This window comes from Stegostoma tigrinum, chromosome 20, assembly GCF_030684315.1.
Source record: "Stegostoma tigrinum isolate sSteTig4 chromosome 20, sSteTig4.hap1, whole genome shotgun sequence".
Classification (NCBI taxonomy): domain Eukaryota; kingdom Metazoa; phylum Chordata; class Chondrichthyes; order Orectolobiformes; family Stegostomatidae; genus Stegostoma; species Stegostoma tigrinum.
In genome coordinates, this window is record NC_081373.1 from 40,127,925 (window position 1) to 40,416,282 (window position 288,358).

The following is a 288,358-nucleotide window of genomic DNA, read 5'->3' on the forward strand; positions in this document are numbered from 1 at the left end:
TGAAAGGCCTCCTTCTGCACTGTAGCAATTCCGGGATTCTGTGATAGAAACATATGTCCACATTAATAACAGATAAGCTCTGGTATTGTCATGGTGTTTTGGCAAGGAGATTATAACCAAATTCAACAGGAAGTGCAGAACAAAGCCCCTAACATCTCCTCAGTCAAAATGTTAGCTCAGATTAAGACTGTAGTATTCCCTGGACGTATTGCAATTTCTGAATTTTCTGTCAAGTCTGCAAAGTACAGTGCTCCATAGAAGTGTTGTAAAATCCTGGTCCAGAAGTTTATTTCATTATTGATAATGGCGCACTCTTATTTTGTAATGTAGTTCCTAACATGTATGAGTCTACACCACATCAGCTTCACTCTGAAGCATGTGTACATGTGATACCATTACTTGAAATGCAGAAAGGGAAATTCTTAACATAGGAGCAGTAGTGAACTCTTAATTTCTTCACCTGTAGCATTAATGATCAGATTGATCATTATTTTTATGTACCAGAGTGTACCATAGACAGCTGTGAGAGATTGAATTTCAGTTTGCTGCTTTCATTTTCAAGGGGATGTGGTATATCAAGTCCTGCAGGTTCGCATTCCAATCACTTTTTTCCTTGTTCGGTCTTCACTGCTGTTTTATTCAAAGTATAGTGCTGTATAAGTATTGCACCCAAGAAACTAGCTGTCATGAGAAGCTGCCATCCCACAGCTTCCAAGGAGAAAACAGAGATGCACATTGGTCCTACAGGTCCTTCAAGAAAGCCACAACTTCTTTTGGAGATTAATTCCTCAGGCAAAAGAGGGGAGATGGGAGTGAATGAAGATGGTAAGTAGTTCACAAGGTTCACAGTTTGTGGGAAGAGTGAACTTGGACGGAGGGGAGTTGGGGTGTAAAGGTTTAGGTGTAACTTTGATTTGAGAGTAGCTATTGAGTATGTACATAACAGCAATGTTAGAGTGATATTAGATCACATAGAAGTGGGCCCTCAGTGTGTACAGTACCTGAGATGTCCTCGTGTTACCTTTACTTGTTTATAATTATGTTCTATTTAGCATATTAATGATTGCTCACAAACAAAAGTGAAATTGCTGGAAAAACTGTAGATCTAGCTGTATTTGAGGGGAGAAAACAGTTCATGTTTCAAGTCTGATGACTCTTCATCAGAATGGTTTTCCTTCACTTGGCTTCAATTTGTACTTGTTAGGCAGTTGTGGAGCTCCTTGGATGTTTTATCATGTTATGAGTGCCAAGTAAGTACAACATTTTGTTGATATCGGTGTCTACCCAAACTAATTCTTCAAAATTGCTTACTGTTAACACACTAAGCCTGTAGAACCTAAAGTTTAGAGATTAATCTCGATAAAAACAAGCAATATTAGTTTGACCGCCTGTTGACTGCAAAGGAATTGCTCGTCGGGGACTATGAATAGCATTGAACATTTCAATGCCATTTATTTCGCCTGGCAAATCAGGATGAATTTCTAACCCTCCAGTTTATTTCTGTTATGAACCTTATAAAACTGGCTTGAGTATTTGCTGAGATTTTTCGCAAAGGTTAGATCACACCTGATTGGCCCGACTGAATTTTTTTGAACAGCCAAACAAAGTAACAAACAGAATGAGCATCGATGGCCATTACTTACAGGGATGACCAGAAATTATTTGGCAGCCCCTCAAAAATAAACCATTGGCTACAATTCAATTGAAAACACATTATTGACCCAATTAGGAAATTGTGTCCTGCCACTTGGCCAAAGAGTGTGGTAAATGGGCAGAAAATGTATTTGGCGTTTTGCGAACCTGACCAAAGCTCTGAAGCTTCTATTATTAGTGGTATTTATTAATCCTTTGAAGATGGACTAGAAGAGAAATGAGATGGTTTGGAATATTCTCCTTACAGCACAAAAGCTGAGTGGGCAGTCTCATTGAAGTGTTCAAAGTTATGAGGGACATAGATAGTCTAAACAGAGAAAAGCTTTTCCTCATTATAGGGGTCAATAACTGGGAGCACAGTTCTAATGCAAGGATCAGGATGTTTAGAGGGTATTTGAGGAAATAAAATCCACCCCGGAGAATGGTGGATATCAGGAACTCATTACCTAAAAGGGTGGTAGAAATAGCAACGCTCAAGACATTTACAATGTGTTTAGTTAAGCACTTAAAATGCCATAGTAAACAAGGGTACATAGCAAGTGCTGGAAAGTGGGATCAGAATAGAAAGGTGCTTGATGATTGGCATGAATACTATGGACCTTTTCCTGTGCTAAGAAAACTCTGTGACTCTTTGGGATTGAAAGCCTCACATCCAAGTTGGATGAGGACACAAAGAAAGATGGCATTATAAGCAGTATGGAATTAAAAAAAAAGCTAGGGTGGCATCTTATAGGGATCTGAGTGATGTTGGCTATAGCAAGATGCATGTCAGAATTTGACACGCCAAGCTTGACTTCAGGAACATCTCATTCCATCTTTTAGACTTTAGGCAAGCAAGGAACAAGTTTCTCACTGGACAGTGGTGAGTTTTAATGAAGGGAAATTATAGCTTGTTTCTAAAAATTTACTTCATTGATGTTCATCTTCCTACCTTATCAAAGTGTCAAAAACCCAACATGGAATTGCACTATAATAAAATGTGAGGCTGGATGAACACAGCAGGCCCAGCAGCAGCTCAGAAGCACAAAAGCTGATGTTTCGGGCCTAGACCCTTCATCAGAGAGGGGGATGGGGTGAGGGTTCTGGAATAAATAGGGAGAGAGGGGGAGGCGGACCGAAGATGGAGAGAAAAGAAGATAGGTGGAGTGGAAAGTATAGGTGGGGAGGTAAGGAGGGGATAGGTCAGCCCAGGGAAGACGGACCGGTCAAGGAGGTGGGATGAGGTTAGTAGGTAGGAGATGGAGTTCCGGCTTGGGGTGGGAGGAAGGGATGGGTGAGAGGAAGAACAGGTTAGGGAAGCAGAGACAGGTTGGACTGGTTTTGGGATGCAGTGGGTGGAGGAGAAGAGCTGGGCTGGTTGTGTGGTGCAGTGGGGGGAGGGGACGAACTAGGCTGGTACACTGGGAACCCTGCAGCCCAATGGTATCAATGTGGACTTCACCAGCTTCAAAATCTCCTCTTCCCCCACCGCATCCCAAAACCAGCCCAGTTCCTCCCCTCCCCCCACTGCACCACACAACCAGCCCAGCTCTTCCCCTCCACCCACTGCATCCCAAAACCAGTCCAACCTGTCTCTGCTTCCCTAACCTGTTCTTCCTCTCACCCATCCCTTCCTCCCACCCCAAGACACACCTCCATCTCCTACCTACTAACCTCATCCCACCTCCTTGACCTGTCCGTCTTCCCTGCGCTGACCTATCCCCTCCCTACCTCCCCACCTATACTCTCCTCCCCACCTATCTTCTTTTCTCTCCATCTTCGGTCCGCCTCCCCCTCTCTCCCTATTTATTCCAGAACCCTCACCCCATCCCCCTCCCTGATGAAGGATCTAGGCCCGAAACGTCAGCTTTTGTGCTCCTGAGATGCTGCTGGGCCTGCTGTGTTCATCCAGCCTCACATTTTATTATCTTGGATTCTCCAGCATCTGCAGTTCCCGTTATCTCTGATGGAATTGCGCTATGTTACCAGCAGCTTATGCAGCAAACACACTGCATGTGTCGCGAGCACACAGCCAGGTTTCAAAGTCTTCAGGGAGTAATCGTCAATAAAGTCCATGGAGGTACCCACTGCCAGGGAGACATTGTACAGCGTCCTGGCACAATAAGTCAAGGGCAGCCTCTGATACCAGTCCAGATGATTGGCCATGGTGAGGTATCACATTATTGGTTTTGGACACAGAGACCAGAAAAGAATAGGAATGTTGTAAGATGAGAGTCAACTGTGTCAGCAACATCCATTTGCCTCATACATCTCATTCCACTCACCTTCAGAGGCTGTCACCACTGACCCTGATCTATGGTGTGGTGCCATGAAATGTTGCCTCATGTTGGAACAATAACATTCAGGTTGATATAGAGACAAACAGCCAGCTGTAAGGTTAGAGCAGTGACATTCATAAAATAAGCAACAAATAATATATGGTGCATTGTCACATCAAAAGTGCCCTCAATCCGTTTTCTCATTCCTCTCCCTCCCACTTTAGCTCAGTGTACTCCCTGTTCTGTAGCTGGGGTTAGAGAGAGGTTGCTCAGCAGTGAAGCCTGTTAACCCTGGAGCTTTGGTCAGGTGTCTATGGGGGTAGGCTTTAATGTCTGGATGAATCAGACTTATCAAAGGTCTTCCTGCCAGATGCAAATGAACCCTCCTCAGTGTGAACTTCTAAGGGTTGGAAGGAGGAAGGTAGACTGGAGGGCACAGGCCCTGAATGGAGACTTCTGAAAGCGTGGTTCCTCTTGCAGGCTGGGTGCCTCATGGCATTAGACCTTCTCCTTGTAAGGAAGGGCCAGCTGTAGTATTTATCAAGTTCCCCATACCCCTGTCACCTTGTCTTTACTTCTGAGGACAAATAGCTGAGCTGACAGTGAGCAGGTTTGGGTGAACCTCTCCAGTAGCCTGGGGTTGGGGGGTGGGGGGTGCGGGGTGCGGTGGTGCTGGTGGGTTACTGGTCCTGGCTCTACATGGCAGCCACCAAGCTGTCCATGAGGCAGTCACATGAAAGCCTTTGCATCCCAGTCTGCACCTCCTTGTACTCATGGATGCAGACCCTGATTGCTGGCACCACAGAGTCCTCTCCAGCCTGGGACTGAGTAGGTCCCCGGTCTCTGGCAGTCCTCTGAGTGCCAGCAGCCTGAGGCATTCCTCCCTTGGCCAGCTGTGGAGCTGTGACTGTGAGGTGGTCACCAGACTGTATACCGACACTCTCTTTGCCTAATTTTCCCACAGAGGTGTCAGTGTCTGAGTTGGTGAGGCTTCCTCTGAGGCCTCAGTACTCTCATCCTCAGAGATCCAAGAGTTGGCTTCTAGGGCTGCTGGCCATATCACTGAGGAGGTGATTGATGTGCTGGTGATGCACACAAGACACCTGAGAGAGAAGGCATTACAGCCAGTGATTAAGAGTGCTATCAAATGAATGAGATTGACAGTGGGAATAATGTGAGAGTAACAGTGAAATGAAGAAGGAAATGTTCGTACTTACTCCGTTGGCAGCACATGATGCTTTGGCATCCCCTTAGCTATGGTCCCAGTCCTCACCTGCAAAAGCCAGGAACCTCTCTTTGTGTAGACTGGGGACTCATTCACCCATTCAGATCCTTCTACCTTGTTATGGCCTGCCTTTTCCTGTAATGAGAGAAAGGAAAGAATTAAGTGAGTTGAGAGTGACTGGAATAGCTGTTAATCCTGGTCTAAGTGGTCAACAGTTGACAAAGTAGTCTGTTGAGTGAGTGAGGAGGCAGCACAAAGGCTGTGAGAGTTAATGGTTTGATGGGCTGGAGTGGTGGTGAGAGTGGTGAAGGAAGACATTGAAAGTAATAGTGAAAGTGGCAAGCGTGAGCTTCATGGGATATCATGCAGTGGGAGAGATAAAGTGAATGTGGGATAGCAGAGAGAAGAGTGTGGCACTTGTCATTGTGGAGTGGTGAAGATTTTTGACCTTCTTATAATATTGCTGTATATTCCACTAGACTGGGGAGACAGCACTTACCCATATGGTGATCTTGGACCAGACTTGTGACTTCCTCTGCCAGTCTTCCAGGAAAAGGACTCCTATCCTTTGCAACACCATCTTGACCAGGATCTTCAGATCCCTTTTGGAGAATTGTAGTGCTATCTTCCCATTCTGTGATCTTCCAGAAATGACCTTGATTGCGAGTGGCATCTTTGGAATGCCAGTGCTTATCTAGTTACACAATGTCCAATTAAAGGTGACATGGCAGTAGGAGATGCTGGTCTTTAGGCAGGTATCTGCCAAGTGTTCTGGGAATGGTGCACGGGTAAAATAGGGCTGGAATCAGACATGCTGGACACCACAGGGGCAGGCTAGGTAGGTAATGAGGCAGGTTTGCTAAAAAAGGGTGAGGCAAGTCATTAGGCCTCATGGTAAGAGACCCAAAACACCCAAACAACTTGTTCTTCAGCCAAACATATTGAAGACTCAGCCATTAGTCTCTGTAATGATGACTAGAAAAACATAATTTAAAAAATCCATCTGATTAACTCATCTCCTTTAAGGAGGGAAATCTACCATCCTTATCTTGTCTGATCTACATGTGACTCCAGACCCATAGTAAAGAGATTGACTCCTAAGCCAACATCTTTCAGCCATTGAGTGACATACACAATAGCAAGTTGGGATAATACAGCAAAATTGGAAAAATTAGATTCTCGATTGTTGAAAAAGCAAAGTCCAATTTTCTACCCAAGATTTTAAAGTTGAGATGAGCATTTCACTATTGAGTGTTGAGGGACCTATTTACAAGCATTAAGATCTCATTTTTGCCTAATCCCTCCTAGTTTATGTGTAATTTGCTGTTTAACAAGGCAGTGAAGAGAAACTATCTGGTGACAATTCCCACCATGAAATTCTGAGTGGGTACCTGGCAGCTGCAAGCTCATGCTTGCTCCTTTGGATGTCCAGCTTGGCCAACATTTCCTAACATCTCAGGGCACACTCGATGGACAGTAACCACCCACACCCCGTCCATGGCGGTTGGCATCAGACATTCACCAGCCTCACCATATCATCAAGTCACATCTTAGTCTCACTCAACCACGATGTTCAAGCTATTAAGGGAATTGATAAGTTTGATAGAAGCCATCTTTTGAAGCCAGGGATTCTAGGGCCATGGGATATGTCTAAAAGTTGGAACAAGACGCACGAGGAGTAAAATTAAGAAACTTCTCTATACACATAGTGTTTGATAGAAATTGTTGGTCTGTTCCACAAATAGCAATAGATGCTAGATCAGTTATTAGTTTTAAAATGTGATTGGTAGATTTTTGTTCATTGAAGACATTAAAGGGTTTGGAGCAAAATGTCATCGAAGGGGTCATTGGCTCAAAGAGCTAAATCCACTAACTCCTGTTCTTATGTTCGTATAACTATCGGTAACCTAAACCTATGCTCCATGCCAAACCTTTTGATGACAGCAACATAAACCAGCATAGACTGTACAATTTCTAAAACATAAAATGGAAAAAAAAGGTATGAATTCATCTAAATTGAGATGTTAAATCAAAAATTTTCTGTGCTTATGGAAATTAAATCAAAATGAGAATGTCGTGACAGAATCTAATCTACAGTCTTGCCGATGCATTGTTAATTTATTTTCTACTTGCTAAAAATATGACGATGAATAATTTTTCAATCAAACGGAGGATTGCGTTATGAAGGTAGTTGTGAAAAAATATTCTTAGTTTTGTTTTCCGCCTGTGAGAGTTTCTGCACTGTCGAAGACCCTAAAGGAACAGAAGAACAACTTTTATACTAGTGTCACAAATAAACGTGTGTGAAATGTTCATGAGTGTAATTAAATGGGCAGCCAGTGGTACATGTTTTAATAACAATTAGTTTCTGAGGGGTTTCATTGTCATGGGGTAATCTATCATGGTGACAGCAGTCTGATAGTCTCTGCATTGATTCACTAGACCCTAGCTATTTTCTGGCCTTATCTGTGCTGTTTTTTAACCATATATGATTACTGGTCTTTTCAAAACATCTTTCAAAATAGAATAAAAAGCACTATTTGTTATAAAAATAAAGAAGCACGCACCAGCTGTCTAGTGGCTTTCATCCTATTATTACCTAGTTGCCTACCGGTATCTTTAGTTATCTATTTTAGTCTAATATGTGGCTAGGGGATTAATTATGTCTCATTGCATAATTCAGTAAACAATAATGAAAATGAAGAATTTGTGCTTCTTAAAACAAGCATGTCTCTATTTTAAGAATATGGTGTCTATAACATTATAAAAAGGCAATGTTTTCACTCCTCAAAACTCTCCTTCCATTAAACATAAAAAGTCCCATTCTGGATAAATTGAAACTACAACTGAATGTTTACTTTAAAGCTGCATTTCAAAATTAAGCATTTAAATCATATAATCCATGATAGCTTAAAAAATCACGCTGTTTTTCTAAGATACTGCATGTAAGATTTAAAATGACAATTGCTAAGAGTACAAACTCGTAGTCATGTAATGAGAGAACCAGGGCTTTTGAGACCTGAGTGGAGACAGTAAATAACTGTGTATCTCGTTAGTCAATCAGATTGATGGATTGTGATATTACCAACATTAGGGCAGAGATGGAATTGTATGCCACAGTGGGTGAATTAATGTCAAATCAGATATTGAAAGAGGCCTTCTTAGGCTTTGATGTACAATTTAAAAAGTTAATTGGTTACCTTCTGTTTGTGGGAGGGTAACCCTCCACCACTATCCAACCTTCAGGAAATTAGCACAGAAGAGGGATGGAGCTTGGGAAACTGAAAACCAACCAATGATGTATAATATCCCTCCTACTTGTATTCATGCCCCTCATGTCCTCTTGTTATAGGTTGTTGTTTGGCTGAGGTCTAAACGTACAGCCCGAGGTAAGAGTAAGAGTGGTTTAAGAAGGAAGAAAAAGTAGTGGAAAAATAAATCTAAGTAAAGGTCAATTGATATATATTTCAAAATGTCTAACAACAATTAAAACCTGAAGGAATAAGATTCCTCGCATATAATAACTCACTTTTGGTAAAGCAAGTTTACTTGGCAGTAAATGACAATTATCCTGCCAACAAAATTGGCACTTAGACTGAAATAGTAGACGAAAATGGGCCAACTTCATTGTGATGATTGCAATGAGATTGGCCAGGTGGACCTCACAAAATGTGAGTTCCCTGATTAGGGCTGTTAACCTAATCCAACCAGGGAGACCTGGCTGACAGAAATAAATAGGAGTGTCAGACATCCTGTTGACTCTGAGCTGGCTCTGAGGGAGCTGGATCAGTATCAATGTCCGTCCTTGTGCAAATAAGGGGTGACTGGCCTCTGTGGATTTACTTTATTTACGCGATGAATTTAATTCATATCTAGTGAGTAAAAATAGCAGCGTTGTGCTGGCCAATGGTGACTCAGATGGGATGCTGTTGTTGTTACCCCATAGTGCAGATGTGTAGCATGGATATTTAGATATTTGTGTTTCACTGTAAATGCCATTAGCCTTACCATTAGTTTGAGAACATACACCGCCCACTTATTATCCACGACAATATTTACCAACAACACAATTGGCTTTTCATTTTAGATTAGTTCCTCATGGTACAGATAAAATCTCTACTTAGCGCATTTTTCATGTGCCTGCAATAAGATAGCAAAGAAAACCAAATAATACCCAAGTCATGAAATTTGCTGAGATGGTTTAGATATTTTTCAAGTTTGGCTATCTATGTGTTGGATTACAGAACAGTAATGTTAGATCTTATTGATTATGAAGTCCAATATGCCATAGAAACACTCTGTCTCCTGTCACTTTGATAGTTATTTGTATCATGTTTTCAATCTTACAGTTTCTCAAAGGTGCTCATGGTGATAAGATGTAGACTGACTGTACATGCGTAAAGATAGCCACAGTCATCAATAACAGTACAAACAAATTATGTTTTGTTATTTATATCTGTCACATGAACATATAAAAGATCACTAACATATGTGTGTGCATATATAAACAATACTAGAACTGTCATTAATATGGTTGAATTGAGAATTTTTTCTTTTTCGGACCCTTTTCAAGTGATTTATTAGGTTTTTCTTCACTTTTAAATTAGCCCAACCTTCAGAAGGCTGATGGATGACTTGATAAATGCCTTTAAGATTATGAAGAAATTTAGCAGGTACATGGAGAGAAGATATTTCCATTTGTGGAAACCACCATAAGGAGGGCCATAACCGTGAAATAGACATTAATGAATCCAATGGGAAATACAATATACACTCATTCCCCCAGAGTATCTGTCCTTCAGCTCCAACCTTCCCCGCTGGAATGTGGAATTTGTCACAACACTGCATTGTTGAGGTGAGTTGCTTTGATAAATTTAAGGGGAAGCCTTCATTCTCAAATGAAGCACCTCGGGATATATTAAAATTGGTACATAAATTTAAGTTGCTGTTAACTTAAATGGTCCACCTTCTGGAGTGGTATTTAACCCTGCAAACATCTGATTCACAGGCAAGAGTGCAACTTACCAAATCAAATTAACACTCATTCTGTGAAACAGAGCCAATGTTGATGCTCTGCAAGAACCACCTCCTACATTTCACACTCTATAATTCTATAACTCTTAAAAATTCATTATCTTTCACCCTCATATGCCTATCTGGCTGGTCTCAGATTAATTGGCAGTTATTGATAGGGAGAACTTCTAGCTCAGTGGTTCTTGATCCCAGAGAAGACACTCATGCCCAGATTACTGTCTGATGAGTGCAAACTACATTTCCGTTCCATAGGCACTCCCTTCTAGAGTAGAAACTGGCACTTATCTAGAACTCCTACAGTGTGGATGCAGGCCATTCAGCCCATTGAGTCCATACCGACCCTCCAAAGAGTATCCCATCTGGACCCAACCTCCTGGAACTCTGCATTTCCCCATAGCTAATCCATCAAGCTTGAACATCTCTGGACACTACAGACTAATGCACCTAACCTGCAAATCATTGGACTGTGGGAGCAAACCAGAGCATCTGGAACAAACCCACATAGTCACGGAGAAAATGTCCAAACTCCACACAGACAGTTACCAAGGGTGGAATCAAACCCAGGTCCTTGGCGCTGTGAGACATTTGTGCTAACTATCAACCCATCGTAAGTAAGTTGAAATAAACAAATCAAACCAAATTAAAGCGTCACTGTCCATCAAAGACACACTGTAACAAAAAGATGTTCAAAGCAAATTTAAATCAGAATTTTCTTCTGGATGCTGATTCTTACATGTACACCTTAAGCTTCACCCTCAATTACAATCAGCTACTCTTAACCACAGCTAGAGCATGGACATGCACAAATTTAATTTGCAAAGTATTAGCAATATTAGCATTTATAAATCTAAATAATTTTTGTGTTTGATGATGAATCTGGATTGCTTTACCAAAATGGATCAGCTACTAATTAAACATTGTTTGAAGTTATTATATTGCAACAGTCAATGCCACCCATTTTCATGGGAACAAATTTTACTGGTTATTTGATTAATGAGTGCCACTCAAGACTAATGTTATAACCAAACGTATATTGAAGTGATAAAGAGTAATTCGTGTAGAATGTGCATGGTTGAGTAGGATGGGCCTTTATTCAGTGGAGTCTAGAAGAATAAAAGGTATTGTTATTTAATGACATGAATCAAAGGGGACTTGACAAAGCAGCTGCTATGAAGATGTTTCATCTCATTTGGAAATCTAGAACTGGAGAATGAGTTTCAAAATAGGGGATCTTCCAATTAAAATGGATATGAAAATGAAGCTCTTCTCTCAGACGGTCATTACATTTAGAATCCTCTTTCTCAGAAAGTAGTCATTGAATATGTTCAAGATTATGTTAAGATGTATTTTAGATGAGAAGGAGTCAAGGGTTGTGGAGGCGGATATTAAGGCCAGAAGACCATGCAAAATTGGAGTAGGCCATTTGGCCCGTGGAACCTGTGCTACCATTCAACAGGATCATGGATGATACAACATTCGTCAAATTCACTTTCCTGCCCTTTTTCCATAATCCACGATTCCCTCCAGCTGTCTATCTCAGTTTTAAATATACAAGGACTCTGACTCACAGCTCCCTGTGGCAAGGAGTTCCAAAGACTCACAACCCTCTGAGAGAAGAAGCTTCTCCTCATCTCAGTCTAAAAGTGGTGGCAAACTATTCTGAGACTATGCCCTCTGATCTTAGACCTTCCCATGAGGGGAAACATGCTGTCAACATTTACCGCATTAAATCCATTAAGGATCCTACATGTTTCATTGAGTTAACCTCGCATTTTTCTAAACTCCAGTGAGTAGAGTCCCAACCTGTCTAGCTTTTACTCAGAAGACAATCCCTCCATCCCAGGGTTCATCCTAGTGAACTTTCGCTGAACGGCCTTCGTGGAATATTTTCTTAAACAAGGTCTCACCAACACCTTGTACAGTTACAGTGATACTTCCTGAGTTTTATACTCTAACTCCCTTGGAATAAGGGCCAACATTCTATTAGCCTTCCTAATTACCTGCTGCGCCCATTTGCTGGCTTTCTGTGTTTCATGTACAAATACATCCAAGTCCTTCTGTGTTATAGTTTTCTGCACATTTCGGCCATGTAAATAATATTCTCTTCTTTTGTTCCCCTTTCCAAAATGGACTTCACATTTTCCCACTTTATACTCACTAGCCAACTTTTTGCCCACATACTTAATATGTTGAGAAGCTCTCTTAATTGTTTGCATCTCCTGCGCAGCTTGCTTTTCAATCTATTTTTGTGTCATCTGCAAATTTTAATTCAATATATACACTTACTTCCTCCAAGTCATTAATTTATATTGCAAATAGTTGCCACTAGTAAGTAGTCCCAGCACTGTCCTTTGTGGAACCCCACTGGTTGTAGATTGCCAATCTGAGAAAGAACCAGTCACCAACACTCACTATTTCCTGTCCATTAGCCAATTCCTAATGTATGCTGAAATACCACTTCCAGCACCCTGGGATCTTATGTTATGACTGAAACTTTTGTGAGATACCTTGTCAAACGCTTTCGAGAATTCCAAATACAACACATTTACTGGATCCCTGTTATTCACTCTTGTGGAGACTTCCTCAAAAAACTCTAATAAATAAGATTTCTCTTTCATAAAGCCAAGCTGATTGCTTAATTAGATTATGATATACCAAATGTGCTCCCATCACTTCCTTTAATAATTGATTCCAAAATTTTTACAATAATAGATGTAGGGTAACAGGCCTATAGTTAGCCCCATTTTACCTCCCTCCTTTTTTGAATAGGATTATCAAATTGGCAATTCCCCAATCTGCCAGTACTTCTTGAGAATTAAATGATTTTTGGAAAAGTGCAAGCATTCTTTCTGTAGCTACCCCTTTTAGGATCCGAGGATGACAGCCATCAGTGCTGTGGGACTTACCTGCCTTTAGCCCTATTAGTTTGTCGAACCTACTTCTCTCGTGATGGCGATGGTCCTTAATTCCTTCTCCATGTTCTTTAATATTAACTGTACTTTACTGTTCGAGTATCTTCCACTGTAAAGACTGATGTAAAATATCTGTTTAACTCCTCTGCCAGTTACTTGTCCCCTATACCCGTCTCCCCAGATTCTTTTTCTAAAGGGCCTATGTTCACTTTGAGTCCTATCCTCCTTTCTATGTATTTAAAGAAGCTCTTATTGTCAGTTTTTATAATCTTCGCTAGTTTACTCTTGTAGTTTATTTTCTCTCTCTTTATTAAATTTTTTGCTCTCTTTCCCCGGATTCCGAATTTATCACAATCTTCAGGGTGTCACTGACATTCACCTCTTTATATACTTTTTCTTTCAACTTTATAGAATCCAAGATTATGTGAGGAGGCAGGAGAATGGCACTGAGAAACATATCAGCAATAATCAAATGGTGGAGCAGACTCGATAGGCTGAATACACTATGGTTTTTGTACTCTCCTTACCTTCCTTGATTAGACATGGTTAGTTTATCCCTCTATTAGAACCTTTCTTCTTCACTAGGATATATTTTTGCTGAGAGTCATGAATTTCTCCCTTAAATGTTTGCCGCTTACTGTCTTTCCTGCTAATTTATCTGCCTTGCCCACTTTAGCTAACTCTATCTTAATTTCATTAGCTTTATTTAACTTAAATACAGTTTTTTTCTGACAAAGTGTCTGACACTCAAACTGAACTTTAAATTCTATCATGTTATGATCACTACTTCCGAGGGAATCTTTTATTTAGAGGTCATTTATTAATCCCGCTTCATCACCCATTACCAGATCTAGGATAGTTTGTTCTTTGATTGGCTCCATGACATATTACTCTCGGAAACAATTCCTAATGCACTGTATGAATTTGTTATCATAGCTACCTCTTCGAATTTGATTGATCTAATTAATATGGAGTTTGAATCTACCCATCATTAGTAGGGGAGACAAAAGTGCTATTAAGACAAGAAAGTGCAGTTAAGGTCACAGTCAGATCAGCCAAGATGTCATTGAGTGATCAATCAGATTGAAGATGTTGGTTAGCTTAGTTGGCTGGATGGCTAATTAATGATGCAGTGGGCAGCCAAAAGCAGGTGTTCAATGCCTGCACCAACTGAGGCCACTACAATAGAATCTTTATCTTAACCTGTCCCCCTGTGAGAGCTGTGGTGACCCTCAGGTTAAGCTACCATGAGCCATCTCTCTTTAATGAGAGAACAGCGCTATGTTCTCTTAGAGTTATGGCAACTTCACTTTTTTCACGACATCATTATAGATTATATTTTCCTTTTTTAAATTTTTATTATTGTTATTTGTGAACTTTTAGTATGTCTCTAGAATATGTGCTCTTGCAAGTTTGATTTTCAATAATTTATTAGGGGTGAATCAACTAAAATTCAGCTCATCACAATATCGCAGCAATAATGAGCTGTTCACACTTCACAAACAGCTAAGGAGCCAAGTAATTGGTATAAGTGACAGAATGATGATTAATCCAGCTGTGCAGTATAGAACAGTTGTGAAATGGCTGAATGACAAAATAATAAAACCATGTATGTCTCTGGGGAATGCATTCTAGAGAAAAGGCAAGAATCTTTAATGTATTAGGTTGCTCTGCTCTGACAATATAAAGGAGATTCAAGGTGCATGAAAGGGCATAATTCAGAACGTGAATTCTGTGGCAACTAAACATAATAATTCCCTAAACTCCAAGTGATCCAGGCAGCATGTTAAGGTCAGGCAAAAGAGAGAGGGCTGAGGAGCATCTGAAATTTGTCTCTGTACCTCATCCTGAGAAGGTCTGAGGCCTTTTGAATTTTGGTCAATTCAGCTGACTGCAGTAAAGAGATGAGCAGTATAGACAGGAGGTCGAGAGCAAGTGTGGGTCAGCAGCAGCTGCTCCTCTCTGCCTGGCTTTGTATTAGGAAACTTTTAAAAAAGACAGTGCCAGGCTTTATGCAAGATTTCCAGCTGTCATTTCAAGAAACACTGACCAGGCCACTGTAGAAACTAAAGAAGTAATTAGAACATGAATCAATTAGAATGATGATTACTTTTCACCAGTTTCAAAGGTCTGAAAAGAGGCAACACAAGAAACTAATATCGAATTTAATATTGTGCCTCTTCTCATGTCAAATTATATGAAAATTTAGTTTAACTTTATGGTAGCTGGGACCCAGGCACAAGTTTGGACACCCAAATTGTTCCATTGCAAAAATTGTCATTGTTTTAAATCTCCCAGAATGCTAAATTTAAATTCCAAAGGAAAATGGGTGATGTGGAAACAGATGCAAAATTTTAAAGAAAGATACAAAAGTATGTTACAGCTTAGAAATGATATTTTTGTTGCTAAACATTCAAATATTCTGTAAAGAAACAGCATGGTGTGCAGAATGACACCAGGATCACTCATAGCATGCAGTACGCATTCATAGAAAAAATAAGAATGACTTAGAAAGGTGATGCAAATGGAAGTAATAGGCTTATGCTTATTAGATGACACATATCATGATGACAGGCAATTTATTGAAAGAATTTCCATGAGCTGAATTATGCTTTTCAAATCCACTCTAGCTTTATGTTTGAAAGAAAATTTCACATAATTATTTTAAGAGGAAAGTGAGTGGAACAGATGATTGAAACTACTAGAGAAACCTCTCACAGAGTATGAAGAGGGAGCGGTTGATTTATTCGACAGGAAGAATCCACAGATTGGAGAGGCATGCTGACTGACTGAAGTGTGCCAATTTCATTGGACATTCTGTGAACTGTGCATGTAACATTAATTAACATTGTTTGGTTGTAGGAATACATGACAGAGTCTGCACTGGCAAAACTGCATGTTTCCTTTCTCACTAAGAGACTGGGCGGTGCCAGGAGGCACTCAGACAGAGTAGGAAACACACACAGGTCCCTCAGAACTCTCAACCCAAGATACTTCAGTGTTGACCAGACTCTCTACCTCCATCCTCCATGCCCAATCCAACTATTAGTCAATCACACCAAAGAGGGTCAACTTGTTTCTGGCAAGAAGACCTTCAGCATATCTGACCCATCAGAAAACAAATGCCCCCAGGGTCACCCTACTGAACTGCCAACAGACTTCACTGTTGAGAAGGGTCCCTCCAGCTCAACTGTGGGAACAGGGATTACATGAACATGTATTTGGAGGGAGACAAAGAAGGAAGCTTATTGAGGGCACTTTGGTAGCACAGATACAATGTTATTTGTTTCTCGTTATTTGTCACTTTTCTATAAATAGCACTATTTTCACCATCTGATTGGTCATTTGAACCTTTGTGTAGCTCCAAATATCATTCTTCCAACATGAAGCATTAGTTTGTGACCAAACACAGAGATAGCTTGGCACCCATCACGCAGATGGATGGATGTCTGTGGTGAGAGTCCACTGCCACATCTGAAAGCAAGAGGAACCAGGCAAAAGGTGGCAAGAGGTCCTGTTAACACCACTGTCCCTCATCTTACAACATCCCTATTGAGGTTTTTGTAGCACAGTGGTGATTGTACCTTTGAAACAAAACGCCTGGGTTAAAGTCGCATCCCATCTCTAAACAGGTTGATTAGAAAATTACTACAACATCCCTATTCTTTACCAGGCCTCTATGTCCAAAGGTGCAGGTGTGAATGAGTTGATCAGTGATATCTGGGGCAGGGATGTGTACAGTAAATGGAAGCCAATGCATGAGGAGGTCAGGGGTTAGAGTCTTTACAGGTATGAGTCCTGCACAATACACGGTTCTGTGCATAATGTTATTCATCTTTAAAATCCCTCACATCTGTGGTCCTGTATCTCCCTCCCTCGCAAGTTGACATCTTTTATTTGTCCACTCTGAGTTTGGTGAGCTGAGTTTTCCAGGTACCCAATCTGAATTTCATGTTGAGTTCTTTCAACATCTAGCTTATTTGGTGTATTAAAAAGATAGGAAGCCGAATATTTGTTCAACAAATTGGGCCATTAACAAGGCTGTGTGCATGAAATTACTCCAAGGCTCCATGCATGGGCATTGACTTAAATCACCGCTGCACAAGGACCCCGAGGCACATATAGCTAGAAAGAAAATTAGAGGGAGCACTGGTAATGCAGTGACCAAATGTTGTATTTCAGGCCCGTTGGCCTTGGGAGCAGACCAGAAGTATTTTATTGATCTGAGCAACGCAAAGTGACAGTATCTATATCCTTGCATATGTTATTATTCCTGTGTGTGGCAGGAATTGCATGAGTATAAACAATCAGCTTTTGTACCATCAAGTATGAAGCATGGAGACAACCAACATACAATATTGGTATAAGTTTTGGCTGTGCTATAGTTATTTCAGAAATCTACTACAGTACGTTCATACCCCATGTATTACAGGGTGTAATGCCAGTTCCAACAGTATGCATGCTAGTTTGTGATGCCCCCACAAAGAGATGGAGAAGAATTGAACACAGGAATGGTTATTGAAATCTGTTAGGAATTTCTAACCTCTTTATATATTGGGCTTAGTTTATGGCCAAGGATTTCATCCATTCGTTCTCTTATAACCATTAAAAATGTCTGCATGAGAAAATAAATGAATGATGAGAACACTCTGGATAACAAGGATTGATGTGCAGTACAACCTACACATACAAAGATAAGTTGGATCAATTAAGACAGTATTCACAAGAGTTTAGAAGAACGAGGGGGAATCTCATAGAAACCTATAAAAATCTAACAGGACTAAAAAAGGTAAAAGCAAGAAGAATATTCTCAATGGGCACGGAGTCCAGACAAGGGGCCATAGTTTAAGGACTGTGCATTTAGAATGGAGATCAGCTGTAGCTGTATAAAACTTTAGGCAGGCCACATTTGGAGTATTGTGTACAGGAAGGATATGGAGGCTTTGGAGAAGATGCAAAAGAGGCTAAGCAGGATCTTGCCTTGATTGTAGTGTATTAGCTGTAAGGAGATATTGGACAAACTTGGAGATAGTAAAAATTGCAGATGCTGGAGTTAGAGATAACATAGTGTGGAGCTGTAGGAACACAGCAGATCAGGCAGCATCAGAGGAGCAGGAAAATTGACGTTTCAAGTCAGATTTCTGAAGAAGGATCCTAACCCGAAACGTCAACTTTCCTGCTCCTCTGATGCTGCCTGATCTGTTGTGGTCCTCCAGCTTCTCACTGTGCTGTCTTGGGCAAACTTGGATTGTTTTAGCTAGAACATTGGAGGGCCAACTGATGGAATATATAAAATTAAGCGGGGCATGAATAGAGTGGATCGTCATAGTCTTTTTCCCAGGGTGGAAATGTTAAATACTATGAAACATAGGTGCAAGATGAAAGGGAGAAAGTTTAAGGAAGATGTGCAAGGCAAATGTTTTACACAAAGGATGATAGGTGCCTGAAACAACCTGCCAGCGGGCTGATAGAACCAGATACAATCGTACCGTTTAAGAGGCATTTAAACAGACACATGAACAGGTAGGATAGAGTGATAGAAACCACATGTGGACAGATAGGAGTAGTTTAGAATGGCATTAAAGTCAGCACAGACATAGTGGGCCAAAGGGCTTGTCCCTGTGCTGTAGTGTGCTATGTTCTAAGAGAAGAAGTGTCTTCACCAAAGAGTGTTGAGCCTGCCATAAAAAGCAGATGAGGCCAAAATTTTGAATGTTTTCAAAAAAGACTTAATTCTTAGGGCTAACAAGGTGTAGAGTTGATGAACACAGCAGGCCAAGGATCCTTGGCCTGCTGTGTTCATCCAGCTCTACACATTGTTATCTCAGATTCTCCATCATTGGCAGTTCCTACTATCTCTGAGTTAGTTCATAGGGCTGATGGTCTTGAAAGAGATGGAGTGAAAGTGAGAACAGGATGCTGAGTTAGGTGATCAACCATGATCATACTGAATGGCGCAGCTGCATCGAAAAGCTGAATGGCTTACTCCTGCTCATATTTCCTATGATTCTATGTTTCACTCTTTGTGAACTACCTAATAAATGTTTTGTGTCCTCTACAGTTGCGAGCTCCTGTCCAGTGAGTAAATTATGAAACTATACAAATTGTTAATGCAAAAAGGTAATGCAATGGACTCCAGCAGCAAAAATATTGCTTTAAGGATTATTCTGAAGTAAGCCAGACCCGTGGAACAGGCAATAGCTTATATTCATTCGGTGACTTGAGAACAGTGTTTTCCAAAATCTAGTGAACTTTGTTTGAGATAAACTTAACATAATTCAATTTAAACATGCTTTGCATTGTTGAGGTATAGTTTCTTCTCGTGCAGGTCACGAGATGCAGTCTGTATGCATTGTGCAACTGATTCTATATCCTGCTCATGCTTACAGCAAGATTCCAAGCTGCCTGCGAAATCTTATAAAATATTCCTTATAATGTCTCATCCATCTTCCAGAAGTAAGGAGAATCCAAGGCTTGATGGAAATGTCAGGGCAAGATAATAGATTGGTCAATCCACAGTTCACAATAATGGAATATGATCTTAAAATTTGATCCCTGCCATTCAGGAATGAAATCACAGAGCATTTCATCACAGAATGGGGAGAAGGAACATGGAATTTGCTTCTTCAAAGGCTTTGGATACAGGCTTGAATAAAAATTTAATGACTGGTACTGATGGGTTTTTGCTGGGTGAAAATAGCGAGGTAAGGATCAATAGTGAATAAATGAACTTGAGGTTAAAATGCATTCCTGATAAAACAGACCATTATCGCAGTGAAAATTGAAGTTTTATGCTGGCTAAATGGCATAGATAAAGGCTGTTCAGCCCATCCAAGCCACACCAGTGTTTATGCTCCACTTGAATCACCTCCCATATTTTCTCATCTAAATCCACCATCCTAGGCATCTAATATTTTCTTTGCCATATACTTATCAATATTATCAATAGCAATACATCAATATTATCCACATCAGCTATTAAACTCCATGATTGTAAATGTGTGTATATAGAAATAATATTGCCCAATTACAAGGTCACTGGGAGAACTCATTATGGGCTCTGGTGATGGTTCTGGCAAAGCTTCATTTTCCTTGTTAATGGCATGCTGCAGCCATATGCATCCATGGTGCAGCATCCAGTTTATTAGATACAGTATTGTATCTGCACGCACATCATGTCAGTTAATCCTGTCAAGTTCAGGAAGTCATGAGGCAGAACCTCATTTTGCTTGAGGCATCTGTTTGCCAACTACTTGTCCAATGCCAGCAGAGATTTAGTTGGTGGTCCACTTACTGGGCTCCAGCAGTTGCTAAGCAATCCCTCCCTCAGCCAGTAATGCTCTGATCAAACCCGAACAAGATCTGTTAAATGTTTCTGTTTTCTTCAGGGGTTCTCACACATGGGGAGAGCGGGAGTATGTCTTTGTTTTCTTGGCAACATTGTGTCTCAGCAAGCAGTAAATCAGCCAAGGATATTCCTGTTCTTGTCACATCATTTGCCTTGGAAGACACTTCATAAGGTGATTAGAAAATCCCCAGAAACAAATTTGGGATTGCCTTACATGGTTTCTCTATGTTTCAGTGGGAAACTTTCTGTTTCTTTCTTCCACAACCTGTGGCAATCAGCTTTCCTGGTGAAGATGGCCATGCTCTATGCTGTTCTACCTTTCTCTTGTTGGGAGGCTCCTGAAATGACTAGACCGTGATTTACCCTCTAGTTGTTGATGGTGTCTTTATAAACCATGTGGCAGGATCCTGCTTTCCCAGCTCATTCTGCACATACTGCCTCCACTGTTTTGGTAAAACATGTTTAAATCATCTAGGTTGCATGATCTTAGTGAAAATGGGGACTTTCATTTCCAATAATGAGGTGCAGAGTTTTACCTTATCACTAACTGCTCTGGGAATATTAATTCTGTTTAATACTATTTGCTGAAAAATTTTTTGGTAGACACTATATACATGCATTCTTTCAACTATCCCGAATTTGAACATGTGCAAGACCCACCGATTTCTTGAGTAAATCTGCCATTTAGCATTGCAAACATGCTCTTACCAAAGTCTTGTCTTTAAAAAAATGAAAATGTGTTGACTGATGAGAAAGCATCGATTGCTTATTTGGAGATTCCGAGTATCTGCTGCATCAAAGTGCAGGATGTTTATTCTAAAAAGAGAACATGAAACAGTAGATGAGAGCTTTAGAATCTCAAACCAGTCATTACGACTGTGCTCTGACTGCATTGTTGCAACAATTATGTTAATAACTGTGACCAGATGTAAGATTAGAAGGAGCTAATTAATATCGCAAAATGTTTTACACAAGTGCAAGATGCAATCAGTAAGCTAAACCTTAATGTTGGCAACATGCAGAAGTAAAAGGAAAGGGCATAAATACACAGAGTATGGCCTGGATTAAATTTGATGATGATGAAGTGTTAATACATTTATAGTCACAGTTATACAACAAGTATTTCTGAAGATTGAGAGTAAAATATAACCTGTCGGAGTGGAGATGGCCATAGGAAATTTGAAAGCAAATATTTGAATTAAGTGCAAAGAGCACAGGAAATATGTGCGACCAAAGAGAATTTATACAAATTTATTAGAGATCAGTGATGTGAAAAAGACTGGTAGTTATTGACAGGTTTGAAATTGGTATTGGTATTTAATTTAATGCTTTGGATGAAGGCTGCAGTGATCCATCTGGAGAATGGAAGGTATGAATTCAGCTGTCAGACAACCTACAAAATCCTTGAAAGTTAAGAAGATGAACGAGTTGGAACACAGAAGATAAAATCATTGAAGCAAATTTATGTGCAGTTCAACCTTTAACCCAATGGGACTGTTTGTAAGAAAAAAGGATTGAATTTCTTCAATTGATTAAGATTTGTGTGAAATAAAAGAGATTTTATGGGTGTTTTGTTGTTTTTAAACATAATTTTGCAGTTTTATATATACTAACATGATATTGAATTCCGCATAGTAATGCATGTTGATAAAAGTATGTATACTTAGAAACTTGCAAAAGATATTGAAAGGTTTAATCTCTAATGTTTTAAAAAAACATCAAGATTAGATCCTTTCTAAATAAAGTAAATCATGTCTGTTGTACAATATGCTCCAAATTAGGGCAGTGAAAAAATTCAGAAAGTTGCAATTATACTTTGATTAATAACATTAATGTATTATTCATTGATTTTAAATATTTTGTTAAATTGACAACTTTGTTTAAATTTAGTTTGACATGTTTATGCAACTCTTTCACAATTTTCTAATTCTATTTTCCTGCGGTGTGTATGCTAAAGCTAAACCTGAAATTGCATCACAATTTATGGCTTACTTGTATTCTGAGTATCAGAAGTAAACAACAAGTATGGAAATGAATTTTAAAACAATAAATATTTAAAAAAATATTGTATTTAATTTCTATATAAATAGCACATGGACAGCAGAGAACAAGGTAAACATTGTATCTTTATGTTCCTTAAAAGCAAATATGAGTAATAAGAGCACATAGATCAATGTCTTTATCTAACAGTTTACAATAGATTACTGTTTTGAATATAGGAACATTTGTCACTTTCTGTCCTGAAATATTACATTGCAATATTTAATTAGAAATAATCACATGCAGTTTCAAGCATGCAAAATGTATTTATTTGAGAAGGTTGGTAATAGCTGTTTACACATTTTAGTTAAGATAGTTATGTGGCTTTAGATAATCTGGTCAGGCAAGCAACAATTAGCAGGACAAAAACAGCTACTAGCCAATTAAACAAAGAGTAATTGACAAACGTCAATACTTCTCATCTAAATTCATATCAAGTGAACAGACCAGAAGTGTCACTACACTTGAAATATGTTGTTTATTATACTTTCCTACTATAATCAAGGAACAAATCATCACTGAACACAATTCTATTTGTTTTCTTTAAATTAACAATGATAGGTTTGCTGTCTCCAACCATACATTGCTGATGATTTAATTGTCTGTAAAAGGTTTCCAGAACAATGAGGAGTTGTGCTGCTCCAAATTCCTTCTACAAAGGCAATCCATCAGCGAATATATCCTGCTTTACTTGGATTGCGAATTAAGAAGGATAACTTTACAAAACAATTTTGAGTGATTAACTCAGCTAGTGTTAAAGGAAACACTCAAAAATTTCCTGAAAGCTTCAATGCCAGTTAAATGACTGTTTGACCATGCTGAAAAATCTTTCATTGTGTTCTCTGAAGTAAGAGTGTAGCTCCTTCAGTACAGTACTATTCACAACTGGATGGGGGCGGCCCTTAGATTCATGTAAACATCTTTCTTTACCATCACTTCGAAGACAATAGAAACCCTTGGTTTGATTAAAGTAGAAATTTGAGGTCATTATCCTAGCAGGAATGTTAAGAAAAGTTTCCACTTTCTGTAATTCTTTCAGAGGGTTTCTGATAAGAGTACCACCATCAACTATATGTATTTGGTGCAGTGGAAAGTATCTTAGCCAGTTACTCATATGAATGTCATACAGACTTCTCTGAATGGCTTTGTATTTAGTATTTAATACTCCATTTTTGATGACCATTTCTTCAATAGGTTGGACAGGTTTGTGGTTTTCCAGTCGATTGTAGTACACCTGGGTGTAGTCTGATATCACTCTCTCCGTAGGGTCTCTCAGAATTAACAGTAACTTGGTTGAACTGTTCATATCATGGATCCTTCCTGGAGCCTTCATGGAAGTGAAATAGCCTGGAGTTTTCTCAATAGTAGTCTGGTGTGGATAAGAGAAAGGCATCAGCTTTCTGTACCATTCTAAGCCTTTAACATAATTCTCATCCCAGTCAAAGAAGTGGACTTCAGTGGCAGCAACCACAATATCAGGATGAATGTCCAACATCTCTAACAGAGCCCTTGTACCTCCCTTTCGCACACCAATAATGATGGTCTGTGGAATCATTTGGCTGGTAATGGAAGACTGTGACTGTGGCGAGATAAGTTCTGTTTCATTGCCTTCTGATCCACCGTGGTATCTTAATGACTGAAGCAGTGTTCCTTCCCTCTGCTGAGAACTTCCTGAATGCACCCTATCTATTTGGGCTACCAAAAGGAGAGCCCCCACCAGTAAGCAGGCCATGTGTAGAAAATGTGCTCTGTTAGCAATAAGGTCAGGAGTGCAGTGATATCACTTAAATGCCAGTCAATACTTTCAGATGAAATGATGTAAGCAGCAACAGAAGATGAAGTGCAATTTGGAAAGTTGCCTTGATCTGCATCTGCCAAGGAAAAGAAATCAACACAATGAGACGTTGAAACAAAATGTAAAACACTGTATAGACAAAATGGTTTTCTTCTGAATCTTATACCTTGCCCTTACCAGACATAGTAATTATACATCAGTTTGAGCAATGCATACTGGATATTTTGCACATTTTAACTTCAGTTAAAATTGAAATTGTCTAGAGGTGTTTAATTTTGCAAACATATGAACAAGAAATGAAAGTAGGTCACTCTTCAGTTCAGGCCTGCTTTGTCATTCAATAAGATCGTGGCTAATCTGACTTTAACCTCAGCTCTAGTTTTTGAATATCCCAATAAGCATCATCCCCTTGATAATCAAGAATCTATCCATCTCAGCCTTAAAAAGTACTTAAAGATTCTGTATCTACCGGCTTTCAGGAAGGGACACATAACTCAGAATTTTTTCCCTCATCTCTGTCATAAATGGGGGACCCCTTATTTTTAAACTATGATCCCTAGTTCTAGATAATCTGTAAAGGGGAAACATCATGTCCACATCCATTGGATGAGTCCCCCTCATTTGTTTCAATTAAGTCACCTCTGACTCTTCTGAACTTCAACGGATACAGAACTAGGCTGTCTAGCCCTTCTTCATAAGGGAATCTGCTCATTCCAGCCAGTGGTCAAGGAAACCATTTCTGAACTGCTTTCGGTAGTGATGGTAACAAGGTCAGCAGGTGGACTGCATAGAATATGTGGTTCCTGATTGGACCTGTTAATCTGCTCCAATCAGGGTGCCTTGGCAGACAGATAAAAAGAGGATGATGAAGGGTCTTGGCCCGAAACGTCAGCTTTTGTTCTCCTGAGATGCTGCTTGGCCTGCTGTGTTCATCCAGATTCACACTTTATTATCTTAAAAAGAGGACTGTTAAACATTCAGATATTCTGAGATCTGGCTCTGAGGGAGCAGGATCAGTGTTAAGGACTTTCCATGTGTAATTAAAAGGTAACTTGATGGGATACTGGCCTCTGTGGAGTTATTTCAATGGTGACAAGGGTAAAGCAGATGCCTGAAGAAATGCAAATGTCATCTTTGTTTTGGGGCAAGCATTTCTGACATCCTGCTGTTATTTGGGAAGCTTGACTCATTTGATCCTGCCATTGAAGAGTGGGCCCAATGTGTGAAAAGAATGTGTGTTTTTTTTCAAGCAAATGACAATGGTGCAGATGAAAAGCAACAAATAATTCTCCTGACATCTTGTGGACCCGCAGATTTTTTTTTTGTTTATTAGGAGTCTGACTTTTTCCTGAGGCACCGGACTAAACACTTTCAAAAGTTGATGGATTTTGCGAAGGAATATCTGTAACCCTAAGCCTCCCGCAATTTTGAGATGCTTTTCAGTTTTACTCAGCAGTTTGAGAACCAGAGGAAACCGTATCAGGATTTTTGAAGGGGTTAAAATGACTGGCAGAATGTTGTAACTTTGTTTTAATCCTTTAATCAGACGCTGAGAGACTTGTTTGTTTGGTATGTGGGATTAATGATGCAACCATGAAAAAATACCTACTAGCTGAGGCCAGCTGGACTTCAAACAGACAGGAGTTTATCACTGGAACATGCAGCAAGTGGAGCATGTTGGAGGGTATTCTGATGGGAGTGGAAATCCTTGTCAGTCCGACTGAGCTTGGGGAACAGCACTGCAAGGAAGATAATTGCATTGTGTCACTCAGGACATATCCTGAAAAAGACTGTAGGTCAGCCCAAAGCAAAATCCCAAAACAAAACCAAGCCTCAGCCAAGTGGTTAAAACCTTCTTCAGGATCCAGGCTGGAAAACCATTGTAGTTGTTGCCAGTATGCAGACTCAAGACAGCAAAGGAGTTCCATGAGACCGAAATGGAGTAAGAGAACTCAGGCTGGTATCTAGGAGACTGTACATGCTAGAAAGACCACCTACATCTATTCTGGAACAAAAATTACTTAGCAACATCCAAATCAGAATCAATCAAAATAAACCTCTGGTTACATGGTCATCAGGTTCTAATGGAGGTTGATACTGGTGTAGCTTTTTCAGTGATTGCAGAACCATTCTTTAACAAGGGTTGGAATTCAGAGTGAACTTTAAATTTGTGCAAGACTGAGAATGTATAGCGAGAACCTTTACAGATTAAGGGTACAACTTTGTTTCCAGTCTCTTATAAGAAGCAGCTGGTTCAGAGGCTAAGGCCCAAGCCTGATGGGGTGAAACTTGCTGAGAGATTCATATAGCTTGGCTGAACTTTTTTTATTAGAAAATGGCTGCCTGAGTGATGTCCTGATTGAATATCCAGAGCTGCCTTGCATGTTGATCAGGAAGCTGAAAGGCCTGCCCACAACTATTTGCTGACAAAAATAGAGGTAGAAATCAGAAGGCATTAAAAGGAAGGAATCATCAAAACAGTCCAGTTTGCAGAATGGGCAGCATGGGTCTTGCCACTTCTAACCTGCAGCTTTGGTTGGAGAAGAATTCCCAGAGTATGCTGTTACTAACACCCATAAGGGTTTGTACCACTATACATGCCTGCCATTTGGAGTATCGTCAGCCTTTGCTGACGAATTGCAGACGATGGAGAACCTTTTACAAGGACCTACCAGGTTGCTGTTGATCTAGATGATGTGATAATAACAGGGTCGACCAATAACGAGCACTTGGAGAATTTGGATATAGTTCTTAGACACTTCTTTCAGGAAGGTGTGTACCCAAGAAGGGAAAATGTGTTCCAGACACCCCAAATGATCTAAAAAACCAAAAGAACTGCAGATGCTGTAAATCAGGAACAAAAGCAGAAGTTGCTGGAAAAGCTCAGCAGGTCTGGCAGCATTTGTGAAGGAAAACATCAGAATCAACTTTTCTAGTCTGGTGATCTTTCCTCCCTTCTGAGGAATGGTCACCAGGCCAGAAATGGTGATTCTGATTTATTTTTTTCACAGATGCTACCAGACCTGCTGAGCTTTTCCAGCAGCTTCTGTCCATTTTTAAACCCCAAATGACCTACTCAGGCTTCTGAGTTAACAAGACTGGGTTACACCTCTTAGAAAATGAAATAGAGCCATCAAAGGTGCCCTGGATTCCATGTATGCATGGGAGCTTAGATCTTTCCTTGGGCTGGTGAATCATGACAAAGTTCAGATAATCTGGCCTCCATCCTGGTACCTTTGCATCAACTCTTAAAGGGGCATCCTTGGAAATGGTCACATAGCCAAGCTGTCACTTTCAGGGAAGTGAAGGAACTGCTACCATGATCTAGGTTTTGGCACATTGTGATCCCAAGCAGTGCACTCTGATGAACACTGACATTCTGCAGTCAGTCTATTCAGTGTTAGGTCTTTAGGCAAAAGGGGTCAGAGAAAAGGAAGATAGTACTTGGAGGTTCTGGTGGAGTGGGTGGTGCAGAAGAAGGTATCCTGTTCCTAGTTGACCAGATCTGGAAGCCATGCAACAGACCCTGGTACAAAGTCACCAGCTGGACAGGACAGTCTTCATGGTCCACAGTAATGGCCAGCAGCAGCACCAGGTCAATGACTACAACAATTTCCCATCAAGGCTCAGGCTTCAGGCAGGTGGGCATCAGGCTCCTCACCACCTATGAGTTGAGAATCTTGTGCCTCTCAGGATACCTAGATAGCACCTAGGATGTGGATCTTTCAGAATCACCATGTCAGCTAAAGTACCATTCTTCATTCTGCTCTAACTATCACAGTAACTGCCTTGCCCATTCACCACGTCTTCTGACCTCAGCCTTCTCTCCTTGTGTCTTGCAGGTACCAATGAGCTCCCCATGGCCTCAAATGGGGAAACGGCCAACTACACTAGAAGGTACCACCTTCAAGAGTAAGGGTGTCGAGGAATCAAAGGAAGTATCAGCAAGGCAAAGCAACATCATCAGCAAAGAAGCAAAATCTTTTGAGGGCACTTTGATTAAAGCCACACTTTTTTTTAGAAATCTGTCTTTGCACCATTCAAGTCTCTGTGAAACCCCAAATGTAACTGTGCTATTCATTGCATCATCCATACCAGCATGATGCCTAACAGGAATGACCATGGTGTCTGTGAGAGCACATGGAAGCAAGATGAACAAGGCACATCGAGGACAGTGGGTTCTGTGGACACTACTGCTCCATTAGGTCAAACATCCTCAAATTTCCCCAGCATCTGTGTGCACAGGTGTTGGTGCTGCATGAAATCGTCAGCAATGTCTGGGGTAGAGAGAGATGTACAGCACACAGGGAGCCAATGCTTTAGGACCTGCAGGGATTAGAGAGTCCACAGCTCTCTGTCACGTATGATACATGTGTGTAATCTTCTTGGCCTCTAGAGGGCTTCACATCAGTGGGCCTTGCAGCCCTGTTCCTCACAAGTTGGCGTACACATCCCAACCACAGTGGGTGTGGTCACAGCCATTTTCTTCCACATTGTGTATTTTCAATTTCCAGCAGTAGAGTGCTCTTGAACAGTGGATTGCAGTCTCAGCCTCCCTGTATGGGTGAATATTGGACATTTGCAACCCCTTCTAACAGACCCTCCTGTGAAACACATAGGCTTCATAGCTGCCCAGATTCCCACTTAAACCGTCTACACAAGGCTGAACCTGCCCGCGTTCACTCCAGGCATTGGCAATTCCAGTGACCATAAGGATTGTGATCATACACTGCCTGCTTCGAAGTTAGCATGCCCTAGAGGGTGACCTCCTCCCTCTACATTACTCCATCCCCAAACATCCTTTTCCATATTTTCCCCCTTACAAATAAAGTTGTTCACCTTCACAATTGTCATCTGCCCTCTCCCTGAGCCTGGAGTCCCTCTATCCTCGAAGTGAGTTCTCAAATCTCCTGCTAGTGCTGTGAGGTAGCAGTGCTAAGCACTGAGCTACTGTGCTGCCCATGCTTTATTACACATTTTTAAATTCCATTCTGGGCATCATATCTAGAGAAACACATTAAAAAAAACCTTGCAGAAGATGCCATAGATATTTACAATAGTGGTGCTATGTATGAGGGAATTTAATTATTGGGTTGGAGCTTTCTCCTTGTTGCACAGAAAGTCAAGAAAGGATGTGATAGAGGTGATAATGATAGGGCGAAGAAGGAGAAACAGCTTCCATTGGCAGTCAGTTAATGACAGAGAACATAGATCTGTGTGAATGGCAGAAGAACCACAGGGAACACATGAAATCATTGAAGATTCAGAAGTGACTTCCAAGAGAGAATTGGGTAAATATTTTGATGGGGAAAAAAGCTACAAGATCATGGGAAAGGGGCTGGGGAGGGGAATGACTGGATGGCTCTCCCAACAAACCAATACAGACACAATGAGCTGAATGGCTTCTTTCTTATGTTTCTATGTCGTGGAAGTGAATGTTTTATTGTGAGTTAATATTGATGCCAATCATTCTATTTCAAAAATTGCTTTCGGGGAATTGGAGCTTTATGATTGGAGTCCCTCCCAGAACAAAGGAAGCTCCCTGAGGTCCTGCGCAATTTGAAGGGTATTAGAAGTTTGTGAGATGTTCCGTAACCCTTTTTCTCACCTATGCATCTGAGAAATGGGTATACAATTATAAAGGTGTCATTGATTGATTTGATGTGCAGTGAAATCAAAAACCCCTCTTGCTGACTCACCATTTTCTGGCAAAATCTATTGGATGCTTGCTTCCAAATAACCATGTTGTTAGTTCGCTCATTACTGATATCAATTTTAGATGCCTCTCTGAATAAAAAGCATTTATTATTCCAGTCAAATATTCACATCACTGCTTTAGAAGCCCCTCCAGAGTGATCGCTTTGCATCCTGCTTTAACAAACTAGGAGCGTGTTCTGTATTTTCGACATTGATGTATCATCTTGTGTTTGTATTCAATTGATATTTGGTATAAAATAGGGTCATGCATCATGTTGGAAGCCCTCAGGCTGTGTGATTTGTACATGATCAGAACATAGCTGCCAGATTTTGAAATGTCCTCTCCACCTAATTGTTTAGTAATTGAGCAGAACAACACACTTCCTTCATGAAGTTGCACCTTTTAACCTATCCCACTGACTGACAGCATTGGTGCTGAGCACACAGGGGCGACCCATCCTTCAAAACTGGGGGACCTGAAAAAATAAATTGTGCTTAAAAAAAATCAATGCTTTTAGCTGTAAGGATTTTAGATCGTGGCTATCCAGTGATGTGAGAATTATACTTCTCCAATCAATGGCACATCGTCAAGGTAAAAATGGTTCTAATTTCTTAGCCGGTGGCGCACAGTCCCAGACTCCTGGACCTGCAGCCAAGCTTGAAGACAAAGCCTTTGCTGTTTGCAGTGAAGCTGCTCTGCATAACCCCCCAATAATTCATATCACTGAAACAGTATCACGGGAAAGGAGATATGATGTAGCTCATGTTGAAAGGAAAATTGATGATTGCAAAATAAAATCATTCAGTGTACTCAATGGCATAGCCTTCACCCAGTTTTATACTCACAATGCACAAAAAATACCATTTGGTTTGAGAGCTCCCTACACACCTCCTAAACATTGTACAGACTGTTCTTAATAAAGCTTACCATTACACTTAAATGTGCACAGTAAAAATAATGTTAATTCACCATCTTTAGCATCATCTTAATCTAGTTCCCTTATTGTCCCTTTACCTCTTGTCATGGGAAGCTATTTCTAACCTTCTTTGCACACTTCTGTTCCCCTTTCAGAGTGCAATGCTGTCCATATGATTCCTATCAAACAGCCAGTTGAAAAGAGGCTGTAACTGGTCACGTCAGTCAATTGTTCAAAAAGGGACTTACATGCCACACGATTTAATGTAAGGGTGAAAGTTGCACCTCAGGAACAAAGGAACCTCACAAAGTTTGCAAGTTATGATTGGCCGCCATTGCAGAAAATATACTATGCTTATTTTTAGTTGTCCCATTTCTCTTCTTCAAAATATTCCAACAACTGTTCACATAATACAATGGATTTACAGAACAGAAATGGCCTTTTTGGCCCCATGCCCTTAATCAGTTTTTGCAACCACCAAGTATGTTCCAAAATGTGGTTAGTGAAACTGCTGATCAATGTATTTTATTTACCCCCTTTTTAATTTGCAGGAATCAAGTTAAAGCAGATCAGTAATGAAGCTTATAGTTTAAATAATTTATATCGTTATTCCTGAAGGTTCCTTGGAGATAAAGAGGTAACATTATTCACAAGAAATTACAGATATCAAGATTAAAACATGTACTGCTAATATAAAATAACACTTGTTGCAAGAAATTCCCAATAAATCTGTGGTATTCCATTGTGGTGAATTATTTGAGTTCCTTGTAATGAGGGTTGAAGCTGAAGTCCGATTTTTGCCTGCGATGCTTCTGTGGTTGAATAGTTGATGTTTCTTGTGCAGGTAGGCTTGACAGGACCGCAGATTTTGGAAGAGTCAGAAGATTCATGCCTTCTAGTTCTGCAGGCATGTCACTTCTAGCTTCTCATTTATTTTACAGCAAACCACTGGCTGTTTCAAGATATGTCCCTGCCTCCCTCTTTTCCTCACTCCCTATCAGCCTGAAGACGTGCTTCTTTCCCAGAAGTTTCGAATTGGAACCTCTCTTGGGCAAGCCCACTTGCTTTTTTGAATCATTCTTAGCTGGTAAGCTAAGACAGCTGCTGTGACCAGGGGGCATATACAAAAAATTAAGTTGTTCCATTGGCGTCCCAGAAACATCTCTTCCCATTACAAAGCCTTTGGTTTGGTTCTAGTCGATATCCAATTTACATTCTCACAATGAGTTGTCAAGGACTCCATTATCTTCTGGGCAAGATTTGAGACCTATCTGGCTATCTGTCTCTGATCAATTTAGAATGTGGAGTTGTATCGTCATGTGACTTGTAACAGACATGATTTCAGTTTCTCGTGTCTTTGTATTGTTACAGTCAGATTATCCTTTTTATATAAGTACTTGAAATAATTCCACAGAGGCCAGTATCCTGTTGCCGAGTCACCTTTCATTTAAATACAGAGACTGTTTGACACTGATTCAACTCCCTCAGAGCCAGCTCTCAGTGTGAACAGGAGTCTGACAGTCCTGTTCTTGACTCTCAGCTAAGGCTCCCTGACTGGGGCTGTGAATCTGATCCAATTAGGGAACGCATATTCTATGAGGTCCACCTGGCAGACCTCATTACAATCACAATGGCACTCTCTGGTTCACACCTAACAGGGCAATATAGCTGAGTCATTTCGATGATGGTTAAAAGGGAAGGTGAGAGTAAAGAAAGGAGGAGCCAAGATTTGATTTACATTTGAGAATGCACAATGGTGCTTCTCATGATGTTAAAATATTTGCATTTCTCTATTTATTTGTGAGCTTCACAAATACTGGTACTGCTTTCATGTCTTGACCATACTTAATATAAAGCTAGTGACCATTTGTTAGGACATTTGATAGTGGGAAGATATGGATTGTGGCATGCAATATGGAGCTAAGAAAGGAAGTATTTCCTGGTTTTGTGGAAAAGTGAAGTTTTGGGGAAATGTGGTATTTGCACTTTATTGTTAGTTCAGTGCACTGGTGGAATGTCAGTGAATCTCACTACAAGTGATCATCCCAACTAGCAAAATAAGCCACTGATGGTACACTGCCTGCATCATCTTCCAGCTCCTCCTTCTACACAGCAACATTTGAAGATATATTGTGCTTTGTGCCCTGTTCCACTTACAAGTCCAAATCTTACGGATGTTTAAGAAATATTTCGAAGATCTTTCCTGATGTGTAAGGGGCTCTTAGATCTGACCAGGCACCTGAAGCCTATTTCTGGTGTGCCATTGGCTTGTTCAGTGACATAACTAGATCATATAGCATTTGCTGGATCACTCCTGGATCTTAGTCCTCAGATTTCCAAGAGGTGTCTCTCACCACGATTAAGTGAGTATCCAATATATCTGAAAAGCCTGCCAACAACATTGCTTTGATATGAGGGCAGATCAAGGAGTGTGGACACATTCTTGGATAAATCAAGGTGGCAGATGCTCAGGAGTCTTGTGTGCAATTACACTAGGGTCTTTTTGTTGTATCCATCAGCTGCATATTGACGTTGCTATTGTTGACCACTCTTGGCTGATCAATGTTTCCTCAATTGCTACATGTGTAGTATCAGTGGTGCCCTGTGCCTGTGGGAAACCAACAGAGCTGCAAACCTCAGTAAACACTACTTCTGACCAGTATCATTGAAGGCAAGTTTCATATTATTTCCAGTCCTGACAAAGATGTCATCAGGCAGCAATCTTGTGTAACTGTTTGTTGCTGACTGTGAGATTCTGTAATTGACTTTGGCAGAGCCTAGAGAGCTACAATGGCAAAACAATCAAAGATACTGGTGCCTGTATAAAGTCACTTTTCAGGAGAAGCATTGGGATCAAGCTCTTTCTCGCCAGCAAGGAAGAAAGCAGCTGTGCATAGGTAGCACTTACTAATGTATTTCCATCCTGGCTTCAATGCTTTTCTTTAACTGGAAAATTCCAGGAGGTCCGGAAAACATATGGAGGAAAAGTCAAATTGCAAAACTGTAATTGAGCAACATTACAAAACTGATGATGTACCTTTCCTGATGCACTCGCATACTTTTAGGATTTCAACTTAAACCCATACACAAACCCATGTGCACGTGCATGTTAAAATCTTTCCATAGTTTAGAATGGTATAAGATATCTATGGATAATTGGGAACTAATTTTTGAGGAAGAATCAAGCATCAGGGAGTCTTATGCTCGCAACCAGATTCAACTTATTAGCTACAATCTACAGAAATAGCTTCAGTTGCACAAATTTAGACATTTATCTTACAGAAGAAAATAGGTTAATTTGCAAATAAATAAATATAGCTAAGAACCAAGCAAATATACTGCCCATGACTGAAAAATAATGAAAACTATAACATACAGCAATATGAAGGAAAAGAGATCCCTTTCAATTGGAATCAACATTGTTATTGTTTGATGAAGCTGTCACAATTAATCTGTTTGCATGTTTGATCCAACAGACATTGTAACAATGTAAAAGAATTGATTAAGATCCTCTTTATGGATTTGGTTGCCCAAAGCTGTTGCATGCACATACAGAATATTTAGAGAAAAATAGGAAATGCAGACCTCTGAAAATATATGACTTTATTGTAGCTTATTCATGCAGATCTGCCACTTGACATGTAGAATGAGAAACTGTGTGTGCAATAGTTGATAAATAGCTCCAGATATTTACAATATATCTGCAGAATCACTTTACATTTCAAAGCAGTGTCACTGACTGTCTATTCAGAAACAAGGGTCATTCACTTAAAACGTGGTTAATGACACTTGTTGGAAACCTGAGTAATCAGGTCCAGGAGAGAAATTGTGAATGCCATGTGACTGCCAGATGTGTCACTGAACAAGCCATTTGCGCATCAATGGTGGGCTTCAGCTGAACAGACAGTTAAGACCCCCTTCAATACTCATCATGCAGCATCTTCAGGGTGATTCTTAATCAGTTGCATGGTTTGGAACTGCATGAAGAATTAGGCACAGAGCACAGTGTTTTCTAATGATGCTGAGAAAAAGGGAAAGAAGGACAAGCTAGAAGGTGATGCAGGCAGTGCACCAGAGGTGGCTTATTTTACTCACTGGGATGCCCTCATTATTGGAAGATTTACTTGTATTCCACCCTGTGCACCCACTAAGCAACAATAGAATGGATAAACTAACCAATTAAGTGTTGTATTTAAATCTGTCAGCCTACATTTATATCAACTATAGTGATATTTGACACAGAAAGAAGCTTCTTTGAACTCATGTGTGTATCAAATAAAAATATGCCACGCTTTTAGAAATAGAAATACAGAATGAAGTAATAATTGCAGTTGTATTAAATGCAAACAAGCTTTCTATTCAGCATGCAGGCGATTGAACTGCGTGCAGAATTTAAAACTGTCATGCTGTTCCTGCTGCTAAAGTATCGAAAAATTCTGGCTCTGTCTTATTGATTGCTGATGTGTGACAATTGAATGAATAATTTTGGTAATACATGGTTGACAGTTTTTAACTAAATTGTGGAGTGCTGTAGAATTGTCTTTGCAATCTGAATTCTTTGCTATCTTGAAAGCACTTAGATAGAGAAAAAGGATTGTTAATGACTGAGAAAGGACCGTAAATTGATTCTTGTGTAACTTGGTGGCTGTAAACACGGGTTTGGCAAGGAACATGCATTAATGATCTTCATAAAAAAGCAGACTGTAGCAATGGAGAAATGCCTGGGCTGAACCTTACAATTTTTGGTTAAGTGTTAGTAATTTTTTTTACGGGGATTACGACCACAAGGCCAGACAAGATTTCTTGCTAAAGCTTTCCAAATACACCTAGTTAACTGCTGACCCCATCCTATGTCATCCCTCAGGCCTGATTGCAAACCCAGCTTACCATGCATCGTTCCCAGAACCATTCACCACTCACCAGATAAATACTGAAAGACTGGCATTCTTTGCACCCATGCCATCTTTGAAAGGGCAGTGGATACCTGGACAATCATTGCAATCTGATGTTACCACTCACTGGCAACATTATGTCACAGCAGCCACAAAGTTACATTGACCACACACATAGCTGGCATGGTGGACACTGTCTTGCATATATCACCCCATTCTCTCGCCCTGGTTGTATTTACCGACCAGGCCATATACTCTACTTGTCTGTACCTACATCCCACCTAAAGACACTCTCTTAATCAATTCTACCCCCAGTGCGCACAGGATGCACACATCTTGTCATTGCCAAGCAGGGGAACATCACACACAGGCAATCATGTGAGTCCATACATCAGTTTCTATTTACAAATACATAAAGAAAACACAAAGAAAACCAACAGAGGCTTTAGTTCTCCCCACCCTACAAACCAAGTGCTGGCATCATGACTAATAACATTTTACATTCCATGATGGTCTGCTGCATGCAGGACTCAGCGACTGGAAAAAGAGGTCAAGAAGGCCCTAAGACAGAAATAGCTGGGAAAACTCTGTAGTTTCAGCAGCATCCGTGGAGAGAAAGCACAGTTAATGTTTGTTTCTGATTTCCAGCATGTGCAGTTCTTTTGGTTTTGTTTTTGTTCAGCACATCATGTCCAACTTGTTACGTCTGATGCAACTGAGCTGTACCATGCAGAAGGAGAACTTTATCCTGTCCAATGTCCTCCTCATAAGACTGCTGCCCATCCAGCACATCATCTTGTTGCCTACACCAATTGTGCAGAGCCCAGCATGATATCTGTGCACTGTATCAGTCAGAGGCTTAGGTACTGTATCACAAGCCAATGTCCTAGTGGTAGTCCTTGTCCCCTAGTAACCAGCCTTGTGAGGCATCCGGAACCTCAAACACACCAGCTACACAAAGGTGCCCCAGGATTTAGGAGCCATGGCAATTGCTGGGGTAGTGGGCACGCACCACTTGGAAGTGGTAAAAATGATCACATATGACCTGAATATTAATGAAATGGAAAGCCTTCCTCAATTTAGTGAAATGGCTATGCGATGAATGTTAGCTGTGATATGACCCCCTTAGTGTCATGTCGATGCAGTTCACGGGATCCTGCATTTGGACGAAGCCAATTTTGTTTCTAAATCCTACTGCCCAGGCTGCAGCACTGACTTCATTGGGAAATGAAACAAATTGGTGTAATCTTGTCCAGATAGCATTGGTCACTGCCCTGATATATTTGGCGGTGCATGGCTGAGAGATCCCACACAGGGCACTTATTGCCCCCTGGAAGAAGCCAGTTATATATGAATTCAAAGTGACTGCCAGTTTCCCAGCCACCGACAGAGGATGGCCTCCTATCCTTGCAGCCCTCAGGTCCCATTCCAATTCCTTTACAGTTTCCAGGGAGGCATGGAGCCTATGTTGGTTGTGCACCTCACTCACCCCCATGAAACGGAGTTGGTGCTGAGAAGCTCTGGAACCCTTGTGGATCACAGGCTTCCTGAGGGCTCTGTGGCTGAAACCTGCCCCTGATCCAGAACTTCTCATCCTCTGAGATGGTTTGCTACTGTTCCCAGGCTTGCTGTCAACCTCACTGTTCTGATGGACAGTCACCAGATCCAAAATATTAACTCTGCTTTCTCCCCACAGATACTGCCAGACCTGCTGAATTTGCCCAGCCATTTCTGATTTTGTTTCAGATCTCCCGCATCCACAGTACTTTGTTTTATATTTATTGTTAACCACGGGTGGTTCTTCTCAACCAGTCTTTTTGACTGAAATAAACTTTTGCTGAGTATTATGAAGTATCAGCTTCTATATCTGACAGTACTCATCTACTGAACATTCCAGAATCATGGAATCACAGAATTGTTACAGCACAGAAAGAGGCCATTCATCCCATTGTGCCTGGATTGGTTCTATTCCCTGGTGCCAATCTCCTGCCTTTTCCCCATGTTCCTGCACTCTTTTTCTACATAAATAATCATCCAGTGCCCCATACAATGCTCCAAATGAGCCTGACTCCTCCACATACGAAGGCAGTGCATTCCATATGCTAACTACTTACTAGGTGAGCATTTATTTCTCACGTCATCCTTGCTTCATTTTCCGATCAATTTAAATGTATGCCCTCTTGTTCATTTTTCTTTTAAGAGTGGGAACAATTTCTCCACATCTGCTCTATCCAACCTGCTCATGAATTTGATATCTTCTGTCAAATCTGTTGTCGGCCCTCTTCTCTCCAAGGAGAACAGTCCAACTTCACCAATCTGTCCTCAATAACTGAAGCTACTCTTTCATAAAGCAGTTCATGTAAATCGCTTTTGCACTCTTTCCCCTTTGTCTAATTTTCCAGCCCACTCTAGATGACTCTTTCTTCATACCTCTGTCATTCTCCTTGCTTAAGTTGAGGACACTAGTTTGAAACCCAAGTTGCGGTCCATCAAACTGAATTTGAAAATGTGATCAATACCTCTTAGAGGATTACTAGGTATGAGATCTCTTATTAATCCTACCTCATTGCACATTACTAGGTCCAAAATTTCCTGTTCCTAGTAGGTTATCCAGGGTTTAATTTACTGATGTTTGAGCTCCAATCTTGTCTTCACTTCTCAAGATATGTTCTCTGATAATTATTTCTTTTCCTCACTTGAAGGTGTTAATGCTGTACTGAAGTACAATTTCAGATATACAGCTCGCTTTTCTGTGTATGTTTAGTGAGGAAGCAAGGGTGGATGTGTGGGGTGGGGGGGAGAAGATAAACCTAGAGTTGACTCGACAAAATAATTTTGTGTGTTAATATAACAAGCATTCACAAGCTAGACCATTTGGAATGGAGGAAATCCAGGTCATTTAATCCATATTAATTCAGTGAAACATCGGGGATACTTCATTCATGTGATCTTTTATGTGAATATAATCATTTAAAATTAAATCTCGGTAAGCTATTCAACCACAGACTCATCATGTTTTGAATGTCCTCTCACTCCACCTTCATGTGCAGTTTGATCCAAGAGTCACTGCCAAATAGGCACAGTAAACTCTAATTTTGCCTTTCCCTGTCCAAGGACAATGAGGCCAAATAGACTGCTTGATATTTTCTGATCAACATGTTCAGAGATATAATCACACAACTCTGGAGCAGGTGGGACTTGAACCCAGAGCTCTCAGTTCAGAAGGAGAAACACTACCACTGTGCCATTAAAGCCTAATTACACAGCTAGATCATACTGGGTGAAATTAGGTACATCTGCATCAATTTGTTGATTTGTATAAGCTAGTCCCTGCTGGCTAAATTTAATGAGCTATCAAGGGATTTTTAAGAAAAAAACCTTTTTATTGCTTTCTGCATCAGAAATCTGCAAAACAAGGTCAAATTTGTAAGTGTTTATTACCAACCTTCCAAATTGATATAGATATATTTACGAAATGTTTGAAGAAAACAGTGTATGTGATTAAACAAACCATATACAATATTTTAAAATTAATATATAAAATACAAATGCTGTTTTCTTCTTCATCTTCATTTACCTTTTTAGATTTGAGAGCCCGTATCCACTTCTCAGTCATTTAAACAAAACTTCATGATTCAGAACCTTATCAATAAACAACCTGCCTAACCAATCAGCAAGCAAAGTGCTACTAATAGGAACAGATCACCATTTTGTACTCTTTAAGTTTGAGTTTTTAGTTCTGTTTCAATATTGTTCCAGATTTGGGCCCATACTTTACACTTCTTAAAGGCCAGTCTTTCTAGATAAATATTCACCAGCACTTTAAATCAAGAGTTGAAAGGAGGAAAACAAGTTTTTGCCTTCCAAATATACCATAGGAGTTCCACTAACAATTAATCTTGATCAAATTATGCATGAAAGTGCTTGAAATTGACAAAGATAGCACACCAAATCAATTGTTTATAATAACATAATTTATTTGTTTTAACTGCAGGATGTTAAAAGGACAAAACGGTGTAACTCAATATTATTTCCCTGAAAAATAACCGTTTGCTCAGTGGTAATGTGACAAGGTCATTGCCTGGCCTATTTAGGACATATTCCCGAAAGGTCTGCCTAGTTACTGTGGCCCATTGTCAGAAATGATTTCTTCTGGGCACTGAATTGACTGGCATGCAATGTCACTGACCAACAGATTTATCATGTACTAGTCGTGTCTTCCGTACTATGTCCGTATGTCCTTAGTCTAGCTGCAACAGTATTCGCTTGGAAAGAGCTTTGGGAATGGAAATTTGTTTTCCTTTGAAGGTAAACCTCTTGAGACATTTCATTCATCTCTGAAAAACCAAAAGCATCTGAATATGTCTGACACTCCTTTTATTGTATCAGGTTACCCTTCAATGACAACTTTGCAAGGTGCCTTCTCAGTTGTGAGTTGTTATTGGTTTCCGATTGAACCTGATCACATTTATGACGACCAAACCGCAATGGATTTGTTTTGAGCATATTTTCCACCTCAGTGTCCATGCTGTTGGCTTGTAGATCCAAAGTAATACCTACATCCTAACTCAGGTTTGGCAATTTTCTCAGTGTATCTGAGGTGACTATTCTAGCTCCAGGTTGTAGAAGAAGTCAAAGTCATATCTCTGTACTTTTATCTCAAGTTGTTTTAGTTTAGGTGGTGCGCACATCAATGGTTTGTGACCAATCATGTTAAATTGGTGTATGATCAGTTTTCATGATGAGCTGTTTACTGAACAGGTACATATGGAAGCTTATGTTGGCAAAATTGACAGCAAGTGTTTCATGTTCTATTTTGGAATAATTGGAGTGGATACAAATGCAATCAGCTTACCATCCTGCACAACGCATGCTACATCCCTTCCTGTGAACAATTGGCTCCAAGATTGTCTTTGCCGTATTGTAATGCTGCAGAGTGCTGTCTTCTTTTGACAACATTTGATCGAGAGACTCAAACATTTGGTCCATATGGGTGATTGTCCATCTGCCATATCATTGGGCACTCTCTCAGTGACAATGTTTTTTTTTCAGAAATGTTCAGAATTTGAAGGTGCCAAGAATTTGAAGAATCCAGGATAAGTTTGTAGATTTCCTTTATCTCGCAGGTTAGGCATTTGTCTCAAATTTCTGACTTTGCCTGGGTCAGGGCAGAACAGATTTGCAACCTGAGTATGTGGAACTGACAAATAAACCAAACAGAAGCCTCTGGAAATATTATCTTCCAAACGACATTCTCAAGGTAGTTCCTGAGATATCCTGACTAAGTGTAATGACAAATATTCAGTCTGACATTCAGCTATGAGAAGATTTAGCGGCTGGGATTCAATTCCACTAATATGGGGCCTTGTCGGTATCACTTTATGGAGTGGTTCGGATATCCCAGATCTAGACTTACCCTCATTGTATAATTATTCTTTAGGAATGCATACAATTGAACTACACTGATTCACTCAGCAGTGATGCGTTTGCATTTCATGTTACCCAGCTCACACTTAAGCTTTTCTTGTACGCGAATCCTACATTTTCTGGGGGGATTGATTGACGGAAATGCATCTTCTCTGAGGTGCAATAGAGCATCACACCTTTAAAACTTCCAAAGGCATTGAATGTGGCTGGGTACAATTGTAAACCTGGACTGACTCACAACAAGTATTCTGGATCTCTTGTGCTTCTCTCAGTACCTTGACGATATCGTGGATGGTCACCATACTGAAAAACAGATGCATTGGTAGTCTTGCCACTATTAGAACAGTTGTGTCTACCAGATAAAATATTTGTGGTTTCCATGCTGAATTGCTATAGCTGCATTGCGTTGTTAGAGCACCAGTAAAGGGGATTGGCAAACCCATTGTATGCAGTTAATTTGACAGTTGTCCATCATGCCTTTGAATTTCATTGTTGCTACAGGTCCTTCAGAATTCAGATGAGCATGATATTTTTACAAGTTCCAACATCAGTCTTGGTTTTGAGTGTGTACTTTCATTTGTTTTGGACAATGATGTTGATTTGTAGTTAATGCTTCCACAATGTATTAAATTCACAACATGGAAGGCTGTTCATTCCCATTTGGAAGTTTTCCAGTCAGAGTCTTGACTTGGATGTGCCTTGCTGTGAACTTTGTTTATCTGCTTACACTGACAGATGTCTCTGATGCATTCCTTGCCGCTGTAACAAGACCACTGCACCTGTTTTCTCTTTGATGGTACCTTGTTAAAGCCTTTGGCTGCATCTTTGGATCAACATTTCTTGCAGAGGTAGATCCAGCATTCTTCTGCACTGGGCACTTGGAACACAGAACAGCTTTGCGGTAGGTGTGGTAGACTACACTTCCCACACAGCTAACTTGTTTTTTATATCCTGAAGCAAAGTTATTGCCCTTTAGTTCACGTGGTGATTGAAGTGCTGTTCAGCAAAAAGGCTTTGCATTTTCTGCCATTTGCTAGTAGTGAATCAAAGCCGTGACCTTGTTGTTTTTCCAAGTGGTATTTTTGGAATTTTTCAACAGGTATTGAGACAATTACTAACTCTGTTACCAGCACCAACAGTTCACCCTCCATAAGGTCACATTCATTCCCCAGAATCCAATACGTGCTGACACACTAATCTAATAATTCCTATGGTTTGATTCTTGCGTACAGCTGGTCTGCTAACACTTTCCTTATTTTCGCAGGGTCTTTCTAATTTGCTTCAGATTAGCTTGAGGTATTGACACTTCATTACCAACTGCTATGAGATTTTCACAATTTGCCTAATTGGGGTTGGAAGCATAGCTGCACGCTTACTCTAAGATGTTTTGAGCTTGAATAAGAGATCTGGGTTTCCCAGTTCATGGAGGGGGATTTGGTATCCAACCTTCAGATGCTCTTTTGTCCATTCACTTTATTTCTAACATTGTGCACTCTTTCTATTCTCAGCACTGTGTTTATTGTGTCTTTCTATTTTTTGGCTTGAAACTTGTCGTGGGTACTATTCTGCAGCTGTTACCAAATGCAGTAAGCATTTTTTTTGTTATATGGATTTATATACCGTTTCTCTTAGTCCAGCACAGGATTGACTCCCAACATCCATTCAAATGTGAAATAGCCTTCAGATAGCGCATGTTTCAGATGGCAAATCCTAGCAAACACAGAGATACTCACAGTTTGCAAGTTATCTGATTTTATTCTATTTTCTATACTCTGGTAACATTTGGATGGCTGTTATGTTTTGTTTGATGCTGTTCCCTCTGGGCTACAAGCTTGTAAAGCTGGTTTATTCTTTATACTGCTTTTTCTTAAAAAGTCAGAAATTCCCACATGTATACAATATAATAATATTCTTGTGTTATCTAAATGTAACACAAATGAAGTATGTGGATTTCATTTACCTGAAGATCGCTGGTGTGTTTATTTATAGCTGAAATAATATACAGCACAAAGCAACTTCTAGACATAGCTCATGCCTTGAGTGTTATAGTGCAGACAGCCTGTGGTCATGTGATGATAGCTAGGTACTGAGCTCATTTGCATGTTGAGCTCTGAAAGGCACACAATATCAAAGGTGATAACACAACAAATATCAGGCACCAAGATGAAATGCAGGAATCTGTGTTCAGTCACTAATTCAGGGATTACAGGATCATCACAGAGCGAAGCCATTCAGCCCACTATGCCTGTATGAACTCTTTGATAGTCATCCATTATTTCCAAATGAATGTCAGAAGAATAGTGGGATCTCTGGTGCTTATCCGCAGATCACTGAAGGCAGCAGGACAGCTGAATAGAATAGGTAAGAAGGCATGCAGAAGACTTGGTTTTATTAGTTGAGGCAATGATTATAAGAGGGGGGATCTGTTGAGAACAAAAACAGAAGTTGTAAGAAAAGCTCACCACGTCTGCAGCATCTGTAAAGAGAAACCAGAGTTAATGTTTTGGGTTTGGTGACCTTTCTCAGAACCCAGTTTGTTAACTCTGATTTCTCCTCACAGATGCTGCCAGACCTGCTGAGCTTTTCCAACAACTTCTGTTTTTATTTTGGATTATAGCATGCACGATTCTTTTGGTTTTTATTTAGGATCTGTTGGGAGTTGAACACAAATTTTGTGAGGCCACAACTGAAATATTGTGTGCAGTTCTAGTCACAGCACTATATGAAGAATGTGATTACACTGGAGGGGATGCAGAGGGGATTTACAAGAATATTGCCATGAATGGAGCATTTTAGTCATGAAGCGAGGCTAGATAACCTCAGATTGTTTTCTTTCGTGCAGAGAAGGCTAAGGGAGGATCTGATGGAGGTAAATATGATTGTGAGGGACTAGTATAGAGTGGATAGAAAGCAGCTCAGTTGAAGGGAGCACAATTTTGAAGGTGAAAGGCAGGATTTTGTGCATGGCCACACATTGACAAGAGATATTTCAGTGCCCTTGAAGATTATACCTATGATGTCCTACCCACTGCTGCTGGCACCTGGCTGTGACCATGCTCCAAGATTACTGGTTTGTGTATTTGTTACTGATTGTGCATATGATGCATTCTTAAATACAGCTTGAGGAGAAAGTGACCTTAAAAATGATGAATTAACAGCAGATATACCTCCATATCAGAAAGTCTTTCATCTACAATTGCAATGGAACTTGATGGATCTATACCAGGACTAAAGATTTCCTACTGATTGGACACTGAGAAGTAACTGCTTTCTGCTTTATACAAGGCCTTTGAATCATGTTCTAATGATTGTCTTTATTCAAGCCACTTTGATTTCCTCTTAGATCAAATGTCAAAAGGAGCAGTAGGAGTCGACTGTTACTGCAATCAGTATTATAGTGCATTGGTGAAGCACAATGTCAGGCCACAGCGCAGATACTATTTGGAATATTCTGTACACTACTTGCACTTTCATAGGTATGGAACAAAGGGCTGACTCTATACATTGTAACAGCCTCATCTGGAGAGCAGCCCCAGTAATTTCAGTCATCTAACAAAATATAATGAGGATTTAGAAAGCTAGATTTTTGTTTTCTAATAGTTGGCCCGTCAGCAGCTACTCTCTGTGGTAAATTTTCAGTGCCACTGATCTGTGCTTCATCTTGAGCTGCTTTATCCCTGGTTCTAAATAATAGATTTGTTATATCAGTTGGGATGCTGTTCTTAGGATGTGAGAGGCTGGTGAGGTGATGAATGCTCCTGTGTATCTGTTCTTTGATTATTATCGGCTTCCCATAATCTTAAGGGAGTTGAAGGAGTCATTATTAAAAATCAATTTATGCGTTTAATATTTTGCCTGTATTACACAAAGCCTAATGTCTGTCTATATAATTAGTGTGTGAGTGCAATTAATGTGCTTTTATTGCATAAATTATTAAGCATTTGTTTCTTGACATACGATGGTGACATATGGTGTGTAACAGAGTGAAGGAATAATATAGTACATGCAAGATGGTCCATGTGAATTCCTAACCTTCCGGGGACCTGGGTTCTTACAATATCCCTAACCGGAGTTTTGGTAAGCTCATGTATTGTTAAACACTTTTTTCTGTACAATCTAGCACCTGTTCCCTGCCTAGTCATCCTGTTCAGTTCAAACATTAAAGTTACAGGTAGTGTAAATTAAACCAAAGTGGTTGGCATTATATTTGCTCTTAAGGTAGCCTATTTTATATTACACACAACTTAAAAGTAAAATCTAAAATTTAATTTGGTGCATATATGTGAGTCCTCTCTATATTAGAGTTAACTTATTTTCTTTCCTGATCTCTGTGGTGTGTTTGAAGTTGTGCTCCTGACAATTGTTGACCTGAAGTTTGCCTTCGGCTGTGATCGCTGCCTCGCCAACTGCCTATGAAACAGAAATCTAATTGGAGAAAAGCAAGTAGGAGTCAGCACTTTGACTGACAAATGCTTTTCATGACCAGAAGCTCATTACTAATGCATTGCGGTTGAAGGAGGTGACTCGAAAGATAAAGATAGTCGATGTATTAGCGATTATCTTTCCAAATTCTGTAGATCTTGGACTGGCTCCCACAGAATGGAAGGTAAAAAATGTCACCCCTTCATTTAAGAAGGGAGGGAGAGGGAGAAAGAAAAACTACAAACTTCGTAGTTTGGTAGGAAGAAGGAAAGTGTCACCATTTATTATGATGATTTGAGAACTAGAATAGTAAAATTGGGCAGAGTAGGATTGGATTTATGAAAGGGAAACTCATGTTTGACAAACCCATTGGAAGTATTTGTGAGAATTACTTATACTCATGGATGATGGAGAATGAGTGGACAGTGAATCAATAATTTTTAAAGTATGAAAACCTGCTGCATCCAGGATAGCAACAAGCTCAGCCACTCTCAACATAGCTTCAAGATCAACATCAAAATGGATAATTTCTTCACCTCAGAATTGTAATTGTTTTTCACTTTATAGGGAGGTGGCAGTGTAGCGATGTAGTTAGTGAACTAGTAATGTAGAACTCCAGGCTAATGTTCTGTGGAGACAGGATTCCACCATGGCAAATAGTGAAATTTGAAATCAATAAAAATCTGGAATAAAATGTTAGCCTAATGATCACCAAGCAACTATAGCCAATTGGTTCACTAGAGAAGGAAATCTACTGTCCTTGGCTAGTCTGATTCCAGACTCATTTTAATGCAGTTGATTCTTAATTGAACTCTGGGCGATTAGCTATGGGTAAATGCTGGACCAGCCGATGTCACCCACGTCTCACAAACAAATTAAACTAAAAATCCCATCTCTGCTTGCCTTGTACTATTATCCTATTTGCTTGCATGCTAGTGTGTGTACAAGCATAGCAAAATTCAGAAGAGTTTTTGACTTTCTAATAAGTTTATAGCTTACTTACAATGAAACATTCTCCATAATTTTGATTCTTCGAGAGGGCTATGTGGTTTGTTTCTCCATAGCTTTAATGTGTGTTCAAATATATATCAACCTGTGAAGAAAATACATCTGGTTAAAAATTCAAAAACTTTGTGATACCAACATTGGGAGTGAAAGAGTGGAATATATTGTTTAGCCTTACAGATCTGGTTGTAACAGTCAGCTTTCCTATAGATGCTGAAAACTTCTATTTTTTTCTTCTTTATTCATTCACGAGATGAGGGCGTGGCTGGCTGACCGGCATTTATTACTGATCCCTAATTGTCCAGAGGGCAGTTATGAGTCAACCACATTACTGTGGGTCTGGAGTCACAGATAGGCCAGACCAGGTAAGGATGGCAGTTTCCCTCCTTAAAGGACATTAGTGAACCAGATGGGTTTTTCTGACAATTGGCAATGGATTCATGGTCATCATTAGACTCTTAATTCCAGATATTTATTGAATCCAAACTCTACCATCTGCCAAGGCAGGATTCAAACCCAGGTCCCCAGGACATTACTTGAGTCTCTGGATTACCAGTCCAGCAATAATATCAGTAGACCATTGCCTTCCATCTAGTTCTCATTCACCATCTTCATTTTCAAACTCCACAGCCTCCTAAACCCATTGTTGCTAAATTTATCAGACTCTTTTAATTGTCATTCATTGCTGGAAGAGTAGATTGATTCCTCCTATTAAATATCAATGCTCTTGAGTTCATTCTTCCTCCAAATTCTATGCCCTGGGAATATTGTTGTAGGGACCTGAATAACATGGCCCCTGATGAGAAAACTGTAAGAATCATGTTAGAAGTTGGGTGAAGGTTTCTCCTGACCTTGGGAGCAATTTATTTCATTCTCAAACAGAATTCCGACCTTTGAGGTGAGATTCTCACTGGGCAGCAGTGAGATGCCTATAGACAGGGAATATTGCTTGTTATCGTCCTGGTTAACTGCAAATGTTGCTTCATTATTATGCAGCTTCCAATTTGACCACCTGCTATGAGGAAACTGCACATGGACAATTTCTGACACAAAGCTCAGAGCCAGTACCTGGTGACTTCAGCCCGCGCCTTGCTGTTCCACGCCAACACCTCAGAGTGCAACACCATACAACATCTCAAGGCACTCTCCTGAGTGCCTGTCTCACTCATTTCCCCATTCATATCCATGGATATTGGCATTTGAAACTCATCAGCCTCTCAGGACTCTCAGATAACATCTCTGATCCACCGACAGGATGCTTCTGCACTTACAAAGCTACAGCTCAAGTCACATCAGTTACTAACATTGATACGTTGTGAAAGGGCACTGTGGCCAGGAAATGGCATCAAGCTCATTGACTGGACCAAACTATATCTCCAGACTCACTTGCTCTTGTTGCAATCATTCACCCAGAACCTACTCGAATACTCATAGCATCTCTGTCTTCCCCCCGCTTTTTGCACATTGCCCACCCAGCCAGAGTTTCCAGGCTCACATTACTCTGGTCTCGCCATGCTGTTTAATACTGCCACAAAGCCCGGAAGCTTATCATAGTTGTCAGCAGTCAAGTCAAAGGAGACAGTCGTCAGTCACAGAGTCCTCATCCAGGAAGTTAAGGCCAGCCTCCAATTTCTGAGCAGAGGAATGAGGTCTCGGGGTAGTCAGGGTCAGGATCTTCTCACATGGAATGTGGAGCTGAGTGACAGACATCGCACTGCCTGTTTTGGCTCGCTCTGCCCTATTGTGGGCTGTTTTCTCCTGGAATAAGAGAAAGGGAGGGATTGAAATGAAAGTGAGTGACACAGCTATCATAGCTGGTGTGGGGGGGGGTTGTGAGTGGAGAAGATTGTAAAGTGAGCCAAGGGAGTGAATAAGCAGTGTGGAGGGCACGTAAGGTTAGGAGGGAATGGGTGAGTGCAAGTGAATGTGCAATAGCTAGATGGATAGAGCATGAACTTTGTTGGAAAGTGGGCATTGCTGGCAATTTCTACAGATAGTTGAGACAGCAGGGTGGCAATCTTAGACCAGACTAGCAGGGAAATCCTGGAGGAAGAGGGCATCCCTACTTTGCATCATCCCATTCGCCAGGACTTCAAGGTGTTTGCCCATAATGTGGAGTACCATATTCTCCTTGTCTGCCATGTCCAGGTAAGTGTCAGGAAGTGTGTAGGGTTAGTCTGGGTTCATAACTGTCCTCTGAAGACAGCATGGATACCGAATACAGTGCCTGGTAAAATCCAGCTCACATTGGGTTAGAGGTGTGCCATGAAGTGGTGTGCAACAGGTTTAAGATGGTTACACAAGGGAAACCTGCTAGGCCTCATGGTGATAAACTCTGAAATTTTCTCCCTAAGCTTCTTTCATTCTCAGCTTCTGTTTCTTTCTTTAAGGTACTCCTTAACAAGACCTTTTATTAATCAAGCTTTTGACCATCTGTCCTGATATTGTCTTGTGTGGCTTAGTGTCTAACTATGCTTTAAAGTACTACTGTGAATGATCTTTGGGCATTATGTGGAAGACATTTGCTCTATGTTTAACTTGTTTTTTTATCACTTCTAATGTAATATAACAAGCAAACAAATCTTCCTGGTTCTGCTAGCATTCAATAGGGAATCTCTGTGATATGCTGGTCTGCTCCTGAATCATGCCAAACACCATCACTGCTTCCCAGGCAATCACTGGAACTCAAACAGAATTTACTGGAAAAATACAGCAGGTCTAGCAGCATCTGTGAAGAAGCATGAGAGTTAACGTTTCAGGTCAAGTGACCCTTCCTTAGAACTTAAATATCTTTTATCTTCTTCCATCCCATCTTCTAGGGCCTCAAACACTCCTCTCAGGTGAAAAAAAATTATACGTGCTTTTTTCAGTTAGGTGTATTGTATTCTCTGCTCACGATACAATCGCTTCTGTATTGGAGACACCAATTGCAAGTTGGATGACTGTTTCGCATAACATCTTTGTTCAGTTAGAAAGTTTAAACCTGAACTTCTGATTTAATCATTTTAATCTTCTATCCTACTTCTAATCCGTCTGTCACTGATTTTATTCTACTCTACAAAACACAACCTAGTTTGAGTACCTGCAGCTCACATTTAGATTAGGTATTTTCCAGCCTGTTGGTCCCTTATCAGGGAAGAAATCTGCCTTCTTTACCCTGGCTATGCTGCATGTGACTTCAGACTCACTGCTATGCAGTGGGCTGTTAAATCACCTCTGAATAGTTTAGAAAGCCACCGAGCTTTATCAAACTGTTGAAGAAGAGAGTCTAAAAGGAATAAAATTGAAGAGGTAACCTGGCACCAATCTCTGCACCAGAATCAAAAAATGGCAAATCCAGCCCTGTCAACCCCATAAAGTGCTCCTGGCTGATATCTGGAGGGGCTTGTGCCACACACTGAGAGAGCTGTCCCATAGTCTCGTGAATCAGCAGTCTGACATTATTTGGTGTCTATGATTCTGTTCCAGACATCGCCATCCCATTCCCAGGACTGTCCTGTTTCTATCAGGACTGACCTTTCAGAAGTGATGGTTCAATGGTGTACAGTAGGAGAGAGCGTTACACTGGGAGTCTGCAACATTTACCCATAAGAATGTAGGAAATAGGAGCAGGAGTAGGCCGTTTGGCCCATTGAGATTGCTCATTTAAATTGTTATTTAAACAGATCACGACTGACCTGATAATCCCAGCTCCTGTTTTAACTCTGAACTTAGCTGTAATTGTCCTTCAAGGAATAGCCTCTGGGAATCAGGTTGTTATAGCCACAACATTATGGATTTACCCGTGTCCATCTTTGGTAATGGCCCCACACAACCTTTGACTGATAATTTTTTTTTCAAAAAATGAGTATTAAAGATGTTAGTTTTCTCTACCACCTGACATGATTGGCATGGTTTACAGAATTAGGCAACATCCAAAAGATGTCTTGGCCAGATAAAATGTCTGTTTATCAATGCTTGGGTTTTCCATTTTCCTGTATACTCCACCTTAGGAATTCCACGTGTGCCATGCAGTATTTCATTGCAATATCTGGGCAGTACCACTATCTGATGAATAACCACCTATTCTTAATCCTCAGGTCTGTGAGGATATTTCTAATTCCTCATCAGAACTTTGTTTTTAATGTAGTAGCATTTTGGAGCTCCTTTAGCCTCAGCTTCAGTGTGAGTTGTCTGTGTTAACTTACTTAACTCTGAAACTGCTTCCTGAGCATCAGTTAACTGAGACATCTCAAATAGCTCTTTTGGATTGTCTGTCTCTTCAAATAAAGGTACAGTTATTCTATCAGCTGGATGGGTATTCCCTTGCTTTTTGGTGATGAACCCTATTTAGCCATTTCACAGGTTACCACACATCATAGAAAAATACTTGGAATTGGTTCCTGTAACTGTTCTGCCACTTTAAACTAATTCAGAGTTCCCAAGGTTATGAATGAAGCTATAAACTTTACTGCAATCAAATAATTAACTTGAAGTAAATTAACTCTGTCCATGGGTAACTTCTTAGTCAGCACTGCTTTGGACAACATTTCCACTTTGTACAATGGAACCAGGATAGAATCTCTGATTTTCCTGTTTACAAACACTTTTGTTTTTAAAAAGGAAAGAATATGCTGGAGTAGCGTATGAACAGTAGCCACTCTGCGGGAAATGCTATAAAGCAACAAGCAATAGGAGTATATAAAAAGAATAGAGCAATAATTATGAGTGACTTTAATCTTCATACTGATTGGGTCAATCAAGTTACAACAGGTAGCTCTGACAAAAAAGGGATAGTTTCCAACAGCAATAGGTCATGGCATCAACCAGAGAACAGGCTATCCTGGGTCTGGTAATGGGTAATGAAGCAGGTTTAATAGATGACCTCTGAGTGAAATATCTCTGAGGAAATAATGATCATAACATGGTAGAATTTAATATTCAGTTGGAGTGTGAGAAACTTTTGGCAAAAAAACCCTGTGTTTAACTTAAATAAAGGGAATTACAACAAAATTAAGATGGAGTTTGCTACAGTGGCCTAGACAGATAGACTAGCAAGAAAGACAGTAAGCAAACAATGGCAAACATATAAGGAGGTAGTTCATGACACTTAGCAAAAATGTATCCCAGTAAAGAGGAAGAATGCCAAGTGAGGATTAAACCAACCATAGCTAGCCAAGGAAGCTAAGGAGAGTACAAGTCAAAAGGAAAAGCATATAAAGAGGCAAAAGTCAGTGAGAGCCCTGAAGACAAGAGCAAATTCAGAAACGGGAAAAGAAGGACTAATAATATAGTAAGAGAGAGAAGATAACCTACGCAGGCAAACTACTGAGTAATATAAAAAACAACAAGAGCTTCTTTAAATATATATAAAGGTAGAAACAGGCCAAAATGAACATTGGCCCCTAAGAAAATGAATTTGGGGAGATAGTTATGGGGATCAAGGAAATGGTAGCGAAGTTAAACAGATACTTTGCATTAACCTTTACGGTGGAAAATCCTTTGAAAATCCCACTAAAGCGTATGGGTGAGGAATTAAGTACCATCACCATCACTTGAGAAATAGTATTAGAAAAATTAATGGGGCTAAGTGTGGCTAGGTCCCCTACCCCTGACAGCTTGCTTCCAGGAACTTAAAAGATGCAATTTTCTAAAAATCCTTGAATTATGAAGTAGTACTGGAGGATTGAAAATCTGCCAATGTGATAGCTCTATTCAAATAGGAGGGAGGCAAAAAGTAGGTAACTTTAGACTGACAAGCCTAACATCTGTTGTTGAACAAATGTTGAAAGAAATTATTAGGAAGTAATAGCACATTTGGAAAAAATATAATCTAATCAAGCAGAATCAGTATGGCTTTATGAAAGGGAAATCATACCTGACTAACTGAAGAGAATTTTTTGAGGAAGTCTCAACCAGTGTGATAGAGGGAAACCAGTTGATGTGTTGTATTTGGACTTCCAGAAAGTGCTCACCACAGTACCTCACAGAAGGTCAAGTTAGAGCCCATGATGTTGGACATGCTGTATTGACATGGATAGAGAATTGGTTAATGAGCAGGAAGCAGTGAATGGTGATAAGAGGCTCTTTTTCAAGTTGGCAACTTATAACCAGTAGGGTTCTATGGGGCTGAGTACTGGGACCTTTACTGTTTATAATATACATTAATGACATAGAGGATGAAAGCAAATGCACTGTGACTAAATTTGCAGACAGCACAAAAACAGGTAGGACGGCAAATTGCAAGAGGGATACTAAGGATTTACAGAGACATATTAATGGGTTAAGTAAGTGGACAAAAAGTTGACAATTGACTATAATGTGGGAAAATGTGGCCTTTCATTTTGGAAAGGAGAACAAAAGAACAGAGTATTATTTAAATAGAGAAAAACTGTAGAAAGCTGAAACATAAAAGGGATAACAAAGTGTGGATCTGGATGAACACAGCAGGCCAAGCAGCATCTCAGGACCACAAAAGCTGACGTTTCGGGCCTAGACCCTTCATCAGAGAGGGGGATGGCGACAGGGAACTGGAATAAATAGGGGGAGAGGGGGAGGCGGACCGAAGATGGAGAGAAAAGAAGACGGGTGGAGAGGACAGTACAGGTGGGGAGGTAGGGAGGGGCTAGGTCAGTCCAGGGAAGACGGACAGGTCAAGGAGGTGGGATGAGGTGGTAGGTAGGAAATGGAGGTGCGGCTTGGGGTGGGAGGAAGGGATGGGTGAGAGGAAGAACAGGTTAGGGAAGCAGAGATAGGCTGGGCTGGTTTTGGGATGCAGTGTGGGGAGGGGGCGAGCTGGGCTTGTTTTGTGATGCAGTGGGGGGAGGAGAAGAACTCGCCCTCACCCTCAACAACTTTTTTTTTGATTCCTCCCACTTCCTACAGACAAAGGGGGTGGCCATGGGTACCCGCATGGGCCCTAGCTATGCCTGCCTCTTTGTAGGTTACGTGGAACAGTCCTTCTTCCGCACCTACACAGGCCCCAAACCGCACCTCTTCCTCCGTTACATTGATGACTGTATCGGCGCCGCCTCTTGCTCCCCAGAGGAGCTCGAACAGTTCATCCACTTTACCAACACCTTCCACCCCAACCTCAAGATCACCTGGGCCATCTCCAGCACATCCCTCACCTTCCTGGACCTCTCAGTCTCCATCTCAGGTAACCAGCTAGAAACTGATGTCCATTTCAAGCCCACTGACTCCCACAGCTACCTAGAATACACCTCCTCCCACCCACCCTCCTGCAAAAATTCCATCCCCTATTCTCAATTCCTCCGCCTCCGCCGCATCTGCTCCCAGGATGAGGCATTTCACTCCCGCACATCCCAGATGTCCACATTCTTCAAGGATAGCAACTTTCCCCCTGCAGTGGTCGAGAACGCCCTTGACCGCGTCTCCAGCATTTCCCGCAACACATCCCTCACACCCCGCCCCTGCCACAACTGCCCCCAGAGGATCCCCCTCGTTCTTACATACTTTCCCACCAACCTCCGGATACAATGCATCATCCTCCGACACATCCACCATCTACAATCTGACCCCACCACCCAAGCTATTTTTCCATCCCCACCCTGGTCTGCCTTCTGGAGAGACCACTCTCTCCGCAACTCCCTTGTCCGCTCCACACTCCCCTCCAACCCCACCACACCCGGCACCTTCCCCTGCAACCGCAGGAAGTGCTACACTTGCCCCCACACCTCCTCCCTCACCCCTATCCCAGGCCCCAAGATGACCTTCCATATCAAGCAGATGTTCACCTGCACATCTGCCAATGTGGTATATTGTATCCATTGCACCAGAGTGTGGCTTCCTCTACATTGGGGAAACCAAGCGGAGGCTTGGGGACCGCTTTCCAGAACACCTACGCTCGGTTCGCAACAAACAACTGCACCTCCCAGTCGCGAAACATTTCAACTCCCCCTCCCATTCCTCAGACGACATGTCCATCATGGGCCTCCTGCAGTGCCACAATGATGCCACCCGAAGGTTGCAGGGACAGCAACTCATATTCCGCCTGGGAACCCTGCAGCCATATGGTATCAATGTGGACTTCAAAAGCTTCAAAATCTCCCCTTCCCCCACTGCATCACAAAACCAGCCCAGCTCACCCCCTCCCCACACTGCATCCCAAAACCAGCCCAGCCTGTCTCTGCCTCCCTAACCTGTTCTTCCTCTCACCCATCCCTTCCTGCTCAAGCCGCACCTCCATTTCCTACCTACCACCTTATCCTGCCTCCATGACCTGTCCGTCTTCCCTGGACTGACCTATCCCCTCCCTACCTCCTCACCTATACTCTCCTCTCTCCCTACCTTCTTTTCTCTCCATCTTCGGTCCGCCTCCCCCCTCTCCCTATTTATTCCAGTTCCCTCTCCCCATCCCCCTCTCTGATGAAGGGTCTAGGCCCGAAACGTCAGCTTTTGTGCTCCTGAGATGCTGCTTGGCCTGCTGTGTTCATCCAGTTCCACACTTTGTTATCTTGGATTCTCCAGCATCTGCAGTTCCCATTATCACATAAAAGGGATTTGGTTGATACTTGTACACGAAGCTTGCAGGTGAAGCAGGTTATCAGAAAAGTGAATAGCATGTTAACCTTTCATTCAAAAGGATTGGAGTACAAGAATAAAGAGGTATTCCTGTAAGTGTACAAGGTGCTGGTAAGACTATATCTAGAGCACTGTGAGCAGTTTAGTTCCTCTTAGTTAAGGAAAGATGTCATTTCATTGGAGACAGTTCAGAGAAGGTTCACTAGAATGATCCCTGGAATGGAGTGATTGGCTTATAAGTGAAGGCTAAAGAGGTTGAGACTCTACTCACTGGAGTTTAGAGGAATGAGAGGTGACCTCATTGAAACATATAAGATTCTTAATGGGCTTGACAGGGTAAATACTGAGAGGATGTTTTTCATCATGGGAACGTCTGGGACCAAAGTGCATAGTCTCAGAATAAAGGGTTATCAATTTAAGACTGAGATGAAGAGGTATTCTTCTCTCAGTGGGATTGTGTGTCTTTGGATCTCCTCACCACAGAGAACAATTGGCGGAGATTCCTCGTATATAATTAAGGCTGTGATAGATCAGTTCTTGATCAGCCATGAAATCAAGGGTTAGAGGAAAAGGCACAAGAGTGGATGTGAGGAATGTCAGACTAGCCACTGTCCTATTGAATGGTGGAACAGGCTTGAGGGGCCAAAAGTCTTACCCTTGTTCCTATTTCTTAACGTACGCTTGCATTGCACAGTCTGGAAGGGAAACTAAGTTCTTCTCTCACATAAGAGTTTCTGCAGTTCCTGTATCCCTTCATATTGTTACAGCTTGAGCGGCATTGATGGAAGAAAAAGGTGCTATCTTCCTTTTTGATAAAAACCGTTTACCTTTCTCATTTGCCCTACTCACCTCACTTGCAGTCGTAATAATTTTACCTCCGGTTTCTTGATTGGAGTTAAAGCTCCAATTTGATAAGCAGTATTTTCCTTACCAGTCCCATTTTCAGATTCACTCTAACAAATCTCAGTAAATCCCACGGGCTTCCATCGCAACTTCCAGCATTCCAGCACTATATTATCACAGAAACACTTAGGCCTTCAATTTTCGCCACCACCCTCAGCGCCTTCCCCGTGATCTGAGGAGGAGATGTTGGATATTTCAGCACTTTCATTACCCAGGCTCCTCACCTCTCTGTCACAGTCCTGGCCCTAGTTCAGCTAATGGAGTGATGAGTGAAAGATTTATTTTTCTGATTCATCGTCAGCTTATAATTGTCAGTCATTGCTGCTGTCTGTCTGGCAGTTGCAACCCTCATGTCTTCAACATGGGTGTTGATCAGAAGAGGTGGTAAATATTTGAATATTTCTAAGAGAATGATCTCTTGGAGAGCTTTATGCATGATTTCAAATCCTAATGCTTGTGTCCATTTGTCAAAATTACTTTGTTTATTTCTTTTCAAATTACTTTTTCAAATTCAATGTAGGTTTGTCTGGGCTAATTCTTTAAATTTCAAAACATCTGACTTAATGCTTCCAGAAATATAAGATCATTAGACATTGGAGTAGATGGAGGCCAGATCATTGGGACTGTTCTGCCATTCAATGGGATCATGGCTGATCTGTAACTCTCAAAATCCACTTTCCTGTCTTTTCCACATTGTCCTTGTTTCCTTTACAGATGAAAAATGTTATCCTAGCCATTAGTATACTGAATGGCCCTGTCTTCATAACACACTGCAATAAAGAATTCCATAGATTAGTTACCTTCTTGGAGAAGAAATTTGTCCTCATTTCTGTCTTACTTAGATGGCCATTCCCTCTACGATTATACCCTCTGGACCCAAGGTCTTCAATAAGGGAAACAACCTCTCAGCATCGACCATGCCAAAACCCCCAAAAGAATCTTATATTTTTCAACATGATTCCTTGGGTTTCTTTGAAACTCCATTGAGTACTGGGCAAACATACCTAACCTCTCCTCATAAGAAAATCTCTCTAAACACAGGATTAACCTAGTGAACCTTCTCTGGACTGCCTCTAGTGCTTGTGCATCCTTCCCTAGATAAGGAAGCCAAAACTGTTTACAATATCTTAAGTGTGGCTTAACTAATTGCTTGTGTAGTTTTAACAAACTTCCCTAATATTATAGTCCATTCCCTTTAAAATAAAGACTAGCATATCTTTTACCAACTACGACAGAGTCGTAGAGATGTGTCGCATGGAAACAGACCCTTCAGTCCAACTCATCCATGCTGATCAGATATCTTAAATTAATCTAGCCCCATTTGCCAGCATTTGGCCCATATCCCTTTAAACCCTTTCTATTCATATACCCACGAGATGTCATTTACAAGTTGTAATTGTACCAGCCTTCACCATTTCCTCTGGCAGCTCGTTCCATACATGCACCATCCTCTGTGTGAAAAAGTTGCCCCTTCGGTCCCATTTAAATCTTTCCCCTCACACCTGAAACATATGTCTTCTAGTTTTGCATGCTCCCACCCCAGGGAAATGACCCTATTTATTTACACTACCTAGGCCCCTCGATTTTATAAACTTCTATAAAGGTCACCTCTCAACCTCTGACACTGCAGGGAATATCACCCCAGCCTATTCATACTACCTGTAGCTCAAACCCTCTGACTTAGGTCTCTTTGTCCAGCAACACTCCCCAGGACCTTACCTTTAAGTACATAAATCCCGCTGAACTATATACAAACATTGCATGATTTATACATGAGCACTCTGAAATCCCTCTGATGTAGCTTTCTGCAGTCTTTCTCCATCAAAATAACATTCTTCTCCTCTATTCTTCCTGACAAAATGTATGCCTTTAATTTTTTCCACATTTATTTCATATGGCAAGCTTTTCCACACTCATTTAAAATATCTCTCCGCAGATACTTTGTGTCACCCTCACTGTTTGTCTTCCCATTGATCTTCGAGGATCATACAGTCACTTCCATCATTCAAGACATTTAAATTGTAAGTAATCCTGGCCAGAGCAGTGATCCCTCTGGCAGTTCACGAGCTATAGGTTGCCACCTTGAAAATGCCCCCCTTATCCCAGCTCTCTGTTTTCATCTATGTGAGTATATTAGCCCTAATACCAAGGGGCTGTTATGTTACTAAATCCCTTAAACAGGGTACCGTATCAAATGCTTTTTGGAAATCCAAAAATAATAAATCCATTGCTTCCCCTTTATCAATCAAACTCAGTACCTCTTTAAAATATTCCAATAAATTTGTCAACTATCATTTCCTCACACTGTTGTCTTCCACATCTGTGGTGCTCCCTTCAGCACATGAGCAGCAGCTCACTTCCCCTTCTCAAGGATAACCAAGGATTAGCAATGAATGCTGGCCTTGACAAAATACCCATATCCTGAGATTAAATAATTTAAAAAAAGCACAGCAGCAATTTATGCTGCTAAGTTAAATTTCCTTAATACTTTGCCAAGGTAGAAAAGATTACAGTTGTCACAGGCTTCAATCTGGAGGAAATATAGATCATTGCGTTGTCCCAGAATTTCAAAGCTTCATCCCCTTCCAATTTCAGAATGGTTAAATAACATTAAAATATATTGGCAACAGCAAATTGATCCTGGTTGACCAATTCCAGTAGCTAGGCTAGCTCTATCAGGAAATGACGGACTCCAGTATAAGAGAAAAACATGATGTGAAATTCCTTACAATTTGCCCCCTCTCTTTTTCTCATGTTCACAGCAAAATGAGCAATTCTTATGAAACAAAAGCTGTACATCTGTGTTTTTATCTGTCATGAACAGTTCAGTTTGGCCAGATTTAGTGATTAATCTCAGATTGTTTAACTGGGGAATACATAGGATGTGAATCACAATTTCCCATCAACTCAGAGAAGAAATATTAACTTGGCAGAATGAACACACATGATATTTAATGGTAAAATGCAGAACCTAAAAGATATTGGCCATCATTTTTAATTTGAAATCTAATTGAGAGGTTGCATTTTCAGTGGTTACCGACTCCCTGACACTATCACCAAAAAAGCTTGTTGAATCAAACTCCAATCATCTTATTAAGAACTGACTGGCAAACTTCTTCTTGGCCAATTGCAGGCCTTGACAACAGAGTCTTGCCAGAAAGTGCCATCAAATCAGATGTTAGCAGCTCATGGGTGCAAAGGACTATAAGATGAGATCTATTCATCAGGGGATCCAATGATAAGAAATTCAAGTCTTTTTCTTTCCCATTTTGCAGACTCAGTTTTGTGGAGGGAGAGGCGCTTGCGTGAGATATTGGGAGATGGGGTCATGGGCATGGGTGGCTTTCAGTGGCCACTCCCATGCCCTCCATCCATGCCCCTAGATTAATTGAGTCCCTCACAACCCAGTAGGCAAGCAAAATAATTGCACAGAGGCTAATATCCTGTCACCAAGTTGCCCTCTATTTACAAGTACAAAGTGCAAAGTGCATGAGGTCTGACGAGCCAGCTCAAATCCAGTCCCTTGACTGAGAAGACTTCTGAATGTTCTGTTATATCTGTCAGCCAAGGCTCCTTGATTGGCCCAGGATAATAAACCCAGTTAAGGATCGCATAGTCAGAGATCCATCTGACCCCAGTTCAAATAATCACGGCAGGTAACCGAACTAGCCAGGAAGGTAGGTAACCAGGCCACTGTTGAGGTGAGGTCCTTAAGAGGTCATTAAATGATGCTGTAATTGGTGAAGAGTCATGTGTCTGATGTCCAACAGTGCAGCTCGCCGCTTATTCCGAGAGATGTCATTCTCCAGGTCCCTGCTCTGACATCCATGTCCAGTTTTCTCAATTTCTATTTGTTCAATGTATTTGGTAAGTTAGAAAGTTGGATACTAATGAGATGAGCTGTAACCTTAATGAGACATTTAAGAAGCTCTAATCCCCATCTTTTGGCAACTCACCACTGGCTCGTGAGAACCTTACTTTATTGCTCAGCAAATGCAAAAGGGATGGCAATGAGATAGGCTTTGTCAGACCTCTCAGATGATTCTGTCACTAAACCCACCATAACCCACGTTGTTCATACTCTTCTGTGATTCTACCTTATATTTTAGTGCAAAGCTAGGTCTAAGATTACGGATGAGGGAAAAGGTTTTTATTTTAAATTAGTAGCCTCTGCATTTTAGTGTTTGAAGTCAACAAGGACTGAAATCTTACTGCGCATGCATACTACTGGAAGAAAACCCTTGGTTTTTAATTGAGTTTGGTGGTCATGCCCAAGAGCTACATATACTGGACATGCTGCCTCCCTTTCCTCTCAGGTGATCAACGACAAGTCAGTAAATCTGTGTCAGTAAATCTATCGAGCTTCTGTATTTTGAGACTGGTTCGACCAGAAAGGATAAATTTAATGTGAGCAGCTGTGGGTTAGCCTGAGCAACTTTTAAATAAACTTCCGGAAATTATATCCAATCTATTGTCACGACATGTGAGTAGCTGTCTGGATTCTTCCCTTAAGCAATGTGTAGAATATGTTTTATATTTCTTTTTTTAGAATCAAGCTCCCCATGGAACTGAATGATATTTATGACTATCTGCAAAAGACGGCCTCATCATCCAAATTAGAGTCTTCAGAGTTGACATTCTCATACAGCTCCTTACTGTTCCTGTAAATTAACTTGAATTACACAGAATGTGATGATCAAAAGAATTTGAGAAGTAAACTCCCTTCAATGTATGTTTCATTGAATGTTTAACATCAATCACAATATGTTCAGCAGGGATAAGTCACTAAATATTTGCCTTCAGCTTTTCTAGCATGAGTGAACATCGCATACAAAGCACATTTCAAATGAAGGAAAGAATTTTGCAGTCCCTCTGATGATTTCTGGAAGTTCCAAAACACTTGAAAGCCAATGAATTGTTGTGAATTAGAGAAATACTAGAAGGAATATCAGAGAAATTTGCAATCCCACAACAGGGGATGGAGAGGTCATGATTAAAATACTTTGCTGGACAGAAACGATGGACAAATGATGGATTGGCGATGGATATTTATAAAGGAAAACTGAAAAAAAAGCACCAAATATTGGAATTAGTTGATAAAGCTCAGAAGGTAGCTGGAATTAATTCCCTTGTGGATCAACTATAAACCACAAGTTCATGAGACAATTATTCCCATAGGTGGTGCCATGATAGGAAGGCACTCAACAATTGTAAAGTTGGTGGGTATAACGAAGAGGAGCTGGCAAAAACTGTGAGAATAACCAGTGCAGAATTGATTGACTGGACAAGACACAATAAACATCATCTAGAAAACGTCCAATTTTAACTCCTGGAATAGACAATAATTGAATAAATTGGATTTGAGTGCAAACTCCTCCATGTGTGAGAGTAGAGAGGCAAGCCTAATTAGTGCTCATAACAAACCAAGATGGGTAGTTGCGCTGCTTTTAACAGATGGGTAGTGAACATCAGCAAGACTTTTTTTTTGTCAGAAGCAGAAGTGCTTAAAAAATCCATACAGATAAAGTTTAAATGAAGAGTATTAGAATTAAAATGACTGGTGGCTGTATTATGGGGTGAAAGTGTAATGCATTCATTTGTCTACTGTTTATGCAGCAATGTTAAGACGAGTAGGTTTCGTTTGGAAGAATTGGGTTGACATCCGTGCTAGACTAAGAGACAGAGGAATATCATCCCAATGTGCGATACACTTGACTGTCAGCATTGTGAACAATAACTTTCAAGCTTCAGAACCGTGTATGCTGCTTCGTTTGATATCATGGCTGTTCGATTTTTCTCAAGGGCTGCATGCAGTCTTGTATCTTTAGTATGTGCACAGGCATCTGTAGGTGCAGGTTACAGTTTAACACTCCCCTGTAATGGCCGTCGCTATCACAGTAAAGACAGCAGTTAAATTCTTTGCAGAAGCTATCATTTAGAACTCTTGGCTTGTGATTTAATGACAGCATTTCATGAAAATTTGTCAAGACGAAATGCAGTAATTATCTCAACAATTTCTTTAATTATTCAATGAATTTCAATTGAGAATTCTTTGTAATATAAATAACTGTTAATGTTTAATGACTTAATTTCAGAAGAGTTTAACCATTTCAAGTTTGCGTACTTTAGATTTTTTTTTCCAAGTAGCTTTAGATACGTCAGTTTTTTTTATCTAGGGAAGAAGTATGATTTTTTTGGTAGGCTGTACAGAGAAAAAATATTTTATATTTGATATATGGCTGTATAACTTGACAGTTGATTACTCAAAGTGATACAATCAAATTAATTATAAATAACTGGCATCTCAGGATTACATTTTTGCTGTAACTGGGACTGAAAGGAAATTTGATTCCTTCTGCCCTATGGACAGTGGAGTTAACATGTCAGGGAATTTTGCATCACTATTCCTATTCCACTGCAATTTCCACCAAATTTTTAGCTAGGTTGTCCACATTCCTATCTGAATCAGTTTGGAATCTCATTAGCAACAATGACATTTTGGCAGATGCCTAATTTGTGAGCATCTTCAGCTGGCAGGAAAACATGGTGGGATAGCAGCGGAGACCCAGGAAGGTTAAATGCTAATATTTTTTGAGAGACAAGAAGAAACAAGAACAAATTGTGACGCCATTATCATTATACAAACCCCGATTATATATCATTCCTCAATATTCTGAGCTCATGGAAATCCAAACCACTTTGTCCTACCTTAACCCTTTGGGATTGTTGGTCCATCTATAATAATCCTTGAGAAAATGTTGGTAAGCTTCCTTCTTGAGCTGCTGGAACCCTTTGGCTATAGGTGAATCCATAGTGCTGTTAAGAAAGGAGTTTTTGGATTTTGACCCAGCAACAGAGAGAACTTGCAGATGGTGGCATTCCCAAGCATGTACTGCTCTTGTCCTGCTAGGTGGTAAAGATTGCAAATTTGTGAGAAGCTGGTGAAGGAGTCTGGTTGAGTTGATGCAGTGAATCTGAGAGATGGAACACATTACTGTCTCTGTCTCTGTGCATTGATGATGAAGTAAGTGACTATGAAAGTTGGTGAATGGGTGCCAATCAAATGGGCTGTTTTGCCTTGGATGATTTGAACATCTCTCATACAGTTGTAGGTTCAGTCATCCAGGCAAATGTCTAATGTCCAATCACACTCCTGACCCCTCATTAATGGTGGACAGGCATTTGGGAAACAGGAGGTGAGTAACTTACCACAGAATTCCTAGCCTGTGTCCTGCTGTTGTTGCCACAGTATTTATATCTCTGGTACCGTTCAGTTTCTGGAGAAACGTACCCTTCTGCAAGGGAGGTGCACAGAACTGAACTCAATACTCCAGATGGGATACAATCAAGAGAAATCCTCCACTTAATATTCAAGCCATTTCAAATAAAGGCCAACATTGCATTCGACTTTTTGATTAAATTTTATACTTGTGCACCCCATGTTAATGATCTGTGTTTTTGAATACTCAGATCCCTTTGTTCTTCTAACCTTGTACTATCTTACTATTAAGAAAATATTTTTCCTTTCTTTAAGTCTACAGAAAATTATCTCAAGTTTCATATTGAACTTCATATGTTGTAATTTTACCCACTCACTTGGTCTGTTGTGAATTTCTTACTTCCACCTACACAACACAGAGTTGCTGTTAAGACAAGTTCAGTCGCGATCTCTACTCATTCATCTAACTCAACCCACAAATGTTCAAATTAAACTAATGATTTTTGTTATTAACTTCACAGTTGGCTGAGTTTCTGTTTCAATTCTTAAACTACCCAAGGAAGAATGGAGAACAATATAATTTCCTTTGTGGTTATTTGATTAAAGCATTAAATTGCAATGATTTGAACAAAGAGACAGTGCACACAGCTTCACCTCGGCAATTTTACTGATTGTATGAGGGAAATATTTGTTCATTCAGTGGGAAAATAAATGCTACACAGCATAAATTCTTCAGTAGTCAGCTTCCTTAGTTAAACGTTATAATACTGTTATTTTGACCTTTATAACTAAAAGTAGCACATCATCAAATATGAAGAACGGGTAGCAATGTATTATGCTGTTTTAATGGGACTCTTCACTAAGATCTGAGGCACAGATCACAAAACAAATTTATTTCTATGTGGAATTCTGGTAATGCAGCATATCTTACTAATATGGCTCTAAGAGCAAGGTTCCCAGCTTTCCTCATTGTCATAGTGAAGAGGGCTGAGTAATTCCAGCATTTGTTTTTATTATAAAGTATTCCTTTTTGACCAAAAAAACCGATCTAGCCACAGGTCAATTGTTATAAATACACCATACAGTAATGCACAAATCAGGAGTGTGCTGGAATACTCCCTTTAGTCTGGATGAGTGCAGCTCCAACAACACTCAAGAAACTCAACGCCATCCAGGACAGAGTGGCCTGATTCATTAGCAGCACATCCTCAAATGTTTCACCCCATCACTTCCTCCACCACCAAAGTTCAGTAGCAGCAGTGTGTACCATCAATAAAATGCATGGCAGAAATTCACCATGGCTCCTTAGACAACACTTTTGACCACGTACATCTAGAAGGACAAGGCAGCAGATGCAGGAGAACACCACCACCTGCAAGTTCCCCTTCAAGCCATTCAACACCCTGACTTGGAAATATATCGCCATTCCTTCAGTGTCACTGGGTCTTTATCCTGGAACTCCCTCACTAATAGTATTGTGGGTCCAGCTACAACACATGGACAGCAATGATTCAAGTAGGCAGCTCATTACCACTTTCTCAAGGATATCTAGGGATGGGCAATAAACACTGGCCATCAGCAATGTTGGCATCTCATGAATGAATTAAAATACGTGTGGAATGCATAATAATGTAATGATATACAGTGGGTGTTTCACAATTATTTGTTGGTTTTTAAAGGGCCTGCAAATATCGTGCATCATTGTAATAATGTTATAGTTACTTCGTTGTAGTTACAATGTTAATTTACAGCTGAGAAATCATTTAAAAATGGGTAAATATAAGTGTGATATTCACCTCAACAAAATATGTTTAGATTAAATGTTTAAAAACTGTGAAGTTGGTGTGTAGTACTGAAAGATTTATCGCAGATTATAAAATCAAGCTCAAAGGTATTCTGAACTCCTTATTGATGTATCCATTATGTTTCCTGCATACTGAGAGTGGGTGTTATTTAGGTGGCAGTGAGAGTTATTTTGTAGTTATAGCAGTATTGTTCCTGAGCATCATGTTAATTTGCACAGAGCGGAATTTTACAAGCCCCTCAATAATTTATCCAAAGGTGGGAGGGCTCATAAAGCATAGTTAGTCAGTTCTGCTATGTCCATCATATTATATGGGACAAGAATGATATTTGGCATCACACTTATAGGTCTATTAAGGCAGTTAGAGAACCAGTTAACTATAATTAAAGCGTTTCAATTTTCCTTCATCACAGCTATTCAGTCTGTAGGGGGAAAGTGAACAGCCTGCAGCATTAACAACATAGGCAGGAAGTGGGTGGTACCTCATTTGTTTGTGGATAGGTCCTCCGTGCTCAGTGGGGCATGCCTTTTTCCCACAAAGTTGTACTTCTCTCTATAGCCCTTTGCTCCTCCAATACCACACCCTCCTCCAACCACCTCCTGCCCCTTGCTGGAATCTCCCACTTGGGTCCCTGGATTTACGTTAAGTCTGAGAGCAATCTATCCTTCTTCTTTAGCATTGATTTTAGCCCCAGCGGTGGGAATAGCCTCCTGCTTGTTCGGCTGAGATTACAAACCTGCCAGCTGTGGTATGAGGGTGTAAGGATTTGATTAGTTCATAACACTAGCCAATTAAATTGGGAAGGTTGTTGCACTGCCCCACCAAGATGTGGACAGAAGTCTGACTCTGACAAAATTCATGTTGTCCCAGCCAAATATCACAATGGGGCAACCATATTTCTTGTTGGCAAAGTGCTGAAACAAAGACATTTTGTCAAAGCTTTTCATCTTGTACTCGTCAAATCACTTCACAAGAATACCAACGTGAAGGAGAATACTTTTTAATACTACATAACAGGAAATTGCAGATTTTGTTGGCAAGTAGATTCTGGTTGGTTGAGGCATTGCTGTAGAGAATGCACCAGGTAGATGATGACTGATAGTAAACCACCAAGTTTTATTTAAAATTTAAACCAGGAGGGCTGACTCTGATAGGTCAAGGACTGCCCAGAGTATATCCCTAGTCTTAAAGGGCACAGCATAAGGGTAAGGTAGAAAGCCTTTCAAAGATCCAAGGAAATAAATGAAATGGAAATTTACAGAATATAAAGGATGCTATGCAGGATAGAAATGATATTTCTAGATAGTATTTAAAAACTTGTCCATTGTAAGGGTGGGAATTTTAGACTCCCCTCAATTTTGATGGAGCTGTCCAGCTGAATGGCTTTAAAAACTAATATAGTTCTTGACAGTTTAGAGCTGTCATGAAACATAGGAAACCCTAATGTGGAATCAGGAATCTTTTGACTGGTACACTCAAAAAAGTGCTGACACAATTATGTATCATAACGTAATGCTGTACCTAAGTGAATATGTTTTGAAAGCAGTTAGTGATGACAAGGGTTTGTTTTTAACAGGCAAGAGGCTTTTTAAGTGACCAGAATGTGAAAGTCCAAAAGATTTCAGATGCCTGAGTAACTTATGCAATGGATAAAGTGCTCTTCTTCAGTGAACAATATTAGTGTTAAAATCTGACTGAGCCAATTGCCCCTTTTGAGCTAATCTTTTCATTGATTGACAGCTCAGACATTTTTCCTTCTGTTTTAGAGCTTGATAAACCTCTTTCAATGACAAAGAATTTAAAGTATTCAGCTCTGGAGGATTTGTTTATACAGCTGTAAACTTGAACCTTATTCAGCCTACTCGGCTGAATTTCAAACCCACATGTGGATTCAGCAAAGCAGCAATTGCTTATAGTGAACTATGACCCTTGTGGGGAAACTGAAACCAGTATAATCACATTTATTTGAATAACCCATAAGGTAAGAAATTATCAACAAAATCCCACATTTTCTAGCTATCATATTAGCAGAACAAATACAAATTACATGAGTTAACAGGCAAATGGTACTTCAAATTAAAAGATAAATTTGACTTTAAACAGTAGAATCAATAAACAAGCATTCATGTGATTTCACGCAAATATGGCATTTGAAAGATATGCAGTTCTTTATTCATGTAGAATAGGTGAGGACATTGTCTCTTTTGTGTGTCATGAGAATAATCATAATCAGAAAGGCACATGTTTATGGGCACCCTCTCTTTATGTATCACAATACTCCTGATGGTATGGCTTTCCAGCATTCTGGTTTATCCAATCAAACAATAACACACAAGGTAACAGTTTGGTCAGCCCTGGAAAGCAGCCAGCTCTATAGTGTCACTGAGTTATTCACAAACATTCCCAGTTTTCAAATATTTTTAGCTAGGTCACACAGTCACAGCTACTTAACAGAAAAACTGACCACTTTGCTGCAGGTGATTTGCTTCTTCTCCTTTTAGAATTCTTAGTGTTTATCTTTGTCTCTTTATACTTACCTTTTCTGTCTGCATCTGATTGCCTTTATCCTTCTGTGCCTCTACATGCGTCTGTCATTTCTGTATGCACTCTTCTTTGTTTCCAAGCCACATGATATTTGGTCTTAACTTTCCTCCTATTGGGTACCGCTTCCAGGCTAAGCTTCACAATTCCAATGGACCAGTATTGTTTATTATCTAAGAAAATTACAGTTTGTCCTTTTAAAATCAATGCAATCATTTAAAAGACTTTTCCAAATATTTTGACAGAATAATTATAGATTCCACAGATCTTTTAGAAATTTTGAAAAAAAAATTCCCTTACTGTATTCTTTCTGGGCCAAATGTCATTCCAACCATTATTCAAAACAATTTCATTATGAATGCTTAGCTGAGTTTCAAATTCACAAAGTAATGAATTGCTCCAAGTGTTGGCATTAGAGTTGTTGAATGGAGTGACAGTTTATCATTTCAATCTTTTCTTGTCTTCCATAAAGTCCAAATATGTGCAGGTTAGGTGGATTGGCCATGCTAAATTTCCTACAGTGACCAGGGATGTGCAGGATAAGTAGATTAGTCATGGAACATGCAAGGTCACAGGGATAGGGTAGGGGGTAGATCTGGGTGGGATGCACTAGCGAGGGTCCATGTCGACTCATTGGGATGAAAGGCCTACTGCCTCACTGTGGATATTCTATGATTCTATGCTAAAACAAGTCGATGAATGCTTTACTGTGTAATTGCTGTCATGTAAATGTAAAATATGAGCAAATAGAATCAATCTGACAGCAATATTCAAATTTCTGCATAATTTTAAAAATAGAAAAACATTCAAGTCAATACTGGTGATGTAGTAAAATTGCTTTATCTACAAATAATTCTAGCTTTTTCTGATAATATGTGCATATTCTTATCTCAACTGGAATATCTGTAAATATGAGTAGCTGGTTAGAAAGTGAGACTTGTCTGCTTCTTAATTAAACTTTTGAAGACAGACATTTTTCAACAGGAAGCCTAAGGCTTGACCTCTGATCCTGTAGCTCTCTGTCAGGGATTGGCCAGATGAGCTGCAGCTCAGAAATATAGAATGGTTACAGCCCATTATGATGCCACTTGACCCATCACGTTCTTGCTGGATCTCCTTCACGGACAGCTTGGAACCCTGTTATCTTGAATCAGAATGCTTCGCTCCCCTATGGCTCTTAAATGTTCTGTTCAACTAATACTTTACTCTGTGCGCAGTGAAAGGACACCATTCTAATAATATGTTCAATTTTCCATTTAGAATATCCTTGTGACATTCATTTTCTTAAATATAGCAGCCAATTTATGCACAGGAAGCTTCTACATATAACAATGCAATAATAGCTGTATGATCTGTTATAGTGGCGGTGGCTGATGAATAAAATATTGTCTGAGATACTTCGGAGAACTCATTGGTGCTTCAAAATAGTATCAAGAGAAGTAATCCTTTACCTTTAACTTGGGGAGACGGGGTGAGGAAATGCTTGTGGTGAATTATGTATCCTTGCAAAATGCTTAAACTGAATTATCCATGTTGTATTAAGTTTATGTGATGGATAATCCATCTTGGCCCCCTCTCAAGTCCTCTGTTCATCATCATTCTGATTTGTTGCTCTAGTCTTTGGAATAGCTGTCAAACCCATGTACTCTTTTGTAAGAGGTAGCAGTGCAAGCAATTGAATTATGCTGGCATCACCTTTGAAACAATTTAATCTAAAATTTCATACAAGGACAAAAGATCAAAAATATCGTATTCGAAGAGTGATATCGGTACAAACGTGTAAAAGGCAAATTCCAGGCTATTATCAGGAAACGCTTCTCTTTGCAGATAATAAACCAGGCAAATAGTGGAATCCAAATCCTGAAAATCTTTCAAGCGGTAATTTGATACTCTAATGAGGGAAGCACAAACATCGGTGCAAATGTGATTTAGATTGTATGACTGCACTCTTAGATTTTTTGCTTTCTATTGTTGCAGAGCTTTCCTTCTTAAGACAATGTGAGAATTCTTAGGAAACCATCATATTGATTTGTACATTAATTTTAGATTACTCTGAGTCTGTAAATAACTTATCAGCACATTTTGAATTGGCACGTTGGATTAGTAAGAAATTTGGCTATAAAATCATCCTGTGGGATACTTGTATGTGGGATACACATGTTAAAAATATTGGTTTGTACCTTTTCTCTAATTGTGTAGTTTCAGAGTCTTAAAGATTTATGAAAGGAAAGTAAGACTAATCACAAAAGAACTACAGTGCTGCTTCAATAAAAGTGCAAATGCTGAATTGGCTTTGTGTAGTTTTATTTACTTAATTACAAAGGCTTTAACATTTTTAAAGGGCATTTAGTTTTAATTTGGACAGTTTACAGTTACAGTTGGGAGAAATCAAGGAACAAATTATTCTTGACTTGCTATTATGCCTGCATCTTCGCCAACACAATAATTTATTTTCTACAGTTATTTTATTAATTCCATGAATTAAACATTTATTTTTCAATACTGTATAAGTAAATAAACCCTGATCCCTGTCCTTGTTGCCTCTAGTTCTGCCTTCTCTAAAACACATCTGGCCAGTCTCCCATATCCAATGTTCCATAAGTATGAGGTCATCCAATATTCTGCTGCTTATGTTCTAATTTATGCCTAGTTCCAGTCATCCATTTGCTTAGTGCTACATACATTGCCTCCCAAAGTCACTAGCAACAATTTTAAATTGGCAACCTTATCTCTTCAATTTATCCCCTTCCTATCTCAGTAATTTCCTTAGCCCAACAGCCCTTGAACATATCCGCACTCCTCTAATGCCAGCATTACTAACATCTCAGATTTTCATAATTCCACTACTAGCATCTGTGCTATCAGCTGTACAGATACTGAGCTCTGGGATTCTCTCCCTATCCATCTTTGCTTTTCTGTCTCACTTTCATCCTTTGCAGGACTCCTTAATCTCTTAACTGAACTAATGTTATCTAATATAGTACAGCATCGTATTGTATTTTATAATAACTCTGAAGTAACTTGACAAGTTTTATTACATGAAATGAGATGCATAAATACCAGTTGTTCCCATCTTGCAATTGAAGTGATTCACTTATACTGTTAATGCAATGTCTGCTGCCTAACTTCAATTACTATTTAACTTCCTGAATTTAAAGTAATATTGATGTCAAATGAGCTTTGGAAAAACATCAATAATATTCAAAGAAAATAATTAATTGATCAATAGTAGATCTTTATTCACCTTTGTTTATCGCTTGAGACAGCACTGCTCCTTCTCAACATTGTTTAAAGAAAAGCAGAAATTTCTGGAGAAATTCAGCAGATCTGGTAGCATCTGTAGAGCTAATGTTTCAGTGCAGTGACCCTTCCCCAGAACTGAAAGGCCGTTCTGAAGAAGAGTCACTGGACCTAAGCATTAACTCTGCTTTCTCTTCGCACATGCTTCCAGATCTGCTGAGTTTCTCTGGCAATTTCTGCTTCTGTTTCACATTTCCAGCATCTGCAATTTTTTTCCTTTTTCCTTCTTTAACATTCCTAAAAGACCTTTGACTTCCTATTACTGAATATTTTAGCATTCATGTTTTAGAGATTGCAACTTCTCATTTGAACCGATAAATTGTATAATTCAGGCAAATCTATTCAGCAAAAAAAAATCGTATGCTTATAAAACATTCAAGTGTCATAAATGTACTTTAGTCATTACAGGAAGTGCATTATTCACACTGAGCGGTATGCTTTAAGCCTCTCATAAAATGTAATTGAAAGCCTCCTCCCATTATAAGTGGCCATCATTTGTTCATTGCTGTATGCTGTTAGTTTATGGTAGCAGACAGAGAAAAAGTTACACAATTGGCAAACATTTTATTAACTCTATCAAGGGGCTAACCAAACAAATCAACTTATTTGGTGCAGGCTAAATAAATGATATGTAAATGTTGGCGTGTGAATGTTTAGTTAATATACGAATACTAATTTAGCACAAGGCCTTAGTTTGAGAGAAGAGCTAGTACTTAATTCTCATTCTGTAATAATGGTATAAAAGGAAAGACGATAAATTAGGCATTAATGTTTAAATATGATATGATGTTTTTTGAATTATTTGGAGGCAAAGCTTTTAGTCGGCAGTTGCTAATCACTATTTTGAACAGATTCTATCATTTTCTTTTATTGTAGGTTGCCTTATTTAGAACTCCAAAAGTAACAGTTTGTCATTGTCAGAGAATGCAAAAATACCACTTGACTGACCGTAACCACTTCTTTCCAAACCATGTGCAATTAATCCCATCATAGACTAGGTATAACCCTAATTGTGTAATTAAGAATCAAACTCATTGCTATGGATCTGGAGTCACATGAAGACCAGACCAGGGAAAGATGGTTGACTTCCTGCCCAGAAGACATAAATAAAGGTTCGACACTGTCAACTATGGTCCAGACTTACGTGGAATTCAAATTTCCCCATTTGCCATAGTGAACCTTCTGGATAACAAGTACAGTGATGCTAGCATAATGCCACGATCTCCAACTTCCCTGTCTGTATAAATCTTCCCCAATTCCTAAAGATGACCACACAAAATATGAAAGTGATTTTGTCTGTAGATTAGTCGCATAAATATATTCTTTGGAAAGGAATTTACCATTGAGTTTTAGCTAGAGTATAACAGGCATCATTCTTTTCTGAGCCCAATACTATCCTGACTTGGACAAAAACTATTGTTCTTTCATTGTTATTAAGTTGATGGCTTGAAATTTCCTACTTAACCCTATTGTGTGAATATCATCACCAAATGGTCTACAGTAGTTCAAGAAGAAAACACTGTCAGGGTAACGACTGATGAGAAATAAATGCCAGCATGTATCCTGTGAGCAAATATTGTAAAAGACTGATTCATCCCTGCAAATTCAGTACTTGGCCCTAGGCTGTTGCTATCCACCAATCAAATTTCACCATGCATAAAACTTCGAAGCATAGAAAAATTACAGCGTGGAAAGAGACCATTCAGCCCATTGTGTCTATGTGCCACGAATAAACTAGCTACTTTTTCTAATCCCACTGATGTGCGCCTGACCCAGATCCTTGCAGGTTACAGCACTTCAGGTGCAAATCTATGTTCTTTCGAATACGTTGAGGGTTTCCGTGGCAGCCACCAAAAATGGCAGTGAATTGCAGATACCCACGACCCTCAGTGTAAAAGCTTTACCTCACACTCCCTCGAATTCTCCTACCATTCATCTTAAAATCTGTTCTCCTGCCAATTTATCTCTTCCCTTAGGGGAAACAGGTCTTTCTTGTCCAGTCTATGCAAGTTCCTTATTACTTTGTGATCTTCATTCAGTCACCCTTCAGGCTCCTCTGTTTTAAAGAAGTCAACTTTAGCCTGTCCAATCTTTCCATACACCTGCAGTTCTCAAACTCTGGCAACATTCCTCTGAACTCTCTGTAGGCTATGTTCTTCCTGTAATGTGGTGAATATAATTACAAGCCACTTGTGGCCTAACCAGTTTCTTATCTAGTTCCAGCACTAGATCTCTGTTCAATACCTCACCCAATGAAGGAAAGCAGGCCACATGCCTTCTTTACCACACTCTCCTGCTACTGTCAAGGACATTAGGACATGTAGTCCAAGGTCTCTCACTTCCTCTACCCCTCTCAATGCCCTCCCATTTATTGTGTGCTCCCTTGCTTTGTTTGCCTACCTCTCTACCATGCCACTGTACCCAGTCACAATTCTCTGCATTCAATTAACACTTTTCCACACAATCATCACAGTGAATTGGGGTGAGCGTGAGGGTTTGGGTACAAATAAGGGGTGAATTCCAGGAAAGACATGAATACGTTGGGAAGCCAACTCCTGCATTTAACTCTCACTCTAGATGAGAACGACGATGACCAGCAGCAAAATCTGCTGCTCAATGTCATGCAGCTCTAAAATGACGTCAGTTGTCTAATGCAGCAAGAAGCAATATCCAGCACAGAGGTACCACATGTGGAGGATAGGTTTCTTCAACAATGTTGGAACACAAGTCTTTCTGAAAGTTTGTGATGTTTCATCAGATGATGGGAAACATTTGCGACCTACAGGATAAAGAACTGCTGGCAGCTGCATACTGGTTGTTAAAGATACCATTTCCTTCAACTTTGTTGCCTCTGAGTCCTTCCAGGGTTCTTCCAGGGTCATGTATAGCATCTCAGTCACCAGCATATCAATGCGTAAGGCAAAGAACTGATGGTTCCATTGTCAGGACTGGCAGTTATATGAAATTGGCCAGAATGAGTTGGTGCTTGAGTTGATGCTCAAGTTTGTAGCTCTAAATGGCTTCCCACTGCCACAGGGCTCTGTTGATAGCATACATTTGGCTATTCAGATAACTATGGAACACTCAGGAGTATTCATCAACAGTAGAGGCTTCCACTCCATTATTCTGCTGCTGGTATACAACCATAAGATCATTCTACACTCCTGTGCAAGTTGCCCTGGCAGTTACTATGGTGATTTCTTCCTGCAACAGTCTAGTCTCCCTGATGTATTCTTGCTTAAAATTAGCACTGCTGGATGGCAGTTCAGAAACCACAATTTCCATTTAAAACAGGTCTAATAACACCTTTTGGGAAGCTGAGGAATCAGTTCCAGGAGTGATGCAGTAAATGTCCACCAGATCGCTGGTGGTCAAGGCATGTGCATGCTTAAAGTGGGCTTCAGATGCCTGGACAGATCTGAGTGCCCCCTTTCAACAGAGTCTCCAGATAGGCATATGGTACTTGGATCTAAATGACAAAATGCCGCAGCAAGGTTTGAGCCTGCAGAGTGAGAAGGTGCTGAGTAACGTGACTGGATGATTCCAAGGAGGAGGAAAGAGACATGATGGGAGTGAAAGAGTGGGGAGAAGTCATTAATGCTGTGGGCAATGTGCCTCATGAGTGCACACTATTGTCCTGCTTCCCACATAATTAGAAAATGTATTCAGGTTCCACTAGAGCATCCAGCTAACAACCACATGGAAAAGTCACATTGCACTCCAAAGTCACTCACACAAAACAACCCTTCACCCAAGAGACCTTTTCACAGCCTTTTCATTTCTCGCCATCAGTTCTTGCCTTCCCATTCGTCATCATACAACTACAAGAATGGCCAGATTGGCAAGTGATGTTAAATATTAATATTTATAAGGGTCATAGATAATACTGAAGTTTAACATTCCTACAATATTTAACTCATCCATGTGCATGTCTTTGCACAAATACAATGCTTCGTACTAATGTATCCTAAATCCTCAATGTAGAGCAAGCCTTTGGCTTTGTTGTCAAAAAAGAAAATTCCTGCTCTAATTGCTCACTTGCCCTTAGCCAGTGGCCTCCATGTGTTGAGATCTGTCAGGGCACCACCAGGGACTTTTCCACCTTCACTAGTGTAGGGGCAAACCCAGACATTGGAGAATGACGAGTGCATTGGCTACTGATGGCCCCCTGGTGTAGTGTATGTCGGAGCTGGGACACAGTCTATACAAGGGCTCTTATAGAGTATCTTCAAAGTGAATGACCTCCTCTAAGCATCATTTCTCTGGATCATTTCCTGCAAGATAACTGTAGACCCAGAAGAGGATGGAAGACATGAATTTGAACAGTAAAGGTGGCAACATTTCAAGTGAACATTATGAACAGGATCATATTTCACTTGCAGTAGGTATTAATTCAACATGAATAACTACAACGTGTTAGAGCTGATATTTAATTCTGTTACAAGATCGCTGAGAGACTCTCATCTTCTCAATTCTGATGGCCAGGAATGATACTCATTTAGTAATTTCCAGCATCTTCTCCTTTTCACTTGTTATGGTAAAATGACTAAAAAGCCAATTCCAGTATCTGTTCCTCTCTAATGTGTTTGCTGACTTCCTTTATGAAGGAGGTATGAAGAAATTCATCAATGAGAGTAATGGCAGATTTTAGATGGATGAATCAAGGAATATGACATTAGGCGACTATGAGAGCTCTCTGATGAAGGGTCTAGGCCCGAAACGTCAGCTTTTGTGCTCCTGAGATGTTGCTTGGCCTGCTGTGTTCATCCAGCTTCACACTTTGTTATCGAAGAACATAATGGGATGGGTGCATCTATATGATGATTTGGTGAACTCCTGGAGTAGGTTTGAAGAGGCAAATTGAGAGAAGTATATATTCATGTGAATCTTTCACTGTGTTCACATTTCCCAACTTGCTTACATCATTGAACTGCTTCCTGCTTTATATCCATGAGCATGGCATTACACCCCTGAAGCTGGCGTTACACACTAACCCAAATAATGCCTTCTTGTAGTCTCCAACCAGCCTCTTCAGCCATTGGAGACCCTAAGCAGGTCATCCAGAGAGGCATCACTGAACAAATTAAATTACCCTGAGGACTCTTGCAGAATTTCTAATTGGCCATCTTTACTCCATTGTCCCACTTTGGGTCTTTGCCTCCGAACTCCAAATCCAAAGTCCTTCAATTGCCTGTTTGGGCTGTGCCATTAAATATTAGAGGTGACATTAGGTCATGCAATTGGCTATTATACCGACCGTTGCTAATCATCCAGAAAGCAGGGAAGTCTTATGCTGTTGTAACTCAGTGGCTGGGCTGAAAAACCCACTGACAAACATGTTGCAGTGATTACCAGGTTTCCCAGGCGCAATCGGACACTTCCCATTCCCAGTAAGTCACAAACCTAAGATTAAACTCATGATGTCCAAGAGAGAATTTTGTCATTTCAATCCACAATTGTCCCCAATCAAATTCCAATGCTATTCAAAGCCATTTTTCATATAAAATGTTAAACAGTGTCCCCATCTACCTGTTCAAATCAATGTAACAGATGTCACAACACTACTTAAAGAATAATTCTCCTTCCTGAGCAACAATCACTATCCACAGCACAACTGAAGAATATTATTTGAGCATTTATCACCTTTATTGTTTGCAGTTTCTCTCTGATAGCAGACTGATGCTTGCATTTTTTTAACATAGCAACAGTAGTGATATTTTCAATATAATTCATTTTCTCTGGACATCCTGAGGAAGTAAAAGGCATTATGTAAATGCAAATTTTCGTTTTAACGTAAGTGATTAGTCCAACTCTTGTTTTTGCTGAGATTAGATTTTAATTCTGAGGAAAACATTTATTCTAATTGCTCGTCTTACTAATACTAAAAAAAGCATGTTATAAAAAGAAAATATTCCAAAGGCTGCCCATACAAATCAACATATTTCTACAGCATTGTTCAATCTATACTTATTGTTAAAGATGTATGAAAATGCATTTGTTAAAGATATATGCTGACGATACATTTTTAATTACCCTGTCTGACACTGAATTTAATCCATACTCTGATTAGAGGTAATAACTGTCATTTACATAATAATGGAATTAACTGAATGATTATGATGTATTCAGCGAATGTTCAGTCCCCCTGATGCACAGAGAATATTAATAGTCAGATTATCATTTCACTTTTGAATTTTCTTTTTACATCATTCCAAGAAGGATATGTGTAGGTAGCTCAGAGAATAATGAAGACCGGTCCCAGCATGGTTTTCACCTACAATATGGAGAAGACAGGGAGAACAGAAACCGTTGTTGAAAGTGGAAACAGAGTGGGAAAGTGGATGGCGTAGTGGCTCAGTGGTTAGCACTGCTGCCTCAGAGTACCAGGAATCCAGGTTTGATTCCACCTTCAGGCAACAGTTTGGGTGGAGTTTGCATGTTCTTCATGTGTCTGTGTGGGTTTCCTCTGGGTGCTCCATTTTCCTCCTACAGTCCAAAGATATGTGGGTTAGGTGGATTGGCCGTGCTAAATTTTCCATAGTGTCCAGGGATGTGCAGGCTTGGTGGATTTGCCATGGTAAATGTGGAGTTATGGGGATAGAGTGGTGGGTCTGGGGGCTCTTTGGAGACTAGTGTGAACTTGATGGGCTGAATTGTCTGATTTCACACTGTAGCAATTCAATGATTGAATTAATTGAGTCAGTGTATTTGCATTAGAAATAATGAACATGTATTAGAAAATGCACGAGTGCAGCTCCAACAAAACTCAAGAAGCTTGACACCATCCAGGACAAAGCAGCCCACTTGATTGGCACTACATCCACAAACATCCACTCTCTCCACCACTGACGCTCAGTAGCAGCAGTGTGTACTATCTACAAGATGCACTACAGAAATTCACGAAAGATCCTCAGACAGCACCTTTCAAACCCACGACCACTTCAATCTAGAACTACAAGGCAGCAGATATATGGGAACACCATCACCTCCAATTTCCTCTGCAAGCCACTCACCATTCTGACTTGGAAATATATCGCCATTCCTTCACTGTCACTGGGTCAAAAACCTGGAATTCTCTCCCTAATAGCATTGTGGGTCAACCCACAGCAGGAGAACTGCAGCGGTTCAAAAAGACAGCTCACCACCACCTTCTCAAGGGCAGCTAGGAATGGGCAATAAATGCTGGCCAGTCAGCGATGCCCACGTCCCACAAATGAATAAAAATGATGAAATTTCTTATTAAAGGACATGCTTAATTCACTCCTTCAGTGAAGTCAGCCTCTCAAACTTTATCTAGTTCAGTCTGCACAGGGTTCCCATTCCATTGTATGTGTTTGATTCGTATACAGTGCGCTCTGTCGCTTAAAAAATAAAGACCTTTTCATGATAACCAGAGGTGGCAATAATGTGGCATTGTCAGAGCTGACCACGTCCCCTATAACAACACCTTTTTGAAAAATAATAGAAATGCTATCATTCAGCTTGACAAATGTGCTGAACAAATTATATGTGTCCCACTATCTATTCCTTGAAAAATTGCAGACAATACAATTTAAACTTTGGTCAGAGAAAAGAAAATTTGCCTTTGGGTTTTCCAGAGTCTGACAGCAATATGAAAAGATCTTTCACAATGTCCTCCTTTGGGTGATGACAGTGTTTTGATACTGATGCCAATAAGACATATCTGATGGCCCAGTCAATACAAGCATTGTCCTCAGTCTGTCATCAGAGGCATATGGAAATCTGACATGATTTCAAGGCACTCTACAATTCAACACATGACATTCACTCTGTTTAATTCTCAGAGGTCTGCAAAAATCTGAACATTTGTTCAAGATTTGATAGCAATAAAAGAATAAATATATACATAGCAAATGAATTTAGAATTGCTGAAATTATTACAATAAGGAAGAAATGCAGCATCTTCCTCTTAAATGCAGAATGCACTGCCTAGTACTGAGAAGGCTATTCTGTAGAAGATTTCTGCTCTGAGATAATATGTTGAGAAATGTTATTTTGTAATAAAATAGCATATTAAAGTGAATCAAAAATCAAGAGAAAGATGGCTATGTGCATCTTACGTAACACCAAATAATTGTATTTTGCAAAATTACAAAATGAAAGGGTACTGAAATATCTGAAGATGCTTTATTGAGATCAGTTTTCAGAACTAATTGTCAGAAAGAAATTGCTTAGTTTGCCAAAGAATGTAGAAAATACCTCTGGAGAAAGAGAAAATATTGTTAATTACTGCAGTGGGTAATAAATGCAAACCAAAATGCAGAAGGTTGAACAAAGACAACAGAAAGTAGGCACTTGTTCATTTCTGCAGTGCACATAAAGGTTGAAGTTTGCATTTGTTTACATTTGGTGTTATTTGTGTAATTTGCCACAAGACCATAATATGTAGGAATAGAGATAGGTTATTTGGCCCATCAAGTTTGCTCCATCATTGGATGAGATCACAGCTGATGTGACTCTCCTTACGTCTGCTTTCCTGCGTTTTCCCTTAACCTGACATTCCCTTTCCAATCAAAAGTCTGTTGACCTTGGTCTTAAATATTCTTAACAATCCATCTTCTGCAACCCTCTGGAGCAAAACATTCCTTAGATTCACTATCCTCTGACAGAAGACATTTCTTATTTTTTTCTTAAATGAGCACTTCCTTCGACAGTTTGTCCAACATTTTTCTACATTACATCAAAACTGCAGAATTTTAAGTGCGAATTACATCTGTTGTAATTAATTTTTAAAATATTCTTTGATGAGACATGGGTATCATTGGTAAGATGATCATTTGTTACCCAGTACTAACTACCCATACTCTGTTATTCCAGAAGGTAGTTAAGATGCCACCATTTTGATGTGCATTATGGATGGCAGATTTCCTTCCCCTAAAGGACATTGTGAACCAAATGGGATTTTTATGAAAATTGACATAAGTTGTCATAGTCACAATCACTGAGACATGTTTTATATTCTAGATTCATCAACTGAATTTAAATTCCACCAGAGACCATCGCTGGGATTTGAACCTATGCTCATGGTGCATTGATCTAGCCTTTGGATTACTGACATTATCATGACATCATCATCTCCCTCACAGATCAAGTTTCTCCAATGTTTGGCACTAATTTTGAATCCATAGGATTCCTACACAGTGGAAGCAGGCCATTCGGCCCATCAAGTGCACACCGAGCCTTGAGATCATGGACTCCAGGGGCAGCATGGTGGCTCAGTGGTTAGCACTGCAGCCTCACAGCACCAGGGTCCCGGGTTCGATTCCAGCCTCAGGTGACTGTCTGTGTGGAATTTGCATATTCTCCCCATGTCTGCGTGGGTTTCCTCCGGGTGCTCTGGTTTCCTCCCACAGTACAAAGATGTGCAGGCTAGGTGGATCGGCCATGCTAAAATTATGTTCAGGGGTGTGTGGGTTATAGGAGGATGGGTCTGGGTGGGATGCTTCAAAGGGCAGTGTGGACTTGTTGGGCCGAAGGGCCTGTTTCCACACTGTAGGGAATCTAATCTAATCAAAAAACACCGCACCCAGACCCACCCTATCCCTGTAGCTTTAAAAATTATACTGCCAAAAGTCTGCTTTGTTTACAAAACTGGCCATGTCCCAGAATGAAGAAATCACCATAATGTGTTTGTACTATTTATTGAGCTTCAGGGAGAATTTTAAACTTCAGCCTTTTGAGGATGTAAGGACATTAGTGGGCAAGCTTAAAATCTAGTGAATTTAATTTTTTTTGAATCTACTAAGAAACTTAATACAATATAACAATGTAACAAGCAAATGATTCTGCATAATTCTAAAGTAATTTTCAATAACATAAAAATTTGGTTACTCGCAATTTGTGGATAGACAATGTGATTAAAAAAAGTTTATTCTAACTGGTTATTTCACTCTCAGCCATATTAATCAAACTGCACCAATTTATCACACTTACATACATCAATAAATACTTTTCAACATAACATTTAAAAATGCTGCCTGATGGTCGTGGTTCATAAGAGATATTGACTTCACTTGCACACAAATGAGTTTCAGATCTGAAATAATTTGCATTCAAACCGATTCTTGCATCCAAAGTGGAATCCCTTTGCCAAGGTTCACAGAAATAGAGTAAAATCATGATAAGTTGAATTTCGTGGGCCTGCCCACAGATTTGTTTGTAAGCAAAGCTTCAAGTTAGTCAAGTGGACCTTTATGTGATGTGATTTGACTGCAAGCACACTCTGTGTCAAAGAAAACTAAATGGGAACAGGGATGTAGTAAATATGCAAAAAATATGTTTTTACTTTTCCATTTGTTCACACTTATGATGGCCTGACCTTATACAGTGAAAGGCAATGAAAAATGTTGGGAGTTAGCTCCAGGTCTTTGCAAACTTTTTTATGATAATGATGGATCTGAGAAGCTTTGGGTAGATTCACTGCCAGCAAAACATCATGTTGGTACTTGACTAAGCTGCTAACATGATATGGGGAAGGATAGTGAAGGCTGAGACAGATAGATACTTGATCAGTAGGAAAATCAAGAGTAATGAGGAAAAGGCAGGAAAGTCGATGTGAACAATGTTGGATCAGCCATGATCCTATTGAACAGCAGAGCAGGCTGAAGGGGCTGAATGTCTACTCCTATTCCTATTTTGTATGGTATGGTCTTATGACGCCCAAATGAACTCTCCAGTAGATGATAAACCCAATCTTGATAAACTGTAAATAGCTTTATTACCTGTTAGTTACTAGATGGTAACATTATTCTTACATAATGATATCTTGTGAGTCATCAGCCCAACTTAAATTTAGATTCAGATTTTATTGTCATGTGTACTTAAGCACAGAATACGAGAGTACAGTGAAAAATGTAAAATGTCACCACACACAGCACATTGTAGATACAAAATTTTAGTTACAGAAATAGAGAAATAAAGAAATAAGTTAAAATATTCAGCACTACAGTCTTCTTAGCATCAAAGTACAACAATAAGACATAAAGTTAAAATGTCAAAAATTATAGTCCTTTCTTGAGCCATGGGCGGGTAGATGCTCCAAGATGGGCTTCCTCAAGAGGGCTCACTGTCCTCCACGCTGGACATGCTTTCACCCGCGCTGAGCTAGGACCCACCCAGGCACAGCAGGTTTTGGCCCCACCACTCATTGCTGCCTGCCACTGCTGCCACCCTTCGCCGCTAGTTGCCACTCCTGCCACCTGGGCTTGCACTGGGCTCCAGCTGCTGCCATCACAGGTCCAGTTTTACCAACACTCTCAGCTGAGGTAGGCTCATTCATGATCTGCTATGGGCCTGCTCGAGCTCGACCACCTTTGCCTTTTGAGCCCCAGAGATGATGTGAGGAAAGCAGATGACGCAGGAAAAAGAAAGATCAAAAATTAAAAGAAAGGAAAGAAAAGCAGTCAGAGTGGATGAGGTCTGACTCAGGAGCCCTACTTCATCACCATCTTGAAAGGTATGCCAATTTAAGGGTAATACACATTACTGATAAGCACACGAACATGGCTCTAGGGCAACGCCGGATGGGCTGTCCTTTCAATGTGTGTGATACAGTCCACCATATTGACAATGCATTTCAACATCTTTTCCATGTTTTTGTGCGATAATGCAAAATCACAGAGCATCTCTGCAGCCTTTATAGCTTCAGTGAGAGAAACAGGCAGGTAAGTTGATGGGTCTTTGGGCTGCTTTGTTGAAGGATGTACTGCATCTGCCTCATCTGTTAATCCTGTTATACAGCACAAAGGTATTGTTCACCTTGGCCTAAGTTCCCATGATGATTGCTGGCTGGAATTTTCATACAGGCCTTGTCAAAAGGGAGAATGCTTGCTTGTCAATTTGTTCCAAAATCTTCACCTTGTGTTTTAAGACAATCAACAAACTTGACGGTGAAGGCTCCCACTTGTTAGCATTGTCTACTTTTCACTTTGTATCACAGCTTTCAACTTGCAGGATAAGCTTAATTTTGTCTTCATTTAAAAGCACCTTTAACTCTTTTTTCACAGCTTTAGCAAGGCTTTCATGGTTTGAACGTCCATTCCTTTTTCTCTCCTTTATTTATTTAGAGAATGAAGGCATCACTGGCTAGGTAGCATTTAATGCCCATCCCTAATTGGCCAGAGGGCAGTTAAGAGTCAACCACATTACTGTGGATCTAAAATCACATGTAGGCATGGTAAGAATGGCAGTTTTCTTTCCTAAGAGTCATTAATGAACCACATGGAGTTCTTCCCAACGATTGACAATGGATTCATGATCATCATTAGACTCTTATTTCCAGAAATTTATTGAATTCAAATTCCACCATCTGCCATGGTAGGATTCGAAAGCAGTCCCAGAACGTTGTCTGGGTCTCTGGGTTAACAGTCCAGCAATGATACCACCAGGCCAACACGACCCAATAACTCAGAGGGAGATCTCAATGTTGTATGATGGCTTACCTGTAATCTTAAGTTCCAGTTTGACCTAATTCTGACCAGCAAGGTCATAAGACAAATGTACATGGGTTCGATTAATCTGGAGTTCCCAATCAGAAACTTTGAAATTTCACAGGCATCCTTCTATTGGATTTCCTATGCTGTTGATGGAAATGGCTAACACTTTTGCCACAGCTAAAGTTTCAGATTATCTTATTAGACTTGCTGCAATTTCACAAAAATTGCAGGAGGAACAGTAACAGACATGGTCAAATAAACAGGAAATGAGGGGGCCAATGCTAAATGTATTGGTGGTGATCAGTCAATCAATCACATACGAATGTGAATGACGAATACTGGCATATTTTCCAGAAGGCATTTTATGGAACCAAACTAAAATACAGTTGATATTGGAAATGTGAAATAAAAACAGAAAATGCTGGCAACACCTGATAAAAGATAATGAAACAGAAGACTAACTTGATGACTGTTTCACAGATATTGCCTGTCATCCTGAGTATTTCTAGAATATTTGTGAGAATCTGACTTTCTGCTTACATTTTTGAGAAAAAAATAGCTAAGGCAGAAGAAAAATATTACTGTTGAAATCTTTCTCCTGAGATTTGTTGCTACTGAATGAAAGGTAAAAAATGGATCAAAATAGTCACAAATTTCAGTTGCAAATAGCCAATGTGATGTAGTGCACTTCTCCAACACCAAGTGGTTAAGTAGCCATTATTCACTTTTAGCCTCTTTACCTCTAAAAAGCTGTTCTTAGTAGAGGCTTCCACACAATAATAAATGACTATTGACGAGAATCACATGAAGCAGCAACAGCCTTATCACTGGTGTTTTACAAGCTGTGCAATTGCATTTTACAGATCTCAAGACCTGCTGCTTAATGCTGCCATGGGGAATTATTGGGGCACTGAAGGGGGATAGGTTTCTTCTTGCTTTTTGGCACAGTAATTCTCTTGTAGGACTGATACAACTTGATCAGTATTAAGTTTATGATCCCAAATCAAACTGCTAAATTTGGGTTACAGTCTGGTTAGGATCAAGTAACTTTTAAAAAAAAATAGAAAAGATGTGAGATCAGATATTTACTAAGAAAATAAAACCACAAGGTTCTGCAGTTTTGAACAAACAATAATAAAATTTACTATATAAAGTTAGAACTGTCATGCAATCTATTATATTTCAAATTCATATTCTACCATCCAGAACTATCGCGAGTCAAATATAGGTAACAAACTGTGATCAAACACTCCATTAAGCAAATCAAATGACAAATGCGGTCAAAAAAGATCCCACAGATTTCTCAGCAACTTACACCCTGACATGTGAATAATATTGAGAGTCATCAAATCTCATTAAACTTTGCATAAGATTCCAATTTGTGAAATTTGTGACTATTTTGATCCATTTTTTACCTTTCATGCATCTGGCTTAGGAAATCTCTCAAAGACCATGCCATGGTGAAATTCCTTAGTGACTGGTCACCTCCTAGTTCCTCAATTCTGACACTGTGCCCTACTGGATTTACAAGATTGCACTCTGCCATTTAACCACTAGCACAATTCTAGCTGTTGAGCTGTTTTGAGCAGAATACACCTATTCTTGGATACTCCTTGTACTCAACTGCACCAGACTATTGCTTACAGGCATTTTTAAAGAACGGCTACAGTGTGGAAGCAGGTCATTGAGCTCATTGAGTCACATAAACCCTCCAAACAGCATCCTATGCAAACCCATTCCCTTAACCTATCCCTGTAACCCTGCATTTCCCATGGCTAATCCATCTAGCCTGCACATCCCAAGACAGTACAGGGAAATTTGGCATGGCTAACTTATTTAATCTGCACACCTTTGGACTGTGCGAGGAAACCCACGTAGACAAGGGGAGAATGTCTGTGTGGAGTTTGCACAGTTAGCCAAGTGTGGAATCAAAACCAGGTCCCTGGCACTGTGAGGCAACAGTGTTAACTTCTGAACCACTGCACCGCCCCTTTTTATGTTGAGCTGCCAGCTCTCTAGCAGACAGCTTTTTTTCAGATCCACTGAACTGATAAGTGCCTTAGGGCAAACCAATTTCATCTTCATTTGCTCCAAACTAACCGCCTGTTACCATTTAACTACTTTGAATGACCTGTTCAGTTACCCTTGAGCTGCTCTGAGTGTCCTATTGAAAACCTTGTCACAACCCTACCCTTGTTCCTGGGCAGATTTGTCTCCAACTAATATTTTGGAGCAATCAGATGTAGCTACTCTCAAACTCTATGAACCTGAATATTGCCATTTTCACAGGTTGCTGGCTTCCTTAGTACAAATTTCATACAACAAAATGTCATTTATCACATTGATACTTGCTGGTGTTAGTTAGTGAATGTACCTCTTTCCTATTGCTCTATTTTCTAAATAGCTGTGACACAATCCTGTCAGGGCAGAAATGCTCAATACACAGTTAGAACAGAGGAGGTGGTAGAATAATGCTAATGTCAGCTGAATAATAATTCAGAACCCCAAGTTAATATTCTGGGAAAATGAATTCAAACTCCACCGTGGCAGATGGTGAAATTTGAATTTTAAAAAATCTGGAATAAAACACCAACTATAGTTACTATATTCATTAATGGGATGGCGAGGCAGAATTTATTGTCCATTCCTAATTTCCAGGAGGGTAGATCGGAGTCAACCACATTGCTGTCGGTCTGGAGTCACATGTAGGCCAGACCAGATAAGGATGGCAGTTTCCTTCTCTAAAGGACATTAGTGAGCCAGGTGGGTTTTTCCGACAATAGACAATGGATTCATGGTCACCATTGGATTCTTAATTCCAGTTTTTTTAATTGAATCTGCCATGGTGGGATATGATCCCAGTTCCCCAGAAGGTTATCTGGGTCTCTGGATTAACAGTCCAGCAATAATACCGCTAGGCCATTGCCTCCCCTCATGCCTGATGGCCAACATGTCTCAATTATCATTAAAAAAATTATCTAGTTCACTAATGTCTTTTAGAGAAGGAAATTTGCTGTCCTTACCTGGTCTGACCGATGTGTGACTTCAGACCTATAGCAATGTGATTGATTCTTAATTGACCTCTGGGCACTTAGGACTGGGCAATAAATCCTGGCTTAGTCAGTGATGCACTTAACCAACAAAAGAATAAAGAAAGGCTACTCAAAAAACATTCTGCACCTACAGTGAATTTATTCTTTGAGTAAAATAACATATTGATTGTAATTTGATTTTACAAACTGCTAAATGACTGGAAAAGCCTAATATGCCAATCATTTTTGACTTGTGTGTAAATATATTTTTATTAAGTTTAAGTCTTTTTACTCAGTTACTTCCATCGTCTCATAATTCAAATTAACTAGTTAATGTATGGAATTTAAGAGGCAAGTTAAAAGTTCCAGTGCGTTCAAACAGAGTCCAGCAGCTCAGTCCCAAATATCACAAGGAAAGACTCACTGTCTCATTGCTTGGTCTGGCTGACAGTGCCAATTTCCTATGGTCCTTAATGATGTGGCTCAGTTCCCCACATGAACCTAATTGTAATCTAATTATTACATACCAAATGGGATACAATTATGATTCCAATTTTATTCATATCTAATAAAACAGAAGTAGCAGTAATAGAAGTACCTGGTATTTATCTGTGGTGAAGCAATTTGTAACAATATTTATGCAGCTCTTTATGCACACATAGTGGGTTTTAATCAGATTGCCACACATTGCAATCAAATCTCTCCATGGTCTTAGACAAAATTGACTGTCTAGGTCAAGATGAAGTGAGTGATTGTGTCTCTTTGGGAGATATGTTTTCCCTTAAAAGTGCTGCTTTGATGATCCGGAAGGTGAGCAGAACCTTGGGAGCAGAGAAGGATGGTATTTACTACGGAGCTGACAGTTAACAAAGCAGTCGTGGCTGATGACACTCGACAATAAAACGAATATGTCACAATGTCTGCTAGCAGAATTTTGGGAGCAGTACAATAATAAAGGCAGGCACTCTGCCGTGGGCTCACCATCAGTATTGTTTCTACCTGATCTCTGCCATAATATCTTCATTGTTTTCACCTTCATCTAACTAACACACTGGATGGAACAGGCAAAATTCTCATCTTACTCAGCTACGGGCACCTATAAATGGGAGCCATTTTCTTCCAAAAGGCAATACTTCTATGTTATGAAGTACAAATCAACTGTGTGATTCAAATTTATTTAGAGTGCACAGGCAGGGGAGGTTTTTTAAAATCATGCTGGATGGTAGCATACTCCCACATAAACTTAAAGCTTGTAGACCACAGTTGAGGTAGCACCATCTCCTGGGGATCTGCTGCAATTTAACAGTTTATTAGAAATTGCAAATGCAATAAATATGGGAGACTTATCAAGAGAAAAGCTGATGGAAAGCTATGGCAGCCTGTCGTTTACTTCTTCGTTGACAGATGAAGGCTGATTGTGGACACGATTAAAGTGATCTACCAATCTTTCAGGAATTTGGGCTTTTTCTGTGAGCAGTATTAATCTATTGACACCAAGGTTTCATGCTGAAGCAGTAGCATGGGACTGGTTAACCAATTTTAGATCATCATGGAATCCCCTGTCTTTGCTGTTGGCTTATTGACATGATCCAAGTTGATAGTAAAATTAGACAAATCAGATCCCACAATGAAAGCTGGGTTAATGGACCTCAAGTTTTGTTTTTGCAATTTGGTTACTTAACATATTCACGCCAGGCTGCTAATATAATTTTAACAAAACATAATTTGATTGTACAGAAATAAAAGGCAAATACATACAAGGTTTGGAAAAAACTTACGAATAACAAAAAGAAAGATTCAACCGTTTTTCCTAGCAATATCCCTTACACTCAGCACTGGTGAAGTACCACTCATACGATCAATCTTTAATTTCTTACCTGACTGGCAAGGTGACAAAAACTTCTTTTTGACAACTTTCTGCATATTCACCAGCTGTGATTTTCTATATCTCACCCTGAGAAATACATACACAAGCTAATTTATTGTTTTCTTTCCATTCAACTCTAAAGAAAATGGTGAGGCCCTTTTCCAGTTTCTTTAACTATTCTTAGCTGGTAAGGATCTTTTCTTCTGAGCTGAACCTACTTCTGGCCTCTTTTCCTCTGAGTTGCAAAAGCTCAACTTAGCAAACAATTCAGCAATATTTCACCATGTAGCTTGATGTGTCATTTAGCTTAAGTCACATGATTTCTTAAAACTGCTGTTTAACCCTTTTAAATAAAAGGGTCACTTCACAAAACTAAAAGTCAAGATCTCATTCACCTCAACCTTAGAATCCTTGTTCCCAAATAAAAGTAATGAAAATATATTATACACCTTCATCATAGTGTGAATAAAGCTTGTGTGCTGTCGAATTCAACCAAATGTCTTGCATCTCTCTGAACTTGCATCAGAAGTCCCGTTGATATAATGAAGACTTTTTGTCATTCAGGTAAACCCTGTAGAGCAAATATTTCTTCTCTAGTAGTTTCTGGATTATATAGAGCAGTATAAAACATTATATCACAGAAGGTCATTCAGTTATCCTCTATTTTCACTTAACAAGAGGTAAATTTTGAGCTTTTCTGAAAGGATTTCCTTCATGACTGCTTGTTTGGGCCTTGAGACATTGAGAGACGTTTGGATTTTCATGTGCTAAGGTGTCTCGGGGCATGAATATTGATATGAAGCTTTGAAACAGTGAAAGAAGTCAGTCTCACGTGAGTGCCACGCATAGTTTTAGTTACACACATAACCTGCCTTCCCCACCTGTCAGATTATAACATTGTCCATTCGATTCTAAAACAATAAATGTTTTCTATAAATTTTTTGTGGTCAGGGAAATGGAAAACTGTTGGTGAATAAGAACCCATGCTCAGCACCAACTTCACCAAGAGGAGACCATTGCTGTTATAATAATCAACCCCACTTATTTTTGATGGGTCTTTCCTGCACCTATTACCTAGATCAAAGTTTGCATCAAAGCCATGAGAAATGTTAACTCTGATTGTCTCCATGGATGCTGACAGACCTGCTGAGCTTTACCAGCATTTTCTGTTCGTGTCTGTGGTAAACAACCTCTGCAGTTCTTTCGGTTTTTAAAAACGATTATCCTGTCTGACTTTTGGCACAGTAACAATTGATTTTACGATTGAACCCCTAGACATTTTTTTCACTATTTTTTCACAGGATGTGAGTATCATTGACAAGGCTGGCACTTGTTCTTCGTCTTTAATTGTCCTTGAACTAAGTGGTTTGCTGGGCCATTTCGGGTTAAGTAAGGCTGCTGTCACGTACATCCCAGAACAAAACTTTTCTCAGGGTCATTGAAACAATATCAACTGCACAGAAATAGTTTCAAGTCAAATTAGAAGGCAAAAGAAAACACCATTTGTTTGCATAATTTGACACCTGTTACACAATTGATCTAAATGTTAGATCACAGAATATCATTTGAAACTGTACATTGGCCTTAACAATGAGAGGATTCGAGGACAGGAAAAAGGATTACTTGCTGTAATTATGCAGGGGTTTGCTGAGGCCACACCTGGAATATTTTGTGCAGTTCTGGTCTCCTTATCTGAGGAAGGGTGTGCTTGCTATAAAGGGAGTGCAGCAGAGGTTTACCAAAGTGATTCCAGAGATGGCAGGGTTGATGTATGAGGAGAGATTGAATCAGTGAGGATTGTATTCACTGGAGTTTAAAAGAATGAGAGGGACTTATGGAAACCTACAAAATCCTAGCAGGTCTAGACAACTCCATTGTGGTTCCCAATGATGGAGAGTCCAGGATCAGCAATCATATTTTAAGGATAAGGGTTAAACATTTTAAGAGAGTGAACTGAGGAGAAATTTCTTCACCCAGAACATGGTGAGCTTTGGAATTCACTGCCACAGTGAAGGAAGTAAAAGTCAGATATCAAAACTCAGTCAGTTGCAACCATGGTATCAAGGCCATTAAATCATTTGCTTCATTCCTCAAATACCCTGAATTCACCTGCTGAGTGTAAAAATTAATAAATTGTAAGTGCTTATTAATGATTTTTTAACCATTAGTTTTCAATTGATTTAATATGTCAATAATGTTTACCGGTGTACATGCATGTCTCAGAGTATCACTTCAGAATGGCAGGAACATATTATTAGAATAATTCCTTGGAGAAGTATCATGCGATAAATCCAGCTGTGGCATTAAAATCATTTTGCTGCAAAACAGATGCTAAGAAGTATTATTAAGGGCCACAGATTATTCGTGGCTCCAACTAAATTTTCATTGGTCCCCAGAGGCTCGGATGCTGCTAAATTGTCCCTAAATCAGTTAAAGATAATCTCAGCAGCTAAAGCCTCTCAGCGGTCTTGTGTGTATCTTTGACACCTCTCCCTTGCTTTGCAAGGCAAATAAGCAGTAACAGGAGTGTTGTTACGAATCATGCAGATAACTAAATGCAGGCAGTAGTCAGGATTCACAGTCTCAGCTTGAATCATTCCACAGAAGAACACAAGCAACAGACGGGATAAACCATTGTAACTAAAAGATAAAAAGTATTTAGCTCAATTTATATGAGTAACTGCAACTGCAGCAACTCACACAGCTCAAGACACTAACCAAAATAACATTCAACTTTCTCATTTAAGCTGCAGCACGCAGCGAGGAGAGCACTGAAGTAAAACACATTAATATTTTATGAATTCACACTTAAACACATCAGCAGAGTAGCAAATCTCATTATTGCTAGAAATTGTAGTTTGTATTATTTAACAGAAAGTATCCCATATCAAAGCAGGAAATTGATGAGCTGTATTTCACATAACTTTGGGGGAAAGCTTTCACTTTGCCCACAGCGAAATCAATGAATGAATGAAAATGAGTCTTGGTCAATGGGGGAAGGGCTTCTTAAAAATGTCTTTATGGATGTCAGCATTGCTGCCAAGGTTAACATTTGTAGCTTAACTCCAGGTGCCCTTGTGTAATTGTGCTGTGTTGCCTTCTAGAACAAGCCCAGTCCATGTGGTATTAGGAAGCAAGTTCTAGAATTTTGACCCAGCGACAGTGAAGGAATACCAATGTTGTTTCCAGTCAGGGTGATGTGTGCCTTGGAGGGGAATTGACAGGTGATGGCTCTACACACGTCTGCTGCCCTTGTCCTTCTAGGTTTGGAAATTGCCAAAGGGAGCATGTTGAGTTGGCATAGTGCATCTTGTAGAACGTACATACTGCTAGCACATTGTATTGCATCTGCCATTATAATTATCTATTGGAGGGAAGATCATTGACAGAGCAATTGAAGATGTTTGGGCCTACGACATTATCCTGAGGAACACCTGCATTGATCACCTGGGTCATGAGATGATTGACTTTGAACAGCACAATCGCCTTCTTTTCAGTGCTGTATAACTCCAACCAGTAGAAAAAGAGTTTTTCCTGATTCCCTTAGAATTTTGAGAGGGCAGATAAATGTTGCCTTGATATCAAACATTAAACTCAGGAATACTGTTCTTTTGCCCATGTTTGAACCAATGCTATAAAAAGAGCTGGATTGCTCTGACATTTTCCAAACTACGCATGTTATTTCAATCTTTTTCAGTGGTGTTAATAGGGGGAGGTCAAACCCCTCTGATAATTAGAATTGAAACACAAGCCTCCAATTGGTTACGGCAAGTGTAGAGGTCCCCTTCTAATAACTAAACCCGAAACACCCAGAGCTTCCCGTCTCACCTCACCTAATCTGTTAAACTGTTACAGAGAAAGGGAGGTGAAATGAAAGAAAACCCCTAATTGACTTTATAAATAACAAGTGACAATTTATTAATTTAACCCTAGCAATGAACAAATTAGCAGAATTACTAACAAACCGAACAATTCCCTCCTGAGCACTGACTATTCCCTAACTGAACTAAATTCTATTGGAATGCTGTTCAAACAAACATAAGTCTCATTTATATAAAGCCAATTAATAGGACAACGATAAATTAAAACTCTCTCAGTTTGCACAGATTGTGTCTTCTGGAACACTCTGCCTTCTCTAGCCTTTCTTCTGTCTCATGCTTCTAAATTCTAATGAGTCCCAACCTGTTTAGTCATTGCTCAGAAAACATTCCCATCATACCAGGGATCATCTCAGTAAACTTTCTCTGAACTTCCTCCAATGAAATGATATCTTTCTTTAAATAAGAGCACCAAAGCTGCTCACGCTACTCCAGATCTGGTCTCAACAGTACTTTATCCAGTTGCAGTAAGACTTCCCTACTCCTATATTCCAAACCCCTTATAAGTGTGTTTGAACCCATGTCCTCAGAACATTAGCATGGGCCTCTGGATTATGGTAGTGTTAGAATGGGGGTATCTGGACCAGAAGGTTACAGGTTATGGCTGAATACAACTTTGCTCCTGCTGATAGCCCACATTGCCTCATTGATACCCACGTTTGAGCTTCTGGATCAAATTGAAATCTATCCCAGTTAGAGCAGTATATAACAACACAACATAATGGGCAATGTGTGAAGATGCCTCCAAAAGGGCTGTGAGGTGGTCACACCTATCCATGCTGTCATGGATGGGCAGATGTGTCTGCAATGGGTTGACTGGTGAGAATAAGTAGATCTTTCTCACTTGTTGGTTCTCTCAAGTTTTATTTTTAAGAATCATTCAATTATTCTCTAAATTCCCTGCTCAGCCAATTAGATTTACACTTTGGATCTGGTTTATATACATATATCCAGAGTACTCTTACACAAACCAAATTTCTTTTTTTCCCACCAATTCACCATGACATTTTTTTTACTATTTACTGCTTCCAGTAAAACACCCGTGCTGCCAATTAGTATAGCTGCTGTGTTTTGTTTTTGTTCTATATCCGGAAATGTTATCATAGGCAGCCGGGTGGCTTTCCCACCATCAAATCATTGAGATCTTTTCCCCAAACTACTGACCACTATCAGTAAGTTGCCTGTGCAGTCATTTGGATATTCATATGCAAAACCTCTCGAGGATCTGCTTTATTTTGTTTTAATCCAGCCTGATCAGACATATTACGCCACTTATCTGGAGAAGGTAGGACTTGAATACAGGTCGCCTGGCTCAGAGTTTGGGACACTACCATCACACCACAACAGCCTGTCTGCATCTGCTTTATGGCTCTTTTTAAGCAACCTGTTTAGATTTGTAATGGTAAACTTGTAAAACAGGTGAGACTGGAACCTTGGCCTTCTGGCTCAGAAACAGGGAGGCTGCCACTCCAAAACAGCCCCTTCTGGATTGGCTTTTGTTTTGCTTCTGGATCTGCTTTATGCTCATGTTGATACTTTCTCACCAGCCTGTTTAGAGCTGCTATTACACACCTCTGGAGCTGATGGGACTTGAATCAGTCCTCTTGGCTCAAAGATAGGACCACTACCACAGCAAAGTTCCCTCCTGGATCTGCTTAATTTCTGTTCAGAAATGTTATGACATGGCACTGGATCATGTGGGATTTGGATCTAGGTCTTTTGGCTCAGAGACGAGGTCACTACCACTCTACAACACAAGGTTTGCTTTTTCCTTGTTACAAGCATGTATTAGACTGTAGATATTTTCTAATTAATCTGTTCAGAGACGCTATGACATGCTTCTGGAGCTGGTGGGACTTGAACAAAGTCCTCCTGGCTCAGAGATAGGGATGCTACCACTGGTACACGAGAACCCTTTGACAACATTTCCGAGTTTGAGTGGAAAGCTTGTGAGGTAATTCATAACTATCAGCCTGGTGTTTTGAATTATATTCTTAATCAATTTCCTCAGGGATATTATAACACAGCACTAGAGCAGGTGGAGCTTGAACCTGTTCTCCTGGTTCAGGGGCACTACCACTGTATCAGAAGAGTGCCTCTGAATCTGCTCAACAGAGGAATACTGATTCAGCAGCTGAGTACAATGAGGGTAATCTTTCTCCCCTGCTTCCCTGTGTACCTGGGTGTAGCCTCAAACTTAAATAGAATGCTATGAAATGCCAACCTCTCGAGGCTTCAACAGAACTAACTATGAAGCAACAAATGATGAGGATAAGAATGCAATTTGCTGATCTGTGAGGATAATTCCTTTGGGTTAGATTTGTACCACTTCTGGGATCTGTACTCAGAGCTTTTTGAAACATGCAGAATATGTCAAATATACAACACAGGAACAGGTCATTCAGTCCAATTCCTGTGGAATTTTGGCTTCATTTGAAGATCTTCCTATTGTTCTTCATTGAACTCTGTTAACATTTCATTCTCCCTCATATTCTGATTTATCTTCCACTCACAGTTATCGATATAAGTACACAGTGGAACATATTGCACTGGACAGTTGACACTGACTGCCCTGCAGTATGTAATTTTCCCAGCTGCAGGGGGTGAATATAAAAACCTCCACCTATGTTATTAAATTCTACATTTGTTTCAAAATTTACTAACAAACCCTTTGTTTGACTTCTGAAATAAAAGCAGGAAGTGTTGGAGGAACTCAGCAGCTCTGGCAGTATCTCTTCATGGCTTCTCCAGCACTCTCTGTTTTTGTGCTCTTGTGCCCGTGCTAAATGGACTGCTGAATCTTCCACATTTGCTGAGCTTAAAACCTTGGGTCAGGCAGGAGATGATGCTGAATCTGGAGCAGGCAGTACGGCAAGTTGTCATATGCTCCAAAGCTTCCCATTTCATTTGGAATCATCTTTAGGGAACGTGCAGGATGCTGGTAGATTATTACACAGGGAAACTATGTTATAAATTTTAATCTACACCATTGCAATTGATGTCTTTAGTATTAGAAAATGACCATTTGTATCATTCGGCCAAGAATTAGTCGTTCAGTCTCTAGCGGCTGTCTGGGATAAACAGGAATGGTAAAACCGGAGGATTATACTTTAATGAGGCAGGTTTAATAGACCTTTTATAGGAGGTTTACTTATTGTGTGGTACATTCTAATGTTGTGTTCAAAATAAATTGGTTGTAATACGGTTTATACTGGTCAATAACCAGTGACCGTAGTACATCCAATATGTAATTTTTCACCAATATGTAATTTTTCACCTGCCTAGAATTTGAAATGTTTTCTCAAACAGTTGTGGATAGTTACACATAAGCTTGCTGTCAGAGGTTGCTAAACTGAGTTTACAGATATTTCAATGTTGCTTTATAAGCCAGGCACATTCCCAGGGGTAATGTAGTCATTGACAGCTCGGCAAATCAACGTTACGAAAGATGTTTTCCCTTCACACAAACTTCATGAAAATGTTAAGAGCTTTAGTAAATTATAAGAAGGCTTGAGCAGAATATAATGACAGCTCACAGATTGGAAATTGTAGCTACTGAGTTTTTTATGCAGGTATAGTGACTGGAACAAGGTCAGTCAAGTGGACCTCATAGAATAAGGGCTCCCTGACTGTGACTATTAATCTGGTCCAATTTGGGAGCGCTGACTGAAAGACATAAACAGGGATAGTAGGAACTGCAGCTCCTGGAGAATCTGAGATAACAAGGTGTGGAGCTGGATGAACACAGCAGGCCAAGCAATCTGAAGAAGGGCCTAGACCCGAAATGTCAGCTTTCTTGCTCCCCTGATGCTGCTTGGCCTGCTGTGTTCATTCAGCTCTACACCTTGTTATCTCAGACATAAACAGGGGCTCCTTTTACTCTAGGAGCTGGCTCTGAGCTAACTGGGTCAGTGTCATGTACTATGCACATGTAAATAAAGGGTGACTTGGTGATGGAATACCAGCCTTCGTGGAGTTATCTCAGTAATAACTGAAGTGTGGTGCAGATTTCAAACTGACATGGCAGCAGTGGGTCAGGACTCAGACCACTCCATGACATGTTCCTACCTGTACTATTTGTGTGCTATGAATAGTCGTTACCTTTAAAACCTTCTTGAAGCTTAGTCCTACCTTCAAGGATAAGTCAGCAGTACACAGGAAACTCGTGGCTCATGATCTTTTAAAGTAGGTATGTATCAGCTTTGTTGAAATATCTGTGCACGGGGGGGTGTATGGGAATGACAGCTTACATGGAGGCTCAGGACCAGCAAGGGGTAGCCAGGGTGAAGGGGAAGTGGAACTGTCCCATGGGAAAAGTCCTCATGTCTTGGGTGTGACTGGGGAGTTTGGGTCCAGTCCATGTAGATAAACAAAATGAGGGGTCTCAATGACAGAGTCAGCACTGTCTGTGGGTTGTCCAATGGGTCAATCAGAGGGTGCTGACTGGCAGGGATTTTCCAGATTTGCAGGCGAAATTTGATTAGGTCTGGCACTAGGCCCAGCCTGAAGTTGGAATGGATCACATGACTAAAGGAACCTCTCAGGACACTGCGGAGTGGGTCTGTATATGGAGGAGGAATGTCAACCACAATGCAGGCAGGTTCCAGGGGAAAGGCGACATGCACACTTGAACAAGCCTATCCCCACCCCCCAGCACCCCCATCAGCCCACTCATGGGAAGGAAAGTGCCCTATATCTGGAGGTAGGAAGTCGGCTTAATTAGTTCAGGTGGTATTTGAGCTGAACTCCTCTGCCTAACTACATTTTCCCTATTTACATTCTGGGTGGGATAGCCCAAGCTGTATCTTCCCAACCTGTCAACAAGTGAGGCTCTGAAGTGGCTAATTAATTCACTCATATGGAGCTCATGCTGCTCCAGGTGGGATGTGGAAATGTTGGCCCGTACTACTGGCAGCAGGTAGACAGTTAGGTGAGAGCTTCCCTCAATCTTCATTAAATTGTCCACTTTCAAGTGATGGGAGCTAGGACATGAAAGGTAGCCATCGAGAGACTCTGCTTCTACCTCCTGCCAGAGTCCCTACCTTCACAACACCCCGAATTCCAGAAGCCAGTCAACACACCCCTGTCTCCAAACAAAAAGAGCTTTCCCATGGTCAATCTGCACTTGGAACCAGAACATCCTGTTTATGGGTTTTAATTCCAGAAGAAGATGCACTGTCAGCCAATCAGCTCCCTAATTACTGGAAGATCCAGTGGGCTTGCTCATCCACAGAGGCTGGGGGATTCCTTGTCCCAAACCATCCTGTTTCAGGAGAACCAGAAAGGTGGAGAGTCCAGGCCTACGTTTCAGTTCATGGCTCTCGGCCTTGGATTGGGTATCGTTTGGCGGGGGAGTTGGGAGTGGGGGAGGGGGAACTTGTAGCCTGGCTCAGTATGAGTGTGTTTGTCATTTGTAATGGTTTGGCGGAAGTGTTTCAGAGAGTCGTCTTCTGGATTCGGTTTACAAGTGGTCCGGGTCAGCAAGCTGAAATGACACGATTGTGGCCTGATATAGAGCCAATCAGACAACAAACTCCTTGGTTTCCTTATTTGTATGTCAGTACATGGGGTGGCATGGTGGCTTAGCGGTTAGCACTGCTGCCTCACAGTGCCAGCAACCTGGGTTTGATTCCAGCCTTGGGTAGCAGTCATTCTCCCTGTCTCTGCATCGGTTTACCCTGGATGGTCTGGCTTTCTCCCACAGTCCAATGATGTGCACATTAGATGGATTGCCCATAGTATCTAGGGATTTGTGGGCTAGGTGGATTAGCTATGAAAAATGCTGAGTTATAGGGATAGGAGGGTGGGTCAGGGTGGGATGCTCTTCAGAGGGTCGGTGTGGACTTGATGGGCCAAATGCCCTGCTTCTATATTGTAGAGATTCTATGATCTTACACAAAATCCTTTTACACTTCTCTTGCTAGATTTTTCCATATCTCCTCAATGCTGCTGCAAATAATGGTTATAGGTCTGAAAGGGTCTGAAAGTGTTATTATTTGATTGTGTGCAATAAATACCATCCACTGCAATAATATCACTTATTGAAAGAGCAAAGTAGGGTCTTGTGGGAGACAGACGTAAAGTTAGGGCCTTCCAATAGTCTTTGTAGTAAAGTGCAGCCTGTTTTTATAACCTGTCAATATTTGCAGAAAAGCAATATACTCCATCATGTTTACTCTACAAGCTTGCGCATGTCACGAAATGTAAGCCCCTCAAGAACCCATGCAACAGATACACAAATGGCTGCACCCACGTCAAGACCCTTGGCATAGGATCTGGAAATTTAAATAAGCAGCACCTCTCTTGATGAACGAAACATGCTGTAAATACAGAAGTTTAAGAGATATGCTGTTTGCTGAGGACAATGAATCTAAAAAAAATACTCATGGCAACACTGAAAACTGAAGAATAATTTAAAAAAAACAAAGTATTTAAAACTTGATGAGAGATATACTGACAGAGAAAACATCCTCAGCTCCAAGACAGAGGTCCAGGTTGCAATGTGAGGCTGTGGTTTGTGGGAATGTTGCCTGAGTTTCACTGGGAGGTGAACAGAAATCAGACTTGCATGAGCCAAAACTAAAATTCCTTGGCACAAAGGAAAACTTTAAATGCTGGAAAAATTCAAGCTGTGAAGGATGAGAATTTGAAAACAAATAACTTGCAGCTCAGTTCGGGGGTTGTCATCTCAGCTCGTGGACACTGTGAAGTACAGCTGGAAGAAACAGAACTAATGAGGGCCATGAATTGAGTGAAAAGACAGGGTCTTTTCCCTGGGGTGGGCAGGTCAAAAACTAGAGGGCATAGGTTTAAGATGAGAGGGGAAAGATTCAAAAGGGACCTAAGGGGCAAGTTATTCACGTAGAAAGTGGTGAGTGTTTGGAATGAGATGCCAGAGAAAGTGGTGGAGGCTGGTACAATTATAACATTTAAAAGGCCTTTGGGTGGGTATATGACTAGGAAGGGTTTAAGAGGGATATGGACCAAATTCTGGCAAATGGACCTAGATTTATTTAGTCGACATGGATGACCAAAGGGTCTGTTTCTGTTCTGCCCGGATCTATAACTCTATGAGGGTAAAACACACAATCCATGAATAAGGATCCAGTAAATTCATGATCCCAGTCATTTTTATCAGAGGAGCATTGCGTAATTTAAAGACTAAGAAAAGAATGAATCAGGGTACTTTCTCAATGGTATGAAGTTAAATACAGGATACGCAAGGAGACTTAGTCTTTCAGGTGCACAGATCTTTATAATGTTATAGCGGCAGAAAATAATCAAGGAAGTTAATGGAATGTTGACCCTTATATCTGGAGGACTGGATTATTGGGATGCAGAAGTTACGTTGCAGTTATCCAAAACTCAAGTTAGACCTCACTTGGAATACTGTGAGCAGATCTGGGCACCTGAGAAAGATATATTGGCTTTTGAGGGAGTACAACATGGGTTTACAGGAAGTATACCTGGACTTTAGGCATAATTATGAGGACAGATTATTCAAAATCGGGCCATTTTCACTCGAATTTAGATCTGATCAAAGTCTTTAACTAATTAATCATAAAAGACAGGATAAACTATTTTGACTTGTTGAGGATTCTGGGAGTAGGAGGGACATAGTTTGAGAGTTAGAGCCAGACAGTTCAGAAGAGATGTTAGACATACAGTTGATGTTTGGGGCTCACTTCCAGAAATGGCAGAAGATGCTGGATCGGTTGTTAATTTTACATCTGAGATAGATAACTTTGTGTTAAGTGTAGTTACTAAGAGGAATGGACCAAAGGTGAGTATATGGAGTTAGGCCACAGGTTAGCCATGATCCCATTGAATGGTGGACAGGCTTAAGAGGCTGAATGGCCTGTTCTTGTTCTTATGATCCTATATTGACCTCTTGGGCAACAGTAGTGGAATATGATCTGAGGAAGCATATGGTACTAAAATGTTTACAAGAATGAACATAATGCATAATGACAAGTGTGAATTTCACCAAAGAACCCATTTTTTTTTGACAGGAATGGTTATAATGGCTGATCCTCAGACAATTCAAGCCCCTTCATAGTCAATCCAGGGTCTTCAAAGACTCTTGGTGTGGTTAATCAACTGGCAACATTTATTGCTTAACCATGTGACCACAAGAGCATCCTTAAGACAACTCCTCATGAAGACTCAAAGATGGAGTTGGTATCCTCATTATCAGACTAGCCTTCAGAAGGTTAAGGAAAACGTTGACATCAACAGACATCTCTGTTCATTTTAATCATTTATTTCCAATGATAGTTCCAGCTGATTTTTCAGTTGCAGATTTAGGAGGGAATACTCTTCCATGAACACCAAGATCAGTGTTGCAAACTGGGCTATCATACCTCACAGACTTCATCTGATACAGAAATACAATATGCAGTGATTGAGAAAGAGGAAAGAGTTACCTGAATTTGGGAGAGATTTTCAGATTATATCCTTGATCTGAATGTGGTTCTTGAAACAGAAAACTTTACTTTCTTCACTGGTGAGCAGAGACCTACAAGAATGCCCTGAGCGTACAAAGATTTCAATTTTGTCATAATAAGTTTGCTTATGAAACCATCTACATTCAGGGGAAAATGCAGATAATGACATCCAATCATGATGCATTTTCATTAATGAAATTGTGTCATACACCAGATCAATGGTGGCACAATGGTCGGCAAATCATAACTGTCTTTAGCAAGATTGACAAGAGCAGAAGAGAGACAAGGAATGTCTTGTCTTTTACCAATGCACTTGGGATTGGTTTAGCTCAGTTGGTTGAATGGCTGATTTGTGATGCAGAGTGACACCAACAGCGTGGGTTCAGATTCTGTACTGACTGAGGTTACCATGAAGGATTCTCCTTCTTAGCTTCTCACTTGCCTCAGGTGTGGTGATCCTCAGGTTAAACACCACCAGTTCTCACTTTCTAATAAGAGTGTAGCCCAATGGACTGGTAAGACTATGGTAACTGCACCATTTTTGCTGTTCCAAGATGAGGTAGTGATACATACAATTATACAAATAAATATGTGACAAAAATTAGGGAAAACAAATTCTGGACAATATGGCACTGAAATGGTTAATACTTGATTGGGTGAAATAATTTAGGTGAAGCGGGTGGCACTAAGGTGGTAATCCGGAGACCAGGCTAATGCTATGGGGGCTCGGGTTCAAATCCCACCATGGCAGCTCGTGGGATTTAGTTTCAATTAATAAATATGAAATTGAAAACTAATTTCAGTAACAGTATGCATGAAACTATTTTATTGTGAAAGAAAAACATCTGGTTTACTAATAAGGAAATCTGCCATCCTTAACTGATCGGTTATTTATGACTCCGGGCCCATAATAAATGCTGGTTTTGCCAGTGATGCCCACATTGCATGAAAGCGTAAGAAGTGCCACCTACTGTCAATTATCATGAACACTTGGTGGGAGTAAAGTAGGACACATGGGAGCCAGAACTAAGGCTTGTTCTTCATCACTGACTTTGTAGCAATGGTGCGACTTATTCTTATAACCTGTAAATTGTTGTAAACATGTATTAAACCACATCTTGTTCACTCTATGATTATCATCACCAGACCTTACACAGTCCAGTATGTTTAAACTTTTAGAAGATGTTGATGGCAGCATAAACAACACCTTGGTTGGTTTTGATTCCTTCTCCCTCACCTATACCCTGTTTGTGGGTAACTGAGTAGAAAAGCTTGGCACCAGTTTGAAACAGGTTCATTAGTGGTGAAACCAATGATGATAGCTTAACATTCAGGGCAATGGATTTTTCAGCCATCACTCATTTCCCAGAGCGCAAGGAATAATTGACTGGAATCATGGTGTCATCAGAGCAATATGGAAATAGTCAGCTGTTTTGTGAACTGGAAGAGATTTAACTCTCTAAATATCAGCAAGAGCATGGGTGAAGATTCTTTGTAGGGCTGAGCTCAGAAGCAGCTTTGACATCCACCTTCAGTTTCACCATTGGGGATAGCACACCACGAATTCAATTCCATCCTCTGTGTGGGTAGATAGATGGCAATTGACAGTTATTGCAGCATAATAGGAGTTCAAACATTTGGGAGGAGTAATTAGAAGAGAATGAACATATGCACTAAAATATACAACATGATACATAGAAGAGTAGTCTTAAAGGGTTTAAATGTTGTCCTTGCTACCTTTAATGGGCATGTTCTTGCTAACACAGTTACACACTAAGTGGCAGATGATAAGTTTAACAAGCATTTAATGCTAATCAACACTGTTTACTGAGTCTTGCTTGCTTGCTTCACTGTCAGTGTCAATAGTCAGGCAGCTCCTACATTGCTACACAGAGCAAAATATAAGACAGAAACAGAACTCATTTAACATTTTAGAAAATTAACCTTATTTTATAGTCCACACTTTCTTTTGATAAATGATTTTGAAGAGGCTGTTAGACTGAAGCAGTCCAAATTGGCAGTTTTTACCTTGTGATCATCAAATTATCAACTTCAAAAAGATGCATGTTCAGCTTGCAAAATGAAGAAAATCGGGGATTATGGGAGGCACAGTGTCTAGCACTGTCGCCACACATTGCCAAGGAACTGGCTTCAATTCTGTCAGTGTGGAGTTTGTACATTCATCCTGTTTCTGCCAGGTGCTCCAGTTTCTCTTACAGTACAAAGATGTGCAGCTGAGATAGATTGGCCATGGAGTTATGGGAATAGGGCAGAGATACTGGGTCTGGGTTTAGGTGGGATGCTATTCAGGGGGTTGGCACAGACTTGATGGGTGAAATGACTTCTTTCCACACTGTAGGGTTTCTATGATTTGGTCTAAAAATCAACTGTAGTAAGCCAATAACAGACCAGGCAGAGAGAAGATCATGGTTTGTGAAAATGGAAACCTTGTCAATATTGACAGGTGAAGTACACATCTCCTAGAAAAGCATTATAACATATTCAACATCCTATTGCCAAAATGTGTGGATCCTGTGGCACCCCTCTGTGTTGGGTAATGACATATATGACCAACATCCATCTGAATGCACCGAACAGCTGATTGAAATGGCCTGAAATCTGTCAGCTGTTCACACTTTGAACAACTGCAGGAGAAAGTTTTCTTATATTCATTCACAGTTGAGAGCATTGCTGGCTAGGCAGCAATTATTGCCCATCCCTAATCCCAGAGGGCACTTGACAGTCAGCCACAATGCTGTGGGTCAGTAGTCATATGTAGACCAGACCAGGTAATGATGGCAGTTTCCTCCCTAAAGCACATTAGTGAACCAGATGGGTTTTTCCAACAATCGACAATGGATTCACAGTCATCATTACACTCTTAATTCCAGATGTTTATTGAATTCAAATTCCACCATCTTCCAATGCAGCATTCAAACCTGGGTCCCCAGAATGTTGTTATCTAGGTCTTTGGATTAACAGCCCAGTGATAATAGCTCTAGGCCATCACCTTCCCAGTTGGAGTCACAGTGGAGATGTTAAGCAGTTACAATCAACTGTTCCTGACACTTTAAGGTGTGGTAAAAGGGGTGCACAGTTCTTTCACTGTTCAAAATCTGCAGCAAATGTTTTTCTTTCTCCTCAAGCATTTTGTACTACAGTGACACGGTTATCCTGAGGCCTCTGCTCCCAGGTAAATAATTAATTAACTGTTTTTCAAAAAGGTGCAAAAGGTTTACTGTGATGAAACAGACAAGGGCATATATTTGGACATTCTAAATTGACTCACAGCCAGAGAAATTGGGCCTGACAGAAAATTGGCCAGGCTATATTAAACAACAGGCTACACAGAACAGTGGAAACCAAGGTCAAAAGAGGTCACAAACATTCAGGGGAAGCAACTACGACCAGCCCAAGGCTTGCATACAGGAGAAAGTAACAATCAGGCTCTCTGGCACCTTGACTTCGAGCCAGTGCCTGAGACCATGCTCTTTACATCTTCCTAGTAAGGCAACAGTGAAGGGACCCCATTGGCCAAATTCCACAGACCATTTTGGAAGGCCCAGAGCAAGGGGGATAGAAACACGTAACTGACTGCCACCCCCTCGGTGAAGACTTGCAACATGACCCATGGACAGAGACCACGTGGCAACCCAAGGGGATGCTGGAGAAGAAATGCACCCCCTCCCAACCCCCCGCATCCCCCACCCTCGGCCTGTGAGACCCACCTTTGTGGCAGACAGCCAGCCATACACCAGGGAGGAAGGAGATTCCAACGGCCCAGTGCAAACATTTAGATCATTGCGGGTAATATCCTTTCACAGACGGATGGAGCTAGACAGGGGGTAAATACTGTGGAAATTTGGGAAGTGCTCAAATTGTGTTTTTTTTAAAAAAGAGGGATATTTTGTTCATAAAATCAAGTTGAATCTCAAACTGAGCTCTGTGTCCCTTTGTTCTCCTCACTGGCAAGAGTGTTTGGGAAATAGTTTATTATATAAACTGGTCGAGGTGTCCCAAGCATGGACAACATCACTGAATGTCCCAACAAGGGTAATTACCTGCCCTGATTAAAGGTGAGTGATACGGGTGGCAAGGGCACATTTTTAAATTCGAAGGCAAAAGCTTCAAATTAAAATTGTATGACCCTTGGTGTATAAATTGAGGCATAGAAGAAATAGTAAACCTACTGAAATCATTAAAAAGAATGCAGTGAGGTAATTTTGGCTAAGTATGTTTAAAAAGAACATCAAGGCCATTGAGAGGACGTAGAGGAGATTCACTGAGATGGGACCAAGGATGAGAAGCATAAAAAAAGTATTAAAACACATGATAAAACTATAAGATTTACAGCATTGACCAACTACAGAAATAGTTAAGATTAATTAACCTCAGAGATGCATAGCTCTTTTAAAATCACTCATCCAGCCAAGTTGATTTGTGCATTGAGTTCAGATTTCAAATAATACAGTCACGACAAGAGATTTATTTGTGGATAAGAAATTTTCTGAAACAGATCCCCTGTGGTGTACACCCAGCAATATATTCTTAAAATCAAAATTCTCCACAATGTGAAATTTATTAATGTGCATCATGCCCATATATTTTGAACTGTTCAACAATTTTGTCAAAATAACAGACTGAGAAATATTATATAGCTACATTTGCCATTAGTGTGCCATTATCAATGGTAATTTCTACTGTTACTGAATACTAATACGAATTTTTTGAGAACGAAATAGAAACAGCACCTAATTATACGCTTAGCTGAAACTTACAACACCTATTCCAGCCAAATTCTCAGTTGAATATTGCCATTAATATGCAATGATTTCCAGTATGTCAAAAACCTAGAGTGGCAGAGTGCAAGTCTGTGGCAGCAGATGCATAAATATATCCACAACTAATTCTCACACGTATCAAAGAGCCAGCTCTATTAATCTAAACAGGCTGGTGTCTGCTGCTATCTTGGATGTAAAGGGAAATAACAGGATATATTTTGCTCGTTCATTTTATCAGCTCTGTACACTAGAGAAATTGAGTGATTTCTTGACTGTGCAGACTAGAAGATGTATGAAAGAAAATGATTGCACTTTCTCCAGATTTTAGTTTGCAAGCTCTGCTATTCTTCCAAAACCTTTTCATGTGCTGAGATTGATTTCAGGTGCGGGGCGCATTATGTAATGGAATATTTAGAACAATGAAACATATTTTTAAAATGTTGCAACTCTCCAGAGTAGTTTAAGCTGTATGATTTTGTACTCTCGGTCAATTGTCTGGTCATCCCATGATGTGTGGCTTAGCACTTTGAATTTCGTCAGAGTGCATGGGAGGTAAATGATTGGAATTTTTCCAGATTCTGAATGAAATGGGCGATGGTGAGTTGGTTGGAAAATATGGCGAGATCGGAAGAATGCTGAGAAATAAAAGGACGATTTTCTAACCAGGGTTAGAGGAGAATCTCACTGCATGAATGTTCGTTCATTCGCAGCTTGCTATTTTCCCAGGTAGTGGAGGCTAACTAAACATGAAAGTCTGAACAGGTATCTGGCAGCTGCTGGTGTCTTCTCTGGGCCTCTACCTTGGCCAGCAATTCCAACTCGTTCCATGGGCAGTGAATTCTTGCACCCTCTGCCTACAGAGTTTGGCTTAGACTAAGCACCAGCCTCACTCCATCATCATGGCACATTTGAGACTCACATAATACAGTTTGACACTTTAACGCTGCTCTTTGCAGCTCACCAGCACTGTTCATTGTAATGCAGCTGTCAGGTGCTTTTCATGAAGAGGCACCCACCAGTGAATCAGGGCTAGCCATGTTCACTCACTTTGCACCGACTTGAATGCACACAGTTTCTCTGCCTTGCCTTTACATTTAAAACAGACAAATAGCCAGGTAACTTGTCATGTTTGGCAGCCAGAAGCAGTCAGAGGAGACTACAACCAGTGAGGGGACTGGTCTATCATCAGTAAAGAAGGGTGGTGAGGTACCCAAGTGAGTGAATAGGAAACGCAAACAACAGCAAGGATGGGACCTTGGAGTGGGTGAGAGACATTGAGGGAAGGTGCTGCATGTAATATTGAGTGTGTTGGACCCTCAGCCCTGTTGGGAAATAGGTGTAATGGCAAAGTTAGAGTAGCTGTGAAGTAATAGAGAGAAGATGGTGGCAATCTTCTTTGCAGAAATCAGAAGATCATTACCTTTGAGATACTGCTGCATGATCCTGCAAACCATGGACACTGCTCTGATGCGGGTGGCCACTTCACAGCAGGCCTACAGTGTTTGACACAGTGTACAGCTGGGATTTGAAAATGGCATTCAGTGCGAAAGCAAGACAGTCCTGACACCAGTGGGCATTTTGCCACTGATGAGGGCCAGGCAGTGTCATGGGGAGTGGAGCATACTTAATAAGGAGAACAATGTAAAACTTTACAAGAAAAGTCACTGCGGCCAGAGGGAAACTCTCTGTGAAACTCGCCTGGAATTCAGCCCAATTTGCTTGGACAACCACGAAATGGTTCTGATTTAAAGAAGGGTCACTGGACTGAAAACATTAATTCTGCTTTCTCTCCACACTTGCTGCCAAGCCTGCTGGGTTTTTCCAGCAATTTCTGTTTTTGTAATAACAAAATAGCATCTAAAGCACAAGTGACCCTCATGTGAAAATTTCCATGTTCGAAACCTTCATTATTACGTTATATTTTTATAGGATGTATTGGGCCCTTCTGGATCAAGCTCATAATGCATGCATAGAACAGATAGAAGAAAACAAACAATTAACTGTATTTTCCCAGTACCTGGCTGCTGTGGGCATTGGCAAAATAATTGGGAAACTACGGCAAGCTCAGAAAAATTAGATTTGCAATATTAAGAAATAGAGTCTGATTTTCCATGCAAGGTTTGAATGATGCGGTGAGAATCTCATTGCAAAGTTGAGAGATCTAGTTATATGCATTTATGTCTCATTTGTATGTAATCACACCTCACTAATATGCAGTATCCTATTCCTCCACATGGTGGAGAGTTACTAGACAACGATAATTCCTGAGCAGGTACTGGGAACCTTTAACTCGCTGTTTGCTCCTCCACGGCTCCACCTTGGTCAACAGTCTTCAACATTTCAGGGTACACTCCATAGGCAGCAATGGCATGCAGTCCCTGTCCATTGAGGTTTGCATTGGACACACCTACCTCACCACATCATGGCACATCTCCAATCCCATTAAAACACTACACATCACTGCTGTTGGCAGGCTGCTTAGAGTGCAGGGATAGGCATCCAACTCATGCATTGGACCACGGTGTTTCTCTGGCATTTCACTTTACATCCTTACTGCTCGCTCACTTCAAACTCACTTCAATCATCACAGCATTTCTGCCTTGTCCATATTACACTCCAACAGCCAGCAGTTTGCCCACTCACTTAGCCTATCAATATCCCTTTGTCAACTCTTTGTAACCTCCTCAAAACTTGCTTTTCTGTCTAATTTTGTATCAGCAGTCAATAATGGCTATATTACAATTGGTTTATTCAACTAGCCCATTAATGTCAATTGTAAATAGTTGAGGCCCCAACACTGGTACCTATGGCACTCTTCTAATTACAGTTTGTGAACCTGAAAATGACTCATTAATCCTGACTCTGTTCGCCAATCCACTATCCCTGCCAATATATCACCTCCACCAGCATGAGCTTTTACCTAGTTCAGCAACTTTTAAGGGGTACTTTCCCCAATGGGTTTTATACTCTATCAATTCGGTCCTGTTTATACATTCTTATCTATACATCCTTAAATAATTCTTACAAAATTTGTCACACATGATTTCCCTTTCACAAAACTAAAGGGTCTCAACTTGATTTGGATAAGTATAAAACAATGTCCTGTTTCCTTCGTTAATAATGAATTTCAGCATTTTCCTAATGACAGATGTTAGGCTAACTGGCCTACAGTTTCCTGCTATCTGTGTCCATCATTCTGGAATAGAGGTGTTACATTTTCACATTTCCAAACTGCTGCAACCTCTATGACTGCAACAAATATCTCTGTAGCCTCATATTTTAAGATCCTAGGATGCAAACCATCGGGTCTATATTCCCTATCAGTCTCAAGGCCAATGAAGTTTCTGAGTAAAGTGATTACTTTAAGTCCCGGTCTCTTTTTGACCTTTTGTCTGATCTTGGAGTGATTTGTGTGTCTTCTGTTATGAAAATAGATGCAAAATACTTCAAGTCTCCATCATTTCATTGTCTCTCATTATGGTTGGTTCTGTTATAACACAATCCTGTGCAACATGATCTACAGAAATAACAGGGCCTATGGAAAAAGTGACATTAGGGGCAGGCCACCAAAAAAAGTCACTCAAAAGCCTAACAAAATGGAAGGCACAATATGAATAAATTTTTAATTCATCTCTAATAATGAAGTAAAAGTAAATTTAACACTACCTTCAAAATATGTCAAGATGATTTGATGGGGGGGAGGAGGTTATTCTATACTTTTCACAGAAAGCACTTCACGACAAAGCCTGCAAAATGATCATGTGATGCTGGAGCAGAGACTCTTTCAAAGCTAACACTGTGCACATTCACAACAAAGCCTGTGAATCAATCATGTGATGTCAACATGCACTACTCCATGTACCGTTGGAATTGTGCCATAGCTAACAAAAATTTGCTTTGCAGAAATAGTGTTTCCCCTATTGGTCAATCATGTTATAGCCAATTCGTATTTGCGTGTTCTACCAGAGCTGACCGAATTCATTCCCCAGACTCTCTCCCTGGGTGTAGAATGCTCCCTATAGCTATTCTTTTCCTTTTTGTATATTTATATGCATTTTATTGTTTGGTTTTATATGCCTTGCTAGATTTTTCTCATACTCCCATTTCTCCCTCATTATCGCTTTTTAGTCAAATCTTTGCTATTTCTAAAATTATTCTAACCCACCAGGTGACTACTGACCTTTGCAGCATTGTGTATCTTTTCTTCTTTCTTACTTCATTAATGTTCCCAGTCTCCATCCATGATGGTGCACCCTTCCCGCTGAGTCATTCCAGGATATATTCTACTTAGAAAGAGAGAGTAATGAAATATCTGCACAAAATGTTGCCTGCTGCTACTACTTGACCATCTTACCTTTACGGGGTTTTTCTATTTCACTGTATCCAGCCTGGACTTTATACCTTGTAATTGCCTTTTTTGAATTTTACATTTCAATTTTCTGGCATATTCCTCGCCCTCAAATGGAATGTAAAATTCTAACATGTTACATTCATGCTTATCTAGATGATCCATGATAATGATATTGTTACATATTCCAACCTCATTCCACATTACTAGCTCTAAAACAGCCTGTTCCCTCATTGGTCCCAAAATGTATTGTTCTCCTAAACTGTCCCAGAAGCACTCCACAAACTCATTCCTCAGGCTACTTTTCCCTATTTGATTTATTCCGTCTAAATGAAGGTTAAAATCTCACATGAACAACCTTTCCTGCAGTTGTCCAGTATTTCTCAACATCAATTCTATCCTACAGCATGGCTGCTGTCAAATGGCCTATAATTATTTCTTTCCTTGTCTTTTTGTTATCCCCACCCAAACAGATTATTTATTATTTCATTTGTTCATGGGATGTGGGCATCGCTGACTCAGCCAGCATTTATTCCTCAGCACTAATTCCCCAGAATAGATAAAGTCAACCACACTGCTATGGATCTGGAATTACATTTAGTTCCGATCAGATTCCTTTTCTTAAAGAACATCCTGACCTTTTGAACTTAGATCATTAGTCTCTTCTGTAATGATCTCATTGTTTATTAATAGTGTTTCTAGAGTGCAAAGTGGGATTGGGTCCTAAGGTTTGGGTCTAAATTGAATGAAGGAGTGTCAGGTCCATTCTGGGTGAAGGGTGGTCAAATCTGGATCAGGTGAAGGGGGTCTCTGCATCCAGGAGATGTCAGGTTAGGGTTCTGGGATTGTAGGTGGTACGTGGCAGGTGTAATTGGGGATGTGTGAAGAAAGAAGGAGGAGGTCAGTTGAATACTTAATTAGGAGTTAGGCTGTGTGATAATGGATACTTTCAAAAAGTTTAGACTGTGTAATTTCATCAGAATCACCCAAAATCACTGATTTGTACAGAAACTTTGAGGATCCAGACGTTGAGGAATTTGGCCAGTAAAATTTTTACATTCCTGGGTAATTTCTATAGCATTTGTTCTGATGAAAATTCCCTGGATTCCCATACGCAATCCCAATCTGAGCTGGAAAAACAATTGGCTATCAGAAAATCCAAGCTAATTTATCATGCTACATTGGTATAGATCATTTCTCCTCTCAATCACATATTGATATTATCATGCAAAGTTCCAGGTAGGTCCAATTTTCTTTATTTTGGATTTGATAGGTTTGCTTGGGAATTATTTCTATGAAGAATTTAAAATAATGTTGTGTGACTGTGGCAAAGAAAGAAAAAGCTAGCTTGCATAGAATAGGTGGCTTACTTTCTGTGAAAAATGGTAATTGTGATTCCTTTAATGAAGACGACACTCCACAACATTTGGGTGGCACGGTGGCTCAGTGTTTAGCATTGCTGCCTCACAGCGCCAGGGACCTGGGTTTGATTCTACCCTTGGGCAATTGTGCAAACTCTACACAGACGGACATTCTTCCAGCGTTTCCTCCCACAGTCCAAAGATGTGCAGGTTTGGTGGATTGGCCATGCTAACTTGCCCATAATGTTCAGGATATGTAGGCTAGGTGGACAATTCATGGAAAATCCAGGGTAGGGAGGGATTGGTCTGGGTGGGATGCTGTTCAGAGGGTTGGTGTGGACTCAATGGATCAAATGCCCTACTTCCCCACCTGCAGGGATTCTACGAAATTATGATAAATTATGCAAAGTCAGTGATATTCCTGACCCTTCGAGAGCTTCAAGAAGTGGTGGCAATCTTCTTTATTTATGTCAACATGCTGAACCAAATCAAGTTCTTCCACCATGGGAGTTATCTTAGCCAAAGGGTTTGTGATAAATCCACAGATCCTAGTTCACAAAAAGGTGCAACTGATAATTGTATTTTGCATATTTGAAATATTATACTTGTCCTCATAGCATTAAAAAGCAGAAACCCAATACAGATCAAAGTGAATGCAGTCACACCAAGTTACCTTTTTCATATTGACTCACCTTTAATAAAGAAAAAGAAAAACGTACATTTGGAAAACAAACAGTCACAACCAAGAACTTTTGTAGTTCCTCTTAATGGAGAGAAATTATTTACTAAACTTTATTCAGGTCAGTGCATAACAGGAAAATAGTATGAAGTGATTTGGTAAACAGGCACATGAAATCAATTATAACACTTCTAGATTATGCAAAATATAAAATGATTAATGTGGATTAACATCTTTAAGAGTTAGATAACTATCTGTATTTACAGATAAGTAAACGGAATATCTAAAAGGAAACATCAGTGAGTACGATAACGTTTCCCATCCATGGTGGAAGACATGATGGATTCAATGGTGACAATTTTCCAAAATGGAGCTAATGAATCAAAAGCCCATTTTAAACCTGATTCTAATATTCATTGTTTGCAAAAGGTTAAATGGTTGCGCCGCTGATAATATAATCACCAAAGGTTGAGCAGAATGTCAAAAAATTGAAAAAATCTTGACTATCGTATGAAACATTACATGCATTTTTCTCAGGTTGTAAATGTTAACTCAATTATCTAACATATTTGAGATGGTGATCAGTCCATTTAATACCACGGTAAATGAACATTACATTCAAAGAGTCCCCTTCCCAACTAATAAGTAAGTTTTCATTAGAATTTCCTTACTAACATCAATAAGCTTTCCTACACTTCTGTCTTTTAAGAGGAAAAAAAACCAAATTTTGAAGAAGCAGACAATGATTTTTAAAAATACGTTTAATTTAGGAATGAAACAAAGTTTAGAATCTAATCAAGGCAACCCGAACTTCTGGACCTACCAAAATAAAACTGAGGGTTGTAAAGTCTAAGGTGATATTCTGGGAGGATTCTTTGACAAGTAAAAAAACCCCAAAATTTCCTTGCCATTAACATGGATATAATTCTTCTTTGTGGAGTGTGTGTATGTGCTCGAAGTCTTACACTGTAAACATATTACAAGCAGGTATCAAGAAATAGTAACTTCCCAGATGTCAAAATAGACAAAATACTGGTTTTGTTGAAGAAATTAAAATGAATATAAGAAAGCATAAACATGTTCCTAAATTTCATTTTCAATTCAAGTGAGATTGACTATATGTGGTTAATATTGAATTAGTTAAGCAGGTCCGTGCAAAATTTGAAGCCCAGTTTAAATATTGCTCTCCAATAGGTCAATGTTGTTCATTCATCTGCTGTGGTTACAAACATGGAATTTTATCTGTCAGGTAAACTCATTGATAAATATGTTGGACTGCAAACAGGTAATAAGAACAAAGCACCTCAATGTCAGTGATGTATTTGCTTCTGTGGTAATGATTTTATTCATAATACAAAATCCTGCGGGGTCTTGAATCATAGAATCACAGAATCCAATGGTGGATGCAGAGAGGACGTTTCCCCCTGCTTTGCAGTATGGAATTCAAGAGTGCAGTTTAAAATTTATGGGTCTCCCATTTAAGACTGAGGTAAGGAGAATTTTGTTTTTCAAGAGATTTATTAGTCTGTGGAATTCTGTTCCCCAGGCAACAGTGGAGGCTGGATCAATGAATATATTTAATGCTGACTTAGACAGACTTCTAATCAATAAAGTCATGTTTTATGGGGAAGGGGGTGCAGATAAATCAATCATAATCTCACTGAAGAGTGGAGCAGGATCAAGGGGCTGAATGGCTACTCCTTCTATTAATTCTTGTGTGCTCAGTAACCTGACCAGAGCTCTTCCATGCATAACAGGCAGTACTTGTGTTTTAAGGTGCATTTACATCTGAAAAATGAATTTCCTTTCACGATCATATTTCCTAAAGATTGCATATATCACCCCAGCATATCGTTATAGATGTTCTTAGTGCAGTAACTGGCTACCTGAAACTGGTCGCTTTGCTTTTTCCATGCTCATCTGACAAAATATTTGGCACTGCATCTTATATGTGCACTGCAAGCGTGATACACACAGTGTCTCTCAAATACCAGCTTCTGTCTCTCAATATTTCTCTAAAGTTGTTTTATGAAGAAGTTGGCCTCCAACAGATGTCACAGTGCCAGGAGTATGTAGTGGCGCAGAGGAATAGACCTCCCAGCAGCTTTGAGGGGCCTATTATTGACATTATCATTTGGGATCCTCCAAAGCCTATGAAGGATGTTGAAATGTGGAGGAAATTTTGGATTTGCTTTCCTATTGGGAGTCACCTTCAAGCTCAAAGGAGAGTTTGTAATCTATCTGAAACAGTATATATATGCAACAATAATATACACCAGAAAGATTGCCAAGGCCTCAGGATTAAAAAAAGTTAGAAAGGCTGCATTGGGCATTCTTGAAAATGCTTCAGTAATATCCATCAGGCAAGGATTCAAACATTGCAGCACTACAGCAGACTCTGCACAATGCTGTTATCATCTGCAGTAGGAGTTGATCTCCCTTGGCAATATTCTTGGAATAATTCAGGAACAGCAGGTGGCTTTCAAGGATTGACATTAGTCCTTAACTGGCAGCTACTTCAGGGGATTTTTTTTAAAAAAGTGCCCCAAGTGTGCAGGCCAGGGCAGCAGTAGCATTATAACAAGTCTTCTGGGAATTTCTTTGGAATTTATTGGTACTCCAACAGGTCATTATGAAAAAGGCCACAATTCACAAAGGTGTATCGAAACAGCACGTTAAACACACTGTGCACACATGCACTTGTATCAATAACAGTAAGTATTCATCACGGTAAGAATTGCAGTCAGTTCTTCTTTTTACACAACATTGAAGAGAAAATTGGTTTGGGAATGACAAAGGAAAAGTGCCTCATTTGGTGCCAAAAACACAGCTGGGCAAATATAGCTGGCAGTGCCTAACATTTAAATTGCCTTTATGCAGACCAATCAACCACGGCCTCTCATCACTTCCAGAATCTCTTTTTTTATTGTTCTCTGTTTGAAGCTAAAATGTGTTGCTATTTTAAATTCCAAATTCATAGCTACTTGGTGCTTTTAAGTCCTTATAAATATTCAGATAAATCTGATTAATCTGGGAAAACAATAATGTGCTTTTTTTAAAAAGTTTAATTGGTTTGCAGCATGGCAAGACACAGAAACATCTCCCGCTGACCTACATCCAGAACCTGGTTGGCAAGAACCAAAGCCTTGGGGCCCCAAAGGATGCTTAGGCATAATCCTAATTTGAACTAAAAGAATTTGGGCAGGAGTTTCTGTTGAGTTTCGCAGATTTTTTTTCAACACAAAAAACCTGAGATGAGCCAAACTGATGCACATCATCAATAAAAAAAATGCAATGTGAATTTCCACTATTTTTGGAGCTTGTTTAAAAAATTGTGTGTTAGATGTTAGAAGCCATCAAACAAGTGATGCTCCAGATTGAATTAAAGTAACATTGCAAAATACATTATTTGTGGTAACTCTAAAGCAAAGCTATATTTTCCTTTAGGCCCAGGTCACAAAAAAAGGGATAATTGTAGAGATTTTGCTTTTTCTCAAATGAAAGAAACTGACTAGCGTACCACCATACAACCAACAAATGATTGTGAATTTTTTAAAATATATTTTTAAATAGAGTTGCTCACAAATGGTGGACAAATGCTTAAAACTAGTAAAAGTTGGATTCCTCAACGTGCCAACTATTTGCAAAGTGGAAAGTCTACCTACACCCAACATTGATGAATTGCTCTTTGTTGTACATGAAGATCCAGCCGATCTGCCAGGATGGGAACTGGCATATAGAATTATCTTACTTGGATGTAGAAGAAAGTAAGCCCCTGTAACGCTCCTGCTTCCTTTAGAATCTACTTTCGAGGCAGACCAACTGGTCACTCCTTATCAGTACATTGTACCTCGGAGTACAGAAAACGTGTCTGTTTCAGCAATTGGCCCAACACTGGAGATCTCAAATGATGCTGGACAGCTAGATGTTCAGTTGTTTATATTAATGGATGACATTGACAGTGGAAGCATTGCAGGCAGATGTTCCTCAGTCCAATGGAGGCAGGCTCCAAATACCTGTGCAGTGACAAAACCCAGGAATTTGATGTCAGGTTGGAAAATTCAACCTCATCCTTCTCTACTCTAGTTTTTCCTGAATTGGGACCGAAAGTGAATCAATTTGTATCTTTGGATACATTGGATAAATAGGAAGGAAATCATTGAGATAGTTGCCTGCTTTACTAAGACCTGCTTAAAATCTCTGTATCTTGGATTTCCCAGCCAGGGTATATTATTTTCTGAGCTGCCAGTAATCTCATTCGGGCCACTGAGGTTAGCGCACAGTAGGAAAGAGGTTTTATCAGTGAAATTGGCTGGCTGGTAAGGCTTTGACCAATTACATGGAATTGCTACATCCATATGTCCGTTGGAAGATTGCAGTTCCAAAGTATTTCTTCTTTCAGGCCAAGTGCCACCTTATTGCCAGGTACTTCATGTGTTTAACACTTCACTCACTTTCAGATGTACTTTCCTGCTGCCAACCTTCACCATGGCATCTGAGCGACCCTACAGAGTGTCAAGAAAAGAAGCCACATTACCAACTACTGCTCGGCCTGAAGATACATTAGCCTCCTACTTCCCAACCTTTGACAAGGTAATGGGGACTGATTGACTGAGGGCCAGCTGGAAGGAGACAGGCACCCGACACAGGATCAGACCTTGCTTCATGTCTGAGCACCAGTGCCCCTGAAGGCCTGGGCTATCATTGCAGGTTGCTGTTGATATCTGCAGCCTCCTGGAACAAGAGCTTCCTTTTCAGTAGAACATGCGAGTATATATTCTCAACAATTGACAAGGTGCCCAGAGGAGCTAGAACTCCAAACCCACAATCTCCACCAGTCAATTGCCATTTCTTTTTCAATTTCTTTGAAGAAACACAGCAGAAGCCAATGAACATGTGGAATTGCTTGTGTGGTGAATACAAGAGAATATTATTTGTGGAATGTGACTGTGAGGCATGTGTGTTACAGCACAACAGACTGGGAGTGAGTGTAGCCTGTCTAAGTGGGAATATGAAGAATATATGTGTTGTGTTGCACTGTCCATGAGAATGACAGGCATGTCAAAATGTGTGGGGGCTGATGACTGAAAGTGCTGGTCTACTAAAGCAGCCCCCACTCTCCCCAATCCAGAGACCCTCACATCTTCTTGGTGCACTGGCTCTTGGTGAGAACGGTCATGCCACTCCACTCAGCACCTCAGCCACTTGCACCCTTGGTTGGAGACCCCTCTCCATTTCGTATGTGCTGAAACCACAAAGACCTCAGGGTTGGCAAGCTGTACTCGTGTTCCTTTAATTAGAAATCCATCCTTTTACAGTATAGATGCAGCATCTCACCCATGCTCCCTAACTGGTCAGGGGGACCGGACACAGGATGATAATCAGTTCATCCTGGAAAAGGCCAAGCACACAGATTAATGAGTTGGAATCCTAACCAAAAATGATCTTATTGTTCTGGCATGGATCAAGGTGGGAAGATTGTATTTTCTAGTAATAGTGCTCCTGGTAAAACTGCTTTGTATTCCAAAGGTTCTAATCTTCCATGCAAGCAAATGTTGGTTCAGTAACCATTCTATCATACTTAACTCCACCTCTATGGATTTGAAGGGTATAATTATTGTGTTCTAAAATCTATTATAGACATGAATCATAATAAATAGACCTAATTTACTTAAGAAAGTCAGTTTACTTATTAATAGGCCCTCCTCATAATTCAAAAACCTATTAATATTTAAAAGCACCATCAAGCTGGATTTAATGGATTATGGATAACCATAAGCTTTGTTATCTAATGGCCATAAAATGCTGGTTTCTCCCCACCATGTCCAATGTTGCAGTGTACTGACTTTGATGGTGAGTGAATATGGGCATGTTACTGTCAGGATGAAGGGGTCTTTGGGATCTGTGCACAAGAAGTAGACAATCCAATCCCAAAAATGGGATGGGCTGCAACTTCCACCTATTAATTAATTTCACCCAACTGACATAAATTAGGCTAATTAAAAAATGCAAATTTCTTCATAATTCATCGAGCAAAACCATTTGAGTCATCTTGTGATAAAATGCTAGTTATTCATAAAAGAAATTAGAAAATATATTTCAAAAATACACAAATATTTACCATCTATTAGCATGTGAATGGTATGACCAGGCCAACAAATCATGTTCAACACTGCACTGTAAAAGTATGCCGAATTTGTCAGTAGGATGTTATGGGACACTAAATCACCAGCCTCAGTTTTTAGGAAAAGCAGAATTCATAACTTAAGTCAAGATTTCTTTATGTCTAATAAATTGCAGAAATGCCACAGTTCTAACTTCAAAGCCCAAAGTCCTCCATTTCCTATTTTGTACCCATATAAAGCAATTTTAAAATTCTGCAAGAGACAAATAAATAAAACAAGCAGAGGCACGGTGACCCTCACTTTAAACCACCACCAGTCATCTCTCTCTAATGAGACAGTAGCCCAATGGTCCAGTAGAACTATGGTTACTTTACTTTATACCTGCCCATAAGTAGTAAATAGTCCAGCCAAGGGTTAAAATGGCAGTTAATCCTTACTCGTTTCATTCTCACAAAAGTATCTGCTGCAGATAAGTGGAGTGTTCATTGATACTAAAACGTCAGTGTTCAAAGTGAATCACACCCTGAAGCAGCCATAACTTCAAAATCTTGGCTGTGATATTCAGCACCAAGAGCTACCAGGGAAGGCTGAAGACACATAGGTTCCTGAAATATAAATGGTCAGGCAATTTATTTTTGATTAATTTTTCCAAGATTTCATTTTGATCAGAAGGAAGAGGAGTGGCTCTCAATGTCCCACAAACTATATTTGGGGATATAGGGCTTCTTTATTGGTTACCATGGCCATGGTCACCTTGGTGCTTTATTCCAATCCCCACTGATCTGCATCACTCACTTTGACAGCGACTATTTCAGCAGGCATCTGTGATCAGTTACAAATTTCCTGCTACAATTCCCCAGCCGGAGGGTGTGAGTGGGCGAATGGAGGGCATCCTTTGTCAAACAAAATGAGCCCAGAAAAGATGTCAAAAAGGACTTAGGCCTCAGTGAAGAATCATTAAACCTTTTCTGCTCACGCCCCACACAGCACACCACCACTCATGGTTATTTGCTCATGGTTAGCACTGTTGCCTCACAGCGCCAGGGGCCCGGGTTTGATTCAGCCTTGGACGACTGTCTGTGTGAAGTTTACACACTCTCCCTGTATCTGTGTGGGTCTCCTGTGGGCCACAGTCCAAAAGATATGCAGGTTAAGTGGACTGGACGAGCTAAATTGTTCTATAGTGTCTGCGGATGCGCAGGTTAAATGGATTAGTCATGGTAAAAATACAGGTTTATGGTGAGAGGGTGTAGGACTGGATCTTGTCGGTTTGCTCTTTCTGAGGATCGGTGCAGAATGACCTCTTTCACCACATTGTAGGGATACTATGATTAAATTCATATTCACAGATACATTTTCTACAAACACAATTGATGCAACTAAGTGTAATAAAAACTGGGGAGGTTTAAAGCAAGCATCACCCTGAGGGTGAACACCCAATTGAACGGCTAATGCAATCCATTGAAATTTAATTAAACTTTTGTCTTAGGCAATTTATTTAGCATTAGCTTCTAATACCATACAAGTGGTTTCCAATGTTCCAGAAGATCAGCAAAGTAATTAGTATATTAAGTGGTCACATAATTGGGAAGTGCACATATAAATTCAAACCTCCAATTCCTATTTTATACCCATACAATGTAATTTTAAAATTCTGAAAGAGACAAATAAATAAAACAAGCAGAGGCGTGGTGACCCTCGGGTTAAATCAACACCAGTCATCTCTCTCTCTCTCTCTCTAATGAGAAAGTAGCCCAATGGCCCAGTAGGACTATGGTAACTTTATACCACCAATTTATAGGGGGTTGATACCAAGTCATTTGTAGATGATAATGGGCCTTTCCTATGAACTACTGATATTTATTTGCTGGCACTGAGCAGCTTGCTAGGCCATTTCTGAGGACAATTAAGGTTCAAGCATATTGGATTGTGATTGTCACAAAGGCTAGACCAACTTCCTCTAGTGCCCCTTCCCTCAGCGGCGTTAATGAAATAGTTGAATTGAGATCTTCATGGTATTCCAACAGCTTCATGCTGCTTTTGCCTTCAGCTTGGTATCAGATATTTTTATTTCCGGCTTATAATACCACACTGGAGGTTCATTAGAACAAAACAAAACTTGTATTTTTATAGTGTCCTGAATATAATTTAAAAAAAACAAAATCCCCTCAGGAACGTTACAAAATAATGCTTGAGACTGAGGCTCTAAAACTGAGATATAAGGTCAGATGATCAAAAGCTTAAATCAAAAAGATATGTTCTAAGCAATGTCTTAAAATGAAGGAAGAAAGCAAGGGGAGTTGAGACCGGAAAGTGTTATACAAGGTTCTATGAAGATTAATGTTGGAGAATGTGGTGGCTCCATTTAATCTGACGACATATGGTCTTGGGTGGGTAAAAGAGAAGTCTGCCTCATGATCCTGAAGGAGATAGATGAGTCATGATTGTCTCCTGATAGTCTTGGTAATTGCATGCTACTCCTATAACTGGTTTCATGCATGGAAGAAGACGCTATAGATTGCCCTCATGGCTGGTGAGACCAAACACTTTAGAACCCATTCCTGAAGTCAAAAAATTATCCCTAAAAAAAGTATAGACTGCATCATCACCTATAAAAATGTCTTTTTGATTGTGTCAGTGATAATGGGAACTGCAGATGCTGGAGAATCCAAGATAATGAAATGTGAGGCTGGATGAACACAGCAGGCCCAGCAGCATCTCAGGAGCACAAGAGCTGAGCCACATATATGGACTTCACCAGCTTCAAAATTTCCCCTTCCCCCACCGCATCCCAAAACCAGCCCAGTTCGTCCCCTCCCCCCACTGCACCACACAACCAGCCCAGCTCTTCCCCTCCACCCACTGCATCCCAAAACCAGTCCAACCAGTCTCTGCCTCCCTAACCTGTTCTTCCTCTCACCCATCCCTTCCTCCCACCCCAAGCCGCACCTCCATCTCCTACCTACTAACCTCATCCCACCTCCTTGACCTGTCCATCTTCCCTGGACTGACCTATCCCCTCCCTACCTCCCCACCTATACTCTCCTCTCCACCTATCTTCTTTTCTCTCCATCTTCGGTCCACCTCCCCCTCTCTCCCTATTTATTCCAGAACCCCCACTCCATCCCCCTCTCTGATGAAGGGTCTAGGCCCGAAACGTCAGCTTTTGTGCTCCTGAGATGCTGCTGGGCCTGCTGTGCTCATCCAGCCTCACATTTCATTATCTTGTCTTTTTGATTGTGTTTGGTAAGTTTTTAAATCACTGTTTAGTAATAATTTGTTGACGTTTTTGTGTTTCATTAGGTGCTACACTAGGGATTGTCTAGAATGTCATTAGTTTGTATAAAAGAGTAGAAAGGATTGGGTCCAGCAGGCCATAGAGACGAAGTCCCTGTCCCTCTTCCAAGGTTACAATTGTGCTTGGTTTTCCATGGAGAGAATGCTTGTAGAGCTCATGGGCACTGTACAAGTCTGTCATGATTGGCAGGCACCAAAGCGGCTGGAGTGCATCATCTCTGGTAATGATATTTTAATTTAATTATGATATGGTTCCCTCGTCATTTTAAGTTTTCCTGAACATTCTGATTTTGTATGACAGTGCGACACTAGGGGCCAGTTAAACTGTTCATTGCATTATTATCAAGAGTAGAAAAGTAGATTTGTTGCAGCCCTCGACTTCCACCATAAGCTGGTAGTGGTTCGTTCTTCAAAATACTCAATTTATAGCCACATGTCTCCCAATATTCTTAGTCACAGTGTTTTCTTACTGCTGTGACATGTACCTGAATGCGATCATGTGCTGAACTACATCTAGTTTAAGACACATGCATCTTCCTGTTAAGACTCACTAGTGATTTTGTCTACCACTGTAATCCATGTAGGCCTTTAGGCCCAGTTAAAGAACGTGGATATTGGAAGCATACTACTCCAATGACAAGCCAATGGTGAGTGATATCATGATACGTGCACTAGAGATAATAGGGAATGTATTCCAGAGCTTGTGGCCATCTGTTTTACATTAATTAAAGCTCAGGTGAATGAATGCATATAATCGGGAGTGTTGTGGAGCTGAACAGTATTACAGAGATAGGATAACAATTCTAAAATTGCATTTTTACTTGACTGGAAGCTAGTGCAGGCACAGGCGTGATAGATGAATGGGTTGTAAGCTAAGACATGGACAACAAAACTTTTGGATGATTTCAAGTTTCTGGAGTGGTTAACCAGCCAGGAATGCATTGGAATAGTCAGTGGTGCAGAGGTATTGAAGGAATGAACGACGGTTTCGGCAGCAGATGAGATATGATGGTGCAAAGTCAGGAAATGCTACAGATGTAGAAATAGGCAGTATTAATGATGGAGCACACAACGTTCTGTTTTCTACATCTCTATTAATTTCGTGCTTTGGGTAAAGGCATAGATTGATTAAATATCAGGGTGATAAATACTTAACTCTTCTGGTAGTATTTCCACTGGCAATAAAGTCCATTCTAATTGATTGTGATTTTAAATGTGAATATGTATCAGGGACATTAGATACAACATTAAAAGTGGTCAGTGCAGATGTTGGAAAATGTTGTATGGGCATGCTGTATGATCTACTGCCTGAATCAAGGTTGCTGCAACCATACTCTTTAAGTAAAAGACATCTAACTTGGTAGAAGAAAACCTCCTTAACCTGATCCAAATAGAAGACTCACTTGTTGTTGACAAGATAAAACTTATTGTGTGCTAGCAGTTAGTTATAGGTTACATTGATACGATTAACATGACTACGCAGACTTTAAGGGGGGACCAGATGTTATGTCTCACTCCACCAAGATCCTAAGCTGTTTTGCCCATTTGACATCATCACTGCTTATGAAACTCATCAGTGTTAACACTATCAGACCCTATGTAAGCTGAAAATATCACAGTCTATTTTCAGACCACATTTATTTTCAACCGGGCAAGAGAGTCAATTGTCAACCTTCCCGCCCAGAATTTAATTCCAGTGGAGTTGGAAGGCTGTCGGGGCCACTTACGTCAACATCCACCTGATAAAGTGCCTTTTTGTCTCCAAGTTCATTATGAGTGAGAACATAATGATTTTGTCCATGGGATAGGAATAAACAATCAATCAATCTAAAGATACCAAGAACAGAGACATCTCAAGGATTTTGACACAAAGCACCCACAAAAAATCCATGTCTCATATCTTCAACTCTCCATAAAGACATTTAGGTGAATTTCGGTCAGTAGCCATTTTATATACGCAGGTCGAGATACAGCCATGAAGCACACTTAAGATGAGAGGCCAGAGGGATGCCTGAAATTGTGATACGGAATGCCTGTGTGTTGTGGGGGTCTGAAGGCATCCTTCATGTTCCCACAGGTAGCTCACCCTCAGGCAGGTTAAAATTACAAACCATGTGCCTCACTGACAATAGCCCTCAGATAAGTACTAGACAGAAAAGAGTGTCAGGGCCAATGACAAGTCATTAAGAGGATAGAGATCTTGGCAGTTCCAACTTCTGCCCTGTTCAGAGTCTAATTTTGAAGACAGGTATTGAGCGCCTCAATTAAACATGTTCTTGTGGTGCAGGATGTGGTCCATAAATTTGGATTTTGTGTCTGCTGACACCTTAAATGAAGAGCCACAGGAAGGTCTTTTATCGTGGTATTGCTCCCTGTCCTACAAAATCTTGGGAAGACTACATTCCTATATCCCTGACATTATTCCCAGCATGCCATCTTCAGGTATCCAGGCCCTATGCTCTGAAATTCTCTTCTACAACATCTCTGCCTCTCCAGCTCTCCTCCTTTTAAGATCAATGTTGAACTCCCCATTTTGGTTATGCTCTTAGTTTTGGCATCCATTTGTGTCTCATTACAGTTGTATGAAGTACCTTAGGATATATTTATCTACTCAATGAGTCACACATATGTATGTTGCAGTTTTAAACATAACATCGGGCGTCACCAGCGACCTTCTCTGTACAATGATGGATAGGTAGTGGATCCAAATCTTCAGGGATGGTGGAGCATCATTTGGTATACTTCTGCAGATGGCTGAAGAAATTGATCCACGAGTGATAGATTCTGTCACAAGTACCAAACGAGGTGATTAACAGATGTCTTTGTGGATTGCTTGTGTTGACACCTGTTACTAAATTGTGATAGGTACTGATGTTTATGGTGGCGCAGAGGGAAAAAAACACATTTCCCTCACATTAGCTATTGCTTCCCAAGTGCGAAAACCAACGGTCAGGGCCTTCATGTCATGCCTGCAAGTGTTCTCAAGGTGGCATTTTGAGCAATCCACTGGTCAGGTGGGTTTGGCCACTAACCATTGTGAAAATCCCTAAATATGGAATGGTCTTCCATCCTGTGAACATACTTAAATCAGCAAGTCAGCCTCTGCTTGATAAGTACCAACATTATTGAGATTTGTCTTAAGAGGATGCAGCATTCACGATTTTGTTCTTCCATGAGATACCCAGAATTCACTGTAAACAGCAAGGATGTACATTTGATGTGCTGAGCTTCCACTTTGGTCTGAAGGGTCAGGTAATGTTATTCCATGCACTTTTGAGAGTTGCCAGAAGTGGTAGCTTCTTTCCTTATGCCTGTATTGGGTTTTACACTAAGAGAGAGATTGTCAGTGAACCCAAGGTAGGGAAGGTTGCTCACCACTTCCTGAAGGGTGTTCTTTAATCCAACAGATAGGAATAGTTGTTATGGACTAGACCAAACCCCTTGCAAAAATGTCAAAGAGATAATCTAGATCCCAAACTTTTCTTATTTTAAAGGCTAGTGCCAGGTGTTGCAATCCAGATGAAATTCGATTGGTCAAACTATCAGGCTTAAAGAAGAAAAAAACACTCTATTCGTACACTATAGCTAAAATACAGACAAATTAAAAGACAAATGAAAGAACTGGCTTAAGCGGAACTGATAAGCACACCCTTGGCAAAGGCAAATCAAATTTTGTAACATAAATTGTCTCACATGAATTCTAGCAGCAAGAAGAAAACCCAAGCTTATAGCAGAGTGTCAGAGATGTAGCAGCTTTCATAACACTTACTGAAAGCTAAACTGAAAATCCCGGTTCTGTGCGAGCTTGAACACACCCATTCATGCTGTTTCTATTGTTCCAACTTTAGAAAGAAACCCCAAGGTTTCAAACTGTTTTATTTATTGGCTTGAAGCCAACCACTCGGCATCTCTGTCTCAACCTCTCTTCATTTGAAAAAAAAACAGACAAATCACTTACAGCCATAGTATCATCACATAGTATATTTCTGGGGTTTTTTGACAACACTTAAACTCCTGTTTGCTGTGACCAATCAAATTTGATAAAACAAACAAACAATCACCATGGCAACAAGTAGAAAATGGGAGTTGTGCAGCTTAATGAAACCTTCCCAAAAAGGATCCACCCCGTGGCCCTTTACTAACCATTTCAAATTATTATGCTTAGTATGATACAGTTGCATTACACTTGTTAAGGAATTTTATTGGTGGCTCATTAGACACGCATTTCAGGTTGCTAATAATGCTGTCAGTAACTGTAAGAGACAACAGTGCCAGATAGCAGATCAATTGCGTGCAACATGAAATTGCAGAGTTTGTGAAGTCCCCTGTTCACACAGTTCCCCTTAAAAGAAAGCACTTTCTTCTCTATTAGTTACAGAAGACAATGGTACATGGTCTATAGAGGAAAATACAGTAAAATTGTCCAAACCCTCTTCTTATAATTTATTCCTACAGTTTATAACAATCCAGAGGCAGCACAGACACAGTGGGCTAAATGACCTCCTTCTGCACACAATTATCTGATTCTGCGATCCTTAACCATACCTCCCCAACCTGAAACATCTACCACCTAGAACGATAATGGTAGCAGGTAGATGGGAGCATTATCTCCTCCACGTAGTCTTCAATTTAAGCACTAGCCTATCATAGAAATATACTGGTAATCCTACATTGTCACTGGGCCATTATCCTGAGAATGCCCGTCTAACAACATCATAAGATTAGCTTCAACACATGGACTGCTGCAGTCCAATAAGCTACACCACCACTGTCTCAAGGAGAACCAAATGATGAACAATAAATACTGGCCTGACTAGTGATGCCCAAAACTCTAGAATATAAAGTTTTGACCATCATCTAAAATCCTGAATGAAATTATTGCTCTTGCTGTGTCTCAGATATTCCTTCAACTTGATGTAATTGTTTAAAAACTGATCTAACAGAAAATTAATGGTTAACTCCATAACATGAATGAACACCTGAATTTAATGGTTTCACTTCCACTCATCTTTTAGCATTTACCTACATATGATTTACATCTAATGAGCAGCAGCGTTCTTAACACCTTTGCAGTGACTAGCACCAATATTTTAACATAATCAAAGAAGCTGCTCCTGGTTCTGAACAAGCTGCGGTTTTGAATCCCACATACCTTTCCAACAAAATATTTTTGAAGTTAATCTGTAGAACATTTTTTAAAGATAGGCAAATTACAAAATAGATTGCTAGAAATGTTTGGCAATGTAATTTCTACAGTGTTTAGGCTACATTGTATATGCTTCTAGGCGAAGCATGCTAATGCTGGGGAGTGGAACACTTTTGCCACCCAGTGTCAACATTTAGCACAACTATTTATCCTGGAACATTCCTCTTCCTCAATATCTAGATGACTCCTTCAAATTGTGGCAGTGCAGAGTTTCACACTGACAACGGCAGCCACCCCTTTGACCTCCTACATGAGGTGAAAATTTTGTAGCTGTCAATGCCAACTTTGATCTATGCACTTGCACCAATTTGAGATTAGATTGGCACTGCTCATGCTCATTATGGCCAGGATCCGACCAAAAGGAAAATCATTTCATATTCAGAAAAATTCAAACTCAGCCAGGTACAGAAAGACTTGTTTCTAATCCATTGCACCCATCAAACCAGCAAGCAGTAGGGAGGCATAGATTGTATGCTTTGTGCATCTATCATGAAGACTAACACACTATGAGCAGAGCTTCATAAATGCTGCTGTTATGTTTGTTAAGTCATTTTGTGCTTTAATTCATCATGAAATTGCTTTCTTCCTAGTAGAGAATTAAACCTGCTGTATTTAATCACAGGTCCTGCACAAATCAGTGTGCTCATTCACAGCTATGACCTAAACCTCATCAATGTCACCCTGAATCCCTGCAGTGACTGGTTTGCAGGATTAAGCCCAGAAAATGAATGAATGAAATCGGATGCCCCAGAAATTTCCTCTTCTTAGCCTAGATTTCCAGTCAGGTTTGGTGACATTCAGCCTTAGTGAAAGGCCTTTTAAGAAATGCTCTCTTTATATTAATCAAGTGGAGGTGAACAGGTTATGGATCAAGCACTGGCTGATATTAATGGAGATGTCTGCAAGATGAGCTGTTGCTTCCTCCAACTAAAAGAACCTGGTAGGAGACATAATGAGTGAGGGGTTGGAGGCAGTTGTAGAAATGTTTGGGATAATTAAAAAAACAAAAACAAGTGTTTTGATTCTTTAGGATTTCAGATTTGTGTGTGTATTGAAAAACACTTGCAATATATTTTATCTGAATTGCTACGCTGAAGAAAATGGTAGCTGATTCAAAAATTCATTTTTAAAACTGAACTGTTAGCAGAAGAAAAACAAACAAACAGTCTTTCAGCGCAGGATAGAATTATAGAGATTTCTTCACCGTCATTGCAGAGTGAGTTTATTTTAAAAATTCTTTTCCACAACACGTGAACTCTTAATTTGTGCATTTTCCAAGGGGAAATTTGGAAGGAATAAAGCTTGTTCAAAAGGTTGTAACACTGAATTTCCGAGTCTGACATACCTTGCATTATCAATTAGGTCCATTCATAGAATGCTGATATGTTTGAAAGCAAGCTTAAGTAACAATTTTTAAAACAACTTAAATCCATATTCTGTACTTTGTGAAAGCATGAACTATTTAAAGAAAAGGGATTTAGCGGAGTAGACCCAAAACAGCAATGATGATGGAGGATTTTTGAAGTAGAATGAACTGGAGTGGGGATAAATCCTGACCCCAAGAGAATAATTTGTGACAGATTAGCCTTTAATAGTGAAGCAGGGGAATAAAGTAAAAACGATAATCCGTGGAAATGGGAGATGGTACTTGGGAGGCATACATGGAGAATGTTTTATAAGGGTCTGAAAGGGTTAATGCTGAGGATTGCCTTATGCACCATCCACTTTGATGGTAGCAAATGAGCTTTTCAGTGAACAGATCAAGACCTTGAAGGAGTGAGACCTATCATCCAGCTTCCTCCTCGTACTTTCTGTACAATGTCTATCACAACAGTACAAAAGGTATTCCTAGGTGCTATCATGAAATAAACTCCGCCTTGTTTAAACCAAGAGCCTCTTCTTGTTGAACTCCGAAGTGTTTACCTCTACCGCTACCATCTGTACCAGAAGAGAATTTTTTTTATTGTTCCTTTATAATTCAGTCATGGAACATTGTTGTCACTGGCTGGCCAGCATTTATTGCCGTCCCTAGTTGCCCCTTTAGAAGGTGGTGGTGAGCTGTCTTCTCGAACCGCTACAGTCCACATACTGTAGGTAGACCCACAATGCCATTATGGAGGGAATTCCAGGATTTTGGCACAGTGACACTGAAGGAATGGTGATATATTTCCAAGTCAGGATGGTGAGTGGCTTGGAAGGGAACTTGCAGGTGGTGGTGTTCCCATATATTTGCTGCTCCTGTTCTTCTAAATGAAAGCAGTCATGGGTCTGGAAGATACGGTCTGAGATGCTTGGGTGATTTTTTTGCCAGGCATTTTGTAAATGGTACATACTACTGCTACTGAGCATTGGTGGTGGAGGGAGTGCATATTGGTAGATGTAGTCCCAATCAAGTGGGCTGCTTTGTCCTGGATGGTGTCAAGCTTTGAGTGTTGTTAGAGCTGCACCCATTCAGGGAAGTGGAATACTCCATCTTACACCTTAGTGTGCCTTGTAGATAGTGGACAGGCTTTGGGGAGTCAGGGGTGCATGTTACTTGCTGCAGTATTCCTAGCTCTACCTTGTTCTTATAGCCACTGTGTTTCTCTTGAGAGTCCAGCTCAATTTCTGATCAATGGTAACACCCTAGATGGTGATAGTGGGGGAGTAACGGTAATGCCATTGAATGTGAAGGGGCAGTGGTTAGATTCTCTTTTGTTGGAGGTGGCCATTGCTGGAATTTGTGAGGCATAAACATTACTTGCCACTTTCAGCCTAAGTGGTGGCAGCAAATCCATCTTAGAGTGAACAGCAGTCCAGACTCAAAGCAACATCAACAGCAATGGTACAGATTGTCCATCAATACAGTGTGATGAAGGCTGGTGCAGATTTCAAATGATGAGGAGGGTATTGACTTTTCAATTTTCTGAACCACAAGGTTAGCAGTGTAAGTAGACAACAGCAAAATGATCTTACATTAAATTATATGTAAAGACTAGGTGAAAATAGAAAGCAATAAATAATGGTAATTTGTTGCATGACTATATTATTTTTAGATGAAGTATATATATGAACATAATGGTCATATATATAAATCAGTATATTCAAATAATTCTTATTGTTCCATAAACTTCTTAGGATTTCACCAGTCTGTTGATTCCTCCACAGAAAACAGCAAACAAATGGAAAGTGAGTCAGTATTTTGCTTATTTTTGCATCTAGTTTCAGAGAATGTGGTGCCATCCCCTGCAAGACCCCAGAAATAATTATTAAGAATTTTAAAAGTGTTCCGATGAACCCCAGAATCAGGATTTTTAGGATGGTGGAGTTTCTCTTCCCATCTGCCAAAGAGTCAGCAGCATGATTCCTATTGTCCCACTGTTATTAAATGGGAATTTTGCCCTGCATTAAGAAAGTCCTCAGAGTTCACATCAGCATGGAGAGGTCTGAGGGAAGCGAATGCCTTCAGGAACCAGATCTTGTGGGGAAAGCACTCTGTACAGAAAGGAGGCTTTCGATGGATGTGTCCTCACTCCAACATTTTTTGCCTGAAACCTGAACAGAACGCTTTCCAAGCTTCATCCTGCCATGATGGCCTCCCACCAGCCAGACAACTGGAGTTGGGCAGGAAATAGCTCTTACGTTGTCATTAATTGGTGGCTGCATGGTCTCAGTTGAGCTAAGTGAGTGGTTTAGGCCTTGCCTGTCATGATAGAAAAGGGGAAAAAGGGATCAATCTACCTTGGAGTCAGGAGGCCTAGGTTCTAGTCCCACTTGCTCCAGAGGTGTATAATAACATCTAATAAGGATCTTGTCGTGGAACGGTAGTGTTCCTACCCCTGGACTAGAAAACACAGATTCAAGTCCCGCTTGCTCCAGAGGAGTGTCATAACACAGGGTGATTAATAATATCTAAAATTGTGAAGAAGTCAGGATAGGTAGTTCTGAGAAGAGAGAGAATGCTACTGGAGGAATTTTAGTCTTCTCCCTTCTCCCTTCAACCTGCAAACTCTGCTGGGAACATAACATTTTTGCCCACATTTGATTTAATGCTCAGTCTAAGCTGAAGCTGATATGAGAAATTGGAGGAGTTTATGGAAAAAATCTTGATTGCGACATTTTCCCATTTGGTTTTCAGTGTTCTGCAATTTTTCATAAACACCATAAGTTCGATTTGTTTCCCTATAGCCAGGCTATATAAAACCAGCACATAATGAAAGATTCATAACATATTTACAAGAGTACTGAACGGATACATGCTGACACCTTTGACAACAGTTATCATAAAGAAAAAAAATGGGAATGCTAACATACATATGAGAGATAAGAGATCAGAGTGGGAGTGAAAAAGACCGCTAAACATGTGCGGCTTGCTCTCATCCAAATACTCTCTTGGCATCTAATCAAACTGTTTCTCATCCTATTCAGATAGGGAGGGGATGGAGTTTAACCCACCCAAGTGCCTAGGTTTCAATCACACTGGTACATTAAAAAAAAAACACAAATGCAACCTGCTTCCCAGTTGACCACTTTTGCTTTGAATAGAGGTCAGGTTGGGAGGGATGGGAAACCAACTTGCTCACAGGAGCATGTTTCTTCACTTCAATGCTATAATGAGGCTGTATGTCTCAGAATTTACCACCTTTCTAAATTTAACCTGGCAAACAAGTAGAGGCAAGAATTACTGGATCCAGAGCTACTTATCCCCTTTTCAACACACTCTTGAGTCCATTTCACTGATTTCATCGATTTATTGCGATTGGACACATCCTTTCCAATTCCATCCAGCATTGACTCTTCCAAGCAACTCCCCCCTCCAACCTCTTACTCTTACTTTCAACCACTGAAGCATTTTCAGTTTACCCCCTTCCGATTGCCCAGATCTTCTCCTTCCAATACGCTTATAATATCCCCCTACCAAAAGCTCCTTCCAATCTCCCCCACAACCCAATCCTCCATGATATAGACATAGATTTGGAATCCCTACAGTGTGGAAACAGGCCCTTAGGCCTTGCAAGTCCACACTGACCCTCACTGTATCCCACCAAGACCCATCCCCCTATTACCCACCTAATATACACATTCCTGAACATTACAGGCAATTTAGCATGGCCAATCCACCTAGCCTGTACACCTTTGAACTGTGGGAGGAAACTGGAGCACCCGGAGGAAAGCTATGCAGACACGAGGAGAATTTATGAACTTTACACCTACAGTTGCCTGAGGGCGGAATCAAACCAGTGTCTGTGACGCTGAGATCTCCACCAAGATGTTTGATCGCTCTTTGCCATCCATCCCCAGCTTTGGACTGGTGCTAAAGACTTACCTTCAATAGTCAGCTTCTCAATCCATCTAGCTATGGCCAGAAAACACAGTCAAAAATACTAATCAATTAATAAATAAATTTAAATACAATAAATTTTAATAAATAATAATAAATTTAGTTAGATGCAAGGGAAACTTGCTTTCCAGATCTCAAAAATCCTTCTTATTTCCAACCTAATATTACAGTCCCTATCTTTTCTCTGTGTTGAACTCGAAACTCATTCAGATCCCCATTACATTCCCACAGTCAAAAGTCACTGTACTAATTGGTAGAATTACTGAACTGTAAAATATACTAAGTGTGAAGAAGTTAAGGGTATAGGAAAGTCTTGGGAATACTTTTATTCAAACCACTGGTTCATTTTATAAATGGAAATATCAATCCATGGAATTTCATGCTTTTTAAACAATCTTTTCAGTTTTCCTCACATGCCACACTGTTACAACAGTGAGGGATATGCCAGACGATTCTGAGCAAATTATAGTTCAAACTGATCCAAGACATTCTGTGAAGCTACCCAGTTCTGGGAAATTTTGTTACAGACCATGAATCTGATAACAGTGGCCTGCCTTCCAGAGATTGACTTGGAGTTAGTACCCATTGTTTCTCAAAGGTTCATTTGGATGCTTGGGGATTTTTCCTCTCTATGAATGCAGATGAGAAAGGTGGCAGGAAGGTGTTCTGGCTTGAACGTGCTCGTAAGAAAGTTCTGTCTGAGATTATTTTATAAAGGACAAGAACTTCTCCAAAAAAAGTGTTTCAAACTACAAAGTACCAGCCCTGCTTATTTCGCGCTTTAAGTTTAGCCAACTGTTTCTTTGTTCTGCCATGTCCTTCTGACCCGGTTTTGCATGATTTCTCTGTTATCAATTTCCTTCATTAAATTAAAAACTTGGATCATATCCATTCTGTTTCACAGCAAGCTTTTATGAGCACTCTTCATAACTCAGTGATCTCAGGACTGTAATGGCTTTGATACCTTCCTCTGAATCCTTCCATTATAAATTTTTGCCAATACAATGACTTTCGTTTATACACAGCACATCACACACATGCAAGTGTTTTGTATAAATTGATTCTTTTTTGTACTGAAGATAATAACTAATGATTGAACAGTTGAAAGCTTAACACCTCACCTTATGGCTAATCTTAATCTTCAAACTTTGACAGCCATCATATGGAGCAGGGTAGACACTTTCTTCACCAAATTATTGCATGACTAGCGTTGTCACTGACCAGTGATCAAACACAGGTTGGTGTTATTGCTTTCCCAGCCCTACAAGTCAGTCTAGTGCGTTGTTTGCCTGAAAACTTGAAGACATCAGGATTTAGCAGGGAGCATTTCAATTTTATACTGTCATTTATGCACTGAATTACTGATAAAACAGATGCAAATGTATGATTATGTTACTCAAAATCATTTGCAATTTTCAAACTGGACCACACAAGGTATAGAAACACTGAGCCCTCACTTTATAGATTTCTTTTTGTACTCACGTGGTTTGTCACAACTTTGCATCACAACACTGTCTTATACTGTGTCTTTATTGAACTGGCTGTAGGATGGATGGCCCGAGTGAGTATCTCATGCTAGAAGTTATATGATCCCTATAAACCAAGAGGTAGATTAGAACCGTGTTGCATTTCCAACCTAAATACTTCCCTTTTCGTAAAAAAAAATTGTATGCAACATTCACATTGCTATTTACCCAAAGGTAGCCACTATGTACACCACTGTTCTCATGCATTAATGGTGTGTTGTCTTCAGTCTCTCGGCATGACTTAAAGATCGTCACGCATAATGGTGATCTCATAATGGTCCAAGTGCAAGCAAATCATTGACTAATCACCTTGGTGATATTCCATCTTTGATCAATGTTGTTCCCATGATGTGTTGTACTCATTGTTGGTTCACTTCTGTTGATAGGTGCTTTGGACCTTTGGGACTGATTATAGATCTGTGCGAATATGATGGGTTTGCATCATCCTGATCAGCTGCTAGCAGGTGAGGAGCAGCTTCTCTGGTTGTGTAAAAGACTTTGCAGTTGTAATGATATATCGAATTTTTCACATGCACCATGTATGATCAGGGTGACAACTCTTCTATGCAGATGCTAGTGAACTAAGAAAAAGTATTTGAATTGAACTGCCTTGTGGTCAGGCTTGGCTATCACTGTGTCCTCCAAGTAGATACTGAAGAAAATCTTCACAAGCGCAGAGAATGGTAACAAACTGTGTAAGAATTTTGCTAAGTGGTTGACAAATTCAATGGGTCTTTTTTACATTTGTTGAGCGCTGCATCACTGCAATAGCTCACACCTTTTCAGGATCTGGGTGAAGACACTTTGATGCGAATGCATAAACTGTGGACTTGTCATCAGGCATATTTAGTTGCAACTTTTTCTTATTCCCCTTCAGGTTCATCTGGTGAGCTGTCTGGATGTCACACTAAAATTTGAACATCATCAGCAATAACTTCTTCATGTATCTTACAAAGATCTTTGTTAGTTTCCAAAAGAAACCTGTATTTGATGGAATGACACCTAACATCCTACCACTTAAATATTTCAATCAATACTCAAGTTCTTTACTACTAAATGACGATATCTATAAACCAGCAGATCATTCACTTCGGGTGGATCACTAACTATTTCATTGTGTCTGAATTGATGTTCCTCTGGAGTCATGGGAATGCCAAAGAACACACACATAACCTTCTGCACCTCCCAAATAGTGTCCAGAATGTAGGTTGGAAGAAATTGCTTTCATTCAGCTTTGCTTGCTAGTAGCCATCCCTCACGTACAGGTTAGTGAAAACTTTTGCTTCTGTAAGTTGTAACAAAATTCCTTTGATTGTGGGCATGCAGTAATGAGATCTCTTCGGATTTCTAATTACATACTTTGGGTAGATATACACACGCAGATTTCCTCATTATTTCTCTATTACCATGCTGCTAATGGAGAACATATTGGAGGGCATAAATCTTTACCAATACAAACCATAAAGGTAAAAGGATAACCAAGGAAAGTGTAGGGCCAATTAAAGGCCACAGTGATAATTTGTGTGTTCTATATGGTGTGCATACAAGTCATGGAGAAGGACTGTGGTATACCTAAACAATATAAGTATTCCTTAAAGAAATTAATTCAGTAATTTACTTAATTTAACAAAGACAGAGGAGGTTCTGATTAGCTGAGGGGCAGGAAGCAAAGATTGAAGGCTGAGGGTTTTTGTTTGTCAGGAAGCTTGTGTCCAGTGGGGTTCTGCAGGGATCAGCGTTGGGCCCTTGCTATCTGTGTATTTACAAATAGTTTAGATATCAATCTAGGAAGGTTGATCAATAAGGTCGTGAATGGTATAATAATTCATGAGGTGGTAAATACTGATAAGGATAGCCTTAGATTGCAGGGCAATATAGATAGGCTGATCACTGCAAACAGAATTAAATCTGGATAAGTGTGAGGTGATGCACTGGGGCTGGTCAGACAAGGCAAGGGAATATATTATGAATGGTAAGACCCTAGGAAGCACCGAAGTTTATTAAGGTAGCAGGAGAGGTAGATAAAGTGTCATTTGGAAAACATACTCTCTATGCTTCAGCTAATAAAGTTAAGAGCAGGGAGGTTATGCTGGAACTGTATTAAACATTGGTGAGGCCACAGCTTTAATTTAGGAACATGAGAAGTAGGCCATTTGACCCCTTAAATCTGTTCTGCCATTCAATAAGACCATGGCTGCTCTGTGACCTAATTGTTTATGCCTGCCTTGGTCCATATCCCTTGATACCGTAACTTAATGAAAAATTGTCTCCCCCAGATTTAAATTTAACAGTTGAATTATCATTCCTCTTTAAATCAGACAGAGTTCCAAACCTCCACTATTGCTTGCATGTGGAAGTGCTATCTAAATCTCTCCTGAATGGCCTGGCCCTAAATCTTAGACTATGCCCCCTGGTTCTAGAATCTTCAAGTCGAAGTAGTGTGTTTTTATCTACCCTGTCTTTCTTGTCGATATCTTGAAGACCTTAATTAGATTACCCCTTAACCTTCCAAATTCTAAAGAGTAAAAATTTAACTTGTCTAATCTTTCCTCATGAGTTAACCTCTGAAGTCCTGGTATCATCTTTGTAAACTTCTGATGAACTCGCTTCAGGATCAAAGCATTGTTCCTAAGATATAGCTCCCAAATCTGTTCACACTGCTCCAAGTAGGATCCAACTTGAATTTTGCAAAACTTGAGCATACTACCCAAATCCCTGTACTCTACCCTTTAGATATGAAGACCAATATTCCATTAGCCTTCATGACCATGTTCTGGACCTATCTGTGGCATTTTAAAGAGCTATGCACTTGGATCCCAAATATCATTGGACATCCAAACTAATTTAACCTTTTTACAAAGTATTGATCTATTATTTTGCCAAGCAAAATGTATAAATGCACACTTGTTTATGTTAAAATCTGCCATAGCTTTGCCCATTCACCTAATCTATCAACAGCTTGTTGTAATTTTATGCTGTCATCAACATAGTGTACAATGTTGCCCAATTTTGTGTTGTCACCAAATTTGGATATTTGTCTTTTTATGCCATTATCCAAGTTATTAATGAATATTGTGAATTGTTGAGGGACCAGCACAGGTCTGCAGGACACCACTAGTCATACTAATCCATTATCGTGTCCAGTTCTGGAATCCACATTTGATCTAATTGCACCGGTGAGAGTGCGGAGGAGGTTTATCAGGATGTTGCCCGTGTGGGACAGTTTTAGTTACAAAGAAGATTGGATGGGCTGGGGTTATTTTACTTGGAGCAGAGAAGATTGGAGGGGGTATACGATAGAGATGCATAAAATTATGAGGGACATAGATCGGGTAGACAGGAAAGAACTTCCCCGTTGGAGGGGTCAATTTATTGGGGAGCATAGATATAGGATAAGGAACAGAAGGTTTAGAAGGGATATGAGGAAGAATATTTTATCCAGCGGGTGGTGGGAGTCTGGAACTAACTGCCCGTAAAAGTTGTGGTGGCAGAAACCCTCATAACATTTACAAAGTATTTAGATGTGCAATTATGATGCCAAGGCTAAAACACTGTGGGTAAAGTGCTGGAAAATGCAAGCAGACTAGTTAGGTGGTAAATACATACATAAATAAGAATATGTATTTGTTTCTAATTTTTCCCATTCCTTAGATCACTATCCTATATAAATATTAATTGCAGCTACAAAGTATAATGTTAGTCATTACAACCATTAAAAAATGTTTTTCTTCTGTTTTGACTAGCCTTTTCTGAAGATTATGAATCTTCGATTATCTATATAATTTGATCCATATGCAGTGATCTGCGTAATTTGATAGCGGTTTCTTTTGACACTAGACCCTTTCTTTTATATCTGTGGTTTTCTAAAAAAAACAGGAATATTTGGCTAGTAATTAACAAAGTGATAGCTCAAACCTTTGCATGCCTGGCACATTGGCAATCTAATGAATTGGATTCTGACAGCTTTAACTCCAGTCTAGACAATTTCACAGCAAATTAAAAGCATTCCGGAAGAAGCCTGAAATAATTTTACTGGGACTGGAGGTTTCCTTACACCTTGACCAAATGACAGAAGAATTTCAAATTGATCCTTTGAGACATTCAAACAACGGGAAAGGAAAGGATCAATTCTTACAGCTCAAAGATTCTGAAACAGTATGAAGTGGGGCAATTGATTAAGACAGATATTTAGGTCACATTAATAGCCTTAAAACAGACAAAATGTAACAAAATCGTGGAATGTAGACAGAGTGGAGAGAGAGAGAGAAACTGTTACCACTGGTGCAAGGAATGATAACCAGAGGGGCGCACACTTAAGGTAATTCACAAACAAAGCAATGGAGACATGAAGATAAACTGCTTCACAGAGCGAGTAGTTAATAACGAGAATCCCCTGTCTAGCAGTGCGGTGGAGGTATAGTTAATTTTTGTCTTTCAAAAGAAGAAACCAAATCATAATCTGAAATGAAAATAGAAAGGTTGCAGGGCTTATGGGGGTATGGGAGGCGAGTAACACTAGATAAATTGCTGTTTTGGCACTAACATGATGGGCCGAATGGTCTCCTACTGTGTTGTAAACATTCCATGCTTCCATGTGGATTTGACAGCATTTCTCATATCATAGATGGCAAAATTGAATTTTCAAATGAAAACATACAACTGCACTGAACAAATTTTAGGAACAAGTAAAATCAATGAATCTGACTCTTCATAAAAAGATGATGAGAGCGCTTTCGCAAAGCATATCAGTGAAAATAGAAAATTGCTTATAATTAGATCTGCCTTTTGCAGTTGTAGGTATTTCAATACAATATAAGAACTAAAATAAGCTTCTCATGTATATTATATAAAACATATTGGGAAGAATTTGATTATATTAGTGACTTTCTCTTTACGCAATAAAATCTTGTATGCAAATGTCTGCACAAAAGAAATGTGCAAATATCTGATCTTGCTATAGGCAAGTCCCACTGAAATAATAATTATGAAATGACTGAATTCTGCAATCCCAAAGAGTGGCACCATGGAGTCAAAGCTGCTGATCTCAACAGTATGAATATAAAAAAGGTACCAAATGCAACCACAAGAGGAATCACTGAAAGGTGCCACTGCTGCCAACTGAATACAGATGTAATTAGCAGATGTGCAGTGGTTAAAAAAAGCCTTTCGCTTGTCATAACAGTGCATAGCTCTGGGAGACCAAGAAAAGAACTTTGGATCAAATAGAAGTTTTACAGTACCGAAAACAATTTGAGCCCTAAAAATAATAGTTTTATCCGCACAATCTTATCAAATAATTGGCAGAATGTGATAAACGATTCACACAAATGATTTTTTCTAGCTAGTCTTTAAAGCGGATAAACCACTATTAACTGGAAAGAAAATTCCAAAAGAATTATTATTGACTTAACATCATTGCATTTTTTCTCACTTAATTGCTCTTGATCTATTTTTAATAGATCATCAAGGGAACTGGCTAGTCGATGTTAGTGACTCAGACAACAGAAAGGAGTTCATTAGCATAGATAGTTGAAATGGCGAAATTGCTGAATCACCCTGTTTATAAATGATTTTAAATGATGTACAATCACAGTAAGTTCTCCCAATGAGGTCCCAAGATAATCTTAAGTGCAATCACCGATTTTTGTTTAGAAATAAAACATATATAGAAAGGAAGGAGTTTAAACCCTAAAAATAATTTTACTGGTTGCATTTGTTAAATGTTTAGGATTGAAATTCACTTTTCAATGTAAATTTGAAAAGCTTGCAAACATACTTTATTGTATGAACTTTCTATTGTATGAACTTTCTAACTGGCTGAATGGAATGATATTTTCATTTGTTATATGCAGGGTTTTATTTTCTTCCATGAAAATACATGGATACACTTTGTGTGAAGTTGATTGTTTTGAAGGGGAGTACATTGACACTTTAAATTTATGACTGTCAAGTGTATTGCGATCAGTGCGTTATTTGGAAATTGAAATAATTCGACCTTGATGCTGCAGTTAAGCTGGTGTGGAAAACCATCAAACACAATTCCTAATGAGTTTAGGATCTTACTGCATGGTTCACCATCTCTCGTAGGGCACTGGGAAGAATATATTAGCTTCCGTCGTCACTCTGACTTGTGATTATAGGAGCTAACTCTGCATTGTGCAGCCTTGCACTAAAGACTCTAGATGATCTAATTCCTCCCAGGTATACACATACCTCTGTAGGGGTTTGATCACATTTTGTATGAAAAAAAATGTTACACTTGCTATTATTGGGAAATGATGCACTTCGTATTTGCATCAGCGACAGTTGCACTAGTTGTCCTTTTATGTTGAAGGTGGAGAGTCCCACTCTAAACAACAGGCCCATTCAATATCAGATCGATTTACAGGAATTATGAAGGAGAAAGAAGAATTGGACAATCTGTAGGACCAGTGTCTAATCTAGTACCGCCTGTTTACTCCGTCACTACAAGTTGAATACACTCTTTGTGTGGATGTTAATGCATCAAAGAAGCAACCCATTATTCTCTCATTTTGTTGCATTTTCTTCATATTATTGTATATTTCTTCCATTTGCAAGCACAATCCAATCCAATGTTGATTTGGTTCTATTAAGAAAACATTAAAAACCACACAATGCAAACCATATAATTTTGTGATGCATCATTTAAACCGACTACACTATCATTTACAGATTGAAGAATATCTGACCACAGCAACTTGGATTTTTATATCCATGCTCCCTATATTTCCCTTCTTTCCTTGAAAAAAGTCTGCACTAAAAGAATGTCAATAAATGATTGCTTTCAGCTCTTGTTGATCAGTATATTGGATCAATAATAAATAAGATACTCCTGGAACTATATAAGAGTGTTAAACATTTATTCCAATGAAGTGCAAAATAACAAAGTGTGGGGCTGGATGAACACAGCAGGCCAAGCAGCATCTCAGGAGCACAAAAGCTGACGTTTCGGGCCTAGACCCTTCATCAGAGAGGGGGATGGGGAGAGGGTTCTGGAATAAATAGGGAGAGAAGGGGAGGCGGACCGAAGATGGATGGAAGAGAAGATAGGTGGAGAGCAGAGTATAGGTGGGGAAGTGGGGAGGGGATGGATCAGTCCGGGGAGGACGGATAGGTCAAGGAGGCGGGATGAGGTTAGTAGGTGGGAAATGGAAGTGCAGCTTGAGGTAGAAGGAGGGGATAGGTGAGAGGAAGAACAGGTTAGGGAGGCGGGGAGCTGAAGTGCAAAACTAGTCAGATTTAACTTTGTCTTTGACCCAGATCCTCAGGTGTCATGTGCAGCCAGTTACCATGATGACACCAGTTTGATCAATGTGTCATTATGAGATCGAACAGTGATTCAAAACCTTTTGTCTGCTCCCAATTAATAACGATGACATACTTCTCACAGTTACATTGCATGACCTCATGAATTCAGTACATGCAAAGCAAATTCACAGGACACAGTATTTTGGTGCAGAAAAATCGCACCATCTTTTTCACTTTTGACTACACTTGGTGATGCAGAAAGCTGATATGAAGATAGAGGAAATGACTTCTTGGACTTTCTCACACATTTAAAAATCTGTGTAAATGGAAGTTTTACATCTGGCACACTTCCAACGCATTCAAAAATCTGTTGGGTACAAAGCATGGTTTTTAGAGTGCATGAAATGTAAGTTGATCAAGGTAAATTAAACATTCATTTCAATTGTTTGAAAAAATAAATTCCATGTGTAAGACAGCAAATCACCCCGACACAGTTTCAGCAGTTAACTTGGTTCCCTAGTCATTTGACTCTCTACATTAAATTTAAATTTTTAATATAATAAATACATAAAAATTAACAACATTAAACCAAAGTCACAAAGCACATTTTTCTGATTCCACGATTCAAATCATTTTGACCTTGAGATAGTGCAAAATAAGTAATAACAAATCAGCATCTCCCTTTGACATCAATGAAAATCAAATATCAGATCAGTAAAGATGTAAACCTTGCTGCCAATTCCTTATCTCTCATTCTGGTCCAATGCGCTAAGTCAAAACTATCTCCAAAAGGGATTGTCCAAAGCAGTATATGGAAATGCCACGTAGCAGTACAGAGAGAACTATAATTTCTGCAGTGGCACATCCAGCCCTCCATTCATAGTTTTTAACTGTTTCTGTGTTTTAATTTTAGCAAGTTCTCAAACCCCACACACTTCCTCTTCCTCCTATACCTGGTCTTTTGCCACCCACAAGGTTGATCATACCCAGGCCTGAATCTGCTACTTCTTTCCAGATTTTGTCCCACACGTGACATGAATGAGTACTCGGCAGTACGATCTTCATCATCTGCCAGAGTCGAGGATAAAATCAGCAGTTATCCCATTGCACATAAATAAATTTCGTACTTTAAAATTTACGTGGCTGTTTTCTGATTAGTTTTACAACACCATCAGAGAGGCCATTCATTAGGCTGCTCAATTCCTGATAAAAATTGGCAAACTAGCACATAGCCTGTGCTCATAAAAACCTAAAAATATCAGGCAAAGTTCTACAACCAGAAGACACTTGTCAGATATAGGCATGTCTATTGCTCACCAGAAAATTACAACTGAATAGAACATAGAGAATCTATAAATCCAGAGAGAGAGAGGGGGAGACGGGGAGACGGGGAGACGGGGAGACGGGGAGACGGGGAGACGGGGAGACGGGGAGACGGGGAGACGGGGAGACGGGGAGACGGGGAGACGAGAGTGGAGAAAGAGTACTTAGATAAGCACTGGAACTGCATGTGCTAAATGGATACGGCCAAGCATTGGAAAGGGAGATTTGGCCAAGGGATGGGTAGCAAGTTGGAGATCATCATTGTGGGCATGAAAATCTGAAGGCAGCTATCATTCATATTACTCTTGTGTGGCCCATTGATCCTCCTGGTAAATAATTTCAAAATCTACTTTTCCAGTTCTCACCTGTTTATGCAGCAGGTTTTACTAAGTGAAGCACCCAAGAGCAATTTAAATCATGTACCATGCAGGGAAATTTGTAGAGATTAATGAGACACCCGCCTCATTCAGGTTGTTGCCTTGTCCAACCCAGCAAAAGGCCTTAGAAAATTATTGGTGGAGCTGTGAAGTAAGTCCACCATTTCCATTTTAACCCTGCGACTATTCTCTTTGTTGGGCAGAGGAAAGTTCAAGGGGCAGAGTGTTTTGAATTTTCCACTCTGAGACATGAGAAATCAACTGGAAAATGCACCTCTGCTAATACTGACTGTTGTGCTATCATTTAACACACTCTCTGGAACACTAACTGACCGAAGATGGGACCTCCACCCACCATTCACTCAGAAGGAAGTCCTGACTCGGGCAACTATTGATAAATTTGGACAGTGACTCTTCCAGTAGTGCAGTGGCAAAGGCTGAGATGACAAGAAGTCCCCAGATTTTACGTCTCAGAGTCCACGACTAGATAAGTGAGTGTGGAATCATGACGAGGAGGAGAAGAGAATAGTCGGGGTGTTGCTGGAGGTTCCAGAGGATGGAGTCTATGAGTATAGGTAGTAAGCACCTTTGGAGGACCGACCCTGTTGTGGAGGCAGGGTCTGGAAAGGAAGCCTTTAAGGATGGGGAACAGACCTTCTTTCCTGTTGGATGCCTGATCAGGGTAATATTTGAGGTTGCTCCCATCTCCAGCCAATATGTAGAAAGTTGGAAATTCAGACTGGATGGGAGAAGAAAAAACCCTTAATTGATCCTTAATTTCCACTTAAAAGGCTTTGATTAGGTCAAGGGTGGCCCACCTTATTATAGAATTACGGACAAGTTGAAAGAATCAGGTTAGCAATATGCAAACTCATCAATGGGGAACATGCAATTCAACCCCACAGTTCCTCTACACAAGATTTTAATTCTTTATACAGGTAACATCACAGGGAGAAACTGTACCATGCATTGTCAGTGTTACTGAACAGTAAACCTAAAAATAATTTCAGCATCTCAGTCTCTTGCTGTTCTTGATGGTACACTAAGCATTGGCCATCAGCTGCATTAGGCAGAGTTGAGTTATATGCATTTTTCAGCGACGCCATCCAAGCACTAGAGCAAAATGAAAATCAGCTTCATGTGTCAGGTGGGTCATTTAATTCAAAACCATAAATTGTCTTAAGTCAATTTTCACAATAAATGTGCGTGGAGGAGGTGTATGATGTTTAAGTTCAGTCAATTTCATGAATGTTCATAAGATTAATCCAGATGAGAAAGACTATTCATCCATGCTGACTCTTTCATTTAGAGAGTTAAAATCACACAGTACACCATTTCAACACTTGAATAGTTCCAATTCTCTGTCTGGAAAATCTTTCCAATTGCTGATTATAGATTCTATGAAAGAATTCTTCCAGACATTAATCTCAAACTTTCCTTTCACCAGTTTGAACCTCTGCCCTACAATCTTAATCTCACCTTCAAGAAAGATGAGCTTTCCTACACTGGTTAGGCATGCAATATTTAGCCTAGTGTGAATTTTGTCGGTTTCCATGCTTCAAGGCTAAAGAATGTCAGTTTGTACAGCCTACCAACATGAATCAATCATTTCACTAAACTCATGCCTCTTCTTGATCCCAAGGCTCGTACATTGCTCTTGCATTTAGGTGACCAACACAAGACTCAACACTGATCAAAGCAAAGTACAGTTTCAATACAACAGCCAACAATGTATCTTTTCCTGTTTTAGCTATAGCTCAGCATTCTGTCCATTTTATTAATTGCTGCTCCAAAATAGCTTGACACTGTAAATACCAAATCAAATAACACTTCAGAATAAGCTTTCAACCTCATTCTTAATTAGTTCTATATCATACAAATAACATGTATATCACCTAAGTTTTCTTCCCATGTGCATACCTTTATTCAATTTCATGACTTTATATATTTACAGTTATTTAATTGCTGGTGTTGAATTAATTGTGTCCCTCAACTTGGCTTCTGCTTCTAATCTGATGTTGTTATCTATAAACTTGACATGCCCTCAAGAAGATTTTAAAGTATATAAGGCTACAGCACTGGGACAAATAAAGTTTCAGTGCTTTTCTGATACATTTAAGTATATGTTTATTAATAGCCCCCAAAACACTTAGATCAACACTTTCCAAAGTGTAAAATTATACACTATATCTTTGTATACGTTGCATGTACCCTCCAGCACAGAAACTTGTAGTTTAATAGACAGCAATATTACAGACATGTAATAAAATCCATAATTTGAACACGGTATAATGTATATAAAAGATAAATTTGTGGAATTCTAAGTTCATTTGATGTTGTTATTGTCAGAAACTTATGGAATTACTGGCTGTTAAAAATTCAAAATGACCAAGAAGTTGCATCAATTAAAGTAACAGTTCAACACTATGCCCAGGTTTTGTAATGAAATAATTGCTACCAGGAACTATTGCTGACAGTTCTCAAAGGACTAAAATTAAAACTTGTTTCCTCTTCCTGCTTTAGGAACTGTTGCCTATTTGCTTCAATGCATCTGCCTCATTAATGGAATATTAAATTCCTTAAAGAATATAACAAAGGATTCCTCCAGCTACTCTCAGTCACAAATTGAAAGAGCTTGCCAGATACAGACACAGCATGAATGAATTGACGGCTGGGGTCCAAAAATGTTCGCTGTAACTTTCATGAGGTCACTGACAGAATATATTATCTCACAGGGCATTAATCAGGTCACAGCCTGTTTTCAGCACCTGCTTTAATGGCTTATTACATTTAATCAAGATATTTAACTTTAATTTTGATTCTTTCATTACAGAAGGTCTGAGTAGTTCACTCAGAGCAGCAGAGTATGAAAATAATGGCTTTTCTCGCACTTGATTCATTCTCCATTGCACAAGTCAAATTTTGAATCTTTCAACTTCACAAACATTCAGTCAAAGAAAGCTACATACAGAAGCAGAGGAGCTGATGATCCATTTTAGAGCTGGTTTCTAGCCACAAAATAGTAGCTAGTTAAACCCCTGAGTCCTGGTGTCTTACACATTTTGGGCTACTAAACTAAAACTGTTTTTCTCTCATGCATTGTTCCAGAAAAAAAACACTTGAACTTCTTCAGAGTCATTCATTCTGCTTTGTATAACAGGCTGCAACTGAGCCATTCTGATAGGTAAAGTTGATGGACCAAAAAAAACATACAAATCTTATTAATACCTGCTTGTCTGTTAGCACAAGCTATTTATAGCTAATTTCCCTTGAATAGCATATTTACATTTCAATTTTCATTCAAAGCTCCCAATGTTATTCATGAAATAGCTGGCTTATAGATTGATATATAAAGCTTACCAAAAGTATGGGGTAGAAATTCATCTTGACCGTAATGTAAAACAGGTGGCATTGGATCAATTGTCTGTTATTCAGTTCCATTGACTGCTATAGAATTAAATACCAGGCGCTGAATGTAACAGGCAGCCAATCCCATACCACCCACTTTTTGTTACCACCCAAGATGAATTTCTATCCTGTTTTATTAACACATTAATGTCCATTATGGAGAATGCAGATTAAAATCTAGTTTTAGAATACAGCCTGCCTTCAACAAAAACTTGTGAAACAAAAGGCTCGTGTAGGCACCTTTAAACTACTAACCATTAAGACCATGGATTATTCAATGTTAAATTCCATACGTGTTAAATACTGTCCATTTTTCAGTTTGTATTTAATCCATTTATGCAATGCATACATATAATTTAAAAGCATACATGCACACTGTTAAAACTTGAATTTTAATGAAAATAAGAATGATACCTTGATACAATGATGCAACACAAATGGAAATATTAACTGCAAACAACTGAGCTTATTCTCTTTCATTAACTGGATTTTCAGTTCCATTGTAATGCTACATTCTTAGTTACAAGACATAATAGTGTTTTGTGTTTTTACCTTGAAGTGAGCAATTAGATATGAAGCAATTGGTCCTTCAGCATCCCACAAATGCCTAAATGATTCAGGTGTAGTGCACTCCTCAGCTTTAATACCATTCAGTTTCACTGCAAGTAACAGCTTGTGGCACTGTCTCTTCCAAATAAATGCTTCAACATCAACCACTTCATTATCAATTAATCATTTCCAGTGACCGTACAGTGATCCAGCAAGAGATACATTTTAAAGTAGAACTCAGTTAAGCTGCCCAGCTCTGTGAGCTGAACGCAGCTTGCAATTCTCTGCCTGCTTCCGAGGTGGAATGCTTGTCACTTCACGAACAGCAAGCTAATAAAACGCTGGCAAAGGAACCACGAGCACAGGCTCCGCTTCACATTATGCACTGGGAGGAGTTTTGTCAGGTGACAACACTGATTCAAACACTGGTGCCTGTGTGAAAACCTGCTGGCCAGTTATTTTTATGGTGTTGGTTACTCATTGCTATCCTGGTATCAGCACATTATTATTCAGTCTTGCTGTTAACAATGAATTTGTTCAAGCTCTCTTAAACAAGAATAGGTATCAAAACCTCAATGTATTATTCTTTCTTAAGCAACACTTGAAATCTGTTCTTGTTTTATCATAAAATATAGATGCATACATGAACTCTATTATAAATTGGGTTAAAAAGGAAAACATTTTTTAAAATGGGGACTAAAAGCCATGGATTGGAGTTTCTGACCTGACAACATAGGTTGCAAAATGTGGTCAGAATTACTGTAGTTTGACAACTTGAAATTTTTGCTTACGTTTTCACTCAAGCTTTTTCCAAATATAGGTCTTGGATTTCAGTTTAGGTGATGACATAGAATAGGTGGTACTGGAATAGCTGTCAGTTATGTGCAGCAGTTGATATTCAGTTCGACTGCATGGTTACAATCTCTAAGAAACCATTACCTTTTAGAAGAAATCCATATTCTCTGTGACCAATAAGAAATTGCATGGGGAGATTTCAATTTTTAAGACTTACCCTAACATGTAAATTGAAAGCAACATTGATCAAATGTTAAATACAGGAAGAGTTGAGAAATTCAAGATGGCAGCAACTGTGGAGAGAGAATTAATAGAACTGTTATCTCCATTAGAATGAAAATTTTGAGCCCAATGACTCTTTTTCACTATTTGCATAGTAATCATATATACATATAATCAGCTAACATGGATGCTCAAAATTCAATCTCAATGAAGATAAAATATTATATATTTTAATATGATAAAGAGGAGTATCACAAAATAGTATCAAAGTAAAAGTGGTGAATAACTGAACTGTGGTATGTTCAAAACTGGAAAATCACTGCAAAAAATACCCAGGATATCCCAACTGAAATATAAGCTTGAACCTTTCGCAAAACATAAATAAACTGTTTTACTGAAACTTGAATTCTATCAGTACAATTAGGTTTAGATATTTAAAACTAAGTTTTGACTGAATAAAGGCCACACAGGTACAGACTATGTCTGGAGTGACAACAGATTAATTAAATAATGTAAGGTAAACTAATGGCACTTAATGAAGGCAGAAGTATAATGCAACATCTCCTGTGGTTCTGGCCCTTGCCTCCTGATAGCTGTTCAAGCGTTCTGTCAATTGATTCTTCTATTAGTGTCTCAAAATACCTCCCATTTTATGCTTATCTTTTGGATGGTCTGCCTTGTTAGTCCATATCCAAGTCTCTCTACACGTGTGGTTCAGCCTGGTCTCACCATCTCTATATTTGAGTTCACAGACCTATTGAGTTTTCCCAATTCTTCTTCATGGTTCTTGTACAAGATTCCAAAGGTCACAATGCTGCATAGCATTCAAAGCATTTCTGAACACAAAAAAACAAAATATTTTCCAAGATATGAAACCACATTTCCGCTTTGTAAGGCATTTTTACACATAGTTAGGCCATTAATCCACTTCTCAACATAATTTTTCAAGACTGAATTTTTCATTTTTTATTTGAACAAACATTTGTCTTCTGGGAAGATCAGTTGATGATCCACCTTGGCCCATGTAAACTTTTTGGTTGTAAGACCATAAGACATAGGAGCAGAAATAGCCCATTCAGCCCATTGAGTCCACTCTGCCATTCAATGAGATCTTTGGCTGATCTGTTAATTTTCAACTCCTTTCCTGCCTTATCTTCAAAATTCTTGATTCCTTTAATGATTATTCTAATTGATGTCTTTTTCATCTACTAATGTCACAAGAATCCTTTGGTTGCTCGTTCTATCTAAGACGAATGAGCAGACAATCTGTGGGGAATGTCAGAAGCAGAACAATGGATCAATAACTGTGCTCTCTGACAACTCACATCTATCGCAATGAAGTGACATGTTATGGCCTCACACAGTGTGACCTGGAGACTTCACCTACTCGGAGAGTGGAATTTGTCACTCCTTGTCAATGTCCAATGTTAGGTGCTGTTATCATCTGGTATACTGACCTCTACCTGGTGGAGGATGAGATCCAGCTCTCAGACACCTCTTCCTATCTCCCCTTGGACTATGACTCCACTATCAAACATCAGGATACTGTATCCACGGCAGTTATTAATCTCATTTTATCTGGTGATCTCCTGCCCAACTGCCTCCAATCCCATAGTCCCACAACCCCATGCTTCTACTTTCTTCTACCTCCTTCCCAAAATCCTCAAACAGGACTGCCCAGGCAGACACATCATTTCTGCCTGCTCTTGCCTCACAGAACCGTTTCTTCCTACCACGACTCAATTTTTTTCTCCCTTTGCCCAGCCTCTTCCAACTTACATCTCCAATTCTTCTGACATTAGTTCACAGTTGCAGGCTCCTCTTCACCATGGATATGCAATCCCTTTACATCCCTGCCCGCATCAGGATGATCTCAGGGCTCTCTGCTTCTTCCTGAAAAAAGCCTGAACTGTCCTCATCCTTCGCCCAATTGTTGTTCTCTCTGGGCTCTATCTCCATGTATCATTTACTCCATCCCACTCAACCACCCAATCTTCAGTACACATACCAATATTTTCCTAGCCACAGTCAGTTCTGATGAAGGGTCACTGGATCTGAAATATTGGCTATTCTTTCTCTTGACAGATGCAGCCAGACATGCGGAGTTTTTTTTCAGAAGTTCCATTTTTGTTTCTAATTTCAAGTGTCTGTAGTTCTTTGGTGCTTTTTGAGACCATTGCCTTGATATGGAGCTCTGAATAATGTAACCATATGCACATATAAAACAATGTTGTTATGCTATTGGGAGAGATAAATGTTGGCACCTTTCCACTGTGATAACACCCTTCCCTAAAAAAAACCTTGAACATCACAAACCATGTCACCACACATACAGTCAGGTGTGGAATGAAGCAGCTCTGAAGCATTGTGTTTAGGCGTGCTTCTTAAATTTGGTTCTTCTTAGCTCTGTCTATCTGACATGACATGGGGTCAATTGATGCTAGGTAAGTAATACTCGTGATTGCATGGTGTCATAATGTGTAATGTTAACAGCTGCCAAAAGAATGACCTTTCAGTAGAATCGAATTTGATTACAGATGTGTGACATTTCAGGATTAATGGACATATAATTAATACAATTGCTTCGAGCACTGGCTCACTTGCAAAGTGTTGTACTTAACTCCTGAAGAGAAGTATATGATTTCCTCCATCCACTCACCTATTCAGCATGCAGTGGCACTCATTCTGTTTCATATGTTAGTTGAGTTTGTGAAGATGACAAAGTTTGAACTTTTTGTCTTTGTGAGTGAGTTTCAGGCTCTGCCTGAGACTAACAATCATTCCCCATGCTTCACAATGACTTTTGTGTTACTCTCCATAAAGGTAAAATCACAATAGCCTTACCACACCATAAGGTTACTGTCTCATTAGAGAGAGATAACTGGTGGTGGTTTAACCAGAGGGGACATGCCCCAGGTGAGGGGAGAGATTGAGAAGAAGAGTCATTAATGGTAAACTCAGCTGGTATAGGAATTGAATGCTAGCTATTGGCATTACTCTGCATCTCAAACCACGTATCCAGCCAGCTGAACTGACCCATCCATCTCCTACACTCTTGATGACCTTGCAGCCTGCCCTTGTTTGTGTTCAGCCTCTTTATCTTACTGATAATGCTCTCCCTTTACCCCTGAACCCATGATTTGCAGATTGTCATGCTGTTGTTGGCCCTACACTCTTCTCATATTGAGACCAGGGTAACTGTGGAATGTGTGAGCCCCTCCCCCACCCTCCTACAGGTTTCTGACCTTCCCGTGGTTGATGAGATTCCACTCTTCTAACTGGAATTGCACATCACCATCATCATTCCCACAGTGACCCCATCTAATGAACTCCAATCCCTAAACTGATCTTCTCACTTACCCCAGGAATGATTGTACTGCCTCCTGATGATGCTCCTGTCTATCAATACCTAAAATCCCCGGGACTGACCGGGGCCCTGCCCCGACTGACTCGGAAAGACAGCCCTGAAAATCGCGAGTCAGCACCAAGAAAGCAATCTAAGAAGCATAAGCTGCATCTTATGAAAGTGCTTGAGACCTTGTAAGTGTCCATGCACTCAAAGCAACCTGGCATTGCATTCAATTCATAAGTATCCATAAATTCCAAAGTGGGTTCTAAAGACTGAAATGGTGTGTGATTTGCTTGAAAAACAGCTATGATAATGTGGAAAGGCTGGTGGTTTAGCAGTGACCATTTGTAGAATGGAAGAATAAAAGAGGATGGCTTCTATAGAGCATGCAGAAGAATGATGATGATGGAGCTGGATGAATGTCCAGAAAAGCAAATGGCAAGATATAGGTGCATGTAATCACACTGGCATTCATATTGGGAATTGATGACATGCAGTTTTTCATGGAATGAGGGGGGAAATGGGAAGTCATATAGAAATGAGGTGAGGTTAGGTCCTGTCATGTAAGATTTGTAATTTTTTTTATTGTAATATCATTTATTTTAGATAACAAAAATGTGGAGCTGGATGAACACAGCAGGCCAAGCAGCATCTCAGGAGCACAAAAGCTGACGTTTCAGGCCTAGACCCTTCATCAGGTGACTGTCTGAGTGGAGTTTGCACATTGTCCCTGTGTCTGTGTGGGTTTCCTCCCACAGTCCAAAGATGTTGCAGGCTAGGTGGATCGGCCGTGCTAAATTGCCCACAGTTGCCCATCAATTGCCCACACCCCTCTCTGATGAAGGGTCTAGGCCTGAAACGTCAGCTTTTGTGCTCCTGAGATGCTGCTTGGCCTGCTGTGTGCATCCAGTTTCACACTTTGTTATCTTGGATTCTCCAGCATCTGCAGTTCCCATTACCATTTATTTTAGAGTTTGGATTTAACTTAGATTAGATTAGATTCCCCACAGTGTGGAAACAGGCCCTTTGGCCTAACAAGTCCACACCTTCCCTTGGACCATCCCACCCAGACCCATCCCCCTATAACCCACACACCCATGAACACTGTGGGCAATTTACCATGGCTGATCCACATCTTTGGACTGTGGGAGGAAACCGACACAGACACAGGGACAATGTGCAAACTCCATACAGACAGTTACTTACATAGAACATAGAACATAGAACAGTACAGCACAGAGCAGGCCCTTCAGCCCACGATGTTGTGCCGACCATTGATCCTCATGTAGGCACCCTCAAATTTCTGTGACCATATACATGTCCAGCAGTCTCTTAAATGTCCCCAATGACCTTGCTTCCACAACTGCTGCTGGCAACGCATTCCATGCTCTCACAACTCTCTGTGTAAAGAACCCACCTCTGACATCCCCTCTATACTTTCCTCCAACCAGCTTGAAACTATGGCCCCTTGAGACTGGAATCAAACCCAGGTCCCAGGCGCTGTGAGGCTGCAGTGCTAACCACTGAGCTACCATGCCGCATGTAGATCTTGGCCTATCTGACTGAAGGGAATTAACGATTAATAGGTAAATATTTCTTCAGCCATGATGATATTTTAATACAGTATGAGAGATTTATTCTTGGAACATAATGGGAAATTGTTGCTGTTGAATTTCACAAGTGAACAATGTAAACAGTATAGTCTGTTAAGCTTTCGGTTAGAAGTTTTCGGATGTTCTGTTTTTGTGGCTTGGGAAAACATTGGTAAAAAGCCTTTTTGGGTCGAGCAGATTGTAGATGTCTTGACTGAAGGTAGCCATATAAAACTGTAGGCCCTTAGAAAGGGAGATAGTTTGAAGCAGTGAAAAAATAGATTACATCAGCGTAAATTAGTTTAGAAGTTCCAAACCAGAAGTGTTTGGTTAAAATCCCAAAGAGATTAATGAGGAAACTAGCCATTAAGGAATGGGCAATGGTCTGTCAGGTAGTCTCATTACAGCACTACTTCAAAATTTTACAAGTGGCACACAATGTTCCAATCACAAGTCACTATGTATTAGGAAGACTCAGGCTAAAATATTAAAACATTTTATTGGCCATAAAGTAAAGATGTAATCAAATTTCGCCAGGCATGTTATACATATGGGAAAAACACCAAATCTCAATTAAACTTGCCCCTTAGTTTTATTACCAGCTTTTGAAGAATTGTTTAGCAGAGTCTAAATTAAATTTCTGATCCCTACCTGAAACCAGGAATGGGAATTAGTAACTTTTAACAATTATGGATGTTTTCACATGATTTCTTGAAGCAGTGCCTTTTGAGAAAATTACTGCAAAAGCATTGGGGGGAAACGTTAGTTCATTTTTTATAAGATATGGGTCACCAAAAGAAATATAATCAGGTCATGGTTCAAATTCTATATCACAAACAAACATTAAAACTAATGATAACTAGTTTGAGAATAAAACAATGTTCATCTTCTGCCTATCATCCACAATCTCAAAGTACACTGGAAAGATGGCATTTAACTTTTAAAACCATGATTGGAGATTATTGCCAAGAATATCCTAATGATTGGGATAAGAGAAATTCCTTTCTTCTTCCTTGTAACTGAGGAGGTTTCTCATGAGTCCACAGAACTTAAACCTTTTGGAATTAAAATCAACACATAAGGGGAGAGGACCATGTAAATTACTGAAAGAAAATTTGATACACCATGGCTCAAAGTCTATGCTTCCAACCTTTGCTTTGCGTTTCAGGAATAAACTGAACAAAGCATGTGAATTGGTTAAAAACAGTTCAAGGGTGCAAGAGATATTGAAAACTAAAGGAAGTGAAAAGAACTAAGTTCAAAATAGCCTTACTATGGTAGAAGGTGTTAGTATCATTATCCGTCTCTGGGGATTCATTAATAGTAAGGTTTGTTGAACCTTACCAAATCAAAAAGAAATGCAATGATGTTGATTATGTAGTGTGTACTCCAGACATGTGAAAGAATCAGTGAATGTGTAGAAGGGATATTTGATAGTAACAGTAGTCAGGAGAAAAATATACTTATGGTAATGAAAGCACTAGGGAGAGAAAAAGTAATATGAGATAACATGTGAATAAATCAGAAATATAAAATTCATAAGTTAACCATCCATTGGTTAGATTTGAAAATATGGAGGTGCTTAAAAGATTAGATAACATCATTTTTCATTTTCCAAATAACTGTTGAAGTGACTTAAAAAGGCTATTATAAAATAATAAATCAATGTGTAGTAATAGCCAGGTAAAACAGTTTTGGCTGTTCATGATATCAATGTAGGGAACTCATTACCGAAAGAACAAAACCTTACAGACTCAATCTAGTGAGATTAACTCATGTGAGGGAAAAGATTAAGTCCATGATAGACAATAACTTTACTGAACTGAGTTATAACACTGTTAACAAGATGCAAATACATAGAAATATTGCAGTAATCCCTCAATAGTGTATTCTAAAATTTGCCATTTAAACCTTCAGGGGAACATCAGGAACTTTTTTCTCAATATTGGAAAGCTGATTTTATTTTTTCCTGCCATACTTTCCCAACTTTATCACAGTTGCCCAAAACATTTGATGGTTGGGACAATTCCACCCAAAGACCCATTTCTTAATCTTCAACTTCACTGTGTTACAATCACATCTTGATGTTTTGTGGACAAGATTAACTGCCACACTTTGAAATTTGACCTGGCATAGAAAGGTAACTAATAACATAGAATATACTTACATTAATATCCGTACATAATGTTACAAAATTCTTCGATTACATGATTGCTGAAACAATTTTCCTCCAAGTTAACACCTTTTCAGTTGGTATAATGTTAAGTTTGATGTGCATCCTGATTTAGCACTACTTCACTTGACGTTAAAATCACAAAGGCAAAATGACTACCTTCTGTTTGCCTACTTTTTCTGTGGGTAAAAGAGAACCATATACAAAGAAAAATGAGGAAGTAAAACAAAGTGTTAATATTTTTTAATAATAAAATGTGAGGCTGGATGAACACAGCAGGCCAAGCAGCATCTCAGGAGCACAAAAGCTGACGTTTCGGGCCTAGACCCTTGAAGGGTCACATTTTATTATCTTGGAATTCTCCAGCATCTGCAGTTCCCATTATCTCTGTTAATATTTTTTGGTCCTTTTAAGCAGTCATTTCTCTAGCATGATTATATGTGATTAAATAAAGTTAAATGTGAAAGCATTCCTGTTGCTCATTTTTATTAAACCTTCATAACATTGATTTTTTGAAAAGTTGTGAATCAATTAAAGCTCGAATTGGGGGAAATAGTTTTGCATGAACGTGCACTTACAACTGGTAATAACAACTAACTTTCTCTTTACTGATAGTAACCTAGGAATTACTAGATGAAAAATAACAATGTCCTTTCTACAATCCTGGGCTCATGCGGTTCAACAATAAGAAGCTGAATAATCATAGTAATCAATCTCTATCAATTAGTCTACACAGATCCAGGCATGAGGCAAGAAAAATCTCAGTGGTGCAAAGCTGTTTGAACTATACGTCTAACTTGTTGCTTTCCTCCCAAGCATGCTACTCTTACCACATGTCACGTTTCAAATTACTCATACAATTTCTCTAATAGTTCAAACAAAGATGCTTTTGACAAACTCTGTTCATCTGGAGATAGTGGGAACTGCCGATGCTGAAGAATTTGAGGTATCACGGTGTAGAGCTGGATGAACACAGCAGGCCAAGCAGCATCAGAGGAGCAGGAAAGCTAATGTTTTGGGTCAAGACCCTTCTTCAGAAAAAAGGGTCTCGACCTGAAACGTCAACTTTCCTGCTCCTCTGATGCTGCTTGGCCTGCTGTGTTCATCCACCTCTACACCATGTTATCTCTGTTCATCTGGATCTAGGTTATATGCTTGTTGATAAAATTGGTTGCTCATATGAAAACTATTAAAAACATTAATGAGTTATTGCAATGTTCAACAGCTTCTCAGTTGTAAAACTTCACTGGATTATTCTTTTATAGACTTTTCATTTTGTTGTATTAGAATGCATTAAACATATGCTTATGAGGGAAATTTGGATATGAAAAGGTTCATGCAAGCAAATTTGGGCTGTGTTGTTTTTGAGTATAACCAGGCTTCTTAAACTACTGAAAAAGTATCTGTGATACGAATGCAACTTCAGACAGTAAATGTGTTGGCCCCATATTTATATTCCACTTTAGCTTCCTGAAAACACCTAATAACTGCAGACAACTTGCAGAGCAGACAACTTCTAACATCACTAACATCACTACAAAGTTAGTGTGCAATGCTATCTTGATGCCAATGTTACTATTTTAGAGGTCCAGACTCCAGCCTGTGCCCTCTGTTAACCTCATAGAGCTGACAGAATATTAAACAACATGGACGAGCACCCCCTCCCTCCCATTGTTATTAACAGTAAATGCATGTATTGTGCTTTTGGCATAGATCATTAAAATGGAAAAGAACATCCTTAACCTTTTGAGTACAGCATATCTCATGAAACATGCACCTTCGTTATCTGCTAAAAATGTTTACTTTTATTATCTTTTCCAGCTATTGTGTACTTATGGAACAGCATACTGATGGGTCTTTCTTACATCAGTCTGTATTGTTTGAATATTCTACAATAAGTTTTCCAACTGATGCTGAAATACTGTTTTGTTTATTTAAAATCCAATGCTGAATCAAGTTACTTGCAGCTAAGTTGGCCTGGAAGGACTTTCTACTGGAATTATGAATCGCTTTTGGAATTAGGCATGATTGAGAGTATGAGCAGAGGTCATGTAGAGCAGGAGAAGCTGCTAGAGGAGGGAGAGGGAGGAAGGGGGCATCAGGGTTCCCAGCAGGAAGCCAAATATAATCAGGGAACAATGTCACTACCTACATATGTTTGTGCCAACTATACATCACTAATGTGGTCAACACAGAAACCTGCTCCCTGCTGGAGCTCCAACCCCAATTTCAGAGGACAACAAGAACCTTTGGAAATGAGGATAAATGTGGCTTTGGCTTTTAATGAACCTTGTTTGTTTCAAGCGAATGCAACATTTCACAGTTTGCAACACACTACTGCATAAGAGAGGTTACTGAGATTCTTGGTACACAGAAAGACAACTTCCCATAATTCACTCTTGCCAATGACAAGCAGTTGGGTGAGGGTTTGCAAGAATTTGTTAAAATTTAATTTTAATTTTTTATAAATTTGAGTTGCCATAAAAATGACCTTGCATATACTAACTGTGAGTTTGGCCATGTACCTTGAGAGAAAGGTAGTCCACTCTCTTATTGTGCAGCTATTGTATGACTATAGGCAGTGGGTCAAAACCTAATATACTGGCAGCAGTCCTTCATGCTGTAGTATTCTATGTGAGCAAATAATCCATACGTCACACCAGCATTCTCACACCAATTCCTTATTCATAGTCATACACAACTTTCCTTCCCTCTGTCTCTGAATATCACATCTTTCTCTTCTCCTACAATGCCAAAATAAGTCAACACAAATACACATTCCAATCCAAATGTATAAATTAAATCATGTTATGCCACATATAAAATAAAAAAAACTCCGTTAATGAATTTCTCTAGTACGACTTTATACAGAGAGTGGCAAGTGTGTGAAATGAACTGTCAAAGTAATTGGTGGATGCGGCTACAATTACAATGTTAGAAAACATTTGGCTAAGTACATGAATAGGAAAAGTTTGGAGAGATATGGGCCAGACGCAGGCATGTGGGACAGCTTTAGCTTGGGAATATGGTTGGTGTGGACTAGATGAACTGAAGGGCCTGTTTCCATTCTGTATGACTCGACAACTCTATGTCTTTGTGTCCCTTTCCTTGCCCTCATGCGACTCAGCAGTACTGCCCCAGAGGCCATAGTGTAGCTTGTGAAATCTTGCTGACTTTCAATGGAGAAAGCAGAACTTGGTCATGGAGGCAACTTCGAGTGACTGTTCCATTGAGGGCACAGCTTTGGACTGCAAAACCTCAGTGTGGGTGGCAGCAATCTGGCATCAGCAAGGATACTGGCAGAGTGACAGGGCAGGAATAGAATTGCTGTCCCCTTGAAAGTGGACAGCAGATTTGTACTTCATAGAGCCCATACCACCCCCTGGGGTGGCTCCTTCACAATCCTAGTAATCCTTTTGAGCAAAGTGATGGTGCAGTCTTGCAATGTCCTGGAAGTCCCATTGTATATTGGCATCCAGAGCGATGACGGCATCAGTCAGAGCTTCCTTTGCAGCATTCAGGAGCTGGGTGATTTCTGCTTGTGTATTGCAATGGAATCGAAGACATTGTCCATCAGACGCTAAATCATGATTGGTTCTGCAGTTTTGTTAATAGAAATGGCCACTGATATAGGTTGCTGAAAGGTTGGTATCTAATCTCTTACAAAAGTTTGTGCCAAGCTAGTGTTTTATTCCACTTATGCTCCTTGACATTAAAGGGGAAGAGGGCTTTTCTGCAGGTATGCTAGAGCTCTAAGCGTTTTGTTGTATCCACCTATCAAATGTCTTCTATAGCATGGTCCATTGAAGTTCTCATCTGAAGTATCTGCAACTGAACTAGCATGCAGTGTCATTCTCTGATGAGTGCTAGCCTTTCCCCCAGCATTGGCTCCAATGCACTTGTATCCTGTGTCTCACCATGTGTGGACAAAAGCCTCTGTGCTAATCTTTAAATAATGCAAAGTGTCAGCAATGAGTTGTTGGCTATAACTGTGAATTGCAGTAGTCCTGTCCTTTTCACTTTCATTTTCTTTCTATTCTTCTTTCACCAGCAGGGCAGCTTCCAGTTTCTGAGTATCTGAAATGAAAATAGAATAAGGATTTGGGTTTTGTCAAGATGGAATGCTAATGAATCCAAATGGATTGAGAGTTAAAGAAATGCGAGAGGTCAGATTGGATCCAATGATCTATATATCTCCATCTCATTTTTAATTGCTTCAGCCATACTAAGAGCCATGGTTGCATCAATAGCATTTCCCACAGTTGCCAGCACCTTCTCATCCAAGGGAATTAGAATGTGTGGAATAAACCCTTCTCCTTCTGTTCATTCTTGTTGTACATCACTTTATCTTTCATATAAAAGAAGTGTGTCAGTGAGTAATGTGCAGTCTGTTTGGGTGATGTGACTGATTTGGTTAAATACTTGCTATTGTGAGCAAGTGTTGAGACATGGATGTGAATGCCTACGACATTGCTAAGCAGCTAAGGGTGAAGTGAAGCTATACATGTTACATATGAGTCTTGATTGATACACAATGTCGTAGGTGAGTGATCAGAATGTACTCAATTCAGCATTGCCTGAAGCAACTGCTGCAGTAGATAGAATATGTCATTTGAAGATGCCTTCACTGACCTTGACAACTTGCGTGAGATCATTAAACTTCTTGCTGCATTGTAAAACCCTTGGAGCTACACTCCTGGCACTAATCTCCCCCACTGCCTTCTGAGCCTGTGTCTGCAGTCATTAGGACTCTTCAGAGTTCAGGGTATCTCTCCTTCTTTCCACCTATTCCAGCGTAGCCTCTAGTGTTATACGTGAAAATCTGAATTCCACCACCACCCCCCTCCCCCATCCATTGGTCAGTCATTGCTGATTCTTCTACAGTGCAATGTCCAGAATCATCCTGGCCCCATGTTGCCTTTACCAGGATGTGTACAGAACTGCTAAACAACAGCTTGGGGAGGACAAACTTTTCACAAAAATCATGGAAACAAGCATGCAACATGAAGTTGCCATCCAATTTGAAGTCCAATTGGACACGGATTAATTGCACATCATGATCGGGGTTTTGGGAGTTATCCAATTTATGTCCAATACCTGCTGCTTTCCTCGAACTGTAGTCTGGTGCTTTGAACTTTTTTCTTGTTTCATGCCCAGATGCTCATTTTAGCTTGTCCCAGAGACAGATTTCCCCTCATTTGAATGTCTCTTTGACTTGAAAACGCCCAGACTTCATCCCTACCAATCCAAACACTATCAAGGCCCAAGAGTACATTCCCTGCCCTTTATTGTTCAAGGCCACAAGTTCATGCTTTGACTGTTTCAAAGCAATTCCATAAAAATTAATTTCCAAATTTCTCAGGTCGTTCAGATATGTTTCTCTCTTCATCCTGCAGGTAAGGAGAATGATGTGGAAAACCCACACAACTTAACGCCAGTACAGTAATTGGCATTGGATATTACATTGGTGGTCATTACAGCAGGCCACAGGCAGAGGTGAAATAGGAGTTGCGCAGAACAGAGTCATTTGATTGCTCCATCTCCAAGTGAAGAAACTGAAGGAGCCTCCTGTCCAATATTTGCAATGGGTCTTGTGGTGTCCTCATGTACAAGATTGATTGAGCTAATGCACCATCTGATTAGTCTCAGTTCTTATTCACCTTCGTTCTTGTGATCGACACAGAGTCTGAAGCAAAGGGAGAGTACTGTGTCCCAGCACAACCATCTTTAGCATCCTCAGCAGGGAACAGTGCAGACGGCCCCCACGATCTGATCATGTCACTGTGCTATGTACTCACATGCATACACTCCCCTCAGTTCAGCTGAAGTCTACATTTGGATTGCTTGCTGAGCCAGAGAGGGTGAGATGAGACAATTACCAAAGTGGAGGTTATGGGAATTGTTGAATTGATTTTTGGCTGTGTACAAATGTTCACTTGATTGCTAGGCTGCTTGCACTCCTCCAAAAATGTCTCTTTCAATTTGTTGTCATGGTTTTACTGGCCATTCAGTCAGTTGCAAGATATGGGACTCGGTTTAACGAATTGTTCGATGAGTACAAGTTCTGCAATTTCCAATGAACTTTCCTTCACGGTGATATTGCAAATGAAATTCCATTAGATGGTTAGCCTAAAAAAAAGGTCCCCCAGTTTTAAAAGGAGAAAAGATGAAGCATTCAATTGTTTTTCAGTATTTGATTATAAATGTCTAGTTACTGTTCTCTGTGTGCTGTTAGTCAAGCCTAGGTATGGTGACAGAGAAACAGGAACTAAGCTGAAGCAAGGAGCTGTTTTAAAAGCACTGTAAATAAAGCTCTTGTTTAGCTGTGGAATCAGATACGTCATCTTTGCCTATCATGGAGAATTCAAACACAATAGCAGGGTTATGGTTGCCAGCATTTTTCTCGGCCTCTAATTGCACTTGAACTGAGTGGCTTGGTAGTCCAATACAGGGGGACAATAAAGAATCAACCACATTGCTGGGTGTTTGGAGCCACGGGTAGGCCAGACTAGGGAAGAATAGCAGACTTCAATACCTGAAGAACGTTTGCCAACTTGCTAGATATTCACAACAATCAACATTGGGTGCATGATTGGCATTAAATTAGATTTCTAATTCCAGGTTTTTATTGAATTCAAAGCTCAACATCTGCTACGGTGAGATTCAAACCCATAACCCTAGAACATTAGTCTGGTGTTTCAAATAACTCGTCCAGTTAAATTGCTACAAGACCACGACCAGCCTTAAGGTGAGATAAGTCGACAACTCATAGACCGAACCCAGGTCTGTGGCTAGTCCCTGAAATGGTACAAAAAATAAATATTCACCACAGTGACCTTGACAGCTGCAGGTTGGGGTCAGTCAATGGGACCCTGAGGCCTGAGGTTTTGGTGACCAGAAAATAAATGCCTGAGGCCACCTATCTCCATCTACACTATCTCCTATTGGTTTCAGTACTCTGTCAGTTTTATGTGGTTGACTTTTGGGCAGTCCAACCTATGTCGTGAATTATGGTTGCTTCCACTTGTAGTCCCTCATTGTGCTCCTTCTAACTAGGACGTTGCTTCTGCTGAACAAGCTCCGCCATTCCAACTCCCTCAACTTCCCTCACTCATTTCTCTGCTCACCTCTGATGCACCAGTGTAGCCAACAGCCTGATTCCCCTCTCAGGAGTATGGCCACTCCCAACCCCACAGAAGCGACACCCTCAGCTCTAGCAGTGGCATCTCTAATACAGCCAATGAGCATTATTTCCCATTTCTTAAATATGTTCATCAGCGCAGCCATAAATAATCATAAATAATTGGAAGCACATTCCCAGCTCCATCACTGGCTGCCCTCCCTTTAAAAATTGCACCACCATTCCAGAGCCATCAAGTGCAAAGTCATTCTTCAAGATGCTGTCTTTAATGCATGCCTAGTCCCACTCTCACCCCTACTGGCAAACAAAAATCCAGCTTCTTGTGCAGCTTCAGCAGTACAGTAAATTGGAAAGGACAGGGTACTTGCTAAGAATTAATGGTAGAATATTTAAATGTGCACATCATTTCATGTGTGTTTGATGGTTTTAATGCATTTCTATTTGTGAGAATTTGCAAGGTGAGCAGATTCAGTAATGGAGATATATAATGCAACTGTTATGCTTCATCTGAAGGAAGGCAGAGGAACTGGAATAGTTAATTTACAATTAATATTGCAAAACACTACACAGCAGCAGCATTTCCTTGTCCTTTAATAGATATTTCTGGCTGCATTGATATTAAATCAGCAGAAAGCACATTGGATATTAGAATATGGAAAATGGATAAGACTTCAACTGTGCTATTTCACGTGTAACGAGTGGAAATTAAACGTGACGTAACTAATTAATTGATAGATTTTGCATGCTAATTCCACCAAAACTCTGGAAGCCTCAGGACTTTGTTGGATTGCCAATGGTCAGGCAGTTTCAATTGACAACTCATGAAGCATCTACCCTCTCTCATAAATGGATTAGACTGGGAGACTCTGCTATTTTTTATATAAAAGCACAGATGAACTGCGCACATTTTTAATGGAAACTAGACTTATTTATTAATTATTTTAAGTGGCTACCACTGTACTGCCTTCATTTTTCTTTCTAAATGCAAAAGGGCAGTAACCTTGGGTTGAGTAGTGTTGTGGTATTTGTCCAAATTGAGGAACATTCGGAACAGGAAGGGGTTATTCAGTCTCTGGGGTCTACTCTGGCATTTAATTAGTTTATGGCTGATGTGTTTCTCAACTCCATTTTCCCACCTTTGCTCAAAATCCCTGACACCATTATGAAACAAAAATGCATCCATCTCGATGCCAAAAGCTGCTTAAATTCATCTCTGGTTCTTTCCCATTGTTCAACATAAACTAATCGTAACAGCAGTGCACTGCAGTATAAAAAAAACACACATTCAAAGCAAGTGTTTTCCCACAGGGTCTCACCACAGAAATGAAGTGGTACAGATTAACCATTTTGAGCATTGAATATCCTTCAGCACTTCCAAGCTTGGTATCTGCCAAAAACATTTTCTGTGCCCTCAGCTACACACTGTTTTTAATAAAATGATAAAATGACAATAACCTTAAAGTGCTGTTATTTCCAAAATCAAAGGACGTTAGTAACTGGAGTAGGTTATTTCCTGCAATCACAACAGTCAGAATAAGCAGAAGTTCTGTTTTTTGACTTTGGTTGGCTTTCCACAGGAAGAGGGCAATATTGACTGCACATAAACATGGTAATTCGGACACCCATTGATCAGCCCACCAGCCACAAAAGCTTCCACTCCATCTTTGCTCAATTCATCTGTAACCACAAGCTGTTCATATAGGTGTGCAAAAGATTTCTGGATGGCACAATAATGCTTTTGTCCTGCGGCAGCTCACCATCTCCAATCTCTTTGAAACTTGAAACAGACGCACAGGTTCTGTGGTCAGAGAAAGGGATACCCATTTAAGATATGGCTGAGAATACCTGAGAAGAGCTCAGTCAGATTGGCCCAAGGGTGATATAACAAAACCACATGGAAAGTAGTTACTTCATTGATTGTGCCCCTGACGTGGTTGGAGATACTTTGCTGTAGGCACTGTTTGGTGTCTCCAGATGGGCCATGGTATGTTGTAGTCTACAGAAAATTATAGTTGTGAAACGTGGACATGCACAAGGAACAGATACAGAGCACAGAGCCACTTCTTGTTAGAAGAGGCAAAGAAGACAGTACTACATGGTCCACCCGATGTACCATTTGAATATAAGAAATTAGAGCAGGAATACTCTTCTCGATTGCTGATCTTCTACTTCATCACCACTTGCCTGTATTATCCACATATCAAGAGCAGGTTACAAGAGAGAATCAGAGGCTAGGCATACTGTGGCAAGTAACTCTCCCCCTGACTCCCGCAAAACCTGTTGACTGGCTATAAGACACAACTCTGAAGTACTCCCCACCTATCAGGATGGATGCAACTCTAACAACATTCAAAAAAGCTTTACACCATCCAGGACAAAGCATCTCACTTGATGGTACCACATTTACAAACATCCATTCCTTCCAGCACCAACGTTCTGTAGTTGCAGTGTTTCCCATCTATAAGATGCTGTGCAGAAATTCACCAAGGAACTTAGATAGCACCTTCCAAACCCATGACCACCTTCATCTAGAATTACAAGGGTAGAGGATACATTGGAAACACTACCACCTGCCAGTTTCCCTCCAAGCCACTTACCATTGCAGAATTGGATCACCATTGCTGCAATGCCGCTGCGTCAAAATTTAAGGAATTTCCTTCCTCACACATTGTGGGTCAACCTACAGCACATGGACTGCAGCGGTTCAGGAAGGCAGTTCACCACAACCTTCTCAAGGGCAACTAAGAACAGCCAATAAATAAGGTTGTAGACTTGTCACCAAGTTGGTTGGTTAGCGTACAGATGTTTCATGACCATGCTAGGTAACATCACCAGTGCAGCCTCCGATGAAGCGATGTAGTTCTACTCGGCTTGGTATTTATATGATCCTGTCTGTTTAGTTGAGTTGTGTCATTGTCAGTTCTGTTCTGCATGCATTTGTACATGAGGTCTAATTCCACATGTTTACAGATTGTGTTATGGGTTGAAAACCAGGTCTCTAGGTACTCCCGTGTGTGTCTGTGATTAGTTTGAGCTAGGATGGTCACATTGTCCCAGTTAAATTGACGGCCTTCAATGTCTAAGTGCAATGAGATGAAGAAAAGCTTGTTGTGTCATTTTTCTGCTAGCTGGTATGTGTGTATCCTGGTGGCTAGTTTCCTTCCGGTCTGGCTGATGTAATGTTTGTTGCAGTCATTGCAATGTATTTTGTAAACTACGTTGATCCTGCATGTCATGGGTATGGGGTCTTTGGCCCTTGTGAGTGTGTATCGAAGTGTGGCAATGGGTTTGTGTGCTACAGTGATTCCTAGTGGTTGTAGAAGTCTCATTGTCAGTTCTGATATATTCTTGATATAGGTGAGTGTGGTCAGTGTATTGGGCCGTACTGTGTCCTCTTGGTATTACCTATCTAGTAGACACCTGTGGATGAAGTTGTTGGGATATCCATTGTTAGCAAAGGCCTTTTATAGGTGCTCTTCCTCCTTCCTGCATAGTTCTTGAGCTTTGCAGTGTATTGTGGCCATTTGAATAATGTCCTAACGCAGCTTTGTTTGTGGATGTTGGGGTGATTTCTGTGGAAATTGAGGATTTTGTTAGTGTGGGTTGCCTGCCTCTATTCTGTGGTTTGGAATTCCCCATTTGTCTTTCTTTCTACCTTAATGCCTAGAAACAGAAGTTGACTGTTATCTTCCTCTTCTCAGTCTTGAACATAGTTAAGGATAAAACCTTCACACCCTCTATAGTAGAGTATTCCAAAGATTTACCACCTTTTGAGTGAAGAAATTTCTGCTTGTCTCAGTCCTGAAAGGCCTGCCTCTTACTGTGAGAATGTATCCACTGGCTGTAGAATCTCCTAATCAAGGGAAACATTCTTCCTGAATCTACTCTGTTGATTCCCATAAGAATTTTTTACAACTCAATTAGATCACCTCTCATTATTCTAAACTCTAGACAATATAGATGCAGTCTGTGTAATTTTTCTTCATTGGACAATCTCTCCATTCCAAGACTGAGTATGGTAAACCTTCGAGCATGCCCTGTATGGCAAATATATCTTCCCTTAGATAAGGAGAACAAAATTGCACACAATATTCCACATGTCATCTCACTAAGGTCTGTATATTTGCAGCAAGATATCTTTCCTCCAGTACTAAAATCCTCTTGTAATAAAGGCCAATGTATATTTATATAACAAGGTGTAGAGCTGGATATACACAGCAGGCCAAGCAGCATCAGAGGAGCAGGAAAGCTGACATTTCGGGTCGAGACCCTTCTTCAGAAATGGGGGAGGGGAAGGGGATTCTGAAATAAATAGGGAGAGGGGGGAGGCGGAGAGAAGATGGATAAGGGAGAAGATAGGTGGAGAGGAGACAGACGTGTCAAAGAGGCAGGGATGGAGCCAGTAGAGGTGAGTTTAGGTGGGGATTTAGGGAGGGGATAGGTTTGTCCAGGGTGGACGGACAGGTCAAGGAGGCGAGATGAGGTTGGTAGTTCGGAGATAGGGGTGGGGCTTGAGGTTGGAGGAGGGGATAGGTGGGAGGAAGGACAGGTTAGGGAGGCGGGGATGAGCTGGGCTGGTTTTGGGATGCGGTCGGGTGAGGGAAGATTTTGAAGCTTGTGAAGTCCACGTTGATACTGTTGTTCTACAGGGCTCCCAAGCAGAGTATGAGGTGCTGTTCCTGCAACCTTCGGGTGGCATCGTTGTGACACTGCAGGAGGCCCAGGATGGACGTGGACAACGTTTACTTAGATTTTTTTAAAGTTACACGTTGTACCTGTATATTAATTTCCAGTGACTCATGAACAAGGTCACCCAAGCCCATTTTAAACTCAACAACTCAGCCTCTCACCTTTTAAGGAATAATCAGTATTTCAATATTTCCAATCAAAGTGGATAACCTGATATTTCTCCTCTCAATGTATTCCATCTAACAAGTGTCTCCCCGCTGGCCGAGGTATCCTTTAATGCCTGATATAGACTCATTATGTTGAAGTTACAGTCCAACCATCTGACAACCCAATGCAAAAGTCACTTTCGTTCAGTTCCCATCATTGCCACCAACACAAAACAGCTAAACTTCCCTTTAACTGCTGCCCATTATTTGGTGTCTAATCATGCCTTATCATCATTGTAAGTGAAAAAGCTCTTGCCCTCATAGTATACACAAATAGCCAGTTTCCACAGAGATTGGAGACCATAACAGGCTCCCAAAGCCTGCTCTGTTTGCAACTGTGCAGAAGCAGAAATTACCACTGCGATACAAAGCAAGATGTGAATGCTGTCTCGGGGTAACTGACTGAGGCAGAAGGTGAAATGATGAGATCAAAGAGCTTTGAGCTGAAATTCCATGTCCCATTTTACATTCACCCCTCTCATGGTCTGACTACATTGATCTGATATGGATTTCTATTTGCTAACCCATGTAAAACCCACCACAGAAACTCAGGTTCATATTGAGACAAATAACTTGAAGTTTATTAACACCAATTACATACATGAATATGACATTTCAGACATATATATGTCTGAAATGTCATATTCATGCATCTAATTATACATATGTATATATTTTATATACATAATATCCAGACAAAGCATGGGTTCGCTGCTTATTTAGGTCACCATTGCTCTACATACAAAGTTGACTGACTCGCTGGCTAACTATTCATTACCGTCTTACTGACCAACGTATTCACCATACAAAGAGTAGAATCAAGATCTTCTATACTCGAGTATCACATGTAGTTATCATCTAGCTCCCTTACAGGTGTAGAGATAGTAGGAACTGCTGATGCTGGGGTCTGAGATAACAAGATGTAGAGCTGGATGAACACAGCAGGCCAGGCAGCATCAGAGGAGCGAGAAAGCTGATGTTACAGGTCGAGACCCTTCTTCAGAAATGAAGTGTCAGCTTTCCTGCTCCTCTGATGCTGCCTGGCCTGCTGTGTTCCTCCGGCTCCACGCTGTGTTATTTCCAGCATCGGCAGTTTTTACTACCTCTGATGTATTTTTATCCTGCCTTTCCACCAGCTACTGGGCATCTTCCCCTCCTCCCCCAACTTCCCAGGAACTGTTGCGACTCCGGCTGCTCCCAGCATTTCACAGAATGAAAATTTTGCCATCCATCACAGTTTGAATGGTTTTGATGGATGTGACAGATCCAATGACAACCTTGAAAGAACAATAAGGAGTTCTCACAGCATGTTGGTCAAAGTTCCTTCCTCTGCCAAAAGCACATATATTGAGATTAACAACTCGTCTATAAAGCTGCAGTTTGTGAGATCTTGCTGTGCACAATTTGGCTATCATATTTACTGACATAGAACAATAATTCAACATCAAGGTCATTCACTGTCATTGCAGCACATTTCAAAGAAGAATATCTGTAATACGTTTTTATGTGATAAACATTTTTCTGACTGGTATTCTCCCCTACTTAAGGAATCCAATCTTTCATTAAAATTTAATATGTAAATGAAAATATGACCTATAGATCCTTGTTAATAAAAATTGAATGTAATCTTATCACTGGAAAAGAATTCTATGTTATTTATATCATATGCATATATCACCTCTGTGTTCTCACAGGTCATGTAGTTTTGGTGTACGGTATTAAGCCAATGTGCTATTGTCACTATAGTTTATTATGTAAAAGTTAAGATTATTGTTTCCATCTAATTTTAATTGCTTCTGCTATTTTTGGCCTATGTTTTGTTATCCTTTGGGAATACAAACAGTTGCAATTGCAAAATGATGTTCGAACCTCAACTATCTGGCCAAATATGAGCATCATTATTATTTACCAGGCATCTCGAGCTGACACTTGTGCACATTATGTATTGTAACCTTGTTTATTCCCTGTTCAATAGCCTTCACCTGGCTGCTCCCATTGCTATTAGTCACTGATACCACTGTAGTTCTAGGTGGCTCAACTCAGTTGTACTGTACATGGATAAACAGCAATGCCAATTAAATGTTCTGCATGAAAACCGTTACTAAGAGGCATATTGCATTTTGTAGTGACATTTTATTATCATGTTATGCAGTCAACTTCACAAATAAGTGAGGTATGTAGTGTTTAGTTTCCTTCTATTAACCAGGTTGTGGTTGAATTACATCAATACATATCCTCAATGTGCATCTTTTTCTGTAATAAAATACCTAATGGTGCGATGCTCTATCACAGCATAAAACTCATGTGGGGAAGCTTCCTGAGTGCTACATCTAATGAAATTGTAAACTTGCAGCATAAAAGGAGCAGGTTGCAACACAGATTAATTCTTTTCCTAAACAGATGAACCATACTCGCTGTACTCTCAAGTCAGAGAATGTAATTTATTGATAATCTTGCCTTATTCTTGTTGTGAAAACAAAGATAAAGAATCTATGAATGGTATCCAATCAGAGATACACAAAGGATTGAACTGTAGAAGAAAAGATGATCAACAGTAATGCCTTGAGACGTTCAGAAACTGTCCTGTACAACTTGACAAAGAGTCCTTCCACACACTCAAATCTTTACAGTTATAAAACACACCACCAGGCTGCTTAGAGAATATGTCACATGAATATTTCCTGTGAACTGTTACGTACAGAATAACAGGAAATCCAAAAGTAACTAGTTAGCACTTAAATAATAACGACAGTGGCAACTGCAAAAATGGAGTTTCTGCACAGAGTATAACAGGGTTGATTTTTCCCAAAGGTCTGGTGTTTACTGAAGGTGGCAAAAAACAACTTTTGCCAATTTTTCTAAACAACCTATAAAATACAGTTCTGTTGCTATGATGGCTAAACTGGCCCAGCCTCTGCTGGCAGAGCTGGCTCAGTGTGCTGTTGGTGGGAGGATACTATTACCAATCTGTGTATGTACACTGAAAACACCTTCCAGTGGCAATGGGGAGCCAGTGGCATTACCAGCATAACTCAATTGGCTGTACATCACCACATCAGGGAGGTAACAGAGAACTTACAAGTGAAGAGAGTGACTTGGTACACTTTCTAATGGGAGAGAAGCAGAAGGGGCGGACACTTGCTTTGTGTTAGGGTGGCAGAATTCCCAATACTGAAAGATACAATTGACTGCAAATATAATTTATTGGGCACCACATATTAAGGGGGAAATCCACCATAACTGCAAGGGCTGTCACTCTTTTATGTGTATTTGGTGTGTGAGCATGCACAGAAGATCTCATTTAACGAAAGCAGGTAGTGGATGACTCCTTAATCATTCTCCAGTTACCCTTTCTTGTCCTAATGCAATAATCACAGTGGATCTGCCTGCTTAGTGACAGCTACATGCTTTCTGTGTAGCTCATGGCTTGCTGCCATCAGCTGACCTCGAGGGGACAGCATGTGTGCAATGAGATCAAAGCTGCTACCACGAATGCTGTGCAACAGGTGGACAGTATTCATAAGCAACAACAGTTTGTTTGCCTCAGCTGCTTAGTTTCCACATTTGATGTGTTCTGCAACATTCTTCATGTTGTGGTACTTTTGAAGGCACAACTCCTGACTCTAGGCCTTTAGTGTAAACTTCAGGAGGAGGAGTAGGAAGAAACGGGAGAAGGAGAGAAAGAGAAGGGGAAGAGGAGTGATAAGATGAGAAGGTGGATGGGAATAGGCTGTTGGAATGCCTTCATCCGTGATTGGTTAATCAAACTGTAGTTTCCCTAAAACTGCATCTCCACATCAAAGATGCTTCACCATTCCCTACTTACCTATTCCTCAGTTCTAGACAATCAGAGCATCCTCATGCCTAAGTGCTGAATCTAAAGCTTACATTAATACAATTTACAGTCCAAAATACTCTCAATAATATATTAAAACATAAAAAAGTTTATCATTGTGCATTCCCTTTGTACTTGTCACATGGGTGCCTTCGCCTATTCTTGTACTCCTTGGCAGCGCCCTCAGTGGCTGCAGCATGCTCTTGCAGTGGGCTGCTGACTTTCCATAGGGAGACTATGAATGGCCTTGGAGGACCTAAAGCTTTAAGGGTTTCTCCTCAGACCAGCATGGGCTGCAAGCGTCTGGGCTGGTGAGCTGAGAGGCAACAGCAGCAGCACTGGTAGAGTGACAGTGGTGGGAACGTGAAGGCTTTCATCCTGAAGCAGGTGGAAGGAATAACGGAACTGTTGCCACTCATCAGGGAAAGCACCTAATGATCTGCTGGAGCACAGATTGCCGGAGTGCAGCATGGACCCTACAAGCCCCTTTGATCATTATTCTCCATAGCTTTCCTGGCAGCATTCTAAGCTTGGACCAAACTGGGCTTTCTTGGCAACAAGCGCAGAGATGTCAACACAGCTGGCATTCCTGTCTCCATGCCAATCGATATTCGCCCAGGCACTCCTGCATTAATTCCTCAGCTGAGTCCTCTGTAGCAGAACTTGTCTGTCACCTTACCCTCTAGGAAGTCAACACACATTCCAGCTTTTTTCCTTAGCGTGACTGCAGCTCACTCATAGCTGCTCCTCACTCTGCCTTGTCCTCTAAATATTGTGCAGTTCCAGAATCCAAGCTTCTGGCTGTGAGTGTCAATGTAAACTTTCTTTCATTAGGTAATGCCCACACTGCTCATGGCTCCCCAGCAGGATGGCCTTGCCTATTTGAAGGTATAATTGTTGAATGGGATGGTTGAGGTAAGGGAGGATGGAGGTGATTTTAGATGCAATAGCCTCAGTGACAGCTTGCTCAATAATTCACAGCACCATCTCCTCCAAAGCGATGCCACTTTGTCTGCACTTTTTAAAAAATATTTACTCATGGTATGTGGGTGTCACTGCCTGGGTCAGCACTTATTGCCTTTCCCTAGTTGTCTTTGAGAAGGTAATGATATCTGCCATCCTGAACCATTGCAGTCCATGGGTGATGGCCACGTGGTATTGTCATTCAGCTATTAATCCATGAAACTCAGGTAATGTTCAGGGGCCTGTGTTCAAATCCCATCATGGCAGAATTGAATTCAATAAATACCTGGATAATGAAACCATTATCAGGGGGAAAACAACATTTTGTTCATTAATGTCCTTCAGGACAAGAAATCTTCTGTCACTATTTGGTCTGGCCCATATGTGATTCCGGATGCACAAAAATGTGGTTGACTGTCAACTACTCTCTGAATGGCATATCAAGCCTGTCAGTAGTAACAGTCACAATGTCAACTGTAACCTCTTATTAGGTATGAACTTTCCCTGTGGACATGTTGTGCTGTGCTTGTGTGAATAGCTGGAGGCATGTAGATTTCCTAAGTAGTGGCTCTGAGGTTTGTACTGAATGGCAACGTGTGAGGGTGGAATGGTGTATCAGATTGTTTGGTATGAAACTTGAACAAGGATCACTCAGTAATAAGTCAGAGTCACAGAGTTTTCACAGCATGGAAAGAGGCCCTTTGGCTTATTCATCAATTCAATCCCAATTCCCAACAATTGGCCAATAGCCAAGAGAAACTGTGATGAATACAGCAGTTTGGGAGGTTGATGGCTTGTTGGGTGAGAAATGTCATTGGACATTGGATTTCATTGAAAGATGTATTCTTTGGATTTGATCACTTGTATGAAGTCATGAATTTGTTTTTGCCTTGTCAGTTTAGTCCTCATGGTCAGATGCTTAGAAATGATCTCCATGGCCACCTACCCTATTCCTTTGATGGGATATGCCTTGAGGGTCTCACATGGAAACATGGCTTCACTCTTCATGCCACTTGAACTAAGGCCCTCAGCAACTTTTCACAGGAGGCTGGAGCCATCTCTCTGGCCTGTTGCTCCTTGTAGCCTTTTCTCTGTTAAAATATGCATTCCCACCCGTTGCAGTAGCTGTATGTGCTTCCCCATTGAGGGACTGCCTGATATTAAGAAGCTTAAGGTAAAATATTGGCTCTGGAGATACTGAAGTATCCGCTGGAATCACCTTAACAGATGCCAGACCACATACATTTGCTAATAAATGAGATGATGGCTTCTTAAGGACCTGGTTCTGAAAATAGTAAAACATGTAAGTCATGTTGTCCACACACACATACACAGAGACACACCTGGGCCACTGCTAAACATACAGTCAGTCAGCAGCATGTTTCATGCTGGATTACACACTGCCGTTATTAAGATGAACAGATAGAATAGACTTTGCTGGCTGCCTGTTTCACCTCAGGCCAGGTATAGAGCAATCATCCAGGTAATCCCTGTGCTTGCTAATGGGACTTACTCCAATTTTTACCTCAATGACTTTTAATTAATTATGGGCAGATATCATTTGTAATGATATGTACTGCATTAAAAACTGACAACTCTTGGTGCTGGAACACACACTTAGATCAAAAAGATTGACGGGTCATTTCTGATTCCTGGAAACTATCTCGGTCATTCAAAACTATCAACTAGAAACTGTACAAAATTTAATAAGCTTCTTTACTGTTCCAAAACATTGTAAGATCATGACAGATCCATTTGCGTAAGAAAGTATTAGTGAAAATGAAATCAATTATTTAGAAATAACATATAACAAGGTGACAACAAGTGGCTTTAACTCATTGTCCAGATTGAGGAAATATTACATATATTACATTCAGTGTTACAGGCATTTAATTTGACACTTTAACAGAATTATTATCTCCTTTCATCAATTTCCAATGAATTGTTATGTACATGGAATAGTGTAGGTTAGATGGGCTTCAGATCGGTATGACAGGTCGGCACAACATTGAGGGCCGAAGGGCCTGTACTGTGCTGTAATGTTCTATGTTCTATGTTCTATAAATATTGCTCAAAATCATTTTCAAATATTATTATGTCTCCTTTTACATTGATTTGTTAAGTTTTATTTAAATTGCTCTCATATCTAGCTGGGCTGCATAGCTGCAAATGTAACTGAATTGTAAGCTTTTCTCGTATTGTGAACGCCTTTGTCTAGCAATCCAATTAATTTATTGGCAGATGGATTGGGCTGATGGCTCTTTTAATACTGTACGAGAATTTATATCCAATGCTTGTATAAGAGTAGCATTATTTGATTTGTTTACCTTCATCCAACCTTTGAAAAGGAGCATTGAGAAAAACTCTTCAGTTTTAAAAGAAATAGGCACATTTCTGATATTATTTTGGTAACTAGACTTCAGAGATTGTTCATTGTAAAGTGTTTTGGAATGTGTTGGGCTTGTGAAAGGTGCTGTAAGAGTGCAGTTGTGTGCTTTATAACATCATAGAGTCATTACAGCACAGAAGGGGCTCACACAGCCTATCAAGTCCATACCGGCTCTCCACAGAGCAAACCAGTCGGTCTTATTACCCTGCTCTCGCTCAGAGTCTGAAAATTTATTTCCTTCAAGTGCTCATCCAATTCCGTTTTGAAATCATTGATCTCCTGCCATTTGCTCCAATGAGTTCCAACGTTCTGAGTCAATGCCTTTCACTGTGTAAAAAAATCTTCATGTTCCACCTACATTCCTTGTCAAAATCCTTTAACCTGTCAAGCCTTACCCTTGAAACATTAACTAATGGGAATAGCTATTCTTTGCTTTGTCCAAATCTGTCACAATCTTATATATGTCTGTGTCACCTCCCAAGTCACCTCAGCTCCAAGAAAAACAATCCCAGCCTCTCCAACCTAACTTTGTATTTCTAATTCCTTTATCTTTGTGACCATTCTGGAAAATTTGCTCTACATGGTTTCATGAATGTTCATGTGTGGTGACAAGAACTGGATGCTTTGTTCCAATTATGTCTTAACCAGAGATTCATACAGGTTCAATAAAACTGCCGTGCTTTTGTACTCAATGCTTCTTTTGTTTTCTTAAATATGTACGTTCTGCTGTGAAATGTTCTGTACCTGGTTAATGGCAACCTATCAGACATTTCTTGAGTTTTCTGTAATTGGTAGGAAACTGCAACAAAGACAGAACTAAATGATTTGATTGACTCTGTAAATTCCGAGATCTATAGTGACAAAATTTCATGAGGTTAAGCCAAAGGTCACTTGAAGTACAGCATATTCAATCATGTGGTACCATATTGGCTCTGGAGATATTGAAGTATCCCCTGGAATCACCTTAAACAGATGTCAGGCCACTTACATTTGCTAATAAATGAGATGATGGCTTCTTAAGGACCTGGTTCTGAAAATAATAAAACAAAATAGAAGGAAAGCTTACGCTGACCTTGTCTTAAAGCAGGAGTAGTGGTAATGTCTCTACCTCAGAGACCTGGGTTGAATCCCTACCTGCTCCGGGAATGTGTAATAACATCTCTGAACAGGCCAATAAAGAAAGTAGCTGGAGCCAGTAAAGTCAGACCAGTTGGCAGCAACACTGCTTTAAATTGTGCTTGCACTCCACCAAACAAGCTAATATGAGCTTTGTCATTATTTTCACCCTGTATCACAGCAGCAGTGAGAGAGAGAGAGAAAGAGAGAGAGCACAGCTCTTTATCTGACAGGTTGTCTCCCCAACAAGGCTGGGCAGCATCTGTGTGATCTCAAACATCCATATCATCAATGCAATAATTTCATAAACATTAATGAATGAGGCTTTCACTTCGTTACCGTGCAACCAATCTGTGACTATATGGACAACTTAAAAATATCTGCTGGTTTGGTCACATGGAAACAATGGCACCGCTATTTGAATGTCCAGGAAGACTGAACAGACAATCCTAGTGGACTGAAGATGATACCCTCAGCCTCGTCTCATGGTTCCCTTGAGACAGTCATTAACAAGGTTTGAGAAGTGATGGAATGGGACAAATTGAAATGCCAATGCACTGGACAAACTTATCAAATGAGTGTTGATGCAAGGTTTCAAAGACACCAACAGATGGCTGGGGACAAATACTTCCCTGGGAGTTAGTGATCCAGTAAAAAGCAGAAAGTGCTGGAAATTTTCGGCAGGTCTGACAAAATTCTTGGGGAGAGAAGCAAAGAGAAGCAGACTAACACTTGAGGTCAAATGCAAACTCTGTTTTACTCTCCACTGAAGTTGTCAGATCTGTTGAGCATTTCCAGCATTTTCTGCTTTTATTTCAGACTTCCAGCACCCTTGGAGTTTAGTTTTAAGACCATTTTACGCTTCACGTGATTATGGCTAACTATTTCATGCCAACTCACCAACATTTTATTGTTACAAATTTTCTCAGAGTCTCATTAACAGAATAATTCAAATCTCCAAAATCGACCTTTCCTTTTTATATCATGCAACAGGACAATAGGCAATATTCTTTATTGGTCTTTCAATATTTACTCAGAAGTATGAATATTAGCTCATTATTAGGCTTAATAAACACCTGAACACTGTGGTAAAACCTCAGCTAGGTTGGAAGGTAGCAGGCATACGAAAACCTGGAATATTGATTAATGGATCAGACATCCCTTCAAGTTGAGTAGCATTAGAACTGAAGTATGTCTCATGGGTCAAACTTACGCCAGTTTAACAAGCTTGAATTTTAAAAAATGAGACTACAAAGGTGCAAGATGATGAGTTTGGTAATAGTACAGTGAGAGGAACAAGAGACTAGGATGCACATGGGTATATGTATATGTATACATATATGTATATGGATATGTATATATGTATATGGGTGGGAATGACCATAAAGAACACATCATTTGGCTACACTGGTCAGTAAGCCCAGTTTGAGAGTTCCAGGCTGGCCCAGAGGCTGGATCCTGGTAGGATATTCACTTATTCAGACGCAGCAGGTAGACAATTGAGATCATTTGAAAGTCAATCATCAGAGACCATTCCGATTTCTCCAACTGCCCTATGGACATTCCTCCTCCCCACCACAATGTCAGGAACAGGCCTGGATGAGACTAAGAGGACAGTGCTGCAGTAAAATTCTGATGTTTGCTACCTCCTGCTACCCAACTACAGCAGTGACTGCAGGCAGTGGCTTCTTATCCACGATGATGGCTCAGCAACTGCAACTATCTTTGATTAGAATCTTTTAAAAAATGTGCAGAGAGAATGACTCAAGATAGAAATGGCTTTTCTGGTCCTTACAGTAGGCTCCTTTAATGCTTGAGCACCTCCTACTGGCATTCCAGCTGTGAAAACTCAACCCCTGTTCTTATCTGGTGGTGAGCACTTTCTCTGGCCAAGTAACTAGTTGGCCAATAAAAGCAACATCAATGTCGGGTGACTGTTTCCAACAAGTGCAATGTTGAGACTCACAATTAACCCTAAGGTTAAGATCCAGGCCCAAAAGGCCTTACCCATGGAATTTAAGATCTTAGTAAACAAAACAAAAGTGCTTTTTTTAACCAGCCAGGTTAGAGGATAGGGAACTTCATGGAGGAAAGATTGCAAAGGAGGGTGAATTAGAATGAATTAATTCAGTATGAGTATAGACTCAAAAAGAATTAAAGAAAGGGAAGAAAAGATTGGGTTCAGAGGGAGAGAGAAAGGAGGTGGAATGGAAAAGTATGAAAAGGATAAAAACATTTAATGTTGCAACTCTTAAAGAAAATCCCTGAAAGAAATTCATAACCTGAAAGGATAAATTGCACACTTGTAATTGTCCCTTTTATAGGAAAGGAGGTTGATGGATGATCATTATCAATTATCATGTTATTAAAAGTTTACTCACACTATTAAATACTAGCCATTTATAACGTGAGTTTCATGGGCAATTAATGTTCAAATACAACTACTTCATGAAAATCACCAGGAGGTTAAGGATGTGATTATGTTTTCACTAAGTTAACTGTGAAGCTACATAAATTGTCCAGTGATCAGAACCAACTTGCAACTTACAAATTATCTCTTCCTTACTATGAACTTAACACACATTAAGGCTCTTGTGGTGTAGTAGTGACGACCCTACGTCATGAATAGATGTAGATAGACCTGCATTCATAATCCCATCTACTCCAGAGGCTTATGATAACACATTCAAACAGGCCACTATAAACATATTAGATTGTCACCCCCTTTTGAAGAATATCATTGAATCACTTCCTTCTAATTCAGAACCTTTAGAATAAGCATTGTGAAATTCTACCATCTGTTGAAAATAAACTCAGTACCTTTACATTCTCTCATTGCAGTGCTTCCTAAACATTTTCCCATGGCAAGCACATTACAAGGCTCGTAAATTATCATCACCCAATGCTGAGGATGATAAGATTGGGGAAGGCAAGTAGAAGACCCATGAGTGTGACATAGAAAGTGGAGTTCCATGATAGCCATTGCAGTCTTGGAGTTCACAATCCAAAAATTTCAGCTGTGGTGTCCTGACCCCCACTTTAGCAAACAGTCTCAGTGAAGGTCAACAGAGGAAGTGAGTAAATTGTTTCCATTACTAACAATGTATCAGTTAACATCTATGTGAATTGCCAATTAACTGAGATAACAAAGTGTAGAGCTGGATGAACACAGCAGGCTGCGCAGCATCAGAGGAGTAGGAAGGCTGATGTTTTGGGCTGAGATCGGTCTTCAGAAATGGGGGAGGGGATTCTGAAATAAACAGGGAGAGAGGGGGGGACAGATAGAAAATGGATAAAGGAGAAGATAGGTGGAGAGGAGACAGACAGGTCAAAGAGGTGGGGTTGGAGCCAGTAAAGGTGAATGTAGGGGGGGGAGTTAGGGAGGGGATAAGTAGGTCCAGGGAGGACGGACAAGTCAAGGAGGCAGGATGAGATAAGGGTAGAATGATCAAGGGGGCTGTAGGAGGAGGTGTCAGTGACTTGGATTCTGGCCTCGGCAATGTAGAGGTCAGTGCGCCATACTACAAATACGCCTCCCTTGTCCATGGGTTTTATGGTGAGTTTGGGATTGGAGTGGAGGGCTACCCGTTCTTTGCAGGAGAGGTTGGAGTGAGTGAGAGGAGTGGAGAGGTTGAGGCAATTGAGATCTTGATGGCAGTTAGAGATGAAGTGATCGATGGAATTTAAGAGGCCTTGGGGTAGTGTCCAGGAGGCGGGTGTGTGTTGGAGGCAGGAGAAGGGGTCAGTAGAGGGACGGTTAGGATCATGATTAAAGAAGTAAGTGTGGAGGTGGAGGTAGCGGAAAAACTGTTCAACGTCCAAGCGTGAGCGGTATTCGTCGATGTTTGGGTGGAGGGGGAGTCAGTCCTCAGTAAAGGGCTCACCTTTGTTCCCCTCCACCCAAACATCGACGAATACCGCTCACGCTTGGACGTTGAACAGTTTTACCGTCGCATCCATGCCTACTTCTTTAACAGTGAGCCTAACCTTCCTGCTTCTGACCCCTTCTCCCACCTCCTACACACACCTCCACTCCTGGGAACCACCCCAAGGCCTCTTCCCCCTCCCTCGACTTCTTCATCTCTAACTGCCATGGAGTCATCAATCGCCTTAACTCTCCACCCCTCTCACCCACTCCAACCTCATCCCCGCAGAAGATGTAGCCCTCCACTCCAAACCACCACAGAACCTATCTTGACACTATCTTCTCCCCCTTGGTCTAGGAACTCCCTATCTACACCCGTGACACCACCTATACCCTCCACTTCCTCCAAAACTTCCGATCCCCTGGTCCACAACACCTCATCTTTACAGTGGAGGTCCAGTCCCTGTATACCTGCATTCCCCATGCAAATGGCCTAAAGGTCCTCCACTTCTTCCTGTCCTGCAGGTCCGACTAGTCCCCCTCAACTGACACCCACATCCGCTTAGCCAAACTTGTCCTCACCCTCAACAACTTCTCTTTCCAATCCTCCCACGTTCTACAGACAAAGGGGGTGGTCGTAGGTATCCACATGGGCCCAAGCTATGCCTGCCTCTTTGTAGGTTACATGCAACAATCCCTCTTCTGTAATTACACTGGCCCTAAACCCCACCTCTTCCTCTGTAACATTGATGGCTGTGTTGGCACCGCCTCGTGCTCCCAAAAGGAGCTTGAACAGTTCATCCACTTCACCAACACCTTCCACCCCAACCTTCAGTTCACCTGGACCATCTCTGATACCTCTCTCTCCTTCCTGGACCTCTCTGCCCCCATCTCTGGAATCCACTTGGAAACCGATATCCATTTCAAGCCTACCGACGCCCACACCTACCTAGAATAAGCCTCCACTCACCCACCTTCCTGCAAGAAGGTCATCCCCTGTTTCCAATTCCTTCGCCTCTGTCGCATCTGCTCCCGAGATGAGGCATCCTCTCCCGAACATACCAGATGTCCTTGTTTTTCAAGGACCGCAACTTCCCCTCCGCAGTGGTCAAAAACGTCCTCGACCTTGTCTCTCACATTTCCTGCAACTCATCCCTCACACCCCCTCCCCACAATAACAACCAAAACAAAATCCCCCTTGTCCTCATATACTACCCCACCAACCACCGGATCCAACACATCATCCTCCGACACTTCCACCATCTGCAACCTGACCCACTAACAAAGACATTTTTCCATCCCCACCATATCTGCTTTCCAGAGGGACCACTATCTTTGTGACTCCCTTGTCCACTCCCCACTAGCCCCACCACCACTAGCACTTTTCCCTGCAACCGCAGGAAGTGTTACACTCGCCCCTATACCTCCCCTGTCACCCCCATCCCAGGCCCTAAGAGGACCTTCCACATCAAACAGATGTTCACCCGCACATCTGCTAACGTGGTATGCTGTATCCATGGCTCCCGTTGTGGCCTCTTCTACATTGGGGAAACCAAGCGGTGGCTTGGGGACCGCTTTGTGGAACACCTACGTTCGGTTCGCAACAAACAACTACAGCTCCCAGTTGTGAACCATTTCAACTCCCCCTCCAACTTCTTGGACAACATGTCCATTCTGGGCCTCCTGCAGTGCCACAATGATGCCACCTGAAGGTTGCAGGAACAACATCTCACATTTTGCTTGGGAACGCTGCAGCCCAAGGGACTTCACAAGTTTCAAAATCTTCCCTCCCCTGACCACATCCCAGAACCAGCCTAGCTCATCTCTGCCTCCCTAACCATTCCTCCCATCTCAAGACTCACCCCCATCTCCTACCCACTAATCTCATCCTGCCTCCCTGACCTGTTTGTCCTCCCTGGACTGACTTATCCCTTCCCTAACTCCCCACCTACATTCACCTTTACTGGCTCCAACCCCACCTCTTTGACCTGTCTGTCTCGTCTCCACCTATCTTCTCCATTATCCATCGTCTGTTTGCCTCCCCCACCTTCCTATTTATTTCAAAATCTCCTTCCCCTCCCCCATTTCTGAAGAAGAGTCTTGACCTGAAACGTCAACTTTCCTGCTCCTCTGATGCTGCTTGGCCTGCTGTGTTCATCCAGCTTCACACCATGTTATCTCAGATTCTCCAGCTTTGGCAGTTCCTCCTATCTCTGTAGCAGATTACCTGATGCTGCTTATATCCAAGTAGCAGTCAGGAATGCTTTTTGGGATATTTGTTATTAGTGCTCATCTCCAGCATCACTATTTCCATTAAGTTATCCCCGTCAATGTGTCCACTGACACGCTGCCCTTCTGTAACTTTTGGACTTCATTCCCTTGCTATTGTTGAATTCAGAAGCTCTGTGTTGACTGTAACTCACCAATATCAGACTTTAACTCTGGAATATAAAAGAGATTGTGTTTCTGCCAAAAGGTCAATTTTTCAATTTGCAGTCTTAATCATGTCACATCTGTATTTTTTTTGTTGGATGATAAAATGAAATGGCAGGGAAGGAGGCCATTCAGCCCATTCAAACCTTTGATATTATTAAATTGATCTGTTTCTCCTGGTCTGTTCCTGTAGCCCTGTATTCTTTTTCCTTCAAAATATTTATTTTACTTTTTGAACATGATTATTGGACCTGCTTCCACCGCACTTTCAAACAGCGCATTCCAGGTCACAAGTTGATGTGCAATAGAAAATGTTTAAATATGTTGCTTCTTGTTCTTTTGCTAATCATCTTAAATATCTGTCCTCTGGTTACTGCTAGGTCTCTCACAGCAAATACAGCCTGAGGGGCTGCAGTGGCCTAGTGTTACTGTCATTGGATCTCTCACTCCAGAGTCCTAAGTCCTTTGAGAACATGGGTTCATACACTACCCATTTAAGATGCAGAAATATGTGTTTAACAAAACACGAGTTAAAATTTACTCTACTGTTCAGTCGCCATACCAGGCTACTATAAACTCCTATCCAGCTCACTAATTTCCCTGAAGGATATGGAAGTGATACTTAAGTGAAACAAAGAACTGCAGATGCTGGAAATTTGAAACAGAAATTGCTGGGGAAATTCAGCAGGTCTGGCAGCATCTACGGAAAGAAAACAGGATGAATTGTTCGAATCCAGGACCTTACTTCAGAACTGATAGCAGCCAGGAAAAGCTGGTATTTATGTTGAAGACAGAGACATGATGGGGAAGAATGACACCACATTGTGAGCTGATGCAAACACCAGATACAATTCCCTTCGCCTCTGCATTCTGCAGGGACCATTCCCTCTAGGACCCCTCGGTCCACCCCCCAACATCTCCTCATGCCTGACACACCTTCCCCTGCAATCAACTACCTGTTTTTTTCCTGCCTCTTCGCTGTCCAAGCCTCCACACACACCTTTCATGTGAAGCAGCAATTTAGCTGCACTTCAATCAACCTAATCCATTGTATTCACTGCTCACAATGTGGTCTCCTCTACATTGAGGATTTGAAACACAGATGGGGCTTTGCAGAACACTTTTGTTCTATCTGCAAAAATCACCCTGAGCTTCTAGCTTCCTGCCACTTCAACACACTACAGTGTTCCTTGGCTGACATCTGTCTTGGGCTTGCTGGAGTGCATCAGTTTGGCCCAGCACAAATTGGAAGAACAGCATCTCATTTCCTGCTTCGGGACCATGCAGGACTCAATATAAAATTCAATAATTTTACAACCTTCGTCTATGTCTATTACACAATCTCAGCCGAGGCCTGTCATGACATGGTCTGCTTTCAGCACAGCTAATCCATTTTCATCTACTTATAGTCCCCATAAGCAGATTTTCTTTCTCCCTGGCTGACTATGATCCATCTCTTCATCTCGTTAACTACTGTTCCGTTTCACTGGGCTCCATCTCCACTATCCACTCAATCCTTTCCCCCCACATCCCTTGTCTTCAGCCAATACAACACCTTTCTCCGAACAACTCTTGGTTCTGAAGAAGGGTCACTAGACTTGAAGTATTAACCCTATTTTCTCTCCATATACTGCTAGATCTGCTGAGTTTCTCCAGTTATTTCTGTTTTTGAAACCATGAGGCTTAAAGGGTCTGGCCTACATTTGACTTCAGAGCCACAGCAATGCGGTTGACTCTTAAGTGCCCTCTGAGTAATTTGGGATGGCCTATAAATGCTGGTCTAACCAGAGATGCCAGCATCCCATGAATGAAAAAAGTTGATTCTTACTTGTTCTTTCAAAACTATTCATGATTTTGAACATTTAGAATAGAATCAGCTCGTACCCTTCTCTACCCATAGGAGACCAGCCCCTGCTTCTCCATAAAACTGAAGTACATCAATCTTGTGATCATTTTAGTAAATACCTCTAATGACTTGACATTTTTCTTGAAATACAAGGCCCAGAATTGAACAGAGTACTCCAGCTGAGACTGAACCAGTATTTTATAAGGCTTTTGTCCATATTGTTTTGTTTTAATCTGTCATAGAACATGTAGATGTTCACTGTTTCTAAGTAGAAAAGTAGATGTATTATGAGAGTATATGTAGGAAGGTGTCACTGGAAAATCATAAATAAACCTCTGATAGAAAGAGAAAAATATTACAGATGTCAAGATTGTATGACACATCAACAAGATAGATAATTTCAATTAGATTCTTTGAGATTAAGATAGCTTAAATATATTGCCCGAACTTGATTTCAGTTTAGGATTGAACACGTTGCCATTTACATTACTGATGAATACAATTAATATGAGAGCACAATCCAGTCTGTATGGAGCTAGTTTTGGTCTCGTCAAGAGACCACTTCAAAACTGAAGGCTAAAAAATTGCTTTTGCAGATCTTAAAGGTCTGTAAGTACTTAGATAATGTTACTTGTCAATACCTTAATATTAACAATATAGAAGGGAAAGAATTTAAGCTGCAGATCAAATCTTTTTGCAGGAGTCAGCTAATTGCTTTTGTAAGACACAAGGCTAAATCAATATGAAAAAAAACAATGTTGAATTTGGAGAGTGAAATTTAACATCAGGAGTGACAGCCTAGCTCGAAATTTAACTCCATATCGGTAGCAAGTTATAAAAATCAAAGTAAATTAAATTTACTGATAGGTGGCGCATTAGCATCTGCAACATGATTCTGATGAAAGGGCCACCAAGCTATTAGCACATTCTCTACAAGTTATTGCAGGCCAAAAGATTGATTGGTTACAAATTGAGTTATACTTGGCTGCTGATGTAATTTACTCTACACACAGGCAACCAAGTTAGTCAATGAAGGCCTTTTTGTTTAGATTGGTAGGCCAAGCATTTAAGGCAATGCATGATACCTGCCTTCCTCTGACTTAATACAATTATGACAATCAGCTATTTTTCTAAATGAGAAAAAACGCTGATGGGAATGGTTCACGAGTTGAACTTAAGTGCTGGATTCCTGGTCTGTTGGTATGATGATGTGATTTGGATTTATACTTCACCTTACCCCTCATTCCACCAACAGCCCCCACTCAATTTCGAAGACCCTGTTCCACTTTGGTTGGACGTTATTAGAAGTAGGTTTTGGGTGCATGTTTTTGCAATATGAATAAATTGGGTAAAACAGATAGAAACTAGACTGGAACAGCAACAAGGAGCCAGGCTGCCTCCATCTTTGTGTGTGAGCTTGGAAAAGTCAACACAGTGGGATCAGAGATAAGTTTAAATCTAACAAATTTAAGGCAGATGACAGAAGAGACCTCCCCCAAAGAGAAAGTCGTGCAGCAATGGAACGCACTAGAGTTAGTGATTGGACCAGAGACTAATGTGATTATCTGTGTATTTCTGAAGTCCTTCACAGCTATATTGGCCTTCACATTTGTGTTAAGGCATTGCCTTAAATGCTTGGCCTACCAATGTAGGTTAGAAATTTGGTTACTAAATTTGTTATGGCCTATTTTAGGCTCTTAAATACTGCTGCAACTCTGCAGGCATCTGAAACAGAAAGCCTAAGAACCGTTGTAAGAGTATCTGAGGGTTTCATTACAAAGCTTTCTCGAGAACCACCACTACCCCTTGCATCTTCAGCAGCAGCTTGCTTCTGTGACCCAGTCTGGTTTGAGGACCCAGCCTTCAGAGAAATTCAGGCAAATGGAAAGGAGGGTGATTGAAAACATTTGGTTAGGCCACTTTGGACTGAGAGGAGTGGGCGAGATGTTCAAACCCAAGCAATTATTATGATAGCTCAGTTAAAATATGAGCTTTCTCAAGATCTGGCATTCTCATTGTTAATCTGGGATACGCTTAAAGATCATATTAAATAATAATCAGTAGTGTATGTGTCCTCCAGCAGAACTCAGTGAATAAGAATGCTCCCTTCACTGAATTACTGGTGATATAATGAAGATTAAATGCCCCTTTTAAAAAGCAATTATAAGAGCATGTGATAGTCATATTAATAAGTGGATAATAGGACTTGAACCTTTAGCGACCTTTCTCTAAACATGAGATTTACTATTGTGAGAACAATTTATCTTGAAATTTCTTTGAGGCCGAAATTGCATAGCTCCTAAAAACAGACATGGTGTTCATAATGCATGAGTACTCCATATGCGTTCAATATCAGGTGGCAATAAGACAACTTTATACTACCTGCTAATTATCATTATTTCTGTACGCCACCATTACTTACTATTGGCTTGTCATGGTCGATGCTGAATCATGAATGTTGTTGGACAGTCAAGCAACTGTCTGAAGGAGGAGACTCCACAAATATCCCTACCATCTATGAAGGGGGAGACAAGCAGTTCAATGCAATAGATTAGACTGAAGCAGTTACATTTTCAGTCAGATGTGCCAACTGGCTGATCCAGCCCACCTCCCTCCAGAGGTCCCCAGCAACCCAAATGCCAATCTTCAGCCAATTTGACTTATTTTTATTCATCCAGAGCAAAGCAGCTGCATTATTGGCACGACATCCACAAACATTCACTCTCTCTATGCTGACACTCAGTTGTAGCGGTGTGCACCATCTATGAAATGTGCTGCAGAAATTCATCAAGGCTCCTTAGGCTGCATGTACCAAATCCACAACCCTTCAATCATCAACCAGACATTAGCTTGTACCTGCCCACCATTTCCCACAGTTCTTGGCATATGACATGACCTTACCAAGTGTATCGCACACTGTCCCCTCACCGCGGTGAACCCCCTTTCTAATTCATGCTTTGCAAGTACTGTTATCTTCCCTTCACAAATTTTTCCCACCTTGCCCCAGCCTGCAGGCCCCAGTTCTGAAGAATAATTTGCTTGATGTCCATGCACCAATAACAGACGCCTTGTGTCCCTCCAACATGCCTATTCCCCTCTATTTGTGTGGGTAGACCTGATAGACTGACTATGGCCCTCCATCCTCACTGAACTATCCAGAACTTGAAAATACCCAGGCCCTTGTCTGTTGGCTGTATATCTCTCAAACCACTTTAGCCCTAGCCTCCAGACTAGGTGCTTTGGAGCCAAAGGACTGACCATGACTCCCTGCACTAGAGAGGTATGTACCCTCTGACTGGGAATACCATGACTGGATGCTTGACCGTGACTAGTCTCCTAGAGTGGCATTGACATCAGCCCTTGACTCATCGTGCCCAGGACCCCAGACCGATGTGTGGCTCAGAGGATTTTGATGAAGATCACTCCCATAAGACTTGAAGACATGAATCACTGCTGGCTGAGCTTGCAGTATGCTAAATAAGCTGCTAGCACATGATGTAAATGTGAGATTGACATTGCAGCAAGTTGTCCACCCTCTGGACTGAGGACTGCTGACCTGCAAGGCCTACCTGGTCGTGTTGCCATGCTAATTGGCACAACATGGCAAGGCAGGCCAGACAGAGCATGCTGGAAGGTGCTAAATTTCAGAGTGCTAAGAGGACAAGGAAGAGATCTAACCTGGTCCAATACCTGAACTTGGTGCTCTTCCATGTAACCCTGCAGCAGCCTTTCAATGCTAGGTTCTGATATGCCTTGCAATGCAAATTTATGCTTTGCTGCTTTGTGAGCAGCCTGCAAGTGCGTCTGACGGGTCTCATGATGATTTGACAAATGCTGAATGTCAATGTGTGTGAATGCATGGTGTGTGAGGCTTGTTCCTGTAGGTTATACCCTGATCTGCTCTTTGCTCCTACACTACATGGAGGTCCTTTAGAGCAAGCAATGAGCTTAAGTCACCACGTATCTGCTTTGATTTCCACATTAAGTTTTCTTGACATGTACCGCTTGTTTAGTGCATGTGGTAAGTGAGAAGCTGACTATTAATGAAGCAAGTTGAGTCATTAACAAGCAATAATACTTCTTAATTGACAATTTGCCATTCACTAGGGAGAAACTCACAATGTTGCTTGCCAGAAGCCTAAAAAAGAGCGAAATCATTCCGAGATTGAGGTGGCCTCATAAGATTTCCCTTCCAATTCTGCCACAAATCATAACCCACATGACTCAGACCCTTTTATGATAGATATATATTCCTTTACTACTCTCTGAGTAAAGAAACTACCTCTGACAGCTGTCCTATATCTTTCACCGCCTGCAACGGTAGTAGACTCGCCAACTTTAGGTACATTTAAGTCGTTATTGGACAAGCATATGGACGTACATGGAACGGTGTAGGTTAGATGGGCTTGAGATCGGTATGACAGGTCGGCACAACATCGAGGGCCGAAGGGCTTGTACTGTGCTGTAATGTTCTATGTTCTATATATGTTATGATTTTTTAGACAAATTGGTTGTAGAATTTCAATACAGTGTTAAGGATTGATTCTTGACATAACACTCCCTCCAAATAATTAAAGAAGGATTTTGAAAGTAACCTTTTGAGTTAGCTTCTTTCAAGCAGCAGCAGCTTTCTGGAATCACAAACCAAAAAATCATTATTTTAACTAAAAATATTTCTAGCCTTTGAAATTTTCCTAAATACTTAGATGTATGAAATGGACATTTGGGATGACATTACTCAGATTGAAAGTACTTTGGTAGTCTCTTCTTGGTTCACTAAGTTTATGAATTTCTACTAACTGGGAAAAGCTATAAGGAAAAGGATGTTCCTAAAGCTGATGTTTTGGGTTGAGACCCTTCTTCAGATATGGGGGAGGGGAAGGGGACTCAAATAAATAGAGAGACAGGGCGAGGCGGATAGAAGATGGATAAAGGAGAAGTTGGGTGGAGAGGAGGCAGACAGGTCAAGGAGGCAGCTTTAGAGCCAGTGATGTTAATGTAGATGGGATTTAGGGAGGGGATAATTAGGTCCAGGGAGGACAGACAGATCAAGGAGGCTGGATGAAGCTAGTCAGTAGGAGAAGGGGTGGGGCTTGAGGTGGAAGGAAAGGTTAGGGAGGCTACACTCAGTTCACAACAAACAACTACACCTCACAGTCGCGAACCATTTCAACACCCCCCCCCCCCAACTCCTTGGTCGACATGTCCATCCTGGGCCTCCTGCATTGCCACAATGACGCTACCTGAAAGCTGCAGGAAAAACATCTCATATTTCGCTTGGGAGCCCTGCAGCCCAAAGGATTTCACAAGCTCCAAAATCTCCCCTCCCCCGACTGCATCCCAACACCAGCAAGCAAGTCCCCACCTCCTTAACCTATCCTTCCTCCCACCTATGCCCTCCTTTCACCTCAAGCCCCACTCCCATCTCATACACCCTAATCTCTTCCCACCTCTTGACCTGTCCATCCTCCCTGAACCGACCTACCCTCTCCCTAAGTCCTCACCTACATTTACCTTCACTGGCTCTAACCCCCCTCTTTGACCTGTCTGCTTCCTCTCCACTTATCTTCTCCTCTATCCATCTTCTATCCGCCTCCCCTGTCTCTCTATTTATTTCAGAATCTCCTTCCCCTCCCCCATTTCTGAACAAGGGTCTTGACCCAAAACGTCAGCTTTCCTGTTCCTCTGATGTTGCTTAGCCTCCTGTGGTCATCCAGCTTTTCACCGTGTTATCTCAGATTCTCCAGCATCAGCAGTTCCTACTATTCCTAAATCTGACTGATATTCCAGGAACCAAGCGAGAGACAGTAGGAAGCGATATCAATAATATAACCAATGTCCTTTTGAAACCAATCATTACCTAGGCAGACAAAGCCTACCCAAACACAGAGCCATGCTGTTTATGCATTGGCAAGCTAATCAAAATTGAGAGATACTAGGAACTGCTGATGCTGGAGTCTAAGTTCAGGATGCCTCTGATTGTACTCAGGAGTAGTAGCTAGGAAAGATTAAAAAGCCACAACCCTTAGTGTTTACAAGTTTGGAAAGAAGGCAGAAAAAGAACTTTAGTCAACAGAACAAAACAGGAGACACTTTCCAAATCTGTGACCGCTACACCAAGAAGATCAATGGGAACACCATCAGCTCAAGCTACCCTCCAATTCACTCACCAACCTGAATTGTACCCTCAGTGTTGTTGCATCAAATTTTAGAACTCCCAACTTAGCAATATTATGGGACTACCTAAACCTAGTGAGTGATAATGGTTCCAAAAGGCAGCTCAACACCACCTTATCCAGGGGATTTATGGATGGTCAATAATTTGTGGGCCAGCTAGTGACACCCCTCACTTGAATGAATTTTTAAAAATATGCACCCAATCTGCATCTGAAGTGAATTGACTCAACTACAGCCTAACTTAAAAATTATTTTATTGTGTTTAGATTTACTAAATTTCTGTGAAACTTGCAAAAGCATAATTGTACCTAGAATCATTTTACAGTGAGTCGAGATGGAAAACCATTAAATTGACTCTCTCAGTTTTGGTCTGCAATTGTTATTGGCTCAAGTCTTACAATTAAGGTCTAATTTAACACTCCAAATCTTACAGTGGTTCTGATGGAACTGCATTCAGTTTCTTTATGACTGTGAATTTACCTGTAGTAATGTATGGTATGATGAAATTATTCATAAAATGTTAAGTATGTCTGATTTGCTTGTATTTATTAATAATATAAATTTTAAAATCTGGAATACCTTGAAATTACTAAAGCTACTTGAGTTAATAAAATTAGATTATAAAGGCTTCATATACTTCTAAATAGAGACTAGAAGTTGATATGAGTTAATCTGAGAAAAAAGACCTTTTGTAGTTGAAATTGCATTGAATATGCATTAAAATGGGGTGAATTTGCATCATTGCAGCAGGTGCAGAGCTTTGAATGCTGGGAGCCTAAGGGGAACTGAGGCAAGCTGCCAAGTTCAATCCCATACTGATAAAAAAAACTCAACAAGGATCATCAGAAGCAAAACTATGATTTTTCATTGCATTTCCTTTCCACAGCTAAAAGCATCAAGGGATATGGGTGGAAAAGTGAAGTTGATTTTGAAATTTAGCCATGAGTGGGCCATATGGCTGGGCTTTTTTTAATGATCTTGCAATCACTCGCAGGTTACGTTCCCTCCATTTGTCTTGATCTCAAGCACCTTTGTGCGAATGGAAACAATGGACTGTATTTTCTACTACCTTGCTAATTACTGCCAAAGTGCATTCATCTCACCAAGGACTATTACTCATTTTATAAGCATCACAATTCAGAATGGGGTTTTCATACAGATTCTTATTACGAAGAATATTTCTGGCGAAACACTGCATGGTCAACGAATGTTAAAATTAGAGCCAATTTTTGAACATGTTTTGTTTCATCTATTTTCAATCACAATTTTCTTGTCATTTAAAATCAAAACACAATATCCCATGCAATGAATAATTTAGAATATTCATATTAGATCTCCCGTAATTTTCTCAGCTTCACCAAATATAACCATCTCATTGAAAACCTCTTATCTTAATATTTGGGTAGTACTTGCACACTGTGCATGGAGGTGACTGGTATGAGTTATGTTTCAAGATGTAGCAGAGGAGAGACACAGACACGTGAATTGAAAATGCTGGTGATTTTGACAACCACGTGTAGTGCTATCCCCGTGTTGGAGTTGGACAGGTCAGTGAGTAGCAGTGATGTGAAACCCAGCTTGTGATTCCAGTTATTTTTTGATGTCCCCATGGCTTTTTGAATATGGTTGGATGGTCAATGGTGTGATGGTGTGTGGAATGAATCTCTTTCTGGTGTTACTCACGATCCAGGCAGAGAAACAAAATCTCGTGAGCGCAGAGCATTCAATCCTTTGCTAATTTTCACAAATTTGATTCAAACAGTATTTCAGTAGGGCAAACGTGAGAAGTGATTGCCTGAAAGACAGACACATAGCTGCTTTTCATTTTTCAATTTGAATGAACAATGAAGGACACAGCATGATCCATGCATAAAGCCTGGATGTGGAAAAACAACTCATTATCATTAAATTGGTTATAGAATTGAAGCATTCCATGTGAGAACATTTTACACTTGTCTAAACAGTTGTAATAAAATAATGGACTCTCTACATCGAGTGATGAGGCAGCAAAATTGAAATTCACATCATTTCCTATCATCCATATACCAAATATGCCACAGCAATTATACAGGCTGGAAAATCGACATTTTTCTTCTTTCCTTTCTCAAAAATTTGAAAGCATTTTGCAATTTTTCCATCTTTCTGATGTCCTTTTGATAATGATGTGCCCACAGCTCCAATCAGTACACAAACTGTGGCCCAAATAACATTTCACATAGATTCATCAACATTGTCTTGGCTTTTTTCCTGAAAGTCCCATTATGATCAAGGTTATGTGATCCATAGAGAATTGTTTTCTAACTAATACAATATAAATGCACACTTCAGCACCTCTGGGAAACAAAACTGGTGATTTCAAAATATAATGTGCAAGGATTTTCATACTATGGTGGAGCCTGCTCTGCTTGCTGAGAACTGGAGTCTAATTAAATTCCGGTTTCCTCCCACAGGCCAAAGATGTGCAGACTAGGTGGATTGGCCATGCTAAATTGCCCATTGTGTTCAGGTGTATGTGGGTTATAGGGGAATGGGGATGGGTTTGGGTGAGATGCTTCAAGGGGCGATGTGGACTTGTTGGTCCGAAGGGCCTGTTTCCACACTGTAGGTAATCTAATCTAATCTAAATGTCTAAGGCTAGGAGTACTATTTTCAGACTAAAATTCCCAGCATGCACAGCAGACCCACTAAGCAATTAGTGGAGTACAGGGCCACATCAGTGTAATAACCCTGCAGGTAACTGTTGTTCATCCTTAGTCACCAAAAACACAGTGCTATGTTAAAGGGTAATAAGACTAAACTGTTATAATATGAAAGTCATGCAATGAAGCAGCAGTACTGGAGGAGTTTGTAAAACCTTGAGGTTTGTGACCATCACATGTGTTATTCTAAATATAACACAATTTTTGAGCCACATAAGCAGAGATGTACAGTTGATTCAATTATCACAAACATCTTCAGATGCGTCAGTCAAAAGAATGAATTCAATGAAAATACTGTTGAGCAATATAAGACTTCAATTCACTGGATGAAAACAAAAGTCAAATTACACTGGATAATCAAATCTACATGACATTTGTCGCTCCATTCCAACCACTTGAGTTCAATATTGGTCAGGTGAAGGCCCATTGAAAGGAATGGCTTTTCGTTTTTAAATCAAAGCAAATTTTCTTTTAATTGGCTTTATTCTATTTTTAATTAGCTTTTGGATAATTACTCTGTGCAGAAAGTGCAAATGCTGTGTGTCATGGCATAAGAAATTAATCAAAACCAAAGCGTTAATATCGTTATGCTCAAAGTCGATTTTAGAAGAATGTATTTAAATGGATGAAGCTGTGGTATTGGTTGCAGAAGGTCTTATTAACATTATCATGAGTGCGGTGCAAATGAAACACAAAAATAGTTTGTACGGAAATGGAAAAAGGAAATCTCGAATCCAGCAATTAAAAGGGTAAGGTTATTTTCAAGATAACAAAATGTGAGGCTGGATGAACACAGCAGGCCAAGCAGCATCTCAGGAGCACAAAAGCTGACGTTTCGGGCCTAGACCCGAAACGTCAGCTTTTGTGCTCCTGAGATGCTGCTTGGCCTGCTGTGTTCATCCAGCCTCACATTTTGTTATCTTGGATTCTCCAGCATCTGCAGTTCCCATTATCTCTGAGGGTTATTTTCAAGTTCGTTTGTGAGAGAAGATATTTGAATGTGATTACAAAAATTAAGAATGTTGTTTCTTAATGTATAATTATTTGAGGATGTTTTGGTGCTTCCATTTAATTGAAATTGGGTAAATGTTTGAAGCAAAAGATCAAACAGGGTAGGTGGTGGTAGAAAAAGCAGTCAATGGATTAATCTTAAATTGCTCTGGCAAAGAAGCAACATGAATTGAATGGTTTCTTGCTGCACTGCAAAGAGCTTAGGTTTTCCTCAGTGCAAGTTACGCCTCAAATTCAAGGGAGAAGGGTAGGCCTGTTGGGAAATGCTTTGTCTAACAAATAATAGTCATGCTTCTGCATAAATTTAAACAAGTTTCCCCTCTCAGAATTACTCATGCTTTCACATTTTATAGTATTTCAAACAATATTTTATACATTTGCAAGAAGCTTATTTAATCACTTAATGCTGTTGAAAGCAATAGTCCTAAAGAAAACACTATAAGCCTAAGGCCAGTTTTCCTGCCATGGATTCCATTGGAGAAGCCCACTATTCTTTGATGAAGGCTATCTCAGTATACGAAGTACCACTAGAGTCTTGTGTGTGAAAATACCCAGTATAGTGTTAATTTTATACCAACGTGACTAATTATATGTAGGTGATGAACATTAACCATAGATTGAATTGTGCTCCTATAAGTAGGAGCAGGGTGGGCACTTGTGGTGCAGAGGTAGCAGCTGTACCTCTGAACCAGGAGACCCAGGTTCAAGTCCCACCTGCACCAGAGATGTAATAATATCACTGAACAGGTTGGTTTGAAAATGTAAATAGGAATGGGCTGAAACTGTAGTGACTGGGTTATGAGGTACATGTGTATTGTAGACAGTTAAAAATGGTTGCAAAATTTGCAACTGAGAATAAAATTTAGACAAATCTAAAATCCTGGTGGGAAATAGTCAGAAGTAAGTGTAAATTATCAGGTATGATTACCCTCTGATGTTCCCCGAATCTGAACCAAATGATCAGCAAATGAATGATGGAGCTTTGTAGACACAGATTATATTCCTCTCAAGCAGTAACAAAGAATGGACTCAGCATTGCTGCTTTCTACAAAAAGCACAATCAGAAGTAAACTGTGATATGGTTGCCTGTCAGAAGAAGTGCTAAAGGGTTCTGAAGAAGAGTCATCTTCGAGTTGTAGTATTAACTCTGTTTCTCTCTCCACATGTGTACCTGAGCTGTTGAGTTTCTCTAGCACTTTCTGTTTTTATTTCAGATCTCCAGCTTCCAGATTAATTTGCTTTTATTTATTCACTGGAGTGTGGTAAGATGCCTTATATGGACAGATTTATTTTTCTAGCTGCTGTTCAGTTCTTTAAGAAAGAGATCCAATTGGATTAGATGTTTTTCCCTGGGAGTGTCTTAGGCAGAAGTTGTTTCCTTTAGCTGAAACATCTATGGTGATACAAAAAAATAGACGTCTCAATGATTACCAGGTTTCAAAATATTCCAGATGGCAGGCATAGGTGCTAATATGAAGAAAGGTCAAAAGACCAAGCAGAATGGGAATGAAACTTTCATCAGTTAATCTGGCTATCACAGTAGAAGACAAAACTGGTGCAAAAGAACACAAGTATCATTTTGAAATGCCCAAACCTTCCTGATGGGTGTTCTTGCGCAATTAGCATAACATTTCTGATGGCTAAAAATGGCGAAATGTTGTACCTCAGCTGAACAAGCAAAAGAATACAAAGGGTTGCTAAAAGTATACTGGCCACCAGATACAAAGGACCTGGGATTCTATCAGTCAAATATTTTAAATCAGGTTATACATGGGCATACTGAAAATAATATATACATTTAATATTATGCAGATAATCATTCATTTTCATATAATATCCATTATCTGACAAGTGAATGGGTGAAGTTTATAGATTGGTAATTGCTGGCTTGAAACAATTGATGGAGATGAAGTCTGTAAAACAGCATTGATGGGGGCCAACTGTCAACTGATGGATCATTTTACACAAAGAAATGCAAGTACAAAGAAATTGTCAGAATTCCTAAAGGAGTGAATCTCATAATGTGGTGCTAGGTATAGAATATGGAAGGTCTTTGTTGAATTTGTTTGTGACTTTTGTTTATACTTATAAATTCGATTTGTTTTATTTAAAAAGAAACCATGTCTTCATGATGTTTCATTGTATGGAAATAGTGGTCATTTACAAAAAATATACTTTTTTTCTCTAATAAATAGGGACAGGTTGAACCTGCAAGATTTAGGGGCATTCTTGTTATCTGTAACTCCAATGAAAAAAATTAGGAAAGTGGAAAGCTTGACTCTAGTACTATCCTTTACCACTTGGCTTTCTTGAATAGAACCGATGGGCTTCCCATTCTGGAAATACTTGCCTTGTAAGGGGAGGACAGAACTTGTGGTAGCACATTCACATAACTCTGAGGTAACGTGTGAAAACGAAAAGATGTCTCATGGGTAATGGTACCAGACATTCTGTAGCTGAAGACCAATCAGCCGTTTGGTTCCAGACTGTCTGAACAAATTAGATTGACAGCTTTTTACCCTACATTTTCTGATATTGTCACCATCCTCACCTTACCATACGTGAACAAGAGACAACGAGATTTAAAAGTAGTTTGGTTCATCTGATTTATTCTAGGATGGTAGGAGTAGAATGATTTTAATGAATGGAATATGTCTTATCAGTTTATCAGTAAAAATGTATGCATGTCAAAAGTGTACCTGTGTACTATGAGAATACACTAGGTATGAGTTTTTTTGTCATATGTGGATGAACTGATAGAACATGCTACATCATTCACATGGTAGCATGTTGTAATCTAAGCCTTCAATGTATTTTTTGCCAGCAGCGGGCATCTCGACAGATGCTGACAGCCAATGGATTTCATCTAGTTGATTGGAGAGTGCTCATACTAAGGCAGCAATATAATGTGATCGCTATAAACTTATCAAAAGACGATGCTGCTCATTGCAGGATAATCATACTTCATAATGACTTTATGCAGGAGGATAGAGAAGCAAGAGAGAGATGAAAAGTTATTGCACCATTCAAACAACAAGGGAAAATATGCAAGATGATCTGGTTAGAATTGGTATGACTCCGAGAAAAGAGTTGTGAGACTCTAAAGACACACTAAAAATGGTTATTTCAACGTGCTCTTTTTGCTGCATCCCCTGGTTATTATGCCTGGGATGCTGGAACTTGATTATGCAACCCTTCTTCCTGTAGATTGTGAGCTCATTCCACAAAGGCTTTTCATGCACTACCAGTCTGTTTACACAGGATTGCAACAAAAGAAACATTTAGCACAGTTATTTATGAAGGATCGCTCTCCCTGGACTTAATGAAGTGAAACATTTGAAATTAGAATTTGGCCAGCAAACCAGATGTAAAAAAACATAATCCACTATATTGTGTCCGCTACTGGGTTGGTTACACAACCTAAAGACAGAAGTGAAGTTTAATATCATCACCATCTCAATTTGTGTTTACTTTATAACTTATCATTGGCTCAAGTCTTGATGGAAATAAACTTGCAAGGTTACAGGGATAGACTGGAGGAGTTGGACAGATCAGATTGCTCTGCAAAGAACTGGTATGAACTATGTGGGCTGATTGGCTTCCTTCTAAACTGGAATGATTACATAGCTCTATAATAGATACATAAAATCCGTAACACTTCATTAAGCAATGACCTGTCTACATCAGTACAATTAACTGCAAAATCTTTCTGCAAATTAAGGATTGAACTCTGCAGCCAGGAAGTCAGATGACCCTCTATGAACTCAGTAAATTACAATTCAACAGGCCAAATCTCCTGGTGCTTTGTCACATATACTTCATAATATTTCCCAATTAAGAAAGAAGAACAACAAAATATATTTAAAGAAAGCATCTGAGAGCTATTTGCTGTATTATAACACAAGATCTTGCTATGTGTCTCTGAGCTTTAATTATGATATGTCGTTTTGTGTTTATCTTACAATATGATGATACTACATTGAACATATTAGTGTAGTTCTAGAAGGTAGTCTGAAATGTTATGATTTAAAGTGTTGCTAAATAATCTTGCCTCTCAGTTCTGCTGTGCTATCTCACTGTTGTACTTGACTCAATCTCAGTTTTGTGATTTTGAGAATCTGTTCACTACAATGTTCCTTTTCTCTTTTCTGTCCCCTATCATGACCCCACCCACCCCCTTTCCACTGCTGCAATCTTACTAAATGTAGAGTTTAAAATATATTGTTAGAAAATTGCTGAAACACTCAAGGATGTGAATCAAGAGCTCAGTACAAAATGAGGTCATGCAGTAAGGGACCTGAACAAAGCACAAGTGTGACAGAGTTAATAGCAGTGGATGAGAAACCTGAAAGAGACATTACAGAGAAGTCACATCTGACCAGAGAGACTGATTGAAATGTTGGCATTTCACCTTTTGCAAAAGTGGACATGCTCAATTTTGTTCCAGCAAAATCCGAAATCTCTAAAGGAAAATATATGGTTTTTATTCTAAGTGTCTCATTGCTTATCCATGCAGCATGTCACTTCTGACAATAGATATTGTACTGATTGGAACATGCATGAATCAAAGAACTTGGTTTGTCGATGCAGCAAGTAATTAAGAAGGCAAATTTAATATTGGCCTTCATTGCTAGAGGGATGGAGTTTAAAAACAGGGAGGTTGTGTTGCAGCTGTTTAGGGTGCTGGTAAGGCCACACCTTGGGTACTGACACAGTTTTTGTCTCCTTACCTAAGAAAAGCAGTAATGGCATTGGAGGGGGTGCAGAGGAGGTTCACTAGGTTAATCCTGGAATTGAGAAGGTTGGTGAATGAAGAGTAATTGTGCAGACTGGGGCTGTACTCATTGGAATTTCGGTGACTGAGGAGGGATCTTGTAGAAGCATATAACGTTATGAAGGGAATAGATAAGTTAGAAGCAGAAAGGTTTCTAAGGTTTTGGAGTAGATTTGTTGTTTAGGTTGTGGGTGTTGAGGTTGGTTGTCTCAATGAGCTGGCTTGTTGTTCTGCACCGGTGAGGGTGTTGTTTATAAGTTTGTATACATCCTCTAGTTTGGTCCGTTTAATGATAACAAAGGTATTGTCCATCATTAAACAAACCAAACTAGAGGAGACGCACAAACTTTTAAAGAACACCCTCACTGGAAACCAGCTTGGCGAGCCAACCAACCTCAAGCAGAGAGGTTGTTTCCAGTGGTGGGAGAAACTAGAACTCAGGGACATAGCCTCAAAATAAAGGGGAACAGGTTTAGGCCCAAGTTGAGGAAGGGATGCTTCACCCAAAGTGTTGTGAATCTGTGGAATTCCCTGTCCAATGAAGCAGTTGAATCTATCTCATTGAATGTTTTTAAGGCAAAGAGACAGAGGTTTTTGAACTGTAAGGAAATAAGGGTTATGGTGAGTGGGTGGGTAAGTGGAGCTGAGTCCTCATAAAGATCAGCCATGATCTTATTGAATGATGGAGCATGCTCAATGGGCCAGTGACCTAATCCTGTTCCTATTTCTTATGTTTTAACTTTCCATGGGGCAACTGATACTCTAAACTTTCAAGAGTTGATGGATTTAGCTAAGGAATATTATGGCCCCAAGCCTCCCGTAATTCTGAGAATCTACTGGTTTTACTTGGTAGTTCAAAACCTGGGGAAGCCCAATCAGGATTTTTGACGTGGTTTAGACAACTGGCAGGGGCATGTGATTTCAGTTGAACCCTAAGTGATATGCTAAGAGACTGTTTGGTGTGGGGAAGATTAATGATGCAACCACGCGAAAGCACCTATTGCTGAAGGCCAACTGAACTTCAAACAGGCACTACAACTGTTTTTATCATTGGAAAATACAGCAAGCGGAGCATATAAGTTGCAGGGTATTTCAACAGACACCTTCACCAGGCCAACTGAGTCTGGGGAACACCACCTGAGTTTGGACAATTGCATAGCCTCACTTAAGTCATGTCTGAACAGAGGGACTCTAGGTCAGCCCACGGTAAAACCCCGAAACAAAGCCGAGCCTGGGCCAAATGGTTAAAATTTTCTTCAGGATCTGGGCTGGCAAACCTTTGTAGTCGCTGCTGGTGTGCAGACTCAAGAAGGCAAAGGAGCCCCTCTGGACCTAAATTGAGTAAAATAACTCATAGACTGGTATCCGGGAGAGTGCACACCCTGGAAAATCCATGTATGTATGGTCCGGAACAGTTAAACTGCTTAGCAATATCCAAATCCGAACCAATTAAAATTAATGTCTGATTAAATGTCACCTGGTCCTGATGGAGGTTGACAGTGGCACGTCTGTATCAGGGTTTGCAGAAACAATCTTTACCAAAATTTGCTCTGGACTCTTTAGCCTTTAGGTTTTGCAAGACCTTGGCCAGGCTGAGAGCCTACGCCAGGAATTCCGACAGATTAACAGTACAACTTTGATTCCTGTCTCTTATGAGAAGCATCTGGTTCAGTTACAAATGACTGTAGTAAAAAGCCCAGGCGCAAGCTTGATGGGGTGAAATTGATTGTGAAAGATCCAACTTGACTGACTCAACAGTTTTCAATTGGAAAATGACTACCTGAGTGAGGTCCTAATAAAATGCCCAGACATTTTTCACAAAGGTCTAGGGGCTATCGAAGGAGCCAAGTCTACCTTACATGTTGACTAAGAAACAACTCCATGATTTGGCAAGGCCCACCCAATGCCATTGGCCTGTCTGGCAAAAGTAGAGGCAGAAATAAGGAGGATGGAAAGCAAAGAAATCATCAAACTAGTACAGTCTGAGGAATGGGCAGCACTGGTCTTACTGATTGTGAAGCCTGACAGGTTGGCTCACCGTTTATGGCAATTTCAAACAAACAGCAAAATGCTTGCTGCAATTGGATAAATGCTATGCAAAACTGGTATGCAAAACTGGTGGGAGGCTGACCTTCACAAAGCTGAACAAGAGCCATGCATACCTGCAATTGTAATTAGATGAAGATTCAGTAAATATGATACAGTTAATACCCATAAGGGTTTGTACCAGTGTCGAAGTCTGCCATTTGGGCTATCATCAACTTATGCTACTTCCCAGCAGGCCATTGGGAACAATTTACAAGGGCTACCCCCAAGTCTCTGTTTATTTGGATGACATGCTAATAAACGGGATGACTAATAAAGAGCATTTTATAAATGTCATAAACGTTACTCCAAGACAGGTAAATGCATTAGGACGGAAAAAATGAGTGTTCCAGGCACCCCAAGTGACCCACTTGGGCTACAGAGTTGACAAGACCAGCTACACTTGTTGGAAGATAAAGTGAGGGCGATCAAAGATGCCTCGGTTCCCATATCGATACAGGAGCTTAGCTCTTTCCTTTGGGCTGGTGAATTATTATGGAAAGTTCATATGTTACCTGACCTCCATCGTGGCACCCTTACACCTGCTATTTAGAAAAGGCCAGCCTTGGAAATGGTCTTACAGCCAAGAAGTAGCCTTTAGAGAAGTAAAGAAGCAACTATTCTGTAAATCCCTGATAACAGCACCCAATCCCCCGATGGCTGGTGCCTTCTTCTAAGGAGTTGGCCCATTACAATACCGAGCGAGGTGTGGTGCTACATGCAATGCCTCCCCATATGGCATCGGGATAGTGTTGGTTCATCAGTGGCCCAGTGGAGAGGAATACCTGGTAGCATGTGCTTCCAGGACTGTGGCTGACGCTGATTGAAGATACGCCCAGAGAGAGAAGGAAGGTTTGGCAGTTATCTTTGATGTGAGAAAGTTCTACCAACACCTTTTATGGATGTAAATTTGTAATAGTAATGGACCACAGACCCTTGTTTGGGCTACTTAGAGGACAAGCCCATGCCACCCATTATTTCAGGGCAAGTTCAGGTGGGCTCATATCCTGAGTGCATACACTTACAAGGTGGAAACTATCCGGGAGGCCAAGTGTCAAATACACATGCATTGAACCGCCTCCCATTGGCAGTTACACTACTGCTCATGCCACCACTAGAAGAGTCCGTGATAATAAAATGTGAGGCTGGATGAACACAGCAGGCCAAGCAGCATCTCAGGAGCACAAAAGCTGACGTTTCGGGCCTGGACCCTTCAACGTCAGCTTTTGTGGCTCTCTGATGAAGGGTCCAGGCCCGAAACATCAGCTTTTGTGCTCCTGAGATGCTGCTTGGCCTGCTGTGTTCATCCAGCCTCACATTTTATTATCTTGGAATTCTCCAGCATCTGCAGTTCCCATTATCTCTGATACTAGAAGAGTCCGTTCTGGTTTTCGATGTTCTGGACATCCTTCCAGTCACTGCTGGATAATTGGACTGTGGGCACAAAAAGAATCTATCCTGGTAAAACCAAAACAGCTGGTAGTGATGAGGGAAACAGAAGGGCCAAGACAACCAGAATTGAAACTTTTCTGGACCTGGTGAGGCCAGAGGATGGAATATTTTTATGGGAAACAAGAGTGATTGCCCCTAGCAAAAGTTCACTGCCAGATACTGGCTGCATTCCACTAGGGTCATCCAGGCATTTCCAAAATGAAGGTATTGGTGTGGAGTTATGCCTGGTGGTCAGGATTGGATGCAGATCTAGCTACATGGTGGGTCAGTGCCCAGAGTGCCAACAAAGACAAAACATACTGCCAACAGCTCCCCTATGTTCAGGGGAATGGCGGGGTAAACCCTGGACTTGGTTACACGTTGACCATGTTGGTCTTTTCGTAGCCCCTATGTTCTTAATCATTGCGGATGCCCTTTCAAAGTGGTTGAACATTACGTAAAATTCATTTGTCGAACACAGGGACAACGATAGAAAAAATGTGAGCATCTTTTGCAATATATGTACTCCCAGAAGTGCTGGTCACAGACAGTGAGCTATCATTTACCAGCAGCATATTTGAGTATTTTCTAAAGTCGAATGGCATCCATCATGTAATGACAGCTCCATGCCATCCGTTGTCCAATGGTCAGATTGCCTTGGAAATACTTAAGGTTAGGCAGCTCAGCAGGTTGGAAAATTAACCTAGAAGCACCTGTGGGGAAGTCATTGGGCTGCTTGGGAATCACTGCCCTGACATATCTCTGGCCAGTCTTGCAACCACACGAAGCAAATACAATTGATAAGGGCGATATAACTGATAAAGCTAAATTTGGTCAGGAATAGGTCACGATTATTTGAAAGCATTCAGCATGAGTAAGCAACAGACTTGATTGGTTTCATCTCGAGGGGAGGTAAGGCTGTGAGGGGAGGGAATAAATTTCTACAAGCACCCACAATCATGTTTCAGCTCTGTTGTACATATTTGAGGCTGCATTGTATGTTGGAAGGGTCTACAAAATCCTTGTTCTAAACATTCTGTCTGTATGGCTGTTAAGGTACCACTAGTCAGAAAAAGAACAGATTAAGAATTTTCTTGGCAACAGTGTAGCTGATAATGGACTGGCAGAGGGCAAGATTGCCTATTAGAGAAAACTTGGATTAGGTCCTTATTAATATGAAATCAGCCACCCTGTGATTTTTATGGAAGTATGTGAAACTGGGGTGACATGGTGGCTCAAATGCTGTATCACTGCACCAGGGACCCGTGTTCAATTCCACCCTCAGTGACCGCCTGTCTTGAGTTTGCACATTCTCCCTGTGTCTGTATGGGTTTCCTGTCAGACTCCAAAGATGTGCAGGTTAGGTGGATTGGCCACGCTGACTTGCCCATAGTATCCAGGGATATACAGGCTAGGTCGATTTAGCCATAGGAAATGCAACGGATAGCGTACGAGTGATAATGGGAACTGCAGATGCTGGAGAATCCAAGATAATAAAATGTGAGGCTGAATGAACACAGCAGGCCCAGCAGCATCTCAGGAGCACAAAAGCTGACGTTTCGGGCCTAGACCCTTCATCAGAGAGGGGGATGGGGTGAGGGTTCTGGAATAAATAGGGAGAGAGGGGGAGGCGGACCGAAGATGGAGAGAAAAGAGGATAGGTGGAGAGGAGAGTATAGGTGGGGAGGTAGGGAGGGGATAGGTCAGTCCAGGGAAGACGGACAGGTCAAGGGGTGGGATGAGGTTAGTAGGTAGGAGGTGGAGGTGCGGCTTGGGGTGGGAGGAAGGGATGGGTGGGAGGAAGAACAGGTTAGGGAGGCAGAGACAGGTTGGACTGGTTTTGGGATGCAGTGGGTGGAGGGGAAGAGCTGGGCTGGTTGTGTGGTGCAGTGGGGGGAGGGAACGAACTGGGCTGGTTTTGGGATGCGGTGGGGGAGGGGGAGATTTTGAAGCTGGTGAAGTCCACATTGATACCATTGGGCTGCAGGTTTCCCAAACGGAATATGAGTTGCTGTTCCTGCAACCTTCGGGTGGCATCATTGTGGCACTGCAGGAGGCCCATGATGGACATGTCATCTAAAGAATGGGAGGGGGTGTGGAAATGGTTTGCGACTGGGAGGTGCAGTTGTTTATTGCGAACCAAGCGGAGGTATTCTACAAAGCGGTCCCCAAGCCTCCGCTTGGTTTCCCCAATGTAGAGGAAGCCACACCGGGTACAGTGGATGCAGTATACCACATTGGCAGATGTGCAGGTGAACCCCTGCTTAATGTGGAAAGTCATCTTGGGGCCTGGGATAGGGGTGAGGGAGGAGGTGTGGGGGCAAGTGTAGCATTTCCTGCAGTTGCAGGGGAAGGTGCCGGGTGTGGTGGGGTTGGAGGGCAGTGTGGAGCGAACAAGGGAGTCACGGAGAGAGTGGTCTCTCCGCAAAGCAGACAGGGGTGGGGATGGAAAATGTCTTGGGTGGTGGGGTCGGATTGTAGACGGTGGAAGTGTCGGAGGATGCCCAGTTCGTCCGCTCCCCCCACTGCACCACACAACCAGCCCAGCTCTTCCCCTCCACCCACTGCATCCCAAAACCAGTTCAACCTGTCACTGCCTCCCTAACCTGTTCTTCCTCTCACCCATCCCTTCCTCCCACCCCAAGCCGCGCCTCCATCTCCTACTTACTAACCTCATCCCACCTCCTTGACCTGTCCCTCTTCCCTGGACTGACCTATCCCCTCCCTACCTCCCCACCTATACTCTCCTCTCCACCTATCTTCTTTTCTCTCCATCTTCGGTCCGCCTCCCCCTCACTCCCTATTTATTCCAGAACCCTCACCCCATCCCCCTCTCTGATGAAGGGTCTAGGCCGAAAATGTCAACTTTTGTGCTCCTGAGATGCTGCTGGGCCTGCTGTGTTCATCTAGCCTCACATTTTATTATCTTGGATTCTCCAGCATCTGCAGTTCCCATTATCACTGATACAATTTTAACCTCACTGCGAAGCCTCTTCCAGGGATGCCTAACCTGAAGAAGTTACCCTCCTCCCTCCGGACCAACCTCAAGGAATCTCTCTCCCATTGCAACTCCCTTGTAATCTCTTCGGCCTTGAAACTGCTCGACCATGTCCTGAAGTAAACCAGGTACCACTGCCACATCACCTTCCTCAGCACCTGCCTACGGAACCAGATCAACCCCAATGGACTACAGTCTACATTTCAGCCTTCCCAATTTGACCCCAACCATGACCACCTCTACACCCAGAATATTCAGACCCTTCAGAAGCGTTTCTCCCTCTGAATCCTGAAACAGACACTCGCAGCCATGCGCCGGCACCTCCACACACTGCAATCCAGCCTGCCCCAGCTCAGAGCCTCCCTCTCCCAGACCTACAAAGGACCTCTGCTGTTTTTTATCCTCCGCAGGATCCACAGACTGAACACTCAGTTTCACTCAGCTTTACTGGACACCAAAAATCGTAAGTACAACAAACTCACGGGCCCCTGCCACCCACAAGAGGATTCCTGTGCATCCCAAATCCCGAGTCTGTCCCTGCCCCTCCCCCACCATGCACCTGCCGCCATTGACTATGAGGACACAGCCGGGGACCCCATCGATGACGTCACATCCGCCTCCGCCAACCACACCACTTCCGGGACCGCTGCTGCAGTCACCACCTCCACGTCCAGGTACTACAGCCCACACACCACCCTCACCTCAGCTGCTGCCGCCCACCCCGATCCTCCCACCGCCGACGGAACCCCGCCCACGGTCGACGCCGACGGAACCCCACCCACGGCCGACGACCTCATCGCTCCGCCCACAACCTCCACAGTCAGCAACCCCACAGAAGACAGCCACACTGAACCCTGCCACATCTTCACCATCCCCCCAGACCTCCCACTGACTGAGGACGAACGGTCAGTCCTTAGTAAGGGGCTCACCTTTGTCCCCCTACAACCACACATTAACGAATACCAGTCACGGTCGGACATAGAACAGTTTTTCCGCCGCCTTCGCCTCCATGCCTACTTCTTCAACCGGGAACCTAACCCTCCCTCCACTGACCCCTTCACCCGCTTCCAACACAAGTCCTCCTCCTGGACACCACCCCCAGGCCTCCTACCTTCCCTCGACCTCTTCATCTCTAACTGCCATCGAGACATTAACTGCCTCAACCTCTCCACCCGACTCACCCACTCCAACCTCTCCCCCGCAGAATGGGCAGCCCTCCGCTCCCTCTGCTCCAAACCCAACCTCACCATCAAACCCGCAGACAAGGGTGGCGCAGTGGTAGTATGGCGCACTGACCTCTACATCGCCGAGGCCAGATGCCAACTCTCCGACACCACCTCCTACCGCCCCCTCGATCATGACCCCACACCCGAGCACCAAACCATCATCTCCAACACCATTCATGATCTCATCACCTCAGGGGACCTCCCACCCACAGCCTCCAACCTCATTGTTCCCCAACCCCACACGGCCCATTTCTATCTCCTTCCCAAAATCCACAAACCTGCCTGCCCTGGTCGACCCATCGTCTCAGCCTGCTCCTGCCCCACCGAACTCATCTCCACCTATCTGGACTCCATTTTCTCCCCTTTGGTCCAGGAACTCCCCACCTACATCCGTGACACCACCCACGCCCTCCACCTCCTCCAGGACTTCCAATTCCCTGGCCCCCAACACCTCATTTTCACCATGGACGCCCAGTCCCTATACACCTGCATTCCGCATGCAGATGGCCTCAAGGCCCTCCGCTTCTTCCTGTCCCGCAGGCCCGACCAGTCCCCCTCCACCGACACTCTCATCCGCCTAGCCGACCTCGTCCTCACCTTCAGCAACTTCTCTTTCGATTCCTCCCACTTCCTACAGACTAAGGGGGTGGCCATGGGCACCTGCATGGGCCACAGCTATGCCTACCTCTTTGTAGGTTACGTGGAACAGTCCCTCTTCTGCACCTACACAGGCCCCAAACCCCACCTCTTCCTCCATTACATTGATGACTGTACCGGCGCCGCCTCTTGCTCCCCAGAGGAACTCGAACAGTTCATCCACTTCACCAACACCTTTCACCCCAACCTTCAGTTCACCTGGGCCATCTCCAGCACATCCCTCACCTTCCTGGATCTCTCGATCTCCATCTCAGGCAACCAGCTTGTAACTGATGTCCATTTCAAGCCCACCGACTCCCACAGCTACCTAGAATACACCTCCTCCCACCCACCCTCCTGCAAAAATTCCATTCCCTATTCCCAATTCCTCTGCCTCCGCCACATCTGCTCCCAGGATGAGGCATTCCACTCCCACACATCCCAGATGTCCAAGTTCTTCGGGGACCGCAACTTCCCCCCCGTAGTGGTCGAGAACGGCCTTGACCGCGTCTCCCGCATTTCCCGCAACACATCCCTCACACCCCGCCCCCGCCACAACCACCCCAAGAGGATCCCCCTAGTTCTCACACACCACCCCACCAACCTCCGGATACAACGCATCATCCTCCGACACTTCCGCCGTCTACAATCCGACCCCACCACCCAAGACATTTTTCCATCCCCACCCCTGTCTGCTTTCCGGAGAGACCACTCTCGCTGTGACTCCCTTGTTCGCTCCACACTGCCCTCCAACCCCACCACACCTGGCACCTTCCCCTGCAACCGCAGGAAATGCGACACTTGCCCCCACACCTCCTCCCTCACCCCTATCCCAGGCCCCAAGATGACTTTCCACATTAAGCAGAGGTTCACCTGCACATCTGCCAATGTGGTATACTGCATCCATTGTACCCGGAGTGGCTTCCTCTACATTGGGGAAACCAAGCGGAGGCTTGGGGACCGCTTTGCAGAACACCTCCGCTCGGTTCGCAATAAACAACTGCACCTCCCAGTCGCAAACCATTTCCACTCCCCCTCCCATTCTTTAGATGACATGTCCATCATGGGCCTACTGCAGTGCCACAATGATGCCACCCGAAGGTTGCAGGAACAGCAACTCATATTCCGCTTGGGAACCCTGCAGCCCAATGGTATCAATGTGGACTTCACCAGCTTCAAAATCTCCCCCTCCCCCACCGCATCCCAAAACCAGCCCCGTTCCTCCCCTCCCTCCACTGCACCACACAACCAGCCCAGCTCTTCCCCTCCACCCACTGCATCCCAAAACCAGTCCAACCTGTCTCTGCCTCCCTAACCTGTTCTTCCTCTCACCCATCCCTTCCTCCCACCCCAAGCCGCGCCTCCATCTCCTACCTACTAACCTCATCCCACCTCCTTGACCTGTCCGTCTTCCCTGGACTGACCTATCCCCTCCCTACTTCCCCACCTATACTCTCCTCTCCACCTATCTTCTTTTCTCTCCATCTTCGGTCCGCGTCCCCCTCTCTCCGTATTTATTCCAGAACCCTCACCCCATCCCCCTCTCTGATGAAGGGTCTAGGCCCGAAACGTCAGCTTTTGTGCTCCTGAGATGCTGCTGGGCCTGCTGTGTTCATCCAGCCTCACATTTTATTATCTTGGATAGCGTACGAGGGTGTGTTTGAGTAGGATGCTATTTGGATGGTTTGTGTGGACCTCATGGGGTGAATTGCCAGCTTCCACACTGTACTTTTTCAAGACTTTAGTCTTGTAATTTAGTATGTGTGTCACACTTTGAAGGTGCTCTTTCTGAATTGGTTGAATAGCTAGAATATTGAGTTCATTGTTCGTGAAGTAATCCTTCCCCAACTTGTCCTTTGATTTTCACAATGGATCCATCACTTTCTTTCTATTTTCATATCAAAATGATCCAACTCTTTCATATGACATAGATATCTCAATTAGGATATACTAATAACATGATGTTATGAATTGGAGTTTTTTTAGTAATATTTATAACAGAGCTTCTGTACAATTTGCCCACAAACACACTGAGAATGAACAACCTATTTCCCTACAGATTAGTGCTTCCACGCACAAAGAGGAAATGGAACTTTTAATATTTTACTTTGAATTCAATTTTTTGGTGTTGAAATGTAATTTTCTCCAAAGATTTTAGCCTATGTGTTTTTACACTTTGAAACAACAATGGTTGAACGTGTTTTTTATGATAATTGTTTCTACTGAATCTTTTATTGATACAACATTGACAGCAACTCATGGGTCAGCCAAGCTATAAAAATGATACTATTCACCACGATAATGTTTGTTCATAGGCTGACAGTATGCTTTGTGTACCTTGTTATTCTTGCTGCCAACCTCAAAAGCAGGACCCGGTTTTTAGGCAGAAAGCAAAAAACAGTCCTGTTTACATTACTGACATTGGTTCCACTTTTAGATTTGGTCCAGGAGTTGTGCATGTCAGTCTCATCAAAGCGTAAGTGATCTACCAAGGGGAAGGTAGCCTCCTTTTAAGGTCTGATCAGAAGATTCTTGTTGAATAAACAATGTGAATTTTATTGCATTACTGCAATACTTACAGATTACATAAATAAAATCCACATTACTACAGAGACTACTAAAGAGGCGTACACTAGTCTCAGATCTGTTTTCTATATCCTCCTTGTTTAGTTTGATCTAGTCCTTGCAACATCATCACTGTGGGTGGAACTTAAGACAGTCAGTCAAGTATGGGGGAAGTTACCTAACTGTTGAACCACTCATTTTTTCGAGCGAGCTCTAGTTGTATTTGCAACAGTAGGTAGAATCATAGAATTGTTCAAGCACAGGGAAAGGTCATTCAAACTATTGTGTCCATGCTGTCTCTCCGAAAGGTCCATTCATGTAATGCCCCTCCTTTGCCCCCTTTCTCTACATTCCTCTTCTTCAGATATTTAGAATACTTAGAAAATGTAGAAAAATTTCCAGCACAAAATGAGACCACTCTGCCCAGTTTGTCTCTGCTTTCGGCTGAGACTTCAGGGCCCAGTGCTCAGGCAGACAGCAGTAAACAGTTCTGTTTATATCTCCGTGGAACATGTGATAAATAATGCTTAATGGAATTAAAACAGAATTACTTTGATACCACATTATAACTTTCTGGCAATTAGGTTACTAGTAGGTGAAGCAGACAAAGTTTTCCACTTTATATCCATCAAGTTTACAGCCAAAAGATTTAAAGGGGACGCTCATGTGGCTTGGCAATGAGCAAAGCTGTGATTTCAAAATTTCAGGAGTGCATTATAAATTGATCACGTTCGTCACGACCATGTTTATCTTTTCTCCATATTTTTGGTTGTGGAATGAAATTTACAAAAGGGACTAATTTACAATCAAGGATGGTGGAAGGAATTGCTGCAATTTTTAAGTACAAGTTATGGAAACTCATTGTAGGTGGTGTTTTCGTTGCTGCTTTGGTCAAGCAATGGGGGAAGTTGTCTGTAGTTGATCCAGCGCTGTGAAGTTTACATAGAGTGACTGAAGTGAGCAAGTTACTGATTTGTTGGTGTAATTGTGATCAGTCATGGATACCAGAAAACATCAGCCTGATTACAACTCTCTGGTTCCTTGGTCACTGAATTGCTTGTGTGTTTGAGCCAAACAGTAAGAAGCCTTTGGATCTCTCCAAGTGGATGTAGCTTGTGTGCCTCACTGCAGTCAAACTGATGCCTGAAGAAAGTAAGTTATTCCACACCATTCCTGGGCCCCTAGTTGGTGTAAGTTTTTGCCTTTGACCAGCAGCTAAGAGACTCTGCAATTATCCTGTGTGAAGAAATAAAGGAACCTGGAGAAAAGAGATTGAAGAAAAGAAAGTCATGGCAAATCAATAGGATCATTTCAGCTGACCTTGTGGACAGGTGCTATAGAACTGTGCTCCCCAGTTTCTCCTTCTCTTCACACTTAAATCAATGCCTTATTGTTTGTGTGTGCATCTAACGGGTTCAAAAAGTAGGTGAGATTTTTAAATTGTAGAGCTGCATGTTGATAATTCATAGCTCTTTACTTGTGACTGGAATTTACACCTTTGTAATAAACAGTAGTTCTTATTAATCATGAGGGCCTGGTCAGTCTTTTCTGTTAGCTTAATTCCAACAGCTGAATCAGGGGCTTGTCAACTGATCAAATCATTAACTCTTGTTGTGACCACAGGAGTAGTAGGGCGTGAGAAACAGTGCACTGTTCCAACTGAGTCATCACACATTACCATCAGAGCCACAAGTGATATGAAGTGTGTGAGCTGCTGCACGACTGTACATGTCAGTACTGTAAAATGCAAAAAAGTTAGGAGCAGGCATTAATGGCAACCAGCCATTTAAAGTGACCCACCAGGCATATACCTCATGGAGTTGGTGCTCCCTTTAAATAACAATTGCACTGGCTTCCTTTTGGTCAGTCTTGAAGAGAAAGGCAGATCTCAGGAATTTAAATTTAGCTAAAAGCACTACAGAGAGGCAGATATATTAATTCGCCCTTTACCATGTTCAGGCAGAATACCTAGATATCTAAAGCTCAGTTGTCAGAATATGCAGAGAAGATTACCACATGAGATTTAATGGCCAAATGTCCATTTTACAATGTGGGTGACTATGAGTTGAAAGCAATCTCCTCCACCCCCACTCACATCACAACGCTGAAAGTGGATGTCAGTATTATTTGCCCCTGATTTCTTTGCATTAATATTTTATTGATTTTTCTCTCTCTTGCATAAATTTAAAGAGTCCAAAACTATAAATCCCAAGCCTGTCAAATGTAAATATTGTCCAAATACATAGAGTGTACATAAATCTAAAGGTTGTATTAGCATTAAATGAAAGGCTTGCAGAAAATACAGCATTTTATTTAAAATAACGTTAAGCAAACAAAGCATGCCATTACCTAGCAGACAGCACCTCAATACATCCTATTTATTTATGAGAGACTCTATCATGTATATTGAAACATTCAAAGATTAGAGGTAGAAAGGGATAGAGAGTTCTTAGAATTGGAAAAAAGTGCTTGTTACAATGGAACCTCACATCTGTTCCAAGAGATAAGAACTACCAAATAATCCGTAAATAGACTCTCTATGTTTGTAGTACCTATTTACCCAAATAACTACTCCAATCTCTTTGTTTGCAAATCTTATGGCTGTTTTGATTTAATTTACATGTACCACCGTTATCTGTGACTCAGTTGATAGCACTTCTACCTCTGAGTTGGCATATTGTGGGCTTAAATTTCATTGCAGAGATGCAGGCACAAAGTGTAGGCTGATTCCAACGAAATACTGAGGGGATGCAGCAAAATTGCAAACATTGCCTGTTGAATGAGACATTAAACTAAGGCTCAATTTCCCTGTTAAAAGGATACAAAAATGAAATTGCATGAATTTGAATGAAGTTACTGTGTCTGGTGCCTTGATGAATGCAGCTAATATCTAAACCAGGGTATTGGCTCACTGCTGTTTAAAGGAACATTCTGTATACAATTTGTCTTCTACTACTGAGAGACTATAAATGAGCTTATAAAGATTGATTTTAAGAGCTTTGTTTGATCCCTTTAATTGCATTTGAAAAATCTAAGCTTCTACTCTCAGATTTGGTTTATTCCAGCTAATCAAGACTCTATCTCATGGAGAGAAAGAGCTAAAGTAATTTAACTAATAACGTAAAACAACTTTCATTCATATAGTACCTTTCACTCAATGACATCCTTTTATGTATTTGCAAGCAGATGGCAGTGTTGAGAGATGGAGAGTTGAATTTAGAAAGAGAAGATAAAGTTAGTGAAGGCGATTTAAGATACAGCAGAAGAGGTGGATTTGAACATTCTTTTAAGAAAGACGTTTAGGAAAAGAATTCAAAAACATTGCTTGGGATCATTCATATTTTCAGAAGTGAGATCAATGGATCTTCATTGGGAAAGGCATCAAAGGATATGTGGCAAAGGCAAATAAACAGTTGAGATATAGATCCACCATAAACCAAACAGCTTAGTCTCAAAAGGCTGAATGACCTATTTGTGTTCCTGAATCACTGAAACCTCCACCCCAATGCTGAAAGGAAGAAGTATGTTAGACTGATGCAGAATAGCAATGATTGAGTGAAATTTAATTTTCTGCCCTGCGTTAAGCTTGTTGTGGTTGAGATTTTTTTTCAAGTGGAGTGAGTGGGAATACAGAGCCTTCCTACCTCCACACTTGATTAAGTCGATGGTGGCAAGGCCCATCAATACCCTTCCAGCAATATGGCCAATTGAGGCCCTACATTGGACACTAATTGTCCACTTAAGGGTGTCATCCTCCTGTTAAGTGATATTCACCAAGAGGCAAGCAGGAGATTTGCCTTTCAGGGAGCATGACAAACAATCCCATGCAGGCTGCATGAGGTGCTCCAGGGGCTTCCCCTTGTGGAACAACACTCAGCCCTTGATCAATGTAGCTGGTATTGGTGAACTAGGACTGCACCACTGCCCTTGCCATTCCCTCATTACCCAACAAGTTTAATTGCAGAACCCACCGACCCTTTGCCAATATGTAGCCTGGGATCCAGCATTATTCCTAGGCTTCAGAATTTTTGGTATAGCAGCTGTGGCCACTTGTCTCCCAGAGCTACTGCCATTGTTCAATAGAACTAGCCACCTCTGGCCAACAAACCTCACATTTCTTCCTGCGGTTCACTTGATCCCAGAGAAGGCCCACTGCTGTCCAGATAAATGTCAGAATGATGGGCCTTCCCAAAAGGAGTCATACAGGGCTGTCACTAATGAGGCCCCTTTGCCCACATGACATACCATCTGAAGTGATAGGAAAGCTAAATTTTCTGAGTGATGAGGCTGATGCAGATAGTACAAGTGGAATGGAATGACCCTAAAAAGACTTTTATAAACAAAAATAAAGATCCTGAAGTGATGTTTTAGGAGATGAAATGAGGGACAGGTATATGGCAAAAACATGAAATATAATAAATGTCGTGGAATCTGAAAGAGTTGGAAATTGTGGGTAAAATTTCCATGGAATGGGAAATCCTGGTATTGCACCAAAATCTTTGTGGAAAATCCATGGAAATGCTGCATGGAAGTTGGGAAAATCCCTGTGGAAATGAATGATTTAGGATTCTTCTTCCTGAACAGCACTTGAGATAAAAGAAAAGAAACAGCTACCAAAAGATGAGCAAAGTACCAAACTGAACTATCTGTTCCACGCAGGTACTTAGTATCTGGAATACTGCTCAGGTGTCCCAGGCTTATCATGAGGGGATCTCTAATCTTGGTAAAATCTGGCCTCACTGAGCCTTGAATATGAACTCTGTGTATTTGCTACTTCAGTGTACAGCCAAAGTATTTGATAACAGAGTTTTCATATTGTCTTGGATCACAGACTGTATCCAAATGGATCTTTTCAGGTTTGGGAAAATATAACTAAGAGAAAGCTCGACAGTAACAATTTGCTTAAATATGAATGTGTATTAAGTAATAATAAATGATAATCATGGTAATAATAAATGGAAAAGAAAAGAGAAAAAGCAATAAGTCTCACGCCCTTCTGCCCTTTGGAGACCCCCTAATCCATGGCTTGTCTGGAGGCTTTGGTTCATTCCTGGCACCGTTCATAATTCTGAGCCAAGGCAAAGTCCAACAACTTGGAACAAAACTCTCTCTCTTTTATACGGTTTAACAAACCAGCAGCACAGAAAACAGTAGATATAATAGACAAAACTGCTGGCCAGTATAGAAAACACAGCTGCGGAAACAATAAGCTGCAGCTGCCACCTTCGGCCCATAGAGGAATGTTCACGGAACTCATTCAAAGTCGTGCAGCATGTCAAGTATCATTCTACCCTTTCCCAGCCTATTTTCCCATCCAGTACATTCTATTTTCCCACGTAGCTGTTGAATATCATCATTTTTTGTCCTTCGGCCCATCCTATACACATATCTGAAGTACCACATTACAGGTGTAGAATGCTGAGACATCAGAATTTATAATGATGATGACTTGTCATGATGATGTCAATGTCACGTGATTATGTAGCGAGATCTTGGAGGAGTAGTCCAGGTCCATGTATGTACTTACATTGTTAACAATAAAGAGTTTTGAGGGAACCATTTGGACACAAAGCCAGACCCCGTACACATGATAATACGTGGTAGCAGTGTTGGGAGTTGAATCTTCATCAGTGTCCTTATGCATCCTACAGATATCCTATTTCTCTACCTCAAGGCCTTAGCATTTCCAACCAAGAGTTATAAACAAAGATGTGCTTTGTGCAGCACTCTTGATATTGTAACTTCAACCACACAAAAAAATGTTATTTGCATTATTAAGACAATACAATCAGACAAATGATGACAAACTTTCATTCTGAAGTGTTGTTCAAAATATAAAACTATCCATCATGTTGACAGAATTTATGCAAATTTCAATCAGACATGTTGGTCCCTCATTTAAATGTTTATTGATGTATTTGCCTAATCAAAATAACTTGTCAAATACTTAATTTGCAGCGATTAGAGTGCAGTAGACTGTGGGCTACTCTGCATTTTCCTTCATCCAGGTTTAAAAGGTCTATAGACTGAATGACAAAAGTTGCCTTCACAAAGTTGTGTGCAAAGTAATGATACATGTCCTCCATATTGGCAAACCACACTATCCTTCTTATAGGAAACATTTAACTGTATTTAAGGTCAATGGTAAGGATGACTGCTATTCTTAGGAAGAATGTAGGGAGATAGACTTTGAAGATATTTCTTTTTAGGAGGAATGTGGGGAGATAGACTTTGAAGATATTTCTTTTTCAATGCAGTTTTTGAAAATAACAAACACATAGCCTTTAAAATTGAGTCGTTGGTTAATAATTACCTGCCACTATTTTTGTTTCACAATTGGTTACTGCATGAAATGAGTCAGGGGTGGACAGTCTGCACAAATGATGGCAGTTTATTATGTCTGGCATTATGTTGTGGGCAAAAAGACTATTAGGAAAAGATGTGGGTGAATGCTATGTGGTATAAGAAATGTGGCAAGATAAGACTAACCAATAATATAATGGAGAGTCACTTTGCAAGTTAATTAAATGGTGGAGACTCTCACAATTGGAGATTTAAGTGTGTACTTCCCTTGATTTTCCCATTACAAGTATGGCGGGCTCATAAAATTAGCTTGACAACTATCTTGTTTGAAAGTGCAAAAGGGAAGCGATGTTGGGCTGTTGGAAAGCTGCATTTCATTATTCAGTAAGCTAGATGAAAATGTAAGAATGCTATTTGATAGGCTTTTCAAGCAACTACTAGCTGGTAACACTTAGCTTGCAGGCTAAATGTAATATTTGATCATCTGCCTGCACGTGACAAGACTTTGCAACTGGCAGAATTCATGTGGCCATTCTTGGGCTCTGGGATGTAGATATGCCAAGTTCTGCACTTACAACTAGGGGTTTGCTATCACCAGTATTTTCTTTCTTATTATTCACCATCTTAGCTTAAATATTGCATCTCAAATACGTTAGAAACAAATTTAGCTGAATGAATAAAACAATGTAGAGTCTCCAAATTTTCTGAAAGAAATGTAGTAAAAGAATCAACTCACAGTAAAAATTACAGTAAGAGTAGGTTGGCATTAAAGATGTTGCATAAATGCCAGAGCCACAGAGGTCTACAGCGCAGAAAGAGGTCCTTTATCTCATCAAATCTACACCAGTCAAAACAAGCATCTAACTATTCTAATCCCATTTTCTAACACTTGGCTCATAGCCTTGAATGCGTTGGCATCACAAGTATACATCTGAATTCTTAAATGTTACGAGAGTTTCTTTCCCTACCACCATTACAAACAATGAGTTCCCAAATTCCATAACCCTCCAGGTGACAAAAGTGCTCCCACATCCTTTTTCCCTTTATTTCGATGTCCTCTGGTCATTTATCTTTACATGAAGGAGAATGTCTATCCTGTTTATACCCCCCATAATTTTATATAATCACATCATAATCTCAATAAATAACATCCCGCAGTCTCCACGGCTCTAAGGAGAACAACCGCAGTCTATCCAAACCCCCTTCATAACTGAAATTCTCCAGTCCAGGCAACATCCTGGTAAATTTCCTCTGCACTGTAGCACAATCACATCCATCCTATAAAGTGTATTCCAGACTGCATGCAATAGACCAGTTGTGACCTAAGCAACACTCTTCTGCAGTTTCAGCATGACTTCCCTGCCTTTTCAACCACTATATCTAACGGTCCTACCACCTTAGTACACCAGAGGGCCTACATGTCAATAGCCCCTGATCTTTGGTGCTTCCCAGGGTCCTACTGTTCATTGTGTTTTCTCTCATCTTGCTTACCTTGTGCAAGGCTCACACTTATCTGCATTGAATTCTATTTGCTCCTGATCAGCCAAGCTGGCCTGCCTGTCTATAACCTCTTGAAATGTAAGACCACTATTCTCACTATTTACCAACACACCAATATCATCCAAAAATTTACAGATAAGCTTTTTACATTTAAGTCTAAGGCATTTATTGGACCCTAACACTGATCCTTTCAGAACCTCATGGACAAAAGATTTTTTCAGGTGTTCCCAATCATTGCCAAATTTCCTTTTCATCTTTCAATCCCTCATGATTGTGTCCAATTGTTTCCCCACCACTAAGGTTAGACTAACCGGCCTGTAGTTTGCTGGTTTATCACTTACTCCCTTCTTAAAGAAGAAAACTATGGTGTTTTTGCCCCTTAACAAGCTTGCGTGGAGTATAATCCTTTAATTTCATTGCAATATACGCTAAAAATACACGATAGTAGGCATATGCCTCATTATGATGTTATATTTTTGCTAGAAATGCAAGCACCAAAGCTGGTACATGTCATAAGGTTTCCTCTTACTGTTGTGGAAATAATCCACAAGATACTTCACTATATTATTCTACTTTGTAGGTTACAGGGACACAGTAGGCCTCAGGCCTCTGTTACATATAATGTAACAAACCAGAACGTATAATGATGCAGTGGTAATGAAGCACAGCAGTGTTTTATTGACCATAGAATTCCAATTGGAAATCCTAACTCCCCAGAGTTAAGAATTTCCTCTTCAAGGGTGTTTTTCATTAATATAGTTATAATTATAGTGCATTAACAATAACTTTGTATGATGTTATCTAATTTGTATTTGTTTTTCTGTTCAGGTATTTCTTACCATTTATTGACAGCAGAATGGGAGTAGCAAACTATTCCAAGAGGACTTGTTAACGGGCCATTGTGAAATCAAGGTTCATTTATAATCTTCACAGTCTCTAATGAATAATATATGCAAAGTGATTTAGAAACTGTCCAATTCCAGGGAAAGCTATTAGTTACAAATGCATCTGTTGAAATAGTCCGTAACATTAGCAAATTTTAGTTGCTTTATCAATGAATCTGTAACCATTAACAAAATACAGAAAAGAAGCTGGAGATATATAATGATGTGAGGTGGCTTTTAAAGACTCCACATCGTAACAGCAGTTGATTAGAATAGCCAGCTCTTATTAGTTAAAGCAGGCTTGACTCAGCTGCTGTTATCAAACTCTCAGATGCAGAAAAATAAGCAGCTCAAGTGAGCGTAGTTTTGTATAGCTATCTACATTTGTAAGTAAAATGATTCAAATTAATAATTTTCTCTGAGTACAATAATAATTATAATATATTAAATATGCAAGCCCAGCTATAATGATTAGCTGAGTTAAATTTAGTTGAAGTTAATTAATTTTCAGTTTCACCCAGCGTCTAATTGCTCTTTAATGAAGACACCTGATTTTTCAGGTGCTTACAAAGGCTTATTAAAGTTGACCTCAGAGAAGCATGACAGTGATAAAGAAGCAGGTTAGGAGTTTTTTAGTTGCTAAGTTTGGCTTCCCGTGTTTCAGAGTACCTGTAATAGGTATCTATTCAAACGCCAAACCAAACATTTCATTTGAGCTGTACAGAAATAAATTTAATCAAATCCCCTACAGAGGACACTTGAACTAATGCTTTAGACTTGCAAAACTATCTTATGAAAAAAATTGACGGCAAGTTGAGATAATCATGAATTATGAATTAATACACTTTTGCTCTTTTAACTGAAATTGTGATTCACTGTGAGGATAAGGGTCCATTCAAATTTAGATCTGAACACAGCTTGTTGTGTTTTATGCATTTCAAATTGCTCTAATGTAAAAGATAATGTTACAGAATATCATTACGTTGACTCTAATAAAGCAAGGCAGGAAAAATAAATAGCCAAGAGCAAGTTGAATATGTTGGAAGGAGAATGGACGGTATCTTAATTGTAAAGTCAGAAGGGAAAATTAAAGCTGCAAATGAGGGACTGGAGTATTTATATCCAGTGGATTAACCAGGGTGAAGTGAAGGTCAGATAATTCCATTAGTGAACCTCCACTACCCCCCCAGCATAGATATTATAGAAAATACTGAAGAACAAATCGTGCTTATGCAGAAAACAGATATCATCAGTAAGATGATCATTTAAGAAGGAGCAGCACTAAAAGTCCACCTGAGAAAAAAACAATTACTGATGGAATGTGTGCTGGAAAATTAAAAATAGGTAGGAGTAAGAGATTGATTCATAGAAATGGACTGAGCTTGACATCTCAGAGTGAAAGATAACAAATTTAGTAATAATCTTTAATTAAAAATAAATGCATGATCCTGGGAATTGTCAGTTGTTTGACATTTATAAGTGAAATCTATTCAGAACACCTGGAAGAACTAATCTAACACAGCAATTGTTTTTGTAAGGCAGATATGACCATATTCTTTTCTTTTAGTTGAAAACTGGAATAAATTATCTGTGTTATTATTATGTATGACCTTTTATTCAAACCTGTGATTTTGAAATGTGTGTAAATGGTGAATATGATTTTGTTAGGCAAACTTAAAACATCATAGATTTGTTACAGAATAGAAGGAAGCCATTTGGCCCATTGTTTCTGCAGTACCCAATGCCAATCTTTTGCTTTTTCCCTATATCATTGCCTACAAATTTTCTTCAAATAATTGTTCAATGCCCTCTTGAATGCCACAATTTAACCTACGTTCATCCATTTCCGGGCAATGCAATCAATAATTCAAAAAGTTAAAAATCTTTAAAAGGTTTTGAAATAATTTTAAAAGAACAAACCGAGGCAACCCTGATCTAAGGACCGTAACAGTGCCGCATTGATATTTATCCTAATGGGATAGAATTAACTGAACTTTTAGTTGGGAAATTCATGGTAGGACTTTAACCTGCTCACCTTCTTGTGACCCTGTCCCACTTTCCTCCCTCAAAATTCATTTATGAGAGAAAGGTAAGAGTGAATAGACCATTGAACCTAGAACTGTAAAGCACTGGAACGGGTTCTTTGGTTCACGATGTTGTGCCAAACATGACACAAATAAAACAAATCCTTTCTGCCTGCCTTTGGTCCATATCCCTCCATTTGTTGCATATTCACGTGTCTAAAAGTCCCTTAAATGCCCTATTGTATCTGCCTCCACAACCATCCTGGCAGTACATTCCAGACTCTTATCATTCTCTGCGTAAAAAAACTTGCCCCTCATTTTCCCTTCGAACTTACCCCCACTCACTTTAAATGTATGCCCCCCAGTATTAGACATTTCAACTCTGGCATAAATGATTCTGACTGTCAACCCTGTTTATGCATCTCATAATTTTATACATTTCTATCAAGTGTCCCCTCAGCCTTTGCTGCTAAAGTCACTCCTTATAGCTCATATCCTTCAATCCAGTCAGCATCTTGGTAAACCTCTTCTGCACCTTCTCTATAGCTTCCACATCCTTCGTGTGATGTGGCGACCAGAATTGAATACAATACTCTAAGTGTCATCTAACCAAATTCTTATAAAGCTGCAACATGATTTCTGATTCTTGTATCCAATTCCCCGAACAATAAAGGCAAGCATGCCATATCCCTTCTTTACCGCCCAGGGAGCTGCGGACTTGAACTCTAAGATCCTTCTGTACATCAATGCTGTTCAGAGACCTACTGTTAACTGTATGATTTCCCTTAACATATCATCTCCCAAAGTGTGAGTAGTTAATGTTGTTCCTTTGTTCAAAAAGGGAACCTCACACTTACTTGGATTAAACTCCATCTGCCATTTCTCTGCCCATATCTGGAACTGAACTATATACTGCTGTATCTTTTGGTAAGATCCTACACTACCAAGAAAACCACAAGTCGTTGTATCATCAGTAAACTTACTAATCCACTCATCTAAATTTTCATCCAAGTCATTTATTTATATCAGAAACAGCAGATGTCCCTGACGGGTCCCTGTGGGATACCACTAGTCACAGACCTACAGGCTAAAAAATGCCTTTCCACCCTTACCCTTTGTTTTTGATGGGCAAGCCAGTTCTGAATACACGGGACCAAGTCACTGTGGATCCCAAACATCTTAATCTTCTGAATGAGCCTATCCAGAGCGACCTTGTCGAAAACCTTACTAAAATCACATTGATCACTTTTGTCATCTCCTCAAAAAATGTGATCAAGTTAGTAAGATCTGACCTATCTGCACAAAGCCATGCTGACTTTCCTAATTAGGCCACACTTTTCCAAATGTGCTTAATCTTCTCCCTAAGAATTCTCTCCAATAGCTTCCCAAACACCAATGTGAGATCCACTGGTTTAGATTTTCCTGGAGTATCCCTATTTCCCTTCTTGAACAGAGGAACAACATGAGCTACTCGTCAGTCCTCCGGGACTTCTCCAGAGGTGAGCGAGAATACAAAGATCTTGGTCAAGGCCCCAACAACATCCTCTCTTGCCTGTCTCAGTAACATAGAATAGATACCATCGGGTCTTGGGGTCTTATCCACCTTAGTGCGATTCAAGAGATCCAATACCATTTCTTTCTCAATCTCAAAATGGTGCAGTGGTGAACAATTGCCTTTCAGACTGGAATGAAGTACTTAGTGATGTTACCCATGAGAAAGTATTAGGATCACTGCTATTTTCTTACATATCAACCTGGACTTGGGAATATGCAGGATATAATTTCAGAGTTTGCAGATTGAATGAAATTGAGAGAAGTAGTAAACAGTATAGGTAATGAAAGGCTTTAGGAGGTCATGGACAGGCCATTGAATTGGAAAAGCAATTATACAGGCAAATGGAATTTAATGGACAGAAGTGTCTCATGACATACCCGGAAAGGAAAAATGAGGAAAAATAATAAAAACTGATATAATAATGATACAACCTAAATATAATATAAATTGGGGTGCATGAACGGATGGATCCAGGAACTTGTGTTTGGTGACTTTTATAGGTGCAGGAAATTGATCTAGTTGTTAGTAAATTATGTAGGATTATTAGCTTTATAAACTGTGACAGAAAGCATGAGAGTTAAGCTAGATCTCGATAAATTAGCGATTAGGTCTCAGCTGTAGAACAGTGTTCTATTGTAGGCATGACACTTTAGGAAGAACGTCAAGGTCTATAAGATAGACTAGAGGAGATAAAGAGAGTTGTACCAGAGGTACAGGATTTCATATAAATGAGGAGCTAGAGAAAACAAGAATATTTTTATAAGAGCTGTGAAGTTTATGAAGAGACTTGGTGTAGGCATTTAAATTGTAAAATGAGTGAATAAACAAAACTGTTTCCACAGGTAGATGTGTCAGTAACTAGATTACACTGATTTAAGATAATTGGCAAAAGAGGCAGAGGTGAGATGAGGAGAATCTTATCTAAACACAGAGTCATTATTACTTAGAATGTACTGCCTTAAAGGGTAATGGAAGAAAATTCAGTTGTCACCTTTGAAAGGGAATTGAGCAAATACTTGAAGGTGAGAAATGTGAAAGCAATTTGGAAGAGCAGAGGAGTGAGATGCCCTGGATAGTTCTTTTAAAGACTAAACATAGGAACTTCCTTCTGTGTTTCGTCATTCTACCAGGCAGGGTAAGATTCTAGTAGCATCTCTTTTATTAACCTATTTTTAAGACAAGAGAATGTGATGTTGTCTTCATAAAAGTGCCACTCCAGCACTGCACACAATGGCTGTGTTCAGCTTCTATGCAAGTGATTACAAGCTATGAGTATAACAGCTCCCAATGTACAAGGGAACCAAACAGCATCCACATTTTTGTCAAGGAAGAAACCAGTCAAACAGTCCATAAACAGAAAATGAAACTGTAATAATGTTGACCAGCAACTGCAAGTAGCCACCATGGCTCACTCATAATACTAAAGATCTCATAACTCATTCCATCTGTTTCTACACCCACATAGAGGATAAAATGACTGTGTTCTATTGATGTGTCCCAACTGGTCTTTGTTAACAATTCCTTCTGTGCTGCCGGATCAAAATCTTGGAATTCTCAACCTACCATCACTGTAGGAATACCTTCATCACATAGACTTCAGATGTTCAAAATGTCCTGATTTCTCATGATGAAACAATGCAAAGTCACAGAGTCATAGAGTCATACAACATGGAAGCAGACCCTTTAGTCCAACTAGTCCGCACCGACTATGTTTCCAAACTAAATGAGTTCCACTTGCCTGCATCTGGCCCATATCCCAGAAACCTCTCCCATTCATGGTGTTATCCAAATGTCTTTTAAATGTTGTAACTGGATCTGCATCCACCACTTCCTTTGGCAGTTCCACAGATGAACCACTCTGCAGTAAAACATTGTCTCCCATGTCCTTATTAAAACTTTCTCCGCTCTCCTTAAAAAAATGCCGCCCCAAGTTTTGAACTCAAATCAATCTAGCGACAAAGACCCTCAAGAAGACACCTCGAAAACTTTAGAAGACCCTTCCCATTCACCTTACCTATGCCGCTCATGATTTTATAAACCTCTAAAAGATCACCCCTCAAACTCCTATGCTCCAGCGAAAAAGTCTCAGCCAATCCTCCATTTCTAGCAATGTCCTTGTAAATCTTTTCTGAACCCTCTCCAATTTAATAATATCTTTCCAATAATAGGGCACCTAGAACTGTGCACAGTACTCCAGAAGAGGCCTCACCAATGTCCTGTAGAACCTCCACATGACATACTAACTCCTGTAATCAAAGATCTGAGCAATGAAGACAAGAGTGCTAAATGCCTTCCTAACCAGCCTGTCAACCTGTGACACAAATTTCAAAGAATTATGTACCTGAACCACGCCGTCTCTCTGTTCAACAACGCTCCCCGGGGCCCTGCCATTAATTGTATAAGCCCTGCCCGTGTTTGATTTATCAAAATGCAATACCTCACATTTATCCAAATTAACCTCCATCCCCCACTTCTCAGCCCATTGACCCGGTTGATCAAAATTTCTTTCCAATCTTAGAATGCTTCTTCACTGTCCACTACACCATCAATTTTGATGTCATCTGCAACTTACTAACCATGCCTCCTATATTCTCATCTAAACCGTTTGTTTAATTGACAAACAAAAGTGGGCCGAGTGCCGATCCCTGTGGGACACTGCTGGTCACAGGCCTCCAGCCAATGAAACAACCCTCCACCACCACCATCTGTCTCCTACCATTAAGCCAATTTTGTATCCAACTGGCAAGCTCACCCTGAAGCCCATGTGATCTAACTTTACTAATTAGTCTACCATGCGGAATGTTGTCAAAGGCTTTAGTGAAGTCAAAGTAAAGCGCATCTACTGCTCTGCCCTCAATCATTTTGGTTACTTCATTAAAAAACTCAATCGCGTTTATGAGACACAGATTCCCCTCGTATAAAACCATGCTGACTATCCCAAATCAATCCTTGCCTCTCCAAATGTACGTAAATCCTACCTTTCAGAATCACCTCCAACAACTTAACAATACCATGCCAGGGTCACAGGTCTATAGTTCCCAGCCTTCTGCTTACAGGGTTTTTTCAAATGAGAGCACAACATTAGCCAGCCTGCAGTTCTCCAACATCTCACCTGTGTTACAGATGATATAAATATTTCTGCTGGGGGCTTCTCTAACTTCACACAACATCCTGGGTTACACTTCATGAGGTCCCAGAGATTCATCCAACTTTGTGTTTTCTAAGTGCTCCAGCACTCCAGTGCTCTTCTGTAATGAGAACTGGTTTCAAAACACCAATACCTACTTCTCTGATTTCTCTAGCTTTCATTTCTTTCTCCACGGGAAAAAGCTGATGTGAAAAATTCATTTAATATCTTTCCCGTCACCTGAGATTCAACACATAGATGACCTGGTTGGTCTTTTATGGGCCCTATACTCTCTCTAATTGCTCTCAATGCACTTTAGAATCACTTTGGATTCTCCATAACCTTATCTGCCAAGGCTATCCTATATCGTCTCTTTGACCTCCTGATTTCCTTCTTAAGAATGCCTCTACGCTCGAGACTCCTCAAGAGATTCTTTTGATCCCAGTTGTCTACATCTTGCTCTTGACCAGAGCTTCAATATTTTTATTCATGCATTGTTCCCTATATTTACCAGTCTCACCCTTCACTCTAACAGGACCATAATGCCTCTGAACTCTGGTTATCACACTTCTGAAAGCCTCCCATTCATCAGTCATCTTTTTACATGTGAACAGTCTACTCCAATCAAATTTCGAAAGTTATTGTCTGAGAAAATAAAATTTGCCTTACTCCAATTAAAGACTTTAACTTTTATAGAAAGCTTATCCTTTTCCATAACCATTTTAAAACAAATAGAATTATGATCCCTTGTCCAAAAGAGTGCCGCTACTATCACTTCAATCACATGCCCTGCCTTATTTCCCAAAAGAAGCTCAAATTTTGCTCCTTTTCTAGCAGACACACTTACATATTGAAAAAGAATTTTTTTTGGAATGCATTTAACAGATTCCTTACCATCCAAGCCCATAACACAATGGAAATCCCAGTCAATGTTTGGAAAATTAAAATCCCCTACTATTACAACCCTATTATTCCTACGTATATTTGAGATCTCTCTACATATACGCTCTTCAATTTCTGTTTGCCTTTGGAGGGACCAATACTGCAGTTGTATCAAGGTGATCATCCCTTTCTTATTTCTATGTTCTACCCATACAGTTTCAATCACCCATCCCTCAAAAATATCCTGAGTAGTAGTTTTTGCCTCAAAAATGCTGCTCCCACTCCTCTCTTGCCTCCCATTCTATACTTCCTAAATCACATAAAACATTGAGCTGCCAGTCCTGTCCTTCCCTCCACTCATTTTTTGTAATAGCTGTGATGGTCCAGTGGATGTTCCCATACATTCCCTAAGTTCATCAGTCCCAACTGTATCATTGCTCGCATTGAAAAAAATGCAGTTTCATTCTTTCGAGTGACTTCATTGTCTGACTTGCTCTTCTCTGTCGTTTCTAATTAACTTGCTCTTTTCTGATTCAGAGTCATCCTCATCTACCTTTCAATTGCTACTGCTACTTAGAATCTCCCCACACCCTGTCTGTATTAGTTTACAGGCTCCTCAAATAGAATGAGCAAATCCCCTGCCACGACATTAGTCCCTTTCCAGTTGAGGTGAAGTTCATCGCTTTTGAGCAGTTCTTTCCTGCACCAGAAAAGAGCCTAATGATCCAAAAATCTGAATCTTTGCAAATTGCACTATCTCTTCAGCCATTGACTTATCTGCCCTCTCTATTTAATCCAATAATCATGAGAACGTGGCACCAGGACTAAACTAGAGATTGCTACCTTTGAGGTTTTGCTTTTTTACCTTCTACCTAAGCTCTTATAGTTTCTCTGCAAAGCCTTAACCCTTTCACTAACTATGTTGTTCCAATGCGTACAGCAACTCCTGGCTTCTCACGCTCCCCTTTGACAATATGCGTCAATTGTTGAGGCATCCTTAACCCTGGCACCAGGAAGGAAACATGATGTCCTAGATTCATGCTCATGGCTGCAGAATCCCCTGTTTGTGCTGCAGACAGGAAAGTCCCCTGTAACAATTATTCTTTTAAAATCTTGACAAAGCATACTTAACATAAGATTCATTTTCAGTGCCCACGATCTGACTGCCACTTCTATTTTCCTTTGAGAGATTATCCCCTTCAACAGTAACCAAAAAGGAATATCTGAGAGAGCAATAGACACATGAAACTACCTTCTTACCTTAGCGACAGTCACCCATCTATCTGAATGATCCTGCTGTGTAACCAACTCTCTAAATCGACTAAAGATCACACTCTGTGTCTCTTGAATGCTGTCATTGACATTAAGCCTAAAATGATATCCTCAGAGATCAGACAGTAACTCATAAGCAGTCAAAAACAGCATATTGGGCACCAGCATTGTAAATGTGCAAGTGGAATGTAATATGGCCATTCCATTTTAGACTTTACCTAAGAATGTAGTGAAAAAGGCAAAGTCACCATTGTCCAACCAGACCAAAGGGGCTCACTTATTACAGAGAGCCAGTTGGTGTTTTGAACAGTGGGTCACTGCACCTCAGGTGAGGGGAGAGCCAGAAAAGGGCAGTCCTTCACAATGACCTCAGCCAGTGCAGGAATTGAATCTGCACTGTTGGGTGTCAACTCTGCATTGCAAACCTAGCCAACTCAATTAACAGGCTTCCCACCCACCCAACCTATGAATCTTTTCCTCACCTGCCCTCTTGGCTGTAGTGACCTGTTTACAACCATTGGTGCTGCAGCAAGTGCCAGATATTAGCTGTTACTGTCATATATGATAATGCAGCTAACGCTTAAAACATCTGTCGCATGAAGACAGTGATGGCACATCTTTTAAAACAACTGGTTATGCACTGTGTGTAGTTAACCGTTGCTTTGCGAGTCTTCCTCACTCAGGCTTCTCTACTCAGTCATTTTTTCCACCATGATTCTGAACTTACCAGAGGTGAAAACTTGGAAATGAATGCACTGGTCAAAGTGGAGTTGCATTTTGAAAATCATCAGATGAGTTGGACTCATAGATGTCATTCATATGTTTAATCGGTTCCTCCTTCAGGATCGCTCACTGGGAAATTGTGCAATGTTGTTGTTGATACTGTTCCTGTTGACTTGTTGCTAGGGATACTGTCTTCTAGGGAGTCATTCACCTCCCATACTCATTCTTTATGCTCAGCTTTCAGCTTTTGCTCCATTGGCTGATATGTTCATGTACGGGCATGGAAAACTACTCTATACCATTCATCTTTATCACTATTGTGGTGATAATATTAAATATTACTCTTTGTTAAGCTTACTAGGTCCAGATCTGAACTTAAGTGAAAATAAATCTCTTTCAGTTATCCTCCACAACATGAATATATCAAGGTTGAACTTTAGCAAGTAAAAACCAGCTTTATGGCTCATATTTTATTAATGTTTTAGTAAATGCAATATTTGGAGCAGCATAAGCCATTGTGCTATAGATTTTTTGGTAAAGTATTTCAGATGAAATGTGATATTTTCACCTCATAAGTTTTATCAGTATTTGTTTGCAACAAAACATAATAGATGATGTTATGGTTTGGGTGATTATACTATGTCCACAGACAAAAATGCCGTATTTGATCAACATCTGTTTATAAAATAATTTGTCAGTTTAGTTTGTTTAGAGTTTTAGCAGTTGCTCTGCTTGGAATCAAACCCCACAAATGTGTTACAATGGGCAAATTGCTACAGTGCAATAAATTATAATGTGGCACAATGAATCATATCATCACAGTAACTTGTCATGTGATCACCAATTTGGCTACAGATAAACTGCTTAAACTGCAACAGATTCAATCACATGGTGTAGGAACGGAACAATGCTTTCAAAAATCAGAGCAGCAACTCTCAGGAGAGAATTGAAATGTCAGGTGATGATAAATGAACATTAATCCCATTACTGTGCCAAAGTAGAGATCTCTTGAATTACATTCGGGCTTCACTTTTTCTCATCTATCTCAGTGGCACAGCATAATCAAAAATACGCACTATTGTTTTGACTTGGACACCATATGCCAGCAAAAGTTGAATTCCTCACCTGAAAGAGTTAATTCTCTGCACTTTCACAATGATATGGTCAGCTGGTGTACAAGAATTAAACTGGAGCAATTTCACCTTGATGCTTTGTCTAAAACTTTAAATTCCTGTCAGAGGCACATCAGCTGTTACAGCTTCAGTTGGTGAAATGGTCTTTTTTTAACTTTTCCTTAAAGTTTCTTGTGTTTTTTCAAAAAAATGATATTTAACATGGGCAACAGGGTAGCTGAATGGTTAGCACTGCTGCCTCACAGTGCCAGGGATCCGGGTTCATTTTCAGCCTCAGGCAACTGCCTGTGTGGAGTCTGCACTTTCTCCCTGTGTCTGTGTGGGTTTCTTCCCACAGTCCGAAGATGTGCAGGTTGGGCGGAATGGCCATGGGGATTAGAGGGCCACAGGGATGATGTGGATCCAGGTAGGATGCTCTTTGGAGGGTCAGATGGGCTGAGTGGTCTGCTTCCATGCTGTAGGGATTTTGCAGGGATTCTATGATAACTTATTCTACGATAATAATAATAGATTACAAAGACAATTGGAGATTGTACAGTTATGAAACTTTGAAACATTAGAATAGATTCACATCGCCATCGGGCATAATGCATTGCCTTTACAAACAGCATGAAAAAACATTGATATAGGACCTTTCATTTGACATATTGCACACTTATTAGGGAGAGCATCTGATTTTCCTATCATTCATCTTACATGGGAGGAAATTTGAATTTCCTCTACAGTCTGACCACATGATATTTAATACCTGGGCCATAGAGGCAAACACTGATCCCATTACTATGCAAAGAGAAATAACTTTAACACATGGCACATTTCACATCATCAGGGTGAATTACATACTTGCACACAGCGAGATCCCCAATAGGATAAATGACCAGTTTGTCTATCTCAGTGGCATTGTTTGAGAACAAATGTCTGCCAATGCTTTCAATTCAAAAATGAGGGCAGATGAGCCAAACAGTGGAGCCTTGGTCAATATTTTATTTAAAAGATCGCATCACCAACAATATAGTCATCATGCAGCCCGGCATTGAAATATTAGCCTAAATGATATTGGTATTGGTCCAACCATTTTGTAACTATTTAAAGCATTTTCGCCTTCATAGAGTTCTGCATTCAGCAGAATAAAATATTAAGATTATGAATGCATTATAAAAAAAATTCTTAGAATTACATTTTACATTTTTGCGGTTTCTCTGTTAATGCAAATAATATTTTGCCTTAATGTGATAACGTTTTGGAGTTGAACAATAAATAGCTAATCCTTCCCTTCACAATTCCAAACAGATGTGTTCCATTTAAATTATCACTGGTTGAATATCTTATTACAATTCCAGGAAGTTTACAACACTAAAATAATTGTCATTTAGCATTTTCATTGTACAATGGACCTGTTTATTGAAATATTATGACAATCAATTTAAACTGATATTTTTCCAGTCTTTTATTTATTTTTAATTTGAAAGCAATGCTTTCCAGCTCTTAAATTATGGCTTCTATTTTTGAGAAGTCACATACATTTGGGGACAAAAATTTATATTTTATGTTTCACATTTTCTTGAAAGATGGCCTGATAAAGACTCTTTAGGGCATTCTAATTGGTACTGTCTAATCAAATGACCAAGTTTTATTAATCTCTTGGGCTTCATAATGTGTACTTGGGATTAGTTGATGGCCTTTCCAGACAGCATCATTCTGTTTTATTTGATTCCTCTAGTGTGCACTGTATCAAAATCTACCTAAAACCTTCACATATATGCAAGGGAGAAATCATTTCCTTTCTTCATGCTCCTATATCATGTTTCAGTCTGATATGTATTGAAAATAAATAATTTGATAGGAAACTGATCTCTTTCTCTTCAAACAGTGTCCTAAATCACTGAAGACAGCAGCAGTGTGCTTCAGCTTTCTGCAGTAATGATATTTCCAAACCTGCAAAATGGTCAGGAGTTCCAACTGACCTTAATCTTCTAAGAGTTATGTTGAGTCAAGTTATGTCTCATTCTATTTTCAAGTTTCCCAGACAAATTAGCCAGCGGCTAAAGCTATTAACTGAATTCACATAAATAACAGCTAAACAAGTCATGCTGATTTTTTTAAACGTCAGTTTTAAAATGTATTTTGAAATACTGAAATGAATCAAAATTCAATTTATGGCTGCACATTAATGCAGTGTCAAACTCAAGACCAAACACTATAATTATAAGTGATTGCTGCAGTTTTTGGGATCAACAGGCAAATGCAGTAATTTACAGAAATATAAGAAAAGTGTGAATATAAAAGGAGCTGCTTTGATGTGCTTTAGGATGAGAATGAATATAGATTTCACACACAACCTTACTGGTTACCAGTCCAACTCATATGAATGAAATGTCAATGTTATAGATAATATAGATGACCTTGCTGAAATGGGCTTCAATATATCAATCGCAGTAGTCTTTTTCCTTTGGTACCTGCTTCATTTATTGCTCATTGAACCATTAGCATACGGAGAGGCTGTCTGAGATTGGGTTGGATGGAAAATAAGGGCAATTTCATGGAGACCTTGACTACCCCACCAGGCACAGGATGGGGCCTGAGTAAATTGTTCTACAAAGTTTTCCAAAAATATTTTTGCGAGAGCTTCTCTGGGATGTTTGGTAGCATTATTTAGTGGTTAGTAGACTCTTTTGGTGTTACAAACACTGCTCAAGCTGTCTATTAATGACTCATTTATGAAATAGAGATATTTTATGGAAACATGCTTGAACATCCATTACAATAGAGTAAAAGTCTTTTGTTTCATTGATGCTCTGATATTAGAACAGACTAAGCTAAATCCAAATTCAAGTAAATTCATGTATTACATGAAGGAAGCATACTGAGTAAAATTATAATTTTAGCATGTATGGTATGATTTGAAATCATGAGGGAAATAAATGTAAAATATATTACATAAAAGTCTTTACGAATGACAATTACTTGGATGTTATTCCAGTGATCTGGAACACAAAAGGAAATAAAACACTTTATGGTTCCCCTTTAACAACAGATCAAAACCAAAAATTTTGAGGAAAGGTCATTGGACTCAAAACATTAACCCTGATTTTACTTCACCGGTGTGGCCAGGCCTGCTGAGCTTTTCCAGCAACTTCTGTTTTTGTTCCTGATTTATAACATCCACAGTTCTTTCACTTTTTTTTATGTTTTCTCTTTATCCTGCTATTAGCAATTGCAATTCTACTTCTTTCATTTCCTCTTAAATGCTATATCTGATGAAGTAATTCCTTAAGTAACTGTGATGTGATTTATTTGATTTCTGTTGGACCATAAAACTGAGATAAGTTACTCAGAGAAACCTACCACTATATAGGTCTTGCCCTTCAGACATATCTCCTAGTAACTCAGTTAAAGAGTAACACTGACATTCAGAAAGCCTGAATGGAGTCATCTTAAACACAAGTAACTACATGCAAGAAAATGATGTGTGAATTGTTAATCAAATAGGCAAGTGATTTTCAGTTTATCCTAAAGTCTTGCAGTATACATTTTGACATGAATGTTCATATGTTTTTCCATGCAATGGGGAAAACATCTGTAGATGAAGTTTTATTTTCCCAAACATCTAATGCAGTCATGTACTGTAGACTATTCACTAACTGTGAACTAAAAAAATGCAAACACACACACACACACACACACACACACACACACACACACATGCACACGCTCACTCACTCACATACACACACGCGTACACGCACACACTCACTCAGACGCACACTCACTCACACATGCACACACACGAAAGCTCTGATTGGAAGTACCTCAAGAGGTTTCAAACCTGCCCACCCAATTCCATCACTACGTTCCCATGGAAACTGAGAAGTGAAGAGAATCTTTGTCACTGGTTGGATGATGCTTGATTGTTAGTGAAAGACCCCTTTATCTACACCCAATATTTTTATAAATAACTTCAAGTGGTCAAAGAAAAGGAAAGGAGCATTTTTTTTTAAACTACCGCTCTGATTTTTCTCACAAGCTCTTTGCAATAGTGCAGTGGAGATTAATCTTTCATTTCTGAAGACTCCAGAAGAACCTTAAAGGATTAGCAACAGTGCACATACAGAGTAAAAGGATACTTTGTACTCTAGCAGACTATTGTCATTTGAATGTTTGGTGTTCCAAAGTGTCATATAAGCCAAATTTACCAAAATTTAATTATTTGCGAAATCAGTTCTGAATCTTCAAGTTTAATTTGGTTCACATTCACAAACGTTCCTGCATTTTTTGTACCCTATCGTTATTGCATCTGAAGCATGTTAGAAATGGACTTAGGCACTGGCTCAGTCAGGACCTAGTAAATTATAAAGTAATTAATCTATACTGTAGATCATTCACTTCACGAAAAGAAATAGGATAGGCTTGCTGAGCCTGATCCAACATTTTGTTAGCTGCAACAATTTTATCTTTTTAATGCCAGTCTTCTGTCTTTTATTCCATATCGCTCAATGCTCTCTCTTCTCTTTTAGAGATTTTGATTTGACTTTGCACCAACATCCTTCTGGGACACTACATTCAAATTCTCACAGAGCTTGGAGTGAAGAAGAATTTGCTAGATTCACTTTAACCCAGCTTATATAGATCTTGGAAGCCATATTATTCACTTCATTACTTGAAATCAATCACTGCGTATTGCTCATTTTACATGTGACTCCAATTCAACTTCTCAGCATGACTGCAGTCCTACAGCTGAGGTACCACTTTGGTGAAGGATTGGTATATTTTCTCCAAGGCCAGTATTCTTTTCAAAAGATGTGACATCTAAAATTATGTTTGAAGTTTGCGCTTCTGAATTTCACTGGATGGAAAATCCAATAAAGGCATGTAAATTTTCCTGTCAGATTTTCCATTCCATGCTCCTCCCAAGTGACACTTAGTGACCAGATGATAAAAGGTAAAAATCTACCCAATGGATGTTTACATGAAAAATAGGCAAACGCCCTGAAGAATAAATCAACCTATTTGGATGTTTTATGACACTCTTTTGTCACCATCACATTCTGACATGGGTCTTGAACCCAGATTTTCTAGCCCAGAAGTAAAGACTTGGCTGCTGCGTCACAAGACCTTCAGGATCATTGTGTTCTGACATCTTAAAAAGAACAAATAAACAGGATTCTAGAGAAGTGTTCAATATTAATACAGGTCCAGGGGACAAGAGTCACATAGACTGGTGCGTGACTCCGTTCAGATCCAGGATAAATGTTATGATTTTGTATTCCACAGCACAGATATTTGCATGAGGTGTGCATCCTGGGAATTCAGGGGCAGAAATCATCATGCTTGATCTTCAGCCTGCATGATTTTCCATTCTTTTAAATCTGCTGTTTTGGTTGTCATCCATATCTTCTAAGAGGGTGAATTCTTTAGGGGCCCATCCAATCTCGTATGTATGAGGGCAACCAAATTTTAATGGAGTCTTTCAGATTGAACAAGGTATAGTTCGTTACATTACTGCAACTACTTACAGGTTACAAGTGTATGCTTATATCACTATAAAGACTGTAGGGAGGGACCTAGCCTTGGGTGTGTCTCCCACGAGGTTCTGCTATCTCAACTAGCCCTCATGACATCAACACAGTGTGCGGTGCTTATTGCACTCAGTCAAGTATAAAGTCTTTCAGCCAATATGTAAAAAAACTGAAAGGCCTCTTATATTGCCCATATCTCTGAGCCAGGAGGCTTGGGTATAAGTCCCACCTGCTCCAGAGTTGTATAATATCATCCCTGAATAGGATGATTAGAAATTATCTACAACAAAACTGAACGAGTGGAAAATCCTGTGCACTTGGAATGAGACACTTGAGCCTCAGTGTTTAAAATCCTGATCTAATCTCCCACCATACACAACTCAGTAACTGCAGGATGAAATTATTACATTTATTCCATAGCTTTTCATGTAGAGGATGACAGAAATCAATTAGGGTACCTTGGGAGGCAGTGCAAGCAGTTGATGTAATCAATATCAAGATGGCGATGGCTAAATTTTTGAAAGGTTGGTATATTGAAGGTTTTGAGAGATGATATAGGAGTGTATAATCTTGGAACTGGTATGACAGGAGAAATGACCTTCCCTAATGCTGTACAATGTAATGATCTTTCGAAGATTGGACATCCTGAATGTCTGGGGAGGGAACCATTTAAGAATTTTGTGATGGGTAACAATGGTATTTGAGTGGATTCTGTTCCCTGATCCTGCGAGAGGGTCCTTAGTCCTGAACTCAGGGTTTATGTGTGGAGTGGGATCAGATGGAAGAGAGACTAAGGAATGTTGGGAGGGAAGCATTCTGCACCAGTTGGCCCATAAGGTATGCTATAAAGGCATGTAACCCCCTCTCTCACTACAATTGCAGAGTTTCCTAACGGAGAAACATCAACACAATCATGGTTTATCGTCTAGCTCAATGCCACACTTACTCTCTCGCTCTCTCTCTCACACACACACACACGCGCACACACACGCGTGCACACACACACATAACACTTGAAATCTTCAGCCTCTACAAATTTATATGTTTCAGAAATATATTCAGTAACTTGGCCTCCGTAGTCTTCTGTGGTGGAGAATTCCACAGGTTCACCACCTAAGTGCAAACAAAGTACTCTGCATCTTAATCTGAAATGGCCAACTGCATACCCTGAAACTGTGAACATTTTTCTGGACCTCTGGCCAAGGAAAACATTCCTGCATCCAGTCTGTTCTGCTCTATGAAAATTTTACATTTCAGTGGGAACTCTTTTATGTTTTATGGACTCCATACAGGTCGAGTTGACATCATTTAACAAACACACCATCCCAGGAATCAGTCTGATAAACCTTTACCGCACTCCTTCTATGGCAACTTTATCTCAGGTCCGGAGACCAAATCTGGACACACATCTGCCACATGGGGAGACGATGGCCTAGTGGTATTATCACCAGTCTCAAACTGAAAACTCAGCTACTGCCCAAATCCTACTATGTCAGATGGTGGAATTTGAATTTTTTAAAAAATCTGGAATGAATCTGATGACCATAAAGACATTGTCAATTGCTGGGGGGAGAAAGACCCATCTGGTTCACTAATATCCCTCAGGAACGGAAATCTGCCATTCTTGCCTGTTCTGGCCTACATGTGACTGCAGACATACTGCTATGTGATTGGCTCTCAACTGCCCTATAAAGTGGATGATGGTCATTTCTCCTGTCATACCAGTTCCAAGGTTATACACTCCTATATCATCTCTCAAAACCTTCAATATACCAACCTTTCAAAAATTTAGCCGTCGCCATCTTGATATTGATTACATCAACTGCTTGCACTGCCTCCCAAGGTACCCTAATTGATTTCTGTCATCCTCTACATGAAAAGCTATGGAATAAATGTAATAATTTCATCCTGCAGTTACTGATTTGTGTATGGTGGGAGATTAGATCAGGATTTTAAACCACTTAGTGGTATCAATTGCTATAAAGTCTCAACAAAGAAATGAAACCTACTATCAATCTAGGCACTGGAAAAGACAGTGGCAGAAACAGCCCTGTCAACCCTGCAAAGCTCTCCCTACTAACAAAATTGGATGAGCTTTTTCACAGACTAGTCAAGCAACAAGCTGACATAGTCATACTCATGTAATCATACCTCACAGACAATGATTCAAGCACCATCCTCACCATCCCAGGATATGCCCTGCCCCTCTGACAGACCCAGCAGAGGTGGCAGCGCAATGGTATACAGTTGGGAGTGAATTGTCTTTTGAGTCCTCAGCATTGACTTTGGACCCCATGAAGTCTTGTAGCTTCAGGTTAAACAGGAGTAAGGAAATCTCTTGAGTGATAATGGGAACTGCAGATGCTGTAGAATCCAAGATAACAAAGTGTGGAGCTGGATGAACACAGCAGGCCAAGCAGTATCTCAGGAGCACAAAAGCTGATATTTCGGGCCTAGACCCTTCATCAGAGAGAGGGATGGGGTGAGGGTTCTGGAATAAATAGGGAGAGAGGGGGAGGCGGACCGAAGATGGAGAGAAAAGATGATAGGTGGAGAGGACAGTATAGATGGGGAGGTAGGGAGGGGATAGGTCAGTCCAGGGAAGACGGACAGGTCAAGGAGGTGGGATGAGGTTAGTAGGTAGGAAATGGAGATGCAGCTTGAGGTGTGAGGAAGGGATGGGTGAGAGGAAGAACAGGTTAGGGAAGCGGAGACAGGCTGAGATGGTTTTGGAATTCAGTGGGGGGAGGGGTCGAGCTGGGCTTGTTTTGTGATGCAGTGGGGGGAGGGGAAGAACTGGGCTGGTTGTGTGGTGCAGTGGGGGGAGGGGACGAACTGGGCTGGTTTTGGGATGCGATGGGGGAAGGGGAGATTTTGAAGCTGGTGAAGTCCACATTGATACCATTGGGCTACAGGGTTCCCAAGCGGAATATGAGTTGCTGTTCTTGCAACCTTCGGGTGGCATCATTGTGGCACTGCAGGAGGTCCATGATGGACATGTCGTCTGAGGAATGGGAGGGGGAGTCGAAATGTTTTGCGACTGGAAGGTGCAGTTGTTTGTTGCGAGCCGAGCGGAGGTGCTCTGCAAAGCGGTCACCAAGCCTCCGCTTGGTTTCCCCAATGTAGAGGAAACCACACCAGGTACAATGGATACAATATACCACATTGGCAGATGTGCAGGTGTACATCCGCTTGATATGGAAAATCACTGTCTCCGCGACTCCCTTGTCCGCTCCACACTCCCCTCCAACCCCACCACACCCGGCACCTTCCCCTGCAACCGCAGCAAGTGCTACACTTGCCCCCACACCTCCTCCCTCACCCCTATCCCAGGCCCCAAGAAGATTTTCCATATCAAGCAGATTTACCTTAATTAAAGTTCATCTATCACTCCTCAACCCATTGGCCCATCTGATCAAGATCCCTCTTACACATTAACCACTGCTTCTTTACATTCATACCTCTTAATCAAATTACCCAGTGTATTGCAGCCAACTCACTCATTATAACTTGGTACGTTTGGGAAACCTATGTTCTTGTTGTAAACCTGCGAAGCAGGTCCAATCAGAGTCTGCCAGATTCGTTCAATGAGTAAATTGCCAACTTGCTGTTGGTGATGGGATTATTTTCTGATCTTTTCAGTGAAACATTGATGAGGGCAGGTTGCAGGCAGGCTGGGATTTTGAAAAAAGTTTTGATTTTTTAAAATTTCACCCCTACACCCACACACTTCTACATGCTAAAATTCCTCTCTATGATTGACAAAGTCAAAAGCTAAGCTCCTCATTATCTTCGAGGGTGTTAGTGAGACTGAGGCAGTCAGCAACAGCAATGAGACTGTGGAAAGCTGGAGTCGGGGGGTGGGGGTTGTGGCCACTAGAAGAAAACAAAATGTTCTGGTCTTGCAGTGTGCTATCAAATAGCAGGAGTGTTGCACACCCAAGGCAATATCTTACACAGAGCCATCTCTGGATTCTGTCATTCAACCTACAGCCTGCAGAAACTACCTTCGAAAACCAAGGGACACATCATTTGAGGATGACAGGTGCTTCAATGCCATCACCACTTAACAAGTGCCTGCTGAAGGAAGTAATTTACTGAAATGCATAATTCATATCGGACTAAGCAGCAGTGATGAAAAAGAAATTGTATTGCTTTATGATCTATCCTAATGCAGCAGTGAGATTTAAATATTCGTTTTAAATTGGAAATTCTATCCAGGTTACAAATAAGTTATACTCCTAGCTCTACTGGCTGTACAAAACCTTGTTCAAACCTGGTGCTATAAAGTTTCACAATGCTAGAATATACAGCACCATTTAAATTAATTAGGCCACCAATTGGCTGAATTGGTAATTTCATTCACTGGCAGCAATCGTTTAGTGCAGTATTAAACTCATAATAGAATGTGCTGAGTGCTGTGAACAGCACTAAAACATCCTTAATGCTTTAACTGCACTTTTCTATATAGTCATAATTGGGAGATAAAATTACCAACAATGAACATCTTCTCACATCTCTTCTCAAGAAGTGCCTGAGAACGACCTCAGTCTGGCTTCTTTAGCTGAAGCTCTTAGCTGAATTCCTGTCAGCAACACAGAGACACAGTCATGCAGCATTGAAACAGGCCCTTCAACCCATTAGTTCTACGCTGACCAACAAACACCGAACTTTACCAATCCCATGCACTCTTAGACAATTGTGCCCTGGCATTTTAAGTTCTCATCCAGAACTGCTGAAGAAGTGTCACTGGACTTGAAACATTAACTCTGCTTACTCTCCAAAAATGCTGTGGGATCTGCTGAGTTTCTCTAGTAATTTCTGTCTTTGTTTCAGATCTTCAGCATCTGCTGTTTGATTTTTTGTTGAGTGATCAGAACAACCCCGATGTCTGTGGCAGTGGCAAGCAGCAAATTCTCAATTAATCACTGCCAGATTCTTCCTGGTGGTGGATGAGCCCCATGTCTACAGGCAACTTGTTAGACTGAGACCAATGAGGCCTCCTTTAAATCCTCTTTCCAGCCAAAGTTGCCATTGGTGGCCTCATGCTCTGGGCTGTCCCTCCACTCTCTCTTGAGAATACAAAAGCTTTCAAAAGGTACTTCAATCTTTAGGTGTTGTCACAGTTGCCCACCTACAATGGCCATGAGGGTGTCGACCACCCAGAGCCTCAGAGGGTCCCATTGACTCTCACACTGTACAATCTGCCTTCCATCCTTACTCAGTGACCATTTCGCTGGTTGTTAATTTTTGACAGGCCACCTCTGGAAAGCTCACACGAGAACGCCGGCCTTAGAAACCACGCAGATGAGACCCTCGAACTGTCCCAGCCCACGTTCTAAAACGGAGAAGATTTTACTCGTAACTGATATAGTTATCAATGATCAGTGGCGTACATTAGGAAAACAAAACCTGCTGTGCAGAAGTCCATTACTGACCAATAACCCTAATAAATCCATTTAGTTCTTAAAACTAACACAATGACATTGCTGTAATTCAGATAATTGTCAGACATAATGCAAAAATTAAAAGTGAAAGAACTGCAGATGCTGTAAACCAGGAACAAAAACAAAGTTCATAGAATCATAGAATCCCTACAGTGTGGAAACAGGCCCTTAAGCCCAACAAGTCCACACTGACCCTTGGAGCATCCCACCCAGACCCATTTGCTGGGAAAGCTCAGCAGTTCTGGCAGCATCCGTGAAGAAAATATCAGAGTTAACATTTCGGGTCCAGTGACCCTTCCTCAGAACCCTTCTCACAGCCTTCCGTTCTGAGCAAGGGTCACCAGACCCGAAACGTTAACTCTGATTTTTTTCTTCTTCATAGATGCTGCCAGACCTGCTGATAGTGCACAAATTGTTCTCATCGCATAATGAAACATGCCATTGTTTGCTGCTGTAAGTACTGAAACTACATTCTTCAGCATTTCTGATGAAATGACATCAATGACCCAAAATGGTAACTCTGTTCGTTTCTGGAGCTGCTGCCTAACCTACTGCGTACTTTCAACAACTACTGTTTTTATTTCTTCCACATGTTTATTTGAGATCATGCGGTTTTACAAGGATATTGCATCAGTAAGGAAATTCAAGGCTCATTTTATTGGCTCCTTACGGTGTGCGAAAGAAAAGGACTATGAAGTTCATAACTGCTCTAAGTGCAGGGTATATGATTCGTTAATCATGAAGGGATGCATGAAATTTTTCTGTCAGCACAGATACTCTTCAAAAGGTAGATACGCAGAACCTTACTGAAGAACATCAGTTAATCACTTTTCTGTTGTGGATTGGGTGTGCCACTAAATGTGTCAGTTGCTGAATCTCATATCCTGTAGCTCCAGTTCAAAATCTCATTACTACATTCTCTAGAGAGGAAGTGAAGAATTCACACTGAGCCATCATTACTCCCTCTCCTTTTCTTTTCATGATCCCTTGCTGCACTTCAGACCAGTGTCTAATTAATTATGAATTGTTTAAAATTTGGCCTCAGGTATCGCATGACCATAAAAATGGAGTTTGTAAGTCATTACTGATTTACTTACAAATAATTAGCATTAATATATATCTAATAAATGTAAATATGTAATTTCATATTGCTATATAAGTATAGCAGTGTGATGCATTTCTCTGTTAAAGTTGGTGTATTGTGTTCAATTAGAACATTGTAGGTTATATCCCTCACATTATTCACACACAGTAGCTTGGGGCTTTCTTAATATACTTGGATTATAGCAGCTGTTTGCACCATTGAATTAATAAAGGTTGGCAACTTTGAAAACATTTTACATGTTCACTACAAGATATTCTTCACTTTGTATTTCCCAAAACTGACTGTTCTGCCCATTTATATTAAAGTAAAAATTCAAGACAAAAGGGAGAGTGTTAAATGAATGACATTTTGCTTTATTTGCAAATTAAGTTTAATAGAATTACTGTTATGCTTCAAACTTTGGAATTATAAAAATACATAAGGACAGATCATTCTGCAACTTGCCTCAACTCTATTTTTATTTCCATTCCTTTGATTTTGTCCGTCTCAAATATGATGATGCTATCCACACACTTATCTCTGCATCCCAATCCTGAATTATCAGCCTCTTACCCTAAAGATATGCTCCATGTTTTAGATTCATCAGCTGTGGAAAAAACCTCTCCAAGAGCAATCTTATAGGATCTGGGCAAAGTGGGCTTTGGCAGAATCAGACATCAGAGTAGTGAGCCCCACCTTAATGTCAGAATCACCTTGCTCCATCTTTTATGCTTTTTACAAGCAGCATGTCAAGGTTCTCGCAAGGCAGCTGTGAGACACCAACTGGTGGGGATTAACACTCATTAAACACTTTGTTTATGCCTCAGCTTGCCTCATTAACATTCAGCCTCTATTCCTATCAAACTCAGCATCAGGAAAACCCGATGTGAACCGAAGTGAATATCTAGCGGATTTAGCTCTGAATGACTTTCATGTTGGAAACAAGGCACTACTGTCACAGGGAATGCTCCATGGGCCCCAAATGCCAACCTCTAAAAACCTCCAAGGCACATCTCTTTTCCACTTACAGTAATGTCTGCACTTCAGTGTTGCTCCTTGTGGTGGTCCGATAACTATCACTGTAATATTGCGGTAAGGTGACAATGCACTCAGAGGCATGCAGCCAGTACATGGATTGGACCAGGCCCTATCTCTTGCTTTTTCACTTGCTGTTACGGTTCTCTTTCACCTTAAGCCTACCTTGACTGGTCATGCAGTTCTTGCTTGGCATTGCTTTAGCTAGCTTTTTTGAGTTTTACCCGCTCAGCTAGAAAACCAGGTTCTTATTACTGCTATCTTGTTGTGCCATTTAGACACAGATCCAGGAAGCTTGCCACTGTTATCAACAGGCTTCAATCAAATCATAAAGGAATAGCCTTCAACCAGTGGCCCCAGCACAATCAGTGTATGGCTGCATCCAATTACAGTCTAGGTCCTGCTTGGCATGGTCAGTGTCAGAACCCTACACTCGTAAGGAGTGAGAAACCAAATGTCAAGCAGCACACTACCCATCTTGAATGTTACCATCCTATTGTGAGCTGTTTTCCTCCTGGAATGAGAGACAGGCAAGTATCATGAGAGATGATGCAAGTGGGTGGCACAGCTGTTACTTCTGCAGCAGGTGAGGAGATGTCCAAGCAAGCAAGTTGGCAGCCCAGCGGGTATGCAGAGTTGGTGTTGTCAGGGGTTGGGGTAGGTGACAGTGAGCAAGGAAATGTAGGCAACAGTCAGAGAGGCAGAACATGAGCCTTGGTGGGAGGTGGGTACAGAAGTAGAGACAGAATGAGTGTGAGATATCAGAGAGAAGATGGTGGCACTTACTCAGGCAGAATGGAGAAGGACATTGAACTTCTTCCTACATTGCTGGGCATTTTTCCAAACAGCTGAGATTGCACTGACCCAGTAACAACCTCTGACCAGTCTGGAATGTTCTATTGTCATTGTCTCTACTGCTGGTCCTGGGGAGCAGGAACTCCCATCTCTGTACCACCCTGTTGAGCAGGACTCCAAGGTCCTTGTCTACAAAGCAAGATGCCAACGTCCCCCCATTGGCTATTTTCAGCACGAAAGTCAGGAAGTGTGCAGGGTAGCTCTGGACTAGGAGTGCCTGTCTCAGTTTACAATGAGCTTTTAAAGATGGTGTAGATTCACAGGATGCTGATGTTTTAGTGGACATCTGCTGACTGACAATTTGTTCCAGGAACAAGATGGCATGGAAATCAGATGTGAGAGGTACCATAGAAATGTGACAGGCAATTGATGAGCTGGGTTTGGTAAAATATTGTGAGGAAACCTGCTAGATCTCATGACAAAAACAAAATTCCTCCCAAAATATTGGACATAACTCAAACTTAGACAAAAGAAAGTAATATTCAGCCCTCAGTGACCACTTTATTAGCCACTACGGAATTGTATGTTCAAGAAATATGGACCCAATTTACTCAATCTCTAATCATTGACAGCCCTCTTATCCCAAGTAAATTTTCTTGAAATTTTACTGTACTGGCTGCATGGTAAGTATTCTTCATGGGTCCTCTCGAGTTCTCTGGTTGAAGGGAGGTTCATACCGCAGCATCAAGACCTCCACCATTGATAGGGCAAGGAAGCAGGTCCCGAATCCACATGATCAAACCTTGTACTATTGGTGTTAAACTGACCCAGACTGGCCGTCCAGCCAATGTAGACCCTACAGAACCAAAGTTGCAATGTGAAAAACATTTTACATGCATGTTGTCATCCAGACCAATGGCACTGATTGTGGAACTTCTAATTTTCTTTTCAGCATTTTGCTGGTCAGACCATGCTCTTACAGCTTGCTATTGACATATGCTGGGCATTGATTTGCAACCTGCATGGCTTTGTTATGGACCATCCTCCCTTGGCCATCAATTCCTGGAGTGGGATTTAAACCCAGAGTTCCTGATTCAGAGACAGGGATAGCCACAGCGCCATACAGCTTCCACCTGAAGTAAGTACATCCTTGCTCAGATACGGAGCCCAATACTGTGCACCATATTGCATGTCACATAATATTGAAATAGCTTAATTGACTTCACAAATGCCAGCAGAATGTTCAATACAACGTTACCTTGATATAAAAACATAGCAAAAAATGTGTATGCTGCCAATCTGAATGAAAAGCTGAGAATGCTGGAAGTTCTGTGGAGGCAGAAAGAGTTACGATTTCAGGGCCAGGAACTTTTTTTGGAACACCTGCATGTATCCTAGTTTTAAAATTGTTGTCATAGATTTTCTCTTGAATAGGCAATTATTACCCAGAGCACACACTATCGATCCAATTCAGATATTGTATGGGTTTCTGAAGCTGAAGGACTCTCCAGCATGGAGGAGTTGCAGAGTTCTACTGCAAGTCAGGGAGAGAGATGGTATCTCCATCCGGAGGGGAATATCGCTGAGGACAATTCAATTCGCTCTGTTGCTGCAGCCTTGATCAGGTTAGGCAGGTCCTCTTAGTTATTGTGGAGTTTAAATCTCCCAGTTTGTCACCAGGCAGCTGCTTCTAATAGCTGACATTTTTACAGACATCACTGAAAACTTGTAGTCTGACTAGAAGCCTCCAGCTGGTCCCTGATAATTGATGTTAATAGATCTTTAACTTACCTCAATCGGCTTCCTGTTGTTTAGATTCCGCCTGTGTTCTGTTTCTGGGAAAATGCCCCAGGGCAAGCTAGAGCCAGAAATCTGGTGTACCGGCCTGATGCACAAAATTCGTTCCTGTCCACCTGCTGTCAGCATCTCTCTTGATTCACAAAAATCCTTCCCTTTGTGCTCAATTGCAACAAAATTGACAAAAAGATTGTGTGGTTTACCCAGCCCCATCGCTGACAGACTGAATATTTTCGTCCAGATATTTAAATTCTTTTTCTCTTACATTCTTCCTAGGCCCTTTGGTTTGCGCAGTGCTTTTCAATGTTGGCCTTTTAGAAGAATTTGTTGCAGATGAGAATTCCTCTGAGTACCCTGCAGTTTCTTCTGAGGTGGTCATGTGATGTGAATGTGACAGACAGAATCTGTAGTGACATGAAATGAAATGACATCAGACAACTGAACTCTGTATGAACTGCTGTTTTATCGTAAAAGTCTCATTAAACAAATCTCCTGTTAAAATATTGCATGTAACAAACATTCACACATGATGGGCGTTGTAGGAATGATTTCTGTGATCCTGGGTGGGACAAGGTGAGGCATTTAATTTCTCAGCACTGGCTAGTGTTTGTTTGTCAGTGTCCATCATATTCTCAAGCCAATTTCCTAGAGGTAGAGTTGAATTAGAATGCTTACCTGCTTGCCAGCGTCAAATAGCCAACTGAGGACTTGAGGGCAATGGATTATTGGAAGCCTACTGGAATTATCCAGTCAGCCCACATTTCTCCGGCAGGGTTCAAATTACAGTTGGAAGCAGTCTTCTGTAAGAAACAATGAAAAGAACTGTGGATGCTATATATCAGGAACAAAAACAAAGTTGCTGGAAAAGCACAGCAGCGTTTCTCCGTCACAGATGCTGCCAAGCCTGCTGAGCTTTTCCAGCAACTTTGTTTTTGCTCCTGTTAGTAGCCATGGGCCAGTGTTATAGGGCACCATTGAAACACTTGCCACTCACAGCCCACAGCTATAACCACAGTCACAGTGTGGAGGTCTCTTACCCTGCACTCGACTGGACCAGCAGCTGGAAGTTCGGATCAGTCAAAATTACTGAGAAGGAGCCTTAGGGTTGAGCTGACCTCTCTCTCGGTTGCAATGCCAGACTATGTGCCTTTCCATACAGGAATTCCTTCTCCTGGCCTTCCAGTTTTGAGACCATGCACCAGCCTTAATTGGATATTTTTGTCACTGATTGACCAATCCATGGAAAATCCTTGTTGGATGATTTCTCCTGATAGTGCAGGAATGGGACCATCATTTGACATCAAAATGAGTCCCAAGGGAAAACGTAAACATCTGTTCAAAGGAGTAGATATAAAAAAGTGGACAATTATCATCCCAAAGCCAGCTGGATGTTAAAAAATTAAAAATATCAAAAAAGAATCTAGCCTTCTTTGAACCTGACTGTCTCAGCTAATAACATCAATTTGTTTCAACATCGATTGGAGTGATCAGGCACAGACATTAGATTTTCATTCGCAAAGTCAGGGAATTCCCAGCTCACTTCAAGTCTTCATTCCACAAGGGCACTTACAGGATGGCATCAAGCCTGGTGCCCTAGATGCAGGTCCAAGGAAGCCATAGGAACTGCCAAGCACCAATGCAGGCTGGTTAAAAGAGCCATTTTGGTTCTCTGGGCTTAGTCCAGTTTTTAAATATTAGACCTGTTGTACCTCACTTCTCCTTAACCCTAAATATTCTCTGTATCCATACATACCCACCCATTCCCATTGCACATTCTCCCCATGTCTGTTTCGGTGTCCCCTAGTGCTCTGCTTTCCTCACACAGTCCAAAGATGAGCTGGTTAGGTGGATTGGCCATGCTAAATTGCCCATAGTATCCAGGGACATGTAGATTAGGTGGATTACAGGGACAGGGTTGGGGAATGGGTCGGCATGGGCTTGTTGGGCTCAAGGGCCTTTTTCCACACTGTAGGGATTCTATGATTCTATGATACTACTGACCCTCCCTTGCCCTTACAAGCTTTGTGCCAAGACACCCAGTATCCATCATGTTAAACTTAGCAGTAGCAATCATACTTACGTCAAATAAAACAAAAACAAATTTGTTGGAAAATCTCAACTGATCTGGCAGCATCTGTGAAGGAGAAAGCAGAGTTAACGTTTCAGGAACTCTGAGGAACTCTCAGGTCACTGAACCTGAAACGTTAACTCTGTTTTCTCCTTCACAGATACTGCCAGACTTGCTGCGCTTTTCCAGCATCTTTGCTTTTGCTCCTGATTAACAGCGTCCACAGTTCTTTTGGTTTTTAAATAAAACAAAGTTCTAAATATCTATTTTAAACTTCACCATTGTAAATCAGCGTATTCTCCATGGCAATGCTTCTTCCAATCAAAGTTGTCTTGTCTACCAATCAGAACTCTCTTCTTGTGTAGTATAAATGTTGTTTTCTCTTTACATTCATATTTCTTGTGAGTTGTCCTGATGAGTATGAGATGACAATCTTTGACAAAATGTGCCTTTTTTTATAGCATTGTTCATGTTCTGTGCTACCAAATAACTAATTATATAAAAGAAACTCCCATTCATAAAAGCCAATTCAATGAATTTTAGTCCTCTTATGTTAATATCTTATAAAAACAATCATTTGTTTCATATCCCACTTCAAAGGCAACTAATCCTTTAATAACCTCTAGAAGCTGTCAAACAATCTGTGAACGTATAACTCAACATGCCCACTATGATAAAGATAAGTTGTGGAAGCATTAATAATGTTACCTTTATAGCACTCCAATTATGTCAATAAACAGACAGTGAAACAGCAGTCATTTCAGTGTTCCTATTTTTGAGCCGGGAAGCTCAGGTTCATGTCCCATCTTTAAGCAGGTTGATTACAAAATAGGTCAACTCAGGCAAGCTTTCTTTTTCAGTTCTGAAAGGATTGATATTTAATTCATTAAACTATTCCGTTGAAGGTTTCCATCTTTCACCAATATTTGTGTATACTCTAAAATTTTCTAAGGCACAGCTTAAGGGATAAGATCTTATTGCAATGAAAATTGCAGTTGCCTGCATCACCCCAGCACTGAGCGCAAATAGCCCTGATGAAGTTTGGTTTTCCCCATATCAGAGCCACATCCTGTTACCCTATTGATCACAATAGGGTCTGGCAGAAGCAAGGATGGTACTTTTAGAATCAGATTCCCAGCATTATATTTGATATGGTTTGGAGTCTCCATGACTCCTTGAAAATCTAGGCAGACTCAGTGAGACGAATGACCTAATTTAAGCTCCTATGTCTTATGGTCGTATAGTGTTACTGTTTCTAATCATCCACTTCAAACTTTCATTGCTAAACTACATAAAATATTAAAATACAAAAGATGTGTTTCAGGTTGCTTTGAGATAATCCGTACCTGCACAAATGGCAACTATGTGGATTTGCTGAACATACTGAACCACACTGATGCTGATTAGATTCCCTACAGTGTGGAAACAGGCCCTTTGGCCCAACAAGTCCACACCGCCCCTTGGAGCATCCCACCCAGATACATCCCCCTGTAACCCACACATGCCTGAACGCTAGGGGCCATTTAGCATGGCTGATCCATCTCGCCTGCAACATCTTTGGACTGTGGGAGGAAACCCATGCAGACACGGAGAATGTGCAAACTCTGCACAGACAGTTACCCAAACCCGAGTCCCTGGTACTGTGAGGCTGCAGTGCTAACCACTGAGCCACCGTACCACTCTGATATTACTATTCACAAGCAAACCAATCTTGAGGCTAAGCATCAATTTAAGGGGTTTTATGAATTGGCTATTACTGACCTTCAATCCTCTTTTGTTGGATCCAACAAGCTAATATACTGATGGAAGCTTCTACAATGTGATAATGTAACATGTACTCAGCAGCAAGGTTCATTGCAAATTAACGTAGTTTGTGAGCATCTGATGTTTAGGACGGTTTAGAAACAAAGCAAAATCTGTTCCCTTACTCTGTGTGATTGGCTGATCCTAACCCTTTGATCAGATATTACTAATATCCCTGATAAAGGTAATCCTCCCTATAAGTAACAATGTCTACCTGACTCAGATTTTTGATTTGTCCATTCCTCACCCAATATTTTATCTAATTTCTCCCTTCTTCCCTTGCATTTCCCCTACCGTTATATATGATTCTCTTTAAGATCAATGTGATCTGGTGTGAATCATAGAATCCTTAAAGTGTGGAAGCAGACTATTCAGCCCGTTGAGTCCACAACAACCCTCCAAAGAGCATCCCACCCAGACCCATCACCTTCCCAATCCACCTAACCTGCACATCTTTGGCCTATGGGAGGAAACTGGAGCACCTGGGGGAAATTGACACAGACACAGACAGAATGTGCAAACCCCACAGACAGTTGCCCAAAGGTGGAATCATACAAGTATCCCTGGAGCTGTGAGGCAGCATTACTAACCACTGTGCCACCACGCTGCCTTTTTTAGTCGACCTGGTATTGTCTTGTTAAGTAAATAATGTAAAATTTATTGTATTTCTGCACTATTTCCAGGTTACATAAATAAGACATACATTATTGACAGAGTTTGTTCAGAACACACCAGCCCAGATCTACCGTAGATAACAAGATGTAGAGCTGGCCAAGCAGCATCAGAGGAGCAGGAAGGCTGACGTTTCAGACCTAGGTTCTTCTTCAGAAATGTGGGAGTGGAAGCGGGTTCTGAAATAAATAGGGAGAGAGGGGAGGCAGATAGAAGATGGATAGAGGAGAAGATAGGTGTAGAGGAGACAGACGGGTCAAAGAGATGGGGATGGAACGAGTAAAGGTGAGTGTAGGTGGGGAGGTAGGGAGGAAAATCGTCAGTCCAGGGAGGACGGACAGGTCAAGGGGGCAAGTTGACCCTAGAGGTAGGAGGTACGGGTGGGGCTTGAGGTGAGAGGAGGTGATAGGTGAGAGGTAGGACAGGTTTGGGAGGTGGGGATGAGCTGGGCTGGTTTTGGGATGCGGTAGGGGGAGGGAGATTTTGAAGCTTGTGAAGTCCACATTGATACCATTGGGCTGCAGGGTTCCCAAGCGGAATATGAGGTGCTGTTCCTGGAGACATTGCGTGGTATCATTGTGGCACTGCAGGAGGCCTAGGATGGACATACCGTCTGAGGAATAGGAAGGGGAGTTGAAATGGTTCACGACTGGGAGGTGCAGTTGTTTAGCGCAAACTGAGCAAAGGCATTCTGCAACACAGTCCCCAAGCCTCCGCTTGGTTTCCCCAATGTAGAGGAGGCCACATCTGGAACAGTGGATGCAGTATACCACATTAACATTTGTGCAGGTGAACATCTGCTTGATGTGGAAGCTCTTCTTGGGACATGGGATGGGGGTGAGGAGGGAGGTGTGGGGACAGGTGTAGCACTTTCTACGGTTGCAGGGAAAAGTGCCAGGTGAGGTGGGGCTGGTGGGGAGTGTGGAGGAGTCAAGGGAGTCACAGAGGGAGTGGTCCCTCCAGAAAGCAGATCAGGGTGGGGAGGGAAAAATGTCTTTGGTGGTGGGGTCAGATTGCAGATGGCAGAAGTGTTGGGTTGATGCATTGGATCCCGAAGATGGTGGGCTGGTACGTGATGACGAAGGGGGATTCTGTTTTGGTTGTTATTGTGGGGAGGGGATGTGAGGGATGAGTTGCAGGAAATGCGGGAGACATGGTCGAGGGTGTTCTTAACTACTGAGGGGGGGATGTTGAGGTCCTTGAAAAACGAGGACACCTGCGATGTTTGGGAGTGGAATGCCTCATCCTGGGAGCAGATTTGGCAGAGGCGTAGGAATTGGGAACAGGGATGGCATTTTTGCAGGAAAGTGCATGGGAGGAGGTGTATTCTGGGTAGCTGTGGGAATTGGTGGGCTTGAAATGGATATCGGTTTCCAGGTGGATGCCAGAGATGGAGACAGAAAGGTCCAGGAAGCAGAGTGGTATCAGAGATGGTCCAGGTGAACTGAAGGCTGGGGTGGAATGTGTTGGTGAAGTGGATGAACTGTTTAAGCTCCTCGTGGGAGCACAAGGCAGCGCCGATATAGTTATTGATGTAACGGAGGAAGAGGTGGGGTTTAGGGCCAGTGTAGGTACAGAAGAGGGATTGTTCCACGTAACCTACAAAGAGGCAGGCATAGCTTGGGCCCATGCGGGTACCCGAGCCCAGATCTACCTCCTAGAAACTTCCTTACCCTTACCAAGTCCTAATGATAGTGTAAAATTACAAATGAATATTAATAGATTAGGTGAATGGGGAAAACTGTGGCATATGGAATTCAATGTAAGCAAGTGTGAGGTTATCTGTTTTGGAACGAGAAAGGATAGATCAGTATTCTTTCTACATGATATGAGTACAGTGGATATCCAAAGTGATTTTGTGGTTCAGGTGCTTAGATTTTTAAAATACCACAAACAGGTGCATAAAATAATCAAAAAGGCTAATGGAATCTGGGCCTTATATCTAGAGGATGGGAATATAAGAATGCAGAGCCTAGTTGCAGTTATACAAAACCTTGATTCGACTCTATTTGGAGTACTGTGAGCAGATCGGGGTACCTTACACTTTAAAGGATATATTGCCTTGGAGGGAGTATGACACAGGTTTACTGGAATGATACCTGGGACTTCAGGGGTTAAATTATGTGCGAGTATATGAAATAGCCCCATTTTCTCTAGAATATAGAAGATTAAAGAATGTTCGAATTGAATTCTTTAAGACATTAACAGGGAAAGACAGAGTAGATAAAAATAAACTATTCCACTGGTTGGGCATTTTAGGACCAGAGGGCATAGTCTAAAAATTAGGTCAGGCAATTTTGGAGAGATGTTGGGAAGCGCTTCTACACATAAAGGGCAGTCGACGTTTAGAACTCCTTCCAAAAACAACCATTATTGTGGAATCAATTTTTAGTTTTAAATCTAAGATAGAAACATTTTTGTTAAGTAAAGGTATTAAGAGATATGGGCCAAAGACAGGTTTATGGAATTAGGCCACAAATCAGCCATGATCACATTGAATGGTAGAACCAACTTAAGGGGTTAAATGGCCAATTTCCATTCCTATGCTGCTAGTGTCTTGTGTTTGTCCTACCTACTCTATTTACCTGTCTGTGTGCCATTTGTGGTTTCTTAAACAAAATGTATAAATAAATAGATACTGTAAACCATCCGGGATAAGTTTATCTTCTCCTCTAAGGATTGGACTGTCTTGCTTCCAGACCTCTCCGTCACTCACCATCTAATTGGATTTCACGAGAGGTAATCTTCTTTAGACTATAATAAATCTGACAAAGACTCATTAGTAATGCCTGAATTTTGTACGTTTTTTCTGTTGAATCTTTACCTTTCAAGAATTGTGTAACTTTTGAAATAGCCGACAAAGGCTTTCAATATTCCTTTGAATGTGTATGTGTCATTTAACTTTTGGCAAGTAATAATATCATTTATTATACACCTATTTATGTACTGAAGTATATTTAGTTGCTTGGTATCCAACATTGAAGCCATACTATGCTTCAAGAATTATTTTCCTCCGGAGATCCAGATTTTTATTTTATTTTGCCTGTCTCTGAAATTAAAGATTCCTTTCAAATCTATATCTGATGCTATTGCTTCCTGAAATGATTAGGTATTAATCTTCTTTAAAATTTTTTATTTTGCAGTAATGACAAATCTCACATTTTTTTGGCTATAATTGAGATTTTTTTCTACACTTTGGAGCTTGGCTCTAACTCCTGCTGCATTGCTCTGTTTCCTAAAAAAAAATCTATTAGACAAGAATCACGTAATTATTTAAGTTAAAGAATGCTTATCTGCGTTAAGTGGCTTGGTTAGTGACTTTTTTTTACCTAATTACTCACTTTTAGATTTTATGAGTTACCTCAGAGCCCACTAAGATTTATTTTCTCAGCCCTGCTTCTTTTAATCCGTGCAATATGGCAATAATCCCTGATCAGAGCTACAACATTTTCGTTTATTTACATGAACTACTGTGCCATTTACAATTCCCCGTTTAGTAGAAGGGAATTTAAATGTTGATATGCAAAATTCTTGATGTCAGGTCAGCGCAACAGCCAAACCTGAACTTAGGGCACCTTCCACAGACCACTGCTTCGCAATGTAACCTATGCTTCTGCTATGGTGCAGGAGATTGTTTCTTTCCCTGAACCTCTTCTATTAGATCTGAATTTTTTTCTGTGTTGTTCTGAATTATTTTTCTGCATTAAGTGTTTCTCTCAGGTTATGGGGGGTTCACTACTTTCGATGATCATAAATCTGTTTCCATCTAAGTCTTCTGGTTCGCCAATGTGCTGTTACACCTCTGGAAGATTTCCAGAGAGGATGAGGTCAATGGTAGTCCTAGAAATAACAGCTTGATGCACGGCCCGCTTCTGCCTCCTTGCCAAAACCCAAACAGGTTTGGTTGTTGAATTGACCAGACATCAAGGATTTGACTCTATATATTTTCCCTTCTTCACTGTCTCCTCACATTCATTCAGGATTCTTCTGGCATTTCATGTTGGTTCGATAATTTCCAGTTTTCTGATCCTCGCCACCTCCTCTTCACTGTGGATGTGTGATCCTTTTACACTTGCAACCCCAATTAGGATGGTGTGAAATTTCTCTGCTTCTTCCTTGAAATGAGGCCTGAACACTATCCAGCCCACCACCCTCCTTAGCCTGGCTGAGCTTGTTCCCACTTTGAACAACTTCTCCTTTGAGTCATCTCTCTTTCTCCAAGGTAAAGGTGTGCTATGGACATATGGGTCACAGCCATGCCTGCCTCTTTATGGGGAACCTGAAACATTCTTTGTTCCTGTCTAACTCAGGACCCCATCCACAATTATTTCTCTGATACAACAATTCTGCTTCCTGCTCTCATCCGGGATTGGAAAAAATAGTCAATTTTGCTTCCAATTTCCATTATTGTCTCACATTCATCTGGTCCATCTCTGACTCTTTCTTCTCAATCCTTGACTTCTCTGTTTCTACTTCCACCAATATTCATTTAAAACCTACTTTTCCCACAGTTTCCTCGAATACCTTCCTTACACTCTGTATCCTGTAAGGTCTCTATTCTATCCCCCCATTTCCTCAAGTTCCATCACGTCTATTGATTCATAGAATCCCTACAGTGTAGAAACAGGCCCTTCAGCCCAACAATTCCACTCCAACTCTCAGAATATCCCACCCAGACCAAACCGTATATAACCCACCTAATCCACACATCCCTGAACACATTGGGCAATTTACCATGGCCAATCCACCTAGCCTGCACATCTTTGGGCAGTGGGAGGGAACTGGAGGGAACCTCGACATACATGGGGAGAATGTGCAAACTCCCCACAAACAGTCGCTTGAGGGTTGAATTGAACCCAGGTTCCCAGACCCGTGAGGTAGCAGTGCTAACCACTGGGCCACCATACCACCTTCCACCGGGCTGTTTCTGACATGGCCTCCCTTTTCCTCAACTGAGAATTGTCCCCACCATTGTGGTTGATTGGGCCCTTAGCCATAAACAGTCCAAGTGCCTAACTGCTGCCCTCACTGCTTCCTGTCCTTCGCAGAATGATGATTTGTTTGTCCAGTTCTTACTTTCCATTTCACTAGTCTTTGCGTTCATGGGTTCATTTCAGCCACTTCCAACATGATGTCACCACCATAATCATTTTTCCCCTCCTTTCCACAGAACATACTATGGACACCCCGTCACTCCCTGGTCTACTCCCCCATCAATCCTAAAACTTCCTCACTCCCCCATGGAACCCGTCCATGCAACCGCAGTAGACATATTACCTGTGCATCTCATCCATCGTCACTTTCTAAGGTTCCAAAGACACATTCCAGATGAAGCAGCATTTTAATTGTTCTTCTTTTAATCTAATCTGCTGTAGTCACTGCACTCAATGCAGCCAGCTTCCTATTGATGAGACCAAACACAGACTGGGTAACTGGTTTGCGAACCACCTCTGCTCCATCCATAAGAATGTCCTGGCCTGCCAGTTGTGTAATTTCAATAGACCATCTTGCACGCACACTAATATTTCTGTCGGGGACCTGCTGCAATATTCCAATGAGAACTCGATAAACAATATCCCATTTTTAATTTAGGCAGTTTACAGCCTCCAGGGCTGCCTGTGGTTTGACACACCTTCTGACGCTGACCACATGATGTCAGTCCTCCACCTTGCTAACTCTCTTCTCCTCCCCCCAGTCATGCTGTGATTCTGATTTTTTAAAAAAATTTGAAAGAACTGCAGATGATATAAATCAGAAAATAAAACAGAAATTGTTGGAAAAGTCAACAGGTCAGGCAGCATCTGTGAAGAGAAATCGTGAGATTTCATTTGTTTCTGACTTGTTTGCTTTGCTCTTAGTTCAAAGAACCCACTTTCACCCCTCCACACCTTGATTTATACTTATTTTACATCTCGATTTCTCTCTCACCTGAATTTGCCTTTGTCATTTGCAATGGATTCCATACCATTTGTTCTCATTGCTCCTCCTCCATCTCTGATAAAAATATTTTTAAAAGCCCCTTTCAGTTCTAAAGAAGTCATTTCAGACTCGAACCATTAACTTTGTTTCTTCCTCCACAGATGATGCCATATGTCCTGAGTTTTTTCAGAAATCTTGTGTTTGCTAACAGCACTATGGCTCTAATAATGCTTCCTGAGCATGGGCAGCAGGAGCTATGTTATTACAATGTTAAATCACACGGAACTGGCTATGGTGTGCATAGAGTTCCTGAGGTGTCCTCTGTTATGCTTTCCTGCATATAGTATATCCATTTAATAAAGGCTATTGGTGATCACTGATATTGGTTTGGGCTGTCTTCTCTCAGCAATGCCAGACATGATCTTCTGGCAGATGGGATTTCAGGAGGGCCAAGATGACCACAGTGTAGGTCTGTCCTGTCTTTTCAGTTCCTGAAATAGCTGACATTGCGAAAAGCTCCACGAGCACCACCATCTGTTCAAAGTGGCATCGTGCCACTAACCTCCTTCATCCACAGTGCTGGGTGTCTCTTTGGTTTTGAACATGAAAGCTCCATATTTAACATGAACCTACATCTGTGCTTTTCAATGCAATACCCTGCACTGCAATAATGCATCAAAGTAATTTAGCAATCTTCGCCTCCCAGACAAGGTAAGCTATCGGCTGCCATATCTATGCCACAAGATAAAACATTCAAACTGCATTATCAGCAGCAAGCTATCACATCCAGATCTGCACGGAGAATCTGTTCTTTCTGTGGCATCAAATCAAATTGAGACCAACTAAATTTGAACAACAGCTCTTTTAAGAGCAACAGGATTTACAATGTGTTGTCTCTCAAACATCAAAATGATTAATTTATTGACAATCACTTTGGAAGACTCTTGGAAAAGCCTACAAGTCCTGCCTCATAACCCCTTGCTGCTTCAGGTAACCATAATGAAGGCACTCCATTTCTTTATGCTAATGCTACCAGAAATGAACAGCAAAATATTGCTACATCATGGAAAGAACTTGTTGAATTGAAATGTCACTAGCTGTTTTAGGTTAGATGAGCTAGTTAGAATAGGATCTGGGAAATCTGTGGACTGAGCCCTCTAACATTCTATTCTCAGTAGAAGAGAAATAAAAACAGGGATCAGTTATGCAAAGAATAAAAAGTGACACACGTGACAATAAATAGTGCAAATGAGAACAGAAAATTACAAATAACCATGCTAAGTTAAATGAGTGGCCGCACAAGGGGTGGTAGATATTTGAAACTCTCTTCCACAAATAGCAGTGGAGGCAGGATCAGTTGTTAGTTTTAAATCTGAGACAGATTTTTTTTGTTAAACAAAGGAATTAAGGGATATGGCTGGGAGAATTGTAATCAGAGCTGTTGAGTTTAAATTAGTCAATGGCTGAGAGCAGGTCACCACCTGTTCTCTCAGCTAGAGATAGTGCATGAAGCGATGATAGAAAAGCAAATTGGAAAGACTAAAAATATTGAGGAAAATACTATTTACCATTACAATATAAATATAACATTAATTTTGTATGATCCCCAAATTAAATATATCTGAGCATAACTTTGACTAGGTTACACGCTTGTTTACATCAAAGCAATATGAATTTAAATGATTTGTGCCATTAATTTCTTTAAGCTTAACACAGAGTCTATTGTAAAGAACATTGATCTATTCATTAAATACTTAAGAATAAAATGCAAAATCAAAGTTATAGTAGAAAGTATTTCATTGATTCTTGAAGTAATTTGGGACATCTTAAGATCAAATGAGCGATATTGTGAATTTAAGATATTTCTTTCTTTGTTAATTCAGGACATATTTGGTGTTTAACCATAAATATTGTGTTTGATTTTCAGAAGCATGCATAAATGATGCCTCTGATTTCAGTTTTAAGTGGACATCAAATGAGAAGTGGAGAAATCACATGAAAATTATTTTTAAAGTTCACCATTTATGGTTTTGGAATAAAATTCTGGTCCCATTAAGGCTACATTGCCACTGTGTGGAACTTGCTCAAAAAATGACGGCTGACCAAAAGATGGAAGGAGCTAAGTGGTAAATACTCCGCCACAACTTTTCGACTACTACTGATATATTTCTGCTTTGCAAAAGAGATGCAGGTTGAACCCTTGAACCAACAGTTATATTGGGCAAACATCGCTCAATTATTGAATTAACTGCACGTCCATAGATAAAGCCATTGTTCTTCGGCCTCAAATGTCAATATGGTTTAGCACCTTTGTGCTATTATTACAGCCAGGTATGTAATGACATTGCAATAATGCAGCTTGATTGCAGATAGATTAAGTTGTTTTAATAGTAAAGCTATGCTGCACGTTGCTATTTGATAACTCAGAACTTGAATATTGCAGAAAGATAGACAGATGTTGTTGAAACTTTTCATCTTGCAGCAACGAGGTTAATTTAGATATGAGAAGTATAGAATAAATATCACTCCTCTTGAGGAGGAGCATATGATTCAGAACGGAGTGGGAATGGAATGGAAGTAGGAGTGAATGGCATCAAAGGATCTTCTCAATAATAAGCTTGAGGATACAGGTCGGATTGACCCAGTCAGAGCAGAAACCAATCCCTAACCTGGCAAGAATTCAAGATAGCTGACAAGTGATGTCAATACAAGAACAGGGAGCAGATTTGTAGTTAGTGGGTAAATTATTTTTCTCTATTTTAAAACTGCATTAAGGCAGGGTAATTGTTCTAGCTTCTTCTTTTACAGCAGAAATTTCAATAATTTTCCATTCGGTTGAAATTTAGTCTAAGGTTATTTTAACTAAAGTGACAGCAGTGGAGTTCAGTGCTGTGTTGCAGAGTCTGCAGTCTGTGGAAGATCTGACACCCTCCTAGCAGTCTAAATGAACACATCTGCAGGAAGTTCCACTGTTTCAATCAGCTTGAGCACTGCATACTGGGGCTGGAGCATCAACCGGAGGTACAACTGTGCACCCATGCGGCCAAGAGATATATGGAGACCATAATTTTTAGGTAAGATGGCCTACAGTTAAGGAAAATCCAGTTGGAGAAGACCATGAGTTGGAAGAGAGAGCCAGGCAGGTAGTCAGGCAAGCCCCAGAATATATTATGCTCAATAACAGATCTTCAATGTTGGAAATCAGTGAGAGAGAAGTATTTTTCTGAGGAGTGCAACCAACGCCAGCAGAATCACAGGAGAGGCAATTGAGGTGTGCAAAATAATGCGGGGCATAGAGAGGGCTAGATAAGAATAAATGCTTCCCCTCAGCAGAGGGATCAATAATCAGAGGACATAATTTAAATTAAGGGACCTGAAATTAGAGAGAAGTGTGAAAACAAAGTTCACTCAGGGCTGGGCTGTACCTGAAGATCACTGCCTGAAAGTGTGGCAAAGTTAGGAAGCCTGACAACATTTGAACATATTTAGTTGAATGAATCCTTTGACAGACAGTGTCTGGATAGTGCCTGCTGAGCACAAAATTCTTCATCTGGTGAGGTTCATTTGGCAAATGGGTGCTTTTGGTGTTCAATTCCTTTTTGCAAACAAAGAGTAAAAATACATTTCATTCTCTGTGAATGCACATTTTACTGAGTAGACTTTTAAAGCAAACTCAGTGAGGTTATCAATTAACTATAATTGAAAAAAAAAATTAAAACAATTAATTTGCTTCAAATTTTGAATAGGCTTTTAGCAAAGTACTTAGCTTAATTATTCATATTCCTGTGCAGTTTTGATCTTCCACATGTCAACCATCTCCTAGTATTTCATGTGCAAGGATAGAAAGCCTATTCCTACGTGAACTCCTGTCCACATCTCTTACAGTTTTGAACAGTCTTGCAGAATCCTCCATCACAGAATGTGTTCTTTCATCCTCCAGCTCTTGTCCTCATTGTATAAAATGCCATGGTAGCTATAATACCAAAGAGAATGCAAAGTTACCTCGGTCATTGTGTCAGAGATAATGGGAACTGCAGATGCTGGAGAATCCAAGATAACAAAGTGTGAAGCTGGATGAACACAGCAGGCCAAGCAGCATCTCAGGAGCACAAAAGCTGACGTTTCGGGCCTAGACCCTCTCTGATGAAGGGTTTAGGCCCGAAACGTCAGCTTTTGTGCTCCTGAGATGCTGCTTGGCCTGCTGTGTTTATCCAACTTCACACTTTGTTACCTAGGTCATTGATCATTTCAAATGAATTGTTTTGTTGCCAATACTATATTAGCAAAATATACTCATACCAATTAGCAAACTAACTTACTTTGTGTCATAGACAAATTAGGGCAATAGATCAAAATTCTGATAACATAATTGAGCTCCAATTGAACTCTAGAGTTACAATAATTGCACAATGATATTAAATGTGTCAGCTGGTTGTTCTCATGATGGAAATACATATATCATCTAACAGTTTATTGAAAAAAAGTAACACAGTCAAAACAATTTAATTATTTCACTGATCTGAAGCTGGATCTGTTGGCAAATGTCATTTGAAAAAACAATCTGATGTAAGGGGAGACTGGTGGCTCAGGAGTGAGCACTGCTGCCTTATCAGTGTTTGGGACCCAGGTTCAATTCCACCCTTAGATGACTGCCTATGTGCAGTTTGCACATTCTCTCCATGCCTGTGTGGGTTTTCACAAGGTGCCCTGGTTTCCTCCCACAGTCCAAAGGTGGATTGGCTGTGCTAAGTTGCGCATAGTGTTCTGGGATATTTGGGTTATGGGGGGTAGGCCTGGGCAGGTGCTCTGAGAGTCAATGTAGACTTGTTGGGCTGAAGGGCCTGTTTCCACACTGTAGGGATTTGATTCATACCTGAACATTTTACATACAAAAGACATTGACACACTCAATGCAGAAATAAATTCCTTTACAAGCCATTCACTATTGTACTATTTAAGTAAGACACTCATGAGACAGTGATAGCTTGTTCAACACAAGTTCTTATTGCAGTGTCTTTTTATTTATCATTCATGGCATGTGAATATTACTGGCCGAGCCAGCGTGTATTGAGAATCCTTAATTGTCTAGAGGGCTGATAAGAGTGAACTGCATTGCTGTGAGTCTGGAGTCAGATGTAGGCCACATCAGGCAATGATCATAAATTTCCTTCCCTAAAGGACCGAATGGATTTTTCAACAATTGTTAGTGGTTACTAACTGGCAATATAAAACAAGATTGTAGGAGTTTTTGTTTCAGATTTCTAAAAGGTAAGGGAGGCAAGAGTTCACATTGAACCACTAGAAAATGAGACTGAAGAAGAAGAAATGGCTGAGGAACTGAATAGGCACTTTGCCTCAGTTTTCACGGTGGAAGACACCAGCAACATACCAGAACTTCAAGACAGTCAGGGGGTAGAGGTGAGTGTAGTGGTCATCACTAGGGAGAAGTTGAAAGGTCTGAAGGTGGATAAATCATCTGGGCCAGATGGTCTACAATCCCTAGTTCTGGAGAAAGTAGTTGAGGAAATTGTAGAGGCATTGGGTGTGATCTTTCAGGAATCACTGAAGTCAGGGAAAGAACCAGATATGTACTGCTGAGGCTGTACAAGGCTCTGGTCAGATCACATTTGGCATATTGTGAGCAGTTTTGAGCCCTCTTTCTAAGGAAGGATGTGCTGCCTTCGAGGGCTCAGAGAAAGTTTACACGAATAATCTCAGGGATGAAGGCCATGTAATATGAGGAGCAGTTGAGGATTCTGGACCTGTACTTGATGGAGTTTAGAAAGATAAGGGAGGATCTGATTGAAACTTACAAAATACTGAAAGACCTGGATACAGTGGATGTTAAGAAGATGTTTCTATTTGTAGGTGGGACTAGGGCTGAAGGACAAAGTGAAGGGACAACCCTTTAGAACCAAGATGAAGAGGAACTTCTTCAGTCAGAGGGTGGTGAACATGTGGAACTCATTGCCACAGCAGGCTATGGAGGCCAAGTCATTGAGTGTATTTAAGAAAAAGATAGAGTGGTTCTTGATTAATAAGGGGATCAAGGGTCATGGGGAGAAAGCAGGAGATTGGGGTTGAGAAAGACATCAGCCAGGATCAAATGGCGAAGCAGACTCGATTTTTTTTCTCTTCATTTCATGGCATATGTGCATACCTGGCTGGCCAGCATCTCTTGCCCATCCCTAGTTGCCCTTGAGGAGGTGGTGGTGTGCTGCCTTCTTGATCCACTGCATTCCTCCTGCTGTGGGTTGACCCACAATCCTATTAGGGAGGGAATCTCAGCATTTTGACCCAGCAACAATGAAGAAATGGTGATATGTTTCCAAGTCAGGATGGTGAGTGACTTGAAGAAGAACTTGGAAGTGGTGGTGAACCCATATATCTTCTGCTTTTGTCCTTTTAAACGAAAGTGGTCGTGGATTTGGAAGGTGCTGTCTGAGGATCTTTGGCAAATTTCTGCAGGGTATCTTGTAGATAGTACATACTGCTGCTACTGAGCGTGGGTGGTTGAGGGAATGAATGCTTGTGGATGCAGTGTCAATCAAGCGGGCTGCTTTGTCCTGGATGGTATCGAGCTTCTTGAGTGTTATTGGGACTGCACTCATCCAGGCAAGTGGGGAGTATTCCATCACTCACCTGACTTGTGCGTTCTACACAGTGGACAGGCTTTGAGGAGTCAGGAGGGGAGTTATTTGCCTCAATATTCCCAGCTCCTGGCCTGTTCTTGTAGCCACGCTGTTAAGGTGTTGCATCCAGCTGAGTTTCTGGCTGAATGTCCTAATTCTGCTCATACATCAGATTGTCAAAAGGTCACCATGAAAAAAACTATAAAATTCCAACTTAGCTTTATTGAATTTTAAATTTTTCCATCTCCCACAGTGGTATTTGAACCCTTATCCCAGAACATTAGATTGGATTAGATTCCCTACAGTGTGGAAACAGGCCCTTTGGTCCAACAAGTCCACACTGCCCTTGAAGCATCTCACCCAGACCCATCCCCCATAACCCACACACCCCTAAACACTACGGGCAATTTAGCATGGCTGATCCACCTAGCCTGCACACCTTTGGGCTGTGTGAGGAAACCCACACAGACACGGGGAGAATGTGCAAACTCCACATAGACAGTCGCCCAAGGCTGGAATTGAACCTGGGTCCCTGGTGCTGTGAGGCTGCAGTGCTAACCACTGGGCCACTGTGCCGCCCCTGTGGCTTAGGTTTCCCAGAAGCTTTATTCAGTGACATTGCTACTAAACCACCCCTTCACAATTGCCAACCTGCACAGCCTCCAATGCCAGAATCTCTGTCAGTGATTTAGAAAAAGAAACTTCAGAACACATTTCCTAAAACCTAACTCTAACATTTCCACAATTATATTTTTTGCCTTAGTTAGAAAATGCAAGCGTGTACAATTGTTGCAAGCCCATTGTGCTATTAACTGATAGTATCTTGCAGCTTGGGATGTTGTTGAATGCGTATGATTTCTTAACTGAACAAGTTGAACATGACCACACGTCACCTTTAAATGACCTATTCAGACGAATCACCTGGGAATAGATGGTATTTTGAAGCACTGAGGCTTCTAAAATATCCTATGACTTAAAGAGAGATCTTGTGATCTTTCTTTTGCCACAGTATTTTTGAACAGCGAATAATACTTATAATCTCGCCTTACATTTAGAAAAAGTACAATCCATGTGGGATTCTGACTTCACCGGTGCTAAATGCCTTTTTAATTACATTTTTATGCACTCAATGTTGTGGATGAAAGAAAATAATTGGTCGCACAGAATGCATTCACAGAAATAATAACAATGTTCTCAAAGGATATCAAAAAGGTCCCAAAGGTACTTGGACCATCAGCAAAACCAGCAGCTGCTGAAGGATCTTACCTAAAGTCTCAGACATATTACTGACTGACATCATTGTTAGGAAGCTGGCTGCCTTTAACAGCTATTTTGTGTTAAAGTAACTGTAAGTAATTTGATTTAGTGCTACAACCAATTAAAATATATGCCTTAATTTCAGTAGTAGTTCACTGTGTTAAAACATCTGTTATAATAGAAAGCTTTGGCATGGATGCTATTTGGAACTATTTAATTCAATTCTACAAATGTTAATAAAACTCAAGGGGTGTTACTACTGCACAAATGTATTAGCATAAAATGTCTTTGTTCACTATTATAACCTATTTGTTATTACTGTTCTAACACCAACCTTTCAACAAAACATAGAGGAAGTTCATGTTAATACAATACCAGGAAATTGCCTGCTTCTCTGAATGATATTATGTCAAGTTGGAGTTGTCAAAGCCAGTAAAGTGTACCTCATACCATCGGTGATGTTGATTGGTCAGAATGAGTATCTAGAATGTCCCTCGGCAATGACAGGTCTGGCTAACGGTATTGTTTGTGGCGGTCAGAGGCAGACAATTGTAATTTTTAATGAACCTGATGTCCTGCCTCAGGAAAGAACAGAGCAGATCATCAGCAAATTGATTAGAAAGGTGAATGGGGCATGTTTACAACTGCACAATTATGCCATATTTCCACTGTTTGTGCAATCTTCCAGTTGATTTTATAAGGGTTAGGGACAGAATAGGGGGTGATGGACTCTATTCAGCTGCCACACCATTTCTGTGGCTCAATCATTCTTGCACAAAGCACACTGAAAGCTGAAATATATTTGTTGTGTATAGATACCTATGAACATGGTTTTGGAAAGGGGGAACGTGGAGGTAAGATTTATCCCATGTGAAACCCACAATTTCATTTTTAGAAATAAAAGTTTGTATCAGAGAAGTGAGTATTGGTAAGAAAGGTACCTAGCCAAACATCTCTAAGTTTGACTGGTGCTACAAAATTTACAGAGTAGGCTAATTCAAGCACATCTGAGGACATCAATAACACTAACCAATAAGTTACACAGAAATGTCCAGTGTCACAATTCTGTCAAGGCAATTCTACCAATCACGATCAACAGCAGTCTGACAGGACAGTGCCATTTCACAATACAGTGGGATGCTCTGTTATCCAAAAGTTGTACATTACATCCTTATAGTTTCATAAATTCCCTTGGGAAATTGCATCAACTACTCCAACACAGAACAATTCCAATCCCACAATGGTCAAGTTGTGTACAAGCAACAGTGCACTGTCACTCTACTGACTGTTGTTTACGTTGCATTTGTTGTAGGATCAACATTATAAGGCAGGGTACCATGTCTTCGTCTCAGGTACAAAGATAAGTCACGACTGGGAAATCCCAGCCACCCTGTAAATCCACTACGGTTAATGGCATATTCACACAAAGCCATCTAAGTACTGCTATAATAAAGTCCATTTGTTCACTAGTGTCATTATTTGCGGGAATGGAAAGAAACAAAATCTGAGTATGTTGAATATTCTGAAGGTGTTCTGCAGTGTAGACTTACAACATGGAAATAGATTGTTCTGCTCAATCAGTCCAGGTTCCTGTTCATTCTATGCATGAGCAGTGGTCCTGAAATTAGCTGCCTGTCATATGTCAGTCTTCGGCCATAAGTGCCAAGTGGATAATTCAACTCGACTTCCTCCTGAAATCACAAATATCAGTTAATGACATTACATTCCTCATGACAACAATAAACAAATGAAGACATTGGATATAGCAAAGGCAGTGGGCTCTGACAGCATCCCAGAGTAGGATTGAAGGCATGTTGCAGAACTGGCCATGCCCCTAACCAAGAAGTTTCAATACAGCCATAATACTGGCATCTACCTGGCAGTGTGACGGTTCACTCAGATTAGTCTGTCTAGACAAAGTAGAACAAATCCAAATAACCAATGTCTATCCCTTCAGTGTACTTCAGTCATAATCAAATGATGGGTGGTGTCACTGACAATGCAAACAATTTGCACTTACACATCAATAACCTGAGTAATAACTAGTTCAATGATACTTTGGTTGTGTTTCAACTTCAGGCCAAATGTGGACCAAAGATCAAATTGAAGTAGTGAAGTGAGAATAACTGCAGCATTTGACCTAGTATGGAATCAAGGTACTCTAGCAGAATTGAAGTCAGTGGGAGCCAAGGAGAAAGATTTCCACTGGCCAGAATTGTGCTTAGCATGAAGGGAAGTGGTTATGGTTATTAAAGGCTAATCAGCCCAATCCCATAACATTTCTACCAACGATCCACAGGGCCAACCATCTACAGCAGTTTCATGAATGTGTCCTTGTGTCCATGACCTGGTCAGCAATTAGGATGTTTACAAATGTTTGCACGGTGATATGTTTCATTTTGAACACCTCAGAGCCTGCAGAAATCTATTCCCACATGCAACTAGACAGGAAATTTTTTCAGGTTTGTGATGAAAGTGGAAAGTATTGTTTACTCCATACAAGTGCCAGGCAATGACCAGCTCCCACAAGAGAAAACCTGATCACTTAGTCTTGATATACAAGGGTACAATCATTATGATCAATCATTCACTGGGTTAGCTGGTGTGCTTAGCTGCATGAGATGGAAGCTGGGAATAATTCATTGCTGTGGTATGTTCAGTTAAAGAATAATTGGCTCAGTGATACAGATGTCTACAGCAAAGTCAGTTAAGCCCCAGCTGAGGATGAGCGTGGTTAAATGAATCTGTTATCACCCGATGTGAGCGAGGGTTCAATACTAATTTTACGTCCAGCGCAGAACATGGCAGATTCTTACTTTTTTTGTCCCTAAGAATAGTGTTACAGCATTAGGTATTGAAGCTCTTTTCAACACATGAATGTGAGCTTATACAATTATAGGAGTGAGAAGCATTGCTGAAACCTAAAAGATATCTTGCTCAGACCTGGAATAGGTCATTGTAAAGCACTAGGACCTGAGGCAAGACCCAAAACTGACTAGGAGAGATGATTTATTAATATCTCAGTCAGGGACAAAGGGTAAACCTATAGAGGCATAAAAAGGAACATGTAGGAAGTATACATCCCTAAGATTAGCAAATGTCAGCTCCAAACACATGACACTAAATAGGTCATCAAGACAATTAGAAGAAGATGCAGAAAAAAAGTTACCTTAATGAAGCCCTCAGAGAAAAGTGAGAAGTGATCGGTTGGGAAGATGACGCAAACACATCCAAAAACATGAATCAGTAGGATCAAGAGCGATTCAGAAAGAAAGATAATGAAGTGCATAAATATCGAGTAATTTCATGCAAAAGTAATGTTTTTGAGAGCAAATAGAATACTTTTACAGAGCTAACACTGTTGAGGAGTTGAAATCCATGCCAGCCCATTGCAATTTCTCATGATGCCAATTGCACTGGCTTTCTGCCATGCTGCTGAATACACAGGAAGAAGATGTCCCAGGCTAGCTGTACTTGTACTGGCATTTCTGTTAGTGATAGGAGAAATGAACAACATTGAAAGAGACTCAATGGACTATTCCCAGCAGCACTGCTCCCAAATCAAGTACATGAGAAATGTAAAGTGAAGAATTTGGGGGCCAAAGGTTTAAGGTCAACTTGTATACAACGTCTCCTTTACGTGAAATATTTACAGGATATAGGCATCCCAGGGGAAGGCCAATATAACTTTTACGTCCCTAATTGCCCTTGCAAAGGTACTGATGAACTGTCTTCTTGAATACAACTAATTGGCTTGCTAGGTTATGATTCCATCATGTAGTTGTGCGTCTTGAGTCTCATATAGGCTAGACTGTGTAAAGATGATAGATTTTCATCCTTACAGTAAAATTATGAACTGGATGGGGTTATTATAATAATTCAGTAGTGTCATTAACACCATAACTGTTACTATATTTTTAAAAATTTCTGATTTTATTTACCTATTTGAATTCAAATTGCCCAGGTACTGTCATAGGCCTTAACTAATGGCTCTGGAAAATTAGATGAATATCAAAACTACTCACTATGTCACCGTATCCTCTAAATTGTTGCATTAAAGAATAGCAAGAGTTGAATTCAAATAAAAAGTGAATAATGTAGACGATTTTGGTGAGAATAAAACTGAGGATGAGCAAAAAATGATTAATATACTTAATGATTACTATATTTCCTTGAGGGCCTTAATGGTCCAAACCACCATTGTATATCCTGTATCAGGAGAATCAATCCAGTTAGGTTTGTGAACTATGAATAGAGTATAAACAGCCAAAGGTGAATGGAAAAAAGTCTGGGGGCACTCAATGTTCTGACTCACTACAGAGCAGTAAAGTATAAAGTGAATGGAGTGGCAAATTATATTTCTAGGTCAGTTTAATATTGAAGTTACTACTGAAAGATGTCATACTAAAACTGTCATGACCAGTCCACAATGTGAGTCCAGTGTTCAGGTTTAGGGAAAGTGACAAAAGGGAATTATTCACATTTGACTCCTCCATCCGAGGAACTAATTACAAGAACAGACTGAATAATCTCAGGGTTTGCCACGATCAAAAGTGATGCCCAGTAAAAAATGTTATTGATCTATACAAAGTGCTTTTCAAAATCTCCTTTTATTCTTTCACGATATCACTGATAAGGTTAACATCTAAAGTTATTGGCTTGCTCGCCAAGCTAGTTATTGTACATATTTTTCATCACGATGCTAGGTAACATCATCAGTACTGCCTCCGATGGAGCAATGTTACTCTACTGTTTGGAATTTTTATGATCCAACCTGTTAAGTTGGGTTGTGTCATTTCCAGTTCTTTTTTTGCATGGGCTTGCATATGGGGTGTAATTCCACATTCCCTGTTAAATTGGTGGCCTTCATTGTCGGACTGCACAGAGATGAGGCACTTTAACTAGGCCAATGTTACCGTCCTAGCTCAAGCCAACCAAGGACATGCATGAGAATTCCCCAAGTCCAACCTGCAATGCAATCAACAAACACGTGGAATTAGACCCCATATATAAACCCATGCAGAACAGAACTAGAAATGTTATAACCCAACTTAACAGATTGAATCATATAAATACCATGCAGAGTAGAACAACATTGCTTCATCGGAGGCCACACTGATAATGTTACCTAACGTGGTGATGAAACATCTATACGATAACCAGTCAGATCAGTGAGCAAGCCAACAACCTCATCCACAATCTGAGCTACAAATCTTCGCAAGAACCTTAAAGGCTGACATCTGTAATCCATCCCTAACTCCCCTTGAACTGAACAGCTTGCTAGATCATTTCAGAGGGCATTTAAGTGTCAACCACATTGTGTGGACCTCGAGTCATATATAGCTAGATCAGGAAAAGATAGAGGGTCTCCTCCTCTAAATTGGGATTCTACCAGCTGTGGTGCAATTTGAACCAATGGCTATGTGTATTAGGATTATGAATCCAGTGACATTACTAGTAACCACAATTTCCCATAAATTCATCAATTAGGTAAGTCTGCATCCCACTCCAGTGTGCACCATTACATTAGAACATGAGCAAAGGTTTAAGCTGATGAAAGAGGACTTTAAGGCCAATATCTAAAGGAGGTTCTTTGTACAAAAAGTGATCAAGACTTGCAGTAGTCTGCTGAGTACAATAGTGGAGGTGTAAACGTGAGATTCATTCATAGCTTGGATGATGCAATGGGAGGAAGGCAAAGTTTTACTCTCTGAATTTCCGAAATACAATGAGACAAGCAATCTTCCTTGTTTGTGTTCATCTTTTTGAGCCGCTCCAGTTAATCTGGCTCATTAATGTGGTGTGCCAAGTAGACATGTTACTTGTACCCTGACATTTTCCCACTTGTTTCCAGATGGTACAGCAAGCTAATATCTAACCATGGTTCTAGTAAGACAATAAGGAATCTGATAAATTTTATGGTTGTAGCTGACGGAGCTACAGCAGTACCTTGTACATACTGAATGTGGGATGATTCTCCAGGTAGTGTAAGGTGGAGCAATTATAAGACTTGGTTGTCATAAATCATCGTCACAGCCAACTGGATGTAGTAAGCTCGTGTACAATTTTTGAGGTGCTAAGGTTAGAGTTAGGGTTAGGTTTGGGGCAAGGGCTAGGGTTAATCTGCAATCTGCATCAAATCTCTACAGAGACTATCAGGCCCATTGATAGACCTTCTGTAGCTCTTCCAATTATTTTGGATTTCAGTTACCCATCGACTATTTAAATGTTATATCAGAACCCTTCAGCTTCCAAAGAGAATCTAATGTTGCATTCTTTAAAATCTGATGCAGGAAAGTCGACACTTCAGCTTTACATCTTTCATCCTCCCTCCTGATGAAAGATGTAAACCTAAAATGTCGACTTTCCTGCTCCTCTGATGCTGTCTGACCTGTTGTGTTCCTCCAGCTCCACACTATATTGACCCAGGTTGGGAAATCTCCTGGTGTGACAGACCCTTCTCCACGGAAATGATGGGTCATGTATGAATTTTCCTTGGGGAAGTCAGGTATGTAAATGAGTCAGACCTACCATATCCAGAGACTGTTGTAAGGCAGATAAATGTCTAAGAGGATGGTAAGATAGCCTGTGGTCAGTTCTTTGAACTTCAGCCCAGTTTTACAGAAGTTTTTTGAGCTCTTTGCTATCACTATTTACCCAGTAACACCTCCATGCTACCTCTACCCTCACAGTATCTCCAGAACCACCCATCCAAGACCTTAGGAAATATAAAAATGAAAATAAAAACTTCTAACAATTAATATGAGCTCCTACTCACATTGACTTGATACTAAAAGAACTGTCATTCATGAAACCCATTTAAAGTTTTTAAAGCTACTTAAGTGGTAAATTTGTCATAAAAAGAAATAAACTTATATTCATTAATAATGATAACTGATTCTTTAACAGCTTCATTATTCTTTATTATTTCATGAGATTTAGGCATCACCGACAGGACCAGCATTTTTTTGACCAGCCTTAAGCAAATGGCTTGCTGGACCATGTCAGAGGGTAATTTACCATGCAATGGTCTTGGTTTGGAGTCAATATATAGCCTACAGCGGTTAAAAATAGCAGATTTCCTTCTCTAAAGGACATTAATACACCAGTTGGGTTTCACTGACAATTAGTTATAGATTTATGCCCACAAATACAGAGACTAGCTTTCAATTTCAGAATTAATCAATTAAATTTAAATTCCACCAACTGCCTGGTGGGATTTGAACCTATGAGAGCATTAGCCTGGGGTCCTGGATTAGTAACCAGTTACAGTACCACTATGCCATTATCACCACCAGCTCCTGTGAAAATGGTGATTCAAATTGTGAACCCGGCCTTCTATTGTGATTATTATTTTTGCATTTTTGCAGCTCAGATTAGAAATTATAATGGATTAACTTGCAACTACAGCCCTTGGTAAACATCAAAAATTACGTGTATTGAAACTGGAGGAACAGATGTAAGTTATGTTCTAAACTACGCCAGATGTCCTGCTAATCAATACATAGCAGTCGGGAGTGCGAGCTATTTTACATTAACTGACAACTGAAGCTGTTTCCTTTCTCACATTTTAAGGTATTGGTATCATTTTTAAAGTATTGGTAAATCATTACACTTAAATAGACCTTATCTGTTCTTTAAGAATATTTACATCTTCTATCAATTCCTGCCTTCCACACAATGGTTAAAGTCCTTGGACCAGCTAAAATTGAGTCTGTTTGAATTTGGAAATAAATTTGAATGGCCTTGCTAAATTTTAGTTTCACTGCAATCCAATTTAAGCCAACTCTTTCCTCTACTGGTAATAATGGTGCAGAGGTGCTGGTGTTGGACCAGGGTAGACAAGGTCAGAAGTCACATGGCACCAGGTTATAGTCCAAAGGTTTATTTGAAGTCTCAAGTTTTCTAAAAGCTGCTCCGACATCAGGTTATCTACTGGAAATGCAGGTGAAAGCTTAGCATCGAGCCAGCCATTTTAAAGTCATCAGGAATCAACCATTCTCTGTAAAATATCCAGCTCTACATGTTTACAATGTTGAATAAAGCTGCAAAGTAGGACAAGCTGAAAATAAATATGCCAGATAGAATATGTTCCAATTATTTCCAGAAAAAATGAAATGCTAATTATTGAACACAATATAACAACCGAAGAAAGCTTAGAGCATAAAAGGTCAAACATATGAAGAGCTCTGACTGGCTGTATTCCTTTGCATTTCACTCATTTAGTATGAGTTTGACTTGATGGTTTGCTTCATTAGACAAAACTGGAGCACGGTAAAAAGTTCAAACCTAACTTTAAACTTGCTTTGGTTTGTACAACTGCAAATGGAAACAGTTACAAATGAATAATTGAGGTAAAATCTTCTCACACGTCACAGAATTTGACTATGATCATTTTTCTGTGGTCCCATTATATTATTTAAGGAACTACCGGCTTAATTTACATATATTGATTAGTTGTCTACTCACCAAGTAATTAAGACTGCAAACATCTTGGCAGGAAATAAACGAGTAGAACAACATTTAGATCATTAGATCATTAAATCAGAACTATTTCCAGATACAGTTGAATGCTACCAAAGTTATCACTAAAAACCTACAGTTTGTTTTCAACTCCAGTAAGATGAAATAACTGTGATAGTATCAAAAAGAATGATCTAGCAACCTCTATATAGAAGGGTCACTCAACCCAAAATGTGAACTCTGATATCTGCCACAGATGCTGCCAGACCTACTGAGCTTTTCCAGCACCTTCTGTCGTTGCTTTTGAACTTGTATACAGATATCAGACTTTTTAAAACATTCATTCATGGGATGTGGGCATTGCTGGCTGGGCTGGCATTTTTTGCCCATCCCTAGCTGCTTTTGAGAAGTTGTTGGTGAACAGCCTTCTTGAACCGCTGCAATCCATTAGCTGTAGGTAAACCCAAATTGTCATTAAAGGAGGAGTTCATATGTTACTTAATTTTAGCAGGTACAATGCAATATGTGAATACAGATGGCTTTTCAGTTGTTCTAACTGTCCTTGCTAATGGAGAGATTATGAGCAATGTAAATAGAATGATTATTTTCTCATTGCTAACATGATCATTGGAAGTGTAACAAGGTTTTTCTTTCTCCTGTTGAAGTAATTACTGTTACCCCATCCAATTTTCCTTGATCAGCTTTGTTAATAAGTCCCAGTTCCATTTGTGATCTCCTCTGAGAACTTGCTATAATTCATTCAGTGTCTTGCAGATTGCTCTGCTGTCATTTTGTGTCTGAATCTATTCAGAACTTTACAATATCTGAGTCTGCTGATGTTTCCAGAGCACCAAGGTCCCGAATTTCTGAGTCTTTTTTGCTGGAGTTATTGGCTGGAATTGTGGATCTATCTTTCCAGCTCCAATGAAGGAAAACCAACACAGGATTCATGGCAGTACTTGGCCAACACAACCAACCTCTGACCAATGCCAAAGAAATTCAATCACTTTGTTGGGTTAGTCTACTGATGTAATATGAAGCATATATCACCTTTTCAGCCAGCTTGTTCTTTTTGCTGTGAACACCTTGGACTTAATTTTCCTAATAGAGAATACTTTTAGTTGCAAGCACCATTGGTGAGTTTATGATATGACTGTTAAATTAGTGTACTTTTGAAAAAGCTGACTGATTAGCCAATTCCAGTTTCACACTCAACAACGGGCAGCAGGTAGGTTGAAGAGGAGGAAGAGCCAGTTATATTCATATTTATAACAAGGCTGGGCAACGACAACTCTCAGGGGTCTGGGGTGAAAGGTTACAAGGACCTGGACTGGCTCTGGGAGAACTGAATCATAGAGCCCCTACAGGGTGGAAGTAGGCCATTCAGCCCTTCAAGTCCAAACTGGCTGTCTGAAGAACACTCTACCCAGGCCAAATCCCCTACCCTCTCTCCATAACCCCACTTTTACCATGGCCAAGTAACCTAAACTGCATGTCTTTAGACTGTGGGAGGAAACCGGAGCACCTGATGGAAACCTAGATAGACATGGAGAGAATGTGCAAACCCCACACAGTTGCCTGAGGCTGGAATCCAACCCGGGTCCCTGGCACTGTGAGGCAGCAGTGCTAACCACTGAGCCACCATGGCCTTCCATGAATATCCAACTGAGTGTCCAATTAGAGGACAGAGTCCTCCACGAAGAGTTAAGTAACAATTCTTAGTTGTGGTAAAAAATAAAGGACGGCTATTTTCAGTAAATTAAAGTATAATTTCCCTGTGAATTGATGTTTAGTTAATGTTCCTTTTAATTTGCATGAAATGTTATGCCACTCTTTAGTTGTTCACCCAGAAGGTCAAAGTTCTTTTCATGGAGATTGTAGCTGTGTACAATAATATACATATTCACCAGATCTCTTGAACAGGGACATTGGTCACTTCTTGAATGCACTGATGAGTTGCAGACTAGATGTCCTGGGTATATCTCCACTGGGTCCTTGGAATGAGCCAAAGGGGCAAACTTTCAGGTACACAGTGACACTGGCATTCTACGTAGTACTATAGGTTTCACCAGTAATAATTTTTAATTACAATTTTTTTAAGCCTCTCACCCTAGCTAGTTTCTTGCCCCTTTAATTTTCCAGGATTTCTTTTGTGCCTCTTACTTCAAAGACTGGGATCATGAGGCTAATTTTTTTTGGACCAGCTGCAGAAAGCAAGGTGTATGTGTGGGCTCAGAGATAATGGGAACTGCAGATGTTGGAGAATTCCAAGATAATAAAATGTGAGGCTGGATGAACACAGCAGGCCAAGCAGCATCTCAGGAGCACAAAAGCTGACGTTTCGGGCCTGGACCCTTCATCAGAGAGGGGGATGGGGAGAGGGAACTGGAATAAATAGGGAGAGAGGGGGAGGCGGACTGAAGATGGAGAGTAAAGAAGATAGGTGGAGAGAGTATAGGTGGGGAGGTAGGGAGGGGATAGGTCAGTCCAGGGAAGACGGACAGGTCAAGGAGGTGGGATGAGGTTAGTAGGTAGATGGGGGTGCGGCTTGGGGTGGGAGGAAGGGATGGGTGAGAGGAAGAACCGGTATGTGTGGGCGTTTAAATTAGGGTGTGGATCCACTAGCAACAGGTCTGCTTCTAGCTCTCTTGTCATCACTTTGGTACGTTTTTACCTGTGCACCCTACCCATTGTGTAGGCTTTCCACCTGTGGCCCAATGAGGTCCTTAAGGGGGCAATTCATGCCCAAATAAGGTCTTCAACTCACTGCTGCTCCAATTTAATGGGCAGTGGGACAGCCCACATCTAAGTGTACCCTGTAAGCTCTTACTCTGTGAAAGTCTGTGCCTTATTACAAGGGCCCCTGTCCCCATCAGGATACCACCACCTCAGTAGTATTGCCTCTCTGCACACAAATACCCACCAGCACAATCCAAATGACTGCTTGCTCAGGTGAGATTGCAGCCTTGCAGAATTGGACTCAGCTTTAAATATTGCACTAAAGTGAGGAGAGACTACCCTCAGCATAGAATCCAGCCAAAAGTATTTGGTCAATGTATCTGTCATTTTCTTATTCCTCAGGGGTGGCACATCAGTCAGCACTGCTGCCTCCCAGTGCCAAGGTCCTGGATTCAATTCCACCCTTGAGCAACTGCATGGAGTTGTAGGTTCTCCCTGTGTCATATGTGGGTTTCCTCTGGATGGTCCAGTTTCCTCCTACAGTCCAAAGGTGTGCAGGTTGGAATATTGGCCATGCTAAATTGTCCAGGGTTGTGTAGGTTAGGTGGATTAGCCATGGGAAATGCAAGGTTGTAGGGTGAGTCTAGATGGGATGCCCTTCAGAGTGTTGGTGTGGACCAGATGGGTTGAATGGCCTGCTTCCACAGTGTAGGGATTATGTGATTAGAACTTCACCTGTCTCTAACAGTACCATATTTTCTTTCACAAAGTTCTTCCTTTTGGAACACAATAGAAAGTTTCATAATTCCCTTGCTTTTATTGCCTCAAATCTCTCTCTTCTCTTAACAGTGACTGCAGACTCTCCAGCAGGTACATAAGTCAATAAATATGGCAGGACTGGTAGAGACACTGTTAAAGAAGCATACTGTGTTCTTGGATTCATTAGTCAGACCATAGAGTACAACAGCAAGGAGCGTATGCTCAACATGTATAGGGTACTGATTAGACCTCATTTAGAACTTTGTGTAGAGTTGTGAGAGCTCACACTTTTTGAGGAATGTGAATGCATTGGACAGGGTTCAGAGAAGTTTCTGAGAATGGTTCCAGGGATAAGACACTTCAGTTATGATGGTAGATTGGAGAAGTTGTGACTTCTTACTTTGTAGAAAAGAAGGCTAAGAGGGGATTTGATAAACGTTTCCAAAATCATGAAGGGTCTGAACAAAGTAAAAAGGAAATATCTGTTCCCACTCATAAAAGAGAGCCAGAGGGCAAAGTTTTTATACTTCACTTCAACAATATTATTACACAAGTTTGTAGCAGATAACCCATGTCTCCTGACTCAAAAATACGGGCACTACCATTTTCACCACAAGAAACCAAGAGCACAATTTTAAAATAATTGCTGAGCAGAAAATACAAGCTGAAAAGCAATTTCTTTCAGACAGTGAGTGGTTCGGGTCTCGAAAGTACTGTTTGGAAATGTGGTGGACTTGGGTTCAACTGAAGCATTAGATGATTATTTAAATAGAAACAGTGAGGAAATGGCAGGGATAGTAGGAACTGCAGATGCCGGAGAATCTGAGACAACAAGGTGTAGAGCTAGATGAACACAGCAGGCCAAGCAGCGTCAGAGAAGCAGGAATGGCAGGAATTTGGCACTAAGTCAAAATGCTCAAAAAGCCAGTGCAGCCATAATGGCAGAATGGCCTCCTTCTGCAATAAAATGATTCTGTGATTCTTAGCTTAGCGCTGGCCCCAGTACATTACCGCATGGTCCGGTGCATATGGGTACTGGCATGCTGTGTCAGTATCTGAGCTGTTGCTGCGATGCGAAATTAAATGAAAATGGTCTTCATCTTCACTTCCATCTTGCTCATTCTCCTCTGCGTGACAGCTCCCTGTTTCTAAGGAAAGGATAAAGAACAAGGATTGGCTAATGATGAGAAAAGAGGAGAATGTCAGGTGTATCTGTTTACCTCATTTGCGGTTTGTAAACCAGAATAGATCGAGGGGTGAGGGTGAAGAGCCAGAATGAGACAGGAGGAGGATTAATGATCCTCAACAGATTTAGGCATCCTGGTGACCGTGTCCTCAAACATAGCCCTTACCATAAAATTATCTACTCCATAGAATTTAAAACTCACGGGCATAGCTCTCTGCTTCCTGTGGATTTGAACTGCCTCTGGTCGTGTGCCACCTTCTCCTGCAAAGAAGCAGGAATTATGTCAATGAGTCTTGTGCGTGTCATTTGGCCAATGTGGCTGCCATGGTTGAATAGTTAACAATGTGTACAAGCTCTGAGGTGTGGATGGACCAATCACAACAGTGCTAACCAAGTAAGGGTGAAGTGAAGTGAGGCTATGAGTATCATGTATGAGTCATGGCATTGATCTCCTCCAGCATCTCTTGCCTTCTGGACCCTTGTCCAAAGGATCTTGGGATACCTCAGAGCACAGAGCATCTCTCCGTCAACCTTTTCTCCAAAGCTTCTAGTACTGTTTCTGAAAACCTAGGTACCTGTGCTCTCCCATGGCCAGTTATTACTGATTCTTCCACAGCTCAATATTCTGAATGATCTCAGCATCACAGCAGTCACAACGCATTTTCTCTTTCGGGTTTGTTTTTAGTCATGGTAGGCACTTACAATACAAGCCACCCTTCTGACTGGCTCAGCTTGTGAAGAGTGCTGTGAACGCTGGCTACATAGAGACATCATGAAAATGAGCTGGCTACTTGAAGTTGGCATCCTGCTTACAGTCCAATTAATGGATGCAAGTTAATCACACTCACAACATGCTGTGTCTATTATCAGGGGTTATCCAAACTAAACTCGTTAGTCTATAAAATGAATGATCTGGTGTGACCTGAATAAGAAAAAGTATCAGCAGGAAAAGGGATGGCATATTCTAAGAATTAAAGAGCAATATGTAAATGTTACAGCCCGAATATAAAAGAAATTGATCATTTCTCCTTCAGTTTCAGTCTAATAGTTTTTCCCAATATGTTGAATGTTGAAAGTTGTGAGTTTCACTTTGTACTTGACAGATTATTCATCCACCCACCACTTGTTTTGAGTCATTTTCTGTTTTAAGTGTTTTATTTGCTGAAGACGCATTAGCCTAAGAGTCCAAAGTCTGTCAGACAAAGTCACAAAATAAGCAGGTGTTGGTGTTCAAAAATTCCTTTTACCTCCCCTTTGTTTTTCTTTGGAAGCCAGAAGTATCTAGAAATGACAGGGTGTTACATTAGTAATACATTTGTAGGGAAACCAGGGCAATAAGGCTGTCAGTCACATACACAAGCTGTAGCCTTGAGTAAACTAGTCCACAAAAGTTGGTTAGCATTCTTGATCAGAAAGCTTAGTAATACGGGCAATTTAAATCAATATAATGACATGGTAAAGTCCCCAAAAAATATGCAAATTGCATAACACTGATCAATAACAATACCCATCATAATACTGGAGACAGAAAGGATCCATCATAATATTGGAGACAGAAAGGCTGGAAGTTAGAGTCAATAAATGTGGAGCCGGAAAAGCACAATAGATGCTGATTATTACTACATGAAGTGGATACAGTATAAAATTGATATTTATTTCTGACATACATCAGGTGGACAAGTGGGCTGGAAGAGGCTGAATTAATTTACGCGATAAGGTTTCACTTAATCACTGGAGAATTAGTGGACATTTTTTAGGAATATGAATGGACTATTGAAATCTTGAGCCTGTTCTGCTATTCACTTAGACCGTCTCTGACCTGTACCTGGATACCAGTTACACATCTTGCTTTATAACCTTTAATTCCATTATCCAACAATTATACATAGATCTCAGACTTCTAAAGATTTTAGTTGATCCTATAGCCGCTGTCTCTTGGAGGCAGAATTCCAAATTTCCATTATATTTTAGTATGGGAAAGTGCATCTATATTATACATTTAACAGCTCCATTCTAATTAGCTCGCCAATTCCGGATCTCACTTACTGAGGCAAAAGGTTTTTTGTCAGCTATTCTATAAAATCCCTGAAACATGTTTGAACATAGCTTACTGGGCAGGCAGGCCGGCAGGCCAAACACTGAAGTAGGTCTACAGCAGGGCTAAAAAGTAAAGGTCTCATAAGTTCAGGGAAGCAGGTCATGAATCAGCAGGCTGAAGTTACATGGAAACACAAAGAGCACAGGAAACAGCAGAGTTGAACTTAAGGAGGTCTTTAAGATGCAAAAGTGCAAGAAAAATTATGAATAAGTCATTGATAAATCTGCTGTCAGTATTATCTGCCTGTCGCTTAAGAGCTCTTTAAATAGTGCTACAAATGGCTGCTTCCTGATCTTTACCACTCATCATTACTGAGCATGATGAGGATGCAGGAGCAGTGGCAACCCTGATTGACATAAAAATGATGTTTTGCTCCTCAGGACATATACATGTTAATGTAATAATTAGGCTGATGCACATTTCAGGCAGGGCAGCTTGCCACTTAAATTAAGATGTGTTTGAAAGTCAAAATAAACCAGATTTTGGGATTAAGTCAGGGGTTTTCTTTTGCAATTTTGTTTTACAACTTACTCCACCAAAAATATGGACCATAGGAAGATGTAAAACCAATGCCAAGACTTGTGATATTGATGAATGGGAATGGATTAATTCAGATGTATTTTCAACAGAAAATATCAAAGATTGGTGTGGTGAGAGAAAGAAGCTGTTTTTATGAATGTTAAATTGATTGTTATGGGGTGGAGGGGAAAGAGCAGAGGTAACAGAGGTGCTATCTCCAAAATTGAAAGCCAATATGCCTGGACACAATTATTTTGCAATTCTTTGAATCTCACTTTTCTTTTTATTAAAACACAGCACAAAAATTCAGAACTGAAATAAGAATTGGAGCAATATTATCAGTTCAGATGATGAATAGAATCCATACAGTATAGAAAGAGGCCATTCAGCCCATCAAGTCTGCACCAGCCCTCTGAAGAGCATTCCACCCAGACCCTGCCCCCATTCTATCACCATAACCCACATTAACCATGACTAATCCACCTAACCAGAAAAGCCTTAGACATGGCACACAATTTAGTGCAGCCTCATCTTTGGACTGTGGGTGGAAACCAAAGAACCCCATGCAGACATGGGAAGAACCTGCAAACTCCACACAGTCTCCTAAGGCTGAAATCAAACCCACATCCCTGGTGCTGAGAGGCAGCTGTACTACCCACTGAGCCAATGTGCCATCCACCACATTTCATAGGTAACTATGACCACAGCAAAAATTTGAAGCGATTAGTGTCTTTATTTTGTTTTATGTAGGTCTTCCACAGAAGAACAGCAAAGGATCGGGACAACTGCTAAAAAAATTCACAATGGGCTGAAGTTCTGAAGTACAATTGGGATCCCTGGGGAGAGAATTTTTTGTACAGCATTAATGTGAGTGCTCATCAATAATACTTGACATCTTATAAAATATGGGCTATTTTTGAATTCCATTGCCTGATTTAATCCCTGAGTTTTTCATGGACTGAAGTACTTCTAGAACACAAACCAAAATCAGTGACTTAAAATGGCCATCGACATCACCTGGCCACAAGTGACAAAGTTTTGAAGTGAATTGGATAAAGGCAGCTGAGCTTCAACCTTATCCTGTTGCCCATCTCCTTGAGACAACAGTATATACATCGATAAAGATACAGCAGAGATACTCAGTGCTCCATAAAACACAATTTGTCTATTAAGTACTTCAGTAAATGATACACACCTTTAACTACTAGAGATATCTTAACCACTGTCCTTTCCTACTCTGGGTTCTGTAAGCAACCTCAACTGTAATTACCTGGGAGAATTGTCAGCTGACCAGGCTGGAACTCTTCGCAGCGTCATCACTACTCCTCCTGATGTAGGGTATTCCCTCACAGTTGTTAGTGTTGGAGTGGACCGCTAAAAATTGGGGTTTTCCCAGACTGCTTTTTATATAGTTCAGACGTGCCAAGTTGGCATTCCAATTTTCTTATTTGGATTTGCTTGTAAAACTTGTCCAATTTCCAAAGGTTTTACTATTCATAGCGAGCAATTGTCAAATTCCTTTGGCTTCTGCAAATCTTTCTCCCTTTTATGGTCTCATTTATAACCTAGCCCTCCAATTGGTCTTCCCTGAGGCTGGAATGTCATTCTGTTCATTCTTCCTAACTGCAGCTGGAACCTGGTTGCAGTAACCAACTAACTCTAGAGCCAATTATTTGGCAGCTATTTTTTACAATGTCTATTGTCTGGCTTGCAGTTAACTGGTTTCAGTCCACTATAAAGTCTTATGTTGACTCTCATATCTTCAGCTTTATCCAACAATCCCATTACCGGACTGTAGATGCCACACTCCAGGAGTTAAGAAAAAGCATATTGGCTATTGTACTTCACACCTTGATGAGAAAGCTTGCAGTTTGGAGATTGAAACATTACCTAGAATTATCGAGTCTGAAGGCAATGAACTCAGACATGCAAATGCACAAAAAAACTTGTATTTTAAGAAGCTGCTTTGAAGAGACAAAGAAAGATGAAATGAAGGGAGCAGAATTGGTGGCTGGAAAACTCTTGCTTGCTCTGTCAAGAAGAAAAAGGCAGCTGGTTATAATAGTCTAAAAAGTAAGATCAGAACACTGAAAATTCAAAGGATAAATACAATATTTACTGTTTCTGATGATCCAAAACACAAACTCAACAGCTACAGTCCAGGTTAAAAACCTACATCTCAAGGACAATGTAAAGGATTTAAATTGCATGGACATTTCATTTTCCTTTTGCGCTGGACACTATCCTTTTCTAACTTTGCATCAGTGCAATTACGCTTGACATTGCATTCTAATTTATTTTTTGTGGGACAAGCACATAATAAAACTCCTCATTTATTCACTTGTAATTGGCTCCTTACTGATACAGTGGAAATTAGTTAACTATATTTTGTTTGGAGGAAGGTGCTAAACGGACATAAACCTATGCTACAGTCAACCAGTGAAGTTGAAAAGACGAGCTGATTTTAGCCGCCTTCATCTGCTTGTAACAGACACATGACGAAATCAAGATGGGCTAGGCAGACCGTGCCTCTGATCTGCACCCTAATATACAGATAGTACTAATACCAAGCTGTGAGATTGAGTGACAGTGTTCCATCTTCATTAATCTCTTTATCCTCTCGGAATTCAGGGACTTGAATCACTGCCTGAACAAATGTTGGAATGTCATTATCAAGGCACACACTAGAAGACTCAAATCCTTTCAAAATCACCTTCTATAATTCAATCTGTGAAGGTGGGGCATCACCCAGCATAAACATGTTAGAAGTAACCGCCAATGTGCAGGAGTACCAAGCTGGGTTTATTAGAAATCCCACTATAGTTCTCTGAGACTTTGGCCCAACTGTATAAAAGTCTGCTAGGCCCTCAAGTGCTCACCCATCAGGCCTTAGAAGTCATGTGAGTTTGAAAACAGTTAAACTTCTAACAATCTAACTGAGTTCCTAATCATATAAATTAGATGCTAGAGAGATTCTAATATATGAAAACCATTCAAATAATTTAATTCTTATCAAATGATTATTCTGTTGTAAAGTTAAATAATTTTACTATTTCATGAAACAAATCAAAGACAAACAATCATTTAGTAACCTCTTAAAACTGTCAATCAAAATGTGAGCCCAACGCCTCTGCGGAGATAATGGGTTTGGAGTTTTGGAAACTCAACCAAGCTTTCACAATATTGCTAAACAGCCCTTGAGAAATTTCAAAATTGGTGACTAGTGTAACATGGGAACATATGTTTTTCCAAAGCTATACCAGCTGGCCGGTTGATCATTGCACTCCAAAAACATGTATGGTTTATTAATCAGTATGGGTGCATGGGTCTGTGTGGATGAGAATTTACCTGAGTAAGATAGAGTCAAATAAGCATATCTGCAAAATTTAGTTCAAAATGAAAACTCCTGACTGGTTTACTCTCTTCAATGTCATTTTTAGAGTAGTAGTCAGATTTTGGCATCAAAATTCTGACCATAATTTGTGCTTGAGTGGTGATTGTGGTCACTGGGATGCAATTGTGAGGCTGAGTGTCATGTGGACAGCATTTTCAGAGAGGTAATCACACTACTGTTTAACAGCCTGGAAGCAGAAAGGGACTAGATGACTGCAAGACAGTCCAAGAGAAACAGGTATGGAGTGCAGGAGTCTCCTGAGACCTCGTTCACAAATTAGTTTTCAGTTTTAGAACTTGATGAGGTTGCTGGTTCCTTAATTGAGTGCAATCAGTTACGTTTGTGGCTTCTTGAACATCTCAGTTGTACAAGAAGGGAGGAAGAAGAAACGAAGAGCACTTGTGATAGGGGGAATCATTAGTTAGGGAATTTCTGTTGCTGTAGATGTAACTTAAGGACGTTATGTTGCCTCTGTGGTGTCAGGATCAATAGCAACACAGAGAGGTTGCAGGGCATTCTTCTGTAGGAGGTTGAATAACCTGAGGTTGTAGTCCATTGTCAAATCAATGACTTATGCAGGAAGGACAATGCATTCTCCTGCATTAAAAATTTAGGGAGCTAGTTAGGAAATTAACAAGTAAGACCTTAAATGCCGTAATCCCCAAATTATTCCCAGTGCCATGTGGGGAGCCTGTTGAATTCTCTTTCACAGAAAGCTATTGAGATCAAAATATTGTAGCACTTCAAGAAACAGATATAGCATCTGGGCTAAAGAGGATCAAAGGATATGGGGGAAAAGCTGAAACAGGCTTTTCAGTTAGATGATCATGATTGTGATGGGTAATGGAGGAGGGTGAAGGGCTGATTGGCCTGTTCCTACTCCTAGTTTCTATGTTTGTATGTTTGCTGCTGCTGGGCTCACACGGGAAATTTGCAGGATAAGTCTTTGAAAATCTGTCACTTCCATCCATGTATTTTTAACAGTGAGTCCGCTGACTGGTTAGAGAAGCTCTGGAGGTTGGATTCTGGCACCTGAACTTAAGGTCAAACAAGCCACCACAATAGTATCAAAGAGCACAGTCAGAAATACTCAAAAAGCCTCATGGAATGATAACCTGTATTTCTAGAGGGCTGGAATATAAGGATGTAGAAGTTTATACTTCAGTTATATAAAGCTTTGATTAGACCTACACCTAAAGCCCTCTGAGTAATTTTGAGCACTACATTCCAGCAGGATATGTTGGCCTTGGAATGAGTACAATGCAGATTTATCAGTACAATGACAGCAGTGGTTAAATTATGAGAAGAGATTTATACAAACTAGGATGCATTCCCTAGAGTTTAGAGGATTGAGGAGTGATTTGACGGCATTTTCAAAATGTTAAGGGAAAGAGTAAAGGTAGATTGAGAGAAAGTTCGGTTGGGGAATCTACGATGGCAGGTTATAAATAAAAAAATTAATGAAAGAAACCAGGAAACCATTTTTCATGCGAAGTGTGGTAAAGTGTGGAAAATCTGTTCCTTGAATGGTAGCTGATGCAGCATCAATTATTAATTTTAAAACTAAGATTGATAGGTTGTTGTAAGCCCAAGGCATTAATGGATCTAGGGCAGCGTTGTTGTATGGTATTCGGTTTCAGATAAACTAAAATCTCCCTAAAATACACAAAAAACAAAATTCAACTGGTACAATTTCACGTGCTATTGTGAAAACACATTTTAATCAAATTATTTAAAATCGGATTTTTAACATCAGAAGTTTCAGTTACTGAGTCAAAATCGCAAATAGATTTTTACAACACTTTTTGAGATGCATTGGGAATAGATAAATCCTAACATCCAGCAGACTACTCCATGTGATATGACAGGCAAGATGCCAACACTTGACTTAACATTTGAAACTCCTATCATAATGTCTCTTAATGCAATCATAGCCAAAGGTGCAGTAATGTTCCATTACTATCAGGACGTGCTGATGTTGGACTTTGAATAAAATATGTGATGCACTCAGTTTGTATATTTGCACTAACTATGCTTTTCAGGGCTTTTTCTTTCCAATCTGAAGGCTGAATGACTATGTTCATTCAATTCATATTGTTAAATATTGCATCATATACATAAGTCACCATTTTAATGCTTTTGGAATATGAGCAGCATGAAAATATAATATTTAAGTATTTAACACTTTATCATTTTAAAGCATACAAACAGAATTTCAGAATAAGTCAAAGTGAAGGGTCAGTTGTGAATGAGGCATAAAAAGGAAATGTACAAAGTCTGTTGTAATATTAAAATATTTGCTTTGGTTGTTAACTTGCAGTTGTCAGATCTGTTTACTTTCTTCAGAACTATTTCAGACTTTCTCTCAGATTCCAACTCAAACTATCTCTTGCATTTTTAAGAGTATTGATAAGCTTTTTTATACCCCAAGCATTTGTGGGTTTTTTTTTGCTATCTTTGCTTTTTGCTTTTTATCTGGCAAGCCCCAGTCTAGCCAATCTGCTACGTCTTTTTATCCTTGATCTACTGCCCGCACTCTTTACAATATGTTGTCTCTGATAGAACAATTTTAATCTTGCCAATCTCTCATTTACAGATTCCTTGCTGCTCAATGAACTGCCAATGCTCTTAGCATTGTAACCCGACATTCCCTGATGTGCTGTTTCACTTTCTGTAATGAGCAGTCCCCTCGCCGTTGCTTAATCTTCCTGATGTCTCATCTTGGCTGACCCAACATTCTTGAATATATTGCTGCTGTTACTGCATTGTGTTTCTTTTCTGTAGTCAATGTGTTGTCCCCACCATCCCAGACATAATTCTGCTACTCTCTCTGCTACCCCTGTAGATCAATGCTAATTATTCTTTCCTGATGATATAATTCATATTTTTAACTCATAAATTTTGAATGTTTCTAGACTTGCCTTTTTGAATTTTGTGGCTAGATGATTCAGAAAATTAGGTCCTGAATTTGGAATTATCCACCATTCAGGAGCAAAACGAAAACACGTCATCGAGCTAACACCCGCATGGAAAATATAAACACAAACAGAACTTGAAGCAGGGGATATTATGTGCCAACTAGCTGAAGCTTATGGGCAGCTTTAAATCTACATCAATTCAGTCAGCCAAACCTAAAATAAAAAATATCATGGGGACATGATTTAGACAGATAAATTGATGGCAAAGCACCAATGGTTCTCTTCAAAATGCATTCAGTAAGATATTACCACAATTCATGATGGGAGAAAAAGATATATCAATGTGTGTCCATTGCATTAAATGGTCTTAACTTGACATTATTTCACCAGTTTGAGAAAGTTTAATGTTGCAAATCTGTAAAATAGCAATGTCAGTGAGCTCTCCATTTGACCCAAGTGGCTTACTACTGAGACTGCATACAAAGTAGAAAAATAATTCATCTTCCACTGGTGCTGTCAACTCACGCTTTAATGAGCACACGATAATACCTCTTTGTTATAGCTATGAATTGGCCACACAGCAAAATCCTTTGCAGCAGAAAAGCAACCACATTGGAATACTGTTGAAGGAATCAGAAAATGTGAAACAGATTATATAAAAATACCTTGCTAATTAGATGATTTGCTTCTTGGATTTTCAATGATTGTATCAATGAATCTGATAGTTCAAGGTTCAAACTGTGGTCACATTCTGGTTTGCTTTGCATAGCTCTGTTCTGAAATGATGTGAATACTTGAGTAATGATCACTGCGGTTGGTAGTATGGGGAGATTACTGCCACCAGTCGTCTTTCCCATGTGAGTCTCAAGGAGTGTTCAGTAGTCTGTGACAGAGATGGACCATGAATAAATCTTGCAGAAGAGGCTCTTACATTCTATAGCAAAATGTGGTTTATAATATTTCAGCAATGACATCCCAGGTTATGGTAACTGTTGGATATTATAACTATTACTAACAAGAGGTAGAGAAAACAGATGAGTCTTTAATTGGAAACCAGGCCAGATCCCAAACAACTAGTTCTCGAGCCAGAGGCTGTATTACATTATTACACTATATGGAGGTCAGTATAACTCGAACATTAACTTTCTCACAATGACTGCATTACAGATCAGGCTCCATAATAAATATGATTTAAATGTACCAAATCTTCCGAATTCACTCCTGTCATCTAGAATTCACGACTGGTGAGTTACGTTTTTCTATTATGATGGAATGGTGGTGATGGAAGGCATGAAGCATGATAACAGGAGTGGTTGGACTGACCCCCTCTGGGGTCTTTGAAGGAAGGAGGCCTCGTGGGTAGAAGAATCAGACAAAACATTCACTCAATCAGATGTAAACCATTGGTGTAATTTCATGTGTGTACTGCATCTTCCAAGTTTAATCTTAGTTTTACTTCATGTTTGCAATAATCTGATTAGATTGCCAAATAAATTGAACCTAAATCCATTACCAGTTTTGTGTGAGATTGGTAGCTTTGCATTAGGAAACCAGACTAGTTCGGATGAAGAGACACTGGACCTGAAATATTATATCTAGTTCCTTCCCACAGATGCTTTGAAGCTTGTGAAATCCACATTGATAGTGGAGGCTTGGGGACCACTTCGCAGAACACCTACGCTTGGTTTGCAATAAACAACTGCATCTCCCAGTCGCGAACCATTTCAACTCCCACCACCCCCCCCCCCACATTCCTTAGACGACATGACCATCATGGGCCTCCTACAGTGCCACAAAGACGCCACCCAAAGGTTGCAGGAACAGCAACTCATATTCCGCTTGGGAACACTGCAGCCCAATGGTATCAATGTGGACTTCACAAGCTTCAAAATCTCCCCTCCCCCCATTGCATCCCAAAACCAGCCCAGTTCGTCCCCACCTCCATAACCTGTTCTTCCTCTCACCTATCCCCTCCTCCCACCTCAAGCTGCATCTCCATTTCCTACCCACTAACCTTATCCCGCCCCCTTGACCTGTCCGTCCTCCCCGGATTGACCTATCCCCTCCCTACCTCCCCACCTATACTCACCTCTACTGGCTCCATCCCCGCCCCTTTAACTTGTCTGTCTCCTCTTCACCTATCTTCTCCTCTATCCATCTTCGATCTGCCTCCCTGTCTCTCCCTATTCATTTCAGAACCCTCTTCCCCTCCCCCTTTTCTGATGAAGGGTCTAGGCCTGAAACATCAGCTTCTGTGCTCCTAGGATGATGCTTGGCCTGCTGTGTTCATCCAGCTCCACACTTTGTTGTCTGGCTTATGAATTGCCATTAAGAAAACTACAGCATCAACAAACTTAAAAAGGCAGGGCAGGTACATTAATTGTACCTTACAGACATATTCTCCACAACAGAAGTAGGCAATAACGCACAGGCTCTGTAAGAACATAACTACTAGTTTCAGCACATTTTGGAATGGAGTGCAAGGGATTTGCAAACTTCACTGAAACATGTCAGCCTGTGTTTGGTTAGGAAATACATGACAAAGCTGTGACAGGTTGATTGATTTGAAACTGATGTTAACCCCAATGCCTGCACCTACCTCTATGAAAGTGACAGGGGAAGATGAAGCAAGTAAATGGACTTCTACAGCTAGAATAGGCAGGTTATTCCTAACTCAAAGGATTGGACTGTCTGGATCCACATTACTCCAAGGTAGGTAGAGAACAGAATTGCAAGTATGTTTTTCAAGGATTTCAAGGATGTCTCAATCAAAAATCATCCTTAATTGACAGCAAATGAAGTAGAAGCACCAGAAATGCAGGTAGCAATTTTTTGATGGCCTCCTCTTGTGATTAAAAATCCGAAGGCATTACAGTGAGACAAGTGTTGATGATATCCTGCTTCAGCAGTAACTTTCCACCAATGCCTGATCCTCTTCAGTGGGCTCAGTTTCAACCTCATCCAGGCTGGACGCTTTCATTTCTTTTCTGCACCAAGTACCTTGGATGCAATGATGTGCAGCATCAAGCAAACAAATCGAAATTTGACAAATTGTTCTGACTCTGACTGCAAGGCGGATTCTGAGCTGTCTGGTTGTCAGAAACATTGCTTCAGAAGTCCATTTAATCTTTTAATCTAGTCTTTGCTGAAAGAATAACAGTGAGTTCAGTGGTATTAACGCTTAATATTAATACATAAGTTGTTAAGCAACTTCTGGCAAGGAGCCATCACTGGACAACTTGTGCCTCGCCATGGTTAGCCTTGCAAGTAGAGTGGCTCTCCCTCAAGATCCTCATGAATGTCAAAATATGCTGCATTAGCAAAGTTAATGGCAATTAAATTTGCCATAGAAAGTTAGGGCTTGTAGTCAACAGCAAATAATTAGGAAAACAAATAGCATGAAAGACCAAACAAGACAGTGGAGCACAAGAATAATGTACCACAAAAGTGAATAAGTTTGGAAATGGGTATGGGCATCATTAACTGCATTTAAGTTGAAGCTGGTTCATTCAATGCAGGGAATATAAAATGTTTGCACTGCCTCCTCAGGAACATGGTGGCAGTGAGCATTGAGCTGTACTTCAGATCAGAGATGACAAAATTGTGAAAAGTTAGCACATGCTCATGCTACCCTATATACTTCACAAGTAAAAGCACTTTGACCAGACCAGATACTAGAATTGATCGCGGAAGAGTGTCCCAACAGAAAACGCACTGAAAAAAATCATGCAACAAGACAGAGGGCTTGCTCAAAATTCTCAGACACAGCATTGTGGGCTTTGGTGCAAAAGATTAACAGGAGAAGAGAGGTCCTCTATCCATGGGGAGCCAGCATGCCCTCAAGCAACAGACTTTATTGAACATAACAATACACTGAGAATGGAAAGAGAATATCTGAATTGCAGGCCTAAAAGCCTAGGTTCCAGTTCCTTCTGATCTGATATTTTCTGAAGTAGGGTCTAGGTCTGATACTAAAATGTGAGGCTGGATGAACACAGCAGGCCAAGCAGCATCTCAGGAGCACAAAAGCTGACGTTTCGGGCCTAGACCCTTCATCATGAAGGGTCTAGGCCCGAAACGTCAGCTTTTGTGCTCCTGAGATGCTGCTTGGCCTGCTGTGTTCATCCAGCCTCACATTTTATTATCTTGGAATTCTCCAGCATCTGCAGTTCCCATTATCTCTAGGTCTGATACGTTAGCTTTCCTTCTCCTCCTATGTTGCTTGGCCTGCTGTGTTCATCCAGCTCCACATCTTGTTAACTCACAATAACCTAGTTGGTTCTACACACTTTCAGTAGCTATGCTTAGAACAAAAATATAATTATATTTTCCCTACATTTTGGACAGGATGAGCATGAACTACTGAAACCCTTTCCCTTCCCTACTGATCAAAACAAGTATGCTTCTTGAAATGGATATTCTGTGTTTTCTTAATCCTTCTGTACATGAACAATTTGAATAACCAGCAGCAAACACCCCATGGATTTAAATCAAGAGGATTATTTGTTCAGGTGCTGAGAACAAAAAGCTATGA

At 40.5% G+C, this 288,358-nt stretch overlaps 1 protein-coding gene across 20 annotated transcripts; it reads right to left on the bottom strand.

Annotated features, from left to right (window-relative positions):
* Positions 1-22,541: 22,541 nt before the first annotated feature.
* On the bottom strand, positions 22,542-146,493 carry LOC125462070 (heparan sulfate glucosamine 3-O-sulfotransferase 1-like). Of its 20 annotated transcripts, none has more exons than XM_048551572.2 (7): positions 146,168-146,493; positions 133,195-133,305; positions 132,834-133,008; positions 72,061-72,175; positions 67,613-67,789; positions 46,624-46,713; positions 22,542-24,341 (listed from the first exon to the last, which is right to left on the bottom strand). In XM_048551572.2, exon 7 carries the CDS (start codon positions 24,200-24,202, stop codon positions 23,258-23,260), a length of 945 nt encoding a protein of 314 aa, XP_048407529.1. In that variant the 5' UTR covers positions 24,203-24,341; positions 46,624-46,713; positions 67,613-67,789; positions 72,061-72,175; positions 132,834-133,008; positions 133,195-133,305; positions 146,168-146,493; the 3' UTR covers positions 22,542-23,257. The 20 variants fall into 20 exon arrangements, with proteins under 20 accessions (XP_048407529.1, XP_048407521.1, XP_048407522.1 ...); XM_048551564.2 differs by lacking the exon at positions 72,061-72,175 and adding an exon at positions 109,557-109,659; XM_048551565.2 differs by lacking the exons at positions 72,061-72,175; positions 146,168-146,493 and adding exons at positions 109,557-109,659; positions 145,568-145,633.
* Between the last annotated feature and the right edge of the window lie 141,865 nt (positions 146,494-288,358).

Bases quoted from the DNA above. Each gene is read 5' to 3' on its own strand.
- LOC125462070 (XM_048551580.2), bottom strand. From the start codon at position 24,202: ATGGCCTGCTTACTGGTGGGGGCTCTCCTTTTGGTAGCCCAAATAGAT.